Here is a 288,358-nt window from a genome sequence, read left to right on the forward strand (position 1 = left end):
TGTTCTTATTTGTTTTGAGTATTCAAATCTTAGTAAAATGATTCCAATTCCCTTTTGGTCATCTATTAAAGAATATTGATGACTTGAGGTTCTGGGTGCACAATGGCAATAAAAGACACTTAAAATGATTAAATCATTTAGTCATCTCTCCCAGTTGAATAATGGCTACAGATAAGGGAAATTAAAAGTGCTTATAACAGTTTTGCTCAGGCTTAGGCTCTGTCTTCTTGTTAGTTAAGTACTGCACACATTTGTATGCATGCACACACACACACACACACACACACACACATGCCCCTTCACACTACAATTCTTCATTCAATAAATATCTACTGAGTTCTTTTGTATTCCAGGTACAATCCTAGGTTCTGTGATGGAAAAAAATGAATCAGGCAAGGTCATTGCCCTATAGAGACTTGCAGCTGAGTTACTTCCTATTCTATTCTGTAACTTAATTAATTGAAACAATTAGGGTTCAAATGTCTTAACATAATAAATCGGATTTTTTAATCCAATTGAGCATCTTATTATTCAGCATATTTACTAATAGTTTGGATATTTTAATATCAGCTTTTCCTTTGTTTTATTGATGTATAATTGACAAATAAAATTGTATATATTCAAGATGTACAGTGTGGTGATTTGACATATGTAAACATTGTGAAATGATTACCATAATAAAGCTAACATGCCCATCACCTCATGTAGTGACCATTTTTTGTGTGATGAGAACAATTAAGCTCTACTCTTAGTAAATTTTAATTATACTATACAGTATTGTTAACTATAGTCACCATGCTGTACATTAGATCTCCAGAACTTATTCATCTTAAAACTTTGAACCCTTTGACCAACTTCTCCTTATTTTCCCTAAACCCAAGCCCCTGGCAACCACCATTCTACTCTCGGTTTCTATGAGTACAAGTTTCTTAGCTTCCACACCTAATACCATACAGTATTTGTCTTTATCCATCTGTCTTTTATCACTTTGCATAATGTCCTCCAGTTCATCCATGTTCTTGCAAATGACAGGATTTCCTGAATAATATTCCACTGTATATAGATACCACCTTTTTTATCTTTTAAAAATGATGAGTAGAATCTACCATCAAATAATACTATGTTAAGGACTTTGTATATAATATCTATTTATTCAACAAACATTTATTTGTGTCTACTCTGTGCTAGGAACTAGTGTAGGCTAGGGCTTCCCATATATTTTCAAATAGAAAATCCAGAGCCTTAATCAAATAAGTTGTAATTAAACTCCAGGTTTCAAAACCAATTGAATGTGATAGAAGGAAATTCTATGTACTCCAAACTCCTCTACTTTTTTTTATCACACTGTGAAATGAAAAAGTGCATGAAAAATTATAATTCCCAGCAAGCCCTACTAGGAGTGCTCTCTCTCTTTCTACTCTATAGCAATTTAATTGTTAGTGCAAAGTCCCACAAAAATCAAATTTTTACTTCAGATCCCAGTTCCTTTTGAATCATTAATTTTTCATCTTGCTGTGTCCTTTTTCTTCAAAATAATTTTAAGTTTATTGAAAGGTTTTAAGGACTGAAAAAAATCTAAAACCAAAACTCTCCAAGCAGTTTCTAAAAGTTTTCTTTTTACAGAAACTAACCAGCTCAGAAGTATATTTAGATTATAAACACCATTATTAGAATTTAATTATAAAGCATAAGTGAAACAATAAATTGAAAAGTCAGAAGATAAATGGGAGCACCTAAAGTATAGAACCAAGACAGGCTTGGAAACTGGGAAAACAAAGATTAGAAAATTAGAGGACCAACTTAGGCAGTACAACTTTGAAAAACTCTTACTGAACTGACCTTTCTGGGAAGGTGACGGAATCCTTCCAATAAGAGTTTAAGAGACAAAGTAGGGAAAAGGGTTAATTCCAATAAGCAAATTTTAATATGACCTTGGAAATAAAATGGAATTCAGTTATGCGTATGCAGCACCATCTTACATAGTCAGTGGCCAATCTTCTCCTTGTCATGTCCAGTGGAAATACAGAGATGAGACAGTGGAGGGAAAAGTCCTGGTCAATCCTTTTCTTGACTACAGAAGATCCAATTTGCCCTGAGGAGGTAGACTGTGTCCCTATAGAATGTGGGAAGAGAGCTGCCAATTGTACTACAGCTCAATAAGTAGTCAGAGAAGGGTGGAATCTCTCTCAGTCCTGCTTCTTTTGTTTGTTTGTTTTTAAAGAAGCAAAGATCATTTAAAATTAAAATAAAACAAACAAGGAAAAAACTTCCCCTAACACCTTTCCTACCATAATATATGTCATAATATTTAATACTTTGATTCTAAAAGCCCCTTGGAGAAAAGAATAACTTAAGGTTCATGTTTCCCACATGGCCCACACCTGGTCAACATATGACATGCATTCCTTGCCCTGCCATTGTTGGATGGGCAGTTAATGTCCCAGTAATCCTCTGGCACAGAATGTTTTTGCTTTCCTTGGTGTGAATTGGGCACTAATCAACAGGGTCCCCCAACTGCAGGGAGCACGTGACAAACAAGCTTCTGTGTTTCCCACTGAAGAACAATTCAATAATTTTGGAGTTAAAAAGTAGCACCTTCAACCCCTCCAGTCAGTGGGATTTGGTTAGAGAGCTCTGGGAGAGATTTCTTAAAGAAGATAAAATGTGTAGAATATATAAAATTCCTGCAAATATTGAGGTACCTTACACAACTGGGAAGCTCTGAATTAGTGTTAGGTATAAAAAAAGACTTAATAAAAATAACCCATAATTAACACAAGAAAACAAAATGCTAGAACGAGAGATAAAGCAACTCTTGTATAGTGCACGACTGAGCTCTGAATGCTTTCATTTAGTCATAATAAACATGAATATTCATTTAATCAAAATTATGATATACTATTTCAAGTAGATGGGAGCTCAAAAGTGTGCACATGTGTGATAGGGGTCAGAAGATGAAAGAAAGCTAAATTCTCATTTTCCACAGTAGGAAGTCAAGAGATAAAGCTTATTAATAACAAACCAAAAAATAGCAATGTAAGCATGTTATTTAGAGATATGGAGAGATCTTAAAAGAATCAGCTAATATAGTTGAAAGTGTTTGCATCTGTACAACAGGAAATGGGCTGAGTAAAAAGCACAAGAACCATTTGACACTTTAAACTTCATGAATACACAAATTTGACTAAAATAAAAAATAAACTGAAAAATTCTATACAGCATATATTGAAATCTAAATCATGTTCTAGTTGGGACTTTAAGAACACAAAACTAAAAATATTTACTTTCCTGTAAATTAGAAAGGTCTTTTAAAGCTACTGAAGTTGAAATAAAGTTGAATATTTACTGCAGAATTTGTAACCATGTTTAAGAACAACAAATTTGCCCAGAAAGAAAAAGAATTTGATGTAAAAAGTTTAGAATTACATGCATAATAAGTCATTTATGAAATACTGAAAAGACTATGCCCCATAGGAAAATGTCGTGGAAAGTTTACTGTCCCCATTTCACAGTTAGCTGGATTATGGATGACCCTGAGAGATGTCACACATCAAAGCTATGTCCTGCAATGTTGCTTTCAAACTTTAACATTCGTAGCAAAACTAACAGTAAAAGAACATTCATTATCAGTGACTTTAACAAGTTTGTAATGATATGAAAAAATTTTATTTGATTTCCTTATGGAAACTCCTTTTGGATTTTTTTTGTTTTCTTTCTTTTTTTTTTTTTTTTTTTCAGTACGCGGGCCTCTCACTGTTGTGGCCTCTCCCGTTGCGGAGCACAGGCTCCGGACGCGCAGGCCCTGCGGGCATAGCTCACAGGACCAGCCGCTCCGCGGCATGTGGGATCTTCCCAGACCGGGACACGAACCCGTGTCCCCTGCATCGGCAGGCGGACTCTCAGCCACTGCGCCACCAGGGAAGCCCATACTTTTGGATATTTTAACTTTAGTTATCAATGTATTAGTGATTCAAAAATCCAATATGTTGATATGCTCAAATGAGCATAATATTACACAATTTTATACATATTTTATTTTTTGGTCCTGGAACTGTAAGTCTTGACACAAGCAAGTACCAATCAACATTTTTAAATGTATAAATTTTTAAAATAAATAACTAACTGCCAGATTCCTAAACACAAGAGACATCAATTTGTCCAGGTTAGACACAGCCCTAAGATAAAGAAACCACATAGAATGAATAACATTCTTTGACCGTTTAAACCTGAACTTTCACTCAGCTTTCAGATTCCACCAATCTGATAGGACAGCAAGGCAGGACTAGAAGAAAATCCAGCTCAAAAATTCAAGCAATAGAATGAGAAAACGTATGCACAGGCCAGGAGGAGAGCTTGCCTAGGTCACCCTTGGGATTCCATAACCATTTTAACTCATCAGTGTGGGAGAAAAAACATACACAAATGCTATTCCCACATAATCTCTAACCTTTGCCCTATTCAGCATTGTCAAAACTCTCCTTTCAGGTTCTGGATCTGGGATCCATGAAGCCATGCAGTCAAGGGTAGTAAATCTTCTTCTAGGGGCATAGAGATAGGAGTGAAAAAGACAACCTAATATCACAATGAGATGTGAAGATTTTAATTCATAGAGGCTAGCATGTATCCATATTTAGAAAAAAAAAGCATATATACTGCACAACTTCTTATGATTACAACTAGGTGCAAAGAGAACCTCAGAAATCCTCAACTGCAGGCTTGTGAGCCCTGATCATTTGTCATGGAAAATAAGCCAAGAAACAAACAAACTGAAATTGATTCACTGTCATCATTGTTTCCCAAGCATGTGATTGCAAGGGTTGGGCATTTCATTCAAAAATGTATACAACTTCTCCTAGAGTAATGAAAATAAAAACAAAAATTAACAAATGGGACCTAATGAAACTTAAAAGCTTTTGCACGGCAAAGGAAACCATAAACAAAATGAAAAGACAACCCACAGAATGGGAGAAAATATTTGCAATTGAAGCAACCAATAAGGGATTAATCTCCAAAATAAACAAACAGCTCATGCAGTTCAATATCAAAAAAATAAACAACACAATCCAAAAATGGGCAGAAGACCTAAATAGACATTTCTCCAAAGAAGACATACAGATGGCCAACAAACACATGGAAAGGTGCTCAACATCACTAATCATTAGAGAAATGCAAATCAAAACCACAATGAGGTATCACCTCACACCAGTTAGAATGGCCGACATGAAAAAATCTACAAACAATAAATGCTGGAGAGGGTGTGTAGAAAAGGGAACCCTCCTACACTCTTGGTGGGAAGGTAAATTGATATAGCCACTATGGAGAACAGTATGGAAATTCCTTAAAAAGCTAAAAATAGAGCTACCATATGATTCAGCAATCCCACTCCTGGACATATATCCTGAGGAAACCATAATTCGAAAAGATACATGTACCCCAATGTGCATTGTATCACTATTTACAATAGCCAGGATCTGGAAGCTACCTAAATGTCCATCATGGCAGAATGGATAAAGAAGATGTGGTACATATATACAATTGAATATTACTCAGCCATAAAAAAGAACAAAGTAATGCCATTTGCAGTGACATGGATAGACCCAGAGACTGTCATACTGAGTAAATTAAGTCAGACAGAGAAAGACAAATAGCATATGATATCACTTACATGTGGAATCTAAAAAAATGGTTCAAATGAACCTATTTACACAACAGAAATAGTCACAGATGTAGAAAACAAACTTATGGTTACCAAGGGGGAAGGGGGGGAGGGATAAATTGGGAGATTGAGGTTGACATATACACACTACTATATATAAAATAGATAACTAATAAAAACCTACTATATAGCACAGGGAACTCTACTCAGTGCTTTGTGGTGACCTAAATGGGAAGGAAATCTGGAAAAGAGGAGATATGTGTATATGTATAGCTGATTCACTGTGCTGTACAGCAGAAACTAACACAACATTGTGAAGCAACTATACTCCAATAAAAATAAAAATAAATAAATTTTTTAAAACCTACTGCATCATATAGGGAACTCTACTCAGTACTCTGTAATGACCTATATGGGAATAGAATCTAAAAAAGAGTGAATATATGTATATGTGTAACTGATTCACTTTGCTGTACAGCAGAAACTAACAACATTGTAAAGCAACTATACTCCAATAAAAATTAATTCTAAAAAAACAAGACAAATTAAAAAGTATTTGTTTCACTTTTTAAGTGGATTTCCTCATGCCAGAGCAATTAACAAGTGCTGAAATGATCTTAGTTCAGTGTATTAGCTCAAACTGGAAATACTTCCTCTAGGTAAAAGCATAGTTCACAGATTCACTCAAAGAAATAAATATGGATTGGAATTTTTTTAAATGTATACAATTTAAAATATATACAACTTAAAGCAAGAAAAAAGAAAACAACACACTTAATGGTCAACAAAATTCTTACTGAATCGCCAATCTACCAGTCACCAAGAAAGATACCATGCTGTGCTCCAATCCTTTTCCCAACTGTTTGTTCTTTTATGCTCCTTAATGCTAAAACCTTCATGCAAATATCACTGGCATTTCCCACAGCCTGCCATACATGCTTAGGTTAAAACAGATCTTAAGTGTGTACACACACACATGTGAGCATGCACACACAAAGATATATATACAGGAAGACAGATCAAAATGGGTCTTTTGAGATTTAGGTACTAAATTACCTCTCTCTTTTTCTCTCTCCCTCAATGAATATTTATAGATAAAATGTATAGAAATGAACATAGCTATAGAGATGCTAGAACTTAATATATGTATATATTTTTTCTTAATATATTTTTTCTAGAGCCGCTAGAACTTAATATATGTATATATCTATTATATTTTTCTTAAAATATATGTATATATTTTTGAATAAAATAACCCACATGGCCATCATTTAAAAAACAATACAAAATAATTCTGTACCTGAGTTTTATAATGATGAAATGAGAAACAACAACACCTTGAGGTTAAAATCTCCTTGAATACCTAATTTCAAGAGTGCTATTTACTGAACAAGATTATGAATGCTGAAAATTCACCTTGTGCTTGGCTTACTAAAAGCATTTTTTAGGCCAAGCTGCCTGCTGACATGCTTATAAAATGTTCTTATAAAGCACACAGCACAAGAAAACAGCTAAATAAAACAATTCATAAAAACTGTTTCTATACATGCAACTCAAAAAACAGTTCTTGCACATGCAATTGTCTCAGAGTTCAAGCTCAGCTCAGAGTCCAGGTGGAAAGATGTTAACCAGTGTGGCCAATGTGGTAACCTCCAGTTGAAAAGGAATAAAAATAAAAGGATGGTGATGCAGACTGGGTAACTCACTATGACAGAGAGGGTAAAACTTAAGTAGTGTAACATTCAGTCCCAAGTGGGAAGAAGCAGACAGCTGCTTTAGCTCAGCTGAAAGTGCACTGAACTGAAGTGACAGACCTGTGTTACCCTGGGCAAGGCCCCGGCCTGTCTAGACTGTAGGTTCTCCATTTGTGTCATGAAAGCATCAAGTCTCCTTATCCTTTGCAGGCTATAGATCTTTAGGAGAATTTGGTAGAAAACAATGTGCATACCCACATACATATGATAATTCATACAAAATCTGGGTCCTAGGTGCTGAGGACCCCTAAATTAAATAATATTTATTGTCTTTTCCAGCTTTCTTACCCTTTCAGTTTCTCTTTCTAATACAAAAGGTTTTTTGCACAGAATAACTAAGATTTGACCTATTCCTTATGACTATTTCCTGTTTAGATATCATAACTAAATAACTAAATAATGATATTTTGACACCATATATGTATTTGTGTGTGGTTATGCATGGGAATTAGCATACATACATTTTAATCACTGTCTTCTCAACTGAAATCCAGGTTATCATGAGTTTTACTTTCTATATCACTGTAACAGCATACTTGTAATCATTAGGGGCTATTTTTTTCTCTCAAGAAAGTTTAAAGTGGCTAAATCTCTGACTGAAGACAAGTTTCATGCTTGCTGAACAATCCAAGGGTAACTTACAGTCAAATCTTAGAGAAAATGACAGTGACAAGGGCAGCAAGTATGGATTCCCTGTTGATCTCAGGAAAAACTGTCTCTGCTTCTCTACTCCTGAACCACCACAGATCATATCATGCCTCTCTGGCATGTTTGCCAGCAGAGATTTTAGAATATGACAAGAGAGATTGCTTTAGAGGGGGCTCACTAAGGCCCCTGCTCTGGCAAGCTCCCCCCCAGAGACAAAATGTTCATGGGGCTGACCTGGATCTTGAACCACCTTCTTAGACCATTCTCCAGATACCCAGAATCCAATGACCCTGACCAACTGACCCTTAGACTGTTTCCAGGGTCTGCTTGAGCTTATTCCTAGGTTTGAAGAGTGGCCAAGAATTGGCTATTTCCCGGGAATGTGGAAACTGGGGTGCCCACCCATGTAAGATTATTGCAGTGCAGGACAAAGGAAAGAGGGAGAAGAAAAGCAGGATGCTCTGCAGGCCAGATGTTGAGGCCTGGTCAGGCCAACATCTTTGTTTCAAAGAAAACTACTGAGGCATCTGAGAATTATAAATGTGAACTTGTACACCCTGGCAGTTGGGAAGGTAGATCTGAGAAAGTAATAGGTAATAAAATATATATGTTCTAATGGGTTAGAACATATATATTTTTAATTAGTTTGTTTGCTCGATTTATATTTTTTTAAATATTTAAAACTACGATATATAGGCTTCCATTCGTACACTTGCCCCAGAACCATGATGTTGCTGATGAGTCTGCCCATTGCTCTCCCCCAAGATTATGCCTTCATACCCACCTCACACACTAAATTGCCCTCATCTAGTCTCCTTGGGAGTGAGGTAGTCTGTTTCTCCCCCTACTACTTTTTACACCTATTATATATTATATAGTATACACTCTATGACACATGTCCTGTTAACACAACCCTGGTTTGCAAATAACGTTTAGCATTGAAAATTATTGTTATGATGCGGGTTTTTAGGCCTCCTTTGGAAGTAAAGACTAGAAATAATGATAAAATCCAAAATTTTGTGGATGCCTCTGGAAGACTGAGGATAAACTTAGAGATAAAAGGAGATTTGGAAAAAGAGCACAAAATTTCCTATTTCAAGATATTGTCTCATTGTTTATCAATCATCATTTTTCAAAAATTTCACATAATAATTTTGGGTGGGAGGGCAAATTAATATCTTGTGATTACTTAGGGCTATGAAATGATTTAGAGACCTAAAATTCACATAGGTCTAAGGGGTAAAGATTCAAAATAGAGAGAGTGTATATAGATGTGAATTGCACTACTCCTCAAGAATAATACTTGGCCTTTTCTTACGTAAAAGGATTTAGGTTGTTCTTTTTATGATTCCAATCTTCTTGAGAACACTTTAATACTTAGTGTTACTAGATTGAGAACATATTGATAATTTCAGAGAAAGATAAGAGTACCACAAAAATAACTCAGCTGTCATGCTTTGCTGCCTATCCTCCTTTCCATACCCAAAACATAAAAATTATACAGCAAAACACCAAAGAAATGGTTTAATATGAGTTGTGTTAGTATAAAGTTGGTATAAATGAGAACACAATATGTGTTTTTCATTATGTTGGGGAAAAAATAGTCTACATTCTTGAAATAATGGCTCCCGGGTAGAAAAACAGTGCTGAAAACGTTTTTTTTAAACATGAAAGCATGATGACAACATTGACAAAATAACCATGACTCTTATTTTTAAAAGGCCAAGAGCAAAGGAAGAGCATGAAAGGTGTAGACTTATCTCCTAAAATTCAGAAATTAATTTTTAAAAACATATTCAAAATATGACAGCTCAATACTCTCTCAGTGATTTTAAGGACAGATAGTCTGTCAATATTGTGACAAGCGTTCCCAATGGAGATAAGCAGAGGAAATATCTGAAGATTCAAACTGGCTGCATCTAGAGTGTTTAGTGAGTATAAACTGGGGGAAAATCTTAGCAATACAGAATGTTAATTAATATATATATATATATAACTTTGCATGCATTCATGGCAATGCATTTGAAAATTCTAAGAAAATATCTTCAAATTCTAGCAGATCAGGAAAACTATGTATTCAAAAAAATACCTTCTTTTAAACATAGCTCTAATAAAAATTTTTATTTACAAGCACGCTGCTCAATATTTGGTTCAGCTCACAGGGTAATGACAACTTGGTTATACACACTGTCTCTCAAGATTACTTCAAAAAAATACTGGGAAAAAAATGATACTGGATAGTTTTACTGAAATCAAATCATTACAAAGGAATCCTTGTTTATAGGGTAGAACTCTATATTCAGATTCAAAAGCCTACACAGAACTTTAATTCTTAAATTTCACGGTCAAATAATATGCTTGCACAATAAAAGGTGAATATTCACTGAGCAAAAGTTATCTTAGAAGCACAGAATAAATCATCTACTCAGGACTCACTTTTCATATGAATTATGACATAGAAGTCAAATATAAAATATAACTATCATTAACCTGGTAGGGTACCAAACCTTTCAGACCTTAGTATGACCTTGTGCTTTATAATGATTTCTCTCTCTCTTTTTTCAATCAGCTTAGATGGATTGTATTAGACAAATCATTTTCTAGACCTTGCTACAAAAGCTGACCTCTTAGGAGAAGGCTATGGGCATAAAAATTGAATAATATATGTAGTATCATTTTTGAAGTTTGGATTGGGTGCTAACTTTTCTAGTAAAGTCTGAAATATATGATTGTTTTGTTGCATCCTGAATGGCACCAAATAGCTGGAGTTCACAAGGATGAGACTGGACTTCAAGCAAAGAGTTTAAGTTACAAAGCAAGCTCTATCTTCCCTATTAATAGTCTTCATCCCCCTCCCTCACCCTACTCCCTGCCAACATCACTAGCACTGCTGCTTAAAGCTGGAAAATATAACTAGTAACTGAGGACTTTGAAGAATATTGTAATAGTATTTCTTTTAAAATTTTATTGAAATCCTTTATTTAAATTTTTATTAAAATCCCATCCTGCCTTTTGCCAAGATATTGCTTGACTCCAATGAAATGAAGGATATAAAAAGCATTCTCTAGCTTACCTATAACATGCATGTTTTCCTGGTTCTAGAGTCAGTTCTCACTGGAATAGGGCTAGACTAATTCATGATGGAGTTAAAAAAAAAAGTAATTATAACATAAAAAGGCACTAGTTATTTACTAATTTTATCCAGATGAGAGCCTTTCCATATGAGGTACCAACTGAAGGCAATCGTGACTCTAAGTATACAGGAAATTAATGAATAACTAAGTAGTTGGGCTTGAGTGTTATCACAGGATCTGTCTATTACCAAATAACTTATCCATCTATATAACAATGAACGTTGCTTGACATCTGTTACACCAAATGCAAAATGATGTTGAAGTCTATTTTTCTACTTTATATCCTCTCCCCCATTCCCACCCCACCTCTGTCAAATATCTGCCACCCAGTGTATTCATTTTCCATTGCTGCAATGACAAATACCCACAAACTTAGTGGCTCAAAACAACACAAATTTGTATTTTACAATTCTGTAGGTCAGAAGTCTAACATGGGTCTCACGAGGCTAAAATGAAGGAATCAACAGGCTATATTTCTTTCTGGAGTTTCCACAGAAAACTGTGTTTCTTGCTCATTCAGGTTGTTGGCAGAATTCAGCTCCTTGGGGTTGTAGCACCAAGGTCCCTATATTCTGGCTGTAAAATGAGAGCTATTCCCAGCTTCTAGAGGCCACCACATTCTTTGGTTCATGGGCTTCTTCTTCCAATCTCAAAGCCAGCAACAGAGAAATAGAGTCCTTCTCATGTCTTATCTCCGACCAACATTTCTGCCTGCCTTTTCTATTTTTAAGGACTCATGTGATTATATTGGGTCCTCGTGAGTAATTCAAGATAGTCTCCCCATCTCAAGGCCCATGCCCTTAATTCCCTTGTGCCATGTAATTCAACACAGTAACAAGTTCCAGGGAGTAGAACAAGATAGCCTTTCTTGGATTTTCAGGTTCCCCCCAACCATGTATCTGATTTTCCACACTGTACTTGTAAGAATTTCCCACTTTTGTTCTTTTCTGTACCTCTCCATACCCTAAGAGTCTCTTTCTGAAAGCTGGATAATTAATTAAGTCAATGGATGAGCATTCATATTCCTTCTTACAGTATACATTTATTCATTGTCTCACAAACAGGGCTCTTTCTATACATCAATCCCAAATTATAACTTAAAAATTGTACATTGTACAAATCTTGATAAAATCATACAATGAATATTGCAAGCAGCAGGGTCCTTTACTAGCCAGCAATTCATACCACATATTTGGCTGCCTGTAAATATGGAAATAATAAAGCTCCTTAACTTCCTCAGTCTCAAGTTCCTATAACAGGAATAATTCCCTTTATTTTGAGGATAAATGTATATAATGTTAATTTATTATCTTGGAGTAGAGACAAATGTTTGGCCTTCATCAATAAAGGGTAATTTGATTCCATTGTATTATACGTTTCTTCTTTCTTGCTTCTGTATTATTTTTTAGAAAATTGTATTCTTGGCTTATTTTTTATTGTTGTTGAATTTGAATCCTAATAACTTTAGATGTAAAAATTAAGTTAAAAACAAACTTCCCCAAACCTTGGAAAGTAAGATAGTATATATAATTCCTTTAGTAAAAGAGAACAAAGGAAAAATGTAAGAAAAATAACATGGTCTGATTTACTTATAAATACCTGAATTCTATCCCACTATTTATCTAAAACATCTATAGACACTCCATTTTAGAAATGCACAAAGAAAAATACTTTGAATTACTATTTTTCACTTTCTTTTCCACTAACTCCATTCCCCTGAAATAAGTTGATGTTTTAGATATTTTCTATGTTAAAATAGTAATGCATTTTTGAAAATAATCCTAAAACCCCCACTAGCATTGCTAGTCAACCTGGGAACTTAAAATTAAATTAAAATCTTCTGCACATTTCCACAATAAAATTTACCATCAGAACTTTAAAAAATAAAATCCATTTTGGGGGGAAATAAATTAGCTCTCTGCGATGGGCAGGCACAGTCCCAAAGCAATAGCCTTGAATCTATAAAGGACTGAATGCTTAAAACCAGGACATATATAAATTCCAGAGAAGAGGTCATACCCTTTTGATATATTTTTCCAGTTTGAGTATAGTTTACACTTTTTTGTTAATCTCACATTTTGCAGTTACTGAAAAAATTTATTCAAAACCAAATAAATGAAAATGTATATCTGTATTACTGCACCTACAAAATAGGCACAAATGTGTTCTGCAGAGGATAAGCAAATTATTAACATTTCACTCCTCTATTTGTTTTTCACACCGATTTTGAGCAAGGATACAATATGTTATACATCCAAATCCAACAATAATCATTGAAAATGTTTTAAAATACACATAAAATAAAATCTAACTTATAACTATTCAGGAATAAGAAATAATCATGAAATTGAATTTTCCATGGTACTCTTTAGTAAACAGTAAAACATATGGGCTTCCCTGGTGGCGCAGTGGTTGAGAGTCCACCTGCCGATGCAGGGGACACGGGTTCGTGCCCCGGTCCGGGAAGATCCCACATGCCGCAGAGCGGCTGGGCCCGTGAGTCATGGCTGCTGAGCCTGCGCATCTGGAGCCTGTGCTCCGCAACAGGAGAGGCCACAGCAGTGAGAGGTCCACGTACCACACACACACACAAAAAAAAGTAAAACATAGTAGCAATTGATTGAAAAGTACACATAAGAGAAAAATAAAGTTATTTAAAATATGATTGGAGATAAGGAAAAGAGGGAAAACAGGGAAAAAGAAATAAAATCAGATTTTGTACCATACCTTTAACTTGTAAAATCTCCGTGTGGCCATCAATGGCTGAGATTAAAAGCTAATTATTATTTACTATTTGCAAATACTTTGTGCTTCCCAGGAAGGATTCTTTTAAATACTTGCTTAGATACTGGGATGTGTTATACATAGACCAAGAGAAAAAAAAAAGATGACTTTTAATTATTAATCCATCCACCCATGTATCTGTGTGTCTGTCCATCTATTACTCTTCAAACTCCCATTGTCTCAGAATATTTTCAGAGTAGAAAAATGACTATCTTTTTTTTTTTTTCTTTTATGAGAGCTATGTGTTCCTTTTAGTCCCTGTTTCTCTGCCATGTTTGGAATACTCTGATAAATAACAATTACTGTGCCAAGAGGTGGAGCAAGACATAATCTGTAAGACTATAAATCCCATGCTCATAAGCATTATGCAAATTGTTTTTTTTTTGAGAATAAAAGAGAAAATAACTTATGACCGTCAGCAAGTTACTTAATTTTTCTGTGCCTTAGTATCTCTCTTTTTTTTTTAATTGTAGGATTAGTTGTAGTATCTGCCTCATAAGGTGAGGTTTAAATGATATCATACATGCAAAGTCCTTAGGACAGAGTTTGGCCTGTATCAAGTGTTCAGTAATTGTTGGCTATATTTTTTACCTTAATTCATATTTATAGTTCAGTCAACCACATTCATTCCTCCTAGTCACAGCCACAGTGGCCTCAGGGAATAAAAACTCACATATGCTCAGCTGTGCAAACTATTACTAAGTCAAGGGTTCTGGTCCACAGAGGGTCTTGCCAAAGTTTGTTGTATATCTACTTGTATAAGCCCACTAAAGAAAGACTACCAGGAACACACTGGTAACAAAGTAAAGTTCATTTTATTAGCTTTTTTTCAGCAAAATGAAAAGCAGCCCTGCAGAACCATAAGCTTCTCTAAAGGGGAGTTAAGTGAACTTGCAAAAATTTGAATGTACAGTTAGTCACAGGACAATTTTGGCAGGGCTTGGCCAGAATTTGTAAACTAAGTGATTTGCTGGAACAGTCAGTGTTCCTAGCTTTAGAACACAAGACCTAATGCCAAGTTACTGTTAGATTAGTTTGGCTGAGGTCTCATCATTAATATATGGGGATTAAATAGAGTTTGTGTTTAATGTGTCTTACATGTCCTGGTTTGATATAGTTTATCTATTTAGTGACTCATAGTAATGTTTTACAAGTTGTGGTTTATGTTCAATTCTAAAGTTGGCCCATCACAGCCTATCTGCCAGCAGGGCTATTTTTTACAACATCAGCAATTAGTTTGGAGAGGAACAGAAGTTCTGGTAAGGAATAATTGTGGATTGTAGAAGGCTGTTGTAAGTGGAAATGGAAATAAATGGCTGAACTTGAGGAACATTCATGAGGCAGAACTATCTGGTTTTGGTGATTGATGAGATGCTAGAGTGTAAAGGAAAAAGAAGTTTACCAAGGATGTCTGCTAGATGTCTACATCTACCAAATTTTTTGGCAAATATACATCTACACATATATAGCAAAATCATATCTACCACCACAGGTACAAGCTACCTAGTATTCAACTAAAATATTAATACTAAACTGAATGGAAAATCAAATGAGCTTTTTCAAATATGACATACTCCATAAAATATCTTTTACATTATTAAGATGAAGGAATTTTAAGCATGAAAATTAACTAGGGAAAATAATGAGTATTTTTTAGTCCATTCCATTGAGAAACTGCATTTATTTGATTATAGTCTTAGATTTTCAGAGTAACATTTCATTTTGTCTTTGATGCTATGGCCTGAGCACAAATGTTTTCTTTAACATTTAACTATTCCATTGAATTTTATAATTTTGATGGCACAGATTTTAATAATTTGTTGATTTTATTCATGTAAAAATTATTCCTCTCACACACAAGGGAACACTTTTAAATAATACTCAGCATCTGACCTGTGCTTTCTAACTTTCACATATGCACAGGGCAGTAGTAAATCAAAGATTACTTAATTTAAACATTAAGGAAAACAATAGAAAAGGATGAAATGAAGCTTAAAATTAGAGTTCTATTAAAAGGTCAAGCTAAAATCTAGAAACTAATTATATAACAGAATTGGCTTATAAGCTGCTTGAAGAACCCTGCTGGTGTAGAGCATGTGTGAAATCTGCCTTCCCAGGGACAGTTTTGACTATGTTTGTGCTTTCCTTATCTGATAAGTAGTAAATGAAACAAATGAGGTAGAGCCTTGTATTACAGACTGAAAAGGCAAAACAAAGTCAGACTCTTTTCCCAAATACGCTAGATAATCATCGATTACAGGCTGCTAATCATCTATTCCAATTTACCCAATTAGAATATTCAGCTCGAGTTGAATTGTTTATCATTTGGACTTACTGTCGTTATGAATAATCATCCTTTTCCTTTTAGGATGTCACCTTCTACTCTCCTTGGTGAGACTGAAGACTCTTCCTACGTGCTCCCACAACACCAGGTTATAGGCATTCCCTATATGCTTTACCTCCAAACAAGTATTTTTCACTAGGTATTACCCATCCATATGAAACCCTGTACACAATGTTATTTGTAATAGCCAAACACTGGAAACAACTCAAATGTCCTTCAATAGGTGAATTGTTAAGCAAATTACAGTACATTCATGTCACAGAATGTTACTTGGCACTAAAAAGGAATAAACTGTTGATATATACAACTATTTGGAATGACCTCAATGGCGTTATGCTGAGTGGGAAAAAATAGCAAAATGTTACAGACTGTATGATTCCATTTATATGACATTACCAAAATAACAGTATTTTTGCAACTTCCTCTAAATCTGTAATTATTTCAAAATAAAAAGTTAATAAAAATCTAAAAATGCATGCTATAATGCAATTCATCTTAATGTTGATTAGTTTATGAATAGGCTTCTGGCTAAAGAGATAGACAAATATGTATCAGGAAAAGATATTCTAGGAAGTTCCTTTACTTGCAGAAAAATGTGCGAGGAGAAAACTCCCTTTTAGCACTCTGGCCTCTTTGTCATGCTGGGAATTGGGAAGTTATCTTGAGACCAGGGTGGTAAGCTACCCTAATAGTACAGGAAAATACCACTTCTAAGAATGTCAAAGTAGAAAAGAAAATTACCAAACTGCCCTTTATAATATCAGTGATTTTCTGATTTAAAGAAACATTGTAGGGGCTTCCCTGGTGGCGCAGTGGTTGAGAGTCCGCCTGCTAATGCAGGGGATGCGGGTTCGTGCCCCGATCCGGGATATTTACCAACATATCATCAGGTTAAAAATCACATTCCATGTTATCCTCCACAAAAACCACACTGTAGCTTTGCAAGATGCCACCTTCCATGGAGTCAGGACTACAACCTCTGAGCGTAAATGAGTCAGTTATAGTAACCTTTTGCCTGTAGTCTCATGGGCAAAGACCAAATGAGTCTTCAGCAAGTTTTACACATGATAGATGGCGTATCATCTTGTATCCTGATTGGTTGTTTTCTGAAATTGTGGATGGATTTTCATAAAGAGACTGGGACTCCCACTGTGGCCCCCAGAGGACTACACTTATTTAACTTCCAGATGATAAATGAATGGAGAGGAAAAGATGGCCCTATAAACATACAGGTGTCCTGTAAACACACAGAGCAGTGTACATCATCATTATTACTGGTGTTATTCATCCATTCGAAAGGCATCACACATTAAACAAGATGAAGAGATTTGCTATGCATCACTACAAGAATTATCTTCGTAGTGAAAGTGGTTAATGACAGAAAATATTTTACTGCATACATAAATATGTGGAGATACATTTATCACAATGGGATTACATTTTGAGAAACACATGATTAAGGTGAATTATGGATAGAGATTATTAACTAAATCTACTCGTAATAAATTGAAACTAAAAAAAGCATCAGACATTCCAAGTATCTTTCCCCTATCCATAACAAATTAAACTTTTAAAACTACATTATATGTTTTTCAAAATGAGCTCATTCCTTAGTAACTTTGGTAGGCAGTTTCTTTCTTTATACAATGACTTGGACTCTATCATTATCAATCAAAACTATCAAAAGCTCAACTGGAAATATCATGTATATAAACTAACTCATGAAAAATACCATTCTGGAAAAAAAAAAAAGAAAAATACCATTCTGAATCAGTATGATAAATTATGTTAATGTTTTTGTGAGATATATATGTATTTATAAATACATATAGTACTTCAATCTGGTGTATTTCTAAGTGATATTATACAGTATTTGTCCTTCTTTGTCTGACTTATTTCACTAAGCATAATATCCTCCAAGTCCATCCATGCTGTTGCAAATAGCAAAATTTCATTCTTCTTTATGGATATTGGTTTAAGAAAAAAGCCAATATATGAGCCAAGGGGAATTTTGCCCAAGCCATTGTTTTGCAGCTACACTGGCTGGTGTTTCAAGTTGTAAGCCTGAACTCCATTTCAGGAAGTAAGCCTGGTCAGGTCTTCTGTGTAGAATGAGGCACTTTTATTCCACAGGACCTTGTAAGAGGCTCTCCTAATTGTGAATACAGGCTTTGAAAATCAGAGATTACTACTTGTATTTAAATAAAGCTCCATACTTGAGAAGGTAGCCTCTCCCTGTTATAGATTAAAGAAAAGACTGTAGCTTTAACATTTTGTATCTTTTAATTTCTGGCCCGAGGGATATCTATCTTGTTCTGTTTATAGCCACCTTTTAAATTTTATCTATTCATATTTTGTCTATCAGTGCTCTATATTTTGATCACAGTGGTGGGCAGATGTCTCCATAAGAACACTCACTAACAGGAGCTCAGTTTGAGAAAAAGATTTAATGAAATATAGATTAAACATTAGATGTTATATAGCTAATATTTTAAATAAACAATGTAATTATTAAGAATAAAAGGAGGAAACAAATGGCTTAGTTTGTAAAATATCTACTGCATGAAAATGATCCAGCTGTCTTCCCTTTTGTGACTGCAGAAAAGCTCACTTCTGTAATCAGCATTCATGTGAACACAAATCTACATGCCTGATGGTTACTAAGATTGAAGGGCTATTTCCCTTCTTTGCTAGATCTTTTTAATTTGAGTTTATGTTGCAGTCAATGATTATTAGGCTTAACCAAAAACTCTTTTGTCCCTATTTAATTTTCTCTTGTCAGCAAGAAGTTGATGTTGCATATAAACAGAGTATTTCCTTGACAGCCCCCAAAACTGGAAACAAAGCAAGCAAAATGAGTGCAAGCCAACTAGAAGACTTCATCAAAGATTATTTTATTTATCCCAAGCAAAAGCATTATTACTACTTCACTTCAGCTAAGGAAGTTAAAAGACTCATATTCTGGGCTTCCCTGGTGGCGCAGTGGTTGAGAGTCCACCTGCCGATGCAGGGGACGCGGGTTCGTGCCCCGGTCCGGGAGGATCCCACATGCCGCGGAGCGGCTGGGCCCGTGAGCCATGGCCGCTGGGCCTGCGCGTCCGGAGACTGTGCTCCGCGGCGGGAGAGGCCACAACAGTGAGAGGCCTGCGTACCGCAAAAAAAAAAAAAAAAACTCATATTCTGAAAACTTCAGTCTTCCATAACTATAATTTACCTCTAAACCAGTTACAGGGCCATGTACAAAGGAAATTATTCCCTTGTTTGAAACCTCTGCCTTCTGTGGTGGGGGAGTTGGAGATTTGCTGGTATGAACATATTTCTTCTGTCCCATAGTCTCCAAAGCATTTCCAGTTAAATGACTCCAACCTAAACCCAAGTTTACAAATGACATCTCTTCTGTTCTAGTACCATTTGCATTGCCTGGAATACTAAATTTCTTGCCCAATATCACTTGCCCAGTATCAATGTGAACAAATTTGAAGTGGTAGAGCCTGTTCAATTTTTAGCTAAAGAATGTAACTGCCTCTTGGCATTCTATCCAATCAAAGCAAGGAAGTATCTGTTTCCACCCACATTGTTTGGTCACCTGTGATTGCATTCTGGCAATTTCATTAAGCAGCTAACTACAAGACTAAGTCCATGTCTTCCCAAAGCATTATTGATCATCCCTTTCTACCTGACAAATTTTAAGGATGGTAGAAGTAGATGGAAAGCTTTGTTCTCTGTGCATTTACATACATCGAAGAATCGACCTCTGACCTGCTTTTATAAGTATGAGAAATGTGTGCCTCAGAATCAAGAGTGCCTGTCAATTGGATCTCTTTAAGAATCTCTATTTAATTATACCCGACTGGGTAGATTTAACTTGAAATTCAGTAGGTCAACAAAAGCGTTAGTTATAAAGATACAAACATACAAATGTGAAATGTAAACAGAAAATATGCAAACAATTAAGTTAAAATTAGCTTTTAAAATTCATGATCTCTATTTTTGCATTCAAATAAGTATGTGTTTTTGTAATTTGCCATCTAAAGTAGAATACAATTTGCATAGCATCAATTATGTCACAGTGTTTTGGGTTGTTTTTATAGGCAGTCCTATGTTCAAATACTGACACTGGTTCTCAATAATGGAATGATACTAGAGTAATTAAATTATCTCTCAACCTTAAACTCTTCATCTATAAAATGGGGATCATGGCTTATTTCACATAATGATTCTAAGGATTTAATGAAATGACATGCCAGTGATTTGCCAATCTTAGTATGCATAAGAATCACCTGACAGGCATGTTTAAATGCAGCCTGCATGGGTTACAACTCCATAGATTTTAATTCAGAATATCTAATGTCTTGGTGGTGTGCAAGAATATGCATTTTAAGCATGAACCACAGTAATTTTTATTTAAGTGGCCAGTGGATACTTAAGAATCATTAATACATGTAAATTAAGTATTACAGTGTCATAGGTTAAGGATTTTGCTGTTTTTAGAAATTAGATAACATGGAGTTGGAACTAGAGTGAGATACTTGTGTTAACTACAAATCCTCCCTCACTAGGGTGTTTTTCAGCCCTTAACTGGAGGTAACTAGAGTAGTGATCCCTGCTTAGGACCAGTCCATAGCCACTTATCATTATCACTGTACTGCATCTCTGACCATATTCTCAGATTCTGAATCTTATATTGGGTTAGTCTTTCTGAGATAAATGCAGATACACAAAATGCAGAAATCTTCTCTCCACTGGCAATTGCTCAAATTTCTGTCTCCTGCTCTGGTATTTATCTTCTTAAATGTTCTGCACAAGTCTAAGTGGCACAGGAACTGACGTCAGCACCCTCTCCTGGCTATTGTTTCCCTTTAGGTTTCCTGGAAGGCCTGAAAAATGCACCTATCCTTTGCCTCTTTTCTTATCTCCATCATTCACATGTCCTTTCAGAAAAAGCCCAATGAAAAAAGATAGACCTATGTGGGAATCAAAGTAAATCAAACTGGAACCTAGACAGAGTCCATGCAAATGATCAATAGTTTATACATTTATAAAATGGCCAGAAAATACAATATTTAATATATAAATAAACTGATTTTAGACTAGTATCCTATATCCTTCTCTACCTGTGAACTGGAATGGTAGTTAGAGGAATCTTGGATATTGGTTTGATTTCAAACAACCGCCTTAATAGGACTGTCATAAAATGTAAATAAAATAGTATACTAGCAAAATTATGTGGTTTGTGAGGAATCACCTTCACATCCTTCTCTTCATGGTACTATAAAAGCCAATGAACAGAGACTAATTTCCTCAATTAAACATTGAAACTTAATGAATCACTTATTAAAATGTAAATAAGTTATGTACTTATCACATAACTAACTGCCCTGTTGGAAAACTCACCTCAACAAACTGGTGTTGGAAATTAAAGTTTTAAACCACAAAAAGGGAATATAGAAAGAGATGTTTCCCAGGCAGTGGCAGAATGCCTCCGGATGGCAGGGGTTGTCTTGTCACATAGGAACATGTACCAGGAGGTAAGAATCATGCAATAAAAACGAGTAGATGAGGATAGAAAGGAAAAGTGGACAGAATGAAACCAAAAATTCAATTACTTCACAATTTTTCTCAGGGTTTTCCTGTCCCTAAATCATCTTGAGAGGCAGAATGGATTCTGTGCTAAGCCCTAGAGCAGGTGAGAGGAATAAGTGTTATTCTCTATCCTTACCTTTGGGCAGAAGGTATGAGAACAATATCCTCTAACTGCTTCAAATCCTGAGCATCATAAATGAGGAATTTATATTATTTCATGGTGATTGCTAAATTTATAAATGAATTATATGATTTGGATGTTTTAATATAATTTTAAATAGAAAAAAATGAAAATAATGATTTGCAACAGGAATAGGTTGATTTGTTTGTGAAAATATTTTTTTATTGTAGGTTCTTAGATATGTCATCTCGGTTTTTACTCTTCCTAATATTTAGTGAAATCAACCTTCTACAAAACACAGAACCATTTAACTCAGGCAAATAAAACTTGACAAATCTGACCCACTACCTGTTTTTGTGAATAAAATGTTATTGGAACACAGCCAACTTTCTGGCTGCCTTCCAGCAACATTGGTAGAATTTAGTCTTCAACTTAACAGAGATCTAAGGCCTTCAAAGTCTACAGTGTTTATTATCTGGCCCTATACATAAATAGTTTTGATGACCCTTGGTTTAAATATAATCCCCTCCTTAAAAAATCTCAAAGGCTGAGTATCTTTAAAACTAAATAACATGAAGCCTTAGTAACTGAACATAGCCATCTGACTGACACATGAACCATAGGAGTATCTGAGGAACGTATCATACTTTGCATTGTAAATTTAAAAACTAACCTGAAAACCCAATTTTCTCTTGCCAGATGTAATTCTGGGATGATAAATTGCTAAGAAAAACCAAACCAAACCAAACAAAAACAGTATCATGAGATTAACAAATGGCTTTATCAAATTTCTCAAATGCATTTAAAATACAATTGTATATACCTTTTCTCAGGTAATAATGCCTAATAATAACACACATAATGCCTATAATAACACAATAATGCCTAATCTCACTAAAATACATGATATAGAGAAGTGATGTGTAATTAAATATTTAAAATAAATATTTGTATAAGCCACTGGGCTTGACTATAAGAGATTTGGTCCAAAGTATTAGCTAGAATACGCCATTATAATCATGGCTAAAGAATCTGACTAAATAATGATGCTGTCACCCAAGAAAACTGATTTGTGTTCAAAAACAACAGGGTCATAGAGATGTTTACATGCAATCTGGGCTGATGTCATTATCAAAAGGATAAGATCTGGTGGACAGGTATGCCAGTCTAGGTCAATATGTGTAATCAGGAAGACAGCTCAGTCCTGGTCCCTGGGAAGTGAAAGCCCGTGTGAAGCAAGAAACATAGCCAACTTTTATAGGTCTAGTCTCTGTTCTCTGTGATCCTGGATGTCATAGCCCAACCTCTTGCCATGATTTATTTTGTGCTCTGGAATATGGTTGTTCTTGAGTGATAAGATGATTGAAAGCCTAAGGCCACCTCAAGGAAACTTAGATAAATGGGTGTTTATCCTTTAACCTTTGACCAAATCCTTCAACCAAAGTCTTTACCAATTCCCAAGAAGTAGCCTTCCACCTTCATTTGAGGAGAGATAATTTGGTAGACTTAAAAATTCACACTGCTGAGTTTAAAAAACCTAGACTCAAATCTTGATCTGGTTATTTCTTATCTGACATTGACAAGTCTTTCTGAAACTTTCTGAACCTTGACTCCCTCCTAGGAAATGTAAAATGAGACCACATTTATCTCAAAAGACAACATATGAAGTTCATATGAGAAAGGTGTATAAAACTGCTTTACCTGTAGGAGAGTGGCTTTAAAATCTGTGAATGATTTTCTATTATTGTTCATACTGCTATTGTGACAGTAAAAAATTTCCCCTAAACCTGAATAAAGAAGATCTGTTAACATAGATGTCTAATTTTTCATGGGCCTTAATAAATATATTTTCTTTTATATTTAAATTTTTTAATAATAAAATTGAGATATAATTGACATATAACATATTAGTTTTAGGTGTACAATAAAATGATTTGATATATGAAAATATATTTATTTAACTTTTTAACATTTTATTTTTATTTAGAAATTTATCATTTTTTAACATTTTTTCACAATGACTTTTTACAATATTTACACATGACAAAAGAGGAAGAAGAGGTGATTTGATGGGTGACACATTACAAATAGGTCTGACAGGGAAGCTTATCTCCTTCTCTCCTTTTATAGTGTCCAAAGCCCAACACAAGTCTCAAACATGCCTGTTTGTGGCAGCTTTGACCAGTAGCCATTACTGCCCTGAACATCTGTTTAATGGAAGAGCTGCTTATGACTGATTAGTCCTTAACAATGACACACCATAGAGGAAAGACAATATCTGAATCAGACGTGTCACCAATTTATGTATCAAGTCAAAATGCTAAACTGAAACAGGGCTGGAGAACAAAAGGGGTTAGAGGGAGAAGGGGTGGAAAATAGGAGAGCCTTATGAAAAATTGAGGAAGGTGAAAAATGAAAGCACTTCTCAGTTCCAACAGTACTGAATATTCTCCACAATGTTTCTTTTATATAGAAGCCACTTCACTTAATGGAAGTGAACTCTGTAGAGGGGTTGAACAGGACCAGAACGACCATGCCTAAGAGGCTCGTTTAACAGACCAAGAAGACCTCTCAGGTCATCTTGCGCTCAGAGAACTGTACATTGAGAAAATTACCTGCCTCACATATTAAAGCCCAGGCTTTTTGGCAGCCAGCAGACTTTCTGATTTTAAAAAGTTTAAATGTACTTGCCTGACCTAAATACACCACAGGAACAGATTTGGAAGAGCTCTTCTTGCTCATTAGCTAAATTCTATATAAGGATGTCTAATCATTAAAATTTGGAAAACAAAAGTGATGGCTTTGGGGGGAAAACCCAAAAGCTGTCTGTAAACTGTAAATAATATTGAATTATTTATTAAGAGATATAATTCTATTTATAGCCATTATTTATAGTTATGCCTCTATTCCACCAAAAAAAGATGTGCTTAAAATTATTAACTATAGTGTAAAAATAGGTAGGTATGGCTATATACACAAGGAATATGTACTATATACATACTAATATATTACATATACATTACTAGGGATAAACATTTACTAATGTATAAATCTTGCTTGATTTTTCATAAAGGCCAAATTCTTTACAGAGCAATGCCTGAAAATATAACCTACAATGATGATCTTGATAGTCATTTCCATTTATTTCCCAGTGTGCCCATCACATTAAAAACATTACCTAAATTAATCCTTCCAAAAACTATAAAGTATGTGATAATATTTTCAGGGAACAAATTAAAATAGCTAAATAAGTTTGTTTTTCCTGTACAATCTTATATTTTAAATCCCACTCTCTGGCAACTATAATTGTGGTTATATAGTGGAATTAAATTAATCAAAGTTATTGTCCACATAACCATATTCAAATACTGAAAGAGAATCTAACTTAAGGACTCCGTCAAACTGCTACTCACAACAATTTCCTAGCAGATAATGAGTCTATCAGATCTAACAATTTTAAATCCAGTCATGTTTTCTTGAAGCTCAGCTACCAGAGTCAATGGCCAGAAAACCGAACTGCCTCTTTTGCAAAAGTAAAAGTAGCTTTCTTAATTATATAGCTTAGAAGGACAAGCATAATCATTCTCTAATTATGAGAAATACACATATGTTTATCCTCTGGAAGTATTATTTGTTCAAGTCTTGAGGGAACTCTCACATTTATCTTTGTAAATAGCTCTGGTTATTTCAAATACTTTAATTTTGGAGAATATGGATCTATGTGTCTTTACTAATGTTGGAAAAGATAAGAAGTTTCCAGACATAAATGACACACTTTTCATTTTTGCCTTCTCAAGGTAGTAAATAGAAAATCAGCTTAGGATGCATATGGGAAAATACAGTATTTTCATAGATTAGTAAAATAAATTCATATCATTTTACTAGTATTGGAACAGAGAAGGGAAAATATGTAAATAATTAATCAGAGATTATGATACTAATAAAAATGTTAAACTGTGAACGACAGCATAAGCAGCGTAGTTCAAAAGATTAATTGAACTTCTAATCACATACAGAATTTTGTTTATTTAATGCAGCTGGAACTCTAACATGCACACAATCACTCAGATTTAACCTTAATATATGTATACCTATTAATTCAGATGAAGAGTTACTGGAATGTGGAAGTCTTACTGCCCATCTAAAAGAGATAATGTATTAATAGCTTAGTCTCCCCAAAGAGCTTTTGTTTGCAACATGAATATTTCATAATTGGGAAAGCTCTAAATTTGAATATAGATTGACTCATAATGGGTTCTTTGGCTCTACTAAGTAGTGAAAATGACACCAAGTAATTCACACAACTTCTTAAAAATCTACAAAACTATCCTTATTCATATCACTATAGTAGATACTTTTGCAAATTAACGCTAGATGATAATCAGTTTTAGAAAATAAATATCCACAGGAAGCCATGTGTATAATAAACTATTTTAGTCTTTAAAAATTAATAGATGCTGGCAAACATATGGAGCAACAGGAACTCTTCTTCATTGCTGGTGAAAATGCAAAATGATACAGCCACTTTGGAAGACAGCTTGGCAAGTTTCTTACAAAATGAAACATACTCTTACCATATAATCCAACAATTTCACTACTTGGTATTCAACCAAAGGAGTTGAAAATCTATGTCCACACAAAAACCGACACATGGATATTTATAGCAGCTTTGTTTCTAATTGCCAAAACTTGACCTTTGGTAGTTGATTGACTGGATAAATTGGAATATCCAGACAATGGAATATTATTTAAGTTAAAAAGAAATGAGTTGTCAAGCCATAAAAAGATATGAAGAAACTTTAATTCATGTTATTAAATGAAAGAAGTCAATATTAAAAAGGCTACATACTGTATGATTTCAACTAAGGCATATCTCAGATATATTGGGGGTTTGAATTCAGACCACTGCAATGAAGTGAATATCACAATAAAGTGTATTAAAAAATTTTTAAGTTTCCATGTGCATATAAAAGTTATATTTACAATATACTTCAGTCTATTAAGAGTACAACAGCATTATGTCTAAAAAAATGTACATACCTTAATTAAAAAACATTTTGTTATAGAGAGTGGCTAAGATGGTAGAGTAGGAAGACCCCAAGCTCACCTCCTCCTCTGGGCACACCAAAATTGCAACTGTTTTCAGAGAAACTATTGATGAGAAAAACCAGAAGACTAGCAAAAAGAGATCTTCTACAACTAAAGGTATAAAGAAGGAACTACAGTGAGACAGGTAAAAGGGGCAGAGATGTGGTAGACTCAAGGCCCATACCCATAGGTGGGCAACCCACAAACAGCAGGATAATTACAATTACAGAGGTTCTCCCCAAGAAGCAAGGGGTCTGAGTCCCACATCAGGCTCCCCAGCCTAGGGGTCCTACACTGGGAAGATGAGCTTCCAGAACATTTGGCTTAGACAGCCAACAGGGCTTACTTTCAGGAGAGCCAGAAGGCTATGGGAAACAGACTTGACTCCTAAAGAGCACACACAAAATCTCACACACACTGGGACCCAGGGCAGAAGCAGTAATTTGAAAGGAACCTGTATCAGACCAACCTGCTGAACTTGGAGAGGCAGGAGGCAGTGAGGCTTACCCTGGGGATACAGACACTGGTGGCAGCCATTTTGGGGAGCCTGTTCTATCATGAGGACACTGGTGCTGGCAAGTGCCATTCTGGAATCCTTCATTTGGTGTATTAGCACTGGGATCTGGCTCTGCCTACCAGCCTCTCAGCACCCACTCCATGATGCCTCAAGCCAAGCATCTAGTCAAGCAGAGACACAGCCCCACCAGCAGGCCTGCTGCCTTAAGACCCACTGAGCCCACAACTAGCTTGGGACCCAGCCCTGTCCCCCAGAGGATGCAGGACTTGAATCCCCACACACCAGCACACTGTCACTAGCCACAGGACCCCCAGTGACCTGCAGCAAGAGACCCCAGGACCAGGATTAACCCACCAGTGAGCCAGCAGTAGCCCAAGGACCCCCCGGATCTCAACCCTGTCTACCAGCAGGGCAAAACACCAACTGAGTAAAGCCCTGGGCCCTGCAGCCAGACACCCCAGGACACAGCTGCACCCATCAATGGGTGGACACCCACTCCAGGACCTCAGGGACCCCAATACCTGCAGCCAGCAGGCAGACACAAGACCCAGGACCACTGCAGTGCTGGAGCCTGTCATATCAAGACCCAGCCCACCCACCAGCATGATGACAAAACTCTGGGAACCCCATGGGCCCTGACTTCACCCATCAGAGGGCCAACAACAGTTTCAGGACACCCCAGACCCTGCAGACAACAATGTCAGGATCTGGCCCTGACCACAAGCAGGCTGACTAGATCTGGGACCCCTCTACTGCCCATTCCAGGACCCACTTCTGCCCACCAGTGGGCCAACCTAAGTCACAGGACACCCAAGGACACTTCAGCTAAAATTCTTGTGAACAGGCCCCACCTACCAATGGCCAGTAGCCTCCACACAAGGAAGAGCCTGGCAACCAACTGGACCAGAGAAACACATACCAGACCACCCACAGTAGTCAGCCCACCAAAACAGAAGGACCCACACAGCCAAATAGTGAGGAATCCTACAGCATATAGTTCTGGTAATAAGAGGGAAGTGTGCTACTGGGATGCATAGGACATCTCTTACAAAAGACTACTTCTCCAAGGTTGAGAAATGTAACCAAGCTACCAAATACATAGAAATAAGGAAGCAAATTAGGCAAAATGAGGCAACAAAGAAATAAGTTCTAAATGAAGAAACAAGATAAAACCCCAAAAGAAGAACTAAGGGAAGTAGAGATATAGGCAATCTACCTGATAAAGATTTCAAGGTAATGATCATAAAGATGTTTAAAGAATTTGGGAGAAGACTGGATGAACACAGTAGAAAGTTAAAAATTTTTAACAAAGTAAAAAAAAATACAAAGAAGAACAAAATAGAGATGAAAAACACAATAACTGAAATGAAAAATACACTAGAAAGAACCAAGAGTACATTAGATGATACAGAGAAATGGATCAGGGATCTGAAAGACAGAGTACTGGAAATCACTTAAGCTGAATAGAAAAAAAAAGAAAAAAAATTTATTTTAATGAGGACAGATTAAGAAAACTCTGGGACAACATCAAGCTCATCAACATTTGCATTATAGGGGTCCCAGAAGGAGAAGAGAGAGAGAAAAGGCTGAGAATATATTTGAAAATGTAATAGCTGAAAAATTCCATAACCTGGGAAAGGAAACACAAATCCTGTGCTTCTGTCCAGGAAGCACAGAAAGTCCAAAATAGGATCAATGCAAGAGGACCATATTACAATTAAAATGGCAAAAATAAAAGATAAAGAGAGAATATTAAAAGCATCAAGGGAAAAGCAAAAAGTTACATACAAGGGAACTCCCATAAAGCTATCAGCTGACTTTTCAGTAGAAACTCTACAGACCAGAGGGAGTGGCATGATATATTTAAAGGGATGAAAGAGGAAAACATAAAACCTAGAATACTCTACACAGCAAGGCTTTCATTCAGATTGATGGAAAGATCAAAAATTTTATAGACAAGAAAAAGCTAAAAGAGTTCAGCACCACCAAATCAGCTTTATAAGAAATGTTAAAGGAACTTCTCTAAGTGAAAAAAAAAAAGGCCACAAATAGAAACACACAAATTACAAAAGGAAAAAAAAATCACTGGCAAAGGCAAATATACAGTAAAGGTAGTAAATCAACTGTGTATACAGTTAGTAAAAAGTTCAAAAGAAAAAGGTAGTAAAACTATCTATATCCTCTAAACGTATTTAAGAGATACACAAAGCAAAGCAGTGTAAAACATGATGGCAAAAACAGTAAATGTGGGAGAAAGGGAGTTAAAATGCAGGTTTGTTAAAACATGTTTGAACTTAAGATCAGCAACTTGAAATAATCATCTATCTGCCTGTCTATATACACACATACATACACACACACACCCTTCACAGTAACCACAAACCAAAAATTTTTGAAAGACACACACAGGAAAAAGAAAGGAATCCAAACATAACACTAAAGACAGTCATCAAATCACAAGGGAAGAGATCAAGAAAAGAAGAAAGGAACAAAAAGGAAGAACAAAAATAACCCCAGGACAATTAACAAAATTGTAATGAGTACATATCTATCAATAATTACTTTAAATGCTAATGGACAAAATGCTCCAATCAAAGACACAGATTGGCTGAAGAGATACAAAAACAAGACCAATATATATACTGTCTACTAGAGACTCACTTCAAATATAAAGACACACAAAGACTGAAAGTGAGGACATAGAAAAAGGTTTTCCATGCAAATGGAAGTGAAAAGAAGGCTAGGGCAACAATACTTATATCAGACAAAATGGACTTTAAAACAAAGACTACAACAAAATACAAAAAAGGACATTAAATCATACTCAAGGGATCAATCCAAGAAGTTATAATGATTGTAAATATATATGCACCTAACACAGGAGTACCTAAATACATAAAGCAGATATTAACAGACATAAAAAGAGAAATCAACAGTAACACAATAATAGAGGGGACTTTAACATCCCACTTACATCAGTGGACAGATGATCCAGATGAAAATCAATAAGGAAACATTGGCCTTAAATGAAATAAAAGACCAAATGAAGTTGATACATATAGAACATTCCATCTAAAAGCAGCAGAATACATGTGCACATTGAACATTCTCCTAGATAATATCACACGTTAGGCAGCAAAACAAGTTCCAGTAAGTTTAAGAAAATTAAAATCATATCAAGCATCTTTTATGATTACAGTGCTGTGAGAACAGAATACAACTATAAGAAAAAAATTGCAAAAAACAAAAACATGAGGCCAACCACGATGCTACTAAACAACCAGTGGATCACTGAAAAACTCAAAGAAGAATCAAAAACTACCTGGACATGAGAGAAAACAAAACAAAAATGATCCAAAATCTATGAGAGGCAGCAAAATTAGATGCAAAAGAGAAGTTTATAGTGATAAAAACTTACCTCAGGAAACGTGAAAAATATCAAATAAACAACCTGATCTTACACCTAAAGGAATTAGAAGAGGAGGAACAAACAATATTCAAAGTTAGTAGAAGGAAAGAAATCATAAAGAACAGAGATCAAAAACAATAGAAAAGACTACTGAAACTAAGGGCTGGTTCTTTGAAAGGGTAAACAAAATTGATAGAGCTTTAGCCAGACTCATGAAGAAAAAAAAGAGGACCCAAATCAATAATGTCAGACATGATACAGGAGAAGTTACAATCAACACCAAAGAAATACAAAGGATGATAAGAGATTATTACATACAATTATACACCAATAAAATGACACACAGAAGACATGAACAAATTCCTAGAAATGTATAATCTCCCAAAGCTGAACCTGGAAGAAAGAGAAAATATGAATAGACTAATTACCAGTAATGAAACTGAATCAGTAATAAAACAACTCCCAACAAACAGAAGTACAGGACCAGATGGCTTCACAGGTGAATTCTACCAAACATATAAAAGAGTTAACATTTATCCTTCTGAAACTATTCCCATAAAATGCAGGGGAAGGAACACTTCTGAAAGCATTCTATGAGGCCAGTATCATACTAATACTAAAATCGAATATAACACAAAAAAAGTAAATTATAGGCCAATATCATTGATGAATACAGATGCAAAAATCCTCTACAACATATTAGTAAATGAAACTCGACAATACAGTATAAGAATCATACACTATGGACAAGAGGGGTTTATCCCAGGGATACAAGGATGGTTTAATATCCACAGATCAATCTATGTGATTCACCACATTAACAAACTGAAGAACAAAAATCATACAATCATCTCAATGAATGCAAGAAAAGCTTTTTGACAAAAAATCAACATCCATTTCTGACAAAAGCTCCCATCAAAGTGGGTATAGTGGAAACATATTTCAACATAATAAAAGGCATATATGATAAAACCATAGCTAACATCATACTCATTGCTGAAAAGCTGAAAGCATTTCCTCTAAGACCAGCAACAAGATAAGAATGCCTACTCTAGCCACTTTTATTTAACATAGTATTTGAAGTCCTAGTCACAGCAATCAGATAAGAAAAAGAAATGAAAGGAATCCAACCTGGAAAATAAGTAAAACTGTCACTGTTTGCAGATGACATAATACTACTGGTTAATATCTAAAATATACAAAGAACTCAGACAACTTGACATCAAACAAAACAAGTAACCCAATTTAAAAATGAACAGAGGATCTGTTGAATAGACATTTTTTCCAAAGAAGAGATACAAATGAACTACAAGCCCATGAAAAGATGGTCAACATCACTAATCATCAAGGAAATGCAAATAAAACTGCAATGAGATATCACCTCACACCTGTGAGGATGGCCAACGTTAAAAAGACAACAAATAACATGTGCTGGTGAGGATATGGAGAAAAGGGAACCTTTGCACACTATTGTAGGGAATGTAAATTGGGTCAGTCACTATGGAAAACAATATGGGGATTCCTCAAAAAAATTAAAAATATAACTACCCTATGACCCAGCAATTCCACTCCTGGATATTTACCTGAAGAAATCAAAAACACTAATTAGAAAAGATATATGAGCCCCTATGTTCACTGCAGCATTATTTATAATAGCCAAGATATGGAAGTAACCCTAGTGCTCATCAATAAATAACTGGGTAAATAAGATATGATGTATTTTTATGACTAGTAATATTCCATTGTGTACACACACACACTACTAGCCATAAGAAAGACTGAAATCTTGCCATTTGCAATGACATGGATAAATCTAAAGAGTATTTTGCTAAGTGAAATAAGTCAGACAGAAAAAGTCAAATACTATATTATTTCACTTATATGGAATCTAAAAATAAAACATGATGAAACATAACAAAATAGAAACAGAGTTATAGACATAAAGAACAAACAGGTGGTTACCATAGGGGAGGAGGGTGGAGGGAAGAAAAAAAAAACGTGAGGGAGATTAAGAGGTACAAAGTTCCAGTTGCAAAATATATGAATCTGAAATGTACAACGTGGGGAATATAGTCAGTAACTTAAATATCTTTGTACGGTGATGTACATTTCATAACTAGACTTATCATGTTGATCATTTAAAACTGTACAGAAATACTAAATCACTACATTATATAACAAGAACTAACATAGTGCTGTAGGTCACTAATACTTCAAAGACAATCAAACTCATAGAAAAAGAGATCAGATTTGTGGTTAACAGAGGGAGGGAGTAGTGGCAGGGGGAGGTGGATGAAGGTAGTCAAAAGGTACAAATTTCTAGTTATAAATAAGTACTAGGGATGTAACGTACAACATGATAAATACAATTAACATTGCTGTATGTTATACATGAAAATTGTTAAGAGGGTTAATGCTAAGAGTTCTCATCACAAGGAAAACTTTTTTCTTTTTATTTAATTTTGTATCTATATGAGATGATGGATGTTCACTAAACTTATTGTGATAATCTTTTCAGGACATATGTAAGTCAAATAATTATGCTATACACCTGAAACTTATACAGTGCTGTGTGTAAATTATATCTCAATAAAAATGGAAAATCAAAACAAAAAATCATAAACAAAACAAAAAAATTCTGTTGCCAAAAATTGCTAATATCACTTACCATGCAGGGTTGCCACAAACCTTTAGTCTGTAAAAGACACAATATCTGTGATGTGCAATAAAATAGGTATGCCCGTATATGACTGTCTGGAAAAAGAAAAACTATGGAGACAGTAAAATATCAGTGGTTATCAATGGTTAGGGGAAAAAGAGGGATGAACAGGCAGAGGACACCAAATTTTTTAGGGCAGTGAAATTACTTTATATGATACTATAATTGTGGTACATGTCACTATACATTTGCCAAAAGTAAACCCTATTGTAAACCATAGACTTTTTGTGATTATGTATCAATGTAGGTTCATTGATCATAACAAATGTAACAAAATATGATGTGGGATGCTGACTAGGGGACACTAACATGTGTGAAGGCAGGGACTATATGGGAAATCTCTCTATCTTCCTCTCAATTTTGCTGTGAAATCAAAAAAGCTCTAAAAAATAAAGTCCATTAATTTTTTTAAATGGGCAAAGGATCTGAAAAGACATTTCTCTAAAGAAGATATACAAATGATCAACATGAAAAGATGTTCAGCACAACTGGACATAAGCGAAATTCAAATAAAAACCACAGTGGCATACCATTGCATACCCAATATGATGTCTATAATCAAAAAATAACAAGAGTAAGTGGTGGTGCAAGTGTTGAGAAATTGGAACCCTCATACATGGCTGGTGGGAATGTAAACTGGCACAGCCACTTTGAAAAACAGTTTGGAAATTCCTTAAAAAGTTAGAATTATCATACAATTCAGCAATGACATTTATAAGTATATACCTCCTCCAAAAGAAAATATACATCCACAAAAAAATTAATACATGAATGTTAATAGCAGCATTATTCATAACAGCCAAAATGTGGAAACAGCTCAAGCACTGATCAACTGATGAATGAATAAACAAAATGTGGTACAGCCATATGATAGAATATTATTTGGCAATAAAAAATTATTGATATATGATACAATGTAGATGAACCTTGTAAACAGTATGCTAAGTGGAAGAAACAGGTGACAAAAGACACATATTATAAAATTCCAATTACATGAAATATCTAGAAAGGGCAAATCCACAGAAATAAAAGTATATTAATAGTGACCTAGGGTCTCACTGAGGTGAGGGATGGGAGGTTCAGAGTAAATAGGGAAAGACTACTAATGAGTACAGAGTTTCTTCCTGAGGTAATGAAAATACTCTAAAATTGATTGTAGTGATGGTTACATAATTCTGTGAAATACTAAAAACCTCTCTCTTATATACTTTAAATGGGTGATTTTTATATGTGATTTATAGCTCAATAAAACTTTTAACATTTAAAAAAATTAACGGGTTTGAAATGGAAAAACAGGTTAGAAAGGTAAACAGATGATTAATAAAAATATATACATATGGCCTAAACATATGAAAAGATGTTCAATCACACAAGTAGAAAATGCTAATTTCAATTACACAGAGATATCACTTCCCATTTCTATAATCAGTTAAAAAATAAAAATGATTAAAACTGTTGGTAAGACAGGGACCCTAAGCTGAGGTGTTGGGTGCAACCATTTTTGCATTAGGAACTTGGGTCTGAACCACTGGGTGCTAGGCCACTGCACTGGCAACCTATGAGCAAGTAAAACTCAACTAAGCAAAAAGGAAGAAAAAGATTCTCAAAGCAGTTACTGCTGGTGAGGAGGTTGGGTTGTGATGCCATATTGAGCCTATCAATAGTTACCTAGGAGAGTGGCTAACATGGTGGAGCAAAAGGGCCCTAAGATCACCTCCTCTCACTATTACACCAAAAATCACAACAATCTGCAGAACAACCATCTTTGCAAAACACTGAAATCTACCAAATAAGAACTTCTACAACTAAAGACATAAAGAGGGCACCACAAAGAGAATGGCAGGAGAGGCAGACTCAGGATATAATCTAGTCTCACACCCCCTGGTGGGTGACATCCAAACTGGAGAATTATATTCAGAGGTTCTCCCTCAGAAGTGAGAGTTCTGAGCCTCACATTAGGATCCCAGCCCAGGGGTCTGGCACCAGGAAGAGGAGTCCCCAGAGCATTTGGCTTTGAATGTAAGGAGGCTTGATTGCAGAGAATAATAAATTAGAAGTCTTAAACTAAGAATTAGAAAATATAAAGAACAACCAAGCAGAACTGGAGAATATAATAACTGAAATGAAAAGCACACTAGAAAGAATCAATAATAGACTAAGTGAGGCAGGAGAATGGATCAGTGAGCTGGAAGACAGAATAGTAGAAATCACTGCTGCTGAACAGAATAAAGAAAAAAGCATGAAAAGAAATGAGGACAGTTTAAGAGACCACTGGGACAACATCAAGCATGTGAATACTCACATTATAGTAGCCCCAAAAAGGAAGAGAGAGAGAAAGGGCCTGAGAAAATATTTGAAGAGATAATAGATGAAAACTTCCCTAACCTGGGAAAGGAAACAGTGACCCAAGTCCAGGAAGCACAGAGAGTCCCATACAGGATTAACCCACAAAGGAACACACCAAGACACATTGTAAACAAAATTACAAAAATTAAAGCTAATATTAAAAGCATCAAGGGAAAAGCAACAAGTTACATACAAGGGAACTCCCAAAAAGCTATCAGCTGGTTTTTCAGCAGAAACCCTACGGGCCAGAAGGGAGTAGTACAATATACTTAAAGTACTGAAAAAGAAAAACCTAAAACCAGGAATACTCTACCCAGCAAGGCACTCATTCAGATTTGATGGAGAAATCAAAAATGTTACAGACAAGCAAAAGCTAAAAGAATTGAGGAGTGCCAAACCAACTTTACAAAAATGTTAGGTGGAATGCTTCTCCAGATGGCAAAGAAAAGGCCATAACTAGAAACAAGAAAATTATGAAATGGAAAACCTCACTGGTAAAGGCAAACATAAAATAAAGTTAGGAAATCATCCACATACAAAGATAGTAAGGAGGTTATAAGACAAAGGTAGTAAAATCATTTGTATCCACAATATGCAGTTAAGGGATACACAAAGCAATTTTATGTAAAATATAATATCAAAAACAGTAATCACGAGGGGAGGAGTACAAATGCAGGGTATCTAAAATGCATTTGAAATTAAAAGATCAGCAATTAAAAATAAGTACATATATATAGAGAGAGACTGATATACAAAAACCTCATGGTAACTGCAAAACAAAAATCTATAATAGATATGCACATAAAAATGAAAAAGGAATCCATACATAACACTAAGGATAGTCATCAGATTGTAACAGAAGAAAACAAAAGAAAAAAAGGGAAAATAAGACCTACAGAAACCAATGCAAAAGAACTAACAAAATGACAACACATATATCAATAATTACCTTAAATGTAAATGGACTAAATGCTCCAACCAGAAGACATAGACTGGATGAATGGAAACAAAAACAAGACCTGTACATATGCTGCCTACAAGAGACTCGCTTCAGATCTAAGACACATACCAACTGAAAGTGAGGGGATGGGAAAAGCTATTCCAATGTAAATGGAAATCAAAAGAAAGCCAAAGTAGCAATACTCACATCAGACAAAATAGACTTTAAAATATAAAGACTGTTACAAGAGACAAAGAAGGACACTACATAATGATCAAAGGATCAATCCAAGAAGAAGACATAACAATTGTAAATATATATGCAGCCAACATAGGAGCACCCCAATATATAAAGCACATGTTAACAGACATAAAAGGGGAAACTGATGGTAATACAGTAATAGTGGGGCATTTTAACACCTCATTTACATCAAAGGACAGATCATCCAGACAGAAAATCAATAAGGAAACATAGGCCTTAAATAACAAATTAGACAGGATGGACTTGATATTTATAGAGCATTCCATCTGAAAGCAGCAGAATACACATTTTTTTCAAGTGCACATGGAACATTCTCCAGGATAGATCACCTGCTGGGCCACAAAACAAGCCTCAGCAAATTTAAGAAAACTGAAATCATATCAAGCATCTTTTATGACCTCAACATTATGAGGCTAGAAATCAACTGCAAGAATAAAAGCTGCAAAAATCACAAACACATGGAGGCTAAACAATATGCTACTAAACAACCAATGGATCACTGAAGAAATCAAAGAGGAAATTAAAAAAACACCTAGAGACAAGTGAAAATAAAAACATGATGATCTGAAGCCTATGGGATGCAGCAAAAGCAGTTCTAAAGTTCTAAGAAGGAAGTTTATAACAATACACGCTTACCTCAGGAAACAAGAAAAATCTGAGATAAACAACCTAACCTTACACCTTAAGCAACTAGAGAAAAAAGAACAAACAAATCCCAAAGTAAGTGGAAGGAAAGAAATTGTAAAGATCAGAACAGAAATAAATGAAATAGAGATGAAGAAAACAATAGCAAAGATCAATGAAACTAAAAGCTGGTTCTTTGAGAAGATAAACAAAATTGATAAACCTTTAACCAGACTCATCAAGGAAAACAGGGAGAAGGCCCAAATCAATAAAATTAGAAATGAAAAAGGAGAAGTTATGATCAACACCACAGAAATACAAAGGACTATAAGAGACTACTCTAAGCAACTGTATGCCAATAAAATAGACCACCTAGAAGAAACGGACAAATTCATAGAAAGGTGAAATCTCCCAAGACTGAACCAGGAAGAAATAGAAAATATGAGCAGACCAATTATCAGTAAAGAAATTGAATCAGTAATTTAAAAACATCCAAAACCAAAAGTCCAGGACCAGATGGCTTAACAGGAGAATTCTACCAAACATTTAGAGAAGAGTTAACACCTATATTTCTGAAAATATTCCCAAAATTTTTCAGAGGAAGAAACACTTCTGAACTCATCCTATGAGGCCACCATCATGCTGATATCAGAACCAGACAAGGATTTCACACACAAAAAATAATATTATAGGCTAATATCACTGATAAATGTAGATGCAAAAATCGTTAAAATACTAGCAAAGGGACTCCAATAACACATTAAAAAGCTCATACACCATAATCAAGTGAGATTTATCCCAGGGAGCTAAGGATTTTTCAATATCCACAAATCAAACAATGTGATACACCACATTAACAAAATGAAAAATAAAAACATATGATCATCTCAATAGGTGCAGAAAAAGCTTTTGTTAAAATTAAACATCTGCTTCTGATAAAAACTCTTCAGAAAGTGGGCAGTGAGTGAACTTGCCACAACATGATAAAAGCCATATATGACAAACCCACAACTAACATCATACTCAGTGGTGAAAAGCTGAAAGCATTTCCTCTAAGATTAGGAACAAGACAAGGATGTCCACTCTCACCACTTTTATTCAACATAGTTTTGGAAGTCCTAACCACAGCAAAAAGAGAAGAAAAAGAAATAAAAGGAATCCAACTTGGAAAAGAAGAAGTAAAACTGTCGATGTTTGCAGATGACATGATATTATACATAGAAAATCTTAAAGACACTACCAGAAAACTACTAGAGCTCATCAATTAATTCAGTAAAGTTGCTGGATACAAAATTAATACCCAGCAATCTGTTGCATTTCTATACACCAACAATGAACTCTCAGAAAGAAAAATTAAGGGAACAATCCCATCTACCATCACATTAAAAAGAAGAAAATACTTAGGAATAAACCTACCTAAGGAGACAAAATACTTGCACTCCAAAACCTCTAGGACACCAATGAGGGAATTCCCTGGCAGTCCAGTGGTTAGGACTTGGCACTTTCACTGCCATGACCTGGGTTCCCTGGTCGGGGAACTAAGATTCTGCAAGCTGCACAGCATGGCCAAAAAAAAAAAAAAAAAAAACACCAGTGAAAGAAATTGAAGACAACACAAACAGATGGAAAGATATGCTGTGTTACTGGATTGGAAGAACCAATATTGTTAAAATGACCATACTACTCAAGACAATCTACAGATTGAATAAAACCCTATCAAATTACCAATGGCATTTTTCACACAGCTAGAACAAAAACTTTTAAAATTGTATGGAAATACAAAAGACCCTCAATAGCCCAAACCATTTTGAGAAGGAAGAACAGAGCTGAAGGACTCACATCCTCTGACTTCAGACTATACTACAAAACTATAGTAATTAAAACACTTTGGTACTGTCACAAAAACAGACATATAGATCAATGGAACAGTGTAGAAAACCCAGAAATAAACCCATGCACTTATGGTCAGTTAATTTACAGCAAAGGAGGCAAGAATATACAATGGAGAAAAGACAGTCTCTTCAATAACTGGTGCTGGGAAAACTAGTCAGCTACAAAAAAGAATGAAATTAGAACACTCTTTAACACCATATACAAAGTAAACTCAAAATGGGCTAAATAACTAAAAGTAAGACCAGATACTATAAAACTCCTAGAGGAAAATATATGCAGAACCCTCTTTGACATGAATCACAACAATGTTTTTTTGGACCCCTCTCCTAAAACAAAGGAAATAAAAACAAAAATTAACAAATGGGACCTAAGTAAACTTAAAGCCTTTTGCACAGCAAAGGAAACAAAACAATAAACAAAATAAACAAAACAAAAAAACAACCTACTTAACAGGAGAAAATATTTGCAAACAACACTACCAACAAGGGATTAATTTTCAAAATATACAAACAGTTCATACAGCTCAATATCAAAAATACAAACAACCCAATCCAAATATGGGCAGAAGATCTAAATAAAAATTTCTCAAAGAAGGCATACAGATGGCCAACAGGCACATGAAAAGATGCTTAATATCACTGATTATTAGAGAAATGCAAATCAAAACTACAGTGAGGTATCACCTCACCAGTCAAAATGGCCATCACTAAAAGTCTACAAATAATAAATGCTGGAGAGGGTGTGGGGAAAAGGGAACCCTTCTACACTGTTGGTGGGAATGTAAAGTGGTGCAGCCGCCATTGAGAACAGTATGGAGTTTCCCTCAAAAAAGTAAAAATAGAGTTTCCATATGATACAGCAATCCCACTCCTGGGCATATATCTGTAGAAAACTCTAATTTGAAAAGATACGTACACCCCAATGTTCAGAGCAGTGCTATTTCCAATAGCCAAGACATGGAAGCAACCTAAATACCCATGGACAGATGAATGGATAAAGATATGGTGTGTGTATATATATATATATATATATACACACACACACACACACACACACACACACACACGCAATGGAGTATTACTCAGCCATAAAAAAGAATAAAATAATGCCATTAGCAGAAACATAGATGGACCTAAAGATTATCATATTAAGTGAAGTCAGAGAAAGACAAATATCATATGATATCACTTATATGTGGAATCTAAAAAATGATACAAATGAACTTATTTACAAAATAAGACTCATAGACATTGAAAACAAACTTATGTTTACCAAAGGAGATAGCAGGGGGTGGAGGAGAGGGAAGATAATCTAGGATTTGGGGATTAACATATACACACTCCTATATATAAAATAAACAACAAGGACCTACTGTATAGCACAGGGAACTATATTCAATACCTTGTAATAACCTATAGTGGAAAAAAATATGAAAAAGAATATATATATGTGAACAACTGGATCACTTTGCTGTACACCTGAAACTAACACAACATTGCAAATTAACTATATTTCAATTAAAAAATGTTTACAAAACGCTGTTTTTGAAGCTGAGGGAAAAAAAGCACTCTCATACATTTCTGGTGGTAATAGAAATTTGAAAACCCTCTTAAGGGATATTTTGCATTATCTAATAAATATACATATGGACTTAGCTTCTCACCCCCATCTAGAAATTTATCATGAAGATGTAACTCCAATAATATAAAAACACATCTGCACAAAGTTATTCATAGCAGAAAAAGTTTATAATTTCAAACTGTTGTGAGCACCTTAAATGCTCATATATAGGAGAGCAGCTGAAAAAGATTTGGTACTCCCATATAATGGAGTACTGTCCTGCTGTAAAGCAAGAAAGAAGATCCTTAAGAGCTGACATGGCATGATTTACAGGCTGTATTGTTAAGTGAAATATGCAAAGTGAAAGGAATATCTATACGATGCTCTTTTCATGCAAACAGGGAGGGAAAATACATACATACATAGACACACAGGAATAAAAAAATCAGAAGTTAATGAGATTGATTACCTACTGGATAGGCAAATGGAGAGTGGCAGCAATTGAGAAAAAAAATAGTGGGGCAAGAGTGTGTACATTGTGGTACATTGCTATCTTTTAAAACCATATAAATTATTTATATACTTAGAATAGTACATGAATAATTAACCAAAAATTAACCAAAGTAAGAGTGGGGCTTATCCAAGTAACTTTTGAACACATTTGGGTTAATGCTTGCAGACTAAAAACAAAAATAATTACATAAATATTGATTCAGAGTTGATAAATTGTCTTTTTCCCTTTTCTTTTATTCTTTTTTAGCAGCTGATATGAGGAAAAATTTTAAGCTACTGTCAATGAATTTTGGGACTGAGCAAATAAATAAAATAATCCAGTTCTTTCACATTTACTGCCTGAATAATTTATTCAATATATATTTATTATCTAATACATAATAGCTACCATTTAATATACAGATAACCACATGAAAATTAAGGAATGGTAAATATATTTTCTCTTTCTAAATATATTTTATTTGGAAAGATAAAAATGCAAAAAATAGCTTGAGGGTAGAAAATTAAATGCAAACAAAAAACTATGCTAGAAAATTACGTATACTTGAATGTACTTGTGAGTTTTAGGTTAGAGGGATTTGCAAGAGGTAAATTTAAATGTGCATGCACCTTTTCTAGGGGAGATGTGGCTAAACAGGGAACTCGATTACTCATTTGCCCTGAAATTAGTTAAAAGAGACATTAACACACTGGCCTGATCTATGTACACTACAAATGGGTCACTGATGAAAGATTCATAATAAAAGTAGCTGTCAGAATTTTAAATTATAAAGACATTCTTTTCATAGACACTCAGCTATCTTGTGAAATTAGCATAGTGCACACAAAAAGAAGCATACAAATGATTTAATAATTTCTACCTAAATATCTATTAAGCATTCTTATTAAATTGTCAGTGACATTGTTTGCTAGGTGATTAATGAGGGTCCTATGAATAAAAGACTGCTTTGTCAAAATAATTGTAATTCACCTCTTTTGGGGTGTTCATATTCAGAATATTGATTACTGCTCCCATTACACAAAAATGTCTTCTAGAGGCAACAATTTTCAAACTGGTTTAATTATATTGTAGCATAATTTTAATTTGATTAGGATTTATGGCATCTACCCATTGCCTTTCAAATGAAATAAAAGACTCAATAAATGTATAATTAAATATAAAATCTTAGAGAGGAGGAAAGTAATATAGAAGGAAAGCATATCCTTTTATCTATCACCAGAATAAATCCATTTGTTGACTAGCAAATGAATTGTCAGAAGAGGAGGCGAAGAAAATCTGCTTTGCATGGCTGTCATAGAATTATTTTATGCAAGGAGTATTTGCTTTCTTTAATACAAGGCATGGTAGAATGTAGAGAAAGAAGACTTGTTCATGTTGTATGCCACAAATACCACATTGTGTCATATCACTTCAAGAGGAACTAAATTTACTCTTTTTGCTTGAGCTGGGACGTCCATCTTCTCCTGCCTTCAGATATCAGCTCCCCTAGTTCTTAGGCCTTCAGACTCAAACTGAATTATACCACTAGCTTTCCTGGTTCTCCAGCTTAAAGGCATCTTGTAAGACTCCTCAGCCTCCATAATCATATGAGCAAATTTGTATGGATTCTGTTTCTCTGGAGAACCCTAACACAGGGGGCACAGGCTTTAAAAAAGTTATATACTCAGGGGAGAAGTTATTTAATTTTTCCATAAATGAGCTACATATGTCTTTGGAAATGAAGGCAACATGTCTCTAGAATGGCTCCCCTATATCTTCTGATTAATATGAAATTCCTTTTCATGGGGAAAGTGGGGAGAGCAGGGCATTCTGTTCCACAGTTTTAGACTCAGTACTAGAAAGGAAGTCACTGACTGGATAGTTGAATTTAATCTCATAGTCTATTCCAGATTTCTGCTGCCAGTTGCAAAGTAGAAAAGGTAAGGACTACTTGAAGAAATTTATCATGTGTGTGTGTGTCTCTGTGTGTTTTAAAGACATAAAATATATTTTCTGCTGTGAGTTATAGTCAGAATGTTGGAAAGTCACTAATTTAGGTTTATATCATTAGAATAGCAAGAGATTTTGCTGGCAAAATGTGTTATGCCATAGAATTATGAATAATAGCAACATAACACCATCTAAATAAGATAAAAATTGTCTTAATTAATTAATATTAAATTAACTAAATCTTCCACTTACATCTATTGCCATCTTTTCTCAGTGATAAAATAAAATACATTCTTCAATTTGATCAGTTATTTGTTACACTTTTATTACGTGTGTGATGACTTCAAAAAATATTTTATTGTGTGGATACTTAAAGTCTGATTATGGAAACTGCAACATATTTTAATGTGATTTGACACTGTAAGCCTTCTTGAAACATGAATATTTTCAAGAAGACATATATTTTTGACACTATACTAAATAAAAAGTATGCCTTAATTTGGATTATGTTATGACTACCAGACAGTAGTCATAACTCCAGGTTTAATGAAAATCTCACTGTCTTCTGTTAGAAGAATCTGTCACCTGCTGGAACACAGAGGCTCTAATCCAACAGAGTATAAATTCACAAGATAGGAAGCATAAATTCTCCAGTAAGTTTCTGGAAGTAATGCTAGAAAGAACCAAACTTACTTCAAGCCTTTGGTTCCTTTACCTGTTGTTTTAGACACTAAGGAAACAGACTCATTATGTTGGCTACTGGCTTGGTACATGTAGTGTACCATACTTTGGGTGCTGTTTCTAAAATAGTTTAACAAAGCTCTTAATAGATCACTATATTGTTCTGTTAGGCCATTTTTTTTTCCTGATGACACAGGATATGAGATAATAGGTAGAGCCTATGATCACTAACTCATTGTTATACCTCATTTACCATAAAATGAGTCACTAGGTATGGAAGATGTTTTAGTATCCCTTGTTGGCAAATAAAAAAATCCTTAAGCCTTACAAAGTAGTACAAGCAGAGGTACAGAAGTTAAGGAAATTGCCAAAAGAGGAATGCCTGTTGCCTCCAGTGTGAAATGAGTCTGATGGAACTAACTTCTCTCAGTATGTGGCTGGCTGGTCTCCTCAAACTATGGTATCCTATTAGAGGTTCATCATCAGTAGTTGCCCTTAGTAGACACAGTAATCAGCCACGGCATTACCTAGATCATTCTTAATGAGAGGGTGCTTATGCTATTTGGGCCAAGCCTTACATAATCCTGCCTGCTACCATGACCCATGCATTCATGGGACTTTTGCACAAGGAGTAATGGAGGAAACAGACTAGCTGTCTTTATGCCCACCTATTATTTAAGTAACTTCTATACAGTGGATGCTATGTGGTGGGAATTTGCAGGAGACACAAGATCTACATGCTTTGTATTCCCTCCCATATGTCTATCCATATTCCTCTTTGTAGACTTCCTTGTTATTGATTTTTCAATCTTGCCAATTTTATACTCATGACCAACTAATCAAGCCATTCACCACTGCCTGAGTCCATGTGTATCTTTACCTTAGACAACGTGAAAGACCAAATAAACTGCTAACAGAAATGCTCTTTGGAAAGATCTGCCCCTTCATGCTATCTTTAAAGGTGACTTCTGATAGAGTATATACTGTGTAATATTCCATTTTTAGCTCACATCAACATACCAGGCAAACCCATCTATTATCTAGGTCTAAGACATTTTCCACTTCTATTAAGCAGTCATAGAGAATTCCCTATGAGGACAAAGATGTAGAAAAGGGAAAGGCATCAGTGCAAAAAAAAAAAAAAAAAGGCAAGTTATATGAGAATCTATGCTATCTAGTCATGTAACATCTTTGTAAACATGTTATCTGCTTAGCCTAATACAAAATGGACAATTTCTATTGTACAAAAAATTGTTATTGTGACTGCATACCCTTAAATCCTAGAGTATTTGTGTTTCCTAACATTTTACATACAGCTTTGGTTGAATGTAACATGATCAGAACTTCAGAATGCTACTAGGGTCCAGTAGCTCACCAAGAGAACTATTCTGCAAATGGTAAGTAGTTTTCTGTTACAAATGATGTGGCCTTGCTCTGAAATCCTTTTGAGGCATAACAAACTCCACAAAGCTACCATATCCAACATGGATATCTGTAACAAGATAGTGAGTAATTTAGATGTTGTGAGTAATATGTTTTAAGTCAAGAACAGCTGTATTCTGGACCTGATCTTGGTCTCACTCAAAACTTTCTGCATCATCTAATAGTTTTCAGTAGTATACCCAAATACAGTATTTATTATTTCCCAAATCCAAAGAAACCTACTAAGAATTATGCTTCCTTTGTAGAGGTTCAATATGCAATACTTGCTCTTTACCTTTAAGAGAATGTCCTGATAATGCTTCAAAATACTGAATCCCTAAATACTTTTTTGATGAGGCAGGACTTTAAACTTACCGTAGTATGTTTCTCCCAAATTCAGTCAAGCATCTATCTCTAAGAGATTGCCAGATCACTAGAACCAATTAATTTAATGTTATCCTCTTGTAGACCATATTGCGACCAAAATCATGACAGTAACATAGCCTGGGGCAAGACAGTAAATGTTTACTGTTGTTCTTCTCATGTAATAAGGAATTTGATTAATTTTGCTTAGTAGTGGGGATTGAAGGGAAAGTATTCTACTGATTGGTAACTATGTATCAACTGTCATAGTTACTATATTAGCCAAAGCCTAGATCAACTATGTCCTCTGCAGCTACAACTGAAATTACAGATGAGGTTGAGTTGAAGTGAGGCAGTGTAGCAAAAGTATCTGATAGGAATAGAAAGCTGATCTTTATTAAAATAGATGTCAGTATATACACTACCAAATGTAAAATAGATAGCTAGTGGGAAGCAGCCACATGGCACAGGGAGATCAGCTTGGTACTTTGTGTCTACCTAGAGGGGTGGGATAGGGAGTGTAGGAGGGAGGCACAAGAGGGAGGAGATATGGGGATATATGTATATGTATAACTGATTTACTTTGTTATACGGCAGAAACTAACACACTATTGTAAACCAATTATACTCCAATAAAGATGTTAAAAAAAATAAATGTCAGTTTCTAGTTTGGTGTTCGTTTGAAGTTCTTTTAAACCTTTAAAGTGAGTTGAATACCCCATCTCATTACTCACATGGTAAAACAATGATAGAATGATGGCAAAGTTAAATATAATGTATTTACATAGTAATTATATAGTATTTAGATTTTCTTGAAACTTAATGTCTCCATCACTGCACTAGATGCCATACATAATTCATTTGGTTGTTTTATAAACACTTTGAGAAAGTCTGTGCTCAGAAAGTTTCAGTTATTTGCCAAAGTCACACAATCATATATTTAGAAAAGTCTGGGATTCAAACCTGGCTGACTCTAAAGCCACTATACTTTCTTCTACAGCACCTTACTTTCCAGTATTGCAGTTTCAAGGACTCCTATTTTCTGACATTTGTTTTACAGCAACTGTTATCTTCATCACAGACAGTTGCAAGAGAAAAAAAGACTAAACATGACAGAGTGATTAAAAAAAAAACCCCACAGAATCTAACATTTTAATATCTAAAAAAAATAACAAATAAGAGTAAAATCAGTTAAAAATTTACGCATCAGCAACCTGTAAGCAAAAGGGACGCTTCTGATGACAAAAATTCACAAAATAGAAAGTAAGGAATAAAACAGATTCTGGATCTATATAGAGTGTGGCTCTGAACCACAACCTAGGAATCCTGTAAATCTGTAATTTCCAAAAATTATTCTCACAGACAACCATTTAGACTAAAGAGAGGCAAACTACGTACATGTCTTTGTAATTTTCTCCTTTGTCTCTCCTGACTATATACGTACTCTATATGGATTTTGCAGAAATGTGGGTGAAATGGTGAGGGGGCTGGTGAATATCCAGGGCTGATTCTCTTTGTGTAGCTTAAGATTCCAGGGCTGGGAGCACAAGGGAATATACCCATAAAATTGGGTTTTCCTCCTTTCACATTATTTAGAGTGAAGCAAAATAATATTACAACTCTTCAGATCACTGACCCTTTATTCATCACACACCCCAAATCCTGGACATCTTAGTTATTAGAATTTCTCCTATGACTACTCCTCATAATCAGAAAGAATCTTTGTCCCTTTTCTTAAACTCACTTAAAATGGTCAAGACCCACTGTGGACTATAGCACAATTTTACAGGCAAGAAAAGTAGCTGGTCTAGAGCATCAAGATAATTCCAGACATGGCAGAAAAATAAAAAAAAGACAAGTCAGAAATTATGGCAACTTGAACCTCCTAGAACTTAGAATTACTTTACCCCCATTCAGATATGTAGGCCAAACCGAAGAGCTCTTGTAAAGGATGAATTCCATTAAAAAGAAAAAAAAACTGCATACAAGAAAATGACTTTTAAAGGTCCTTTTTGCATTTCCCTGTGTTTTCCTCTTCTGGTTTCAATAGATATACTTAGTCTCTTGATATTGTATTTTCCTTTACTTCCTAATCTTTTCAAGTAAGGTAACCTCAGTCTTGCAGGAGGTAAAAATGGAAATTATTGAATAAACATTAGTGCCACAGATGAGAATTGCTCTTTTAAAGTTAAAAATTGTTCTGCTTTATGTGCCTTTTCTAAAGTGCATGCATTTCAATTCCCTGTTTGCCCCTTCTTCTATTCTAATATAATTGAGTGGAAATGACGTTCCCTGGAATATGTTCTTTGTGGAAGAAGATAGATAGCACATACTCACAAGAGGGAAGAAAATCCTTCCTGAAACCCTTTATCCAGCATTGAGCTATACTTTGAGGTTTATAACTTCCCGTTTGTTTTACAGTATAGAATCCTGCACACTAAATGATTTCTGCTACCGTGATGAGCTTCTTTTTCTATTTTTTCTTTCAAGGGAAAGGCATGATTTATTTTAACATTGTTTCTGTATATATCAAAGAAGACTTCCTCCATGGATTTTTTCTTTTCTTTTTTCTTTTTTTTTTTTTTTGCTGCTTTGGTTCTTTGTTGCTGTGCGCAGCTTTCTCTAGCTGTGGCGAACAAGGGTTACTCTTCTTTGTGGTGCATGGGCTTCTCATTGTGGTGGCTTCTCTTGTTGCTGAGCACGGGCTCTAGGCCCACAGGCTTCAGTAGTTGTGGCATATGGGCTCAGTAGTTGTGGCTCACAGGCTCTAAATCGCAGGCTCAGTAGTTGTGGTGCACAGGCTTACTAGTTGTGGCACACAAGTTTAGTTGCTCCACAGCATGTGGGATCTTCCCGGACCGGGGCTCAAACCTGTGTCCCCTGCATTGGCAGGCAGGCTTTTAACCACTGCACCACAAGGGAAGCCCGTCCATGGATTTTTTTTTTCTGAAGCTATCTCTAAATTTATGGGTACTAAATTAGTATTTCCAGCTCTACCCTCTTCCCTGAATTTCAGACTTACATACTCAATTGCATACACAGTATCTTCATATGGATGTATAACAGACATCTCAAATTAACATGTCTACAACACACCCCTGATATTCTTCTCTCCATGCTGATGATTGTCAGTCCCAATTTTCTCCAGTTTCATCCAGTTTCTCAAATCTCAAACTAAAGTTACCTTAAGCTCCTCTCTTTCATCTCACACATCTCACAACTATTCTTGGACCCATTAAAGAACTAAAGTTGCAGTGTAAACTGCCACACTAAAACCTGGAAAGATAGATGAATCTAGAGAATCTCAACCAAGATGTCCTTACCTAGAGCAGAATTCACTGGAGACATAAATTGGTAAATACACTTAAATGGTAATTTTAATGAATTGCTGGAGGCTGAATATGGACTAGTGTGAAAGTGAGAAACTCCTAAGGGATTGCAGGCTCAGAAAGTTCCCCATACTTTCATGAGCTTTACCTCCAGGAAGCCCACCAAGTTATCACTTCAGGTTATCGCTGTAAAGATCCAAGAAAGACCATATTATAGATATAGCAGGAGTAGCAAAAGAGTATTCGTTGTGAAATATGCCCAGAAATGTCTCTCTATAAAAGGCCTACATTCCAGGGAAAAGACTTTCCAGGGAATATCCCAAATGGAGAAGTGCATCCTCATCAATGTAGCATCATCTATCCTTTTTATTTTGCTTAAAGAGAAAACAAACAAGCTAAACCATAAGAGTAACACGTGTAAAGATCACATTCCAGATCTCTACATTTAATCATAAAATTACAGAATGCTTCCCTTCTCCAATACCCTACCACCACAAAACAGGATTATAAAAATTACTATATGGGCTTCCCTGGTGGCACAGTGGTTAAGAATCCATCTGCCAATGCAGGGGACACAGGTTTGAGCTCTGGCCTGGGAAGATCCCACATGCCGTGGAGCAAATAAGCTCGTGCACCACAAATACTGAGCCTGTGCTCTAGAACCTGAGAGCAACAACTATTGAGCCCACGTGCCACAACTACTGAAGCCTGCCCACCTAGAGCCCCTGCTCTGCAACAAGACAAGCCACCGCATTGAGAAGCCCATGCACTGCAATGAAGAGTAGCCTCCGCTCGCTACAACTAGAGAAAGCCCGTGCACAGCAACAAAGACCCAATGCAGCCAAAAATAAATAAATAAAATAAAAATTACTATAAAAATAGTTGATTACAACTAAAATAGTTGCAAGATACAGGCTCTCTCTAAGGAGGAGTACTTAGGGAAGCTCAAAATCAACAGAGGAGACCATAAAGAAGACATGAGAGGAATGTGAAGCTAATGTCTTTCATGAAAAGAGATGCAAAAACCTTAGAAAAAGATTTACTAAATCAAATCCAACGTATGAAAACAATATGCATCCCTATCAAGTGTGATTTATTCCAGGTATGCAAGGCTGATTCAACATCCATAAATCAATCAAGGTAATCCACCACATAAAAGGTTACAAAAGCGAACCATGTGGTAATATCAACTGACACTGAAAAATATTTGACAAAATTAAACACCCACTCAGGATAAAAACTCTTACTTCACAAATTAGAAACGAAGTATAATTTCCTCAACTTGATACAGAATATCTACAAAAACCTTCAACACACATACTTACCATGAGAAGCTGGATATTTTCCAAGATCAGGAACAAGGCAAGGATATCCTCTTTCACACCTCCTATTCAACATTGTTTTGGAAGTTCTAGCAAGCACAATAAGATAAGAAAAGGAAATAAAAGGTATACAGATTGAAAAGAAAAGATGAAGCTTGTTATTCACAGAGCACATGCCTGTCTTTGTAGAAAATCTCAAAGAGTCATGATCAAGAAGAAGAAGAAAAAGAAAAAGGAGAAGGGGAACAACAACAAATAGAAAAAGGAGGAGGAGGAAAAGGAACAGGAGGAATAGAAAACCCTGGAAGTAGTAATAAGTGAGTATAGCTTGATTACAAAGTATAAGGTTAATACACAAAAATCAATTGTTTTTTTATATATCAGCAAGGAACAATTAGAATTTCAAATATAAAAAGTGGACATTCATACTGTGGATTAAATGCATGAATTAATTTATTTTTTTACACAGTAGTATACAAATCATTTTGAGTTCCTGATATATACTGGAAAACAAATAACAAATTTCCTGACAGTCAAATTTTGGCCAGTAAATCTGTAATTCAGTCATGAATCTTATCAGATTCTCTAACCACTTGGAGATTCAAAACCCTCATTGAAAAATTAATCAAATGTATCTCAAATAGTTGTTATGATATCTTTTTTTTTTCATTTTTTTTTTATTTTACAAATTTAATCAGTTATACATATACATATGTTCCCATATCCCCTCCCTTTTGCGTCTCCCTCCCACCCTCCCTATCCCACCCCTCCAGGCGGTCACAAAGAACCGAGCTGATCTCCCTGTGCTATGCGGCTGCTTCCCACTAGCTATCTACCTTACGTTTGGTAGTGTATATATGTCCATGCCGCTCTTTCACTTTGTCACAGCTTACCCTTCCCCCTCCCCATATCCTCAAGTCCATGCTCTAGTAGGTCTGTGTCTTTATTCCTGTCTTACCCCTATGTTCTTGATGACATTTTTTTCTTAAATTCCATATATATGTGTCAGCATACAGTATTTGTCTTTCTCTTTCTGACTTACTTCACTCTGTATGACAGACTCTAGGTCCATCCACCTCATTACAAATAGCTCAATTTCATTTCTTTTTATGGCTGAGTAATATTCCATTGTATATATGTGCCACATCTTCTTTATCCATTCATCCGATGATGGGCACTTAGGTTGTTTCCATCTCCGGGCTATTGTAAATAGGGCTGCTATGAACATTTTGGTACATGTCTCTTTTTGAATTATGGTTTTCTCAGGGTATATGCCCAGTAGTGGGATTGCTGGGTCATATGGTAGTTCTATTTGTAGTTTTTTAAGGAACCTCCATACTGTTCTCCATAGTGGCTGTACCAATTCACATTCCCACCAGCAGTGCAAGAGTGTTCCCTTTTTTCCACACCCTCTCCAGCATTTATTGTTTCTAGATTTTTTGATGATGGCCATTCTGACTGGTGTGAGATGATATCTCATTGTAGTTTTGATTTGCATTTCTCTAATGAGTAAAGATGTTGAGCATCCTTTCATGTGTTTGTTGGCTGTCTGTATATCTTCTGTGGAGAAATGTCTATTTAGGTCTTCTGCCCATTTTAGGATTGGGTTGTTTGTTTTTTTGCTATTGAGCTGCATGAGCTGCTTATAAATTTTGGAGATTAATCCTTTGTCAGTTGCTTCATTTGCAAATATTTTCTCCCATTCTGAGGGTTGTCTTTTGGTCTTGTTTATGGTTTCCTTTGCTGTGCAAAAGCTTTGAAGTTTCATTAGGTCCCATGTGTTTATTTTTGTCTTTATTTCCATTTCTCTAGGAGATGGGTCAAAAAGGATCTTGCTGTGATTTATGTCATAGAGTGTTCTGCCTATGTTTTCCTCTAGGAGTTTGATAGTGTCTGGCCTTACATTTAGGTCTTTAATCCATTTTGAGCTAATTTTTGTGTATGGTGTTAGGGAGTGATCTAATCTCATACTTTTACATGTCCCTGTCCAGTTTTCCCAGCACCACTTATTGAAGAGACTGTCCTTTCTCCACTGTACATTCCTGCCTCCTTTATCAAAGATAAGGTGACCATATGTCCGTGGGTTTATCTCTGGGCTTTCTATCCTGTTCCATTGATCTATCTTTCTGTTTTTGTGCCAGTACCATACTGTCTTGATTACTGTAGCTTTGTAGTATAGTCTGAAGTCAGGGAGCCTGATTCCTCCAGCTCCATTTTTCGTTCTCAAGATTGCTTTGGCTATTCGGGGTCTTTTGTGTTTCCATACAAATTGTGAAATTTTTTGTTCTAGTTCTGTGAAAAATGCCATTGGTAGTTTGATAGGTATTGCATTGAATCTGTAGATTGCTTTGGGTAGTAGAGTCATTTTCACAATGTTGATTCTTCCAATCCAAGAACATGGTACATCTCTCCATCTATTTGTATCATCTTTAATTTCTTTCATCAGTGTCTTATAATTTTCTGCATACAGGTCTTTTGTCTCCTTAGGTAGGTTTATTCCTAGATATTTTATTCTTTTTGTTGCAATGGTAAATGGGAGTGTTTCCTTGATTTCACTTTCAGATTTTTCATCATTAGTATATAGGAATGCCAGAGATTTCTGTGCATTAATTTTGTATCCTGCAACTTTACCAAATTCATTGATTAGCTCTAGTAGTTTTCTGGTAGCATCTTTAGGATTCTCTATGTATAGTATCATGTCATCTGCAAACAGTGACAGCTTTACTTCTTCTTTTCCGATTTGGATTCCTTTTATTTCCTTTTCTTCTCTGATTGCTGTGGCTAAAACTTCCAAAACTATGTTGAATAAGAGTGGTGAGAGTGGGCAACCTTGTCTTGTTCCTGATCTTAGTGGAAATGGTTTCAGTTTTTCACCATTGAGGACGATGCTGGCTGTGGGTTTGTCGTATATGGCCTTGATTATGTTGAGGAAAGTTCCCTCTATGCCTACTTTCTGCAGGGTTTTTATCATAAATGGGTGTTGAATTTTGTCAAAAGCTTTCTCTGCATCTATTGAGATGATCATATGGTTTTTCTCCTTCAACTTGTTAATATGGTGTATCACATTGATTGATTTGCGTATATTGAAGAATCCTTGCATTCCTGGAATAAACCCCACTTGATCATGGTGTATGATCCTTTTAATGTGCTGTTGGATTCTGTTTGCTAGTATTTTGTTGAGGATTTTTGCATCTATGTTCATCAGTGATATTGGCCTGTAGTTTTCTTTCTTTGTGACATCCTTGTCTGGTTTTGGTATCAAGGTGATGGTGGCCTCGTAGAATGAGTTTGGGAGTGTTCCTCTCTCTGCTATATTTTGGAAGAGTTTGAGAAGGATAGGTGTTAGCTCTTCTCTAAATGCTTGATAGAATTCGCCTGTGAAGCCATCTGGTCCTGGGCTTTTGTTTGTTGGAAGATTTTTTATCACAGTTTCAATTTCAGTGCTTGTGATTGGTCTATTCATATTTTCTATTTCTTCCTGAGTCAGTCTTGGCAGGTTGTGCATTTCTAAGAATTTGTCCATTTCTTCCAGGTTGTCCATTTTATTGGCATAGAGTTGCTTATAGTAATCTCTCATGATCTTTTGTATTTCTGCAGTGTCAGTTGTTACTTCTCCTTTTTCATTTCTAATTCTATTGATTTGAGTCTTCTCCCTTTTTTTCTTGATGAGTCTGGCTAATGGTTTATCAATTTTGTTTATCTTCTCAAAGAACCAGCTTTTAGTTTTATTGATCTTTGCTATCGTTTCCTTCATTTCTTTTTCATTTATTTCTGATCTGATTTTTATGATTTCTTTCCTTCTGCTAACTTTGGAATGTTTTTGTTCTTCTTTCTCTAATTGCTTTAGGTGCAAGGTTAGGTTGTTTATTCGAGATGTTTCCTGTTTCTTAAGGTGTGATTGTATTGCCATAAACTTCCCTCTTAGAACTGCTTTTGCTGCATCCCATAGGTTTTGGGTCGTCGTGTCTCCATTGTCATTTGTTTCTAGGTATTTTTTAATTTCCTCTTTGATTTCTTCAGTGATCACTTCGTTATTAAGTAGTGTATTGTTTAGCCTCCATGTGTTTGTATGTTTTACAGCTTTTTTCTTGTAATTGATATCTAGTCTCATAGCATTGTGGTCGGAAAAGATACTTGATACAATTTCAATTTTCTTAAATTTAACAAGGCTTGATTTGTGACCCAAGATATGATCTATCCTGGAGAATGTTCCATGAGCACTTGAGAAAAATGTGTATTCTGTTGTTTTTGGATGGAATGTCCTATAAATATCAATTAAGTCCATCTTGTTTAATGTATCATTTAAAGCTTGTGTTTCCTTATTTATTTTCATTTTGGATGACCTGTCCATTGGTGAAAGTGGGGTGTTAAAGTCCCCTACTATGATTGTGTTACTGTCAATTTCTCCTTTTATGGCTGTTAATATTTCCCTTATGTATTGAGGTGCTCCTATGTTTGGTGCATAAATATTTACAATTGTTATATCTTCTTCTTGGATTGATCCCTTGATCATTATGTAGTGTCCTTCTTTGTCTCTTCTAGTAGTCTTTATTTTAAAGTCTATTTTGTCTGATACGAGAATTGCTACTCCAGCTTTCTTTTGGTTTCCATTTGCATGGAATATCTTTTTCCATCCCCTTACTTTCAGTCTGTATGTATCTCTAGGTCTGAAGTGGGTCTCTTGTAGACAGCATATATATGGGTCTTGTTTTTGTATCCATTCAGCCAGTCTGTGTCTTTTGGTGGGAGCATTTAGTCCATTTACATTTAAGGTAATTATTGATATGTATGTTCCTATTCCCATTTTCTTAATTGCTTTGGGTTCGTTATTGTAGTTCTTTCCCTTCTGTTGTGTTTCTTGCCTAGAGAAGTTCCTTTAGCATTTGTTGTAAAGCTGGTTTGGTGGTGCTGAACTCTCTCAGCTTTTGCTTGTCTGTAAAGGTTTTAATTTCTCCATCAAATCTGAATGAGATCCTTGCTGGGTAGAGTAATCTTGGTTGCAGGTTTTTCTCCTTCATCACTTTAAGTATGTCCTGTCACTCCCTTCTGGCTTGTAGAGTTTCTGCTGAGAGATCAGCTGTTATCCTGATGGGGATTCCCTTGTGTGTTATTTGTTGTTTTTGCCTTGCTGCTTTTAATATGATTTCTTTGTGTTTAATTTTTGACAGTTTGATTAATATGTGTCTTGGTGTATTTCTCCTTGGATTTATTCTGTATGGGACTCTCTGTGCCTCCTGGACTTGATTAACTATTTCCTTTCCCATATTAGGGAAGTTTTCAACTATAATCTCTTCAAATATTTTCTCAGTCCCTTTCTTTTTCTCTTCTTCTTCTGGAACCCCTATAATTCGAATGTTGGTGCGTTTAATGTTGTCCCAGAGGTCTCTGAGACTGTCCTCTGTTCTTTTCATTCTTTTTTCTTTATTTTGCTGTGCAGCAGTTATTTCCACTATTTTATCTTCCACCTCACTTATCCGTTCTTCTGCCTCTGTTATTCTGCTATTGATCCCATCTAGAGTATTTTTTATTTCATTTATTGTGTTTTTAATCGATGCTTGATTCGTCTTTAGTTCTTCTAGGTCCTTGTTAACTGTTTCTTGCATTTTGTCTATTCTATTTCCAAGATTTTGGATCATCTTTACCATCATTATTCTGAATTCTTTTTCAGATAGACTGCCTATTACCTCTTCATTTGTTAGGTCTGGTGGGTTTTTATCTTGCTCCTTCTCCTGCTGTGTGTTTTTCTGTCTTCTCATTTTGCTTATGTTACTGTGTTTGGGGTCTCCTCTTTGCAGGCTGCAGGTTCGTAGTTCCCGTTGTTTTTGGTGTCTGTCCCCAGTGGCTAAGGTTGGTTTAGTGGGTTGTGTAGGCTTCTTGGTGGAGGGGACTACTGCCTGTGTTCTGGTGGATGAGGCTGGATCTTGTCTTTCTGGTGGGCAGGTCCACGTCTGGTGGTGTGTTTTGGGGTGTTTGCGGACTTTTTATGATTTGAGGCAGCCTCTCTGCTAATGGGTGGTGTTGTGTTCCTGTCTTGCTAGTTGTTTGGCATAGGGTGTCCAGCACTGTAGCTTGCTGGTCGTTGAGTGAAGCTGGGTGCTGGTGTTGAGATGGAGATCTCTGGAAAATTTTCGCCGTTTGATATTATGTGGAGCTGGGAGGTCTCTTGTGGACCAGTGTCCTGAAGTTCGCTCTCCCACCTCAGAGGCACAGCACTGACTCCTGGCTCCTCAATTTGGGATGATTTGTTGTCTATTCATGTATTCCACAGATGCAGGGTACATGAAGTTGATTGTGGAGCTTTAATCCGCTGCTTCTGAGGCTGCTGGGAGAGGTTTCCCTTTCTCTTCTTTGTTCTCACAGCTCCTGGGTCTCAGCTTTGGATTTGGCCCCGCCTCTGCGTGTAGGTCGCCGGAGGGCGTCTGTTCTTCGCTCAGACAGGACAGGGTTAAAGGAGCAGCCTCTTCGGGGACTCCGGCTCACCCAGGCCGGGCGGGAGGGAGGGGCACGGACTGCGGGGCGTGCCTGCAGCGGCAGAGGTCGGCGCGATGTTGCACCAGCCCGGGGCGCGCCGTGCGCTCTCCCAGGGAAGCCGCCCCTGGATCCCGGGACCCCAGCAGTGGCAGGCTGCACAGGCTCCCGGAAGGGCGGCGTGGACAGTGTCCTGCGCTCGCACACAGGCTTCTTGGCGGCGGCAGCAGCAGCCCCAGCGTCCCACGCCCGTCTCTGGGCTCCGCGCCTTCAGCCGCGACTCGCGCCCGTCTCTGGAGCTCCTTTACGCGGCGCTCTTAATCCCCTCTCCTCGCGCACCAGGAAACCAAGAGGGAAGAAAAAGTCTCCTGCCTCTTCGGCAGCTCCAGAGTTTTCCCGGACTCCCTCCCGGCTAGCTGTGGCACATTAGCCCCCTTCAGGCTGAGTTCTCGCCGCCAGTCCCAGTCCTCTCCCTGCGCTCTGACCGAAGCCCGAGCCTCAGCTCCAGCGACGCCCGCCCTGCCGGGGGAGCAGACAAGCCTCTCGGGCTGGTGAGCGCCGCTCGGCACCGCTCCTCCCCGCGGGAATCTCTCTGCTTTGCCCTACCCAGGTATGTGGGGAGTTTCTTGCCTTTTGGGAGGTCTGGGGTCTTCTGCCAGTGTTCAGTAGTTGTTCTGTAGGAGTTGTTGCACGTGTAGCTGTATTTCTGGTGTATCTGTGGGGAGGAAGGTGATCTCCGCGTCTTACTCTCAAGGCCGTATTCTTAAAGCTTTGCCAGCTCTTGATGGAGATAGAAATAGCAATCATCTGTTATGATATCTTAATTTTAAAAATGGAACGTATGTATTTATAATAAATAGAACATTTCCTTTTATTTTCTTCCAGTTTTATTGAGATGTAATTGACATAACAGCACTATATCAGGTTAAGGTGTGAAGCATAATTATTTGACTTACATACATCCTTATATTATTACCACAGTTAAGTTTAGTGAATATCCATCCTCTCATATAGATACAAAATTAAAGAAAGAGAAAAAAATTTTTTCCTTGTGCTGAGAACTCCTAGGATTTACCCTGTTAAGTTTGTTTCTTTTAACTGCCTTCATCCAGTTCCCTCTCCCACCACCCCCTGCCTCTGGTAATCACAAATCTGACCTCTTTTTCTATGAGTTTGTTTTTGAAGTATAATTGACCCACAATGCTATGCTAGTTCCTGTAACACAACATAGTGATTTTATATTTCTATGCTTTTCAATATGATCACCTAAGTCTAGTTATCATCTATCACCATACAAAGATATTACATAATTATTTGACTATATTCCCCACAGTGTATATTCTATACCTGTGATTCATTTATTTTGTAACTGAAAGTTTCTATCTCTTAATATCCCTCACCTATTCCTCTTCTTCCTTCCCGGCCCCAACCCCTTTGGCAACCACCTGTTTCTTCTCCGTATCTGTGACTCTGTTTCTGCTTTGTTATGTTTATTTGTTCATTTTGTCTTTTGCTTCCTTCCCTGTGACTTGTTGAGTATCATTAGTGTTATGCTTGGACCCCTTTCTCCTTTTCTTGTGTGTATCCATTATGGATTCTTAGTTTGTGCTTAACATGAAGTTTATATATAACAATCTAAATTAATAAATCTATCTGATTATTTTAAATTGCTGATCTCTTAAATTCAAATGAGTTTTAACAACCCTGCATTTTTACCACCCCTGCCACATTTAATGTTTTTTACTTCATATTTTACATCATTTAATTTGTGTATCCCTTAACTACCTATTGTGGATATAGATTATTTTGCTATTTTTGTATTTTAGCCTTCCTATCAGCTTTATAAGTGTTTCATCTACTACCTTTACTGTATGTTTGTCTTTACCAATGAGATTTTTTCCTTTTGTAGTTTTCATATTTCTAGTTCTGCCTTTTTTTCCCATTTAGAGGAGTTCCTTTAATGTTTCTTGTAAAGCAACTTTTGTGGTAAACTCTTTTAGCTGTTGCTTGTCCCTAAAACTCTTTATCTCTCAAAACTGAATAATCACCGTGCCAGGTTGAATATTCCTTGTTGTAGGTTTTTCCCTTTCATCACTTTAAACATATTGTGCCACTTCCTTCTGGCCCACAGAATTTCTGCAGAAAAGTCAGCTGATAGCTTTATGGGAATTCCCTTGTATGGAACTTGTAAGTTTTCCCTTGTTATTTAAATATCTTCCCTTTAGCTTTAATTTTTGCCATTTTAATTAAAATGTGTCTTGGTGTGGTCCTCTTTGGGTTGATCTTTTTGGTACTCTCTGTGCCTTCTGGATGTGGATGTGTGTTTCCTTTCCTAGGTTAGGGAAGTTTTCAGCTATCACATCTTCATATATGTTGTCTACCATTTTCTCTCTCTCTTCTCATTATGGGACCCCTATAATGTGGATGTTAGTGTGCTTGATGTCTCTTAACCTGTTCTCACTTTTTAAATTCTTTTTTCTGTTCAGCTTAAGTGATGTCCACTACTTTGTCTGCCAGTTCACTGATCTGTTCCTCTGAATCATCTAAAATACTGTTGACTCCTTCTAGTATATTTTTTTTTTATTTCAGTTATTGTATTATTCAGCTGTTTCATTGTTATTTATATTTTCTAACTCTTGTTAGAAACTTCTAACTTCTCACTCTGTTCATCCAATCTTCTCCTGAGTTCTTTGTGCAACTTTATGATCATTATTTTGAACTCTTTGTCTGGTAAACTGCTTTTCTTCATTTTAATTATTTCTTCTGGGGTTCTACCTTATTTCTTTGTTTGGAACACAGTCCTTTGTTGCCTCAGTTTGCCTTTCTCTATTTTTATTTCTGTGTATATGGTTGGTTGGTTAATTTTTCTGATCTTGGAGAAGCAGCCTCATGGAGGAGATGTGTTATGGGACCCAGCAGTGCACTCCCCTCTGGTCACTAGAGCTATATGCTCTAGGGAATACTCTATATATGGGCTGTGTGAGCCCTTCTGCTGTGGTGAGTTGGCTAATGTTGGGCACACTGGTAGGCATGGCTGGCACCCAGTCTGGTTGGTTTCCAGGCCTTGTCTAGTGCAGAGGTTGCTGGCCACTGGTCAGCTGGGTCTTGGAATACTGGCTGCATGACCCAAGGAGTCCAGGTCTTGGCTCTGTTCTCTGGTTGGTAGGGCTGGTTCTCTGGTTGGTAGGGCTGGTTCTCAGGGTGGATGGCAGTGGTGCTGTGGATCCCCAAGCTAGTGTCAGCCTGCTGGTGGGTGTGGCACCTTTCTGACAGTTGCCTGCAGGGTGTATGGTGTCCTGGAGCTGGTGTTAACCTGCTGGTGGGTGGGCCAGGGCCCAGGGTATCCCAGGGTTGATGGCCACACACTGGTGGGTAAGGTAGGGTGCTGGCATTAGTGACAGCCTACTAGTGGATGGAGCCAGGCCCTGGGGTCTCTGGCTGCATTGTCTAGGGGCCCTGAATCTGGTGTCAACCTACTGGTGAGTGGGGCCAGGATGCAGGTTGTCCCAAGTTTTCAGCTGGTCCACTGGTGGGTGAGGTTAAGAGCTCAGGAGTTCCTACAGCAGCAGGCCTGCTAGTGAGTAGGCTGTGTCCTCACTCAACCAGCTGGTGGTTGGAACCAAGTCCCACCACTAATAATCCAGAGAGAGAATTCCAAAATGGTGCTTGCCAGCACTAGTGTCCTCATGGTAAAATGAGGTCCCCAAAATGGCTACTGCCAGCATCTATGTCCCCAGGGGAAGTCCAAGTTGCATCTTGCCTCTTTGGAGGTTTTCCAAGATCATCAAGTGGGTCTGACCCAGGCACCTTTCAAAGTACTGCTACTGCCTTGGGGCTCAGAGCATATGAGATTTTGTGTATACCCTTTAAGAGTGGATCTCTGTTCTGATAGCCCTCTGGCTCTCTTTCAAATAAGCCTTACTGGCCTTCAAAACCAAACATTCTGGGGGCTTACCTTCCCAGAGCAGGACCCCCTGGCTTGTGAGCCCACTGTAGGGCTTGAAACCCTTGCTCCATGGGGAGAACCTCTGCAATTGTGATTATCCTCCTGCCTGTGGGTGGTCTACTGAAGTATAGGTATTGACTATATCATATCTCCACCCCTCCTAACCTTCTCATTGTGGTTCCTTCTTTATATCTTTAGTTGTAGAAGATTTTTTTCTGTTAGCCTTCAGGTCATTCTCATTGACAATTGCTCTGTAAATAGTTGGAACTTCAGGGTGCCCAGAGGAGGAGGGGAGCTCAGGGTCTTCCTATCCCACTATCCTGGCCATTCCTCCAACATTCTCTTGAATAATACTTGCATCCAAACCTAGTGATAAACATATGCTAAGGCCAACTAATTTTTTTTTAAACAAAATTGATTACTCTCTACTCTGTGCTAGGCCAGGTACTATGGTCATAAAGATAAATCAGAGAGGCACATGTCTTCCTTCTTGGGCCTTTTAAACTAGTACTTTCATAAGAACTGAGAATTTTAACAATATTGGCCACATTTTATCACTTTTATCTACTTTCATCAAGCAAAGCAAAACTACTTCAATTAATCACCACCTTTTTTGGTCTCATCACACAGACCCAGAAAATCCACTATGAGAGAAAATATGTTCTCTCATTTATAAGGGGAAGGGGTTGAACTAGATCTTATTACAAAGTCCTTTTTGGATCTAATATTCTAGATTCCACATAGAAATTTTATAGTCTATATGTAACTCCATATAAGTAATTAATAGGAGTAATAAATAATGGTAAGAGAGAACACATCAGTACAGTTAGCCATTTCTTATATAGTTTACCCAGATTAATAAATGGTTCAGACTCATCTGCATGTCATTATCAATGATGGTTTAAGCAACCCCTTGCCTTTCACTTGAGTAGGGTCACATACATCACTCTGCTGTGCCCAGATACAAGAAAGTGAATAGCAAATTGATTTTATTCATCTGTCAATAACTAACAATAATAGTATACAGAATGAAGATCAGACTGAAGAGTTATTGATTATACTATATTACATATCAGAGGAAATCTCAGAAGTATTACTTTGTAAAATGAGAGAAGAGTCTACAAGTGGACACCACACCCCGACAACTTTGTCACAAACTATCATACCTCCCATTTATTCTTCTAAAAGCCCATTTATCTTTCCTAAAAGCCATTTAATCTCCCCTAAAAGACCTACATGCCTCCTCCCCCTTCCCTATTAAGTTGTTATGTAATCCTAAATTCTAAAGCCACATCTTTGAGTTATTCATTTTTCCTGTGTGTCTCTGATGTACACACAAAGTATACATATTAATAATCTTGTTTGTTTTTCTTTTGTTAATCTGTCTTTTATTACAGAGGTCTCAGCAAAGAGCTCAGTAAGGTAAGGGAAAATTAATTTTCCTTCCCTATAATACATATATAATTGTACCTTATAATTTTATATGTATAAAAAGCCTTTAAAACTGTGGACACAATCATGTTCTATGAGTGTCTGAAAATGCTTTCAGTTTTTGTTAAGTTGCCCTGATCAGTAAGACAAAGAGGAAAAATTTACCCAACTGATTTTCAGAATCAAGATTATATGATCACATTACATTTATATGTTTCTGGTCATAACTGTGAGGTGACCTAAGGTCACAGTAGGAGCCCAGCTAAGATGAAAGATGTTCTGGACAATGACCAAACTACACAGCACCACTTCTCAATGTTCAGGTTACAGGGCCCCTCCCAGATGCTAACAATATTATAATGTGACAAGTAACAGGTATATCCATTTAGAAATGAGTAATTAACAGTTCATTATCTTGTGATTTAGCCAACTCTGCCCTGATTGAAGATCTGGACAGGAATTTGAGGGGAATTTGTGAGGTGGACCAAGGATTGGATCACAGTGGATAGACCTAAAATTTAGCAAAAGAAATTATACTGAGCACCTGTACATGATGAGAACTTCTTGGGTGCAATACAAGTGTATTATTTCTTCCACTCATTTGAACAGTTTTTTCAAATTAACCAAGCTGTTTTATGTATTCTTGTGACCTCACTTTACCTGTCAAAACTGTTACAGGAAAAGAAACCTGTTCTGAGAAACCACGGAAATTACTCTCCTGATAGCCTCTGTGAATTGTCTGGGGATTGGAGCAAACATTGTAGCCTGTTGATTAGGGTGTTCTCTCAGATCCTTCGTTCTGTTAAAGAGGGTCAAGCCCTCATTCAGGAGGATGAAGAATAGAATTGGAAGTCAATAAACTGGAATTATAGTGGAAAGAGGAAGAAAAGAAACCTAGCATGAATTTAGGAAAATTGGAGGATTGTATTGCAGACCATCAGGGCTCCTAAAGTCCTCTTTAGAAAATCAATAGTAACATCTAGGCAACATTCTACTAAAAGGAATTCCTAAAGTGTTTATAAAATCCTGCACCTTCCATTTGGGAGCTTTGACCTTAGGCCTTTGTACATTGACACATGTATTGATTTCTTCCCCATTGTCCATGAAGTGCTTTTATTTTTTTAAGAGTACTATACTATGTTGTGAATCACAAACACCTTGCGGTTTACATAATTGGGAAGTTACTATGTTTTCTTATTACCTCAGAACTCAGAACAAGAAATAACAGTAAAAAGGAAAAAGAGGCTAGGGTAGTGTTTGCCCTGAGCTCTGTTCCTTTAACAGTAGTCTTCATTGACATATTAACCAGTTTCATGATGGAATCAGTTTTTTGATTGGGGTATAGTTGCTTTACAATGTTGTGTTAGTTTCTGTTGTACAGTGAAGTGAATCAGCTATATGTATAGAGATATTCTCTCCCTCTTGGACTCCTTTCCACACCACCCCTATCCCACCCACCTAGGTCACCACAGAGCACCAAGCTGAGTGCCCTGTTCTTTACAACAGGTTCCCACTAGCTATCTGTTTTATACATAGTAGTGTATTTATGTCAATCCCAATCTCTCAGTTTATCCCACCCCTCTTCCCCCCATGTCCACATGTTTGTTCTCTATGTCTGTGTCTCTATTCCTGCCCTGCAAATAGGTTTATCTGTACCATATTTCTAGATTCCACATATATGCATTAGTATACGATATTTGTTTTTCTCTTTCTGACTTCACTCTGTATGACAGACTCTAGGTCCATCCACGTCTCTACAAATGACCCAATTTTGTTCCCTTTTATGGCTGAGTAATATTCCATTGTATATATGTACCACATCGTCTTTATCCATTCATCTGTCGATGTACATTTAGGTTGCTTCCATGTCCTGGCTATTGTAAATAGTGCTGCAATGAACATTACGGTACATGTGACTTTTTCAATTATGGTTTTCTCAGTGTATATGCCCAGTAGTGGGATTGCTGGGTCATATGGTAGTTCTATTTTTAGTTTTTTAAGGAACCTCCATACTGTTCTCCATAGTGGCTGTATCAATTTACATTCACACCAATAGTACAAGAGGGTTCCCTTCAAAAAGAGTCATGTACCACAATGTTCACTGCAGCTTTATTTACAATAGCCAGGACATGGAAGCAACCTAAGTGTCCATCAACAAATGAATGGATAAAGAAGATGTGGCACATATATACAATGGAATATTACTCAGCCATAAAAAGAAATGAAATTGAGTTATTTGTAGTGACGTGGATGGACCTAGAGTATGTCATACAGGGTGAAGTAAGTCAGAAAGAGAAAAACAAGTACCGTATGCTAACACATATATATGGAATATATACTTAAAAAAATGGTTCTGAAGAACCTAGGGGCAGGACAGGAATAAAGACGCAGACATAAAGAATGGACTTGAGGATGTGGGGAGTAGGAAGGGTAAGCTGGGATGAAGTGAGAGAGTGGTATGGACATATATATACTACCAAATGTAAAATAGATAGCTAGTGGGAAGCAGCTTCATAGCACAGGGAGATCAGCTCAGAACTTTGTGATCACCTAGAGGGGTGGGATAGGGAGGATGGGAGGGAGACTCAAGAGGGAGGAGCTATGAGGATATATGTATATATATAGCTGATTCACTTTGTTATAAAGCAGAAACTAACACACCACTGTACAGCAATTATACTCCAATAAAGGTGCCAAAAACAAAATTGTACATCTTACAATAAATTTCAAAGAACATGGCTGGTTTTCGCTCTTTTTTACCTATCCACTTATCTTAAAGTAATATTTATCTATTAATTTATCTGGACTTTAATTGATAGACTTGATATTGCTACATCTCTTTTTTTCCCCAATATGTATTCAAATACTGTCACAGCACCTTAAAAGTAAGAATTAAGACTTTTTAGATAAGTATGATACATTTAAGGTAACTGGACTAAAATTTAAAAATTGGTGATAATGTGTATTTTTTAAACATCTCTTTGACTAATAAAGAATATAGATAATGGAGGATCTCTTTATGATTGAAAAATGATACTACTTGTTTACATATGTAGCATGGAGTAATAAATGTATGCTATTTGCTATTAGATATAGATGAATTAGAAGACTGTATTATTATCATTAACAATACAATTGTTCTTAATATGAATAATGTATGCCATGTCATAAAATAAATAAGATAATCAGTTTCTATTTTATAGTGGTGACTCAATTCTTCTCCACCCCCACACCCTTACTCTCTCTCCTCTCTCTCTCTCATTGGTCTCATTTTCCTATTTTGCCACTCATATTCTCTATCCAATAAAAATCACAAACTCAAGGCTGTAAATTTTTGCAAACATTGGACTTCATTAAATTCTAAAACCATCTTATTATCTCTGCCTTAATAGTCTCTTAGATTTTCCTTCTATTTGTTATCAAATGTTGTTTAAGAAAGTAACTAGTGTTTGACAGAAGCTAGGAACAGAAAATCCTGTTGGATTATTCAGTTATCCTTCCACTATTCAAAATATTCAGTTACCCATCATTAAAACCACATCCTGTTGATACTTGTGTAGTAAAGAACTTACCTGTTCTCAAAGAGAGGTCTGGCCTTTACCTTCAGCTTCTGCTCCCATAATCTCTAAGCCCTGATAAAAGTGTCTTTGTTTAGGGTGAGTTCTGGCCATTTATAGTGGGGTTTTGGGGTCACATGGTGTCAGCTCAACCTCCAGAAAGGCTACAGAATGAGATCAGCCACAGAGGCTTCAGTCTGCCTATGTAATAAAGGCACCAAAACTTGGATGAGCTTCCCACTTGGCAATACTCTGTAAGTACTGTCACACACTGTTGTTAGAAGCCAACATTTTCCATGACTGCAATGGGGAGAGGACACCTGGAAGCTCCATGTTTGGAACCTCCTGTCTTCTGCCCCATGAATCTCTTTCCTTGGCCAATTTGAATCTAAACTCTTTCTCTGTAATAATCATAATCATGAGTGTAATAGCCTTCAGTGAGTTGTTTGAGATTTTGAGCCTGAGGATGCTTTGGTACCCCAAACTTGCAAATGGTGTCATAAGTGAGGGCTTTCTTCTGGACTGTGTCCCCTCTAAATTTTGTAGTACTCTACAATATGGTTCTCAAATCTCTCTACTGTGCCCTTTTCTCATGATTACTTGCCCCCATCATATTACGTATACACTATTACAACAGATATGCAACCATTCTCTTCCCCCAGAAATCAGTTTTTTCCTTTACTTACTGTTCTAAAATACAAATCTCTTCATGTAGGTTTTGTCAACACCAGATTGCTCCTTAACATAACACCCTGGCAATATGGTCCCATTCAACTTTGGAGGCGTTATGTCCCTCACATCCTGCCCTCCACCACCCCCGTGATTTTGTGATTCAGATTTTATCATGATTTTCTATCTAATCCACGAAATTTCTTGCCTCTGCACTTTTTGCTTAAACATTGTTTATTCACTTGCCTACTCATCTTTCAAGTATTTGTTTAAATCTAACTCTGCAATGCCTTCCTTTGCATTCCAGGCAGAATTAACTTGTCTTTGTTTTGTATTATTTCACTATTTTATGCTTATATTTATTATAGAAAATCTCATGTTTCTCTTCTATTACACTGTAAATACATGCAAGCCAGGAGATATATTTTTGAAGAGAGAGAGAGGGAGGAAAGTCTTCTAATGATTGAGATTATGATGACTTTGTACTAACTTCATTCCAACCGCATAACTCTTTCTTACAAATGCTAATATCACCTATCTATGCTTTGAGGTCAGGATGCTATCTGTAAAGTGAAGGCTCAGATTTCAGTATCAGAGTAGGAAGGTCTGGGTGTTTGAAGGAGAGGGATGGAGAATTACTTAAAGCAGAGACTCAATAACATGAGTTTGATTATTTAATATGTTGCTCTGTGCCAGGCACTGCAGTAAGCATTTTTCATGCACTACATCAATTATGAAATGCAGAAAGGCAAAACAGTGCTGAAAAACTAAGTAAGTCATAATCTATTTCAAACTCAAAATTCTAAGTCCAGGAACTACATCCAGTTATGTCATCTACATTTTTTGAGCTTTCATTATAGCTCAGGCATAAAAAGTAAGAATGCAATGTGAATAAAATCTTCCTTCATGGAATATACAATCTAATAAAAAACATATATATATATATATATATATATATATATATAAAATGCTATGTGAAGATTATTGGAATGGGGTAATATAATGTGACATGCAGAAACACAGAAGACAGATTATGCTTGTCTAAGTATGTTGGAAGTATTCCCTGATAGGGTAATATGTGAACTTGGATTCCAAAGACAGTATTATTTTCCCTTATGATATGGACATTCTGGTCAAAAGGTAGAAGAAATGCAGAGCTACATGGGGTTTATGTAACTGTTTACCATGAAAGTATTTCCTACACTTATACCTGTTACATGCTTTTATTAAATTTACTAGAGAGTAGCTTTACCGAGACTTTGGACTTCATTAAAATAATAGATCTCTCAGCATATGGCATAATGAACCTCTGTTGCAACCACTCGTTGTCTATTCCAGTTAGTGCCCTGCAAATCATAATCTAATATGAATAAATTAACATAAATTAAAACAAATTTATATATAGCTTTTGATTTTTTAGATTATATTTACTCATTTCGGCTATAATGTCATCAGTTACAGAAATAATGTATTTTTTCAACTGTTTGATTATATGTCATCTAAAAATTAGCTTGACCCTTAAAAGGCACATTTACTTCTAAGGACTCATAACCATGTATCACAAGGAAGTTCTCTATCTTTCATTACCCAATTTGAATAAGGTAGGTTCTAGTATAAACATTCTTCACTGTACTCCCCCCACAGACATTTTTCTCCGCTATTTAACACCCTCCAATTTTCTTCAATTGCTTAAGCCAACCTATATAGTTTTTCTTCAGTATTTTGACTGGTGTTTTGGCCTTTTGATTCTTTGTTTGTGCTCTTTCCCCCACATGTATTTATTTTCTGTATAGGAATTCTGCTTTTTGGTCCTTGTCCATAATGACAAATGTACTTTTTATGAAGATAATGAAACAAGTAGGAAAGTAGAGGGTATATATTTTAAGGAGGTGGTTGGTTTGTTGCACTCTAAACTGATGCAGATTGGACATTTAATATTATTCATTAAAAGATTCCCTAAATGGCCCATTTTAGAAAATAGTACCCCATTCAATTATTTTATTTTTTTGTATAGTAACCCCTTCTTTCTCTTGGGAAGTGTCACTGTACACCCACTCATCACTATCACCTGGATCACAGGTTCATATAAGCATTGCTAACTCTCTCCCAAGTCATAAAATGGATTTGGGTCAGATTTGAATCATTATCTCTTAAAAATAAAAAGATGTGTAAAGTACACTTTCTGTCCTTTAATTTCAGCAAGATTTTACACATCTAAAAACAGCTTTATAAAGTTCAGTCTGCAGAAGGTTAACAGCATTTTCCTTTCTGTAATTAAAATGCTCACATTTTATTTATCTTGCAATTAATCAATATAAGCACAAATGGCAAGTTGCATGGACACCCACTACTTGATGGCTTTTTATACAAATCTCAAAATCCAATTGACATTTTATGCTATTTTCCTTTCTTACTTATACCTCATAATAACCTTTTGCTTTTCAGAATTTTGTTTTCTTTTTAGAACTTTGCTTACATTACTGGATAGATCTAGTATGTACCATCTATCAGTTCTAAAATGGTCAACAATGATAAAATGGCCATGATATAATAAAAATCAAATTTCTTTCAATAGTGTCATATTAGAATGACTTTGGTATTAAATTTAATGTCACATTGCTTAAGACTGGCATCTTTTTTCCCTCTTCTTCAAAGCACAAAGACATAAACTTAGAATTTTCCACATTCAGTTCACTATGTAACCAACCATATACTTTTAATTGTTATATGAACATGGCATAAGGAAATGTCTTTCCTAGGTATGTTATGTATGTATATGTATATTTGTATATGCCTCCTGCATTTGGTTTCTTGATAAAAATTGTGAAAGTCAGTATATATTACATGCATAGGAGAGTATCTAGTTGTGGAATCTTCACATTGTTATGTACTTGTTTAGGGCCATTAATTATAAGTGAAAAGCTATAGTGTAAAGGTATTTAAAATATTTAAATTATTACAGACCTTACTATATATATTAATTAAATTAATTAATTAAAATAAAAATTCTCATCTTTTCAATCTTTAACAATCAATGTGCATGAATGTTCAATATGGTGTTTTTTATCTTTCATTAATATGTATAATATATATATTTTCTATATGCTGTTTTATGTTAGGCTCTTTTATTCATATTTTATACACTATGTGCTACATGTTTCAAAATAGATTACGATACAATCTTACTGCATTTTAAATATCAGATGCCACTGTTGGCATACAATAACATTTATTTACCTAATGCCTGATCAATTCAATTTTTTCACCATTGAAATTATGATATTTACATATTAATTAAGTTGAGAACGTTAATTAGCCATTTTCAAATTCCCTAAAATCTAAATACCAATAATTCCTTTAAAGGAATTAAAACTAAAGCACACATCATCAAAATATAAGTAGAGGAATTTAGTCAGCCTATATTGAAAATGCGCACCTGTAATTGTGTAGTTGTTATATGTCTTTTAGCTAACAAACCAATATGCTTGGAACAATGCTAAAAACCTTGGTAGTAATTAAAATAAATAAATGACTTTTGCCTACCCTAGACAGATAACACCCATAACACAAACGCAAATGAAAACTTTACAAAGAAAATTTTTGAGACCACACACCAAATACTATTCAATAACATTTAATTTACATAGAATTTTAAAGACATTTCCAGATCTCTATTAGTACAAGTAGCCTGCTCCTAAAAGTGATACAAATATAGCCTGTGAGAAGTAATATATGAGAGTAATGCAGGAGACAAATTTTATACAAATTTGCCACAAGAATCCTAAAATTATCAGAAATAATTTAATACAGAGTGGAACACCATAATCTACTTTGTGTTCTAAGGTATTGCAATCACTCTGGAAGTGTTACAAAATGAATAAATACATATACTTATTATTATGGGCTCCATTTTGTCTCTCCCCAAGTTCATATTTTGAACTCCTAAGCCCCAGTACTTTAGAATGTGACTATATTTGCAGATAGGGTCTTTAAAGGAGGAATCTAGAACATCCCTTTAGCTATAAATGGACATTCTCCCTATTGTTTATCATTTAGTTAAATGTTAAGAATGAAAAAGATGAGGATTTATGAATGACATTCTATGTGAAATCTGAGATATTTAGGAGAACTGACTGGAATTTAGACCATTATAATGGAAAATTCCCTGAGAGTCCCTTGAGAAAATAGTCATAGTATTATCACTTACAAGAAAGGATAAAGCCATAGGTCTAGGGTATATGAATTAGTGAACAATACAGTCTACCAGAGCACTGTATATCTGTTCTCTTTATTCCCCTTCAAGGAAACTACTGAAAAGAAATATATAAAGGTAAAAGAGTTAAACCTATTTGATATGTATAAATAAATTCATTTCTACTAAAAAATAAAGAATATTATCATACCAACATTGCTATCACCCAAATTTAATTACTATTTTGATTTGTTTCACTTTTTAAAGAAATAGTATCTTTAACCTTTTTTTATGTTTAACAAGTCACACAGTCGTCAAGGAAGTAGCTATGACAGATTACCTGTTTACTTTTTCAGGAAGGACAATTGTTAATCTTCCAACAGTCTAACTAACAAACATTTGTTAACAATTGGCAAATGCAAAACCTAAAAGATAAGTTCTCATGCTTTAAGGGACAGAGACTGTGATGGAAGTTGTAAAGGTGGGAGCTTGGAGCATAATCCTCTAGCATTAGCTTCCTTCCTTCAGGAATTTTGTGTTTCCAGGCTTTAGCTATAGCAATAATAATCAGATTATAAATAAAATCTGATTTTGTGATATACTGTCACATAACAAATTACCCCAACATTTCAGGCCCTAAAACAATCATTTTAATTTGCTCAAAATGTGGTGGGTCAGAAATTTGGGAAGGGCTCGACTTCATGGTTATTCTCTGATCACTGCCACAACAGGTAGGAGGGATAGTTGTCTCAGTACCCTTGCCCCCTCCCCCGTTTCATCTCATCCTCCAGGACCTTTACAGGTGGCACAACTTTCTCCCAGCATAATAGTCTTAGAATAGTCACTCTTAGATCATGGTTTGGGACCTCAAAAGTAAGTATTCCAAGACCAGAAGTAGAAGCTGCCATCTCTTAAGGCCTGGGTTCAGAAACTCACAGAATCACTTCTTCTATAGGCTATTTATCAAATGCATCACAGATTCTTCCCAGATAAAAGGGAAGGGGAGACAGATCTCACTCTCAAAGGATGAGGTGTCAGGGAATGTGTGGCCAACTTAATTGGCCATACCAGCTAAGTCTTCTCGATACAACGGTAAATAGTGTTGACTTTAGAAATAAAGTAGCCAGTTACTTTATTAGCAAAAAGAGTTTACTCAGAAATAGCAGAGAATTTTAATTCAGGACAAGAATGCTATAGCAAAAATTATAGGCCAGTCTTTTGTGAACCACAAAAGCCTGGCTCAATAATTGATGATTGAAATAATGTGAATGTGTAATAACAAAACAACAACAAAAACAGCAGTTGAGCCAGGAGAAGGAGTAACATTTTGAACCATCAGTCAACCATATAGCAGAATCTTTTGTTCCTCACTGAAGGAGATAGATAGCAATGCACATTCCTGTCTTGATTTATAGATACTAAAACCCCCACCAGATGGAAGAAGTTAACTGCATGATAACCATGAGCATGTAACCTCCGACCAGCTGGAGCCTGAGGATTCATGATGTTAACCCCTGTGACACTGCCCTGTTACCTCAGCATCAACCAATCAGAAAATTGTACATGAGCTGATCATGCACCCCACAACCCTCAACATCACCTTGCCTTAAAACCCCTTCCCTGAAACCCATTGGAGAGTTTGGGTCTTTTGAGAATTAGCTACCCATAATACTTGCTTGCCACCTGCGATAAACACTGCACTTTCTTCACCAGAACCCTGTGTCAGTAGATTGGTTCTACTGCATGAGGGCAAGTGGACCCAAGTTTGGTTCAATAACAAGTAGATGGAGGAGATGAACAAGATGGTACCTGAGACAAAGAGGATGGGGAAGGGGAGGAAGAAGCCTCAGAAGTTTTCAAATTTTCCTTCAATTGTGTGTTTGCCTCAGCTAATTTGGAAATAGTATTTTGTAAGGAGGCGATTTTAGAATCCTGAATACATTTGGAAACCTCAATATACCAATTAAAACAGGTGTCCCATGTCATTTTGTTTTTTTAAAAAAATTTAGAGTTATGACTTTCTAATTTGTTTCTGAGGAAAATAAGTTTGGGAAGGTTTAAGTTCCCCATAATGGCCACTGAAGTTCTAAATTATGTTTGGTCAAGTTGGTCCATTTAGTTAAAAATGCACATGAGGGGGCTTCCCTCGTGGCGCAGTGGTTGAAAGTCCACCTGCCAATGCAGGGGACACGGGTTCGTGCCCCTGTCCAGGAAGATCCCACATGCCGCGGAGTGGTTGGACCCGTGAGCCAGGGCCACTGAGCCTGCGCGTCCGGAGCCTGTGCTCCGCAACTGAGAGGCCACAACAGTGAGAGGCCCGCATACCGCAAAAAAAAGAAAAAAAAAATTGCACATGAGGAGAGACCATAGTTTTTAAACATAACACCAGCTTTGGTCCTAGAAGGATGGACCCTCCTGGGACAGTTTAGAGGATTTATATGCTATTATTCAAAATGAGAGGTTCAGAAAAACAAATGAATCCTCACCAGAAAGGACAAAGCCTTTAACCATAAAGGATGAAGACTTTAAACAGATTCTGAATAAAATTAGAAATCTCGAAAGGCAAAGAGAATGAAACTTGGATCCAGGAGAAAATTTACTTTCAAACTCAGGGTTGGCAAGAGAGCACTGAACTTATGGGGTTCTGTGGGTACCAACACCTCTTTGCCCACCATCCTCGAGTTGTTGAGGGGTCATCTCTGGATCTCACTCCTGGACACCATGTAATGTCAACTTTAAAAATAAAATAGCTAGTTATTTTATTAGCAAGAACAGTTTATTCAGAAATAGCGGAGAACGCAATTCAGGATGAGCATGTTATAGTAAAAACTGAAGGCCAGTCTGGAGAACAAAGAGGAGAACCTTGTCTATATTTGGGAGAAAAGGAAGTTGGGAGGGGTGATTTTGCACAAAAGATCATTGGAGGAGAGTGAGTGTTCAGGGTGATGATAACTTCTTACTGGCTGGGCTTTGGTGTTTTCTCATTGGCTGCGCTGTTGCTAAGCAAGGAGGAAATCTACCTTCCTCTTTGCCAAGGTATGTGAAGAAGGTCCTTCGTTTGGAGTTTGTAAATAATGGCGAGTGATAGCACTTGAGAGCTCCCAATTCTCGTCCACCAGGCTCCGTTTTAAATGAGGTTTCATTTATTTACTTTCACAATCATAAACTGCTAGTTTAGAAGCTCAGTTGTGAGCATGGTACAAAGATGCACTGACTCTCCAGGAAAGTAATGTTAAGAACTTTTAATCTCTAAAAACTGAATTAATATGAAAAACATTATTCTTTATCAAGAGAAGCTTTGCAAGGATAAGTCATATTTTTCCTATTTTACCACTGTATTGAGCAGCATTTTTTTCTGTAAAGTGCTAAAATAATCAAATTTTTTTAGTCTTTGCTGATCATATAGTCTGCCACAACTTCTCAGCTCTGCTGTTTTAACATGAAAACAACTTTAGACAATAAGTAAATAAATGGGCAAGACTGTGTTCCAAAATACCTTTACAGTAAACCCCCCATGTCCAAGGTGGATACATTCCAAGACCCCCAATGTGTGCCTGAAACTGTGGATAGTACCAACCCCTATATACTATGGTTTTTTTCCTATACATACATACCTATGATAAAGTTTAATTTATAAATTAGACACAGTAAGAGAATATCTGAATTGCCAGCAGCACTACTCTTACTCTTTAAAAACTTTATTATTAAAATAAGAGTTACTTGAACACAAACACTGCAATACCACTACATTTGATCTGATAACCGAGAAGTGACTAATGGGAAAAGGGATGATATATGTCCTGGGCAGGACGGAGCAGGAAGGTGAGAGATTTCATGATGATATTCAGAATAGCTTGCAATTTAAAACTCATGGATTGTTTATTTCTGGAATTTTCCATTTAATATTTTTGAACCACAGTTGAACATAGGAAACTAAAACCATGGATAAGGGAGGACTACTGTATTTGGGGGCCCAAAAAATTGGGCCCAAAAAATCTTTATTTAGAAAGACATTTGTCTGAAAAGTTGTAATTCGCTGACCTCTTTTATAGAATACTTAACATTATATAGGGGAATAGTTTTCATATATGCTTCAACATATGAGGCAAAGATGAATTTTTCAGTTTGTTGAAAGAAATCACTGACTTGCAGAAAAGCATAACACCTAGGTGATTTTACAAACAGGTGAATGATTTTAACTTCAATTAGGTAACTTCTACTTAGAGAAAAATAAGTTTAAAAAATAGGTAAAACTTTTAAACATGTGGCGTTCTTATACTAGATTATGAAGATTCAACGTTATGATTTAATTGAATTATAAAAACCAAAATAACTATAATCACACTAGCAATTATAAATGCACAAACTTAAAAGTGATTATGATGGAATTAATTGTTTTAGTCAGAACCTGCAGTATTTGTCAGTAAAAATCTTTTAATATGAGAATTAAATGGCAAGTTAATTAACTGTGACTGAAGTAGGTCATTCTCTTAAAATTAGAGACTTTTTTTTTTTTTTTTTTTTTTGCGGTACGCAGGCCTCTCACTGTTGTGGCATCTCCCGTTGTGGAGCACAGGCTCCGGATGCACAGGCCCAGTGGCCATGGTCCATGGGCCCAGCCGCTCCGCAGCATGTGGGATCCTCCCAGACTGGGGCATGAACCCGCGTCCCCTGCATTGGCAGGTGGACTCTCAACCACTGCGCCACCAGGGAAGACCAAAATTAGAGACTTTTATATCTCAAAACCTTTATTACATATCACACACATACAAACACAAAAACCCCAAGAATCTTAACAAGGTAAAACTAGAATCTGAATCATCCTAATATTCAGTTTTTATACGTATAAAGTGAAAATCATTGACCCAAAGTGATTTTCCAAACTTCATTCCTAATCTTGGGGTTTAGAATTAATTCCTGAGGTTTGGACTGTTCTAATTCTCATATTGTATTTATACAACCTTACTTGCTCATTCAACTAATCAAACATAATTCAGTAAAACCATGAGTGCTTATACAGTACCACTGAGCTAAAAGCTAAGGATGTAATTCTGAATGATACAATATGGCCCCTACCATCATGGAAGATATTTTTTATAAGGAAACCGTCAAACCTTCTCATTAATTTTTTTGCTCAAGAAGGAAATTTAAAGTGGGTCTGTATTTAAAGGAAACTTTGCTTGATCATCAGGCTCTTGTCACTACTATTGCTTTCTTTACATCATTTACTTAGCTCCCAAGATTTCAGACTCTATGTGTGACCAGAGATAACTCCTCACACTATGTCTCCATCAAAGGCTATCTTGGATACATGTTCTTTCCTATGGTCATCTCATACACTATTGCTCAATGTATTCTTGGAATCTCTACTGCCTTTACCCTTCTATCTCCATGTATTTCTTAACTATAGCACTGGAGTTTTGTCTTATTGTTTCTGCTGTAACAGAGTCTGAAGCCAAACTGAAAATTATAGACAATGTCATTCTTCATAGCTCTACCAAGCAGAAAAACTATGGAGTGTACTGTCAGAAGTATTGTTCTTCCTGATAAAACATTCAGTACTCATCCTTCCCAGCCAAAAGGAAGATCTGATCTAAAATTATTTGAATAGTACATCTACAAGCTATTACTAATAAGATTAGTTTTGGCTTAAAAGTGTACCATCATTATCTCCATGGGTCGGTGGATGAAGCTGAACTCTTCATTCTATTTCATGGGAGAATGAATATGGAATAAATGGCTAAAGTGCACCAGGACTAAAGTCAGTAACACAGCTTTAAACTAGTTTGACATTATCAGCTCATTTTGGTTTCAGTGTCAGAAATATTTTTCTTGGAATCTCTACTTTGACGATTACAATATAATCAGAGTGGTTTGGACATGTTATTTTATTTCTTACATCACAGTTTCTTAATTTTTAAAATTAACAGGAATAAATTCCACTCCCAGTCAAGATGGAATAATAAACCCAGATTTACCTTCTCTTCTGAAAGAACTGAAAAAATAAAGAATATGAAACAGTGATTTGACATCAGAAAATGCTCTAGACGTCAGACAATGAAGGACAATGATCCCTAAGAGACAGGAAACAAACCAGGTAATAGTAATACCTATGATTGCCTCAGCTTACTGCCTTGAGAGGGTTTCCAGGGCACATTACAGAGAAGCAGAACCCAAGTAGAGCCTGGCATATTCCTTAAGTATGAGGAGACTGGGGAGACCAACACAGCTAGAGTTTATAGCAGAGAGCACCAGAGAGGATATTGTTAATAATATCCAGAAAGATAATTCCAGAGATCTGCATAGGGTCTCCACTGCATATTCAGCTGAGTATTGATTAGTGAATGCATGTGAGAAACCTACCCAATGCCAGAGAAAACTTCAGTAAAAATGAAAATATGTAACAATACCTGACATTTCCCCTTGTTGTGAATAGTGTCTGTTCTCTCCAGTCATACTGGAAAAACTTGTAATTCATAGTGCATTGTACAGAATACATAGAAGAATTTTGCCACAGTAGTGGGAGAAAATTAGAACAAGATTGAGCACTATTCTAACTATGCAAAACAAACCTAAAATCCAGACCCAAAAGATTCAAATTGTTTCCAAGTAATTCAACTAGGTCCCAGAAGATAGATTAAGAATATAGGGCTTCCCTGGTGGCACAGTGGTTGAGAGTCCACCTGCCAATGCAGGGGACATGGGTTCATGCCCCAGTCCAGGAGGATCCCACATGACACGGAGAGGCTAGGCCCGTAAGCCATGGCCACTGAGCATGCACGTCCGGAGCCTGTGCTCCGCAACAGGAGAAGCCACAACAGTGAGAGGTCTGCGTACCACAAAAAAATAAAAAAAAAGAAAAAAAAGAAAAAAGAATATATATGGGGGGGGTGGGTGGTGGTGTGATGAAATGGGAGATTGGGATTGACATGTATAAACTGATGTGTATTAAATGGAAGACTAATAAGAAACTGTTGTATAACAAATAAATTAAATTAAATTAAAAAGAAAAGAATATATATGGGAATGGGAACATATCCAGTACCCCAAAAAATATAATTCACAATGTTAGACATTCATTAAAAGATCACCAGGCATGAAAAGAAAAAGGAAAAGTTGACCTATAATTGGATGATAAATCAATAAATCTATACCAACCAAAAAAGAAGACAGAAAAGGGGGAAAAGACAATAAAGAACATATGAGGTGATATAACAAATAAGTAGCAAGATGATGATAATATTAAACTGGCCATATTAATAACACATTGAATGTAAGTATGTTAAATACTCCAAACAGAAGACGTGGATGGTCAGATTAGATTTTTTTTAAAAATCACATGTTGCCTTACAAAAAAACCCACTTCAAGTGTGTAGAGACCAAATCATAACTTGGGCGGGGGGATCAATTATGATTTGGGGGGAACAATCATAATTTTGGGGGGAACCAATCAAACTAGAAATTCATTGATCTAATGATTCTAACTACACAATCAGAATGTGTACGTATGTATAAATTATTCTTAAAATTTAGATTTTCTGGAGAATCAAAACTGTGTGTACAAATAGTACTCCTGTAATAATTAATACTCATTTGAGTATGTCCACTTTTGTAATAATTCTTATTTTGAGTATTTGTTTTAGTCAAGGTGCATATCAAGCTGCCAGGGTACTTCTTAGATACAAGTGTACTGTATATGCCACATTAATTGATGCCATGAATTCCAGATTCACTGTGTGGTAGGAAAAATTAGAGTACCTCATCTTGTGTATGTAAATATGTAATACTAATGCACAGAAGTCTCAAATCTAGAAAACTGTCTCGTATAAATGAAAAAGGATATATCACTTTAAATTTTCAAAGATCAAGTAGGCTATAAGTAATCCCAATAGTTTAAAAAGTAAGTTGATAATTTTGTCAGTAACAGATAAAAGAAATTGCTTTTGTCACCATACAATATACATAAGAATTATCAAGAATCTTATGTCTTATGTAGGTAAATATTCTTCCAAACCTTTGAAAGCTACTACAATGTGTAGCATTTAGAGGCAATATGTACAATATCTGAGCCTTGAATGTGTAAGAATTATTAAGTTATACCTACAATAAAAGCATATCTATTCATTCAAAAATCCCATAGGAGAATAATTTACTAAAACTCTAATTTATGTTGAAGTTCTAATTAAAATAAATACAATATCTTGACAAAACCAACCCATGCCTTTTTGACTCCCAATAACTACAATTTTAGAAGAGTCTTAACTAATAAAAGAACAAATCAATAGTAACTGAAAACTCTAGGAGGTAAAAAGAATGAGAACGCGTTCTTGGCTAAATACAAAAAATAAATTAATGGCCAGGACTTTCAAGCACAGAAAATGAAGAAATAAGATGATGGTAATATTAAAACATTTTCACAGAAGTTAACTTTTGAGATTTCTGAATCTTTATGCTTTTTCCATGCATTAACACAAAATGACTTAATGGAAATTATGTTTATTCCTAAGAATTCAATGATGAATAATGGAGAATAATCCCTACCCTAACTGAATTAATGAACATCTCCATAACAGTGCCTTTTCTACTTGGTCTTAATTTATAAGACAAATGTAGCAAGAATGTTAAATCAAAGTGGTTACAACTTCATAAGAATAACACAGACATAGGCAGTTTTCCCACATTCATTTTTTCTGTTCATCTTAACAAGAATCCCAGGAAAATTTTCATATATGGGGCAGTGGGAGAAGATGAAAGAAGAAAAGAGGCAGTAACTCCTTAGTCAAGAGGCTAGGACCCTCAAATTTCCCATATCTTTCTCTGTGTTTGGTATATCCTGAACAAGAAGGTAGGGGGAATGGTATTTACTTCCTTAGAAACTGACAATTAAATACATTTATTTCTATGCATTTGTCCTAAGTTTGATCATTACAGACTGCTGTACCAAAGAGTGTCATTCATTCAATTACTCTTTCTCAACTGCTGCTGGAGAATTATGTAATAATGTACCAATGAAGTATAAAGCCCTTTCTTTATATAACTATCAGTCATAGATAATGATTTACAAAACTACAGGAACTCATCCCAATTAATGATCCTATTCACTCTTGGTTTATAAATTATTCACAAAAGACATTTTAATTAATTCAACCTGAGTGATCATCAGAAATAAAATCTCGGACTGGTGTTCCTTAATATGTTTTATTCATTCTATTGACAAGGTCTGAGATTTGATGTTAATAAGCCAGAAAAAGAGACATACATAATAGAAGAAGGCTGTGAGAGACAACAGAATATATGATAAAAACAGATGGTGAAAGAATTGCAAAGGAAATGGTGATCAATTAATACCCATGGAATTTCTGATTATTTGAAAGACAGCAATAAGTAAATAGCAATAAGAAGCTTATTTTAGAGTCTGTAAGGCTGAAAATTTTCCACTGTATTTCATGGTTAAAATATTTTAGTTTTCAAGCCATTTTCCCTCTTGAATTAAGTTCTAGGAAGGAAATACTATTTTTCCCACCTCTTGTCTTTTTTAATCGGTGTTTCATGGATTTCTTAAGAATGACATGTTATAATGTACATTGTATAGTTATGGAATCTCCAAAGCAGAGGCTGTAAGAGATTTTGAATATTTGAGATAGTATCTAAGAATGCACACATGTTATGTTTACATTAAATAATATTTCCTTAAAAATGTAAGTAAATAAACAAAAATCCTGTAATACTGCACTTGGTCTGGGGTCCAGAAAAAAAAATTTATGTCACTAAAACACTGCTCCTAAATGCACATAATACAGGAGGCACCTAAATATATACAGCAAATATTACCATACATAAAAGGAGAAACTGACAATAATACAATAATATTTAATAAGGGACCTCTAACATCCCACTTACATCAGTGGAGAGATCAGACAGAAAATCAATAAGGCAACAGTGGTCTGAAATGACACAATAGACCAGTTGGTTTTAATAGATATCTACAGTACATTCCATCCCCAAACAACAAAATACACATTCTTTTCAAGCACACACAGAACATTCTCCAGGATAGATCACATGATAGGCCATAATACAAGTCTCAACAAATTTAAGAGAACAGAAATTATATCAAGCATTTTTTCCAACCACAACAGTATGAAACAAGAAATCATTACAGGAAGAAAAATGGGGAAAGCACAAATATATGGAGCCTATACAACATGCTACTGAAAAACCAATGGGACTGAGAAGAAATAAAAGAGGAAATCAAAAATTACCTTGAGACAAATGAAAGTGGAGACACAACATTCCAAAACCTATGGGATGCAGCAAAAGCAGTTCTAGAAGTAAAGTTTATAGTGATACAGGCCTACCTCAAGAAAGAAGGAAAATCTCAAATAACTTAACCTTCCATGTAAAGGAATTAGAAAAGGAAGAAAAAACAAAGCCCAACATCAGCAGAAGGAATAAAATCAGAGAGGAAATAAATAGAGACCCCCCCAAAAAAAAAACCCAGAAAAGATCAATGAGAACAAGAGCTGGTTTCTTGAAAAGATAAAATTGATAAACCTTTAGGCAGGCTCATCAAGAAGAAAAGAGAAAGGAACCAGAAATAAACCCAACACTTATGGTCATGACTTATGGTTATCCATGACAAAGGAAGCAAAAAATTTCAATGGAGAAAAAACAGTCTCTTCAATAAGTGGTGCTGGGAAAACTAGACAGCTAAATGTAAAAGAATGAAACTAGAACATTTTCTCACACCATATACAAAAATATACTTCAAATGGATTAAACGTCTAAATGTAAGATGGGTAACTGTAAAACTCCTAGATGAGAACACAGGCAGAACACTCTTCAACATAAATCATACCAATATTTTTTATCTGTCTTCTAATGTAAAAGAAAGAAAAGCAAAAATAAACAAAGGGGACCTAATGAAACTTAAAAGCTCTTGCACAGCAAAGGAAACCATTGACAAAACAAAAAGACAACCTACTGCATGGGAGAAAATATTTGCTAATAATATGACTGATATGGGGTTAATATCCAAAATATATAAATAGTTCATACAACTCATATCAAAAAAATAAACTACCCAATCAAAAAATGGGCAGAAGTCCTGAATAGAAACTTCTCCAAAGAAGATCTACAGATGGCCAACAGGCACTTGAAAAAAATGCTCAACATCATTAATCATCAGAGAAATGCAAATCAAAATCATGATGAGACATCACCTCACACCTGTCAAAATGGCTATCATCAAAACGTCTACAAACAACAAATGTTGACAGAGATGTGGAGGAAAGGGAACCCTAGAATACCTTTGGTGGTATTGTAAATTGGTGCAGCCACTACAGAAAACAGCATGGAGGTTCCTCAAAAAACTAAAAATAGAACTACCATATGACCTGGCAATTCCACTCCTGGTTATCTCTCCAAAACAAACCAAAAACACTAATTCAAAAAGATGTATGCACCCTAATGTTCATAGCAGCATTATTTATAACAGCCAAGATATGAAGCAACCTAAGTGTCCATCAACATGTGAATGGATAACAGACACACAGACAATGGAATATTACTCATCTATAAAAAAAGAATTAAATTCTGTGATTTGCAACAATGTGGTTGGACCTAGAGGATATTATGCTTAGTGAAATATGTCAGATAGAGAAAGACAAACATTCTATGCTATTGCTTATATGTGGAATCTAAAAAATAAAACAAATGTATATAACAAAACAGAAACGACTCACAGATATAGAGAACAACTAGTGGGTAGAGGGCAGTAGGGAGGGGCAAGATAGAGGTAGTGGATTAAGAAATACAAACTATTATGCATAAAATAAATAAGCAACAAGGATATACTGTACATCACAGGGAAATATTTATGTTATTTTGTAATAACTTTAAATGGAGTATCACCTACAAAAATATTGAATCACTATGATGTTTTCCTAAAATATAATATTATAAATCAACTATACTTCAATAAAAACTATCAGAAAGGAAATAAGTTATGATTTAAAAGCAACAACAAAACAAAAAACACTACTCCTAAATCTCATCTACTGGGCATAGATCTAACTTTGCAAGGTCTACCAAATCCCCATTATTAATACTATTGTTTATATGGTATATTCCTATATGATAGGATTGCTGTGTTGTTGTTTATTTTTTAATGATACAGGACATATCTTAGGATGTAGCTCATCCAATCACTGGCACAGCCTTGAAAATAAGTCTGCTCCCTGGAATGGAGCTTGTGGAATGTTTCACACTCAGCTGAAATTTATGTAAAGAAATACCAGTTCATGGGCTTCCCGGGTGGTGCAGTGGTTGAGAGTCCGCCTGCCGATGCAGGGGACACGGGTTCGTGCCCAGGTCTGGGAGGATCCCGCATGCTGCGGAGCGGCTGGGCCCGTGAGCCATGGCCACTGAGCCTGCGCGTCCGGAGCCTGTGCTCTGCGGTGGGAGGGGCCACAACAGTGAGAGGCCCGCGTACCGCAAAAAAAAAAAGAAATACCAGTCCAGGAAAATCATGTAATAAATACAGAGTTTTTTGTGACCCACAGTAGATGGTAACTCTAACTCAAAGAGACAAATGACTCAGGGTAGACTCAGTGCTGATTTAGTGTTGATCACTATAGGGCCCTAGTTCTTAATTTCTTGTGTCTTTCCTAGGGATTGGGTCTAGAGAGTAGAGAAAAGCAGATTATCAAAGGTGGGAACCAAAGCATCCAGCAACTGAGCAAGCAAGGCCATGTGTAAGGGTCATTGTAAAGTTTCTCAAACTAGGCATGACAGAATTCCTATGATGGCTTTGTAAAAATGCAGGTTCTGGTTCTTCACCCAAACTGACCCTCTAGATTATTTTTTATAAAGCATCATAAATCGTCTGAATATTATATTTTGGAAAAATGGTTACTGGTTAGGAAGTAGTCTTTGGAAACAGACAGACCCATAATTGTATTTCAACATCTCCATGTCCTAGCTGTGTGATTTTTACCAAGTTACTTAAATTCACTAAGTCACAGCTTAACAGAATAAATGGTAATAAATTCTATCTCACAAGATTAAATAAAGGATAGTACATGTCACATAGTACATATTGAATATTTGCTCACAGAAAATAAGCACTCTTGAGGCTTCCCTGGTGGTGCAGTGGTTAAGAGTCTGCCTGCCAATGCATGGGACATGGGTTCATGCTCCGGTCCGGGAAGATCCCACATGCCACGGAGCGGCTGGGCCCGTGAGCCATGGCCACTGAGCCTGCACGTCCAGAGCCTCTGCTCTGTAATGGGAGAGGCCACAACAGTGAGAGGCCCGCGTACCGCAAAAAAAAAAAAAAAAAAAAAAAAAGCACTCTTATTAAAGCTGAGAACAAGGCAAAGCCTGATGACAGGTATTAAGGAAATTACTATGCTTCATTCCCTCATTCTGATTGGTAAAATTAAGGATATCACTTAGTTTTGAAAAATTAACAAGCTTTTTATAATACGCTATAAATGTTAGATCAAAGAAATTTAGTCTTTGGGTGTAGTTTAATAAGTCAGAGACCTCATGTAATGCTTGTTTCCTTTATTTCTGAAAATGACAATGGGGGAGTGAGTTTATAGCTAGAGGAATAATAAAATGCGAATTCTGTGGGACGATATAACAAAATCTGGTAGGTATAGATATCTGAACTATAAAGAAAAGAAACAGCAGAGCTTCACAGTTCTAGAATTCACAGTTCTTCCAAGTTCTAGAGATTATGGTATTTTCCAAAATAGTATTTCATATCTAATATCTTTATTTGCTCATATTTAAATAATAGAAAGAAGCTCAAACTTAAGCTACAACAGACGTTTCTGCCAATAGGAATAGCCAGAAACAAAGTAGAGAAATAAACAGAAGTGATTATATTACAACATAGAGGAATTTAGAAGGCTGACAATAAAAATTTAATATTCTCAGTAAAAATATGAGTACTTTGATTAGCTTTTACTATCTGTACAGAATCCATGCTACTTTTTACTGAGCATTTTCAGGTTCTTTAATTATGTGAACTTGTTAATGATGCAGTAAACCTTGCATAGTTTTTCAGAAAAGAATCTTTAACTTCTTATCTACATTCAAAGTAAAGGGATGTTAGTTATTTGGGGGCCTAAAGAAAATATAACCTCTAACTACCATTAAAGACAAAAAGATCCTTCCCCACTCTGTCCATTGTAAGGTATTTTCCAGTGTAATATTTACTCTTTAAAATGTGTGAGTTAAAACATACCTTGAAATATGAAGTTTAAATATATGGCAATAAGGATTGCCCATGCTATGAAGCAGATTCTCAGTATTAACTCATAATTACTCATGTTCCTAACTTTGCCAACAAATCAAGCAACAGAACAAAATTCACAAAAATATTAAACAATATTGTCTGAACCATTTATATTCTAAATTGTAAAACAGCCAAAAGGTTAAATTAGTCAAACATATGACTCATAGTTAAAGAAAAGGAAAATGAAATATATGGAAATTCATGTAAAATGAATTCAGGCACACTGTATTATTCCAAAGTTGAAGAAATGTGAATTTCTTTATTAATAGCAAAGGCAAATATTGGAACTGAATTGTAAATTTTAAAAAATAGGATCAAAATTAGCAAAGAACATGACTTGTAAATTATACATTAAGTCCATGTAACCTCCTAATAGATGGGGATTCCAGAATAAGTCTTTTCTTAATTTATTTTAATATAATTTCCATGTCAAAGTGCTAGGAAAAGGCCCATTTTTTTTTAATTGTAGATTTTAAAGTTCTGGAAAAGGGAAATTTTCAGTAAATGTTTTTATTTGAAGAATATAAGGATATTTTTTAAATAAAATCTTCCTGTATGTAATTAAAATAGCTAGACTTCAATGGTTCTTTGTATAGCTACTTCTGCAATGCTTCCTTCTTCTCCATGAATCTCTCAGCTTTAGGATTTTTTTTTTTTTTTTTTTTTTTTGTGGTACGCGGGCCTCTCACTGTTGTGGCTTCTCCCGTTGCGGAGCACAGGCTCCAGACGCGCAGGCTCAGGGACCATGGCCCACGGGCCCAGCCACTCCACGGCATGTGGGATCTTCCTGGACCGGGGCACGAACTCATGTCCCCTGCATCGGCAGGCGGACTCTCAACCACTGCACCACCAGGGAAGCCCTCAGCTTTAGGATTTTATGTCCTCATACTATACTATGTATTATCACTGCTTATTGCAGTCATTTAAGACCTCCAAGTCATTTCTCTTTATGCCTTGAGAATTTTAGCTCTTGGCTCAGTGTCATCTCTTCAAACGTATCATGTAATGATGTGTGGTGACAAATTTTCATACAGACAATCATTCTATACCTTGACTTCTCCTCCCTTGACCTCCTCTCCTTCAGTGACCTTGCCATCCAGCCTATCTCAGCCATTCACTTACTAAGAATACTTTTGTGGTGAGCCAGATATCCTAGATTATGCTGTGTTAACAAAGGTCACCAAACTGTCAGTGGCTTAACGTTAAGAAAAGTTTATTTCTCACCCCTGTAAAATACTGTGAACCCACAAAGTTCTCCAAGGCAACTGACTTCTACATGTTTATTAAATGTTCCAGGATGCTTTAACCTTGTCTTGTGGCCAAGTTCTGCCCATCTTTGGCTTAGAAGACAGTGGACATTTATTATATTTCATTCATTACACTATTTCTGATCATTTCAATATGTCCACAACTACAGCTTGAGTAAGGAAAATAAAGAATGGAGAAATCTGGTTTTTAAATGCACCCAACATGGGAGTGACCCTTCTGGTCTCATTTCTTTGACCAATGCAAGTTACATGGACATACCTAAACTCAAGGAGAGTGAAAGTGGAATCCTCCTATATGGTTGGATTTGAGAGCAAACAGGAAATATGAATGAGTACTAGTTTATTGTATTATATGTATCATTATATTACTTCACTAAAACATACTTGAACATGCTTTTTCCTAATAACTAAATATATTCTATCCCCAATTTCATTTTCATATATTCCATCCTCTGATACAACTTTTTATCTTCCCAGCTTACTCCTTCTAGTACTCCAACTGTAACAATTCTTCAACTCCATCAAGACCTACCATCCATTGCAAAAACTACTTTTTCACTCTTATATCCCCTCACCTTCTTATATCACTTCTTAACCCTACAAGATTAATGCATTCAGCATTATGCATAACAAATTACCTGGGTGCATACTCAATCCCCATCCACCATCCTTCTTTCCTTATTATACTTGAGTGGGAAAAAACAACCTGGTTAAATCCAACTCTCAACCTATTCTGCATCTGCATCTGCATCTGCACCTGCAGAGAGAACAGAGCTGACACGTTTATTACTAAATGTACTAACAGTAAGCTCATAGTGCTTAGGACTTCTTATCCTTCTTACTACTTTTCCATAGTTTATTCATTCTTCTAAGACAACCACTTCAAAATTTCTCCCTCAAACTTTCACCACCTCCTACCTAATCTTCATTTTCACTAGATAACATCTCAGTCCCCAGAGCAATAATTTAGCTTTAATTATACTTTGTGAAATAGATCATACACACATATGAGGAGATAAAGCAAACTGTCCACTGAAGGAATTAGGGGTCCTCTGAAGAGACAATACCTTACCACCCACCACTTTTCTCTCCATCTCTTTGCACATGTGTCTATATAGTCTTCCTCCCCTCTTTTACCACAAAGCAGCTGCCTTTGTCCTTCCTAAGGACATATCCTCCACTTGTTCTTTACATCTCATTTCTTATTTAAGAACTTTTGTCTATATACCTTCTCTTAACTCTACATCTCCTGCCAACTCCTGTCCTATTTGTTTGTGTTGCTGTATTACTGTTTCTTTTTAAATTAGACTTCTCTGATAGTTATGTATACTTATTTTATCCTATTCCACTCTGTTCTTTCTCCCTTGAGCATATTATAATTAAGCTTTAATCCAAACATCCACCAAAACTGCTCTTGATCTTCATGCTGCAAAATAAAGCATTTATTTCCCAGTTCTTGTTTATACATCCTCTCTGTAGGATTTAACAGTTGATCATTCCATCTTCCCTGAAATATTTTCTACATAGGGCTTGCAGAATATATTCCTCACTGCCACCTACCTTGCTATCTATCTACTCTTCATTCTTCTACTTTGCTGATTCCTCCATGTCTCCCCAACTTTCAAGTGATGGAATGCCTCAGGTGCCTCTATGCTTGGTTTTTTTTTCTTCTATCTACACTCTCCCTTGGCAATCGTATGCATGCTCATGTGTTTGAATAATATCTGTAGACTGATGTTCCCAAGTTATTTTTTCAACCTGGACCTCTCTCATAAACTCCAGGCTGTAAAACAAGCTGCCACCTTGACATCCTAGAGAAGCTAAAAAAAAAAAAAAAAATCCTGGACATTTAATCTCTACCCTAGATATGTTCATCCACATTATTATTTATCTCAGTATATGAGAACTCCATCTATCAATTCATCAGGTCAAAAAAAATTACAGTCACTCTTGACTACTCTCTTTGTCTTGCATTCTACATCTAACCTATCAAAATATTCAGTTTGCCCTACCCACCAACTGCTATATTAAGTATCTATTTCTTACTACTTTAAACACTATTATCCTGGCCCAAGCTTTTCTTACCAAGGTCATGGGAGGGGAATGTGGGGCAGAATATGCAAGAAGGAGAATAAGGAGAAGGAGAAAAATCATCATCTATGCCCTTGTTTTGAGACCACATCAAAATCAGGAGTGGTAAGCTGTGATAGTGGTTGCTATGGTTGTATTACTGCAGGTGAAAAGCAAGAAGAAAATGGAAAAAACAATCTTCTTGAAATTCAGGGATCTGGGCCTTGACTTCCTTTCAGACATCTCCCCACCCCCACCTCCTCTCTTCTTATTTCATCTGCTCTAATCATCCTGGACTTCTCACTACACCATGAACACAGTCAGCAATCTCTACTCTCAGGGTTTTGGTCCCAAAGGTTTCTTCTTTCCAGGAGACTATGCTTCCAGTCATTTATGTGGCATTCCACCTCACTTTATTCAGCTTTATGTTCAAATATCACCTTATCAGTTGTGTTTTTCCAGATCAATTATCTAATTTAAAACATCTTTCATTTTATCTACTTGCCTGTTTTTTTAAGCAATACCTGGCATAATATTCTATATTTTTTGTTTATTTATTTGCTTAATGAATTTTCACTCAAAGAACATCTCACTGAGAAAGGGACTTTAATAATTCACCACTGCATCACCGGTGCCCAGAACAGTGTCTGTCACATATTGAGCACCAAGTCAATATTTACTAAAATGAAAAAAAATAAACTATGAATCCATTGTTAGCATTTTTGTTTCATTAAAGAAAAAAAAACCTGGAATGATCAGGAACTTAGCAATATGGTTCATCTGCATAAATCAGAAGTCTGCAAACTATGTCCAAGAGGCCACATTCAGCCTGATTCCTTTTTTTTGTAAATAAAGTTCATTGTAATACACCCATGCTTATTCATTTACCTTTGTCTATGGCTACTTTGGGGCTATGCCAAGAGATTTTATGACCTGCAAAGCATGAAATATTTACCAACTGGCCCTTTTTAGAAAACATATGCCAAGCCTTGGCCTAAACTGTAAAATTCTGGCTTAATTTCCTATATTTCCTTTATTATTTTTTGGCATCACTGCCTTTCTCTATTTCTAGTCACCTCAAAGCAATGCTGGAGTCAACAGAAACTTTTGTTAACTTTGAAAAAGAGAAGTGGAGATAATTATGAAGAACCCACTGTAAGCTGTTCAACTTCAGGAGCAGTTACAAATTATGTTTCTCTTTACCATTACTTCCTACCACTTAATCAGGCATTTTTTATGAGGTAATAGTGATTTATAAAGAAAAGCTCTGGGGACTTTTACTTAGAACAATATTGTTTGAATGAGAGCATTTTATTTAAATTTTTTCTTCAGAGAGTTTCTTGACAAAATCACTGCATTTCATACACACAAATAATAGACATCTCATGAAGACTCTTTCTCCTTGGAAAATCTTTGCCTTTTATTGGATAGATGGACAGGATGCTGAAATGGAAAGGGGGAATCTTTTCTAGCAAATCCAACTTTATTGTATTGTCAGTCACCAACTTGGGCTAATTTTCTGATATAAAGATTTCCCATTAAGATATCTAGGCAAGATACATATTTCTTATTGTCTATTTAATTTGTGGTACTCAGAATTTAAAAAAAAAAAGATTTAATCTTTATCCTACTTGTGTGATATAATTAAAATAATCACACATGACTCTAACCTGAAATAAATACTTCAGTCCTCAGGGTCAGACAAACCTGGGTTAAAAGCTTTGTTCAGCTAATTAACGGTCAGAGATCCTGAGCATACTGCTTGCCTTTTGGATGGTGGATAACAGCCTACATATAGCTATAGTGAAGATTAAGGCCCTTTAACACATTGTTGGTATACAATAAATGAGAACTCCCTTCTCAGTTATATATAAAACAAAAGTTTTAAATCCTATCCATGCACATTTTCATGAATTCTTAAGGACAAGTAATGCAGCAGATGCTTTCAGTGACCCCCGGATCCTTGGCACTTACCGCTCTCAGGCACAGTGCTGGTTTCTCATCACAAGTACCTACAAATTTCTAAACGACTCCTTTCCCTGACTAAAGGAGCTGCTTAGTTTTTTTGTGCAGGTCAGAATACAGGTGCTGACAACTTCTCATCTACAGGAGCAGTGGTGTGCTGGTGTCATGTGTACCAGTGTGCAAATGCTGGCTGGTAAATTTTCAGGGATTTTACAACTTGGTTCTTAAATACAACATTATTAAGAATTAAATTATATAAACTTACAATTAAATAAATTATATTAAAAACAAGAGTAAAATATTCTCAAAACTCATCACTTTCTAATTATTTTATACTTTACTATTATCTATGCTTTTAAGGTTCTTTTTTTTTTTTTTTTTAGCTTAAAAGAACAGAAATTTATTTTATCACAGCTATAGAGGCCAGAAGATCAAACTCACAGTGTTGAGAGGACCATGTTCTTTCTGACACCTCAAGGGGAGGATCCTTCTTTGTCTTAACCAGATTCTGGTGGTGGCCATCAATCACTGGTGTTGGCACTTTTTGATTTGCAGCTGCATCACTCTGGTCTCTTCCACAGTTGTCACATGGAATTGTCTCAGTGTGTTTCCGTCTCTGGAAACAATTTTTTTTTCTTTTTTTGTTTTTTTTATTTTTTATTTTTTTGCTTTATAACAAATTTAATCAGTTATACATATACGTATGTTCCCATATCCCCTCCCTTTTGTGTCTCCCTCCCACCCTCCCTATCCCACCCCTCCAGGCGGTCACAAAGCACCGAGCTGATCTCCCTGTGCTATGCGGCTGCTTCCCACTAGCTATCTACCTTACGTTTGGTAGTGTATATATGTCCATGCCGCTCTTTCACTTTGTCACAGCTTACCCTTCCCCCTCCCCATATACTCAAGTCCATTCTCTAGTAGGTCTGTGTCTTTATTCCTGTCTTACCCCTATGTTCTTCATGACATTTTTTTTTTTAAATTCCATATATATGTGTCAGCATACAGTATTTGTCTTTCTCTTTCTGACTTACTTCACTCTGTATGACAGACTCTAGTTCCATCCACCTCATTACAAAGAGCTCAATTTCATTTCTTTTTATGGCTGAGTAATACAATATTCCATTGTATATACGTGCCACATCTTCTTTACCCATTCATCCGATGATGGACACTTAGGTGTGGCTAAAACTTCCAAAACTAGGTTGAATAAGAGTGGTGAGAGTGGGCAGCCTTGTCTTGTTCCTGATCTTAGTGGAAATGGTTTCAGTTTTTCACCATTGAGGACAATGTTGGCTGTGGGTTTGTCATATATGGCCTTTATTATGTTGAGGAAAGTTCCCTCTATGCCTACTTTCTGCAGGGTTTTTATGATAAATGGGTGTTGAATTGTGTCAAAAGCTTTCTCTGCATCTATTGAGATGATCATATGGTTTTTCTCCTTCAATTTGTTAATATGGTGTATCACGTTGATTGATTTGCGTATATTGAAGAATCCTTGCATTCCTGGAATAAACCCCACTTGATCATGGTGTATGATCCTTTTAATGTGCTGTTGGATTCTGTTTGCTAGTATTTTGTTGAGGATTTTTGCATCTATGTTCATCAGTGATATTGGCCTGTAGTTTTCTTTCTTTGTGACATCCTTGTCTGGTTTTGGTATCAAGGTGACGGTGGCCTCGTAGAATGAGTTTGGGAGTGTTCCTCCCTCTGCTATATTTTGGAAGAGTTTGAGAAGGATAGGTGTTAGCTCTTCTCTAAATGTTTGATAGAATTCACCTGTGAAGCCATCTAGTCCTGGGCTTTTGTCTGTTGGAAGATTTTTTATCACAGTTTCAATTTCAGTGCTTGTGATTGGTCTGTTCATATTTTCTATTTCTTCCTGATTCAGTCTTGGCAGGTTGTGCATTTCTAAGAATTTGTCCATTTCTTCCAGGTTGTCCATTTTATTGGTATAGAGTTGCTTATAATAATCTCTCATGATCTTTTGTATTTCTGCAGTGTCAGTTGTTACTTCTCCTTTTTCATTTCTAATTCTATTGATTTGAGCCTTCTCCCTTTTTTTCTTGATGAGTCTGGCTAATGGTTTATCAATTTTGTTTATCTTCTCAAAGAACCAGCTTTTAGTTTTATTGATCTTTGCTATCATTTCATTTCTTTTTCATTTATTTCTGATCTGATTTTTATGATTTCTTTCCCTCTGCTAACTTTGGGATGTTTTTGTTCTCCTTTCTCTAATTGCTTTAGGTGCAAGGTTAGGTTGTTTATTCGAGATGTTTCCTGTTTCTTAAGGTGGGATTGTATTGCTATAAACTTCCCTCTTAGAACTGCTTTTGCTGCATCCCATAGGTTTTGGGTCGTCGTGTCTCCATTGTCATTTGTTTCTAGGTATTTTTTAATTTCCTCTTTGATTTCTTCAGTGATCACTTCGTTATTAAGTAGTGTATTGTTTAGCCTCCATGTGTTTGTATTTTTTACAGATCTTTTCCTGTAATTGATGTCTAGTCTCATAGCATTGTGGTCAGAAAAGATACTTGATACAATGTCAATTTTATTAAATTTACCAAGGCTTGATTTGTGACGCAAGATATGATCTATCCTGGAGAATGTTCCATGAGCACTTGAGAAAAATGTGTATTCTGTTGTTTTTGGATGGAATGTCCTATAAATGTCAATTAAGTCCATCTTGTTTAATGTATCATTTAAAGCTTGTGTTTCCTTATTTCTTTTCATTTTGGATGATCTGTGCATTGGTGAAAGTGGGGTGTTAAAGTCCCCTACTATGATTGTTTTACTGTCGATTTCTCCTTTTATGGCTGTTAGTATTTGCCTTATGTATTGAGGTGCTCCTATGTTGGGTGCATAAATATTTACAATTGTTATATCTTCTTCTTGGATTGATCCCTTGATCATTATGTAGTGTCCTTCTTTGTCTCTTCTAGTAGTCTTTATTTTAAAGTCTATTTTGTCTGATATGAGAATTGTACTCCAGCTTTCATTTGGTTTCCATTTGCATGGAATATCTTTTTCCATCCCCTTACTTTCAATCTGTATGTGTCTCTAGGTCTGAAGTGGGTCTCTTGTAGACAGCATATATATGGGTCTTGGTTTTGTATCCATTCAGCCACTCTGTGTCTTTTGGTGGGAGCATTTAGTCCATTTACATTTAAGGTAATTATTTATATGTATGTTCCTCTTCCCATTTCCTTAATTGTTTTGGGTTCGTTATTGTAGGTATTTTCCTTCTGTTGTGTTTTTGCCTAGAGAAGTTCCTTTAGCATTTGTTGTAAAGCTGGTTTGGTGGTGCTGAACTCTCTCAGCTTTTGCTTGTCTGTAAAGGTTTTAATTTCTCCATCAAATCTGAATGAGATCCTTGCTTGGTAGAGTAATCTTGGTTGCAGGTTTTTCTCCTTCATTACTTTAATTATGTCCTGCCACTCCCTTCTGGTTTGTAGAGTTTTGCTGAGAGCTCAGCTGTTAACCTGATGGGGATTCCCTTGTGTGTTATTTGTTGTTTTTCCCTTGCTGCTTTTAATATGATTTCTTTGTGTTTAATTTTTGACAGTTTGATTAATATGTGTCTTGGCATATTTCTCCTTGGATTTATTCTGTATGGGACTCTCTGTGCCTCCTGGACTTGATTAACTATTTCCTTTCCAATATTAGGGAAGTTTTCAACTATAATCTCTTCAAATATTTTCTCAGTCCCTTTCTTTTTCTCTTCTTCTTCTGGAACCCCTATAATTCGAATGTTGGTGCGTTTAATGTTGTCCCAGAGGTCTCTGAGAGTGTCCTCTGTTCTTTTCATTCTTTTTTCTTTATTTTGCTCTGCATCAGTTATTTCCACTATTTTATCTTCCACCTCACTTATCCGTTCTTCTGCCTCAGTTATTCTGCTATTGGTCCCATCTAGACCATTTTTTATTTCATTTATTGTGTTTTTAATCGATGCTTGATTCATCTTTAGTTCTTCTAGGTCCTTGTTAACTGTTTCTTGCATTTTGTCTATTCTATTTCCAAGGTTTTGGATCTGGGAAATAGAATCTTGGATCATCTTTACCATCATTATTCTGAATTCTTTTTCAGGTAGACTGCCTAATACCTCTTCATTTGTTAGGTCTGGTGGGTTTTTATCTTGCCCCTTCTCCTGCTGTGTGTTTTTCTGTCTTCTCATTTTACTTATGTTACTGTGCTTGGGGTCTCCTTTTTGCAGGCTGCAGGTTCCTAGTTCCCGTTGTTTTTGGTGTCTGTCCCCAGTGGCTAAGGTTGGTTTAGTGGGTTGTGTAGGCTTCTTGGTGGAGGGGACTACTGCCTGTGTTCTGGTGGATGAGGCTGGATCTTGTCTTTCTGGTGGGCAGGTCCACGTCTGGTGGTGTGTTTTGGGGTGTCTGCAGACTCTTTATGATTTTAGGCCACCTCTCTGCTAATGGGTGGCGTTGTGTTCCTGTCTTGCTAGTTGTTTGGCATAGGGTGTCCAGCACTGTAGCTTGCTGGTCGTTGAGTGAAGCTCGGTGCTGGTGTTGAGATGGAGATCTCTGGAAGATTTTCGCCGTTTGATATTATGTGGAGCTGGGATATCTCTTGTGGACCAGTGTCCTGAAGTTGGCTCTCCCACCTCAGAGGCACAGCACTGACTCCTGGCTCCTCAATTTGGGATGATTTGTTGTCTCTTCATGTATTCCACAGATGCAGGGTACATCAAGTTGATTGTGGAGCTTTAATCCGCTGCTTCTGAGGCTGTTGGGAGAGGTTTCCCTTTCTCTCCTTTGTTCTCACAACTCCTGGGTCTCAGCTTTGGATTTGGCCCCGCCTCTGTGTGTAGGTCGCCGGAGGGCATCTGTTCTTCGCTCAGACAGGACAGGGTTAAAGGAGCAGCCTCTTCGGGGACTCTGGCTCACTCTGGCGGGGCGGGAGGGAGGGGCACGGAGTGCGGGGCGAGCCTGCAGCGGCAGAGTTCGGCGTAACGTTGCACCAGCCCGAGGCACGCCGTGCGTTCTCCCAGGGAAGCCGCCCCTGGATCCCGGGACCCCGGCAGTGGCGGGCTGCAGAGGCTCCCGGAAGGGCGGTGTGAACAGTGACCTGCACTCGCACACAGGCTTCTTGGCGGTGGCAGCAGCAGCCCCAGCACCCCACGCCCGTCACTGGGCTCCGCGCTTTCAGTCGCGACTCGCGCCCATCTGTGGAGCCCCTTTAAGCAGCGCTCTTAATCCCCTCTCCTCGCGCACCAGGAAACCAAGAGGGAAGAAAAAGTCTCTTGCCTCTTCGGCAGCTCCAGAGTTTTCCCAGACTCCCTCCCGGCTAGCTGTGGCTCATTAGCCCCCTTCAGGCTGAGTTCTCACCGCCAGCCCCAGTCCTCTCCCTGCGCTCTGACCGAAGCCCGAGCCTCAGCTTCCAGCGCCGCCCGCCCCGGCGGGCGAGCAGACAAGCCTTTCGGGCTGGTGAGTGCCGCTCGGTACCGATCCTCTGTGCGGGGATCTCTCCGCTTTGCCCTACCCAGGTATGTGGGGAGTTTCTTGCCTTTTAGGAGGTCTGGGGTCTTCTGCCAGCGTTCAGTAGGTGTTCTGTAGGAGTTGTTCCACGTGTAGCCGTATTTCTGGTGTATCCGTGGGGAGGAAGGTGATCTCCGCATCTTACTCTTCCGCCATCTTACCCGGAAGTCCCCTTTTGAGGTTCTTAATGTCTTATTTGTATTTGTAGGGTGGAGATTCCATATAATGATGTGCTACTGAGCATCTCCTTTCAATCCCACACTCAGTGATGTTATGCTGTAGTCTGAAACTGGTCATAATAAGAGTGGTTCCAACACAGGTGACAGATCCTAGAAATCAGGACTACTTGTTCAGAGAGATGACTGTTAAACATTTACCACTGCTCAACACTTAACCAAAAACAAATAGGGATTAGTGGATAAATACCCAAGCTTTCCACCTCCTCAGTTGGGGCAAATCAGAGATGAATTCTATATTGTTTCCCAGACATTCCAGAGGACTGAGTTCCAGAAGCTCACAGGAATAATACAAACATTAATAAAGGGCAGTGATATTGATGAAATCTCAATGGTGGTTGTCATTTATAAATTAGTCTTGATAATAAGAGATATTATTATATAAGTGGATTCTCTAGTGTAAATTGGCAATAAGATTCCAGTATAGCAGTGGTCAGTTGGCAGTAATTAACCATCAGAGGCAAGGAGGAAATAATTACCATAATAAGGAACAAGACCAAAGTGGCAACTAGGGAGCCCTGACATGTAGCAATCTGTTGTAATGGAAATTAGAACACGAGGTGATATAATTGGTCATCCAATGAGACTGCTGCTTGGTTTATATAATGAAATGCAGCTGGGCAGAAGGCTGACAAAAGCCCTTGCCCAGTTTCCAGATGTGAATCAGATCGCAGTCTCAATGACAACGGATTAGAAGTTGTCTCTTGAACAAATTAAAAGGTTTTCTTGAAAAAGTAACCTATAATTTCACAGCAAGAATATGTAGTATCTATTTCACCAATCCTTCTTCAAAAGGATATATGGCCATTTCAAGAGTAACTATATTGTGGGGAAAGGGCCATACCAAGATGATTTATGGACTGTTGATATATTGATACAGTATCAGAGCTGACCCTGCTCTAGGTGATGTGGAGCATCACAATAACCTCCATGTTAAAGTGGGGACATAGAGTCACCAGATGATAAATGAAGTACTGGCCCATTTCACTTTTACATAGAGTCCAATGGGTCACCCTGTGGTTATTTTCCTAATTTCTGAGTGTATAAACAGGGCAGCTGTTCTTAATTGCTGGCAGAACCCTAAGATGGGTTCACTGAACTGTGGAATAAAAGGTATCATAATGAGGTCAAGTAGAAGCCCTTGAACTGCTACCTCACCACTCAACTGATCGAATCTCTTGAGAAGAAAAAGGCAAGTAACCTGGATGCCCTGTAAGACAAATGTATGCCAGAACATAATAGACAAACCATACAAAGATTCAGAGGCCTATCATATTGGTGAAGATTTTAGGGTTCAAAGTTTTGTGGCATGTCAAGACATCCTATCCAAGTTAATAGAAAATATTTTCAATGTCTTTTATATCTGTATTGATAATATTTTCCTCACTCCATCTTCCTTCTATTCTTCCTCCTCCTCCCTTTTCTCTTAAGATATGCAAAACTTTCTTCTATTTTAATTGTCTTTCCAAAGCATAAGCTTTGATGTTACTGATCCAACTAATTTTCAATGTTTTTCTTTACCTTCTCTCCTGTTATTATTTTTACCAGTCCTTTTAGCTTACTTTCTTTGGGTTTGTTTTTTAATATATTGTAGCATAATGAACCAAATGTTTAATCATTTATTTTCAATATATCTTGCATTTTAAAATTTAATTTATGGCTCTATAATTTCCTTTGATTATTCCTGCAACAATATCTCATACATATGACATTAGCTATAATTTCTACAATACTTGTAGTAGCTTTAGTGTTGATTTTTATTTGTAAAATAAGACAGTTTGGCTATGTTTTATATCTTTGTATTACTTTCCAAGTGGATTTGTTCTTGCAATAATTTTATGGTTTCTAAGTTTATTGCATTATGGTCATAATTCTTTCAGAAAGTATATGCTCTATAATATTTATAAGTTAATAGAAAAATGAACATAAATATTAAAAGAAAATACATAATGGGATTTTTTTTCCTAGGTTTTTAACTGCATAACCTGGATATTTGCAGTCAGCATTCCCTGAGGTAACTCCAGCTATGACAATTTTGTTTCATACAAAATTCAGTGCCAGTCTCCAAACCACCATGAAGCCACTGAAGCTTGTTCTAGGAAATCCAGAGGATTTCCTCTCTTACCTGTAGTTGCTCCTTCTCCCTGGCAGGCATATATGTCTGACTATTCCAGTTACTCCTCTCCTTCTCTTCTAACCATTTGCCATTTGGTTAATTCAGATTTTACTCCTGAATGTCTAACCTCTTTCATAATGCAATAGCACTTTAAAAATTTGACCCATTTCAGAAAAAAAAAGTTTCATTCATTTCATTTATTTCAGACCATTTCATTTATTTCAGTTCTCTTGCAGCCACACTTTTTTTCTCTGCACACCTCAATCATATGTTAAAAACGATATATTTAGACAGTTTTACATAATAACTTTTTTTCACTGTGATATACATTGTCTCTCTTCCTTCACTTACGCCAAATCTCCTAAAAAGTAAGGGTGGACTCTAATTAAACTTAAAAACTTTTGCACAACAAAGGAAACCATAAACAAAATGAAAAGACAACCCACAGAATGGGAGAAAATATTTGCAAACAAAGTGACTGACAAGGGATTAATCTCCAAAATACACAAACAGCACATGCAGCTCAATATCAAGAAAAACAAACAACCCAAGCAGAAGATCTAAATAGACATTTCTCCAAAGAAGATATACAGATGGCCAAGAGGCACATGAAAAGATGTTCAATGTCACTAATTATTAGAGAAATGAAAGTCAAAACTACAATGAGCTATCATCTCACATGGGTCAGAATGGCTATCATCAAAAAATCTACAAACAATAAATGCTGGAGAGGGTGTGGAGAAAAAGGAACCCTCCTACACTGTCGGTGGGAATGTAAATTGGCACAGCCACTATGGAGAACATGGAGGTTCCTTAAAAAACTAAAAATAGAGCTACCATATGATCCAGCAATCCCACTCCTGGGTATATATCTGGAGAAAACCATAATTCGAAAATATACACGCACCCCAATATTCATTGCAGCACTATTTACGATAGCCAGGACATGGAAGTAACCTAAATGTCCATCAACAGAGGAATGGATAAAGAAGATGTGGTACATATATACAATGGAATATTAGTCATAAAAAAGAATGAAATAATGCCATTTGCAGTGACATGGATGGACCTAGAGATTGCATACTGAGTGAAGTAAGTCAGACACTGAAAGACAAATATCATATGATATCTATTGCTTATATGTGGAATCTAAAAAAAAAATGGTACAAATGAAGTTACTTACAAAACAGAAATAGAGTCACAGATGTAGAAACAAACTTATGGTTACCAAGGGGGAAGGCAGGGAGGGATAAATTGGGAGATTGGGATTGACATATACACACTACTATATGTAAAATAAATAACTAATAAGAACCTACTGTATAGCACAGGGAACTCTACTCAATACTCTGTAATCACCTATATGAGAAAAGAATCTAAAAAAGAGTGTATATGTGTATATGTATAACTGATTCACTTTGCTGTACAGCATAAATTAACATGACATTGTAAATCAACTATACTCCAATAAAAATAAATTTAAAAAAGTTAAGGGTGAGCTTCCAGCACTAGTTATTTCCCACAATGTGGGACTTGTGTAGTACTTTTTATGCTATTGCAATCTTTTCATACACATACACCTAAAATAGTGAGAAATGTTTTCCATACACCATTATCTTGATTAACTATTAGAATTATTCCTGGTTAATATGCTTTAAAAGGCACTCTGATTGGTTATCTGTGTTTTCATTTTAACCTTTTTGATATCTTGGACATTTGAAAAGGTGAAAAATATATTGCTCACTCTAATATACTAATTTAGTTAAGATAATTTATTAGTTTTCTGTTACTATATAACAAATTACCACAAACTTAATAGCTTAAAAAAATAAAATGCAGAGAATCTGGATCATTCACACATTGCTGGTAGGAATGTAAAATTGTACAGCCATTCCAGATATCATTGGACAGTTTCATGTAAAATTAATATGCAATTATCACGTGACTAGAAATTGCACCCTTGAGCATTTATCAGAGAAATTAAAAACTACTTTAGTAAGCTGAAAAATTCCCCCTTCCCCACCACAAGATATCTACTTCTAAACCCCTGGAACCTGTAAATGTTACCTTATTTGGAAAAAGAATCTTTGTGGGTTTGGTTAAGTTAAGAATTTTGTGATGAAGAGGAGGCAATGTGACCACAGAGCAGAGATTTGAGCAATGGTTACAAATCAAAGAATATGGACAGCCACCAGAAACTGGAAGAGGGAAGGAATATATTCTTCCCTAGAGTCTCTGGAGGGAGTCTGGACCTGGTAACACCTATATTTTAACCCAGTGATACTGATTTCATACTTCTGGACTCCAGAATGATAAGAGAATAAATTTCTGCTTTCTTAAGCCATCCAGTGTGTAGTAATTTGTTATATCAGCCACAGGAACTAATCTACTTACATACCCACAAAACCTACACAAATATAGCAGTTTTATTTGTAAGTCAAAGACTGGAAATATCCGAGATGTCCTTCAGTGTGTAATCGTTAAACAAACTACATACATCCATACCACAGAATACTACTTAGCAATAACAAGAAAATATTAATCCATACAGCAGCTTGGATGAATCTCATGAAAAGCATATTGACAGAAAAAAAAGCCAAACCCAAAAGGTCACATAGTCTATGATTGTATTTATGTACCATTCCCAAAACTGACAAAATTTTAGTGGTTGCCAAGGGTTAGGGGGAGGGGGTTGCATGACAGTGGTGGATATGGTTACAGAAGAGCAACCTGAGGGCTCCTCTTGGGGATGGAAATACTCGGTAGCTTGACTGTGGTAGCAAACATAGAAGAACAAGTAAAACTAGGGAAATTTGAATAAGATCAATGGATTGTGTTAGTGTCAATATCCTGGTTTTGATATTGTATAGTTTTGCAAGATGTTACCATTTTGGGAAACGGGTAAAAGGGTACATGGAATCTCTCGGTATTATTTTTCACAACTGAACATAAATTTTTAATTATCTCAAAATAAAAAGATAAAAAACAAAGAAACATTTTATACTCACAGTTCAGATGTCCTGGGCTTGACTAGGTTATTTACTCAGAGTATTACAAAACCAAAATCAAGGTAATCAGCCAGGGCTGTGCTCTATCTGGAGAATAGAGAATCTGCTTCCAAGCTTATTCAGGTTTGGGGCAGATTTCAGTTCCCTGAGGTTGTAGGACTCAAATTCCCATTTTCTTCCCCAGCTATTGGCCTCTGTCCCCTCTCAGCTCTTAGAGGTTCCTCACAGGTCATAGCTCCAGGGCCCCCTCCATCTCAGAACGAGCAATGACACATTGAATTCTTCTTGTGCTAAGAATATCTCTGACTTCTGCTACCAGATGAAGAAACCACTCTAATTTTAAAGAGGCTGACTGTTTGCATTAGGCCTACCTGAATAATCTTGAAATAAATGATCATCAGTAACCTTAATTACATTTTCAAAATTCCTTTTTCACATAAGCTAACATAATACTGGGACTGATCTTATCATAATGACAGATCTGTGCATAACAGCAAGAAATTTGGTTGGGGGTGCATCTTAGAATTTGGTCTGCCACAGGTCCAAACCCTGGTTTTACCTATCTTTTTATTTCACTTGTTGACAATTTTATACCAGCATATTTAAGTATAAATATGTAAAACACTACAAATAGATTAGTATCTTCTGATCTATTTATCACAAATTCTTTTGAAAATAGTGCCTCATATATACTTCAAAATATATTAAAATATCTCAGAGTTGATATCTCAATTTAAATTTGGAATAGTACAAAGAAGAAATAAGAACTAGATAATAAATGACAAATCATAATAATGGGCTTCATGGTGATAGTGTAAGATAGGACTTAAGAGACCACAGTGCGTAAATTCACTACCTCTACATAAACTTCTGCATGGAACTGACTTGGAAAGAAAAGCTATGCTTGTCTGTTTGTTTTTAATGGAAATTATTACTGTTCAAACCCATATCAAAAATGTGGTTATAAACTTTCTTTTCCTCCAAATGCTCTTTTAGGTACCTTAGTTAGTTTATTTTATATTAAGCACAAAAAGTTAAAATTTACATATTAATAGTCTTGCCTCAAAGATCTCAAAGGTTAAAGAATCACATTTGTACTAAAGAAGTTGTTAAGTATATAACTCAGAAAAAATAAAAGGGTGGTGGTGGTGGTATTTGTTTGTAGTTCATCAAGCTCTAATGGTCCCATATATCAAACACAAAAGTTCTGTGTTGCTCAACCAATCTTCCCCTGATGCAGAAAACCAGTGGGGGACGACCAGTGGGGAAAGAAAAGAGAATTCCTTTAAGCATGTAAATGATATATACATTATTTTTCCATTATTAAGATGGAAACATCTTCTCAGAATCTTTACACAAATGGAAAATAAAAATAAAAAACAGCTGTTCTTGGAAAAAGCAAAATTTCTAATTCAGTTTGAATCAGTTATTGTGTAGCACTTGGGAAAAGGCTCTGAAAATGTTACTTACATTAGCACTCAAACAGAAAATCAACTTATATTAAGAAAGCAGGGAGCGCCTTGGGGGCAAATTCACCTGAGATTCATGGTGAATTACACAAACATAACTAATGAGACAAGAAAAATTTTTGCTATAAAATATGGGGGGAAATGTCTTTGCTACTTAGCCAGATATTTAAAAACTATATCTCATAACTTTGAGACATTGCCAGTTGGATGGGCTATTCTAGAAATGGAAACTATAAGAACTGTGTTTCTAGATCTCTGCCAGGTGGCAAAGTCCATCTAAAAAAACAACAGGAAATCAGATGAACAAAATCATACATATTAGTTAATGTATTATTAATGAAATTATCATTAAAATATAGTTTTAAAAGAATTTTTTTAATCCTGTGTATATTTTCTGAATTTAACACCTTAGTACTATCCTTTCTATTGTAAAGAACCTGTGACTTTTTATTTCCTCTCAGTCTTCTAAAATGCAATTGCCCAAATATTAACAATTTTACCACATTGGAGGCAAGATTTGAATACAGATCTCCCTAGTTTCAGGGTTTTACAGCTATACTTTTGATAAGCTACTTTTCTCTCCCCCTCCTTTGTTCTTCTCTCAATCTCCTCTTATTCTCTCTCCCATCCTCCTACCATTCCCCATACCATATCTGCAGTACTTCTCCAACCCACATATCAAAATGTGCTTACTGTGTGTTTCATTTTGCCAGGAGACTATTGGGGAATTGATGTGCTCACTTAATCCACTAATTTATTTTAAGCCAAAATATTGCTATAGTGGAACAAGTCATTAGGAAAATCAAGGCAAAATGCTAGAACAAACAGCAAACGTACTTTTGGATTCTTGCTGTGGGGTAAAGAACTAAAATATATGGGTGAAGGATGTTACTCAAAGGTGAAGATGAAATGTGCTGCTTAATTTTCCTGTGCTAAGGTCACACCTATCTCCAGTCAAAAATATAAAGATCTATAGATAGAAAAGGTAGCAAAAGATATTACTGATCCCTATCCCCAACCCTGATAAGATGGAATCCAACAATATAATTGATAATGCATATTACCAGCTGTAACAGCACTGGATCCATATGTAAATTCAACAGTGAGAAGCCTGTTAGTCAGTGTACTTTGACTTGATCTACATGGATATACTGTTTGAAAAACACCTTTAAACATATCTAAATATATTCTACAGAAAAAATTTTTTTTTTTTTTTTTTTTTTTTTTTTTTTTTTTTTTTGCTGTACGTGGGCCTCTCACTGCTGTGGCCTCTCCCGTTGCGGAGCACAGGCTCCGGACACACAGGCTCCGCGGCCATGGCTCGCGGGCCCAGCCGCTCCGCGGCATGTGGGATCTTCCGGGATCGGGGCACGAACCCGTGTCCCCTGCATCGGCAGGCGGACTCTCAACCACTGCGCCACCAGGGAAGCCCGAAAAAAGTTTAATAAATTCATGTTTACAATTTTTTCCACTTAATACATGTTTTATTACTTAGGATACTTTTAGTCCTTGAATACATTGCCCAAATTCTTTTTTTTTAGTGTGCAGGATGTTTACTGAAGAGTGCTCTTGGAATCTACAAATATGAAAGGGAGGATATAAAAGCAAAGCAAGATGGGGTAGCAGGAAAAGTTTGCTGACCTGACAGAGAACTCTGGAGCTAAATATGGCCTAGAGTTTTCCTGTTTCACTAAAATGGCCAGACAGCTATACTCCCATCTCTTTAGTCATTAGATTTAAGCTACCCTAAGATAGGTGTCCTGAGGTGAGACCATTCTCTGCAGCTGAGGCAATCCCAGGGACTGATAGCTAAAGCTTTTCTCCTGACAGTAGGCCCAGCAGCTGGATAGACAATTCCTTCCTAGATGGAGGACCCAGGTGTATGAGCTCCATGCCCATCACTGTCATAAATGGAACTGCTTGGATTCAACTTATTTATTAATTAATTTATTTTTTAACGTTTTCATTGGACTATAATTGTTTTACAATGGTGTGTTAGCTTCTGCCTTATAACAAAGCGAATCAGTCATACATACACATATATCCCCATATCTCCTCCCTCTTGCGTCTCCCTCCCTCCCACCCTCCCTATCCCACCCCTCCAGCTGGTCACAAAGCACCGAGCTGATCTCCCTGTGCCATGCGACTGCTTCCCACCAGCCACCCACTTCACACCTGGTAGTATACATATGTCCATATATACACTACCACTCTCTCACTTTGTCCCAACTTACCCTCCCCCCTCCCCGTGTCCTCAAGTCCATTCTCCAGTAGGTCTGCCTCTTCATTGCCGTCTTGCCCCTAGGTTCTTCATGACCTTTTTCGTTAGCAAACGGTATTTATTTCTCTTTCTGACTTACTTCAATCTGAATGAGAGACTCTAGGTCCATCCACCTCACTACAAATAACTCAATTTCGTGTCCTTTTATGGCTGAGTAACATTCCATTGTATATATATGCCACGTCTTCTTTATCCATTCATCTGTTGATGGACACTTAGGTTGCTTCCATGTCCTGGCTATTGTAAATAGAGCTGCAAGGAACATTGTGGTACATGGATCTTTTTGAATTATGGTTTTCTCAGAGTATATGCCCAGTAGTGGGATTGCTGGGTTGTATGGTAGTTCTATTTTTAGTTTTTTAAGGAACCTCCATACTGTTCTCCATAGTGGTTGTATCAATTTACATTCCCATCAACAGTATATAAAGGTTCCCTTTTCTCCACACCCTCTCCAGCATTTATTGTCTGTAGATTTCTTGATGATGGCCATTCTGACAGGTGTGAGATGATATCTCATTGTAGTTTTGATTTGCATTTCTCTAATGATTAATGATATTGAGCATTCCTTCATGTGTTTGTTGGCAATCTGTATATCTTCTATGGAGAAATGTCTATTTAGGTCTTCTGACCATTTTTGGATTGGGTTGTTTTTTTGCTATTGAACTGCATGAGCTGCTTGTAAATTTTGGAGATTAATCCTTTGTCAGTTGCTTCATTTGTAAATAGTTTCTCCCATTCTGAGGGTTGTCTTTTCATCTTGTTTATGGTTTCCTTTGCTGTACAAAAGCTTTTAAGTTTCATTAGGTCCCATTTGTTTATTTTTGTTTTCATTTCCATTTCTCTAGGAGGTGGGTCAAAAAGGATCTTGCTGTGATTTATGTCATAGAGTGTTCTGCCTATGTTTTCTTCTAAGAGTTTGACAGGGTCTGGATTTACATTTAGGTTTTTAATCCATTTTGAGTTTATTTTTGTGTATGGTGTTAGGGAGTATTCTAACTTCATTCTTTTAAATGTAGCTGTCCAGTTTTCCCAGCACAATTTATTGAAGAAGCTGTCTATATTCTATTGTTTATTCTTGCCTCCTTTATCAAATAAAAGTTGATCATATGTGCATGGGTTTATCTCTGGCTTTCGATCTTTTTCCATTGATCTATACTTCTGTTTTTGTGCCAGTACCATATTGTCTTCATTACTGTAGCTTTATAGTATAGTCTGAAGTCCAGGAGCCTGATTCCTCCAGCTCCATTTTTCTTTCTCAAGATTGCTTTGGCTATTTGGGGTCTTCTGTGTTTCCATACAAATTGTGAAATTTTTTGTTCTAGTTCTGTGAAAAATGCCAGTTGTACTTTGACAGGGATTACACAGAATCTGTAGATTGCTTCGGGTAGTATAGTCAGTTTCACACTGTTGCTTCTTCCAATCCAGGAAAATGGTACATCTCTCCATCTATTTGTATCATCTTTAATTTCTTTCATCAGTGTCTTATAATTTTCTGCATACAGGTCTTTTGTCTCCTTAGGTAGGTTTATTCCTAGGTATTATATTCTATTTGTTGCAATGGTAAATGGGAGTGTTTTCTTAATTTCACTTTCAGATTTTTCATCATTAGTGTATACGAATGCAAGAGATATCTGTGCATTAATTTTGTATCCTGCTACTTTACCAAATTCATTGATTAGCTCTAGTAGTTTTCTGGTAGCATCTTTAGGGTTCTCTATGTATAGTATCATGCCATCTGCAAACAATGACAGCTTTATTCTTTTTTTCCAATTTGGATTCCTTTTACTGCTTTTTCTTTTCTGATTGCTGTGGTTAAAACTTCCAAAACTATGTTGAATAATAGTGGTGTGAGTGGGCAACCTTGTCTTGTTCCTGATCTTAGTGGAAATGGTTTCAATTTTTCACCATTGAGGATGATGTTGGCTGTGGGTTTGCCATATATGGTCTTTATTATGTTGAGGTAAGTTCCCTCCATGCCTACTTTCTGCAGGGTTTTTGTCATAAATGGGTGTTGAATTTTGTCAAAAGCTTTCTCTGCATCTATTGAGATGATCATATGGTTTTTCTCCTTCAATTTTTTAATATGGTGTATCACATTGATTGATTTGCATATATTGGAGAATCCTTGCATTCCTGGGATAAACTCCACTTGATCATGGTGTATGATCCTTTTAATGTGCTGTTGGATTCTGTTTGCTAGTATTTGGTTGAGGATTTTTGCATCTATATTCATCAGTGATATTGGTCTGTAATTTTCTTTTTTTGTGACATCTTTGTCTGATTTTGGTATCAGGCTGATGGTGACCTCGTAGAATGAGTTTGGGGGTGTTCCTCCCTCTGCTTTATTTTGGAAGAGTTTGAGAATGATAGGTGTTAGCTCTTCTCTAAATGTTTGATAGAATTCTTCTATGAAGCCATCTGGTCCTGGGCTTTTGTTTATTGGAAGATTTTTAATCACAGTTTCAGTTTCAGTGTTTGTGATTGGTCTGTTCATATTTTCTATTTCTTCCTGATTAAGTCTTGGCAGCTTGTGCATTTCTAAGAATTTGTCCATTTCTTCCAGGTTGTCCATTTTATTGGCATGTAGTTACTTGTAGTAATCTCTCATGATCCTTTGTATTTCTTCAGTGTCAGTTGTTTCTTCTCCTTTTTCATTTCTAATTCTATTGATTTGAGTCTTCTTTCTTTTTTTCTTGATGAGTCTGGCTAATGGTTTATCAATTTTGCTTATCTTCTCAAAGAACCAGCTTTTAGCTTTATTAATCTTTGCTATTGTTTCCTTCATTTCTTTTTCATTTATTTTTTAATCTGAACTTTATGATTTCTTTCCTTCTGCTCACTTTGGGGTTTTTTTGTTCTCCTTTCTCTAATTGCTTTAGGTGTAAGATTAGGTTGTTTGAGATGTTTCTTGTTTCTTAAGGTAGGATTGTATTGCTATAAACTTCTCTTTTAGAACTGCTTTTGCTGCATCCCATAGGTTTTGGGTCAGTGTGTTTTCATTGTCATTTTTCTTGGTATTTTTTGAATTCCTCTTTGATTTCTTCAGCAATCTCTTGGTTATTAAGTAGTGTACTGTTTAGCCTCCATGTGTTTGTATTTTTTACAGATTTTTTCCTGTAATTGATATCTAGTCTCATAACATTGTAGTCAGAAAATGTACTTGATACAATTTCAATTTTCTTAAATTTACCAAGGCTTGACTTGTGACCCAAGATATGATGTATCCTGGAGAATGTTCCATGAGCAATTGAGAAGAAAGTGTATTCTGTTGTTTTTGGATCTCATGTCCTATAAATATCAATTAAGTCCATCTTGTTTAATGTATCATTTAAAGCTTGTGTTTCCTTATTTATTTTCATTTTGGATGGTCTGTCCATTGGTGACAGTGGGGTGTTAAAGACCCCTATTATGATTGTGTTACTGTCAATTTCCCCTTTTATGGCTCTTAGTATTTGCCTTATGTATTGAGGTGTTCCTATGTTGGGTGCATAAATATTTACAATTGTTATATCTTCTTCTTGAATCGATCCCTTGATCATTATGTAGTGTCCTTCTTTGTCTCTTGTAATAGTCTTTATTTTAAAGTCTATGTTATCAGATATGAGAATTGCTACATCAGTTTTCTTCTGATTTCCATTTGCGTGGAATATCTTTTTCCATCCCCTCACTTTCAGTCTGTATGTGTCCCTACGTCTGAAGTGTCTCTTGTAGACAGCATATATATGGGTCTTCTTTTTGTATGCATTCAGCCAGTCTATGTCTTTTGGTGGGAGCATTTAATTCATTTACATTTAAGGTAAGTATTGATATGTATGTTCCTATTACCATTTTCTTAATGTTTTGGGTTTGTTATTATAGGTCTTCTCCTTGTCTTGTGTTTCCTGCCTAGAGACGTTCCTTTAGAATTTGTTGTAGGGCTGGTTTCGTGGTGCTGAATTCTATTAACTTTTGCTTGTCTGTAAAGGTTTTAATTTCTCTGTCAACTCTGAATGAGATCCTTGCTCGATAGAGTAATATTGGTTGTAGGTTTTTCCCTTTCATCACTTTAAATATTTCCTGCCACTCCCTTCTGGCTTGTAGAGTTTCTGCTTAAAGATCAGCTGTTAACCATATGGGGATTCCCTTGTATGTTACTTGTTGTTTTCTCCTTGCTGCCTTTAATATTTTTTCTTTGTTTTTAATTTTTGATTGTTTGATTAATATGTGTCTTAGCGTGTTTCTCCTTGGATTTATCCCATATGGGAGTCTTTGTGTTTCCTGGACTTGATTAACTATTTCCTTTTCCAAATTAAGGAAGTTTTCAACTATAATCTCTTCAAATATTTTCTCAGTCCCTTTCTTTTTCTCTTCTTCTTCTGGGACCTCTATAATTCGATGTTGGTGCATTTAATGTCGTCCCAGAGGTCTCTGAGACTGTCCTCAATTCTTTTCATTCTTTATTCTGCTCTGCAGTAGTTATTTCCACTATTTTATCCTCCAGGTCACTTATCTGTTCTTCTGCCTCACTTATTCTGCTATTGATCCCTTCTAGATAATTTTACATTTCATTTATTGTGTTGTTCATCATTGTTTGTTTGCTCTTTAGGTCTTCTAGATCCTTGTAACATGTTTTTTGTATTTTTTCCATTCTATTTCCAAGATTTTGTATCACCTTTATTATCATTATTCTGAATTCTTTTTCAGGTAGACTGCCTATTTCCTCTTCATTTGTTAGGTCTGGTGGGTTTTTACCTCGCTCCTTCATCTGCTGTGTGTTTGTTTGTCTTCTCATCTTTCTTAACTTACTGTGTTTGGGGTCTCCTTTTCGCAGGCTGCAGGTTCGTATTTCCCATTGTTTTTGGTGTCTGCCCCCAGTGGCTAAGGTTGTTTCAGTGGGTTGTGTAGGCTTCCTGTTGGATGGGGACTAGTGCCTCTGTTCTGGTGGATGAGATTGGATCTTGTCTTTCTGGTGGGCAAGTCCACATCTGGTGGTGTGTTTGGGGGTGTCTGTGACTTTTTATGATTTTAGGCAGCCTCTCTTCTAATGGGTGGGGTTGTGTTCCCGTCTTGCTAGTTGTTTGGCATAGGTTGTCCAGCACTGTAGCTTGCTGGTCATTGAGTGGAGCTGGGTCTTGTCATTGAGATGGAGATCTCTGGGAAATTTTTGCCGTTTGATATTACATGGAGCTGGGAGGTCTCTTCAACTTATTTTTATACATTTGTAGAGAGTTCTTCTGGCATTTTTCCAGGATTCTGGTGGACCTCTCTTTCTCCAAACTCCAGAACTCTACACTCCAGAGCCCCTCCTTTGGACATGCTGCCTTTCCCCTCTGTGCCTCATTGCCCAAATTCTTGAATGCCTGGACCATAATTTTTCCTGTTTGTTTATGATAACTTTTTTCTATTATAATTTTTCCAGTTTCATTCAAAATAAGAATAGTGTAGCATATCACTTGTTTAGAAGTGTGCATACACCTTTCAAATAATATACATTATGTAAATGATGTTATTACTTAATATTCTTAGATTATTAAGCTACTATATTTTTCCATTAAATGTTATAATTTTTGAACACACTTTTTATTGAATATCAGTAGAATATACATATGGAATCATGCATAAGCCATGGGTTCAGTTTAATAAAATTTTCACAAAGTGAACCCACGAAGTAATCAATAAAAAATCATTACTATTATGCCAAAAATCCTCCTATGCCCCTCCTATTAATTATGCCTCTTTTCCCTAAAGGTAACCACTATACTTATTTAGTAGTAGTAAACACTGTTTTGTATATTTTAAACTGTATGTAAATAACATCACATAACAGTATATACTATTTTGTATCTAGTTTTTTCTGCTCATGTTAAGTCTGTGAAATTCATCCATATTATAGTGTGTAGCAATCATTTTGTTTGTTTCAATGCTATATAGTAATTTATTCCATTGTTTGACTGAAATACTGTTTATTTATTCATTTTACTAAGATTAACTTTCAGATTTTTTTCCATTCTGTGGCCATTACAAATAATGCTGCCATGACTATTACTACAGACTTCTTTTCATGCTCATTCAGTTGAGTATGAACCATCGTCAGGATCTTGTGGTCATAGGAAGTATGTGTGCTCAACTTTAGTAGATGCTGCCAAATATTTTTTCAAAGTGGTTGTACCAACCTACACTTCTACCAAAAGTGTTCAAAAATTGTAGTTTCTCCACACCCTCACCTGTCACTGTCCATCTTTATTTTGTCCACATTGATGCTTTTAACTTGCTTTATCAGAAACCTTGTACATTCCCAATGCATTAAAAAGTTCCTGCAAATAATAAACACTGTCTAAATGTGTTTTCCATTGCTACTATGTAAATATTCACTGTTAGAGTCTTGTAATAATACATGTACACTTAATATCCAATATGTAAAAATTAGGTAAATTATATTCACCTAAATCTCAAAGTATTCTTTCTGTACTTCTTAATTTTTTCCCTCATTCCATTTTGAATTGTGGGAGGATAACATTAAATCAATTAAATTTATTGGGAGTAAACTTCACCATTTGAATAAACTCCTTTTGGAGACCTCCATCATTATTTTTTGCCATCTTTCACTATCCTTAGGGAAATATCTGACTATGTTTCAAGAGTTAGCAAATGGACAGGGCAACCTATTTAGGTGTGAACTCCAACAGCTCTATCAATTGCATCATCTCTCAAGAGTGTCTGGTCTCTTTACTGCAGAGAGGATCAAGAAAAAAAGTGTACAAGCATTCACATCATAGCTAACTTTCACGCCCGTGTCTACTGATACTGACCTAGGTGAGACCTCTTTTCTGCTAGCTACAACTGTTCTGTTCACACAAGCACTACTCAAAACAAAACAGGGACTTCAGAAAGGAGACACTCACCTCTTGTCTAGTTTTTAATCCAAGCCTTCTCTCCTTTCTCCCCTGAATTCATCACAGCACAGCAGAGATCCCATGCCACCTTATTATTAATGTTAATACTATTATTATAATTAAAATAATATATGCTCATTATAAAAAATATCAGCAATGAAGTTAACAAAGCCAAACTATAATTGACTCTCCATATGACCATTTCCAGTGTCAAAAGGCCAGTTCTCCAAAGTACATAATGTACAAAGTTTCCTAAGTATCCTCTAAGCCATTTCCATCATTTACTTTCTTTAAATTGGTAGCACTATGTTTCACATATTCTTTCACAATTTGTTTTTTTTTTTAATTGCCAAGTATCTTAGAATTTTCCCCATCTCAGAAAAAATAAATATATTGTATCTGAATTTAAATGGTTTCATCATCTGTTGGTTTCAGTTATTCTGCATTATAAACATGTTACAAAGAATATTTTTGAAAAGGTATGTTTCGGAATTTGTGTGTTTTTTGTAAGCTACATTAACAGAAGTGGATGAACCGGGTTAAGGAATATGCAGATTTTTTAACTTTAGTAAATACTTATAAATTACTTCCAAAAGTTTACACGAATTTACACTCTTTCAAAAGTGAGTTTGTTCTCTTAAAATTTCCCAAATTTCCAGCTTTGCTCATTTTACAGGAGAAAATTGTAACTTTTAATTTTTAATTTACAGTTTTCTAACTTAGGTTGATAATTATTTTATATGATTATTAGCCATTTATTTTAGTTCTGTGTGTATATAATGCACTTTCATGTATTTTTTTCATTTTTTCTTGTTTGTCTATATTTTTCTTCTTATATACTAAGAAAATTAGACTTGTTGCATATATGCTGAAAACAGTTCTTCAGTTTGCCATTTGCCTTTTAACTTAGTTTATATTTTTACTTAAGTTGTTACTATTTTGTTATATAGAAGTACTTTTTTATTTTGAACTGAAGATTTACAACAATGAAGATGATGAAATCAATGAAGCATAGCTCAAATTCCTCATATAATTCTAGACCCAAATAGGTGAGATGCTGGCATAGCTCCTGGCTGCCTTTGCCTGGTTAGATTACTGCCAGTCTCTATATTCATTCCAGAAGATCCCAGCTTCTAGGTCCAAGACAAACAGACCTCAGACCCGGAGAGATGGTTAATTTTCCTTCTCCAAAGAGCCCCCCAATCTTGATTCTGAGCTGACCACTTCTCCTGGATGCCCAACAACGAAATATTTCCTTTAGCTTTATTTTCCAAATTTCTCCCTTGCTCCCTCTATGTAGAGATTAAGGGCACTGCTCGCACTGCACACCCACCCCCCGCCATAATTTTGATGCTTTTAATGTGATTTTATGACTCCTGACATCTCAAACTCCCTGCTCAAAATACATATTCATCTTCCTTATTTAGTTCAATTGTCACATCACTTACAAAACTTTTATGGGAACATACCCTATGGAATTTAGGCATTCTTTCTTTCCCCATCTTGTTTCCAATAGTTTGGAACAAAGAATAACCAGCATCTCACTTGCCAGACATTCATAAACATGAGTGTCCCATGGAAAACTGTCTAACAAAAGCATCTCTCACCTAACAAAATGTTTTTGAGGATCATCTATGTTGTAGCATATAAGAGCAGACTACTGATTGGTCAACAGTATTCCACTGTGAGGTAGATAGTCCATATTTTTCTTATCCATTCACCATTTATGGACGTTTGGTTTGTGTCTAGTTTATGACCATTCTGAATACTATAGTTTATGAGCATTAACATATATGTCATTGTTTAGACACATTTTCATTTTTCTTGGATAGATTCCAAAAGTGAAATTGCTGAGTTTTATGGTAAGTTTATGTTTAACGTTTTATGAAAAAAATGCAGGGTGTGAATAAGTAAAGCACAGAGGAATTTTTAGGACAGTAGAACTGCTCTGTATGATGCAGTTATGGGAGATATATGTCATCATGCATTTGTCTAAACCCACAGAATATAAAACACCAAGAGTGAAAACTAATGTAAACTATGGTCTTTGGGTGATTATGATGTGTCAATGTAGGTTCATCAACTGTAACAAATGTACCACTCTAGTGGGGGATGTTGATAATGGTGGAGCCTATGCATGTAAGGAGGCAGGGGTTATATGGGAAATCTCTGTACCTGCCATTCAGTTTTGCTGTGAACCTAAAACTCTTCTAAAATGTTATCTATTCTTTTAGAAAAGATGCAGAAGTATGCTCCATACAGAGCTGCCTGGGATGGGGTGAACCAGGGTGTTCAATTCTTGAATTCACTACACAAAAGCAACCTGCAATATGAAAGCACATATTTCAATATCTGGTGATAATTTGAACTCTGTCTGCTGAATTATTTGATTTTTCATTTATTTGGTTACAAACTCAGGTGAGGAAAAGAAGTGTTATGTATTGGGCCCCCTCAGAAACCTCAACATATAGATTATACTATTTATTTTCCATTTTACACAACTTTTCATATTTACTAAAGTTAAAATGTGCTTATTTTTCCTATGTTAAGTTTTCAAGGTACACAGTTCCAATTCAGCCCAAAAGCTCTGTGACAGAGCTATAAAAGTTATCTCAGTAAACACACCAGATACTTTTTTAGCTCCCCCACTTTATAACTGAAGTCCCTCCTAGAACATCCTCTTTTACAGGCCTGGGCTAGCTGCTCTCTAGCACCACTAAAAACCTGCCATCCTGGGTTGCATTTACTACCATCCTGGCAATAGCATTTGCATGTCTCCTATATTGACTCTTCAGTTCCTGTCCCAAACATTAATTACGGCATTTATTGTTTCACACTGCTTTCATTTATGAACGATAAAAATGGATGACTTGTGTTTTTAACCACCTGAGCCTGGCACAATGATTAGTGTATAACAGACACTATTAAATTATCCTATAAAGAATATTTGAAAAATTGAATGGTCATATGTTGTACCTTAAAAACTACAGTAGGAACTGACGTGAATAAACATCCAGTCACTGAAACTGTCCACCATTCGTACAGTGCTATTTAGAATGGGATCTTTTCCTCCATGGTTCTCATAAGCTACATGTTCGAGTGGCTTTACCTAAAATTTATTAATACTTTCTGCCATACAAAAACAATCAAAATAACTATGAACATCACAAACCCCCTAACTTTTCTATTCTCCATTAAGAGTAGAGGGCACTTTACTAAGCCCTGATGGCTGACATATTCTTCATCCTAAATGGAGCATTGCTAAAATTTTAAAGATATAATTATATATTCAAATACAAATTATGATATAAGATAATATGTACCAAGGAACATATGTGCGTGAAGAAGAGAAAAGTGATAGAGTGAACAGTACATTATTTCATTTGGGTGCGATTTCTCCAGTCTCTTGGTTATGGCCAATATCTACTTAAATGAGCAATTTCAAATCTCCAGTCCATGAGTAAAACTTGCTAAATAATTTTAGCCTTTGCAATACATTTCCTATCAGGCAAGACTCATTTCCTTCGTCTTTCTTGTGATGTACCAGAGAAATGATATCTGACCCATTTGGTACAGTATTAAAATGACATTTAATATTAAGCCTTAATGCCCTAATTATTTAACTAAAGAGAATATTAAATTTGCTATTTAATAAAAGTATTTATTATGAACACTGTACATTGTAATCCCTTAATTTTTCTTGATTTTATTTATGCTATAAGGAATTATAAAACACAATGTACCTGACCATTACTTCCTTATAATTAATTTAAATGTATGATTAAATGTCTCATTTGTGGTAGTAATTCCTTTACGTTGGGTCTATTAAATTTTTTGGCTGTGAATATCTTTGTGAACACTTGAAACAAATTGCATTACTCACCTACCAGTCAAGTACTCAAGTACTTTAAATCCTACAAGAATTTAAAATCCACAATAACATTTAAATTACATTGTAAATTGGAGGGTTTATGTATTTGTACTGTGTATGAATATGAATTTCTCTCTGTTTAGGTTGCTCATTTAGAAATCAGACAGAACAATAATCATAATGATATAATAATAATTATCAACCTAGCAAAAATATTAATGCATATTTATAGATATGGAAATTGATATAAATTTAGTAGTTAGAGAAATAAAGATAGATATAATGCCTGCACTATCTGGTAGAATACTTTAATCCAAAACATAATAAAAGCCTCAAAAATTTTTCTTAAGAATTACTGGATGTTGAGCCAACAAGGATGAATTATAGACTAACACATTAAGACTTGAATAGCATTTATTGAATTTATTGGGGATTATTCATGGAGATTGTATTCAAACACTTGGCTTCCTTCTTGCCCATCATAATCTGAAATATTCCACAGGAATCTAGTAGCGCTAAGCATTAGACTCTCGACTCTGGTGGGTACATACATAACAGAGGGGATGTTTTCAAGGCCACTCTAGACCTTTTCATATATAATTTTTATATTATAAGAATGACTTGTTTTTGTCTTAAGGCACTTAGGGAATTTGCCTCATTCTATGGTTTCAGAGAGAATCATTTCTCTTCTGAGCTCCTTTAAACAGTTGGAATGCCTAGGAAGTAGGCACAGAAATGGAATAAAATACAAATGGTTTATTGGGAAGTAACACCTGTTAAGAGAAAGGGAAAGGAAGCAGGATTGGGACAGGCCTGCCATCAGACTACAATTCAGACCTGATGAACTGTCAGCCTGGAGGGGAGCTTATTAGCAAAATCCCACCTAGCTCAGTCATTGACTTTATGTCACCCTAGAAGACCATAACCTAGTTTAAAAGCTGAGGCAAACAATCAGTGACCTCACAGAGACAGGCTATCATCTAACCAGAGGTCCTTACAGGAAGGTAGCCAGTACTTTCCTGAAGGGAGATCTGAGCAACACAGTTCCAGGTCTGCCACATTCCTCAAAAGAATCTTGATAAGATAAAGTACTCGTTCAGGATTCAAAACCTTGTGCTGAGGGTGAGAACAGGGGTTAACTGTAAAAGGGCATGAGAGTATTTTGGGGGGTGATGGAAATGTTCTAAAATGGGATTGTGGTGATGGTTGCATATCTCCATAAATTTAATAAAAATCATAGAATTATAAATTTTATAGTAAATAGTATCCCCATAAGAGTATTAAAAATTTGACTTTGCCTTCTTACACATATATTTTATTAAAATTATAAGAATACCACTTGTGAAAATATTTTAGTATTTGAATGTCATGAGACTGAGGCACTCTCTTTTTGAGATTTTTTATATGTGTCCATTTCTTCCATTTTTGCTTAAAATACACTATCTTCCCTCAGACTTAAATGTAAATGAGACAAGCAGTTAGACATTGACATTCAAAGAATTTATGCATGTTTTCAATGCTTTTAGGAAATTTTTACAGGTCTCCTCAATGGCAGAATACCATTGGTCTTAAGAAAACCATCTGAAACTGTAGCTCTTTGGGAAAAGCCCCAGGATATCACCTTGCTATCGTCCTTCAAGAGTACTTACTGAGTGTTCCATTTTGCAAGGAATCATACGAGCCCCTGTATATGTAGACCTTTGCTGATGTTGACCCTTTCTCTTCACACTAGGTGACTGGGTTTTGCCAAAGTCAACAGGGCTAGCAGAGTGGACTAGAAATCCTTGATGACTAAGTTCTCTAACCATGAACAGAAATGGTACCAACTATGTTTCTCTTGTCTCCCTTTCCTATACGTCCCATTTTATATTCACAGATAAACTGTATCCAAGATATTGCTAGACAGTGGAGTTTTGAGAAGGCATGACCTGCACTAGAGGCATAAATCCACCCACAACCCTCCCACACATAGCATTCTAATTATAACAATGAGCTGCAATAAAGATCAGATCAGAAGCCTTCACAAAGGTTGTTCTATATGCCTGGAATATATGCCCCATACTCTCTTGTTGTATATTTCTAATATCTGCCTAAAAGTCACTTATTTAGAAAGTTCTTCATCTATTATTCTGTCATTCATTACATCTGTCACGTTATAATTTTATGTTTATTTCCCTGATTAGATTTATTGTCTGCATTCCCCCACCTTGTTCATTATTATACACACAATGTTTCATATACATCCTGGAACAAAGAATGTGTCACATAAATATTTAAGTATTAAATGAATGGATAAGTAAATGAGTGAAATGAAAGCGTTTTGCCATTTTTAGATGTCAATTACTGGACAAACCACTTAACATCTCTGAGCTTCATGTTCCTCATAACTATATTACGGGAAAACAATAACTTCCCTGCTTTTCGCAAAGTTACATGAGAGTTAACTCTGGAAACATCTAAACCCCACAGAAATACAAGAAATACACTTCCCATCAAAAAACAGAGCAGAGGGGCCTCCCTGGTGGCGCAGTGGTTGAGAGTCCGCCTGCCGATGCAGGGGATACGGGTTCGTGCCCCAGTCTGGGAGGATCCCATATGCCGCGGAGCGGCTGGGCCCGTGAGCCATGGCCGCTGGGCCTGCGCGTCCGGAGACTGTGCTCCGCAACGGGAGAGGCCACAACAGTGAGAGGCCCGCATACCGCAAAAAGAAAAAAAAAAAAAAAAAAAAAAAAACAGAGCAGAGAAGTTAATCCTAAGAGACTGATAAAATGCCCATTTTTCTAATTAGGCTACATTTACTCAATCAAAGAAAATGACCTTGAGAACATTATAAAGATCCGAACTGTGGACAAAGAGGTTTCAATGACTCAGAATCTCTTTCTCTTTGATTTGTGGTTTACCTGGGAGTTTGCTTGGCAAAATTAGCAAATTTTACCCCCATCCCAGGTTTCTCTCCTGTGATTTTCCTATCACTCTGTAACACAGCAGGTGGTCAAAATCTCAGCTGCCCTCTTAGATGAACTATGGTTCAGGGAGTTACAACCTGCGTAATATAAGTGACATCCAGAGTCTTATCCCAGGTATCATGACCCCAAACCTTGATATTAGTCACATACCCTGAAAGAATTTTGTGCAATTAAAACAATTTCATCCAAACTAACCTTTATTTATCTATGGAGTGGTAGAAAATACAGGGAAAGAGATCTTTTGAATTATGGACTTTATATAGTAGAATTGCAAATCAAAGCAAGACTGATTCATTTTTTTAATATCTTTTCAACTCTCAACCACACATTTTTCTGAATTTGATCATAGCCCATCAGTAGATAAAACTGTAGGATAATTTCAGAAATGGTGGGTATCAACTGAGGGAGATAATGGCAGTTCAGGAAAATGTTATCTGTGTGAATTGCAATTATGTAATTCTTACCTCAGCTATATTCTCTGGCTCTGTCATTCATCTTACTTTGTGCTGCCCACAAGTTCATTGCCTAGGGGAATAAAAATAGAGAAATGCAGTGTCTTTGGTTAATGTTTCTGAAGAAATTTTTTGGTGAATCAAACTAAAACTATCTTTCCTATTTAATGCTTAATAAAACCACAGGCAATGTATACCTCAATTGCTGTATAAATACAGTGTATGCTGTTTTCAAGAAACCAATTATTTAACCCATTGAGAGGAAAACATATTCAAAAAACTATCTCAGCTAGCTAACTTTTATAATTCTTAGGGATATCCACCCCATGTAGAGCAGTGGGAAGTCTTATGACTATAATATATATATATATATATATATATATATATATATATATATATATATATATATATATATATATATATATATATATATAATTTTATATGTATGCAACTGAATTAGCTTTACCCAGAGTAGGTCCACCTCTTTATTTTATAGGTAATACAAGAGACCAAAGCCATTATTTACCAGAGGTTATTCTTAAACTTAAGAATGCTATTTCGACTGTTATCTATATAACCTTATTAAAAGTTTTCTGGAAATTTCCTAAAGTCTCTCTCCAAATTTTCTCTCAACTAGCCAAATTCCAATTTAAGTGGTCATTCTTTGCATGAGATGAGTTGCACTAAAAAAGTTGATACCTGAAATTATCAGCTAGTAGCACCTTAATTTATCCAATCACTTCCCATCAAGAAATATAGTACAGAAGTGAATCCTAAGGGAGTGAAAAAATGTTCATCAGATATTCAATAAACAATTGCTGAGCAAACATTCCATTCCAGCCACTGTATGAGGTATCTGAACAAAATATAATGATGAGCAATATTGAATCCAAGCCAAGGGGCTCTAAGTGAAATGGCTGGAAAAGGTAACTAATCAGAGGTCTCTGAGCATATCAGGGAATAAACCCCGATTTCCACTTGGTAAATGTTTTTCATAAGTCTTAGAAGAGTCTACTTATAGAAATATCCAAAATTCAAATAATAAAATGTTAACGTTTTCTATAGCAGCTGACATTCATTCACTACTCCAAGAAGAAATACATCTGCTCTACTCCTTTTCATACAAATATAATTGTAATAAGGTTTGGTGCTGATTCATAATTTGTCCCTTTATTGCTTACTCTTTTGAACTTTTCACTTGGTTTGAATCTGGATTACACCAAAATATCCAGTTTTTCAGCTAATTACCTACTTGAATCACTGTGAGAAACAGACATATCACTCCCTTTTATAAGTCACATCAGGATTATGTCCAATGACATTGGTATTAAGTAATAAATCTGGCAGTTTCAATATTTTCAAGGTATGAGTGCTCTCATATAAGTGTGCAGTATTTGGATTTATTTTCTCAAACTATCTCTAAGACAACATATGTGTGGTTTGAATATAGTGCTTAAATAATAAAAGCATACATTAATACTTAAAAGAGTAATATGCATATTTCTATGTTATATAATTTCATCCCAACACTTGAAAATATTATCAAAAGCTTTTAATTTTTACTATGGAAAGCTTCAAAAAACAAAGGAAGAATTGTTTCATGTAGTTTCAACTATTATCAATTCACAACCCAAGCATCTCATGTGACTTCACATTTGCCCTTGTTCCTTTCACTTTCAAAATGGTTCAAGATTTGATAATAAACTATATAAAAATTCAACCAATGTATAATCATGTAAAAAAATTGATATAGTTAATTATAAACCAGAAGCTCTGACTTTTTTTTAATTCCCTAATTCCCAGGGAGGAAAGAAACTAATTTAGAAAGCATTTGACTTAGTTTTGCCCTCTGACACTGCCACTGTTCTGATTTTGAATTATTCCAAACATGGAAGCCCAAACTGTTCTCTCTTCTTCCCACTATATAACTATTTTTAAGAATCCAGTTCTTCTATCCCTATATCAGATCAAACCTTCCCTTTCCTGTAGCTATACTTCTTGACATGATGCTTGGAAATGAGGCTCAATTCAGTTCTGGCCCTTTGTCTATAAGGAATGGATCAGATATAAAAAATTGAGCAGGTCAATTATATTTGATAAGGTATATGAGGACTTTTCTTGCAGACAAGGGAAAAACCCCTTTGGGAAATATCCTGGGTTTGGAATCAAAAGGTTCTTAGCTATAATCACGGCTCTGCTGTCCCTAGCAATAGAACACTTTACAACTTCATTAAGTCTCAGTCGCCTCATGGGTACAAAAAAAAAAAAAAGCTAATTCCTACCTCACACAGAGAAATGTTTTTAGTTAAAAAAAGAAATTACTATGTCACATGGTGAAGCTTACTAAATTTCTAGCATTTGGAGGTGAATCTGTTTCTATCAGTTTTTATATCATGGATAAGTTATATATGTCTATGACAAGTTTTAATATCTTCTCCAGTTATGTGATGACACTGAATATGGGCTGGACAGAAGGGAAGTAATTATTAGAAATAAAGAAGAAAGCATTGTTGCTGATTTCCCTTAATGTTGTTGAACCTCAGAATAGAGGAGCTCCGTATCCTCACTTCTGTGGACCCAAGTAACCTTGGGTCGGTCATTAGCAGCTAGAATTGTTGCCAAACCTGAAAGTACCCTTTAACTGAAGAGGAGAACTAATAAGTTACTACTAACATCAACATGAACTAAATAGATGTATTTAAAGATGCAGTCAATTCTCTTCTGATAGGTAAGCAGCGTCATCCCTATAGCACAGTAAACTGGGCAATTTCCTCAGACTTCGTCTTTAGCCTTGGTTGGAAACTGTGAAAGAACCATGGAGAAGGAAAAAGGAACTGCTACCTGAAGCTAAATGATCCTGGGGTGATCTCAGAAATAACCCTGAAATAAGAATCTAAATAACCAAAAACTGGCATCATCACCCTGACCAATTCATTCAATTATTATTAAACATGTAGTTATTGAATTATTAATCAGCTATAAACACCCTTGTATGCATTTAGGATACAATGTTGAGTAAGATAAATAAGAATACTGCTTCTTAGGATTTTCATTGGATTAGAAGAGGAACAAATAAACTGATTTCAGAGAGTAAGTGTTATGTAGATGGTAAAGCAGAATTAGAGACAGAGTGAAAGAAACTGGAACAGAGCTGTTCCATTTCAAGCAGGTTGGTGAGGAAAGGTCTTTGGATGAATCAACATTTGAGTAGAACTTTGAAAGATATAGAAGGACTGGCTGTGATGATATCTAGAGGAATAGCAAATAGCTAAAGCACTAAGGGATACTGAAAGAAAAGAGCAGTAGAGATCAGGTTACCAGGACAAATAAGGGACAGTTCACATAAGGTTTTGTAAGGCTGGAAAAGGAGTTTAGACTGTGTACGAAACGTGAGAAGAAGTTACTGAAATATTTTGAGCAGGAAAATGATGGGATCTGATGTGCATATAAAAAAAAACTTTAGTCATTGTGTGTAGAAAAGGCTGTTAACAGCAAGAATTAAAGCAGGATGAACAGTTAGGGGCTAGTGCAGTGATGATGGCCTGGGCCAGTACAGTGATAGTAGTAAAGATGAGAGGGATCTGTCACATAATGTGACTAAACCTTACTGATGGATTGGATTTATGGAGTGAAGGAAAAAGAGGAGTTAAGGACAAATCTCAGGATATTAGCAGGAGCAAATGAAGCAGTTAGGTACAGTGAATTTAGGTGGGGACATCTAGAAGAGGGAAAGATTTTTCTTTTGAGGCATAATACCAAGAGTAACCTTTGAACATATTGAGACTCCAATTAACTTTCTAAGAAGGTGTCAAATAGACATCTGAAAATACATATTTAGGGAGCATATATTTGGCTTAAAGTAGAAATAAATTTGGAGGTTATCAGTACATAGTATTGGGTTGGCCAAAAAGACATGAAGCTAAATGAGATCACTCTAAGTAAGGACAGGTAAGCTCTGAGAATCTTAAATGTTTAAAGTTTAGAAAGGGGATATGGGCACAGCAAATAAGACAAAGAAGGAATGGATCAAGTAAGAGGAAGAAAACTTGGAGAATGTGCTGAGACTGAAGCCATATAAAGAAAACATTTCAAAAAGAAGTAGCATTGGGCTTCCCTGGTGGCGCAGTGGCTGAGAATCCGCCTACTGATGCAGGGGACATGGGTTCGTGCCCCGGTCTGGTAAGATCCCACATGCCGTGGAGCGGCTAGGCCCGTGAGCCATGGCTGCTGAGCCTACACGTCTGGAGCCTGTGCTCTGCAACGGGAGAGGCCACAACAGTGAGAGGCCTGCGTACCAAAAAAAAAAAAAAAAAAAAAAAGTAGTATTTACCATTGAAAAAAATCAATGTATAAGTGGACCTGAACAGTTCAAACCTGTGTTGTTCAAGGGTCAACTGTGTATGTGTGTGTATATACATACATACAAAATATACAGTGTATATAGTATATATCTGTGTATATATGGTATACACTATACACAAAGTAGATAGATAGGTAGGTAGGTAGAGAGAGAGACAGAGACAGAGAAACAGATTGAGTACCATATATATATATATATATATATATATATATATATATATAGTATTCAAAGTTAAGATATTGTCTATCAGTAACAAAACTGAATCAGTTAATAAAAAAAACTCCCAACCAACAAAAGTCCAGAAACAGATGGCTTCATAGGTGAAGTCTAGGAAACATTTAGAGAAGAGTTAATACTTATCCTTCTCAAGCTATTCTAAAATATTGCAGAGAAAGGAATTCTTCTGAACTCAATATCTGGAAATCAATCAGTGTGATACACTATATCAACATATTGAAGAATAAAAACTATAGGATCATCCCAATAGATGCAGAAAAAGCTTTTGACAAAATTCAACACCCATGTATGATTAAAAACTCTCCAGAAAGTGGGCATAGAGATAACATACCTTAACATAATAAAAGCCATATATGACAAACTTACAGCTAACATCATATTCAACAGTGAAAATCAGAAAGCATTTCCTTTAAGGTCAGGAGCAAGACAAGCATGTCCACTCTCACCACTTCTACTCAACAGAGTATTGAAGTCCTATCCACTGCAATCAGACAGAAAAAGAAATAAAATAATCCAAATTGAAAAGAAAGAAAGTAAAACTGTCACTGTTTGCAGATAACATGATATTATACATAGAAAATCCTAAAGAAACTACCAGAACTCATCAATGTATTCAGTAAAGTTGCACAATACAAAATTAATCTACAGAAATATGTTGCATTTCTGTACATCAACAATGAACTATAAGAAAGAGAAATTAAGAAAAAATCCCATTTACCATTGCATCAGAAAAATAAAATACCTAAGAATAAAGTAAAAGACATATACTTGAAAACTTATAAGATACTGATGAAAGAAACTGAAGATGACAAGTACCATGTTCATAGATTAGAATTAATATTGTTAAAATGATCAAATTACCCAAGATATTCTACATTCAATGGAATCCCTATCAAAATACCAATGGCATTTTTCACAGAACTAAAACACATAATTCTAAAATGTGTATGAAAACACAACAGATCCCAAATAGTCAAAGCAATCTTGAGAAAGAAGAACAGAGCTGGAGGCATCATGCTCCCTGAAGCAGACTTTACTAAAAAGCTACAGGATTCAAAACAGTATGGTACTGGCACAAAAACAGACACTTAGATCAATGGAACATGATAGAGAGCCCAGAAGTAAACCCGTGAACGTATGGTCAAATAACCCATGACCAAATAGGCAAGAATATACAATGAAGAAAAGACAGTCTCTTCAATAAGTGATGCTGGGAAAACTGGACATTTAAACATGTAAAAAAAAATGACTTAGAACATTCTCTAATACCGTATACAAAAATAAACTCACAATGGATTAAAGATCTAAATTTAAGACTGGAAAGCATAAAACTCCTAGAAGAAAAACATAGGCAGAAAACTCTTTGACATAAATTGCAGCAATATTTTTTTGGATTTGTCTCCTAAGGCAAAGGATACAAAAGGAAAAATAAATACATGGGACCTAACTAAACTTAAAAGATTTGCATAGCAAAGGAAACCATCAACAAAATGAAAAAGTAAGCGAATGAATGGAAGAAAATATTTGCAAATGGTATGACAGATAAGGGGTTAATATTCAAAACATATAAACACTCATACAACTCAATATCAAAAAAATAAATAACCCAATTTAAAAATGGGCAAAATACCTGAATAGTAATTTTTCCGAAGAAGACATACAGATGGCCAACAGGCACATGAAAAAATGCTCAACATTGCTAATCATCAGAGAAATGCAAATCAAAACCGTGATGAGATATCATCTCACACCCATCAAAATGACTATCATCAAAAAGAACACAAATAGCAAATTTGGCAAGGATGTGGAGAAAAGGGAACCCTTGCATACTGTTGGTGGGAAAATAAATTGGCATAGCCACTATGGAAGACAGTATGGAGGTTCCTCAAAAAACTAAAAACAAAACTACCATATGATCCAGCAATTCCACTCCTAGGTATATATCCAAAGAAAAAAATAACACTAATTTGAAAGGATACATGCACCCCAATGTTCACAGCAGTTTTATTTACAATAGCGAAGACATGGAAGCAACCTAAGTGTCCATCAATGGATAAAGAAGATGTGGCATACACACACACACACACACACACACACACACACACACACAAAGGAATACTGTTCAGCCATAAAAAAGAATGAAATTTTGCCATTTGCAACAATGTGGTTGGATCTGGAGGGTATTATGCTTAGTGAAATAAGTCAGTCAGAGAAAGACAAATACTGTATGTTATCACTTATATGTGGAACCTAAAAATTTAAACAAGTGAATGAATATAACAAAACAGAAACAGACTCACAGATATAGAGAACAAACTACTTGTTAACAGAGGGAAGAGGGAAGAGGAAAGAGGAGAGGGGCAAGATTGGAGTAGGGGATTAAGAGGTACAAACTACTATGTATAAAATAAATAAGATACAAGGATAAATTGTACAGCATAGGGAATACAGCCAACACTTTATAATAACTTTAAATGGAGTATAATCTATAAAAATTTTGAATCACTATGTTGCAACCTGAAACTAATATAATACTGTAAATCAACTATATCTCAATTAAAAATATATTTACCAGAGTTCGAAGACTTAGTATGAAAAAAAGAAAAAAGGTAAGGTATTGTCTTAGAAGAGGATAAAAGATAATGATTAACTTTACACTGTGTTAAATAGAGTATGCATTTAAAGATTTAAAAGAAACTTCTAAAATAATATCAATAAAATATATAACTTTGAAACAAGTAGAGGAGGCAACATGAGCATACAAACAGTAATTACTTCAATAAGTGCATAAAAGTAAATAACAAAACACAAAATGCAGAAAAAGCACAATACATAAAAAAACACAAATCAAAATGGTAAAAATAATTCCACATATGTTAGTTTCATAACAAATGAAAATGGATTAAGCTTACCCAATTGCTATGGAGCCGGCTAAGGCCTTTCATAAGACTGTGTTGCAACCAAACATGGCATAAGATAGCAGTGCAATTATTTAAACTTTCACGAATGATAAACTGGAATCTTATTCTAAAGAGGACTGTATCAAACATTTAGGAAGTTCCAGAAAAATAATAACTATAAAGATAGTGGAATTGGGGAGCTATTTTTAAGCATAATCCATACCTTGGGGGAAAAAAATGACTAGGAGTGGTGACTCTAATTAAAAGCCAAATATGAAAGGCAAAGAAGTGTCTTAAGTAGCAGTATACAAAGAGGTTCTTATCTACTTCAATGTGAGAACAGAGAAAGTCTAGGTCTAGCCCCAGGAATCAATCAATAGAGTAGCAGAAAATCAGAGGGTAAAATTCCCAGCCTAGATACCAAGGTCAAGGTTCTTGTTGGGAAAGAATAGGATCCTAAGACCTAAGCTGTGAACATCTGGATTGATGCACAGGTTGCTGTGAACTCTCTTTGAGATGTTAAAATAATTTATTTGAAGACCATGTAGAGACTTACCACCACCCTGTAGGGCAACATGCCCCCACTTCAGGATCTGCCTCCATACATTCTCCTACACAGTAGACTAATAGCCAAGATTAAGTAACAATGAAACCAGGCCAGATTTGTGCTACACCCTGGAAGGGACAGCAATTCATTTTGACAAGAATAAAAAGAAATTTAAGCCCTGGCTTTGTCTTGTTGCCCAGTTGGCTACAGTTAGCCCCACTATCTTGAGCTTCAGGAATGTGTATTTCTTGAGCATGAGATGCCATGTAATATCACATCAGATCAAAGAACCCACTTTATATAGCAAAGAAGGTTCAGTAAGGGGTAAGCACCAAACCAGAGAATCAACTGATCCTATCACATACCACATCACCCAGAAACTGACAACTTGATGGAACAGAGTGTTGTAGGTGCAGATTGAATACCAGTTCAGAGGTGATAACTTGTAATGATAGGGTGCCTTCTTCCAGGACACAATTTGCACTCAACCAAGACTTTTATATATGGTTATTTCCCTATAGGAAGAATCCATGGGTCTGGGAAGAAAGAGGTGGAAGCAGGAGTGATCTCACTTGTCATTTCCATCATCCCTATTGGGGAAAGTGTGCTTCTCATCCTCAGAACTCCAGGATCTGTCTGAACATTTTGAGGGTCTGTGTCACAAAACCAGAATACACAGCAAGAGTTTCATTAAACTATAATAAATGGGTGCTGCCTGGGCTCTTTGGGCTGACCTAGCAGGTTAAGAGTTGTCATCTTTGTGGGTTTTATAGATCATGATCATCAGTCATGGGAGCAGGGAGAAATATTTTGATATGCAAGTGACCCTCATGGTACCCCATGCCCAATTTTATTGGTAAATAACAAGCACAGCAGCCACAGCTTGAGAAGAGATTGTTGACTATGGGCTCAGGCATCTCAAGGTTAAGGTCAGGTCACATTACCACTTAAGCCACTGAGACCAGCAGAGATACTGAGAGTCAGAGCACTTTTGAATTGATAGTAGAGGAGAAAGAGGAGCATCAGTTGCAATTCCTACTCTATATTCATCAGGGAGGGCTTTCATTCATCCCACTATCGTCCCTCTACTAAGTCTGTCCATGAAAATAAAAAACTCCCAGGAATATTAGAGGAGTTATTCTCTGGATTTATATGAGAAAATATATCCAGAAAACACAAGTAAAAGAATATAATGTATGCTGTGCTACCTGCTCAGGTCCCACTTCAGAGATGAACAACTTACTCTCCCAGTTGTTGGGGGTGCTACCAGCAGTAAGCCTTCAGCTAAGAACCTTATTCAAGAATTGCCTTAGTTAAAGTTAGCTGCCCAGCCCAAGGATATGCTCCTTTCCTAAGTAAGCTGACATCCACTGACTCGTTAATGTAGGGGTATAAAGGCCCAAGCCTCACAGCCCTACTTAGGCCCGTACAACTGTACAGCACCACACAGGGTCAGCTGAGCCACTGATGAGACTGGGTCTCAGCCCAACTTCTCCCTCTGCTCAATCTTGCTTCCATCCCTTTCTTTCCTTCCATAGGTGTTTAACTCCCTATTTAAACTTTTACACATTAATCACCATCTCAGTGTCTACTTCCCAACTTGCAATGCATAGGTATATATTATGTGATGTTTTATATTTGAAATGAAAGATATAGATGTATGCTGAGATTCCACGGGATTATTTTTATAGGAAATCTATGAAATTATTTGAACAACATTCTTACTTCTTTTGGGGACTGTCCCTTCCACAGTCATATGGCAGCTGGAACAGCCATGATTCAATATGATCCAACTTCAGACCATAACATAATGGTCAGAAATGAGTGTCTGGCCCAGCTGGACCAATCAATTCATCCCCAAGTGTGATCTCTTCCTAATGGCTGACATTATAAAATATTAACCTCAGGATCTATCAGCTACTATACGTTCTGTCATGTAGAATTGAGAAATGAAAATTGCAGAACTACAGAAAAAGAGAAAAGTATGAAGCTGATATGGAGAGAAGGAGAGAGGATAAGTGGAGAGATTCCCAATAGTGGACAAATCACTGGATATAATTGTTTCTGAATCCCAGCCACATTTTAGTCTACAAGTTTGATGAGATGCCAAAGTCCTCATAGATTTCATATTTTGATTAAATTACTTCAAAATGGGCTTGAGCTATTTACAAGCAAAAATCTAAACAAATGCCATTGGAAACATTTCTGTATTAATGTAAAACCTATTATAATTTTACTGAATTATATAATACTAGGTTAAAACTTGTAATCTACCTGGTTTTCTATGGCTTATCAACAACAATCTGTACATGGGACAGGGCCTCGAACCTAATGAAAAACGTGTCATTCATTCTGCTTTTAAATCTCTCAATTGCACAGATAAATGTTCTCCTACACTGGAATAAATCATTTCAGTTGTAAATAATTTTCATATTCATATCAATTTTCAAATTATAAATATAGTATACATTTTTACAGGGCTAATATACATATTTAATGCATATAAAATAAATAAGTACATTTTATTGTTTTATTATTAAGTCAATTTCAAACTAAGAGCACCAGAATTCTCATAGGAGTTATTTCTTAACAAGATCCTTTCAAGTCTAACGATTTCTTTGTGTGATTCATAAATTTTTTACCACTTTCCTAAATATCTTACATCATCTTAAAAAATGATAGTCACAATGTAAATTTATTCATTCAGAACTAAATTTCAAAAGAATGTAAATATCGTCATTTTGATCCACAGGTATATTGGTGGATATTATTAGAACATGAGCATTTAATGCAAAATTTTTTAATTTAAAAAATTTTTAGTATTTTGTTATATAGGTATCCAAATATATTTATTACTCATATATATTAATTTTAGGTACAAAAATAAAGATTTTGCCATTTACTTTTACTGTAGTATAAAATTAAATGTGTATCTTTAATATTCCTTAAATTGAGGGTAAAATATTCATATTCATGCTAAAAGTACTCATTTTTTCCATCAGATTCAGAAAATAGTCAGACAAACACAAAACAAGAACAAAAAAAGAATGATCTCATCTATATGCTATATGTATGAAGTTATACAAGAAAGATAACTATTAGTAAATGTTGTTAAATCATACTAAATATTTGGCACAGTGTCTGGCATAAATGTAACTAACATAATTTTAGATAATCCAAATGACTGTGGGACTATTTTGGATGCCTTATACACCTTTAGCACTACAATGCAATTCCCAAGAGGAAGTTTTCTAAATTAAATATTACTTACCAATATGTTGTATTGGTCAGTATTGTGCTAGCAATGCTGTGGAATTGAACTAGTCACATGCACTTCAGTGTTCTATCATCACGTAGTTCTAAGCTTTCATAGCAATAGGATAAATCATCAGGCTGCCTCACAGTGGGATTAAAGCAAGCTGATAGAGCTTGCAAATCAAACTGTTTAAAAAAATATATCAATACCAAAGACCTAAAAGACGTCATGTGTGCTTAGCAAAAGGATACAAATGTGATCCAAATATGAGTTCCATTCTCAACAACAAACTTTTAATCAAATGAGGTATCAAAGATGTACATAAATAGACAGTAGATATAATAAACACTGCCCAAACCAGAAAGGAGATGAAACTGCACCGAGCAGGAAATCAAGCACAGCAAGGTGTTTTCCTCTTCTGTCCATTTTAAGAGTGCATCCCTGCCCTAAAGCTGGATTGGGAGGTGATGAAGCAAATTCTGTAGGAATCATAAAACCAAGGAATGCAACTGATTTAATTTTTAACACTATGGAGTTTACAATACTTTGTTTTCATCATTGATCTTCTTCAAAACCATGTTAAAGATTGTTACCTCCCTCCCAGATTTGAAGCACTGTGTTTAAAACACAACCATGAACTCTTTATGGGAGAGAATTTATAGGGGGAGAAACATGCATCTTTTCTTAAGAGCAGAATAGAAAATTCCAAAGGTGTGTTTTAAATGTGTTTTCTCTGGCAGTTAACCTAATGAAGGGAAAGCAGTTGCTCTTTAAGGAAAAAAAAAAAAAAAGAGGAAGGCGAGAAGGAAGTGATAGAGATGCTCTTTTGATACAAAGTGAGAGAAACAGGCCAATTAGTCAGGACCTAGCTATATGTAACATCAGGGCTCCTTTTTCTCACCTTTTCGCTCATCAAAATTAACACTTTGCTGCCTTCTGGCTTTTGGAAATGGCTTTCACCTTTCATGCAGTTCACATCTTCAGGCCCACAGGCATCTACACTATGACATTAGGTCCCGCCTTTGCTTGGAAGAAGTGTCAGAGGAACTGCTATGTCAAAATCCCCTTTCCTCACCTGACTGAGCTGCTGATACATCTTCTCTAGCAGGCCACAAATACCATCCTGACTCCAGGACTTTAAAATATTTAAAACTAATAAATCCTATTGTTTCTTTTCCTTGAACACTTTCTTAAATTTCTGGAGTTCTATCTCTTCCAGAAAGTGGCAATTATATATTATAAACTCTTATTCCAAATCTTCACTTGTTCCTAAATTCCATTCTCTACATGTTCCTCCCTAGCTCAATGTCCTTTGAGTGACAGCCGACATTGATCCTTGTTGCCCTGCATACCCTAATAACACACTTGTTAAATGATAGGAGCCTTGGGAAACTGTTTTTATATTTTCTAACTGGGTTGCTTCACTCCATCTGCTACTAAATCAACCTGGGTATACAGCCTTAAAAATATTTATCCTAAAGAGAAGCCCATAAATAATTTGACAGTTATGTTTTCTGTTTACTTGTTAATTTTATGGCCTCAGTAATACAAGCCCAGCTAATAATTTTCTCTTCTTTGGCTTTTCATGAATATGCTTCATTAAGGAATTTTATAGTTCCATTAATATATCAAAATAAAATTTAATCAAAGATATAAATGCTGTGCAACCATCTGCTTGGACTTAACTACCTACAATTTTAATGTGTTATTTTTGTATGCTGAATACTAATACTCCCTTGTGGGTGGGTTGTGCATGTGTGTGTGTGTGTGTGTGTGTGTGTGTGTGTGTGTGTGACATCGACTACAAAGTAAAAAAAAAAAAAAAAAAGCTAATGCTGACCACACCGGAAGGAACATTTGGAAAGCAGTATGTAATTAAAGAAGGTTCATTCATCCAATTTTTCCCATTAGATTTCTGTTTAAATCCTCCAATGCTTCTCCTTGGTTTTCTGTGCCTCATACAATCAGAAAATATATTTATGTTACTTGTGGTTTGAGGCTATATCTGTGTATATTAGTGCCGTGAGTCTATTGGAAGAAGAGGGCTGTAGAATCTGTAGGCCAGAAAAGATAACTTACATAAAGTCAAAACAATAAAGGCCACAGTTTCCTTTGAGAAAAAAATCTTGTGTCTACATACACACACACATAAACATAAAATCACCTGCTTAACATAGCTATTCAGGAAATCATCATTGTGATATATTTTTGCTCTTCCTTTCTAATTTTCAAAACACTTTCATGACTTTTCAAAATAGAGATCATAAGTAGCCAGAAGATATCATCCATGAATATGGACCACAACAGTTACGACTATAGTATAGCTTTCATAGTTGATCAGGATAATTATAATATCCTTTAAAGCAGTTCTTCAAGAACATTAATATGTACAGTGACTGTAAAACAAAGGCAAAACCTATCAAGAAAAAGTATACGTAAAGAATACATTCCACAGGGAAAATCAAAAGTGATTATCTTAAACCTGTACGTTTTACTACATTATCCACTGAATTTACCTCCTTTGGCAAGAGTCTAAAAATTTTTTCTGGATTATAATCCATTACCTAGACACATACACTGAAGAAACAAATATATATCCCCAGCTTGAATCTTTTCCTTTTTTTCACTCAGATATGCCAATCTCCTTCTGCCTGTGGATGTTTGCACTCTACCAGACATCTGTCCAGCTTCATCCTCTTCATCATTCTGTCCTCAGCTCAAATGCCCCCCACTCTGCCCACTCTAGAGAGTCCTTCCCTGAGTATCTAAGTTGACACACACATTCCCAGACCATTCTAACCAAAGCAGATGGTTCCGCATTGCTAATTATCACTGTGATTTATTTACTTCTTAGAAGTCAGCACTATCAAAACTATTTATTTCCTTATTTATTGTCTATCTCCCTGAACAAACTATGAACACTTGAGAGGAGTGTTCTTGTCTACCTAGTTCACTAGAGCATAACTGCACGTCACATGGTTGAATGGAGTTCAAATGAACCATTTTGTAGCCCCATAAGATTGCTCTTTTCCTTCCCCTTGCAGTCTGCACTGTGTAAAATAATATATATTGAGAAAGTCAGAAAGAAGTGTGTATTGAAGTTTTCAATAAGCCTCTTTGTCTTTCCTTGGTGAACAAACACACTGTATGAGTGTGTATAATGCTGATTATGACTTACACAGGTCAAAGCTGACATGCAAGTGATTTTTTTTTTTTTTTTTTTTTTTTTTTGCGGTACGCGGGCCTCTCACTGTTGTGGCCTCTCCCGTTGCGGAGCACAGGCTCCGGACGCGCAGGCCCAGCGGCCATGGCTCACGGGTCCAGCCGGCTAGGCGGCATGTGGGATCTTCCCAGACCGGGGCACGAACCCGCGTCCCCTGCATCGGCAGGCAGACTTCCAACCACTGCGCCACCAGGGAAGCCCCTATGCAAGTGATTTTGAAGGAAGGCATTATTGCCTATAAAAAAGATGAATAATTATAAGGCTAAAATTTGACCCACAAGGTCCATTTGACCCCAATAATGCCGCCTCATGTCATAGGCTCTGTGGATGTGCTGTCAAAGTTGAGAAAGAGATGAACACAATTTCAACATCAGCCGTTTTTCACAATAATTTATTTATAAACAAATAAAAAGTATAAGTTGATTTACTGATTAAAAACTTCCAAGCAGGGCCTCCCTGGTGGCGCAGTGGTTGGGAGTCCGCCTGCCGATGCAGGGGACACGGGTTCGTGCCCCGGTCTGGGAGGATCCCATATGCCGCGGAGCGGCTGGGCCCGTGAGCCATGGCCGCTGAGCCTGCGCGTCCGGAGCCTGTGCTCCGCAACGGGAGAGGCCACAGCAGTGAGAGGCCCGCATACCGCAAAAAAAAAAAAAAAAAAAAAAAAACTTCCAAGCAATAAAAATGGCTGCCTTCATATTAATGTATCATTTCATTTAACACTGTACATTTTTCTGTTCAATGTGCTTCCATATTCAATGCTTTATGTAACCCTACAAACAACCTTTTGAAGGTGGTGGTAACACTACTCTTTTGTTTTTCAGTGAAAAAAATTATTTAATATAATCAAGGAATGAGACTACATGAAGAGAGAGAAAAATGTCATGGAACTCAAGGCTTAAAGTACTAATGGCAATGGTTAAATTGAAAGGCAGGAATATAAATAACTTTCTCTTCTGGTTGCTGCATGCTCTCAAGTCTGCTGCTCTCTCTCTCTGTTCTTCCCTCCGTCCCTCCTTCCCTCTTTCCTCTCTTTCATTGCTTTTTTTTTTCTTTTATTTAAGTTGAAGTATAGTTGATTTACAATGTTGTGCCAATCTTCATTGCTTTTCTATTCATGTTTACCTTAAGTGTCTACCTTCTTTCCATAATCCATTTTTGAAACAATATGTTTGGCTAATTGAAAATTGGCCAAAATGTCCATATTTAATAAATCTTTGAATGTGCATAAATTCTTTACAAAATTCCATATAGGTAGTATGGCTTATTCAACTCTGAAATAATTTCTTTTTGCTATTTCCATAACCCTTCATATATTTTTAAAAAATATTCTTAAGACTCTTGGGTTTGTACATATTTATCTCCTTAGTATTTTTGCTTAAATATTAATTTCATTTAGTAACTTTCCCCCTTCCTGAACCTACTGAAAAATAAAATCACCCCTTCAGAACAATGTAATACCACCTCCTCTGAACTCAGAATTTTCTTTATGTTCATGTATTTTATGTTATGTATCCACTAATATCTTGTAATCTATTTATATATGCATAAAATTTGAAGGCAGGTTATTATACATTGTAAATCATGTGTGAGACTATAGCATAAGCCAGTAATCAAGTGATCCAGGATAATGTAAATTCAGGATAAAAGTAACATCTTAGGAAAACCTCATTGGTTAAATACTCAACAATAGAAATACAGATGGATTTAGTTCCAAGTTCTGAAAAGAAACTTCCCTTCCAAAATTGTCATAAGACTTTGGCAAATCATGATATATGGTTTCTATCAAAAATAAAATGGTTCCTTACAGTTTTTCTCTTTCTAGAACATTTGTTCTGCCATGCCAAAATAAGAAAGTTTGCAGCAGATGGTTGTTTTGTTTTTGAGCATAATAGTTAATGGCGTTTTCTGCTGTCAGAGTTGTCAAAACCATTAATTTTATCTGAGGCATTTTTTGGCTTCCATACTTTCCTGAGTACTAATTACGTGTGTAAATTCCTCTTACAACCACATCTCAGTAAGAACCTGAATCAATGTATCCCTCCCATCACATTTATTCAGGCTCAGCCTCCTCTTCTATTACCCAGGTGACAAGTTGACAAAGTACAAAGCTTTAATTCTGTTTTTTCTCTTGGTGGAAAAATAATGATACGATGGATAATTTATCTCCTCATTTCAACCATCATTAAATCATGGACCTGAGGACTCTTAAAAATTTGGAGGTCTTTCTCATTTAGAGTCTATAGGAGGTATAGATTTTGTTAATAAAATAATTTTAGCATTATTCAAATACAAGACATCAATACAAATATGTGGTTTCATTTTACAAAAGCACACAATTTATGTGACTAGAAAAAGTTGATTAGGATTTCATATCATATCTTCCTATTAAAAAAAGATTTTTAGGCTCCTAGGGGATGGCTCAAAAAATAACAAGTCAGGGCTTCCCTGGTGACATAGTGGTTGAGAGTCCACCTGCTGATGCAAGGGACACGGGTTCCTGCCCCGGTCCGGGAAGATCCCACATGCCGCGGAGCAGCTGGGCCTGTGAGCCATGGCCACTGAACCTGCGCATCCAGAGCCTGTGCTCCACAACGGGAGAAGCCACAACAGTGAGAGGCCCGCGTACCGCAAAAAAAAACCAAAACAAAACAAAACAAAAAAACAAGTTAGAGCCACTCTACTCTTCCACAAGCTTTAGTCTACTTTTTCCAAACCTACATTCTGATGTATAACTCATGTCACTTGTCTCTTCCCCAGCTCAGGTGATTTACCTGATCTTCCTGGAACACACATTTCAAGGGTTTCAAGTGAGTTTTACTACCCTCCCATATCCAACTTCCAGAAACTTGTCTACTTTCTGCTTATGCAGAGCACATTAGCTTCTCAGTCTCTGATCTGTCAGTGAAAAATGGAAGAATGAAGATATGTGTTTTTCTTCTCTGTTATAATTCCCCTAAGATGATAATAAAACATACATAAAGTCATAAACCTCTAATTAAGAAGAGCATGAGAATATAACCATCAATAGAAGGTAGAAGGAGAATACATTTCTAAACAAATAAAAACAGAAGATGGAATAATTTTTAAAAAGGATGCAATAAGAGTAACCAGCAAAGTGAGCCTGAGAAAAACTTTTTTTTGAGTTTACAAGGTGGAGGATATAATCTGGGAATCTTCTCTTAAGCTTAATGTTCTGAAAATACACAATGATCTGTCAAAGCATATGGTTTTATGCTGGACATTTGGTGGACTTTTTCATTCTGAAGGCTCATATCCTTTAACCCTAATACAGTTGATCCTCATTATTTGTAGATTCCATATTTACAGACTGGCCTACTCACTAAAATTTATTGGTAACCTCCAAATCAATACTTGGGCACTTACGTGGTTATTCATGGACATGTACATAGAGACAAAAACTTAAGTTGCTGGTCACATGCATTCCCAGTTGAAGTCAAACAAGGCAAGTCAGCTCTCATGCTGTAAACAAGCATGCTTTTAAAAGTCTATTTAGTGCCATATTTTTACATTCTTGTACTTTTTCTTGGTGATTTAACTGAGAATTTAGTTTGAGAATTTTAAAATTCTCCCAGGTATAATACTGAAGTGTTGTGTAGTGTTCCTAAGTGGAAGGCTGTGATATACTTTATGGGGAAAATATGTGTGTTAGATTAGCTTCATTCATGCATGAGTTATAGTGCTGTTGGCTATGAGCTCAATATTAATGAATCAACAATAAGGTACATCTAGAAAAATGAGGAGGAAATTCACCAATCTGTCCATGAGAACATTCCAGAATGTGCTAAAGCAACACCTATAATACATAACGAAACTATGGAAAAGATAGAAGTAGCTAAATCTGTGGATTCATGAGGTGATGACCCATTGTAAAAAGTGTAGTAGATGGCACTATTGTGAGCCTGAAAGCCAGAGAAATTTACAATCACATTACCTAGAATCAGAAAAATGTTAAACCCTTTACAGCTAGTGCTGGCTGGCTTGGACATTTCAAAGGGTAATAGAGCATGAAAAAAGTTAAACTGCAAGTGAGGCAGATTCTGTGAGTCAAGAGACTGCGGAAGAATCGTAAAAATACCTGCTAAGTGTTATTTAGGAAAAGGATTTTATGGTAGAGCAGGTTTTCAACAATGAAGAGACTAGCTTATTTTACAAGGACATTGTTGGCAAGCAAACCTACGTAACATAAATGGTGCTTTGGTTGATAAAAATGTTGTGACCAGAGGCTTGCAGGAACCTGACCTGTATTTCCCCTAGGAGCAAAAGTTCAGTATTCACTAATTCAGTACCTATGGTAACTTTCTAAAACATCACTATGGCAAATAATGAGAAGCAACTGTATATATAGCAGAAATTCCAGCTAAAACTAAACTTTACAGTTCCCTTTTCAGATTAACCAAGATTGAAGATCGTCTCATGCTAATGCCATTAATTAGAAAAACCACATTAAAAGAAATAAATAGTATTTAAGATGGACATAAGAGACGTTTACTAGATCTGATTCAGGAAAAGACTGATACATTTCAAATCAGTTGTGCAAAAGACAAAGATCAAAATGGGAAGGACAGAAACTTGTCAGAGAAACTGTAGAGAGACTATAATGTGGACAAACACCTTGAATATTTCAGGGACATTGTCTATACAGTGATTAGTGTCAATAAACCAAGTGCTCGTGAGTCCATAATCTACTGACTAGAATCAATGCATGGAAGGATCAGTTATTTAGGAACTAGGTCATTATCCTGGTGGCATTTTTTAATTGGCCTGTTTGCTATGAATATGGCAGCCTACAGCAATGAATATTTTTGCTGCCTCTTTCCAGGGAAAAACAGAGCCAACTGGGAGGGAGTAGGATGGGCGTCACAGAGTATGTAAGGGAACTGAGCAGAGTTAGCCTGAAGAAAGAAGCCTTGAGAGAAAGATGAAGGGCATCTTTAAGTGTTTGAGAATGTGGCACAGTGTGTATCTTAAATTTATTTTTATTTCTTAAAAGGGTAGAACTAGGGTTTCCCTGGTGGCACAGTGGTTGAGAGTCCGCCTGCCAATGCAGGGGACACGGGTTCGTGCCCCCACCCGGGAAGATCCCACATACCGTGGAGCGGCTGGGCCCGTGAGCCATGACCGCTGAGCCTGCGCGTCCGGAGCCTGTGCTCCGCGGCGGGAGAGGCCACAACAGTAAGAGGCCCGCGTACCGCAAAAAAAAAAAAAAAAAAAAAAAAGGGTAGAACTAAAAGCAATGGTTGAAAAGTTACAAAGAGGAAGATTTCAACTAACTATCATGGGTAACACTGAACACACATATTCATTCAATAATAAAACTGAATACATTGAGGTATTCTGTTTTTCCCTTTACTGCCATAATTAATCAGAAATAGAGCGGTGCTTTGTCAGGGAGGCTGTGCAGGGAATTTACCTTTGGGTAGAAGGATGTACCAAATGATGTTCAAGTTCCCTAGCTCTGAGTCTCCAATACAGTGTATATTATTCTCATTAACATCTCGGTGCTTTGTGACCACCTAGAAGAGTGGGATAGGGAGGGAGGGAGGGAGACGCAAGAGGGAGGAGATATGGGGATATATATATATGTATAGCTGATTCACTTTGTTATACAGCAAAAACTAACACACCATTGTAAAGCAATTATATTCCAATAAAGATGTTAATAAAAAAAGAATTCATGCTGGGAAGAAAAAGAGAGAAAACATATCTGAGATTTCTCTGTGATAAACATCATCATCATTGGGCTTCCCTGGTGGCGCAGTGGTTGAGAGTCCACCTGCTGATGCAAGGGACGCGGGTTCGTGCCCCGGTCTGGGAAGATCCCACATGCCGCGGAGCGGCTGGGTCCATGTGCCATGGCCGCTGAGCATGCGCATCCGGAGCCCGTGCTCCGCAACGGGAGAGGCCACAGCAGTGAGAAGCCCGCGTAACGCAAAAAAAAAAAAAAAAAAATCATCATCTCACTTAAAAAATGTATTAACACAAGTCAATAAATAAATAATTAGGTAATGAACGATGTGTGTGGATAGAAAAATTGTCAGTTAGGTAAATAAAGCCTTTGATAAAATCCACTCGCTTTATATAAATAATTTGCCAGAGGATCTCACTACATTATTTGGAATAAAGAAACAATCTCTCAAATATGATTCAGTAGAGAACCATAAAGCAAAAAGAATTGAATAGTGTACAGCACTAACATCAGGGGTAACTAGGAGAAAGAAAGGATGGATGCACAGGATTAATTAAATTACAAATGCAATCACCTTGGGGAAACCAAGCATAATCTATAGAACAAATAGTCATTCATCAATAATTGCAATTAAGGGGCCTCCCTGGTGGCGCAGTGGTTGAGAGTCCGCCTGCCGATGCAGGGTATACGGGTTCGTGCCCCGGTCTGGGAGGATCCCATATGCCGCGGAGCGGCTGGGCCCGTGAGCCATGGCCGCTGGACCTGCGCGTCCGGAGCCTGCGCATCCGGAGCCTGTGCTCCGCAACGGGGGAGGCCACAACAGTGAGAGGCCCGCATACCACAAAAAAAAAAAAAAAAAAAAAAAAAAAAAAAAAAAAATTGCAATTAATAAGTCATTCTAGAAGTTTAAGAGATTGGTTCTCTGGAGTTAAACAAAACTGAATTAATATACTGGTGCCACCACTTCCGTCTTTGCATCCTCATCTCTAGGAGTGACATCATCTTTAAGCCTTAGTTTTCTCACTTGTAAAAACAAATAAATAATAATAATACCTCACTGAGTTGTTATAAGGATGATATTAGACAATTAATGTAAAGGTCTTAGCATAGTACCAAGCACAGAGTATAACTGCCAAAAACTTTAGCAACAACACTAACAATACCAACTATAGTATTGTCATCATCATATCAGGCTGGAGATAACTGGAATTATTTCATTGAAAAGACAGCGTAAGAGCAGGTTTTTGACGAAAGGCTAAGAATTAGATACGAAATGCTGTGAAGGCAATATTGCAGGGGACCAACATGCTGCAGGGAAAAAGTCAGACAGTATATAAAACAAGACATAGTTTGCTAATCTGATGACCAACACTATAAAAACAAAGTTAATGAAAACCTTACTTTTCCCATGGCTCAGATAAAAAAGACAGTATTTCATGTCATCACTGACTCCTTTCTCTCTCTAATATCCTACCATTTCTTCAATCAGCAAGTCTTATTTGCTTACATTTTAATTTTTCTGAATTTTAATTTAAAAAGTACATTAAAATATTTGACTACCTGTAGCCACCATGGTGACTGCCACTACTCTGGCTAAAGAAATCATCATCTCCCACCTTATGTGATTATTGAAATACCTGAGGCTAAGAAAACTTATCCAAAACTTATCCAAAGTCAAAAAGGAGTACAGCATGCCTTCCAATTTCACACAGGAGCATTGTTTAACAAGCCTACGCAGGGACTATATAGTTGTGACCAAGACAGCCTTAATGTTCCTGTCAGATTGACTAATCTTTAGACAGGCTACTTCCTGACTCTAGGGCCCCAACCTCCCTTTTCTTAGAGCATTTATTTCAGAAAGCCTCGTAACTGTGAATTCTCTCTCTGTCTTTTTGTGATGTATGAAAAACTTTTTAAAAACCTCTGGCCAATTTTCTGATCCAGGCATGACTTTCTCATGGACTTGCGAGACATTCATTTGAATGTAATCATCAAGGAAGATAGAGCCCTTTCTCCCAGTCTCTGTGAAAGGTAGAAGTCTACCTTCAATCAGTCTCAATTAGCAAAAACAGAAGCCCTAATTACAGAGCAAAACAGTTGAAAACTCAGGAATAACTCAATGTGCTGAACATATTCAATTGATTAATCTCTCCACTAATATCCTCCAGTATTTTTCCACTCATTCACCTAGTGATTAAACTCTCCTGCCTTTTGTTTCAGTGGAGCTAAGTTCAGACTTTAGTTCTGGCTTTCTACACTATTCCAATAGCCTTGAATAAAGTTTTCCCTGCCTGTTCAACTTTGGTGCAATTTTTGCTTTGCTATTCTCCAAGACAATGGATGTGTCTTTGATTTTATTAGATTTTGTTAGAGCTCAGGCACAGTAAAGATAAATATTAACTTGTAGATTTCTTTCTGATAGAAAAAATGATCCAAAAGATTATAGTTTAAAAAATAATAATCTCAATCATTTTAAAAAAACATTTAAAGATATAAAGACCATTTCTGGTTTTAAAAAAAAAAACTCAGAAAATTAGTAATAAAAGAGAATTTCCTAGGCATCTACAAAAATCCTACAGCTAACGTTGTACTCACTGGTGAAAGATGGAATTTTTCATCCCTAATATCAGGAACAAGAAAAAGATTTCTGCTCTCACCACGTCTATACAACACTGTACTGGAGGTTCTTACCAGTGCAATAAGAAGAAAAAGAAAAAAGAAATAAAAAGCATCAGAATTGGAAAGAAAGATGTAAAGTTGTCTTTATTTAGAGAGGACACAAGTGTCAATGTAGAAAATCCTATGGAACCGATGAATTAACCACCAGAACTGATGAGTTTAACAGGGTTACAGAATTCAAGATCTATAGTATAAAATCAACAGTATTTCTATTAACTAGTAACAGACAAGTGGAAATTTAGAAATATCATTTATAATAGTACCAAAAATATCAAATACTTAAGGATAGATCTTCCACAAGATGTGAAAGACCTGTATACTGAGAACTCCAAAACTTTAAGAGGAATTTAAGATGACCTAAATAAATGGAAATAAATACCATGTTCATGAGACCAAAAAAACTCAATTTTATCAAGAAAGAGTTCTCTCCAAATCAGTCTACAGCTTCAATGCAATCTCAATCGATATCCAGCAGGCTTTCTTTTTTCCAGAAGTTGACAAAATTATTCTAAACTTCTAACAAAAATACAAAATGCCTAGAAAACCATAATAACTTTTTTAAAAACCTGCAGACTCCTGTCATCTTTAGCTGTTGATATTCCCCTCCCTTGTCTCTTTGATCCTTTGCTCTGACCTATCTTCTCAGCCTTCTCTTCCTGGAACTCACATGTGACATATATTAGATCTCCTTGAATATCATTTATATTTTCTTACATGCATCCAATCTCTTTATTCTCTCATACTAATTAAATACTACTATGTAACATCTTTTGGCATCAACATACAGAGAGGGCTCAGAAAACTGAATTTTGTGCATACACAATACTGACTTCTTCTTCTTTGAGAGTGTAAAATTAAAAGTACAAAGGGCACAGGGTAGAAAATTAAAAATGATTAAAAATGTGGTGTAATCATAAGGGCAAATATCCACATCTTACCTAGTGAAGAGTCATGAAACTAGCCGCAGAGGAGGATACAAGAAAAAAATGACCTAATTTTATTGCATAGAGTTACAGAGATAAGTAATAAAAAGCAAGAATAATAATATAAATGTCAAAAACAAAAGAAGTAGGTTGGGGCGGGGGGATCATAATAGAGAGGAACCCTCCTCTCATAACAAGAATCTATAGAAAATGCCCAAGTTCTCAGATCAAGAAGTGAATATAAAAGAATTTCATTGGGCTTCCCTGGTGGCGCAGTGGTTGAGAATCTGCCTGCCGATGCAGAATCCCACAAGCCGCGAAGCGGCTGGGCCCGTGAGCCATGGCCGCTGGACCTGTGCATCCAGAGCCTGTGCTTTGCAACGGGAGAGGCCACAGCAGTGAGAGGCCTGCGTACCACAAAAAAAAAAAAAAAAAAAAAAAGAATATCATTAACTATTAGAGTGATAATCACAAGAACTAAAAATAGAAATGATTTAAAGTTTTACATATTTTGGGGGAGGCTTGATTTTAAGCAGAAGTACTGGTTAAGTATTTTTTAACATGCATTTCTGTATTATATTTTGCATCATTATATGAATGTACAGTTTCAATTTTAAGAACTGAATTGAAAGAATTTATGTCTATTTTGCAATGAACCAAACTAGGTATTATACATACTTGAAGAGACAGAAAAATATGACTTTCAAAATATAAATAAAATGCAATGTTCCAGTAGGAAATAAATACAATTCAATAAAATGGCACTGTTTTAGAAATCAATCATAAGGAATAAACAGACAGAAATGCAGACAAATATGTATATATAATAATGTTGTTTGCTCTAACAAATATTAAACTAAATGTTCAACAGTGAGGAAATTGTTAAATATACTACGAAATACCATGCAGATCTTTAAAGTTACATTTTTGAAGAATTTTAGATAACATGAGAAAAAAATGCCTATATGGTAGCAGGTTAAAAATCACTATCAAAATTCATGTACATAAGTAACACCAATTGACATAGAAGAAATATTTACATATGTAAAACTGGATACAATATTGTGAACGGCTACCCTTGGGTGGTAAGAATACATGTGATTTTCATTTTAATCATTACAGCTTTCTGTAATTTTAAGTTTGTATTATGATCAAGTAATGCTTTCATAAGTAAAAAAACAGTAAGCATTATATAATAAAAATGAAAAAATACAGTAACTGATGCCTAGAGCTCAGAATGATGTCACAAATCAGTCAACATTTCTCATCAACATGCCAAGATGCTATTGATTTCCCCATCTTGCCAACTGTCTAATGCAATTTGATACTGTGTTGTGTTTTATGTCCATGCTTTATTCACAAGACATTGGCTAGTTTTCTCAATGAACTCTGTGTCCTTGATGTTTCTTAAGATCTAAATTGCAAAAGAGCTTGTGAATTAGACAAGAACTAGTTCTCTGATCTCCTGACACTATGATGCAGACTTTGAACTAGATTCAGAGGAAGCAATGAAGCATGGGTAGCAATGACCCTTTTCTAATATTGAAATAAAAATTGATTTTTCTCAGACAATTTAGCTGAGAAGAAGCCAAAAAGATTTGGCAGATAGAAGTAAGAATCTTATTTTTCATATACATAAAGATAATTAGAGAAAAACTGAAAATAAGACATTCATCCAGAAAATTTAAGGGACAAACAGACATATATAATTTTTAAAATATTCTTCAATCTAAATATTTCAGGCAAACCCCTAATTTGGACTTAATTTTTCAATTTATAAATTAATTCTTTACAAATTCTACAATCAAGGATCTATTTTTTGTGTTGTTTTAAAATTCCAACCCATTGGTTGGACTGATACTTTGGAAAATGTAATAAAATAAATTACTATAAAAATGATCACATGCCTGTATATCACAGCAATGCTAATTTCAATAACAGTTTCCAAATGTTAAGTCTTACTTTCTGAACCCATCTTAGGGCCATTGACAAACATTTCACAAATCATAGCAGTCCATGACCACCTTTCCAACAGTATTGCTCTTGATAATTCTGGACATTCTTTCTTGCATAAATGAATATAAATCCCCTTATTAATCTATGTGATGAGTTTTAAAACAACATACATTTAGAAAATAATCCATTTGTGTCTGATACTAATCCCCAGTTTCAGAATATCCTAGATAAATATACCCACTTGAGTTCGACCTACTGCTAGCTGTGGTTTAAAAAATAAATAATGCAAGTCCAGAGAAATACTTTCTCTGGATAAGTACTAGCAAATTCTTATTCTCTGTAGAGATCACACAAGATACAATAAAAATTGAATGAGTAACAGGTCTCCTTTATGACACATTTAGTCATGACCTCAGGCAATACAAATGAGTAACCCCTTTCAAGCTTACATATTTCCTATGAGTGTCTAAAATCCATATACTTCAAAAGTCACTCTATCTTTCTACCTATATTTACACAAACACACAGATATAATATATGCATACATATTTTTTTCTGGAGGGTGAATTATTTTGAAAGAGAGTGCCAGAGTATGCAGTGCTTAAAAACATGATCTTTGGAGTTGGGAGTAGGGTCTCTCATTAACTAGCTGTGTGACAATGAACTCATAGCTTGGCCATACTGTTAATAAAACGATTGTAATTCTCAAGAAGAGGACCTGATCCGTGAGATGAAGTACACAAATGCTAAGTATAGTGTTTGTCATGAGAAAACATTTGACAGATACATTCACTGATTACCAGCTACTGAGCTTGCTCCAATTCAGAAGTAAACATGATAGTTCCAGGTACACCTAATTAACGGTTCTGAATATGGATACAAGCGAAGTCTGATGTTTTAAGTTGCTATCCATACTCTAGATGTGCCTATGAACTTACGGTTTTGAGTTTTATTTGCTTGTTATTTTATAAACAAAGATATGAAAAAATCATTTTCAAAGTTTAGTTATTGGTTATTTTGTGGGATCTGTACCTTTTTGTTTTTCAAGAGAAAGTCATCTTCCAAGTTCATATATGAAGATTCATTTTCATGCTTGTTTTCTTTATTTCAGGGCACACTGCATGCCCTGGTTTTTTATGCGTTCACATACTCTAGTTTCTATCACACCATGTATTATGTTTCAGATTCCAAACCCATAATTCTATTAAATCACTTGAGAATTGGACCCTCCTAACACTCACTGTTAATGTTCATTCTACTTTTAGATTTTCTATATCAAAGGATTTATCATTAATCAGGAAAGGCAACAATCTTCTTCTGATTTTCCTTCTGCTTTGCACCTAAATATGTGGTCTGATTTTTTTTCCAGCTATAACTGAATGACAAGCAACCTGTCCATAGCTATCAGTTTTCTTTCATATGACTATCATTTCTTTTTTCCATTTTCTTAGAGACTGTATCCATTTTAAATTTTGAGTTTTTAATCCTTGATTTAGAGGCTCAAAATGAATCATTGGAGAACCACTGTTTAAAACATTTATGTGATTTTAACAAATTAAAATGATGGAGTAGTTCAAAGTCAGACTTCCTGGGTTCCAATTGAATCATCCAGCTGTGGGAAGTTGAGGAACATACTTAACCATTCTGTGTCTGTTTACTCATCTTTAAGATAGGGATAATAATAGTGCCTGCCTCATAATGTTAAGGATCAAATGGTCTAATATAAATTAAAATGTTTTATGCTGTGTCTCTACACAGTTAAACCATTTAGCAATAACAACTACTGTTAACATTCTATTTTTCACATGTGGCTTCCAAAGCTAGGATCTTGATATTAACTTCAGGTCTCTACATCCTCAGGGATCTTTTGAGAAGATATTATTAACTTCATGCCTGGTTTGCATGTAATCCTAATCCCAGTTTACTATGCTTAACAGAAATGGTGTTTAGAAGGTCCATTGCCTCTCTATAAAATAACTCCTCCCACAATCAAAGATAAGATAGCCCTTGATTTATTCTCCAGTTCCTTCTAGACTTAAGAATCAGTACTAAGTGATACAATGTAGAGTTTGTGTTGGCTTCCCACCCAACAGTGGGAAAAGCTCTAAGAGTGTGGAAATAGACATCATATCTGTAAGTATGATCATGAGATAAATGTCAAGAACTTTACATTAGTCATCAAAAGCAGAGGGTGGCCAAAAATGGTATGAGTATGCCTCTAACTTCCAGTTTCTAAGTATAAGCAACTCCTCAAATCCAGTTGGTGTTCCTCAAAAATTCACAGAGCAAACTTTTTCAATATTGCCTACTGAAATGAACACTGACTTCCATATGAAATCATATTTCAGTTTCAAGCACAAAGAGTGTAAACCTGGATCCATCAGTCAGAGCGCTTTGCTAATTTTAAACTTCATATTACACCTCTGATTTAGTAAGAATTTACTGTCCTCATAAAGCTCTTTTCTGCAAACTACTAACTCTATGATTATTTAGAAAGATTTGTCTTTAAATCTTTATCTTGACTTTGTGTACAGCTAAACAGAGATGTCAAAGTTGTGTTCATATACCATATTTTTGTAAGAAATTACCAGAGTAAGGCCATGAAGTTGTCTTCCTTTGATAAAATGAAGGAGAGGAGGAAGAGAGAAGAGATAGTTTGATCATCTCTTCTGAAATAAAATTCACCCCAAAATTTTACCAAGGTCTACAGGAAAGAAAAAAACAATAAAGTTTCTAGTCTCATAATCTGTCTTCCCATTTTATCTACAATTTATTCTAATTCAAACTTTATTTCAAGATTAATATTCTTACAGCAGAATTTCATGGTATAATTCCTCAAGTTAAACTATCTAAGGTTCCATTTTATTTGTGGAGACAGGGCTGATTCTAGGTTTAGTCAGGATATATACAAAATGAGTCTGGTCATCTTATTATGTCAGAAAATAAAGAACTTCTCCAAAAAAAGTGATAGTGCCATGTCCCACGGACATGGCAGCTAGTTTAAAGGGGCTACCACTGGCCAAATCTCAGACAATTTGAGCTCTCCTTCCAAAAATAATAAGAAGCATAATAAATTATAAGATATAGGAAAAAAGATACAAAAACATACATCTGTACCAATAGTAAAAGATACAAAATAAGTAAATAGGGTAGAAGGGAAACAGGGCTATTCCTTACAGTACCAATGGTAAGTGGTGAGTATGAAGAGAGTGCTGGAGTTGGAAATCATCACTTTCTGACCATCACAGTAATTATTATTTCACAGTTTCATCATCAACAGATGCCAAACCTGGAGGGAAATTTTGGTAAGTGAGCAGAATATTTGCATGGTTCTAAAGTCTCCTGATAGATTGCTTATTAGTTGCAAGGGGAACATCAGTAAGTAACTACTCTTTGCCAAGGGCAACACATTGATCAAATGATGAAAACTAATATCACCAATAAGGGGCAGACTGACATTATGTAGCTTCAGTTGTGATAACCTAAAAAGTATACAGCATCATTTATATGTAACATCATGTTCTAACCAGGAATGCAAAACATGAATCTAATCATAAAGAAACATCAGACAAACTCAAAATAAGGAGAACTTTATTTTAAAAGGTGACTGTATTATTCAAAAGTAACAATTTAATAAAACAAAAGGAAAACATTTGAATATACCCTAGATTAAAAGAAATGTGATAACTAAATGCAATGCATGATTTGAGACTGTGTTCTCACTAGAGTAACAAAATTGCTACCAAGGACATTATTAGGTCAAAAACTAAAATATGAGTAAGAGATTTGATAAAAGTATTATATCAAAGATAAATTTGCTTAAGTTGGTAACTATATTCCTACCTAAGAAAGTAACCTTACTCTTAAGGACTACCCAATAACATATCTAGGGGATGTAATATTTACAACTTATTCTCATGATTCAGAAAAAGAAGAGTATTGGACTTCCCTGGTGGTGCAGTAGTTAAGAATCCACCTGCCAGTGCAGGGGACACGGGCTTGACCCCTGGTCCGGGAAGATCCCACATGCCACAGAACACCTAAGCCCATGCGCCACAACTACTGAACTTGCACTCTAGAGCCCGTGAGCCACAACTACTGAGCCTGCATGCTGCAACCACTGAAGCCCATGTGCCTAGAACCCGTGCTCCACAACAAGAGAAGCCACCGCAATGAGAAGCCCAAGCACCGCAACAAAGAGTAGCCCCCACTCGCCGCAAGTAGAGCAAAGCCCGCACACAACAACGAAGACACAATGCAGCCATAAATAAATAAATAAATTTTTTTTTAAAAAGAAAGAAAGAAAGGAAAAGAACAGTATTATATGGAGAGAGTGTGTTAAGTTTCTTATAGTTGTAAGCCTGAGGTCCTTCCTCCCTGGCTGTCAGCTAGGAAACTTTCAGTACTTTACAGCCATTAACATTTCTTTGTTCATGAGCCATCTTCAAACCCACAATGGCATGTGGAATCCTCACACTTTGAATCACTCTGATCCCTTCTTCTATCACATCTCTCTGACTTCTGACTTATAAAAGGTTATGTGATTATATAAGACCCACCAGGATAAAATCTGTATTTTTTTTTTTTGGTTGATCTGGGTCTTAGTTGTGGCAGGCAGGCTCCTTAGTTGTGGCAGGTGGGCTCCTTAGATGTGGAAGGCATATGGGATCTAGTTCCCTCACCAGGGATCGAAACTGGGCCCTCTGAATTGGGAGCATGGAGTCTTAACAACTGCACCATCCAGGAAGTCCCTAAAATCTGTATCTTAAGGTTAACTGTCTTGGGAGTTTAATTACATCTGCAAAATCTCTTCATAGTAGTATCTATATTAATGTTTGATTGAATGACCAAGGAACAGGAATCTGGGGGCTGGAAGGAGAACATCTGTAGAATTCTGCCTACCATAGCTAGAGATAGATAGATGATAGCTAAATTATAACTGACAGATAGATAGATAATGATAGAACAAAAATAATAAAGCAAAATGGGTAAGTTAATAACTGAATCTGGTAAAGTATGCTTCTGTACTGTACTTGTAAGTTTAAGTTTGAAATTATTTTCAAATAGAAATTTCAAGATATTTAGGATTTTACAGTAAAGATCATCAATAATATTGTCCCAAACTATCTTTTCTATTTTTATCAACAGTTACTTCTGTAAGTTATCTGTAGATACCCAGGAGAAAACTCATGTTCTCCTGACACCTTATTTTCCTCATATTCTTTCAGATAGTAGTGGTTGAACTATTTCCAAGACAAAAATAAACAAACAAAACAAACAAAAAAACCCCACTAATCCCTTGGGGCAAGAGAAGGAACACAAGAAACAAAAAAAGAATCCAAATTCTATTTTAACACTGTAAAAGTTCAAAACATAGAAAGGTCTGGTTAACATCCACATACAATAAGATTCTTGAGATGTTAAAAATGGATTTTTCCTACTTATTGATTTTGGCTGGTAACTAATGTCCAAAACAGATTCCAAAGCATTCTTCTGCTATAAATAGAGTACTTGCTGAGATGTAGCAAACCCAGTGTCTCAACACTAAGCTCATTATCCATCTTCAGCCTAAAAGAGAAAAAGCTTGAGATTCACCAGGAATTTTCTTTAAACACAGTCACCTGCCAAATAAGATGTGCTGCATATTCCCCTTTCCCTCTTGTGAATGAATATGTCTGTGTTTTTCATGAGATTAGGGGGTTCTTTTCCTACTGCTTTGGAGAAAGGGAAGCTTCATTTAAACCACTTGAAGAAAGGGACTTGTCTGTAAGAAGAAAGACGGGCACCTCAACCTCTGACCAAATGACTGTTGATGTGTAAAAGGACATACATAGACGAAGACTGTTCAGTGCTATTAACTTTGTCAATTAGAGAGAGAGAGAGAGAGAGAGAGAGATTTGAAGCATCCTGAAATTTGAGGAACATGAGACAAAAATTCATAACATCTTAAATGGATCAGGATAGACAACTCAGGTGGTATTCCCTCTTGAACCAACTTTAACTTGTAAGAATTCTGTCCGAGAATTCTGTGTGGTGGAGTGAGGTGACTCCAGCAGAAAGAGACTCTGGCTTGTCAATATGCAGAGAAAGGAGGTATGAGAAGACGGCGGAGGAGTTAGATGCAGAGATCACCTTCCTCCCCACAGATACATCAGAAGTTCATCTACACGTGGAACAACTCCTACAGAACACTTACTGAACACTGACAGAAGACCTCAGACCCCCCAAAAGGCAAGAAACTCCCCACATACCTGGGTAGAGCAAAAGAAAAAAGAATAAACAGAGACAAAAGGATAGGGACGGGACCTGCACCAGTGAGAAGGAGCCATGAAGGAGGAAAGGTTTCCACACACTAGAAGCCCCTTCGCAGGCGGAGACTGCGGGTGGCGGAGGGGGAAAGCTTCGGAGTAGCGGAGGAGAGCGGAGCAACAGGGCTGCTGAGGGCAAAGCGGAGAGATTCCCGCACAGAGGATTGGTGCCCTCAGGAACTCACCAGCCCCAGAGGCTTGTCTGCTCAGCTGCTGGGGCGGGCGGGGCTGGGAGCTGAGGCTCGGGTATCGGGTTTCAGTCGGAGCGCAGGGAGAGGACTGGGGCTGGCAGCGGGAAGAGAGCCTGAAGGGGTTAGTGCACCATGGCTAGCCCGGAGGGAGTCCGGGAAAAAGACTGGAGCTGCCGAAGAGGCAAGAGACTTTTTCTTCCCTCTGTTTCCTGGTGCGCAAGGAGAGGGGATTAAGAGCGCTGCTTAAAGGAGCTCCAGAGACAGGAGCGAGGCGCGGACCCCGGAGACGGGCGTGGGACGTTGGGGCTGCTGCTGCAGCCGCCACGAGGCCTGTGTGTGAGCGCAAGTCACTGTCCACGCCCCCCTTCCGGGGAGCCTGTGCAGCTCGCCACTGCCGGGGTCCCAGGATCCATGGACGGCTTCCCCGGGAAAGCGCACGGAGCGCCTCAGGCTGGTGTAATGTCACGCCGGCCGCTGCCGCCGCAGGCTCGCCCCGCACTCCGTGCCCCTCCCTCCCCCCCGGCCTGAGTGAGCCACAGCCCCTGAATCAGCGGCTCCTTTAAACCCGTCCTGTCTGAGCGAAGAACAGACACACTTCGGTGACCCACACGCAGAGGCGGGGCCAAATCCAAAGATGAGACCAGGGAGCTGTGAGAACAAAGAAGAGACAGGGAAATCTCTCTGTGCAGCCTCAGAAGCAGCGGACTAAAGCTCCACAATCAACTTGATGTACCCTGCTTCTGTGGAATACATGAATAGACAACGAATCATCCCAAATTGAGGAGGTGGACTTTGAGGACAAGTTTTAAGATTTTTTCCACTTTTCCTCTTTGTACAACGAATTATCCCAAATTGACAGGGTGGACTTTGAGAGCAAGATTTAAGACTTTTTCCCCTTTTCCTCTTTTTACAACGAATTATCCCAAATTGAGGAGGTGGACTTTGAGAGCAAGATTTACGATTTTTTCCCCCTGTTCCCTTTTGGGAATGTGTATGTGTATGCTTCTGTGTGAGATTTTCTCTGTATAGCTTTGCTTCCACCATTTGTCCCAGGGTTCTATCCATCTGGTTTTTATTTTTAATTAATTACATTTTTATTTTAATAATGCTACTATATTTTATCATACTTTATTCTATTTTACTTTATCTCCTCTCTTTCTTTTTTCCTACCTTCACTTCCTCCCTCCATCCCTCTGCCACTCCTTTCTTTCTATCTTTCGTTCCTTCCTCCCTCCCTGCCTCCTGTCTTTCTTTCTTTCTTTCTTTCCTTACTTCCTCCCTCCCTCCTTTATTTCTTTCTTTCTTCCTTCCTTCCTTCCTTTCTTTCCTCCTTTCTTTCTTTCTCTCTTTCTTTCTTCTACTAATTCTTTCTTTCTACATTTTCTCCCTTTTATTCTGAACCGGGTAGATGAAAGGCTCTTGGTGCTGCAGCCAGGAGTCAGTGCTGTGCCTCTGAAGTGGAAGAGCCAACTTCAGGACACGAGTCCACAAGAGACTCCCCCAGCTCCACATAATGTCAAGTGGCAAAAATCTCCCAGAGATCTCCAACTCAACACCAGCACCGAGCTTCAGTCAACGACCAGCAAGCTACAGTGCTGGTCACCCTATGCCAAGCAACTAGCAAGACAGGAACACAACCACACCCATTAGCAGAGAGGCTGCCTAAAAATATAATAAGGCCACAGGCACCCCAAAACACAGCACCAGACGTGGACCTGTCCACCAGAAAGATAAGATCCAGCCTCAACCACCAGAACACAGGCACTAGCCCCCCCCAACCAGGAAGCCTACACAACCTACTGAAACAACCTTAGCCACTGAGGACAGACACCAAAAACAATGGGAACTACGAATCTGTAGCCTGCAAAAAGAAGACCCCAAACACAGTAACATAAGCAAAATGAGAAGATAGACAAACACACAACAGGTGAAGGAGCAAGATAAAAACCTACCAGACCTAACAAATGAAGAGGTAATAGGCAGTCTACCTGGAAAAGAATTCAGAATAATAATAGTAAAGATGATCCAAGGTTCTATTTCCAAGATTGAAAATCATGTAAATAGAATAGACAAAATGCAAGAAACAGTTAACAAGGACCTAGAAGAACTAAAGATGAACCAAGCATCAATTATAAACACAATAGATGAAATGAAAAATACTCTAGATGGGATCAATAGCAGAATAACTAAGGCAGAAGAACGAATAAGTGAGGTGGAAGATAAAATAGTGGAAATAACTGCTGCAGAGCAGAATAAAGAAAAAAGAATTAAAAGAATAGAGGACAATCTCAGAGACCTCTGGGACAACATTAAATGCACCAACATTTGAATTATAGGGGTTCCAGAAGAAGAAGAGAAAAAGAAAGGGACTGAGAAAATATTTGAAGAGATTATAGTTGAAAACTTCCCTAATATGGGAAAGGAAATAGTTAATCAAGTCCAGGAGGCACAGAGAGTCCCATACAGAATAAATCCAAGGAGAAATACGCCAAGACACATATTAATCAAACTGTCAAAAATTAAACACAAAGAAATCATATTAAAAGCAGCAAGGCAAAAACAACAAATAACACACAAGGGAATCCCCATCAGGTTAACAGCTGATCTCTCAGCAGAAAATCTACAAGCCAGAAGGGAGTGGCAGGACATAATTAAAGTGATGAAGGAGAGAAACCTGCAACCAAGATTACTCTACCCAGCAAGGATCTCATTCAGATTTGATGGAGAAATTAAAACCTTTACAGACAAGCAAAAGCTGAGAGAGTTCAGCACCACCAAACCAGCTTTACAACAAATGCTAAAAGAACTTCTCTAGGCAAGAAACACAACAGAAGGAAAAGACCTACAATAACGAACCCAAAACAATTAAGGAAATGGGAATAGGAACATACATATCAATAATTACCTTAAATGTAAATGGACTAAATGCTCCCACCAAAAGACACAGATTGGCTGAATGGATACAAAAACAAGACCCAAATATATGCTGTCTATAAGAGACCCACTTCAGACCTAGAGACACATACAGATTGAAAGTAAGGGAATGGAAAAAGATATTGCATGCAAATGGAAATCAAAAGAAAGCTGGAGTAGTAATTCTTATATCAGACAAAATAGACTTTAAAATAAAGACTATTAGAAGAGACAAAGAAGGACACTACATAACGATAAAGGGATCGATCCAAGAAGAAGATATAACAATTGTAAATATTTATGCACCCAACATTGGAGCACCTCAATACAGAAGGCAAATACTAACAGCCATAAAAGGGGAAATCGACAGTAACACACTCATAGTAGGGGACTTTAACACCCCACTTTCACCAATGGACAGATCATCCAAAATGAAAAGAAATAAGGAAACACAAGCTTTAAATGATACATTAAACAAGATGGACTTAATTGATATTTATAGGACATTCCATCCAAAAACAACAGAATACACATTTTTCTCAAGTGATCATGGAACATTCTCCAGGATAGATCATATCTTGCATCACAAAACAAGCCTTGGTAAATTTAAGAAAATTGATATTGTATCAGGTATCTTTTCCGATCACAATGCTGTGAGACTAGATATCAATTAGAGGAAAGGTTCTGTAAAAAATACAAACACACCGGGCTTCCCTGGTGGTGCAGTGGTTGAAAGTCCGCCTGCCGATGCAGGGGACACGGGCTCGTGCCCCGTTATGGGAAGATCCCACATGCCGCGGAGCAGCTGGGCCCATGAGCCATGGCCACTAAGCCTGCGCGTCCGGAGCCTGTGCTCTGCAACGGGAGAGGCCACAACAGGGAGAGGCACGCATACCGCAAAAAAATAAAGAAAATACAAACACATGGAGGCTAAACAATACACTACTTAATAACGAAGTGATCACTGAAGAAATCAAAGAGGAAATTAAAAAATACCTCGAAACAAATGACAATGGAGACACGACGACCCAAAACCTATGGGATGCAGCAAAAGCAGTTCTAAGGGGGAAGTTTATAGCAATACAATCCCACCTTAAGAAACAGGAAACATCTCGAGTAAACAACCTAAACTTGCACCTAAAGCAATTAGAGAAAGGAGAACAAAAACATCCCAAAGTTAGCAGAAGGAAAGAAATCATAAAGATCAGGTCAGAAATAAATGAAAAAGAAATGAAGGAAACGATAGCAGAGATCAATAAAACTGAAAGCTGGTTATTTGAGAAGATAAACAAAATTGATAAACCATTAGCCAGACTCATCAAGAAAAAAAGGGAGAAGACTCAAATCAATACAATTAAAAATGAAAAAGGAGAAGTAACAACTGACACTGCAGAAATACAAAAGATCATGAGAGATTACTACAAGTAACTCTATGCCAATAAAATGGACAAACTGGAAGAAATGGACAAATTCTTAGAAATGCACCACCTACCAAGACTGAATCAGGAAGAAATAGAAAATATGAATAGACCAATCACAAGCACTGAAATTGAAACTGTGATTAAAAATCTTCCATCAAACAAAAGCCCAGGACCAGATGGCTTTACAGGCGAATTCTATCAAACAGTTAGAGAAGAGCTAACACCTATCCTTCTCAAACTCTTCCAAAATATAGCAGAGGGAGGAACATTCCCAAACTCATTCTACGAGGCCACTATCACCTTGACACCAAAACCAGACAAGGATGTCACAAAGAAAGAAAACTACAGGCCAATATCACTGATGAACATAGATGCAAAAATCCTCAACAAAATACTAGCAAACAGAATCCAACAGCACATTAAAAGGATCATACACCATGATCAAGTGGGTTTTATTCCAGGAATGCAAGGATCTTCAATATACACAAATCAATCAACGTGATACACCATATTAACAAGTTGAAGGAGAAAAACCATATGATCATCTCAATAGATGCAGAGAAAGCTTTCCACAAAATTCAACACCCATTTATGTTAAAAACCCTGCAGAAAGTAGGCATAGAGGGAACTTTCCTCAACATAATAAAGGCCATATATGACAAACCCACAGCCAGCATCGTCCTCAATGGTGAAAAACTGAAACCATTTCCACTAAGATCAGTAACAAGACAAGGTTGTCCACTCTCACCACTCTTATTCAATATAGTTTTGGAAGTTTTAGCCACAGCAATCAGAGAAGAAAAGGATATAAAAGGAATCCAAATTGGAAAAGAAGAAGTAAAGCTGTCACTGTTTGAAGATGACATGATACTATACATAGAGAATCCTAAAGATGCTACCAGAAAACTACTAGAGCTAATCAATGAATTTGGTAAAGTAGCAGGATACAAAATTAATGCACAGAAATCTCTGGCATTCCTGTACACTAATGATGAATAATCTGAAAGTGAAATCAAGAAAACACTCCCATTTACCATTGCAACAAAAAGAATAAAATATCTAGGAATAAACCTACATAAGGAGACAAAAGACCTGTATGCAGAAAATTATAAGACACTGATGAAAGAAATTAAAGATGATACAAATAGATGGAGAGATATACCATGTTCCTGGATTGGAAGAATCAATATTGTAAAAATGACTCTACTACCCAAAGCAATCTACAGATTCAATGCAATCCCTATCAAACGACCACTGGCATTTTTCACAGAACTAGAACAAAAAATTTCAAAATTTGTTTGGAAAAATGAAAGACCCCGAATAGCCAAAGCAATCTTGAGAACGAAAAATGGAGCTGGAGGAATCAGGCTCCCTGACTTCAGACTATACTACAAAGCTACAGTAATCAAGACAGTGTGGTACTGACACAAAAACAGAAAGATAGATTAATGGAACAGGATAGAAAGCCCAGAGATAAACCCATGCACATATGGTCAACTTATCTTTGATAAAGGAGGCAGGAATGTACAGTGGAGAAAGGACAGCCTCTTCAATAAGTGGTGCTGGGAAAACTGGACAGGGACATGTAAAAGTATGAGACTAGATCATTCCCTAACACCATACACAAAAATAAGCTCAAAATGGATTAAAGACCTAAATGTAAGGCCAGAAACTATCAAACTCTTAGAGGAAAACATAGCCAGAACATTCTATGACATAAATCATAGCAAGATCCTTTTGGACCCACCTCCTAGAGAAATGGAAATAAAAACAAAGATAAACAAATGGGACCTAATGAAACTTCAAAGCTTTTGCACAGCAAAGGAGACCATAAACAAGACCAAAAGACAACCCTCAGAATGGGAGAAAATATTTGCAAATGAAGCAACTGACAAAGGATTAATCTCCAAAATTTATAAGCAGCTCATGCAGCTCAATAGCAAAAAAACAAACAACCCAATCCATAAATGGGCAGAAGACTTAAATAGGCATTACTCCAAAGAAGATATACAGACTGCCAACAAACACATGAAAGAATGCTCAACATCATTAATCATTAGAGAAATGCAAATCAAAACTACAATGAGATATCATCTCACACCAGTCAGAACGGTCATCATCAAAAAATCTAGAAACAATAAATGCTGGAGAGGGTGTGGAGAAAAGGGAACCCTCTTGCACTGCTGGTGGGAATGTGAATTGGTACAGCCACTATGGAGAACGGTATGGAGGTTCCTTAAAAAACTACAAATAGAACTACCATATGACCCAGCAATCCCACTACTAGGCATATACCCTGAGCAAACCATAATTCAGAAAGAGACATGTACCAAAATATTCATTGCAACTTTATTCACAATATCCCGAAGATGGAAACAACCTAAGTGTCCATCATCGGATGAATGGATAAAGAAGATGTGGCACATATATACAATGGAATATTAGTCAGCCATAAAAAGAAACAAAACTGAGCTATTTGTAATGAGGTGGATAGACCTAGAGTCTGTCATACAGAGTGAAGTAAGTCAGAAAGAGAAAGAGAAATACCATATGCTATCACATATATATGGAATTTAAGAAAAAAAAATGTCATGAAGAACCTAGGGGTAAAACAGGAATAAAGACACAGACTTACTTGAGAATGGACTTGAGGATATGGGGAGCGGGAAGGGTAAGCTGTGCCAAAGTGAGAGAGAGACATGGACATACATACAGTACCAAACGTAAGGTAGATAGATAGTGGGAAGCAGCCGCATAACACAGGGAGATCAGCTCGGGGCTTGGTGAACGCCTGGAGGGGTGGGATAGGGAGGGTGGGAGGGAGGGAGACGCAAGAGGGAAGGGATGTGGGAACAGATGTATATGTATGATGGATTCACTTTGTTATAAAGCAGAAACTAATAAAAATATATGCAGAGAAAAAGTTCAACGGGTTATAAGAAATCAGAGGGATACTGTACCACCTGTGCAGATAAATGTATAGTGCAAATGATTTTACTTTGTGGGGAGGCTGGAAGTCTGTAAAGAATCCATTAAACATTCCAATGAGAAAGAGTCAGTGTTTGGAAATCTGCCCAGACAGATGTTTTGATGAACAAAAAATAACGACAAAAATATTCAACTATGTTAAATGGTTTTTCCTTGGTCCTGGTTTCCTTTCATCTCTTCCTCCTCCTGGTCATGGAGCAATCGGAAGTCATATAGTGTCTATGGAAGAGGCAGGACTCCCAAACATTGCACGTTTTGCAGACTACGAGTGTGTATATAATTTTTATGCTTTTATTCAGATTATTCTGAATCTTTAAAAACTGGAGTTATAACATAGCTTATGCTTCATTTTCCTTGACAGAGACAGTATTTTCTCATATTTCAAAATACTAGTTTGAAATTAGTTTGCCTATTCCATTTACTAGGACTACTTAACAAATTATACTAAAACTTAATCAACACTTTATCATGCTCATTGGTTCTTTAGGTTAGGAAATCAAACACAATATATTGAGTATGCTTGTCTTTGCTCCATGATACACAGGGCCTCCTATGAAAAGACTAAAAGACAGGAGATGTCTTGATGGCAAGAGACTGGAATCATTTGAAAACTTGGTCACTCGGCCTATGCCTGCTTACTCTCAAGGTTGATGCTGGCTGTCAGCTGAATCCTTAACCATGGCTCTCAGCCAGAACACCTATTATGCGATCTCTCCCAAATTTTCTCCAAGGAGGCTGGGTTCCTAGGGTGACAGTCCTTTCACAAAAAGAGACCATGGAAACTCTACTTTTTGTATAATCTAGCCTCAGGGGTTAAAAAAACATCTTTTCTGTGGGTCACACTTTATTAGACAGAGCAGTCACAAGCCCACCAAGGTTTCCAGTAGGGGTGGAAGTTGGTATGGACTCCACCTCTTGGCGAGGAATAGCAAGGTTTTTAAAAGATTATGTTAACAGAAATATCACTTTGGTCATTTGTGGAAAGTACAATTTGCCACATTGCCTATTTTCAAGTCCACACAGTGCCAGATGTGACCATAAACAAGACACCTAAAATAATTTGAAAACCTCTATTTTCTTATCAGTAACATAGGATGAGGATAATAGTATCTACTCACTGGTTTGTGATGAAGACTACATGAAAATTTCAACATACAGGGCATAACAGTGCTTATATTCATTATAAAAATATATGAGAGCTATCATTATTTCTTACACCTGCCAAGAAAGCTTCTAAATCTGATGGAGCAAATTATAAATTAGCATATTCACATTACTCTGCTATTCCTTCAGTCTCTTGAAATTTGGGTAAGCTCTTTGTTTTGTTTAGATGGGTAATTATAGTTTAATTGGGATTTTGGAAGGTGATTTAAGCAGATGGTATATTTGAAGTAGGAAAGAATAATTACTGTTTAATAACAATAACAGCTATTGAGGGCAATGAACATGACTCAATTTATTTCATTCATTTTCCCTTTCCCATTTCTACTACAAACCACTCTGTAAATCTGTAAGAAAATAAATACTAGAAGATGACAGACAAACACAAACGCACACAGAAGAGTTCGGACTATAGAAATTACTATCTCCAAATCATTACAATGTTGCTTTGGGCCATCTGACAGATAAACCAAACCATGCTGTTATGGGAATCAAACTCTCTCATACTAGCTACTCCTACCTGATTTAGTATAGTTTTGATATGCAAGCAAATTATAAGCTATATAACTCATTCTGCAAAATTATTGACAACATACCCAGGGGTGAAAATTTGAAAGAAAACTGGCCAAAAGATCCATTTGGCCTTAGAAAACAATTACTAGCTGTTCCTGGGAATCCATTTATATTTGGACACATTTTTCTCATTGCATTTGGAAGAGTTAATTATTAACCTGAAATAATTTTCATGCAATCTCATGACACAACTACAGTTTTATCTTAACTCCTCATTACAAAGAGTGCCTTAATTTCAGTTCCTAAAGATTTTCCTTTTGTTAAGAATTGAAAAGTAATGACTTTATTTACAAACATTACTTTTCAGAGCAGTGGGATTAGCAGGTGTCTATGGGGAGAAGGTCCCTAGAAAACCACCTCTGAAATGGCATTAAATTCTCAGAAACCTCAAAATGAATATTGCAAAATATTTCCCCTTTATTGCACAATATTTAAAGTTGATTTCTGGATATTATGTGTATTAATTGTATATAAATGTGAAATTTTAAACATGGCAGGAAATGAGAAAATGTTTTTGTTTTCTCCTACAGACCCAGAAAAGTACCTCACACTCAGTAGACTGAAAAGCTATCATAAGAATTAATGGCCATTTAAATCTCCATTCAGGCATTAACCCAGTTAATTAAAAATGTAAACTCACCAACAGAGAAAAGAGAATGTAATCTAAATGGCCAAACATAATATAAAGAATTCTGGATTTAAAAGGCATATTTTATATCACTGTGTCCTAATCTCTCTAATGAACTTAAAATCACTACAATGTAATCTATATAATACCTAAGAAGAATATTCACTAGAAAATTCACCAAATCAAGAAATACTAATATTGATGATGTCATTTTAAGTTGAAATATTCAAGACAGGTACAAGTAGAAGAAAAAAAGAGAGAGAGAGAGAGAGAGAGAGAGAGAGATCAAATTAAGCTCTATAGCCTAGTGGAAAGAAATTAAAGTTAGCAACCAGGATACTTGGATTTTCTGCCTCTGCCAGTTGCTAGGAAGTTATAATTTATGTGCTTCATTTTACTCATCTCTAATATAAAAACACCAGTTCTCCTGATCTTCCTCACAGAATGGTTTGAAATGTCCCACTAAAACATAGCATGGTATCGGGAAATGCTCACAATAAAATGCTCAGTGAAAGAGATGGAATTCATTTTTTTTACAGATTATACTACATTTATAGTTATTAAAAATTAATGGCTATATTTCCCTGTGCTGTATAAAATATCCTTGTTGTTTATTTATTTTATACATAGTAGTTTGTGTCTCTTCATCCCATACCCCTATATGGCTCCTCCTCTCTCTCTTCTCCCCACTGGTAACCACTAGTTTGTTCTCTATATCTGTGAGTCTGTTTCCCTTTGGTTATATACATGTATTTGTTTTATTTTTTAGATTCCACATGTAAGTGATAACATAGAATATCTGTCTTTCTCTGACTGACTTATTTCACTAAGCATAATACCCTCCAGGTCCATCCACGTTATTGCAAATGTCAGAATTTCATCTGTTTATGGCTGAATAAATATTCCATTAAGTACATACACCATATCTTCTTTATCCATACGTCTTTGATGGGCACTTAGGTTGCTTCCATATCTTGTCTATTATAAATAATGCTATGAACACTGGGGTGCATCTTTGGGAATAGTTTAAAAGGATAGATATTGGCTCTTCTTCATATGTTTACTAGAATTTACCTGTGAAACCCTCCAGTCTTGGAGTTTCATTTGCTAGGATACTTTTTATTACAAATTCAATTTCACTACTAGTGATTGGTCTGTTCAGATTGTCTATTTCTTCCTGACTCAGTCTTAAAAGATTGTATGTTTCTAGAATTTGGTCCATTTCTTCTAGGTTGTCCAGTTGGTTGGTATATAACTGTTCATATTATTCTCTTAGGATTTTTTGTACCTCTGTGGTATTAGCTTTTTTCCTCCTCTTTCATTACTTATTTTATTTGGGTCATCTCTCTTTTCTTCTGAGATGAGGCTGGCTAAAGGTTTAACAATTTGATCTCCCCAAAGAACCAGTTCTTGGTTTCATGGATCTTTTCTATGTTTTTTGGTTTCTATTTTAATTATTTCCTCTCTGAACTTTGTTATTTCCTTCCTTCTGCTGAGATGGGCTTTTTTGTTCTCCTTTTTCTAATTACTTTAGATAGAAGCTTAGGTTGTTTATTTGAAATTTTTCTTATTTCTTGAGGTAGGCCTGTTTCTCTATAAACTTCCCTCTTAGAACTGCTTTTGTTACATCCCACAGATTTTGGAAAGTTGTATTTACATTTTCATTTCTCTTGAGGTATTTTCTGATTTCCTCTTTGATTTCTTCTTTGGCCCAGTGGTTTTTTCAGTAGCATGCTGTTTAGTCTCTGTGCTTTCTTGTCATTTCCATTTGTATGGAATATCTTCTTCCTTCCCTTCACTTTCAGTCTGGGTGTGTCTTTAGCTCTGAAGTGAGTCTCTTATAAGCAGCATATAGTTAGATCTTGTTTTTTAATCCAATCAGCCAAGTGTGAGGTGATGCTTTCCCCCTTCTCGGTGGCTGTCACCACCCTATCAGGAAAGGATCAGGTTCCAAGTTGCTAGATAAGAAGGCCTGAGGGTCAGGTCAAGCTGGCTCAGTTCCCTTTAAGTGTGTGCTCTTCCCTCTGTTAGCACCAGCACCCTCACACCAGAGGGGATCAATGCTGAGCAAGAGGGGCAGGTGTTGGCACAGTAAGTCCCCTACAAACGAACGAGTTCTGTTCTGAGAGTGTGTTTGTAAGTCCAATTTGTTAGTAAATTCAACAAAGTTAGCCTAGGTACCCAACTAACACAATCAGCTATATAGTACTGTACTGTAATAGGTTTATAATACTTTTCACACAAATAATACATAAAAAACAAACACAAAAACTAAAGAAAACATTTTTAATCTTACAGTACAGTACCTTGAAAAGTACAGTAGTACAGTACAACAGCTGGCATACAGGGGCTGGCATCGAGTGAACAGGCAAGAAGAGTTACTGACTAGAGGAGGGAGAGGAGGTGGGCAATGGTAGAGCTTAAGGATCGTCAGCAATGGGAGATGGAGGGCATGCTGAAATTTCACTCATGCCTGATGCTGATGGAATGCACCTCTGCATCTTTGAACGTTTGCAACTTGAAGGTTCATATGTAGGGGACTTACTGTATTAAGCAAGGGTCAGGGCATGGCCTGTGGAGGTCTGGCTTCTGTCATAGATCCAACTGGCTCTGAGGCACTGCCTGTTCAATTGCCAGTCATGGCTGACCTCTCCCTATTCAGGTGCCACTTAGGGTTTAAGCTGTCTCAGTGTCTCATGATTGGCCATGCTTTTTCCTTGGTCACGGCAGTGTGGAGCTGCAGTGCGAGGTAAGCTGTGCTGAGCAATTGCTCCATTTAGGCTGCGGGTGCATGACAGGGAGGTTTCAATTTCAACTTCCTTTCCACTCTGCTTTGGGAGAAAGTAAGCATTCAGGAGCAAACAAGCATTCATGCACTCTTCACAGGCAGGGTCCAGGCTTCCCACAGCCCTCTTAGTCCCACTGGCCTTCCAACCAGCCAAGGGGGCTTGTCTTCCCTTTGTTGGACCCCAGGGTCAATATGTAGCTTGAACTGCTCACTTCCCATGGAGCGTCTCTGGCCCCCCCACCCCCATTTAATCTCCCTTTTCCTCTGAGTCCACTCCCCGGGGCACAGGTCCCTGACCTGATTGCTTCTCTTCCCTTCTTGATTCTGTGTGGATCTTTCTTATAGCCTTGGTTGTACAGGAGTCTTTCTTCCAGCCTCCAGTTAGTGGTCAGTGAGAATTGTTCCATGTGTAGATGTATTTTTGATGTGTTCACTGGGGGAGGTGAGTTCTGTGTTCTCTTACTCTGCTATCTTGATTCCTCTAATATTCTTTTTATTTATTCCTATCAATAGCCAGTTCCTCTAATGCTCTTGGAATCAACTTCACCATTTTACTGAATCCCTTACTATCTAAGTAAATAAAAATTTGATGTGTTCATTTCTAATTGTATGAGTCACAATGTTAACTTTTGAAAGGGTACTTTAGCAATATCTTTCAATATTTTCTAAATTCTCATTATGCCTTCAATAAATCATGTTTTTAAATTTTATATCATCACTGCTGGCATTGCATTTTGAAAATGTAAAAGCATTATACTAAGTGACAAATATTAAAATGCAGGGGAGGTAGTTGGTTGCAAAGAAAATGGATTAACTACTATCTGAATTCCACCACTACCATGTACTAACTGTGAGATCTAAAGGAAAAAAAAAAACACATAACTGCTCTAGGATTCGGTTTCCTCATTTTCTGAAGTAGTAATAATAATTATTGCTATTACTAATTTTCAATATTAGTAAGAGTATTAACCAGTCTGATGATAGCTCTCTAAATCTTGTTTCTTTTGGTTTGTTCAATCTCAAGCCCTCATAATACTCAATTCCCAACACACTTTAATACAGATATTCCAAGTTCAGTTCATATTAAATACAATAACACATGGCTGCTTTCATTCCCTTTATTTCCTGTCAAGTTGGTGGGCAAACCATACCCTCCCTCACATTTCAATAGGAAGCCTCTTAGAGAAATTTCAATGTACTATTCACAGACCCTTATATTTGGATCAACTCCTAATTCACCAAAGGAGTGGCTACAGTAGAAGTAGAAGAACTAGATAATAAAGGACAGGTTGAAACATGGTTCTGATGGGCACACAACCAGCATTTGACAGTAGTTCTTACTATGAAAATGGGAGGAAAACAGCTAAATCAATTATTTAATGAACTGAAGTCTTCTAAATTAGTGGACCCCAAACATGTTTGGTCATTGGAATCACACTAAGGCCCAATGCAGACTTCCTGAATTAGCACTATGAGTATGGCACTAAATAATCTATATCTCTATACTTTTTTTTAACATCTTTATTGAAGTATATTGCTTTACAATGGTGTGTTACTTTCTGCTTTATAACAAAGTGAATCAGCTTTACCACTTTTCCACTAATATCCTTTCTCTTGTTCCAAGATGCCACACTGCATTTACCTGTCTCCTTACTGTCTTCCAACTGTGACAGTCCCTCAGCCTTTCATGTCCTTTACACTTTTGAAGAGTACTGGGCTATTACTTTATAGAATGCCCCTCAATCTGGGTTTGTTTGTCTGATGTTTTCTCATAATTTGTCATGAAATTTTGCAGTATTTGGAAGGATAACACAGAGGGGATGTGCCATTTTTAGGTCATCATATCAAGAGGTACATGATGTTGATATGTATTATTGGGGATGTTAACCTTGATCATTTGTCTAAGGTGGTGACTGGCAGGGTTCTTCTATGGAAATTTACTATTATTCCATTTATAATAGTAAATATATTTCAGGGGAGAAAATCTTAGACTGTGCACAGATCTTCTTAAATATTTCAGGGGAGGAAATCTTAGACTATGCACAGATCTTCTTTCTGCTTTAACTTTCACCTGCTCTTTTAGCAGGATCTTGCCTATGGCAATTATTATTATGCTGTTACAATGTGATTTTTTTTATTTTTCTCACTTTTTATATGTTTATTAATTGGAATTTTTCTCAAGGAATTTTTTTTCAATTCTCCATCACTTATTCAGTTATTTATATGTACTCACAAAATGGAGCAGAACCCAGGCTTCCCTTGTGGTGCAGTGGTTGAGAATCTGCCTGCTAATGCAGGGGACACAGGTTCGAGCCCTGGTCTGGGAAGATCCCACATGCCACGGAGCAACTAGGCCTGTGAGCCACAACTACTGAGCCTGTGCATCTGGAGCCTGTGCTCCGCAACAAGAGAGGCCACAACAGTGAGAGACCCATGCACTGCACTGAAGAGTGGCCCCCGCTTGCCACAGCTAGAGAAAGCCCTTGCACAGAAATGAAGACCCAACACAGCCAAAAATAAAAATAAATAAATTAAAAAGAAGGCTCAACATTAAAAAAAAAAAAAAATGGAGCAGAACCCTACGGAGCCCTCCCAAGTACAAAGGTCCCTCCAGGTCCCCTGCCTCTTGTAGAAAAGCTGAAGTTTCCCAGGCCTCCCCTGAGTCACAAAAGAGCAGGCTCAAGCAGTTAATGATTAGGATAATGGAGTCACAGAGTCTTTAGTTCCTCCCTAAAGGATATAGATAACAGTGTTATGCACATTCCTGAGTTGTTTTACAGATACTGTAACTGCCACCAGAAGGAAAAAGCTAACTACATGATGACCAGACTATAGCCGTGACATAAGCTGCTCCATCTTGAGCAATTCTGAATCTATGGCTTGCACAGTTTCAAGAACTGGCCTGAAGAGAATGGGAGTAACACTATTGCTCATAATAATCTGGGTTCTAGTTGTGTTCATTAAATAATAAACCCAACTTGTTCAACTATAGGTGTGTGGCTGGTGATCTTTGGCTGAGGACATTGACAGTCTCATCACTGGTTGAAGGACATCTGGATTTGTTTCCAATTTTGGGTGATTATACCTAAAGCTACTATAAGCATTTGCACAGAGGCTTCTGTATGAATATAGCTTTCCATTTCTCTTGGAAAGATTTCTAGGAGTTGGATTTCTGAATCATATTGTAGGTGTATGTTTAACCTAATAAGAAACTATCAAACCATTTTCAAAGTGAATATGCCATTTGACAGTCCTAACTGCAACATTTGAGTGTTCCAAAAGCTCCCCATCCTCACCAGTTTCGGGCACAGCCAGTTTTATTTTTATTTTAGACATTCTTATAGGTAGGTAATAATATTTCAAGGTGGTTTTAACTTACACTTGTTTAAATAGTAATGATATTGGGCATCTTTTCATATGTTTATTTTTCATCTCAAATATTTTGTTGTGAAGTATCTATTCAGGTCATTCACCCATTTTTAAAACTGGATTGTTTTATTATTGTTTAGTTTTGAAAATTCTTCACATATTCTAGATACAAATACTTTTTAAGACAAGTAAGTTGCAAAGATTTTCTCCCACTCTGTGGCTTGTCTTTTTACCTCTTACACAGATATGTTTAAACTTCTGTGATCACTGAGCTATTCTCATAATTTTTACACATTTCTGAATAGCTGTTATTATTTAATAAAAACAATTCCAACCAGAGAATTAGAGTGGAGACCTAGGGTGAGAAAAGTAAGAATAGAAGTTGAAGAGGAATGAGGATTAATAAATTAATCAAGAGAGATCTTTCACATTGATTACTAAAGTTTATGACTGACTCCATTCTTGGTGGCTGAGGACCAAGCATGTAAAATAACTACCACCAACACTACAACAACAATGCAACACACAAATGACCTCCAATGACTTCCCATTGCTTAGATTAAAATCCAAATTCATATTTACCTAGTTCTTGCTGACCTTTCTGCTGTCCTTTGTCACTATATACAGACACATTACCTTTAATTTTGTTTCTCATACACGCAAAGATCCTTTTGGCCTTAGCGTCTTTAATTTTGGCTTTTAGCTCTGCCTAGACAACCACATTCCCCTGGCTCCTTCTTCTTGTCACTTACTTATCAGTACAAATGTCACCCAGCTTGTCAGACATACCTTTCTTGATGTATCAACAGAAAGCACCTGCAGCTGCTTTTTGATCTCTTTCACAGCACCTTGCTTTGTTAACTTCAGAGTACATATCGCGATTTGAAAACACCTTGCTCCTTTGATGACCTTTCTATTGACTCCATCTCTTCCTCCCTGCTCACTAGAATGAAAACCCCTCAAGAGTGGGGAAACATACCTTTCTGAAGCACTGTGGTAATCAGCACCCACCACGTAATAAACACTCAGTAAATATTTTTAAATAAATAACTGAATTAATAATGAGGTGATAAGATACCCACTGTAATTATGCCTCATGTTTCTAATTTTCTGAACAGAATTCTAATGAATAGAATTAGAACATGAATACATTCGCCTTTACTAATAATTTGTGAACATTAACATTCAAAAATTTCAACTGATCAATTATTCTTTTTAAAGTAATAAATACCCCTTACAGTAATTAAATGAATAAGATTGTTATCACACGCATTTAATATTTTGGCATCTGATTTACTTAAGTGCTAACTTTAAGCAATCCATACATGTTATTTGTGTGCATTTTACTTCTTTTGAGACAACAAGGTCACTATTTCCCTTATATTTTCTACAGCTAATCTAGTACAAGAAGGCTTAAAACTCCAGTGATCTAAGGCAGTTGGTTAACATTTCATGAACAACGTAACAGAGTTGAGATTGAAATTCATTCTTTTGGATCAAGAGGGTGAACCTCTCTCTGTCAGTTTCCTTTGAATTGTTCTTTTAGTTCATTTGTTACTTTCACCGAATTCTCATTCAGTTCTTTGAAATGGCAAGTAATTCAAAATAATCATTTAACTTGAGGAACATGAATTTGGTATGTAAGACTCTTCAGAGGTATTTTAAATCATATTTTTATAGTACTGACAAATTCTTTCTTTAAAATGCACAATTTAGAAAATATTTTTAAAGGTTGTCATTAGGACTCAATGAATTCATTTTTACCTCATTAAGTTGAAATGTTGTCAACATTTGTCCTAAGAAATAATGTCACTAATTCAATTAGTCACTATATAACAATCATATATTGCATTAAACTATATATGACTCATTGTTCTTGGCACTAAGAATACAACAGTAAACAGATGACATTGTCCCTGTATTCATGGAGTTTGAGTTTAGGGGAGATAATGCTAAACTTTTTCATTTGACTTATATTCTACCACTTCCCACTATTTAGTAGGCAATTATAATAGCACAGTAAGTGCTATAATTAAGCACTTTAGGAGCATATAAAAGGGGCACCCATCCTTTACTGGCAGTAGGTGCCAGGGCAGAGAATGATTATGGCTGATTTCCTGATGGAAGCCATGGCTAATTTGATACTAAGGCACAAAATATGAATAAAATCATCTAGGTAGCCATGGGTGGGGGCAGACTGAGCAGGGGATTCAGACAGCTAATAGGGCTTAGAGAAGAGGAAGTGATAGCTAAACTGAAGATGTAAAAATACCTGAGCATGTCAGGAATATAGCTCCATATGATTGGGCATATTAATATCTGTCATTTAGTTTCAATAACTCATCTGTAGAATTATTTTATGTTAAAAACAATTACATTAGTAAGCATAATAACCGTAATCTTTAATTTTCTCAATATCCAAGCCATTCTATGAGGGCTAATTGTTGATAAGGGATACGTTCAGCCACCAGATCGTTTATAAATCCTATTGACTGCAGTGCTCATTTGCTAAATTACGTGGTAACTTCATGAGCCCTCACAGACTTAATATATTTTTCCCAAGTACTTAATTTACGAAGGCAAAGTAGCTTTAGGGCTTGTCAAAACAGAGTGCTTAATCATACAACATATAAAAATATATCAGCTCAACTAGTAAAATATTATTCATGTTAAACTGCATTAATAAACTACTTAGAACCTTCATTTATGAGCACAGATCATAAAGCATTTATTTATTTATTTATTTATTTATTTATTTATTTATTTATTTATTTATTTATTTTTGCCATACGCAGGCCTCTCACTGTTATGGCCTCTCCCGTTGCGGAGCACAGGCTCCAGACGTGCAGGCTCAGTGGCCATGGCTCACGGACCCAGCCACTCCGCGGCACGTGGGATCCTCCCGGGCCGGGGCACGAACCCATGTCCCCTGCCTCGGCAGGCGGATTCTCAACCACTGAGCCACCAGGGAAGCCCCATAAAGCGTTTTTTTTTTTTTTAATCCAAATACATAAAACATAACTTTGAACTAGATTGATAACTTAGAAAAACTGCAATGATGAGAAAATTGTTAAATTTCTTGCTCAGAGTTTTAAGCCCCCAACTTCTGGGCATTTTTTATTTTTTTATTACATTGAGAAGGAGGAAATGACTGTTTCCTACAAGGTAAGGGGAATACATAAAGGAAACGGATTTGGATCCAGAAGGATAAGAACAGTGCTTAAAAAAGTGCTTCAAAAATTGACATTTTTGAAATTTAGTAAAATCTCCTGCCTCAGTCTTTCTTTAGTGTGAACACAGGAGTTGCTGGAGTCCAAACTCCCACAAGTGGCAGGAAGGGTAGGCCTGGGCATCCTTGCCTGGTAATGAGAGATGATGACATGGGGTAAGCAGAGTGGAGCCATTGTGTCTTAAATATTTTAGGTAAAATGAGGTTTTAAAGGGAAACAAGAACATGATTACATAACCTGGCTATGCATCTTCTGAGATGTATGAAAAATATACTTGCCATATTATATTTATAAAATATGAGCTACTGTTAATAGAAATGCTGTTTCAGATTCTTTTTGATGCATTATTGGAAATGAGGTATTAGAGTTTTATGACTTTTTATCACTGGGGTCAATGGTTTGAATTAAGACCACATCAGCAGCCACTATTATCTGATGATTGTCTTTTATCTTGTGAATTGCTGCCATACTTACCTTGCTCTTCTCAGCAAGTGCGCTAAAGAATTGTCATTATGGTAAGACATAATGATATTAGACTAGGGATAGGGAGACTTGGGTTCCAGCTCTGTCACAAATTAGCTATTTCTCCTCAGGCAAGTCATCTAAATTCTACGGACTTTTGGTTAGACTCTGAGCAAGTTATTCAGGATCTGTAAGTCCATTATCCAAGAATTGGACCTTAAATTATATCCCTTTGTCTGCCAAATAACAGAGTGAAGGAATTACAGGCATATCTTGTTTTACCACACTTCGCTTTACTGTGCTTCACAGACATTGTGGGGGTTTTTTGTTTGTTTGTTTGTTTGTTTGTTTGTTTTTTACAAATTGAGGGTCTGTGGCAACCCTGAGTTCAGCCAGTCTATCGGCACCATTTTTCCAACAGCATTTGCTCACTTTATGTCTCTGTGCCACATTTTGGTAATTCTCACAATATTTCAAACTTTTTCTTTATTAAATTTGCTATGGTGACCTGTGATCATCAGTCTTTAATCTTACTATCGCAAAAAGCTTATGACTCGCTAAAGACTCAGATGATGGTTAGAAATTTTTAGCAATAAGGTATTTTTTAACTAAGGTAGGTACATTGTTTTTTAGACATAATGCTATTGCTCACTTAATAGTCTATAGTGCACACAAAACTTTTATATGCACGGGGAAACCAAAAAATTCGCATGACTCACTTTATTTCAACATATGATTAATACTGCAATGGTATGCAGCCAAACCCGCACTGTCTCCAAGGTGCACCTGTAATTAAAATCACCAACTAACCTCTTTATAATAGAGACAGTATCCCCGTTTTTCTGTGAAGTAGGTTGGCAGAGAAGTTGAAGAAAAGAAGGAACATGGAGACAACTCAGACAATTTGGAACAACAAAGCTGCCTTGTGGCAAATGATTCATCAGCAGTGCTTTCTGACAAGCTGAGTTGAAGATTAATGAAAGCCCTGTATGTAGTTCCTAATTTCATCATCTCAAAGAGGGGATTTTTGGCATTCAATCGAGCCTGGTCACAGTTATAATTCAACAAGGTGGAAAATGGATGGCCCATCTAAGGTGCCCTCTTCTTTGTTTATTCCAGCCTGGCACATGGGATGTAGAGAGGTGGTCAGCCCAAAAGAAGCCTGAAACTTTTACTCAGGAAATTTTCCACACACAAAAATGAAATCAAGTGATAAAATTGTATTTTCAAAGAATTGTTAATGACATGGGAAATACTCATGATATTTGAATTTAAATTTAAAATATTTAATAAAAGAGCAAAATAGAATTGACATAAACCTAATCAGATGGATAATTTATATATTTATAATATGAATGTATACATGTATATATACATATATGTGTATATACACACACATACATATTTACCAAAAAATGATAAACACACAAAAAAATGAATACATTATTTGCTCTAGGCAGTGGTGTTATGAATGAATGATTTTAAGGTTTTTTTAATACTTACTGTATTTTCTAAGTTTTTTATAACTCACATTTTCTACCTTTATAATTAAAAATAATTTTAAGTTTCTCTGCATCACAGTATTAACCCATTATTCTAGGCTTTACTCAGCTTATTGTGGTTTGAATTAGATCTACATCATATACCCTGGTTCATCTCTGGAGATATTTTATAAATTCCGATTCCAAGGCCCCATCTCTGAACTAATGAATCAGCTTCTTTAGGGATGAAACTGGGGAATCAATGTTCTAACATAGTTCTCATGTTTTTTGATTATCAACAAGACTTTTTAAATTGTGATCTAAATAACAGATGCAAATGCCTCGTTCCGTAATCACAGAATGCCAGGGCTGGCAGGGATATTAGATGCCATCTATAACAGAATCACATTTTATAAGTAATGGAAATTAAGCCACACAACTAAATATTCACAAAGTAAGGACATCAGTCCAAATCTCCTGATTTCAAATGTGCTCTGATTTCAATATCTTGCATCCTTAAGTTAAGCCCTATGAGTGCATGACTCTATTCTAGAACCATTTACAATTTGGCTCCTTTCCTAAATCAGCAAAGACGTTTGCCCATTTTTTGCAGTAGTAAGTATTCTTTGAAGGGTGGAATAGAAACCTCACCTCACAGCATTTCAAGCAGCCACCAATCATCAGAGAATGACAACTCTTAGAACTGCTCTCTACTTGAGACAAACCCAGTTACCTGGAAGTAAAAAGGCTCTTGCTTTCATAGACACCTGAAATATGATTAAAAGTAGAATGTGAAGTAAGTGAAAATGGTCATGGTATACTTAATGTATTATTTATGCATGGTAATTGTATTTATGGAAAAAATTAAAAGCCTGTATCAAAATTAAAAATTTTAAATACTATTTTCTATTTTTAACCAATAGTGAATAGAGAACTGATGGAGCTATAAAGAATTGAGTTTAGATACACCTACAGAGATTTATTTACTGTAAATAAAGTTCCAGAGTTGAACCACCAGAAAACAGCAGAGAAAGGACAAAGCTTTATTTACTAGCAGCAGGCCATTCTGAAAGTGAGATGGCACTATGCTGTGGGTCTGCCTCAAGTCTCCTGCCTAGACATGTCATATTACTATCTCTAACCTACTGTTCATAAGGTATATCCATTGGCCTGGGCAAAGAGAAATATGGAATCTTGCTGCTTTCCCAGGAGCTGTGCAAAAACTGTCTCCATTCTGGAATAAACCAAATGGGTTATGAGGCTTCTGGTGTTCTGCTGTCCCCCAGAGAAATATGGAAACCCTCCTAGTTTCTGCTATTATTGTAAAGAGCAGGACATTGGAAAACAGAATATTACAAATTTAAGTGCTTTAGGTACTTTCAGCCCTCTAACCAGCCTTTCCAACATCCTCCCAATTCACCCTCTGAGAAAGTACGGAGGCTCTTCCCAATCTTCCCTCTTAATTGACTTGGAGAAACATCACTCCAGATTGGGGATGAATTTCTTCCAGTCCTAAGTGGCACCAGAGCCACATTCTCTGTACTCAACCCCACTACTATAAAGCATCCTTGCCTTGGAGTACTAAAACAGTTCAAATACTGGGGAACCTCAAGAGGTTTCTGTTTCTGAATCTATTCCCTTTTGTTTTGGCCCTTTGAGAGATACACATCCTTTTCTCCTTGGTTCCTCAACCCCTATCCATTTATTAGGCTGAGACTTCTTAGAGAAGTATCATTCCAGAATTTCTTTCTCCAAAGAGGAGGAAATAATTCCAGAATTTGACAACAGTCGCCAAAACAGCCAACCAGGCTACTTTTGTTTCTTCCATTTCTGACAATACTAAAGCTACTTCTCGAAATACTGATCATTTTGTCCCTACTGAATCATTTGCGGTCCACCTTATGGGAAAAATCTCCCCCTGATACTGGAAAAATTCACAGCACACCTCCCATCAAGATTCAAATAAATCCCTCAAAACCTCCTTCTGGAATTAATTAATATCCTCTATGTAAAGAAGTTCTTCAAGGCATAAAGCCCATAATAGAAGATTAAGAGCCTCAAGGCCTCAATATCCCTTGTACCTTGTCCCTGCAATACTCCTGTTTTATTAGTGAGAAAACCTGAGGGCTGAGGGTAGAGGTTTGTCTAGGACCTCTGAGCAAGAAACACTGTTATCCCTCAACACCTTATTTTTCCTAACCCTTGCACATTACCACCATCCATTACCATGGGAAGTAAATTGTAATTGATTTATGTGGTGCATTATTTAGTACTCCAGTTGATGAAGCTAGCCAATACCTTTTTGCCTTCACTTAGGAAGAAAAACAATTCACCTGAACAGTAATGCCTCAGGGTTTTACTGCAAGTCCTTATTTCTCACAAATTCTGAAGGCTGATCTGGAGGATATAAAGTTCCCTTGGGTTCTACTTTGTGGCAATATGTGAATGATTGGCTTCTTTGCTCTCCTTCTCAAGCCTCCTCACAGTAACACAGCATGCACTTGCTAAATTTATCCTTAAAGGGACTTAAAGTCACCAAAGAAAAACTGCAGTTTGCCCAAACCCAGGTTCAATATTTAGGGCGTCTGATATCAGAACAAGAGTACACCTAGATCCAGATAGATTTCATGGTGTCCTCAGTTTCCTAAAACCCCAAACTGAGTGCCGACTGCAAGGTTTTCTTGGGCTATTTGGTTATTGCCAATATTGGATTCCAAATTTCTCTTATGGCCAAATCTCTGTATGCTTTGCTTAACAATAACAACCTCAACCCAATTTTATGGGAAGAAGTGGATGACATAGCTTTTAAGGCCTAAAAAAAGAGAGTTTGATAAAGCCACCTGACCTTCGACATCCCAAGTATCAGACTCCCATTTTCCTTTTTGATGAAAAGAAAGGGAATACCCTTGAGGTACTCACCCAAAAATACAGAGATTACCATTGACCCTGTGGCAAAGGGATGCTTCCCTGCCTTAGAACCATTACCATCACTGCCCTTTAGATTAAGGTCACTGGGATAATCATAGTGGGATCCCCTTTAACCATTTTTGTACCTCATGCAGTAGATGTTCTCCTAAATTCTCATCACAGTCCACATTTCTTTACCAGTCACCTCATCTATAAAGTTCTTTTGTTAAGTGTTCCTCACGTAACTCTTTTACAATTTTAAACATTAACCCAGCTACTTGTCCCCCTTCCATCACCAACAAAGTACCTCAAAAGTACTTAACCCTGGGGATCACCTCCTGACTTCCTCATGATGATCTGCAGAAAATTTCTTTAGGTAACACTGACTTCTCAAGGTTCAGTGATGATTCTTATTTAAAAGGTGACAATGGCAAATACTGTGCTGGGTATGCTACTGCAACTCCTTTTGATGTTGTTGAGGCAGCATCTTTACCTATGGCTGCTTTATCCCAACAGGTTGAATTATATGCTTTTCCATAAGCTTGCTCTTTAGCCAAGGACAAAACCGCCAGTATTTATACTGAGAGTAGAAATGCTTTTGGAGTAGCTCATGATTTTGGAATGCTGTGGAAACAAAGTGGCTTCCTTAATTCCAGTGGAAATCAAATTAAACATGGTTCCTGTGATCAGAATTATTGGATACAATACTTTTACCTGCCACTTTAGCTATTACTAAGTTTCCAGGAAATTCTAAACTTGATTCTCCGGAAGCTAAGGAAAATCACCTTGCTGATATTTCTGCAAGGAATGCTTCCCTTAAAGGGACCAGCAGCAGCCAAACCTCTGTCACGGTCTGAAGGGATATTTCCCCAAATGATAACCTAGAAAACTGGCTAGAGAAGCCCAGCAATTGGCCTCAGAAAAGGAAAAACAAGTTTGGAAGTTCAACAATTGTTGGTTTGACAAAAGCAGAAAACTCTGATTTGGACGAAATAACAGCCTAGTCCTACTGGAGACTCTAAAATTCCCACTCCTCGTAACTGTACATGCATTAAACTACTGCTCTACTGACAGAATGATAGCATTTATGAATCAATACTGATAGGAAACATTAACAAGATCACAAAAAGTACCTACCTCACTTGTCCCATTTGTCCAAATTACAATCCAAGGAAGCTTGTTTGTACTGCTCCTATACATTTAAAATCACCTAATGGACAATTTGAGGTCTGGCAAATGGATTTCATTCAACCTCATGGATATAAATATGCTTTATTCACATTCTGTATGTTTCCACACTGGACCAAAGCCTTCCCTTGTAGAGAGGCTACTGTCCCTTCTGTGGTTAAAGTCCTTTTGGAAAAGATTATTCTTACCCAGGGAACTCCTCTGGAACTTCAAAGTGACAGATGAATCCATTTTACTGGTCAGGTACTTCAACAAGTCTGTGCTATTTTACCAGTTTTATAATACTTTCACTGTGTTAACCACCTTCAATCCTCTGGTTTAATCAAATTCACTAACAGCATTAAGACTCAACTGGTAAAACTGGTAGAGGTCCTTCCATGTACTCTGACCAAAAGTCCTTCTAAATTTTAGATCCATCCCTTTTGAATTCATAAACTCGCCACTGAGATAGTCACAGGATCCCCAATGCACTTGGTTCCTGCTTCTTTTGACCTACAACTGATAAAAGGAGATACATTCCAATATTGCAAAAGCCTAACTACTTTTATTAAAAATAACCATGTTTGGGCCTCCCTGGTGGCGCAAGTGGTTGAGAGTCCGCCTGCCGATGCAGGGGATGCGGGTTCGTGCCCCGGTCTGGGAGGATCCCATGTGCCGCGGAGCGGCTGGGCCCGTGAGCCATGGCCGCTGAGCCTGCGCGTCCGGAGCCTGTGCTCCGCAACGGGGGAGGCCACAACAGTGAGAGGCCCGCATACCGCAAAAAAAAAAAAAAAAAAAATAACCATGTTTTTGTAGAACAATCTTTTCATAGTGTGACCTCAGGAGATAAAGACCTTAAGCAACACACTTAGCAAGCTGGTGATTTTGTCTACTGGGAAAGATACCTCCAGAAACTCTCTTCAACCTCATTGGAAAGGCCCCTATCAGGTATTACTAACCAACCCTTATGCCACTAAACTCCAAAGACTTTTGGATTCACATGACACACCTAAAGAAAGCACCAACCTCTGACTGGACCCACACATCATCTGGTGTCCTGAAAGAAAATATTTTCCCAAATTGAAGCAGAAAACTTCTGATGAGATAGCTTCCCCAAGATATCCTGTTGGAAGTTTGTTGCCAAACATTTGATGAGGACAATGTTTCAGATGATCTCCAGTGTCTATGATTTTGATAACATATGGACTTTAGATAAAAGGTCCTGAGAATTCCCACTTACCCCTCCTTATTACTCTAATGTGACCTCAAGAGGTTTACAATTTTTCCCTCCAACGTGTGGCCTCAGTTCCAGACCACTGCAATAGAGCAAATATTGCAATAAAGTGAGTCACATGATTTTTTGTTTCCCTCGTGCATATAAAAGTTATGTGTAGTCTACTAAGTGTGCAATACTGTTATGTCTTTAAAAATGTATACCCTAACTTAAAAATACTCTATTGCTAAAAAATGCTAGCCATCATCTAAGCCCTCAGCGAGTCATAATCTTTTTACAATAGCAACAAAGATCACTGATCACAGGTCACCATAAAAAATATAATAATGAAAAATCTGAAATTTTGCAAGAATTACCAAAATGTGACACAGAGACACCAAGTGAGCAAATGCTGTTGGAAAAATAGTGCCAAAAGACTTGCTCAATACAAGGTTGTCACAAGCCTTTAATTCATAAAAAAAAATACAGTATCTGCAAAGCACAAAAAACAAGGTATGCCTGTAAACACAAACTTTAATCAACAGCATCGGAGAAACCAGGAGATAGAGCTCTCCTGCATGACAATAGCAGAGTCCAACAGAAAGAAGACAGATTCCTCTTCTTTCCTGGTAAGGACTCAGCCAATGAAAAGCCATGAACTCTTTGTTTACTATAGACCTCCCAACTTCCTTTTCTCCTCTATAAGAAATGTTCTCCTTCCATTGCTGTGCAGGGACTTGCATGTGACTTGCCATGGCTGCAGACCCCAAATTGCAATTCTCTTCTGATCCTGAATAAACTCATTTTTTGCTGGACCAATAACTGGCAGTCTATTTGTTTTAGGTCAAAACAACAAAATGATTGTTCATAATGTCTAAAAATCAGACAAAATGAGTTTCCTTACTAATGTCATTATTGATATTCTTAAAAATGACAAAAGTGCAGCTTTGATTCGCTCAAGATTATATAATAGTAAGAAGTAGAGATGGGATTCAAGTACAGGCCTGTCTGGCTCCAGAACCAATTTTCTTATGATTATTCTAACTCAGTTTTGTTCCTCTCTTGCTTAATATCATTTAGTGGTTCCCCTGAACAATCTTTTATCTGTTCACTAATTCAAATATTTAATTGCCCAGTATGTGCCACACCCTGTCTATTAATAATGAATAACAGGCGCATCCTCTACTCTAATGATCTTATGATTATTATGAGATACAAAGAAATGACAGAATGTTAAACTGAAATAGAGGATGAATATATACAAAAAGAGCACCTAACACTGACTTGGAAGGTGACAGAAAGCTCTGGAGAAGAAGTGATATTAATTAATGGACAAACAGCGATGAAGGCAAAGGGAACAGCATGTGATGTAATGTCTCCAAAATCTGAAAGTTCACAGCGTGTTACCTCAGTTTGATGAGAACTAAAGTAGAAGGGATCTGGTAAGGGATTAGACTAAGGAGAGAAGCAGGGACTAGATTAAGAAGTAATTTATGAGGCATGTATAGGAGTTTGAGCTTAAAACCCCAACAGATAGGAAGCCACTAAAGATGTTTTTAAGCAAGGTGGTGAAATTATTATATTTGCATTTTATTAAAAAGATCCATCTGGCTACGGTAGGGGAAAGAGATGAAAAAAAATCAAGTTCAGTCAGAAGACTGTTCCACCAGCTAGATAAAAGACGAAGGGGCCTGAACAGGGTGGTGGTTGTGGGATAAATAAACATGGAAGGAGCCTCATTATTAAGCCACAGGAGAAAGGGATCAAGGCATAAGGAATGATACCCAGGTTTCTGGATGTATGGTGCCACACGCATGGAGATGAGGAATATAGGAGGAGTCCACTGAGGAGAGTAGGGCATCAAGGGAAGCCTGGGATCTCATTGTTTCAGTCTTCGGTTAAGCTTTAAATGTCTGAGATATTTAACTTAATATGACAGAAAAGCAGTAGGATATTAATTTCTATTCAACAACAATCTTTTGAACAACTGCTATGTATTACACTCTATGCTAGGCACTGTGGATACAGAATAAGGAATAAGATAATAAGATGCAGAATAATAGAGTAAGGCATGCTTTTTTTTAAGCTGTCCTCATGATTCTTACCATCTAGTAAGGAAGATATAAGTAGAACAACTAATTACAAGTGTACTTATTAATGCTATAAAAGGGTAAGTATAAAAAGGCTCAGGAGATGGTACTTAATATGAGGGTGTCAAAAAAAAAGCCTCCTTAACAACTGATGTGAAACTTTTAAATAAATTTTATCATTTATTTTAAATTACATGTCTGATCTGTAGGTAAATGTCAAGCCCACTTAAGTTTTATTTTAAATTTGTTTTCATAATATATCATTAAACTAGTGAGATCTTAAGTTTTAAAAGATGCTATAGTTTCAAGCTTGGTGGCAAGAATCCAAAAGGTATGTGCATAAGCTACTTTACTTTTGTAACTTACTAATTGCCTAAGTTTTTTAATGCATCAAATACATTCTCAGGTGATTTCTATAAGCCAGTTGTACAGTACTGATGTAGTAGCAGAGATTTATACAAGTAGTGACAGATGAAAATGACTGATGCTAAATTATTGAGCTTTGATTTAGGATTTAAGTCATTGACCTTGATCAGATAGACCCTGGACTGGAGTTTTGGAAAGTTTATGATCTGGTGATTGTCATGGTCATGGCTCTAACATAGAAAGATTAATATGCAAAAGCTTTTCTGATGATCACATGTTAACATTAAGGTATTTTGATGTATTTTAAACCTGTGTCCATCTCACACTATTTTCTAATATTGTTTTAGTGGCATATGATCCAATATTTTAAGCATAAATCATCCTTCCATATTCCTTACAAATTTGATCATTGATTTCAGAAAATGCATTAACAGTGCTTATTATGAAGACAAATTTAATTACACTATCAATATTCAAGCAGAGGTCTAATAATAAAATACAAAAAGGGATATAATGAAAGGGCTATAAAGTTTCCAAACTTTCCTCCCCTATTCAGTGCTCATTAGAATATCAGGCAAAGTAAGGACTTGGCTTTATTGTTTTCTGCCCCAGCTAATTAACTAGAATCCCTCTCTTAAAAAGCACACATAGGGCTTCCCTGGTGGCGCAGTGGTTGAGAGTCCGCCTGCCAATGCAGGGGACACGGGTTTGTGCCCCGGTCCGGGAAGATCCCACATGCCGTGGAGCGTCTGGGCCCGTGAGCCATGGCTGCTGAGCCTGCGCGTCCGGAGCCTATGCTCCACAACGTGAGAAGACACAACAGTGAGAGGCCCGCGTACCACAAAAAAAAAAAAGCACACATAAGACCTTGGAATCAGTTACAGCACCTCTGTAAACAGTCTGGAGATGATAGGAAAGGTGAAGATTGTATTTTTCTTTATATGGTATACAAACGAATGATTTTTAGGGTTTGGCATGAAGTTCTTAAGAGGTCTGGTTTAGATTCTTCAAGTGCTGAAGGTCATAAAGTGCAAAACTCACTAGTACCAGCAAGAGACCCCTCAGACAAGAGTGGCAGTTGTCAGTACTCTGTCAGTAACTACATGGGCAGAGGGGAGAAGGTGTGGATGTAGTATTGAGTGGGGCTGTACAGGTGGAGGAGAATTGGGAACTTTGGAAGCATATAAAAACCTCATGAAATTCTTGCTCTCTAATCAATTTAGACTTGACCCTTTCTTGACCTCATCCAATGGCATGGAGGACAATTTAGGGCAACTTAAATCTCTTAGCCTCCTATATTCTACATTTAATTATCCGGCACATGGGGAGACCCAGTTATAGGAAAATTGGTTCTCTAATTATGGGATTGGAGAGATTCTATTTTTGTCACCTCTCTGATTTTTTTTTAATTTTATACAATTAACTTATGCTTCTTTTATAAACGGAGGTGAAATTAATTCATTTAAGATTCCCTCTCTCACTTAGCATATGTAAATATTTCAACAGCCTCAAAATTATCTACAAATCTTTTAAGGCTATTATAATGTTAATAAATTCCTAGGAAACACCATATTGGACAGAGTCGACAGTGACTAATATAAATGAAATAGCAAGCATCCTGGAGATATTATTAAGAGAAATTTTACCTTGGGGGGCAAAAAGGAGGAAAATGCCAGAGGAAAATAGTTAAATGGTGGTATACATAATCATCTGGTTGTTGATATCAGAACCCTCCATTTAAATGAAAATTCTATAATTTTATTTATATTCTAAAATGAGATAAATTATCTGGATATCGAGAGACTCAGTCAAACAATGCAATGGAACGGTTACCAGACAATGAAGACTGACTGCTGATAACAGAAACAGTCCCTCTATTTTCAGAAGACCTACAGAAAAGAGAATGACAACAGCACAGTTTGTACATACATAGCAGTACTGTTAACACCTAATATTTTAGTGAACTTACAAAGGTCTAATCACTGTCCTCAGAACCACTTTTATGGATCATCTCATTTAATCTTCACTACAATCATATGAAAAGGTTATTTACCCCCTCCCCAATTCACAGATGTAGAAACTGAGGCTCAGAATGAATGACTGACTTGACCAAAGTTACACAAATAGTTAAGGAATACAGGAGTTTAAAACAAGCTCTATTTAATTCTTGACCCCATTATTTAGACCACTGTTATCATTAGAATTTATAGGAGGTGTTAGTGTATCAAAAAATTATAAGCTTTCTTTACCATTTGAGATTTTAAAAGATCCATCCATAACTGAATCAATGAAATTTCAATAACTGATAAGTTGGATATCTAAAGAGAATTGAAAATTATGGAGTGTATCTCTATAATTTGTATGTTCACATATAAATGTGTTCATAAATAAATCATTTGCACAGCTTCTCGGCCCAAGTCATTCATATTTCCTGAGTGACTTTCCCTGGTGTTGCAATATTCCTCCATTTCTTAGTCACAGAATAGCTCAGACCAGGAGTTCCTAACCTTTCTTTGGAAATAGACCCCTTTTAAAAGTTATATAAAGCTCTGGGTGTTCTCCACTGATCCCTAAATGTACATACAAATAAGAAAACACAGTGTTTAGACTACTTCAGGAGATTCACTGGTCACCTGAAACTAGGGTGAGCATATAACTGGTTTCCCAGGACAGTTCCAGTTTATTCTTGTGTCCCAAATGTCTACAGTACTTTCCTCCTTAAGATAATAAACTACATGGACTCCTTACCTAAAAAAAACACATTTAGGTTAAAAATATATGTCCATTCTTCATTGTATTTGTCTTCTTGGTCAAGACTGTATTGTTGCGCACTGGTACAAGGTGAAAATTGTACGGACAACCATCAATGAGGGTGAAAAAATAAGTACCTGAAATCCTCACCCTTCTTGCCAGACTCTCCATCAAATTATTTCTCTATTCTGTCAATTTTCTGAGTTTCTTAATATTATGGGCTGAATTGTGTCTCCCCAAATTTCATATATTAAGTCCTAATCTCCAGATCTCCTAATCTCAAAATTATATTATTATATGATTATATTTGGAGATAGGGTCCTTAAAGATGTAATTAAGTTAAAATGAGGTCACTACCCCTCCTGCCCGCAGCCCGTGTGCGCGGTCTCGCTCCCGCCGGCCTCCCTCTCCGCAACCTACCGCCTGGCGTTGCTGCCTGGCCCGACTCTCTATTTCTTCCTCTGTTTGGATACAGCTCCAGTCTTCTCCATCTGGCCCCTCTAGGGGGCATGTGTGCGAGTTCTCTTTCTGACTGTCAGAAATTTCTTTTCCACTGTGTGGGCAGAAGACAGACTTTCCACCCCCCCAACTGTCTCCCGTCTCTTTTATTCATTTTATTCTCCATTTCTCTCCTTTCCCTCCTCCTGCCTTCCCGCCCCCCACTTCTTTTTTTCCTGATTCCTCCTTCTTCCCCTTTCAATTTCACCATCTCTCCTGCCCCCTCTCCCCGTGCCCCTTCCCCTACCCTTGTGCCCTTTGAAAATAATTCAGTAATGTCCTGGGAATATTAGCACACTCTCCTCATTCAGCCGGGCTCAGGACTCTGCGTTAATTCAAGCCTTGCAGGATGACAGGGTGGGGGGTGAGTGGGGGTGGGTGGGAGGGAGACGCAAGAGGGAGGGTATATGGGGATATATGTGTACGTATAGCTGATTCACTTTATTATAAAGCAGAAACTAACACACCATTGTAAGGCAATTATACTCCAATAAAGATGTTAAAAAAAAAATGAGGTCACTAGGGTGGACCCTAATCCAAAACAACTGGTGTCCTTATATAAGAAGAATAAATTTGGACACAGACTAGTTCAGAGAAAAAACAGTGTGAAGAAACAAAAATGGAGAAGAAACCATCTACAGGTTAAGGAGAAAACCTCAGAAGAAACCAACCCTATAGAAAACTTGATCTTGGACTTGTAGCCTCCAGCTCTGTAAGAAAATAAATTCCTGTTGTTTAAGCCACCCAGTCTGTTTCTGCAGCCTTAGAAAACTAGTACATTTAATAACTCATCCATAAGTCTCCATACTGTGAATGCAGTTACAAAAATTCTTTATTTGTATGTCCAAAGCTCAGCATTGAATTGGACAATGAGAAATTCACAGTACTATTTTTTGCATTAAAGGATAATTATTACTCCTCTCATTTCCTAGGCCTGAGAACTTGTATCTGATATGATATTGAGCCTGAAGTATTTAAGATTATAATGAGCATTAGTTGCTGAAATGCTTAATAATAATACAGAGGAAGTATCATGGTGGAACATTTTTCAGTGCTAACTTCAAAAGACAATGACTTTTCCCCACAAAAGAAAATTTTTAAGTAGGACTATCATCAACGCTGTGGGCAGAGGATGCTGATCAGGGCAGAGAAAACCTAGCTGGCCAACAGCACAGAGGCAGATAAAGAGCTAAAACTTCTGCTTAAGGTCAACCAAAGAGCATGTACTCAGAATTTTGAAAATTATATTGGAATACAGCAAAAACCTTTTTTTAAATTCATTATAAAATTTGTGCTAAAAGAAAAATTTGCTGTAGTAAATGTCCTCAGGTAACTTATGCAAGTGTAATAAAATTTTCACCTCTAATAAAGCAGATACACATGGACACCTAAGATAAGAAGCACTGAACATGAAACTGTAGTTCATGGGAGAAAGAAGATGAATCTAGTTCAGTCTGGAATTATTTCCTAAATCACACTGGTTATCATCCAATTATAAATGAGGAATAACTGAGACATGACAAAATGTATTATATATCCTCGACTTGCCAGTACATGTAAATTTTAGTTTAAAATAATATATAATTATCATTAAAGAAAATGGGCATAATTATTTTCACAGGCTCTTTTCACATATTCTTAAAATCCCAAGACACCTTTCCAGTATTAACACAAGAAGGTGTCAACACTCTGTATAGACGATGAAGTCTCGTGCCCACATATGGCAAAATTAGATAAGCAGACTTCTTCATGGAACCACATCTAATAAAGGTTTATTTCTCTATGGGTGTAACAGATGTTAAAGACTGCATAGCCTACTGGGTCCCATACAAAGTAGTTTGCTGCTTTTAAAACAGAGGAAAATAACTAGGTATTTAGTGAATTTGGTGTAAATTTTTCACTTTTCCTATATATTTATGATTGTGTAGAAACACATTTATGGAAACACACACATATATTTACAGAGGAATATGATGTGTTTCACAGACCTTGACTTAGAAAAATTGGCTACCATATGATTCTGCCAATTATACATTCGTTACTAGTTACTTTAATTATGGCAACAAGCACTCTAACATACTTGATCTAAACAATTTCTAGAGAGTAAGACCCGACTTTGAATACAACAGAAAAACCAGTAACTTAATCTCTGTGACCTATGCTTACTGGGGAAAAAAATTACAATGAGAAAAACAAAGTAGGGAGAAAATCACTCAGTGCTTGAATTCCTGTATAGAATGTGGAAATAATTATTGTCAATTTCATAGACGAATGGCCCAGTACACTATAGAGGAGATTTTAAATAAATTTATTTTCCTTAAAATTAACAAATAACTTGAAGAAAACTTTATTCCCCTCTTTCAGAAAATAATCCCTCTTAATGTGCATCATGGCATATTATAGCTTTATTTAATGTGCTGTGCTGTTGAGTATTTTTTTCAACTTTTTGCAGAAGATCTGTACAATGGAAAATTCAATCAACTTTCAGGGGAGTAATCATGCTCCCCTGCTGTGATCATTTCACCTTGTTCCCAGATGCACTCCCATTTCAACTAACTTCTAACTGCATAAAAAAGTCCCAAATTTTCTATCAATACATTTGTGTATAATCATAAACAATCATGTCATTTTTAGGCCTCTTGAAAATCCAATTTGTGATGTCTTTTTAAGCTTCTTACAAATGCAAATAGAATAATAACTTCAGATAACCTTAAAAATAAGATTTAAACATTTCTAGAGCACTCTGTTTTGTTCTTTTTTATTATTATTTAAAATGAGACATGGCTAGCAAGTTTTCTTTGACATCAGTTTTAAAATAATCTTGGTTTCAGAAAATTTTAAATGTAAAACAGTACACACAAAAAAAAGATGCAAGTCACATTTTTGTGTTTTCAAATTTCTTAGTGAAAAAAATATAAAAGAAACTTGCTCTATCAGCTATTTGAATTAAACTATTTTGATTAATCACAAAATTTCTAATTTCTTAGTACTTACTTAGTACTTAATAAGCAGAATAAAATGATGGAGAAGAGGAGGAGGAAGAGGAAGAAGAGGGTAGGAAGAGAACACCTCAAGTTCCCAGGGGCCTTCTACTTCTGTTGCACAATAATCAAATTACACCATAAATTTTCAGCATAATAAAGAAACAGTAACAACAGTAACAATATCTGGGAACTATTTTGGTAATGGATTCAAACTGTAACAAAAATAAATCCCTGAGACAGATATACTCACAACATTACTATACAAAGTATTAGTTACTATCGATATATTCTGTTGTCACTAAGGGTTGTGTGTGTGTGTTCATAATTAAGCCAATATTTTCCTGTGAATTCTCCAGATCCTCAGAGACAGGATCTCACAGATCAGTAAAACCTAATTTTACTAAATTTTGCTGAAACCTAACCTTGGGTGGGTAGGCTACTGGGACAACCCATCCTTTATGCAAGATTTAGTGCACAGGAAAGATATTAATGACACGGTTATTTTATTTTACCCCATCTCCTTTTCCTGTCCGGACAGAACCATTCACAAACGCCAACCCTACTTCCCCTAACACACATATAATCACTCATTTCTTTAGGGGAACTGCTTCTCCAACATCGCCCATACCCATGTAATTCTGGTGGGGCTTCTAATAGTACTTTCATATTCATTAGCCATGGTAATTATTCCAGAGTTCAGGCTGATATCTCAAACAAAGCCATTCAGATACCTTACCCACGTTTTTATATACTGAATCTGAGAAAGATGTTTCTCTCTTTGCTCTGAGACTATCTAAATATAATAATAAAACTCTGGAGCTGTCTGCATCCATTTCTTCTCCTCACGTAAGAACAACCTGTCTGCAGCAGAGGAGTTAAAGGTTACAAAAAGTTTAGGGGGTACGAGAGTTGGCCAACAGCCCCAAGTTAGAGGGCATACAGTCCTCCATAAGACTATCCTCAATTCTGACACCACCTACAAGTTCTGGAGGTTCCCAAAACCACCCTCATGTTTGAGGACTCACAGAACTCACTGACAGCTATTATTCTCAGTTACAGTTTATTACAGGAAAAGGATGCAGACTGACATCAGCCAAGGGAACAAGCACATAGGACAGAGTCCAGGAAGGTTACAAATGTAGCATTTCCATTGTTCTGTCCCCATGGAGTCAGGATGCATTCATCATCTTCCTGGCATTGATGTGTGACAATACACATGGTGTACAGCCAACCAGGGAAGGTCACCTGAGCTTCAGCATTCAGAGATTTTATTGGGGCTGCATGCTATAAGCATGACTGATTGCCCATGTGGCTGATTTCACTCTCTAGGTAGACTGATAACTCATCATCAGATGACCCTAACTCAAATTGTTGATCATCCTGGCATGGCCAGTCTCCACCCTAAGTCACATTTTTAAGAGTATCCATATGACCCAAAGCCCCTGGACAAGCAAAGATATTCCTATCAGGCACAATATTCCAAGAAACCAGATATTACTTCCCAGAAGGCAAAGGCAAAGGCCAGACCTTTTCTTTGGGCAAGGCCAAATTCCTTATTACTATATATAATGTGGGGGAGAAAGAGAAAAAGAGACAGCAGAAGAGAGCATTTTTGATTCCTATATCTGATGGTGCTTAAGGACTGCCCCACTTCTATCTTTCCAAGTTACTTAAGCCAACACATTTCCTTTTTGCCTGAACAAGACTCAGTTGGGTTTCTATTACTTTTTGTGTGTGTGTGTGTGGTACGGGGGCCTCTCACTGTCGTGGCCTCTCCCATTGCGGAGCACAGGTTCCGGACGCGCAGGCTCAGAGACCATGGCTCATGGGCCTAGCCGCTCCGCGGCATGTGGGATCCTCCCAACCGGGGCACGAACCCGTGTCCCCCGCATCGGCAGGCAGACTCTCAACCACTATGCCACCAGGGAAGCCCTCTATTACTTTTAAACAAAAAGAAGCGTAAAGGAGAAGGTAGAAAAAGGAGAATATTTCAATTTTAATAAAAGGTTATTGTGACAACCCTGGCCAGTAATGATATTTTAATAACTTTTCACAATAATTGTCTGCCTGACATACAAATAGTCATAACTATAAAAGTAGTTAAGAAATACATTGAATCCTAATTAAAAACTGCAACAGAAATAAACTCCTTGAATTTATTCTCATAAGAAAATAAAGTGTTAGCTGTTCTTCTCCATTTGCACATTCCTGAGTATTTTGACTAACAAAGCCAAGATTCCCTCCATGCTCTGGAGAACTGAAACAACTGACAGCAGCCTAACTTGTGGCCGCATCATGACCCAGAGTTCTTTACTCACAGTGATGGAACGTGGCTCTGGGAAAAGACCAAAGGACCTTGGAGCCGTTCCAACTGGAGTTACTTAGAATAAAATGTCCAGTATTAATCAGGGTTGTATGTGTCAAAACATTACCTGAAAAGTTGTGGGGGGTTTTTGCGGTACGCGGGCCTCTCACTGCTGTGGCCTCTCCCATTGCAGAGCACAGGCTCCGGATGCCCAGGCTCCGCGACATGTGGGATCCCCCCGGACCGGGGCACGAACCCGCGTCCCCTGCATTGGCAGGCAGACTCTCAACCACTGCGCCACCAGGGAAGCCCCTGAAAAAATTTTTTAAACTGTATATTCTTCAGAGCCCACTCCAGACCTGAGTGTGTGGGCACATGTAAGTTGGAAAAGCTCCTTCAGTGATTTCATTGTCCACCTCTGATTAACTCGTTTTCTCTACGCAGGTGTCTCAGAAAAGATAAAGAAGAACTCTACTGTGGGACTAAGTGTTCTTTACAAAGCAGTAAATAATTTAGTGGATAGCACATCATAGGCACTCAATAAATATTTCTTACATAGGAAAAGATGAATGCATTATATGTCATTCATTCACCACAAACTGATTTGGGTATGTTGGGAATTTCCCCGACATGCAAGCAAACAACAGAGTTCTAGGTGCTGTCATGTTTGTCCTTCAAATCTAACATTGGTCTAGGATAAGGAATTCTCCTCTCAAACTCTTTTGCATCAACAGAACAAACTCTAAAAGACACCCTTCTGTTCAATCTATACCTACTATCGACTCACCATGGGTGATGCAAGTGGGAGGACCTAGTGGATGCAGGGTGAGGCAGAAAGCTTAAAGCTGTAAGACAAAGTCATGATCTTTAAGGAGCTTTCAGTTGTGCAAATACCCTCTACCATTTGTGTCTCAACTTGATAGTCCTGGCCTGGAAAACAGGCAGGATGTTTATTTACCAAAGCTTCAGAATATAGATTGAGAGAGTGATAGCTGCACCATTTCTAAGTGAGAAGGCCAAGCTTGATCAAATTCAGAGAAGTGTCCTCTAGTAGACAGGATGATGGATTCCCCAAAGACATCTACATCCTAATCCCTGGCACCTGTGCATATGTTACCTTACATGGCAAAACATACTGGGAAAATGTAATGAAGTTAAGGATCTTGAAATATGGAGATTATCCTGGGTTATCTAGGCAATCTAGATAGAGCCAATGTAATCACAAGTGTCCTAAAAACAGGGAAGCAAGTGGGCCAAAGTCAGAAAAGATGTGATGATAGAAGCAGAGGTTGGAGTGATGTACCCTGAGGATGAAGTAAGGGGCCATGAGCTAAGGAATGCAGGCAACCTCTAGAAGCTGGAAAAGGCAAGGAAGATTCTCTCCTGAAGCCTCCAGAAGGAATAAAGCCCTGCTGACACTTGATTTTAGCCCTGTAAATCTTGTTTTGTATATCTGACCTTCAGAACTGTAAGATAATAACTTTGTGTTGCTTAAAGCTACTAAGTTTGTGGTAATTTGTTTCAGCAGCAATAGGAAACTAATCCACACACACAGCTCTATCTTTAGAACAAAAGGCCTGAAGTCATAGTCCATAAATTTGAGGAAGCACTGGGATCTCTGAGTATCCCTTCCAGAGTTAAACAGACCATGATGGGAACCCACTCTTGTCACTTGTAGAAAAATAACAAAGAAAGGCCCCTCTAATTACACCTCTACCTCATTCATTTCTTTTTTTTTAATTAAGCAAAGCAGCAGAACAGTGAATGACTTGTGTTTCTTTTGTTTTGTGGTATCATTTTGTCTACCATCCATTGCCTATTCTTCATTCTTGTCTTCTTTTAGGGAAGCATTCCTCTTCAACTTCTATCTGTTCTGACAAACCCTGCTATACAGCTCCTGGGATATGTGGGCATGTGGTGCAACATCTATCTAATTAGAACATTCCATACCCTTGACTACAGTGATTAGTTTAGGCATAAGCATACAGTCCAAGTCAATCCAATGAGAACCAGCCTCAGACCTTTAGCTGATGCCAAAGGTAAAATGCAGTGCTGGAGTGGCTGGTGACTTTCTTTATCCCCGCATTGAAGGTTCATTTCTGAGAAATGAAGGTCATACAGGGAAAAGTGTATGCAACAGATGGAGAAAGGAAGACAGAGAGACAGAAACAGAGAGAAAATCAGAGAAAGAGAGACACTGAAGTTCTGATGCCAGCTGTGTCCAAACAAGATCACTTCCTTTGAATTTCACAGCTGTATGAACAATCCAATTCCTTTGCTGGTTTAAACAAGCTTTGAATGGAGGTTTTGTGATTTGAACAGCTAGAATCCTAACATAGTAACACAAGTGCACTCAAATCACAGCAGTATGAAGCAGGTATCAGGTCGAGCTGGAAGTGCAAAAGATGCCAGTCTCTCCATCTTTAACTTCAAATGCCATATAAACATTCACAAACTTTCAGAAAAACAACAAGCATCCCTCACCTATTCACTGATGCTTGAGATTTCTTTACAGAAAGAAATGTTTCACCAAACCAGAGATAAAGGCTTATAATTTGATACCACTAGGGGAGAGAAATTTATGACTGATTTCATTAGTGAACAATGTGACTTAATCATTCAAATTTTGACACTTTGAATATGAAAAGGGGCACTAATAATAATTATGCCAGGGCAACAGACATAAACAATGACTATCCCAGGCAAAACAGGATACATGATCATCTTACCCAGAAGGAGTGTGGTAAACAAACTGGCTTTTAGGTGAGAAGACTTGAGTTCAAATGTTGCCTCTATCACTGCAGGTCTCTGGGCACTTTAGCATGCAGGCCTTTCATTTGCTTATTTTAAGGTCATTGAGATAAAACTCTATCTCAAATGGTTAGTGTACAGATAAAACACTATAAAGAATATATAAGCACTTACCAACCCCAAAGCCTATTAGTTTTCTTCTTATTTATTTAGACTCTCATTTTGTTAGAAGATGGAAAGATAAAGAGTACTTCAGGGATGAAGTAAGACAGAAAGGATGAAAGGTAGTCAAGCGTGGCTCTAAACACCCAGCTTAGATTTCATACATGTTTGCCTGTGGTCAGGTGCAATGATTCTTGAAAGCAGACAGCACCACCTAGCGGTACATAGGTATATTAGGCTATACTGGCACAGTCTGAGTCTTTTGTTATAAGGGCATTTTGTAAGCATTTCCATCAAAGAAATTGATCATTGAGGAGCTGGCATCTTGCCTAGCTCCGCAAACTGGAGTGAACTCTGGCCCTACTCTGATCCATTTAAATATTTTGTGATCATCTTAAGAAAACACTCCTCAGTTAATATCTGATTTTACTTCCTTTGACTTGACTTGGATACAAGCCCTGGCCCCCTAGCCAATGAGCTATGTGATCTTAAGGAATTCACTTAAGCTCTGAGCTGTGCTTCCCTAAAATGAGGGTGTATCAGAGTTATCAACAGAATATACTGTATAGTCCAGTTATAATTCAACATCTGGCTCCACTAATTACCTTGAGAAAATTATTTGCCCTGCAAAACCTTTGTTTCCTTAGCTGTGAGGCGAGAACAATAGTATTTATCTCATGAAGTTGTTAGGAAGATTAAAGGAGATGCTGCATGTAATGCAGTTACCACAGCACATGGCTAATGGAACTCATGCTTCATAGTGGATTATTTTCTTTCCTTGGTCTCTCCAAGCCATAGCCATCTACAGTTAAAATAATTTAGTCTAAGCCAATGCAAGTGCAATTTACCTAGCTTTTAAAATGTATGTGACCACCGGCTTAACAAGTTCAGCTTCCTAGACGTAGAGTTCTAACTCATTTTATCCCTCGTGAGCTGACTTGAAGATGTGCTACCCTGTCGATTGCTGATGTGCAGATCCATGATCTGCACCCCTCAGGACAGCTATTTAAAATTTGAGCAATCCTAGTTAAACAATTAAACTCAAAGAAAGCATCCGAGAAGTCCGCCTGCCTCCAAATAATCTCTACCTCCTAATTCCATGCAGACTGGAATTTGCAAAGGAAATGAGATCAGTGCCATGTGTATTTTTAGTTCAGAATACCTAAATGGGCATTTTTCTTTAGATTTAACATGTACAGTATTTTAAACAACAGTTGTTTAATAGAAGAGTTCAAACTTCTTTTCCTATGCAGTTGTTGCTTTTAGTTTCGAGAAGAAATTTTAATTATATGGTAAAACATTTTTATCAAGAGCTTCTTCAAAATATCTTTTCTAATACATAAATTGGCCATTTGTGCTATTTCTTCTCTATTTCCACTACTGGAAATTATTTGAAGTCTAATACAAATAACTTAAAATTGAATAAAATTCTGGGTCAAAAAATACAAGGACCAAATTCAACGCTATTTGGAAATTCTGTCCTTTTTCTTCTAGCCCACAGAACTTTATCAACTCACCATTACTGTACTTAGTCACATAGACCTAAGCATGTATGATTCCTCATAAGCATATATAGTTTCTTTCAAAAAGTGAGAAAAAAGAACTAATAAGGAAAGTCTGGTATTATTTTTGTCTCTTCTGTTAACCTTGATATAGAGAACACACTTAGTGATCACAATTTACTCAAAAATCTGAAGAATTTCTGTAGTGTCAAAAAATGTAGACAAATGCTAGTCTTTTAAAATAAAATAAAAAATAGAAAGATCAAGGAACAGTTTGTCTTTAAGAGAGAAATGTCCTGTGAATCTGCAACTCTATCCATTTAAACCCAATTGCAGAAAATAGACAAGATCTGAAACTTTGAAAACTAATGCATTTTTCCCAGATTTATTATTTCATTTCTTTTTCCTCAGATGTGTTTAAAACTAAATATACTGTATAGCACAGGGAACTCTACTCAATGCTCTGTGGTGAACTAAATGGGAAGGAAATCTAAAAAAGAAGTGATATATGTATACATATAACTGATTCACTTTGCTGTTACAACAGAAACTAACACAAAATTGTAAAGCAACTATACTTCTATAAAAATTAATTTTAAAAAACTAAATATACAGTGTTTAAATATATCATGCAGATTGTGAAAGTAGTTTTCAGTTATATCTGATTATGCATTATTGGATATACAGTCCAAATCTCACATGGCCCAAAGAAAGATGAAACGATGGTGGTCAGAGAAATTGGTCAAGAAATTGATGGAACCACTATTTAATAAGAGATCTTAAAGAACAGAACAAATGCTGATAAAGGCTTGATGCAAAGTCTATTAAGGCTTGAAAATGCAAACAGGGTCTTATGAGCCCTATGATTAGAGATTCAGACAACTGGCATTTGACCTTTTAGAGAACGCTTGGTAACACAAAGGGCATCAATTCTGAAATCAAGTTAGAAGGGTTACACTTATGAGGCTGAGATTAATTAGGAGTGTATTCTAAACAAGTTGTTTAACTTTGGCCTCAGATACCACATATATCAGTCAAGGTAGTTTTGTTTGGAATTTTAACTCAAAATACAAGGAGGGTCTTTATGTACATGTAATCTGGTGAACGGGAGGAGTCTAGAGGAATGTGTAACTCTCTAAAGTTTAATAACTATTAAAAAATGCTTGTGTGGGGCTTCCCTGGTGGCGCAGTGGTTGAGAGTCCGCCTGCTGATGCAGGGGACACGGGTTCGTGCCCGGGTCTGGGAAGATCTCACATGCCGTGGAGCGGCTGGGCCCGTGAGCCATGGCCGTTGAGCCTGCACGTCCTGAGCCTGTGCTCCACAACGGGAGAGGCCACAACAGTGAGAGGCCCACGTACCGCAAAAAAAAAAAAAATATATATATATATATATACTTGTGTTCTATTTCAGACTTGACACTAAATACATCAACCCTAAAAAAACATTCAGACGGCATTCAGCATTTTAGCAAAATTATGCAACTAAATTCATTGATGACAAATGTACAGTGGTTCAAAAAGAAATATCAGGGGTGTTTACAGTTCATTTATCATCTTGCTGAATGACAAAAAGGAAAGCAAATATGCCATTCCACAGTGGATCCTGTGGTGCTTCTCTAATGAACAGTTCAGTCTAGCAAATCATATGCACTGGTTTAGGATGGAAATGAATGCAGAAGTCATCAATATGGACATGTTTTGCAAGTAGTGCGGACTCCCAGAGAGATTTCCCCAGATATTTACAAGAATTGTTTTTAGCTGTATGTCATGAGAAGACTGATCTCTACCTGTAAAATGTATGAGAAGATATAACTTAGTGCTCAGAAGAGTTCTGGAGTCACTGTGACACTGTCCTCATTTTTAAACATGTATTCTCACAACACTCCTGGGATTCTGTTTCCCCATAGAGGCTTTTTGACATTTGGATGAGGCTCAAATTCAATTATGCTTCCAAATAGCTACTCGGTGACTGTATCTGAAGAAGAGAAATCTCACAAAATCATTTCTAAACAAGCAGCCAATATAAAACAAAATTCTCACTCTTCTGGTTTATATTAGAATTATTACATCATGCTCAACATATAACTTCCAGACTTTAACTAATATCTGTTGCAGCTTTAAACTGTACTTCACTTTTCCCATATGTCATCTAGGACCTAACAGTTATAGAATCACTAAGAAAAGGAGAGTATTTGAACATGCCTACTTTTCAGTTTCAGCTTTACAAACAATTTTGACCATCAAGAATATTATTGCTCCACATAGCACTTAGATGACATTTTCTTTTAGCTCAGCCATGATAAGATGGTTTTCCTCACATGTTTTTGTGTTGTTGTTGGTTTTTTTTTTTTTTTTTTGCCGTACACGGGCCTCTCACTGTTGCGGCCTCTCCCATTGCGGAGCACAGGCTCCGGACGTGCAGGCTCAGCGGCCATGGCTCACGGGCCCAGCCGCTCCGCAGCATGTGGGATCTTCCCGGACCGGGGCACGAACCTGTGTCCCCTGTATCGGCAGGCGGACTCTCAACCACTGCGCCACCAGGGAAGCCCTTTTGTGATATTTTTTAAAAATTTCTTTACACTATCCCATTAATCCAAATACAAAGTAGTAAAAACACCAATGATTGTTTAATTGACTGATATTTTAGCTCTATTACCTCATTAAAAAGAGAAAGTTTCATTTATCTCTGGTATTTCTTTCAGAGTACCCACAAACTCATTTTTTCTTGTTCACAGGTTTCTTAATCTTGTTCACATCAGTGGGAGACTCAGAAATATCCATGGCCGCATATTGGAGACTCTCTTCACCTCAAAAGTAGAGCTCTGTGAGAGCTGCCCAAGCTCAGAGATACAGAGAACAGACTGGTAGTTACCAGAGATTGGAGATGGGGGGAGGGGCAAAATGAATGAAGGGGGTCAAAAGGTACAAACTTTCAGTTACAAAATATATAAGTCCTGGGGATATAATGTACAGCATGGTGACTATAGTTCATAATACTGTACTGAATATTGAAAGTTACTAAGAATAAATCTTAAAAGTTCTCATCATAAGAAAAACAATGTATAATTATATATGGTGACAGATATTAACTAGATTTACCGTGATCATCATTTCACAATATTTACAAATATCGAATCATTATGTTGTACATCTGCAATACATGTCAATTATACCTCAAAAAAAAAAGAGAGTAGAGGTGGTTTGGGCACACCCTTTCCATCATTTCATTGTTCACCAGTTACGCACATAAGAGTATGGGATTAACAGATACACACTACTATATATAAAAAAGATAAACAACAAGGGTTCACTGTATAGCACAGGGAACCGTATTCAATATCTTATAATAACCTATAATGGAGAAGAACATGACAAAGAATATATATATTCTTTTGATGATATAGATAAACATATATATCTGAATCACTTTGCTGTACATCTGAAACTAACACAATATTGTAAATCAATTATGCTTCAATTAAAAAAATTTTTTTAATAAACAAAGGTCCTGAAAGAAAACAGTTGAGTAGGGAAAACTGCAGCATGAAAAACAGCTCTAAGAAAAAGTAAAATAATGTGTCAGTTCCCCTTCCCCACTAGTTTATTGAATTCTCTCCTTCAGTCCATATATTCTTTCTCCTAAGCTCCCCCCACCAAAAAGGCTCCTTATTACTTAAAATATAACCTTATTAATATGACAAACAAAATCCTCCAGCAAATGTCCTGACTACCTTCCCAGAGCCAGTTTTCTTGAGAAACACAAATTATTAGTCTAGTGGAGAAAAAAATGGGTGAACAAAAATTTTTTTAGCTCCCCTACCACAATGATAACATGACATTAAACCTGCTTGCCCTTTAATGTTCCACTCCTTACATCTTGAAATCACTCTACTACCATGTCCATGAGGAAAGACTACCATCTTTTAGGAGTCTCTATATTCAATATCTCTTCTAGAAATTAGTTCTCAACTCTTTAACCACTGTTTTCTCCAGTCCAATGTTTGTGTCCCCCAAAATTCATGTTAAATCCTAACACCTGGAACAAGAAGAATATGTTCTCTCACCACTTTAACTTAACCCAGAGAGGCTTACCTACTGCAATAACGCAAGAAGAACAGATAAAAGTTATAAGAATGGAAGAAAAAAATGTGATGGTATTTGGAGGTGGGGCCTTTGGGAAGTGATTAGATCAAGAAGGTAGAGCTCTCATGAATGGGATTAGTCACGTTAAAAGAGACCAAGGAGAGCGTTCCCTCTCCTTCTGAAATGTGAGAGCATAGCAAAAAGATGACTGTCCATGAAGCAGGAAGCAGGCCCTCACCAGGGAATCTACAGTTACCTTGATCTTGGACTTCTCAGTCTCCAGAACTATAAGGAATAAATTTCTGTTCTTCATAAGCCACCTAGTCTATGGCATTTTGTTACAGCAGGCCTGAACAGTACCTAGGATATCCAGTGACAATAGAACCACTCATTTGTGAATCTTCAATCATAGTGCTTGTATTATTTTACTGCAATAATAAATTTATTCTGTTATATCTCCAACTAGATTATAAACTCTTGAGGAAAAGTTTGTCTTACTCATTTTTCTATCTTAGAGTTTCACACATTACCTGGCATAGAGTTCCATAATTGTAGAATGAATTATACAAAAGGAAATGTAATGAAATGGTAATAATGAGCAAATAAATTTTCAACTTTTAAAAATATATTTTTTAATCCATAAAGCTAAAAATACTTCCGAGGTCCTCTAGCTCTACACTTTTGTGTTACACATAAGAAATTTAAAGCCAAGAGAATTTACATGATTTGCTAATGGACTACCTAATTTTGGGATCTATTGCCATTAACTTTTATATCACCCTTTCAATTTGTCATTACATTTGGAAAATCATTAAAATGCTGTGGAAATGAAAATCCTTTGTCGCCTTTTTTAGAAATAAGTATCTTCTCATCAAAAATAGTTTTTTGAGAGCTTACTAAGAGCAAGGTATTGAACTAATTCTTGAGAAGTAAATGAGAAAGTGTAATCCATTGTCCCTGAGCTTAGGGGAATTGTCATTACTGTAGCTGAATGAAAATTCCACTTTGACTTATATCTCTTTTCAGCCAGTAAAATAGAACTAAAGAAGGCAACTTGGGTATTTATTCTCATGACATCTTCGAATTGATTTCATCATGTTTACGTCTAATAAATGACATGGCTATTTATCATTGCATATTACAGAGAAAGGAAGGAAAGGAGGAGGGAAGGGAGTGAGGGAGGGAAGAAGGAAGGAAAGTAGGAAAAGGAAGAGAAAGAGTTCTTTTCTCCAAGTCTTAAAACAAAGACCTGGCATAGAAATTTTAATTTGGGGTGATTTTTCCTTGTTTTAATCTGTTAATTTTATATTATTTAATTTTATTATTCCCTTATCTCAACTTATTTATTTTTCTTTCAGAGCTAATGGGTGATTCTACCAATGCTATTAAAATTTGTGTACTTTTCCCCCTATTTAAAATTTTACAGTAAATATAATTACTTACTCTTATTGATGCTCACTGCTCTGTTGAAATAGCTCATTTATATGCATTTCCTCAAATGCTTTTCTTGCCTGAGATTTGGGGAACAACAACTAAGTTATATTAGTTTAAATCAACAGGTATTACTAAAACAATAAGTACAGAATATATTGATGACAACCTTTCCTAAGAAACATAAGAACTATTTATGGCAACTAATCATCTCAGAGAGATAAGTCACTGGCTTCCATAACTTGAAAATTATAGAGGAAAGGGGATATAAAAGTAGTAGAATGGACTTGGAGAAGATCACTTAATATACATGGTTAAAGTGAGAAGACTTTTTTTTTTATACAGCAGGTTCTTATTAGTCATCAATTTTATACACATCAGTGTATATATGTCAATCCCAATCACCCAATTCATCACACCGCCACCCCACCGCTTTCTCCACTTGGTGTCCATACGTTTTTTCTCTACATCTGTGTTCAATTTCTGCCCTGAAAACCAGTTCATCTGTACCATTTTTCTAGGTTCCACATATATGTGTTAATATATGATATTTGTTTTTCTCTTTATGACTTACTTCACTCTGTATGACAGTCTCTAGATCCATCCACATCTAAATGAATGACCTAATTTCACTCCTTTTTATGGCTGAGTAATATTCCATTGTATATATGTGCCACATCTTCTTTATCCATTCATCTGTTGATGGGCATTTAGGTTGCTTCCATGACTTGGCTATTGTAAATAGTACTGCAATGAACATTAAGATGCATGTGTCTTTTTAAATTATGGTTTTCTCTGGGTATATGACCAGTAGTGGGGTTGCTGGGTCATATGGTAATTCTATTTTTAGTTTTTTAAGGAACCTCCATACTGTTCTCCACAGTGGCTGTATCAATTTACATTCCCACCAACAGTGCAAGAGGGTTGCCTTTTCTCCACACCCTCTCCAGCATTTGTTGTTTGTAGATTTTCTGATGAGGCCCATTCTAACCGGTGTGAGGTGATACCTCATTGTAGTTTTGATTTGCATTTCTCTAATAATTAGTGATGTTGAGCAGCTTTTCCTGTGCTTCTTGGCCATGTGTATGTCTTCTTTGGAGAAATGTCTATTTAGGTCTTCTGCCCATTTTTGGATTGAGTTGCTTGTTTTTTTAATATTGAGCTGCATGAGCTGTTTATATATTTTGGACATTAATCCTTTGTCCGTTGATTTGTTTGCAAATATTTTTCCCATTCTAAGGGTTGTCTTTTCATCTTGTTTATGGTTTCCTCTGCTGTGCAAAAGCTTTGAAGTTTCATTAGGTCCCATTTGTTTATTTTTGTTTTTATTCCATTCCTCTAGGAGGTGGATCAAAAAAGATCTTGCTGTGATTTATGTAAAAGAGTGTTCTTCCTATGTTTTCCTCTAAGAGTTTTATAGTGTCTGGTCTTACATTTAGGTATTGAATCCATTTTGAGTTTACTTTTGTGTATGGTGTTAGGGAGTGTTCTAATTTCATTCTTTTTTTTTTTTTTTGTGGTACATTGGCCTTTCACTGTTGTGGCCTCTCCCGCTGCAGAGCACAGACTCTGGATGCGCAGGCTCAGCGGCCATGGCTCACGGGCCCAGCCGCTTCGTGGCATGTGGGATCTTCCCAGACCGGGGCACGAACCTGCGTCCCCTGCATCGGCAGGCGGACTCTCAACCACTTGCGCCACCAGGGAAGCCCCTAATTTCATTCTTTTACATGTAGCTGTCCAGTTCTCCCAGCACCACTTATTGAAGAGACTGTCTTTTCTCCATTGTATCTCCTTGCCTCCTCTGTCATAGATTAGTTGACCATAGGTGTGTGGGTTTATCTCTGGGCTTTCTATCTTGTTCCATTGATCTATGTTTCTGTTTTTGTGCCAGTACCATATTGTATGTATTACTGTAGCTTTATAGTATAGTTTGAAGTCAGGGAGTCTGATTCCTCCAGCTCCGTTTTTTTCCCTCAAGACTGCTTTGACTATTCGGGGTCTTTTGTGTCTCCATACAAACTTTAAGATTTTTTTTTCTAGTTCTGTAAAAAATGCCATTGGTACTTTGATAGGGATTGCACTGAATCTGTAGAGTGCTTTGGGTAGTATAGTCATTTTCACAATATTGATTCTTCCAATCCAAGAACATGGTATATCTTTCCATCTGTTTGTATCATCTTTCATTTCTTTCATCAGTGTCTTATAGTTTTCTTCATACAGGTCTTTTTTCTCCCTAGGTAGGTTTATTCCTAGGTATTTTATTCTTTTTGTTGCAATGGTAAATGGGAGTGTTTCCTTCATTTCTCTTTCAGATTCTTCAACATTAGTGTATAGGAATGCAAGAGATTTCTGTGATTTAATTTTGTATGCTTCAACTTTACCAAATTCATTGATTAGCTCTAGTAGTTTTCTGGTGGCATCTTTAGGATTCTCTATGTATAGGTTCATGTCATCTGCAAAGAGTGACAGTTTTACTTCTTCTTTTCCAATTTGTATTCCTTTTATTTATTTTCCTTCTCTGATTGCCATGGCTAGGACTTCCAAAACTATGTTGAATAATAATGGCAAGGGTGGACATCCTTGTCTTGTTCCTGATCTTAGAGGAAATGCTTTCAGTTTTTCAGCATTGAGAATGATGTTTGCTGTCAGTTAGTCATATATGGCCTTTATTATGTTGAGGTAGGTTCCCTCTACGCCTACTTTCTGGAGAGTTTTTATCATAAATCAGTGTTGAACTTTGTCAAAAGCTTTATCTGCATCTATTGAGATGATCATATGGTTTTTATTCTTCAATTTGTTAATATGGTATATCACATTGATTGATTTGCATATATTGAAGAATCCTTGCATCCCTGGGATAAATCCCACTTGGTCATGGTGTATGATCCTTTTAATGTGTTGTTGGATTCTGTTTGATAGTATTTTGTTGAGGATTTTTGCATCTATATTCATCAGTGATATTGGTCTGTAATTTTCTTTTTTTGTAGTATCTTTGTTTGGTTTTGGTATCAGGGTGATGGTGGCCTCACAGAATGAGTTTGGGAGCGTTCCTTCCTCTGCAATTTTTTGGAAGAGTTTGAGAGGGATGGGTGTTAGCTCTTTTCTAAATGTTTGATAGAATTCACCTGTGAAGCCATCTGGTCCTGGACTTTTGTTTGTTGGAAGATTTTTAAAACAGTTTCAATTTCATTACTTATGATTGGTCTGTTATATTTTCTATTTCTTCCTGGTTCAGTCTTGGAAGGTTATACCTTTCTAAGAATTTGTCCATTTCTTCCAGGTTGTCCATTTTATTGGCATAGAGTTGCTTGTAGTACTCTCTTAGGATGCTTTGTATTTCTGCGGTGTCTGTTGTAACTCTTCCTTTTTCATTTCTAATTTTGTTGATTTTTGTCCTCTCCCTCTTTTTCTTGATGAGTCTGGCTAATGGTTTATCAATTTTGTTTATCTTCTCAAAGAACCAGCTTTTAGTTTTATTGAGCTTTGCTACTGTTTTCTTTGTTTCTATTTCATTTATTTCTGCTCTGATCTTTATGATTTCTTTCCTTCTGCTAACTTTGGGTTTTGTTTGCCCTTTCTCTAGCTCCTTTAGGTGTAAGGTTAGATCATTTGAGATTTTTCTCGTTTCTTGAAGTAGGCTTGTATAGCTATAAACTTCCCTCTTAGAACTGCTTTTGCTGCATCCCAGAGGTTTTGGATCATTGTGTCTTCATTGTCATTTTTCTCTAGGTATTGTTTGATTTCCTCTTTGATTTCTTCAGTGATCTCTTGTTTATTTAGTAATGTATTGTTTAAGCTCCATGTGTTTGACTTCTTTTCCCTGTTATTCATTTCTAATCTCATAGCATTGTGGTCAGAAAAGATGCTTGATATGATTTCAATTTTCTTAAATTTACTGAGGCTTGATTTTGTGACCCAAGATGTGCTCTATTCTGGAGAATGTTCCATGTGCACTTGAGAAGAAAGTGTAATCTGCTGTTTTTGGATGCAATGTCCTATAAATATCAATTAAACCTCTCTGGTCTATTGTGTCATTTAAAGCTTCTGTTTCCTTATTTATTTTCATTTTGGATGATCTGTCCATTGGTGTAAGTGAGGTGTTAAAGTCCCCCACTATTACTGTGTTACTGTCGATTTCCTCTTTTATAGCTGTTAGCAGTAGCCTTATGTATTGAGGTGCTCCTATGTTGGGTGCATATATATTTATAGTTGTAATGTCTTCTTCTTGGCTTGATGCCTTGATCATTATGTAGTGTCCTTCCTTGTCTCTTGTAACATTCTTTATTTTAAACTCTATTTAATCTGATATGAGTATTGCTACTCCAGATTTCTTTTGATTTCCATTTGCATAGAATATCTTTTTCCATTCCCTCCCTTTCAGTCTGAATGTGTCCCTAGTTTTGAAGTGGGTCTCTTGTAGACAGCATATATATGGGTGTTGTTTTTGTATGTATTCAGCAAGCCTGTGTCTTTTGGTTGGAGCATTTAATCCATTCACGTTTAGGGTTGTTATCGATATGTATGTTCCTATTACCATTTTCTCAATTGTTTTGGGTTTGTTTTTGTAGGCCCTTTTCTTCTCTTGTGTTTCCTACTTAGAGAAGCTCCTTTCGCATTTGTTGTAGAGCTGGTTTGGTGGTTTTGAATTCTCTTAGCTTTTGCTTGACTGTAAAGCTTTTGATTTCTCCATCCAATTTGAACCATAACCTCACTGGGTAGAGTAATCTTGGTTGTAGGTTCTACCCTTTCATCACTTTAAGTATATCATGCCACTCCCTTCTGGCTTGTAGAGTTTCTGCTGAAAAATCAGCTGTTAACCTTACAGGAGTTCCCTTGTATGTTATTTGTTGTTTTTCCCTTGCTGCTTTCAATAATTTATCTGTGTCTTTATTTTTTGCCAATTTGATTATTATGTTTCTCAGCATGTTTTTCCTTGGGTTTATCCTGTATGGGACTGTCTGCATTTCTTGGACTTGGGTGGATATTTCCTTTCCCATGTTAGCGAAGTTTTTTTTTGTTTTGTTTTGTTTTTTTTTTTTGTGGTATGCGGGCCTCTCACTGTTGTGGCCTCCCCCGTTGCGGAGCACAGGCTCCGGACGCGCAGGCTCCGGATGCGCAGGCTCAGTGGCCATGGCTCACGGGCCCAGCCGCTCCGCGGCATATGGGATCCTCCCAGACCGGGGCACGAACCCGTATCCCCTGCATCGGCAGGTGGACTCTCAACCACTTGCGCCACCAGGGAGGCCCTAGCGAAGTTTTTTACTATAATCTCTTCAAATATTTTCTCAGTTCCTTTTTCTCTCTTCTCCTCTGGCAACCCTATAATGCGAATGTTGTTGCATTTAATGTTGTCCCAGAGGTCTCTTAGTCTGTCTTCATTTCTTTTCATTCTTTTTTCTTTATTCTCTTCCACAGCAGTGAATTCCACCATTCTGTCTTCCATATTATTTATCCGTTCTTCTGCCTCAGTTATTCTGCTATTGATTCCTTCTAGTGTAGTTTTCATTTCAGTTATTGTATTGTTCATCTCTGTTTGTTTGTTCTTTTATTCTTCTGGGTCTTTGTTAAGCATTTTTGCATCTTCTTGATCTTAGCCTCCATTCTTTTTCCGAGGTCCTGGATCATCTTCACTATCAGTATTCTGAATTCTTTTTCTGGGAGGTTGCCTATCGCCACTTCATTTAGTTGTTTTTCTGGGGTTTTATCTTGTTCATTCATCTGGTACATAGCCCTCTGCCTTTTCATCTTGTTTATCTTTTTGTGAATGTGGTTTTTGTGCCACAGGCTGCAGCACTGTAGTTCTTCTTGCTTCTGCTGTCTGCCTTCTGGTGGATGAGGCTATGTAAGAGACTTATGCAAGTTTCCTGATGGGAGGGACTGGTGGTGGGTAGAGCTGACTGTTGCTCTGGTGGGCAGAGCTCAGTAAAACTTTAATCCACTTGACTGTTGATGGGTGGGGCTGGGTTCCCTCCCTGTTGGTTGTTTGGCCTGAGGCAACCCAACACTGGAGCCTACCTGGGCTCTTTGGTGGGGCTACTGGCAGACTCTGGGTGGGCTTACGTCAAGGAGCACTTCCCACAACTTCTGCTGCCAGTGTCCTTGTCCCCACTGTGAGCCACAGCCATGCCCCGCCTCTGCAGGAGACCCTCCAACACTAGCACGTAGGTCTGGTTCAGTCTCCCCTGGGCTCACTCTTCCTACCCCTGGGTCCCAATGTGCACACTACTTTGTGTGTGCCCTCCAAGAGTGGAGTCTCTGTTTCCCCCAGTTCTGTCAGAGTCCTGCAATCAAATCCCAGTAGCCTTCAAAGTCTGATTCTCTAGGAATTCCTCCTCCCATTGCCAGACCCCCAGGTTGGGAAGCCTGACATGGAACTCAGAACCTTCACTCCAGTGGGTGAACTTCTATCATTTAAGTGTTCTCCATTCTCTGAGTTACCCACCTAGCAGTTATGGGATTTGGTTTTACTGTGATTGTGCCCCTCCTACCATCTCATTGTGGATTCTCCTTTGTCTTTGGATGTGGGGTATCTTTTTTTGGTGAGTTCCAGTGTCTTCCTGTTGATGATTGCCTAGCAGCTAGTTGTGATTCTGGTGTTCTCACAAGAGGGAGTAAGAGCATGTCCTTCTACTCCGCCATCTTGGTTCCAATCTGAGAAGACATTTATAGATCTGTGTCTTCTGAAATTACTACATTAAAGTGCATTAAAATGCCATAATATTTTTTGCATTTTAGTGTGAAACATGAGAATGATTAAAATGAGAACTTTTAAACCATGTTCTCTTGAAATTACAAACATTTATTGTATTCAAACTAGGCCCTTTCTTTACCATATATTATGCACAAAATTAGTCCTTATGGAAATACTGAATGCCTGTGAACCACTGTCATCCTTTCTAACGGTATTCAAAACAGTTTAAAAGTTCCTTGGTCACAAAACATAGTTAAGAAACGTATAAGGTAATAAAAGAGGTACGACTAATGTCAATGAGAAATGGCACACTATTATTGTTCTGTATTATTCTCAAGTTTCCTCTTTCAAAACTGAAAGAACAACATTTTGGGAGGGAGGACACCAGTATGTGAAACAATAATGTTGCTGAATAATGTACTTCATTGGCAGAAGCCTGTTACCATGGTAACACAACCACCTGAGACAGTGTTTGTTGTTTTGCTCTTTTGTCCATGAAACTACTTAAGATAAAATATGATGTTAAAATAAACAAACTAAGAAGATTATTTCCTAGAATCAGAGTTATGTATAATAGGTAATAACAGCATTTTTTACTTCATATTTTAAAAACTGTGTAAAAACATTACATTGACCCTGTGTGATCTTGGAGAAATAGCTTAAATGTTAGCAATTCATCTGCTCCAATTCTACGTGGGCACCAACTTTCTACAGGCATGAAACAGGTCAAGAAAACTGCCCAGAGAACATGATGCTCTTTTCAAAAGTGGTCAAGGAGCATGGAAAACAAAGTACATCCATAAGGGCAAAGCAAAGAGGTGCGGAGAGTAATGAATGGATGAGCTACTCCCAAGTAGCAGAACTGGGTCTCATCAAGAAACAGCCTCTGGGCCCAGAGTAGGAAGACCTAGCAGCTGGATGTCATGCTTACTAATGGACAAATGTCTGCTATACGGTTTTCATTTTCCCCTTTTTTAAGTGAATATGCCTCTTGTGATTACACTGCCCCAAACTAACTCATCCATCGGGTGTTATGTCATATTGATGAAGTTGTTCATAAGTCTCTGGATTAGGAAAAACACATTCTGATTTAAAGTACACCATAAAATACTCAACACTTAGCCTGATGCTCTGACTAGATGAGATTTTGTGGGGCCTTTGAAGGGAATGAATGTGTTTTGCACTTAGGAGGTGCATAATTTTGAACAGAGGAGAGACTATGGTAGATTGATGACATTAGTGTCATCAATTAACATCATCTCTATATCCATGCCCTTTTTCTATTCCCTTCCCTTTATGACTCTGAGATCAGCCTAAGACTTGTTTTGGCCAATAAGATGTTATCAAACATATCATAATCAGAGAATTGAAAAGTACATGAGCATTTCCAACTTGCTATTTTACACAGTAGTACTTGTTCTCTCTTAGTGTCTGCAATCACCACAAGAACAAGCAAGCCTGACAGAGGTATACAAGAGGGAAAATGCTGAGGTCGTTCTGGACAATCCGGCAGCCGGCAGACCCGAAAACATGTGAGAGAATATTGCCAAGACCAGTTAATCTCAGTCCAAATCAGCAGAAATATCAAGCTAACTAATATGTAAATTTGTGAGGGATAAAAATAGTAGTTGTTTTAAACAACTAAACCTTGGGGTAGTTTGTTAAATAGCCATAAGTAACTGATACATCTTCACTGGCATGATCTGAGACTAAGGGTCCAGATTGTATGGTTGATCAAGATTATTTGTTAGACTTGAGCCAGTTTCTGTGGAGATCTGTCAATCAATTCTTTTCTAGGAAGTTGCCCTTTAGGGAAACTGCTGACGGGCATATTAACCCTAACCTCTTAGTCCACTACCCTGATCACAAAATGTGTCCTGTAAGCAAAATACCACATTCAGTTATCTATCTCCTAAGAGGTATGAATTTGAAATGAAGTTGCCAAAGGAGAAACTAAACGTTTGTCAGCAGTGCCTGACAACTTTCCTCAGTATGCAGATCATTTCTCCTGAGAAATATGGGGTAAGACCATTTTTATGGACAGCCTAAAAAGCATACATTATCTAGTATGGAAAGTGTTGATAAGGCTGCCATTCACAGAAGCAGCATGAAGGTTGAGAAAAGTCTTTTGAGGACCTTTTAGATTTCTCCCAAGTATCCTCCAATGATCTGTATCATTCTGGAAGAAGAAAGTGCCAAATAATTTTTTCCAAAACCTTGCAATCTAAATCCACTGTTGGCAATCACTTTCATTTGCCAATACTACTACATGGTATATAGATCAAGTTTACTATGAAGTTTCACAAGAAGAGTAGGTATGTTAGCAGATGCTGAAAGTATTCTCTCTCCCCTCACCCTTGTTGGCAGATCAGAGACAGATGAACAAAGAAAGACAGCAGCAAAGAATTTGGAATGACCTTAGCGGCAATTCTGGAGAAATCCAAGTACAAGACAGTGTGTACCTATTTCCAGCCTCCAATGAATGCAGTGTTCCCCTCTTACTAGGCAAGGATCTTCTTTGGAATATATCCATACGCTCTGTCCCATACCAAAAGAAGTCATCTTGATATGGACCAGTGATTTCCCTGTTACAATCACATTAATCGACCTTCATGTTCCTGATTGTAATACACTCATTTGTACTCATACCACAGTGAGAAAAGTCAGTATGGTACTTACATGGCATAATGTTTGGACCTGGAAATAAATTATCATATAAAACAAGACAAAGATAATGGGTATATCCCTAATGGGTTTATTCCATCTAGGGGGTCACCAAAAGTGCTTCTCATTACAGTAGGGCCTTTAGTCTTCATCTACTTCTCAGCACAGAGTGCAGCCTGATATCTGTCACAATAGGGGTGAAGCCAAGGTTCTGCTATGACATATTACCATTATTTCTTAGCCACTAATCACAGCAGAGGATGGGCTTGTAATTTCCTAACCATGTAACTTAAAATCCTATGGACAAACTGTGAGGTGCCTTTTGCCAAGTCTGATTTCCAGCCAAGTCTGAATTCTTGGCACTGACCTAGAACGCAATAAGCATTCACACACTTACTTACTACTACTACTCCTGTCTCCATGAAATTTCACTGACAAATGCTGTTCCAGCACATTTAGTGTGTGTGTGCTCTCTCACCATTTCCCTTCATTTGTATGAGAATTATCAAGGCAAGATGTATATCTTGTCAGGCATCCACTTTGGCTTTCTAGAAGTGGATTGAGAGTCCAGAGAACAATGACCAACTTTAAAGGAAGAAAAGTCCATTGGTACAAATTGGCCAGTCTTTAACATATGTGGTCACTGGATGCTCCCAAGAACCAGCCCAACTTATTCTCTAAAAACAGGAGACTCACAGCAGTAAGATCACCTGAAATAGAATTCCTTGGTTGTGATTAACTACTGAAGGAAGTCCTACTGAAAAACTTGTACATGCAAGTGTTTCTGTGTGCACATGTACATACACACACACACACCAGCATAGAGAGTGTTCATCCAATGATGACTAAAGGATGGGTACAATCAAACTGACTACTTTGTACCTAACATACTAACTGGAAGTCAGGGACAAGAAGGGACCCCCCAAATTATACAACTACCCTATGAGATTAGGATAATACAGTCATGACTCGGAAAACATAGTCTCTATGGTTTCATTATCTCACCACCTCTGCATTACCCTAAGTTATCCCACAATCCAAATGCTAAAGGAAAGGCAATGTCTCTCCAATGACAGACTCCCCTGCACATGAGTAGAGAAGGGTAACTCTTCTTACCACCCATACATACATCATCCAATGAACCAATGAAAGGACCTTCAATGCCCAAGAAACCCAACAACAGACATGCCTTCATGGGATTGATAACTTTTCTTTGTCCTTTACCACCTGCATAGTGAGAAAACAGACCAATCCAAACCAGATGTTTTCTTCCTTTTATTTCTTTCAATCTCTCAACATCTCTCTCTCTTCCTTGCTCTCCCTCCCACCCTCCCTCCCTCTCTCCTCTTTTTTTCTCCTTCCCTCCTTCCCTCTCCTCCTCCCACACCTTTCAATTTTCTCCTCCTGAATGTGCTATATTCCAAATTGATAGGGGGTGTGTGGTTCTTGGCCTTCCATATTTGAGGTTTCTTCAAATGTCTGGTAATCTTTGGTTGCCTACTTTTATGGGAGTGGGTCAGTTAAAAATAGATCAGAGTTTCTGTGTCCATGGGTGGGATGTATTGATTGTGAGCTTTTCTGAAATATTCTGATTCACTGGGGAACCCCCATCTCAGTACTGAGTATTGTTAAGTCTTTTCATCTTGGGATGATGAGATACTCCCATGCAAAATTATTTTATTATCCTATCTGGATGATATAAGCTTTGCTTCCAGTTTTCTATAACTCAAATAAGCAAGGACATATGGTCTCCATATTCACTATGTAAACTTTCACTGTATCACCACTTTCAATATGTAACCTGTACCTTCTATTTTGGTTTCTGTCCTTCAATCTAGAGACTTTCTTTTTATGCTCTTCAGATAAATCTCAATAATAAATTGTGAGAACTCTGCCAAGATACGAGATGGCAGTCACTCAAGTTTCAGAGTAGTGAGAAGATATGGGTCCAAATGCTTTGTAAATAGACCTTAAACAATCCTTCTGTTATTAGCTCTACCTTCATCTATCTCTTACAGAGGTCCTGAATTCTACCAATTCCTGGGCCTTTGGGGGATTCTATGAGGTTCACAATTTGACTTCACTGATTGCCAGGTTAGGATTCAACTTTCTTGGACATGTTAAATCAATCAAACCCATCACCTTCTTTCTCAATATCCAAATTTTTAGTGCTATTTTCTCTTCTCATGCTCTCTTTGTCATTGTCAAAATAAGCATCTTTAAAATCCTTTTCTCTCACTTGAGTGGGGTTTCATGAGGGAAAAGGCATTAATGTGTCTGTTCAAACCACCATTTTAAACCAAAAATCTCAACTCGACTTTTCTTAGAAAAAAGTCCCACCACATTGGCAAAAATGTTCAGCGTCTTAAGCTCAGAGAAATGGTGTGGTTGCAGTCACACATTTCTCACAGTGCCAAGCTGGGACATCAAGAAATATAATCGTTTCAAAGATGTTCCTGCAAATCTCCCACAGAAATGCTATTCATTGGATCTATCTGTTAATCTGTAATGTTTCCCAGAAGCCCTAGTAAATGCAGAGTCTGTAGATCTTTTTATACCAGAAAGAGCACAGAGGGGGAAAGCTTCAATTACGGGAACAGTGATTAAATCCTGTGCCATACAAGATCACTATCTTAAAAATTGAAATTATGAGGCACCAGTTGTTGGCTCTAACTTTATTTCTCATAAATGCAAAAGTGTACATTAATATCCCTGCAATATAAAATGCTACAAGATACAGGACAGTACTGTCAGTGAATATATATGCAAACATTTTGAACATTTTTCATTCAATGCTAATAGTCACTTCCCATGAAGTACACTGACATGTTTCTTAAGTAACTTTATGTTGTGACCAATATGAATGTCTTAAAGTTATACATTTTAGGTGAATTTTAAATATTTTTAGTAGGATTTCTTACCACAGGATTGAAAAGTGAAACTGGGTTCTAGCTGTGTGATCTTTAAAATCCTGTTCAATTCCATCACATAGCAGTTATTTCAATGAAAAAAAATTTTTCAAACCTTTTTCTGTAGCATTTAAACCAACATCTGTTTGAGCTTTCTAAAATCTCACTTTAAATTGATTCTTCTGATTTCTTGAAAACAGCAAACCACACTTTTCCAATGTCCAGTTCACAGGGGTCAGACCTCCAAATTATAAGTTTTTTCAGCTGCCAATAAGCATTAAGTCAGCAGAAGCCAAGTAATAAAGGTCAAGTATTAGAGGTATTAGTTTATTGAGTACTGTTTTCTGATAGGATCTATACTGGATCTACTATTTATGAAAATAGTAAATAACAAAAGTAAAAAGTATGTAAACACAACTTTCCCACAGTTTTAAGAAACTAAATGCAGTTGCTTTAGGACAAAATCTTCACAAACTGAAAACATCATCACATGAAAGATACTGTAATTATTCTTTATTAAGGTGGAATTACAATTCAAGAATATGAACTACAACTATAAGAAATAAAGAACACACTTCAGTAGGATTCTATTAATTATCTTTAATGATTACAATAAATGTGATTCCACTTAAATTATAGGTAAATAAAATATTAGCAATTTGTATCTATAAATACTGTGATATTCTGATAAAGTCGTATGATATACAAGTTTAAAAAAAAACTTTGCAAAAGTTCAACATCAATCTTACTGACTCTACCCATGATCTAGATATTAATTATCACATATTCTATTTTGATCTGTTCTTTACTTTGAGTCTTTATTAGGGTTTTAATGTTGACATTTACTAAGGTTATCTTTTTTTTTTTTTTTTTTTTTTTTTGCGGTATGCGGGCCTCTCACTGTTGTGGCCTCCCCCGCCACGGAGCACAGGCTCCGGATGCGCAGGCTCCGGACACGCAGGCCCAGCGGCCATGGCTCACGGGCCCAGCCGCTCCACGGCATATGGGATCCTCCCAGACCGGGGCACGAACCCGTATCCCCTGCATCCGCAGGCGGACTCTCAACCACTTGCGCCACCAGGGAGGCCCTACTAAGGTTATCTTGAATGTGCACATAAGGTGTTCTGAATCAAAGACAGATTACTATTATTCACTTTAAAAGTAAATAATGACTGTGTATTTCCCAAAGCCCCAATTATTACCCCTAGGGCAATGAAAGCCAGGTCAGATATCCTACATATACCAATTTCAAAGTCTATATTACAGATGAGGAATGGAGAAAATTGGATTTTATCTGCTTATCTACAGGAGAAAGAAACACAATCTCCTCCTCCCTTCTTGAAGAAGGGAGAAAAACCTTTGCTCTTTGGATACTGGATGAAAAAGATCCTGAGATCTCACTATAAACTTTTGGGATGTAAATACATACTTCCAAGGACCAGATAAGCCCACTGTCTCCGCTTTTCTGATCTAGAGATGTCTCCAAAGTCCTGAGCCTTATCTTTCTTTGAAAGGTAAGCATATACTCTAGAGTTAGGAAAACTTGTCTGGAGTTCTCATACTATCTCTATAGTTGTAAATTAATTCCCCAATCTTGCTCTTAGACCAGCATCCCAAGATTTCAGCAAAATTTATCCAAAATGCCCCAACTCCACAGAAATGCAAAATATTTCCTCTGTATCCCACACTCTTGCTAGATCCAATTACTGGCACTATGAACTTTCTGTGAAGATTACCTCTACGGTTTCCCATATAAGTGATAAACAGGTAGATATTACCCTTAGAAAATCCAGATATTATGTTTGATATATTTAGTCCATATCATTAACAAAAAGTTATTTTTAACCTTATAAGCAAAAGTAAATCATCTTATCTAATTTATCTTACAGGAGTTCCAGACTTCCAGACTTAACAAAAGAAATTTGTAAAGTAATGAATAATGTACTTAAGAGACCTTTTTAAACTTCCATCAACAGGTTTCCCTCACTTAACTCTGAATCAGCTAATTTCTTCCTTTTACATGAATTTGACAGTAATATGCCTTTTTTTCCATTTTTATTATTACAATTAACTTATTTCTGAATTTGTCATAACTATGACACTTTCAGAACAGCTAACATTCTCTCTTTAATTAAGATTTGGGAAGATGGCAGAAGAGTAAGACGCGGAGATCACCTTCCTCCCCACAGATACACCAGAAATACAGCTACACGTGGAAAAACTCCTACAGAACACCTACTGAACGCTGACAGAAGACCTCAGACCTCCCAAAAGGCAAGAAACTCCCCACGTAACTGGGTAGGGCAAAGTGGAGAGATTCCCGCACAGAGGATCGGTGCCGACCAGCACTCACCAGCCCGAGAGGCTTGTCTGCTCTCCCGCTGGGGCGGGCGGTGCTGGAAGCTGAGGCTCGGGCTTCAGTCAGAGTGCAGGGAGAGGACTGGGGCTGGCGGTGAGAACTCAGCCTGAAGGGGGCTAATGCACCGCAGCCAGGTGGGAGGGAGTCCGGGAAAACTCTGGAGCTGCCGAAGAGGCAAGAGACTTTTTCTTCCCTCTTGGTTTCCTGGTGCGCGAGGAGAGAGGATTAAGAGCGCTGCTTAAAGGAGCTCCACAAACAGGCGCAAGCCGCAGCTGAAAGCGCGGAGCCCAGAGACAGGCGTGAGATGCTGGGGCTGCTGCTGCCACCGCCAAAAGGCCTGTGTGCGAGCACAGGTCACTGTCCACACCCCCTTTCTGGGGAGCCTGTGCAGCCCATCACTGCCGGGGCCCCAGGATCCAGGGACGGCTTCCCTGGGAGAATGCACGGCGCGCCTCAGGATGGTGCAACGTCACACCAGCCTCTGCCACTGCAGGCTCGTCCCGCATTCCATGCCCCTCACTCCCCCCTGGCCTGAGTGAGCCAGAGTTCCCGAAGAGGCTGCTCCTTTAACCCTATCCTGGCTGAGTGAAGAACAGACCCCTTCTGGCGACCTACATGCAGAGGCGGGGCCAAATCCAAAGCTGAGACCCGGGAGCTGTGAGAACAAAGGAGAGAAAGGGAAATCTCTCCCAGCAGCCTCAGAAGCAGCGGATTAAAGCTCCACAATCAACTTGATGTACCCTGCATCTGTGGAATACATGAAGAGACAACAAATCATCCCAAATTGAGGAGCCAGGAGTCAGTGCTGTGCCTCTGAGGTGGGAGAACCAACTTCAGGACACTGTTCCACAAGAGACCTCCCAGCTCCACATAATATCAAACGGAGAAAATCTTCCTGAGTTCTCCATCTCAACACCAGCACCCAGCTTCACTCAACGACCAGCAAGCTACAGTGCTGGACACCCTAGGCCAAACAATGAGCAAGACAGGAACATGCCACCCATTAGCAGAGAGACTGCCTAAAATAATAAAAAGTCCGCAGACACCCCAAAACACACCACCAGATGTGGACCTGCTCACCAGAAATATAAGATCCAGCCTCATCCACCAGAACAAAGGCACTAGTCCCCTCCACCAGGAAGCCTACACAACCCACTAAACCAACCTGAGCCACTGGGGACAGACACCAAAAAGAATGGGAACTACGAATCTGCAGCCTGCAAAAAGGAGACACCAAACACAGTAATATAAGCAAAATGAGAAGACAGAAAAGCACACAGCAGGTGAAGGAGCAAGATAAAAACCTACCAGACCTAACAAATGAAAAGGTAATAGGCAGTCTACCTGAAAAAGAATTCAGAATAATGATAGTAAAGATGACCCAAGATTCTATTTTCAAGATCCAAAATCTTGGAAATAGAATAGACAAAATGCAAGAAACAGTTAACAAGGACCTAGAAGAACTAAAGATGAATCAAGCATCGATTAAAAACACAATAAATGAAATGAAAAATACTCTAGATGGGATCAATAGCAGAATAACTGAGGCAGAAGAACGGATAAGTGAGGTGGAAGATAAAATAGTGGAAATAACTGATGCAGAGCAAAATAAAGAAAGAAGAATGAAAAGAACAGAGGACAGTCTCAGAAACCTCTGGGACATTAAATGCACCAACATTCGAATTATAGGGGTTCCAGAAGAAGAAGAGAAAAAGAAAGGGACTGAGAAAATATTTGAAGAGATTATAGTTGAAAACTTCCCTAATATGGGAAAGGAAATAGTTAATCAAGTCCAGGAGGCACAGAGAGTCCAATACAGAATAAATCCAAGAGAAATAGGCCAAGACACATATTAATCAAACTGTCAAAAATTAAACACAAAGAAATCATATTAAAAGCAACAAGGCAAAAACAACAAATAACACACAAAGGAATCCCCATCAGGATAACAACTGATCTCTCAGCAGAAAATCTACAAGCCAGAAGGGAGTGGCAGGACATAATTAAAGTAATGAAGGAGAGAAACCTGCAACCAAGATTACTCTACCCAGCAAGGATCTCATTCAGATTTGATGGAGAAATTAAAACGTTTACAGACAAGCAAAAGCTGAGAGAGTTCAGCACCACCAAACCAGCTTTACAACAAATGCTAAAGGAACTTCTCTAGGCAAGAAACACAACAGAAGGAATATACCTACAATAACGAACCCAAAGCAATTAAGGAAATGGGAATAGGAACATACATATCAATAATTACCTTAAATGTAAATGGACTAAATGCTCCCACCAAAAGACACAGAGTGGCTGAATGGATACAAAAACAAGACCCATATATATGCTGTCTACAAGAGACCCACTTCAGACCTAAAGACACATACAGATTGAAAGTAAGGGGATGGAAAAAGATATTCCATGCAAATGGAAATCAAAAGAAAGCTGGAGTAGCAATTCTCATATCAGACAAAATAGACTTTAAAATAAAGACTATTAGAAGAGACAAAGAAGGACACTACATAATGATCAAGGGATCGATCCAAGAAGAAGATATAACAATTGTAAATATTTATGCACCCAACATAGGAGCACCTCAATACATAAGGCAAATACTAACAGCCATAAAAGGGGAAATCGACAGTAACACAATCATAGTAGGGGACTTTAACACCCCACTTTCACCAATGGACAGATCGTCCAAAATGAAAATAAATAAGGAAACACAAGCTTTAAATGATACATTAAACAAGATGGACTTAGTTGATATTTATAGGACATTTCATCCAAAAACAACAGAATACACATTTTTCTCAAGTGCTCATGGAACATTCTCCAGGATAGATCATATCTTGGGTCACAAATCAAGCCTTGGTAAATTTAAGAAAATTGAAATTGTATCAAGTATCTTTTCCGACCACAATGCTATGAGACTAGACATCAATTACAGGAAAAGATCTGTAAAAAATACAAACACATGGAGGCTAAACAATACACTACTCAATAACGAAGTGATCACTGAAGAAAACAGAGAGGAAATTAAAAAATACCTAGAAACAAATGACAATGGAGACACGACAACCCAAAACCTATGGGATGCAGCAAAAGCAGTTCTAAGGGGGAAGTTTATAGCAATACAATCCCACCTTAAGAAACAGGAAACATTTCGAATAAACAACCTAACCCTGCACCTAAAGCAATTAGAGAAAGAAGAACAAAAAACCCCCAAAGCTAGCAGAAGGAAAGAAATCATAAAGATCAGATCAGAAATAAATGAAAAAGAAATGAAGGAAACGATAGCAAAGATCAACCAAACTAAAAGCTGGTTCTTTGAGAAGATAAACAAAATTGACAAACCATTAGCCAGACTCATCAAGAAAAGAAGGGAGAAGACTCAAATCAATAGAATTAGAAATGAAAAAGGAGAAGTAACAACTGACACTGCAGAAATACAAAAGATCATGAGAGATTACTACAAGCAACTCTATGCCAATAAAATGGACAACCTGGAAGAAATGGTCAAATTCTTAGAAATGCACAACCTGCCAAGACTGAATCAGGAAGAAATAGAAAATATGAATAGACCAATCACAAGCACTGAAATTGAAACTGTGATTAAAAATCTTCCATCAAACAAAAGCCCAGGACCAGATGGCTTCACAGGCGAATTCTATCAAACATTTAGAGAAGAGCTAACACCCATCCTTCTCAAACTCTTCCAAACAATTTCAGAGGAAGGAACACTCCCAAACTCATTCTACGAGGCCACCATCACCTTGATACCAAAACCAGGCAAGGATGTCACAAAGAAAGAAAACTACAGGCCAATATCACTGAAGAACATAGATGCAAAAATCCTCAACAAAATACTAGCAAACAGAATCCAACAGCACATTAAAAGGATCATACACCATGATCAAGTGCGGTTTATTCCAGGAATGCAAGGATTCTTCAATATACGCAAATCCATCAATGTGATACACAATATTAACAAGTTGAAGGAGAAAAACCATATGATCATCTCTATAGATGCAGAGAAAGCTTTCGACAAAATTCAACACCCATTTATGATAAAAACCCTGCAGAAAGTAGGCATAGAGGGAACTTTCCTCAACATAATAAAGGCCATATATGACAAACCCACAGCCAACATTGTCCTCAATGGTGAAAAACTGAAACCATTTCCACTAAGATCAGGAACAAGACAAGGTTGCCCACTCTCACCACTCTTATTCAACCTAGTTTTGGAAGTTTTAGCCACAGCAATCAGAGAAGAAAAGGAAATAAAAGGAATCCAAATTGGAAAAGAAGAAGTAAAGCTGTCACTGTTTGCAGATGACATGATACTATACATAGAGAATCCTAAAGATGCTACTGAAAAACTACTAGAGCTAATCAATGAATTTGGTAAAGTAGCAGGTTACAAAATTAATGTACAGAAATCTCTGGCATTCCTGTACACTAATGATGAAAAATCTGAAAATGAAATCAAGAAAACACTCCCATTTACCATTGCAACAAAAAGAATAAAATATCTAGGAATAAACCTACCTAAGGAGACAAAAGACCTGTATGCAGAAAATTATAAGACACTGATGAAAGAAATTAAAGATGTTACAAACAGATGGAGAGATGTACCATGTTCCTGGATTGGAAGAACCAATATTGTGAAAATGACTCTACTACCCAAAGCAATCTACAGATTCAATGCAATCCCTATCAAACGACCACTGGCATTTTTCACAGAACTAGAACAAAAAATTTCAAAATTTGTTTGGAAACACAAAAGACCCCGAATAGCCAAAGCAATCTTGAGAACGAAAAATGGAGCTGGAGGAATCAGGCTCCCTGACTTCAGACTATACTACAAAGCTACAGTAATCAAGACAGTATGGTACTGGCACAAAAACAGAAAGATAGATCAATGGAACAGGATAGAAAGCCCAGAGATAAACCCACGGACATATGGTCACCTTATCTTTGATAAAGGAGGCAGGAATGTACAGTGGAGAAAGGACAGTCTCTTCAATAAGTGGTGCTGGGAAAACTGGACAGGGACATGTAAAAGTATGAGATTAGATCACTCCCTAACACCATACACAAAAATAAGCTCAAAATGGATTAAAGACCTAAATGTAAGGCCAGACACTATCAAACTCCTAGAGGAAAACATAGGCAGAACACTCTATGACATAAATCACAGCAAGATCTTTTTTGACCCACCTCCTAGAGAAATGGAAATAAAGACAAAAATAAACACATGGGACCTAATGAAACTTCAAAGCTTTTGCACAGCAAAGGAAACCATAAACAAGACCAAAAGACAACCCTCAGAATGGGAGAAAATATTTGCAAATGAAGCAACTGACAAAGGATTAATCTCCAAAATTTATAAGCAGCTCATGCAGCTCAATAGCAAAAAAACAAACAACCCAATCCTAAAATGGGCAGAAGACCTAAATAGACATTTCTCCACAGAAGATATACAGACAGCCAACAAACACATGAAAGGATGCTCAACATCTTTACTCATTAGAGAAATGCAAATCAAAACTACAATGAGATATCATCTCACACCAGTCAGAATGGCCATCATCAAAAAATCTAGAAACAATAAATGCTGGAGAGGGTGTGGAAAAAAGGGAACACTCTTGCACTGCTGGTGGGAATGTGAATTGGTACAGCCACTATGGAGAACAGTATGGAGGTTCCTTAAAAAACTACAAATAGAACTACCATATGACCCAGCAATCCCACTACTGGGCATATACTCTGAGAAAACCATAATTCAGAAAGAGACATGTACCAAAATGTTCATAGCAGCCCTATTTACAATAGCCCGGAGATGGAAACAACCTAAGTGCCCATCATCGGATGAATGGATAAAGAAGATGTGGCACATACATACAATGGAATATTACTCAGCCATAAAAAGAAATGAAATTGAGCTATTTGTAATGAGGTGGATGGACCTAGAGTCTGTCATACAGAGTGAAGTAAGTCAGAAAGAGAAAGACAAATACTGTATGCTGACACATATATATGGAATATAAGAAAAAAAATGTCATGAAGAACCTAGGGGTAAAACGGGAATAAAGACACAGACCTACTTGAGAATGGACTTGAGGATATGGGGAGGGGGAAGGGTAAGCTGTGACAAAGCGAAAGAGAGGCATGGACATATATACACTACCAAACGTAGGCTAGATAGATAGTGGGAAGCAGCCGCAGAGCACAGGGAGATCAGCTCGGTGCTTTGTGACTGCCTGGAGGGGAGGGATGGGGAGGGAGGGAGGGAGGGAGATGCATGAGGGAGGGGATGTGGGAACAGATGTATATGTATGACTGATTCACTTTGTTATAAAGCAGAAACTAATAAAACAAATGAAAAAAAAAAAAACTTATGCGATGCAGCAAAAGAAATTCTAAGGGGGAAGTTTATAGCAATACAATCCTACCTTAAGAAACAGGAAACAACTCGAATAAGCAACCTAACCTTGCACCTAAAGCAATTAGAGAAAGAAGAACAAAAACATCCCAAAGTTAGCAGAAGGAAAGAAATCATAAAAATCAGATCAGAAATAAATGAAAAAGAAATGAACGATATGATTACAAAGATAAATAAAATTAAAAGCTGGCTCTTTGAGAAGATAAACAAAATTGATAAACCATTAGCCAGACTCATCAAGAAAAAAAGGGAGAAGACTCAAATCAATAGAATTAAAAATGAAAAAGGAGAAGTAACAACTGACACTGCAGAAATACAAAAGATCATGAGAGATTACTACAAGCAACTCGATGCCAATAAAATGGACAAACTGGAAGAAATGGATAAATTCTTAGAAATGCACAACCTGCCAAGACTGAATCAGGAAGAAATAGAAAATATGAACAAACCAATCACAAGCACTGAAATTGAAACTGTGATAAAAAATCTTCCAACAAACAAAAGCCCAGGAACAGATGGCTTCACAGGCTAATTCTATCAAGCATTTAGAGAAGAGCTAACACCTATCCTTCTCAAACTCTTCCAAAATATAGCAGAGGGAGGAACACTCGCAAACTCAATCCACGAGGCCACCATCACCTTGATACCAAAACCAGGCAAGGATGTCACAAAGAAAGAAAACTACAGGCCAATATCACTGATGGATATAGATGCAAAAATCCTCAACAAAATACTAGCAAACAGAATCCAACAGCACATTAAAAGGATCATACACCATGATCAAGTGGGGTTTATTCCAGGAATGCAAGGATATTTGAATATATGCAAATCCATCAATGTGATACACCATATTAACAAATTGAAGGAGAAAAACCATATGATAATCTCCATAGATGCAGAGAAATCTTTCGACAAAATTCAACACCCATTTATGATAAAAACCCTGCAGAAAGTAGGCATAGAGGGAACTTTCCTCAACATAATAAAGGCCATATATGACAAACCCACAGCCAGCATCGTCCTCAATGGTGAAAAACTGAAACCATTTCCACTAAGATCAGGAACAAGACAAGGTTGCCCACTCTCACCACTCTTATCCAACCTAGTTTTGGAAGTTTTAGCCACAGCAATCAGAGTAGAAAAGGAAATAAAAGGAATCCAAATCAGAAAAGAAGAAGTAAAGCTGTCACTGTTTTCAGATGACATGATACTATACATAGAGAATCCTAAAGATGCTACCAGAAAACTACTAGAGCTAATCAATGAATTTGGTAAAGTAGCAGGATACAAAATTAATGCACAGAAATCTCTGGCATTCCTATATACTAATGATGAAAAATCTGAAAGTGAAATCAAGGAAACACTCCCATTTACCATTATAACAAAAAGAATAAAATATCTAGGAATAAACCTACCTAAGGAGACAAAAGACCTGTATGCAGAAAATTATAAGACACTGATGAAAGAAATTAAAGATGATACAAATAGATGGAGAGATGTACCATGTTCCTGGATTGGAAGAATCAATATTGTGAAAATGACTCTACTACCCAAAGCAATCTACAGATTCAATGCAATCCCTATCAAACTACCACTGGCATTTTTCACAGAACTAGAACAAAAAAATTCACAATTTGTATGGAAACACAAAAGACCCCAAATAGCCAAAGCAATCTTGAGAATGAAAAATGGAGCTGGAGGAATCAGGCTCCCTGACTTTAGACTATACTACAAAGCTACAGTAATCATGACAGTATGGTACTGGCATGAAAACAGAAAGATAGATCAATGGAACAGGATAGAAAGCCCAGAGATAAACCCACACACATATGGTCGCCTTATCTTTGATAAAGGAGGCAGGAATGTACAGTGGAGAAAGGACAGCCTCTTCAATAAGTGGTGCTGGGAAAACTGGACAGGGACACGTAAAAGTATGAGATTAGATCACTCCCTAACACCATACACAAAAATAAGCTCAAAATGGATTAAAGACCTAAATGTAAGGCCAGACACTATCAAACTCTTAGAAGAAAACATAGAACACTCTATGACATAAATCACAGCAAGATCCTTTTTGACCCACCTCCTAGAGAAATGGAAATAAAGACAAAAATAAACACATGGGACCTAATGAAACTTAAAAGCTTTTGCTCAGCAAAGGAAACCATAAACAAGACCAAAAGACAACCCTCAGACTGGGAGAAAATATTTGCAAATAAAGCAACTGACAAAAGATTAATCTCCAAAATTTATAAGCAGCTCATGCAGCTCAATAGCAAAAAAACAAACAACCCAATCCAAAAATGGGCAGAAGACCTAAATAGACATTTCTCCACAGAAGATGTACAGACTGCCAACAAACACATGAAAGGATGCTCAACATCTTTACTCATTAGAGAAATGCAAATCAAAACTAAAATGAGATATCATCTCACACCAGTTAGAATGGCCATCATCAAAAAATCTAGAAACAATAAGTGCTGGAGAGGGTGTGGAAAAAAGGGAACACTGTTGCACTGCTGGCGGGAATGTGAATTGGTACAGCCACTATGGAGAACGGTATGGAGGTTCCTTAAAAAACTAAAAATAGAACTACCATATGACCCAGCAATCCCACTACTGGGCATATACCCTGAGAAAACCATAATTCAAAAATGGTCATGTACCAAAATGTTCATAGCAGCCCTATTTACCATAGCCAGGAGATGGAAACAACCTAAGTGTCCATCATCGGATGAATGGATAAAGAAGATGTGGCACATATATACAATGGAATATTACTCAGCCATAAAAAGAAATGAAACTGAGCTATTTGTAATGAGGTGGATGGACCTAGAGTCTGTCATACAGAGTGAAGTAAGTCAGAAAGAGAAAGACAAATACTGTATGCTGACACATATATATGGAATTTAAGAAAAAAAAAGAACATAGGGGAAGACAGGAATAAAGACACAGACCTACTAGAGAATGGACTTAAGGATATGGGGAGGGGGAATGGTAAGCTGTGACAAAGCGAAAGAGAGGCATGGACATATATATACTACCAAACGTAAGGTAGATAGCTAGTGGGAAGCAGCCGCATAGCACAGGGAGATCAGCTCTGTGCTTTGTGACCGCCTGGAGGAGTGGGATAGGGAGGGTGGGAGGGAGACACAAAAGGGAGGGGATATGGGAACATATGTATATGTATAACTGATTAAATTTGTTATAAAGTAGGAAAAAGATGTAAAAAAAAGATTTGAAGGATTATTCTTGCTCTTTGTACCAATTCATTTCATTATCTTTTTCAAATTTCTGTGTCTAAAAACTGTATTTCCTAAGCTTCATACAACCAAATTTGCATTTAAATACAATTCATTTTGCAGAAAAAGCCTTTAAAAAAGGTTTTTAAAAGCCTTTTAAAAAAGGTTTTTTCCTAATTTATTTAATTTATTTAATTTATTTAATTTATTTATTTAATTTATTTAATTTATTTAATCCAACAATGTGTCAGTTGTCTACTAATATAAATTCATCAACATTATCAATAAATGTAGATTTTCAAGCATTAGCAGCCATCCTTAAGACTGGAGTCTTTCAGGGAGTCTTAATTCCTAATTCTCTGGTAACTAACTTTGTTTTTGTTTTTATTTCTTCCAAAAAGTATTTATATTTACTCTTCAAGGATTATAACATTCCTTGTTCACAAGGCTGTATTTCACATGTCACATGAGTGAAAAGTAATTTCCAAAAACATTACTTCCCATAAAATTTCATGACAGGTATGTGCTGATCATTATTTAGAAAACATAAAATTTTACATTTTTACCCAGTTAAGCTTGCCTGCAATGATCTTACACTAATAATTAGTAGTAACTGAACTCACCAAAAATATGTCTTGGTTACTCAAGTTCAGGCAAACTGCATGTACTTTTAAACATCTGGATGTTGGTTTATTCCAGTCACTATAGACTCTACCTTGTATACGCTGACAGCACTAGCATATCCATACACAGTCCGTTTATGCTCAGTGTCCTTAAAACCTCTTGATTCTCTCTCATTTGTCTCTGCTGTTGTTTTTCTAGAACTCTAACACCAATAAAAGCTGTTGTACTGGCACTGTAAATTTGTTCAGATTTTTATTAGGTATTATCTTGTCAAGTATGCTAACAAAATCTGCAGCTTTATGATCAGCAGCAACTTTTATGCAACCAATTTCCAGGTAATTTACACCATGAAGCTTCTGAAATTTCTGCAGCCAGTATTTTGAGTATTTGTACTCACATTCAACATTCAGTCTTTATGGTCTATTCAAGTTTGTTTTGTGACCCATACACCAGTCAGTAGTTCAGATTCACTTCATAGTTGTTGAGTCTACTCATTCAACACACGACTGGAATCTTAATTGCTTTGATTTTGTTTTGATTTTTCCATAGGATCAGTTTTTTCCCTTTTTATATTAGTTTTCAGTTACTATTATCAGTGAGAAACTTCATCAACTGTTTTTCTAGTTCCTTAAGAGATAGGAAGTCATATTTCCCATATAGTATTCTGTAGTTAGACACTTCAGTTAGATATTCCATTTATAAAAGTCTTCCAAAAGACTTAAAATGATCACACTTGGGCAATAACACTATTTTATGCATTACCGATTATAACAAATGTTTCCTTTACTCTTTTTCACTGAAACACATGGTGGGAGCAGTAGGAGCACTAACACTTGCTTACTTGTTTACACTTCCCCACTGCAATCAAACTCAGTCACCAAAAACAAAAAAAAAGAAAGAAAGGTAATAAGATATCTGTGAACAGCAAAGAAAGAAATATAATTGTACATCCCAGTCCAATTATGTTGCCCACCTAATTTTAGTACCAAACATATGAGGGAAAAATATGTACTATAGAGCTTTTCAGAGCTGTGGATTGTCTTCATTTATTTATGAGGTAAGCATTATAATTATTATCTCCACTTTACAGAAGAAGAAACCCATATAGAAAATTAAGCAAATTCCCATTGTCATGCATATAATATACGCAGCAGAAACAAGCTTCTAACTCAGGCAGTCTGGACCCACAGAACTTATTCTTAACCTTTGCACTGGACTGACATCATCCCCCTAACCATTTGAACTTCTCTGTTTTCTCTTGTTGTTTCTTTATCATGTTCATTAAGTGGCTCATTTGTGGCCCAAGAAATTGACACTATTACTTTTCACTATACTCATGAAAGTGATTTTAGATATACCAATCTATATATATATATATATATATATATATTCAAGATATATATTCAATATATATATATATTCAAGATATATATATATATATTCAATATATATATTTTATATATATATATATATATATATATATATATATATATTCAAGACAGTACTGACAGATTACCGAGTATTTGTCATTTAGCCCGAAGAACACTCTGTTTGGACTTCAATTTCACTTAGGTACATAGATATGTAAGTTCGATTCCCAAAGTTTTATATGCATGAAAGTATAAACACACTAGTTATAATAACATTGATACAAAGCAGTCCCATAATTAAAGCTTAGAATGGGAAAATAGGAAGGTTTTCTATTGCATGTTCTAAAAGTCAAAAGGGAAAAGTAATATACTTGGGCTACAGCATAAGCATGCAATTTAGGTTCTACTTTTGTATAGCTGACAAGAACTTTCTGTGCCATTCCATTTCTTTCTACCCATAATTCTAATATACAAACAAATCTACATTCAAAAAACATATAAAATACTGTGCATACTTAGCCACCCAGTAACTCTCACTGATTTTAAATGTAATGCTTATGTATTTAGACTCTCTAAACATTTGGATTTCTAAGTCTTGTTTAAGAGTTTGTTGGTATGTTATTGATGGAAACATACTGTTTAAACTTCATACTCATGTATTTTACATATATGTTTTAGAAGATATTGCTTTCAAATACCATCAGTGGAGACCTTTTCCTACTGCAGAATGCCAGCATATAGATTGTTATGAGAAAACATGTTATGATGGAAAGTGCATTGAAATAGCATTGGGTTCTCACATTTGTATCCCTGATACTGCCACCAACTGGCTCTGTCAGCATTCTCCCTGAGTAACTTGGATAATAATACATGTAATTAATTTAATTTTATTAAAAAGAAAATGTGTTTGTAAAAAATGATAAGGCATGTGTTGTGGTTCATAAATAACCCTCAACATTTAGAGAATATATAAAAGCATAAATTAAATAATTTTTAACAAAACAGAAGCCCCAGATAATCAATAGAAAATACAGTATAACATTTTTGTATACCTGTCTTAGTCTGCTCAGGCTGCCATAACAAAATACCATAGAAAGTATGCTTAAACAAAAGGAATTTATTTCTCACAGCTGGAGACTGAGAAGTATAAGACCAAAATGCTGGCTGATTAGGTTCCCTGGTGAGGGCTGTTTTTCTGGCTTACAGATGGTCACCTTCACACTATGTCCTAACATGGCAGAAAGAGAGAGAGAGAGAGAGAGAGAGAGGAAGCAAGCTCTCTGGTATCTCTCTTTTAAGCATACTAACCCCACCATGATATCCCCACCCTCATGATCTCACCTCAACCTAATTACCTCCCAAAGGCCTAATCTCCAAGTATCATCACATTGGGGGTTAGGACTTCAACACATGAATTTTGGGGAACACACTTCTGTCCCTAGCATTCTGTCTCTGGCTGCCCCCACCCCAAAACTTCATGTGCTTCTCATATGCAAAACACATTCATTCCATCTGAACATCTGCAAAAGTTTTAACTCACTCCAGTATCAACTCTAAAGTCCAAAGTCCCATCTAAATAAAATCTGAGTCATATAAAATCAGTGTGACTTGAGGTATGATTTTCCCTGAGGCAAAATTTTTCTCCAGCTATAAACCTGTGATATCAGACAAGTTATGTGCTTCCTAAATACAATGGTGGGACAAGCATAAGACAGATATTTTATTCTAAAAGGGGGAAATAAAAAAGAAGGAAGGAATAACAGGTCCCAGGCAAGTCCAAAACCTAGGAAAGCAAATTCCATTAGATTTTAAGACTTGAGAATAATCCTCTTTGGTTCTATGCTCTGCCTTCCAGACCCACTGGGGCAGGGTTTGTACCCCAAAACTCTGCTAGGCAGGGGTCAAGCTCCCAAGCCTCCAGGTGGCCCCACCATGAAACTGAGGCAGTACCCCTCTACCCACACTTTGGTACCTAGGAGGTAGCCCCAGTGATCTCTGAACTGCCTTTTGAGTCATTTTCCCCTTGTCTTGAACAATACCACACTTTCACAGCTGTGTAGCTGTAGTATCTAAGAAGCCTGACAGTCTTCCCTCATTTCATACTGTCTCCATCCACTTCAGTTCAAACTAACATTTCTGCTCACATAATCCCTTAATCTATTTATCAAGTGATAATCCCTTAGTGTTTTCTTCTAGACAGACTTTCTATTTTTTGCAATATGAACAGAATGAATATTTTCCAAAATATTTAGTTCTGGTTCCTTTTTGCTTAAAAATTCCTACTTCAACTAATTTCTTTCCTCTCACATTTTACTATAAGCAGTTAGGAGGAGCCAAACCATTCCTGCAAGGCTTTGCTTAGAAATCTCTTCAGCTAAATAACCAACTTCAACTTCCACAAAAAACTAGAACTAGAACTTGAACACAATTTGGCCAAGTTTGTTGCCAACTTAAGATAACTTAAGATAACCTTTCCTCATAGCATATTCCTCATAAACTTTCCAATAACACATTCCTCGTTTCTGAGATCTTACCAGAATCACCCTTAATAGCCATATTTCTAGCATGAACCTCAAAACTCTTCATTATCCAGTTCCAAAGTCACTTCCACGTGTTTAGGTATCTGTTACAGCACCATCCCCACTTCTCAGTACTAAAATCTTTCTTCATCTTCTCGGTCTGCTGTAACAAAATACCATAGACAGGAAGGCTTAAACAAGAGGAATTTATTTCTCATAGTTCTGGAGGCTGGGAAGTCCAAGATCAAGGTGCTGGCCAATTCAGTTTCCCAGTGAGGGCTCTCTTTCTGGTTTGCTGATGGCTTTCTTCTTGCTGTGTCCTCACGTGGCAGAGAGACCTCTCTGAGGTCTTTTCTTATAAAGCACTAACCCCATCCTGATGGCCCTACCCTCATGACCTCACCTAGACCTAATTTTATCTCAAAGGCCTCTTTCCAAATACCATCACTTTGAGGGAAAAATTCATTCCATAGCAACGTCCATCCAGTCTTTATATGTTTTAAAACTTAATTTCACTTCATTAGCAACTTACATTTGCATTTGATTTTACACAGTACAGAGGTATAAAATTTCTAGAAAGTCAATCATGTTCCTCAACCCCTTTAATCCCACACCTCTCAGGTAACTAAAGTTGATAGGCTGAGGTGTTTTTTTACTCCACAGTTTTCCTATGTTTTTACAAACATATAAAATTATGTATACACTTACACAGAACTTTTAAAAAATGGAATATTTTACATATTTTTCTAAAACAGGCCCATTTTCTGTACATGTAGCTCTTCCTCATTCTTTTTAATAGATGAATTGTAATCCTTAGTGTGGATATAGTGAAATTTCTCAATCTTTCTCCATTTAATAGAATTTCAAATTGTTTTCAATGTGTTGCTACTGAAAGTCCTCATACACAATTTAAAAAATTTATGCACATATGTTTGCATTATAAGAGTATTTTAAACAAGTGAATATGCTTTATTCTTGTACTTTCATGTACTTAATCTTTTACCCAGTGATCAAGAGGCATATATCTCTGAAGTATAGGGTAACAGAATTGTTCAAACAAGAATGAATGGAGAGAGAATTAATATTCAGTTCTGATATCCAATATAAAACTTTTGAATCCTCATCAGGCAACAGACTTGACATTTAATTCCACTATATCCTCTCTTTACAGAGACAGAGGATTCTTTTAGAGTATATTATCATATCCCCAGAATCTAAAGATGGAGAATATGAAATATAGAGATGGAAAGCTCTCCTCTTATGTCTCTTCTTTATTATAGAGAGAAGAGGGAAAAAAGAGGAAGAATAAGGTCAGATTCCAGAGCCCTTTTTCATCCTGGGGCTGAACTTCCAGGCATGTGGGCAGGCAGGGAGATTTATTCTCTAATTTACAGATAGGTATGGGATGATCTAAAACATTGGGTCTAATGACACACTTGACTGGATTTAGCAGGGGAATCCTGCAAGCTTATAGGAAAGCCCCAAGTGTGGCCATTCCCCACCAAGGTGCTGGCACAACAGCTATAATAGAATGAGTGAAATGGAAGCACCATTCTTAATTCTCAATGGCCATACAGAGTAAGAGACTTGGAAGTGACCAAGTATATCAGTAAATAATCTCGAAGGTATGGAGAGTCCTATGAGCTCTCAGAAGCCTGGAGTTAGTATAAAGAAGCCACTTTAAGATGAGAATCAATGCCTGAACCACCCAAATGCCCTTTAATGAATGAATGGATAAATAAGCTGTGGTTCACATTTTAGCCCCTAAAGTTCTAATACTCTTCTCTGAATCACGTCTCTTACATCATCACCCCGTTGTTAACACAATCTATGCTTACCCACTCTGCAGTAGCTGAAACTCCTTCTCTCTGCCTCTGTATTCTATTAAGACCACATCAATAGCAACATTCAGTGAATTAGCAAGAATCACTTTCATCCCTCACTCTAGTCCGCACAATATTTTACATGGCTGTGATTGAATGGCTCTGGCTGCCACTTCTTCCCACAGGATACAACTGATAGGCCTGACACTGACATTTTCCCTGCTTTTCCAGCTGTCTGACAGTGATAACACAGCAGCCTCATATCTGAACATAGAGCCACACATCCACTCACTGGTGCTTGCTTCAGGAGGGGAAAAATCGCTTTACATCCCAAAGCCCAATAAAATCAGTTTCTCTTTCTTAATATAAAAGCTTTTTATTTATTGCTAGTAACCAGCGAGCATTGGGTTCTTGCTGGTTGAGACAGTTAACGTTTAGCATCCACACTTATTACACCAACAAAATTAAAGTACATTTTTAAAAGCATTAATTGCCAATTACCAAGACCTAACATATTAAAATAAAATGTCATCTTAAAAAAGCATTGCCAGATAATCACAGTGTAACCTGCCTTCAGCACTGTATTGTCAAAGGTGCTCAAGTTCAATATGGTGATGTATTTAATTAGAAACAAATTATTTTTTCCAGAAGCTGGGCCAAAGATATATTACTAATTTTTCTCAACTGGAATTTTTGTACTTTCTAATTTCTCCCTTTATTTCTAAATTAAAAATTACTCAGGAAAAAAAGTGTATACTTTCTTTAAAATGAAATATCAGCATATTTTAAGGCTTAGGGATTATTGAATCAGTATTAAAATACTGAATACATAGAATATTGGATTGTATTTATAGGCCAATAAATAGCCGGAAATTGTCTGAACTATTGGTTTATTCCCAGTTGCTAACGTAGGGGAAAATTTAATCCAAAACTCAGTAAATGTGAGGGCTTTTTGTTAAATCTTGTTTTCTAAATAAATAATTTCCTGAAAATCAAATTGATTATTTGAGTGAACAAAGCTTAAGTTCTTACAATTTTTTAAATGCCAGTATTTGTAAAGGGAGTGTTAAAGCCACAAAATACATTACAGACAACTGTAACAAATACTGTTTTTAATACCGGTCTGAGGCTCAGACCTCCTCTTCCCTATATTGCTTGTTATTTTTCCCTGGTTGCTGCTTGAGACACAGTGGAAACCTTTGCTTAAGAACCAGAGTCTCCTTTAATGAAGGAATCATAATATCCAAACCACCTTTTCTTTCAGAGTTCTGTGTTGCAGAATTTCTCTGAGAGCTTAAAACAGTCCAAAATGGGACCATTAGGCAAGAAAGGACAGTGATGCCTCCTCCATGCACTCCCACAGAGCAGGAAGCATCAGGACCCAGGGGTCTGTTAGAGGCTCAATATGTGCCTGGGACCGCAAAGCTCTCTTCTCCACCCTGGCACAGCTGGCAAGCTCAGGGCTGTCGGAAAAAAATGTTTCCATTCAATTGCATACAATACACTGGTATACAATTTATAGGAAGTCAGCAGTGCCCCTGCCCCATTTGATCCTACACCTCTCAAAGCCACTGATACCAGACACTGCCTCCAGTGGTATGACGTGGATTCTTATCAGCAGCAGTTTCACCTGACAGCAACACAGCTCTCCTGTTTTCTTCCTTCCAGTTTTCTCCAATGAAGGACACTTAAGTTGCATCAATATTATCTCACAGGTGATCTCTGAGAAGCTCTCACAGTAGGGTTGAGGGTGGGTAAAAGGGATTCCTGCTTATTTTCTACCTGTCAGCAGCAAGTGTCCAGCTAAGGGCTTGGCCAGGGATCCTTTTAGAAGCAAATAGTCATAAGGTGGCAGGCCTGAAGGCCTACACCAATGGAGTATTCGGAAGTGAAATACTGGAGTCAGGAGAGTGTGGATGAGTATTTCTCTGGATGGCCTACTCCTAATAGGAAGAGGATGTTCTCCCAGAGTGAAGTTAAAAGTATGGAGTCATTGATTAGATCATTAAAATAAACAGTATCTTATTTCTATCCCAAGGCGGTACATGGGACATAAGGTTAGGATACCACCTCTGAACTCTACTTCCATCCCATAATAAAGATACTAGATAAATCTCTTGGCAGACAATTCACTGAAGAACAAATAGATGAACTAATTTTTTAAAAAATGCAAGTATACTAAAGTGAAAAAGAATATAGAGGCGGAATCAGAAAGACAAAGTTTAAAGCCCAGCTTTACTGACCACTCACGATGAGACTTGGGCAACTCAAGCTCCCTATAGCACAGGTCCTTGGTCAATAAAATTTGAATGTGAGTGACTACCTTGAAAAGTTTTTATAATGTTTAAATGAGATATTCAAGCTCTTAAAAATATATATATATATAAGTCTTATCTCTTTTTCCAATCATACTGTGCCTTAAAATAATCAGCACACCATTTTTTTACATTGCATAGTGACACAAAGCTAGAGTCAGTAAGGAAAAGCAAAACAATGCTGATAGTACATTTATAATATCGCTTAATAGAAGATGCTTAACAATCACCCAATAAATTTTAACAACAAAGTTGGAGCCAAAATTACTTGGATACACCTTCCACATTTACGAATTAAAAACATTACCTCTTTCCTTGGTCAAAATTCAATCACAATCTGAAGCAACACTGAACAGATTGAACTTTTTCATGATAAAAGCACTCAGAGCATTGAGCTGATGAGCTGCAAATCTTACAAAATGCCATTAAAACCAAAACTCATGTAAAATCAAGAAGTCATCCACACAACCACTACCAGTACCACCACAACAGAAGCCAGAGTAACGTTCAGGGAGGAAACTAAAATTTGCCCTCAGAGTTGGGTGGACCCAGAGGGAAATGTATCATATACTCAGTGACCTGAAGAAAAATCTGTGCCTTCTTCACTTAGCAAGGAAGAGGGAGCTTAATTAAGCTTAATTCTTAATCCTACCAGTTCTAACAAATGCTGAGAAACATGGAGAGGTATCACGATTATTACTAGGAGAGAGTCCAACCTGAAATCAGGCTCCCCAATCACACTCATATATGGACACACAGATTATCATGCCAAGTTGAGACAGGAAAAGTGTCTACTGTCTTACCTGTTGGCTTTATATGTGGTTGTATGGGAAAAAGATAGTTAGAAAAGAACAAAGAACAATCTGACAAATAACTGCTGTATTCTGCTTCTGGAAAGTATTCATAATAAATAAGGGGATAAAGGAACTAGAAGTTTGCACTTATGGCCTTATGTAGTTGGTATTTTTGTTTGTTGTTTGGTCAGTTGTAATTCAATATCTGAGGTGAAATTGACATAGCCAACAAAAAATAAAGTCAAGAACATAAGAGACATATAAGATAAATAGGGTCTGAGAAGCTAATGTAAAACATGGTGACTAGAGTTGATAACACTGGATTATATAAGTGAAATTTACAAAGAGTATAATTTAAATACTGTCACCAAAAAGAAAAAGATAAGTATGTGAGGTGATAGTGGAAATCCTTTCACAATGCACACGTATATCAAAAAAGTACAATGTACACTTCAAATATCTTACAATTTTATTTGTCAATTATACCTCAATAAAGCTGGGGAAGAAAAAGAACACAGAAGACTGAAATTAACACAGCTGGAGATTGGTGAAGGAGAGAATGTTTTATAGATACAGATACACAGATAGATACAGATATATATATAGATATCCCACAAATGTGCTTACTTTTTTCTACTGTAGATGCTTGATCATCACCCCCATCCCATATTCAGACAAAGAATCCCGACACATTTAGCCCCTAAATTTGTATTTGCAGTTTTCAAAAGGTATTGCTTTATTATAGTTCTCTTTAAAAGAGTGATTTAAAACATTAATAGTGAAAAATGAGAGATAAAATTAAAAATGATAATGTCCCTCTATAATAAAGCTACTTGCCTTTTTCATGAATCTTATAATTCCCATGTTTTGTCCTTTTCATCCCTGGCTTATCATTTAGCAATGATAGTCAAAATAAAACCTGTAAAACTAAATTTTCCACTAAGCAGTATATTGTAAAAATGATTTACCTTCTAGAATTTTCAGACATGACTGTTCTATGAAAACTGTTTTGCCAAGGTATTCCGGTCTTTAATTTATTCACTATTACACAGTATTCAGCAACTAGTAAAATGCCTAGTACAGAATTTTCTTCAATAAATGAATGAATGGAGGGATGGATGGGGGTCTCACAACATTAAGCGAATTACATTTTCTAGGTCTGGACTCCCACTTACAGGATTGTGGGAACTCTCCTCCCAATAGGGGCCTCTCACACATGTCCATGTTGCTTTGCCTTCCTTCCAGTTATAATGGAAGAATTGTTGATGCTCTTACCTAAGACCAACCTCTACCCCCGTGCCTTAGACCCCATCCCCTCTGACCTTACTCTCCTGCATCAAAAGGTTTCCCTTCTTGACTGGATTATTCCTATCAGTATAATAGCTTAATGTAATCTTTCTCATCTAAATGAATGAATGATGAATCAATCTACTTTTTTTTAAATGTCACTGCCCCCATTTCTTTGAATAGCAAAATTCTTAGTGTGATTTCTTACTGATTGAGAACTATGATGTATCCATCCCTATTGTCTTCCCCCGCTTTCCCACTCCTTCTAAAACTACTGCTTGGTTTCCTTAACTCTAGGAGTAGGGAGGCTATCACCTGTCACTCCTAAGCTGTGAAAGGTTCTACACCTCCTTCTCTCTCCATGCTCAGTGTATAGTGCTCTGGCATCCATAGAGCCATGATGCACTTCTCCTGAAGTTAACTCTTTGGGTCACCAGGCTCTTGGGCAACAGACCTGTTGTAGGTGGCCGGTCACCTGCTCTTAATACTGGGCTCTCCTCCCACTACCCATCCTTCTTTCTTTTCAATGAGCTCCAGCAGTCTCCTCCCTGAAATGAGAAATATCCCCTTCACAATACACTTTGCTCAAACAGTACTATCATATGCTCCAAATGGAGCATATTTTAAATGGCTGAGTTGTATGCTATGTGTATTATAATCTCAATAAAGCCATTTTATACACATACACATGCATATATAAATGCATTCCTGCATATGTATGTGTATACATATATACTCTTCTGTATTTATAACTTAGTCATTCAAATGCAGATGCTGTGGGATCCAGAACCAGTTTCAATGCCCCCTCATTGTGTTAACTGAAGAGAAGAATTTCAGGAGCAAGAAAATGAACCTGGGTCATGAGGAAAAGCTACAGGCTTAAAAGGAGTTCATCCTCCAAATAAATCAAAGCAGTCACTATCCAGGGCAAGACATAATAACGATCTGTTCTCCCAGGCAGTTGCACAGGCCCCCCCTGCTCTGCAAACGGGATAATGATGCTGCCACTGAGAATTCATTTGTGTGCTGATGTGAAAGCCTCTATGTAGATGTAAAGTATCACTATGTTATTACGTGTGGCCCACAGGTCTCATCATTGATATGTACAGTATCAAATGTAGTTTTTCCCCATTTTGCTGCTGAATGAAAATTGGAAAAGCAATATGCTGTTGTTATAACTGTTAATCCATTTGGAGTTTGTAACATTTCATCCTAAAGTCGATTTACATATCTAAATGTGTAACTGATGTTTGATACTGCATTGTCTTTGTATTTTAAGATGACCTCACAAGTGAAAAAATTAAACAGACAGTATTTTGATCTTTCTGTTTCATATCATGACTTTCTCAGGGAATGTAAGCCATGTTATTTCCTTAGTTTTACAATCATAGAATATCACCCTCACCTGCTAATACCTGCCAACTATGCTTAGTGGACTGTATGTCAGCTGTTGAAATTATGACACTCCTCCAAGTTCATGTTCCATTCTTCTCTAATTCATATATCCCAGGCCTGACCCTATTCCTTTAACCCAGCCTAGCCCATTCCCACAGCTTGAGACCGAAAACACATGCCCTGTGACCCCTCATTTTGTAATCAATCTTCTCCCAGATTCAATCTTCCTTTATGTTCCTGCTTTTTATTTCCAGTTGTTTTGTGGTGGTTGTAAAGTTTTTCCCTTCTCCTGTTCTTTAGACTTGTCAACTGATCTTGGTTTTCCCAGATTGATTGACGGTGTTCTCTAAAATATCCTTCTTCTGACATTTTCACTCCTGGCTGCTGCAAGTAATTTTACTCACATAAATTCAGGTATTAAAACATAAAAAAACTCTAGAACTATTCTCCATAGACAGATTCCTTTACAATGAGAGGAAGAAAGGAGAACCCAAACAAAACTTTGTCATTTGCCAAGACTTTTCTCTGTTAATTCTGCAAAAACAAGTCTACCATATTAATCTCTGCCAGATTTATTTGACCAGTGTTAGCATGGTCCTAGCACAACACTGGCTCTCCAACTGACTGCGCTGCATAAAACCTACCCCGGAGCCTACAGAAGTTCAAGCCCAAGTTCTTTAACATGACTTACAAGTGGTTTTACCTTTGCAGGATCACCCTGAGTTCCTTAGGCTCCACCCTGTCTATTTGTTGGTACATGAACACTACATATTTTCATATTTCTGTGCCTTTTTTGGGGTACTTGCAGAGAAAAACCGAACACATTGATTGAATGCTCTAGGTTTGAGACACCATGTTTAGTGCTGGAGATAAGAAGATCCCTAGGACCAAAATCCTATTCTCAAGTAGCAGCTTAGGAGGCAGAGTAAAGTGAGTAATGTTGAGCTATACTGAAGGGTAACTCTGAAAAGGCAAGGTCTTCTAAATAAAACAGACAGATCAGGAAATGGCCAAAAGAGCTGAAAGGCAAGAAAAACTTCTCTCTCTTCACCTAGCCAGCGATGTACAAAATGAGACTAAAAAATATATTTCAACTCATAATTTCTTCAACTGAGGAGAATTTATGCTATCTAAGAATCTTCTTTTGGTTAGAATAACTATATTCAGCCTACTTTTAACTTTTCTAACTAAATAGATAATAATCTTTATATTTTGAGTAATCAAATCAATATTTTAGAGAAAAATTTTTATAAAGCCTTTTTATTTTAAGAAAACATAAAGTGCCATTTTTTTATCATGATTACTCAACTATAAGAAAAAAATCTGATTCAAGGGTTTTGATTCCTAATCTACTGGTAACTCTATCATATCAACCTGCCTGCACAGACCAAAGTTGAGATTCCTACCTTGTGGGTCAAGATATTTGTTTGCTGTTAATCTACCTGTATAACACCCCAAATCCCTTTAATCGTTTCTTTGCTAATCTAAAACTACTCACCCAATTAAGTATTTCACACTTGATTCATATTCAGCTGTCATTTGATTAGCACTAATTCTCTAGTTCATGAAAGAAATAGAGTTCAATCTATGAACTATTATATACACATATATTGGCTTTTGCCACTGGGAAGTGTAGTGTATTATATACACACCCAGAACAAAATCAGTCATTTCTAATTCTGGATTGAGAATCCTCCGGTGTTGTCAGCCAAGTATTGTCCCTTGTCCTGTCTGTATTTCTATAATATTTGTAAGAAGCTACATGGCCCCACCTCCACTCACATTTGAAGGGTTCTTGGGAATGGCACCTGACTAAAGTTGAGTCAATCAGGTCTTTTGCCAAGGTTGTGCTAATTAGAAATGAGTAAAAGGACTCAGTGCGGGTAGAAGCTGTGAGGAGGTTTGATGCTCAAGAACTCCTGATACAGGATTTCCTACCATGTGGATGAAGCTGGCCTGCAGGGTGATAAAGTGAATGGAACATACATGGAAAAGCAAAGCTGTGAGTAGAGTGAGGGTCCTGGCCCATGCTGCACCTAGTTTCATGGGCACCTAAGGCTTAATTGTATCACTACACTTCCCAGTGGCAAAAGCCAACAATTTCCCATTTTTTTAATTTGATTTCCTTTATTTTCAACCATGAGAGTTGTGACTAATAATCTTTCAAAACACTTCAAAGATGACTGTCTTCATTGTCACATAAACTTGAAAGTTAGCATATAAGTCTAAGAACTTCATCAACTTTATATATAGAGGCATTCCTCTTTTTATTGTGCTTCACTTTATTGCATTTCACAGATACTGCTTGTTTATTTGTTTTTACAAATTGAAGGTTTATGGCAACTATTTAAGCATCAAGCAAGTCTCTTGGTGCAATTTTTCCAACATCTGATCATTCCATGTCTCTGTGTCACATTTTGGTAATTCTCACATTATTTCAAACTTTTTCATTATTATTATCTTTGTTATGGTGATCTTTGATCAGTGATCTTATCTGTAACTATTGTAATTATTTTAGGGTGCCATAAACCATGCCCATATAAAATAGTGAACTTAATTGATAAATGTTGTGTGTGTTCTAACTACTCTATCCCCCTGCCATTTCCCATCTCCCTCCCTCCCTTCAGGCTTCCCTATTCCCTGAGACACAGCAATATTGAAATTAGACCACTTAGTAATTTCTCAATGGCCTCTAGGTTTTCAAGTGAAAAAAAGAGTCACACACCTCTCACTTTAAATCAAAAGCTGGAAAAAATTAAGCTTAGTGAGGAAAGCATATCAAAAGGCTAGATAGGCCAAAATCTAGACCTCTTGCACCAGTTAACCAAGTTGTGAACGCAAAGCAAAACTTCCAGAAGGAAATTAAAAGTGCTAATCCTGGGACTTCCCTGGTGGCACAGTGGTTAAGAATCCGCCTGCCAATGCAGGGGACACGGGTTCAATCTCTGCTCTGGGAAGATCCCACATGCCACAGAGCAACTAAGTCCATGTGCCACAACTACTGAGCCTGTGGCTCTAAAACCTGTGAGCCACATCTACTGAAGCCTGCATGCCTAAAACCTGTGCTCCACAATGAGAAGCCCCCGTACCTCAACGAAGAGTAGCTCCCGCTCACCACAACTAGAGAGAAAGCCCGTGTGCAGCAACAAAGACCCAATGCAGCCAAGAAAAAAAAATGTGCTAATCCAGTGAACACATGAATGATAAAAAAGCAAAACAGCCTTATTACTGTGGTCTGGACAGGAGATCAAACCAGCCATAACATTCCCTTAAGCCAAAGCTTAATCCAAAGTAAGGCCCTAACTCTCTTCAATTCTATGAAGGCTGAGAGAGGTGAGGAAGCTGTAGAAGAAAGTTTGAAAATAGCAGAGGTTGATTCATGAGTTTTAAGGAACAATGCTATCTCTATAATATTAAAGTGCAAGGTGAAGCAGCAAGTGCTGATGTAGAAGCTACAGCAAGTTATCCAGAAGATCTAGCTAAGTTGATTAATGAAGGTGGCTACCTTAAACAACAGATTTTCAATGTAGACAAAATGGCTTTATATTGGAAGAAGGTGCCATCTAGGACTTTCACAGCTAGAGAGCAGAAGTGAATGCCTGGCTTCAAAGCTTCAAATGACAGGCTGACTCTCATGTTAGAGGCTAATCCAGCTGGTGACTTGATGTTGAAGCCAATGGTCATTTACCATTCTGAAAATCTTAGGGCCCTTAAGAATTATGCTAAATCTACTCTGCCTGTGCTCTATAAATGGAACAACGAAGCCAGGTGACAGCACAACTGTTGACAACAGTTTCCTGAATATTTTAAACCCTTTGTTGAGATCTACTGTTCAGAAAAAAAAAAAAAAAGAAAAGATTCCTTTCAAAAATGTACTGCTCATTGACAATGTACCTGGTCACCCAAAAGCTCTGATGAAGATGTACAATGAAATTCATGATGATTTCATGGCTGCTAACACAACACCCATTCTTCAGACCATTGATCAGGGAGTCATTTCAACTCTCAAGTCTTATTATCTAAGACATACAATTTGTCAGGCTATAGCTGCCATAGATAGTAATTCCTCTAATGAATCTGGGCAAAGTCAATTGAAAACCTTCTAGAAAGGATTCACCATTCTACAACAGATGCCATTAAGAACACTCATGATTCATGGGAAGAGGTCAATATATCAATATTAACAGGAGTTGGAAGAAGTTGATTCCAACCCTGATGGATGACTTTGAGGGGTTCAAGACTTCAGAGGAGTAAGTAATTGCAAATATGGTAGAAAGAGCAAGAGAACTAGAATCAGAAGAGCAGCCTGTAGATGTGACTGAATTACTAAAATCGCATGATGAAACTTTAAGAGAAGAGTAGTTGCTTCTTATGAATGAGTAAAGAAAGTGGGTTCTTGAGATGGTATCTACTCCTGATGAAGCCGCTGTAAAGACTGTTGAGATGACAACAAAGAATTTACAATATTATATAAACTTACTTGATAAAACAGTGACAGGGTTTGAGAGGACCGACTCCCATTTTTGTTTTTTTTTTAAATTCTACAGTGGGTAAAATGCTATCAAACAGCATTGCATGCTACAAAGAAATAGTTCATGAAAGGAAGAGTCAATCAATGCAGCAAACTTCACTGTTGTCTTATTTTTTAAAAAATGCTGCAGCCAACCCAGCTTTCAGCAACCACCACCCTGGTCAGTCAGCAGTGGTCAACATGTAGGCAAGACCCTCCACGAGCAAAAATATTACAACTTGCTGAAGATTCAGATGATGGTTAGCTACTGCACACTTAACAGTAGAGTATAAACATAACTGCTATATGACAGAAAGTGTGGCCAAGATGGCAGAGTTGGAAGACTCTACCCAACGGCCAAAATTACAACTATTTACAGTGCAACTATTGATGAGAAAGACCAGACGACTGGCAGAAAAGATCTACAGCTAAATATATAAAGAAGAAACCACAAGATGGGTAAGAGGAGCAGAATCATGGTATAGTCAAGACTCACACACCCAGGGGGGTGACCCACAAATGGGAAGATAATTAAAATTGCAGAGGCTCTCTCCAAGGATAGAGGGGTCCAAGCCCCAAATCAGGCTCTTCAGCCTGGGGGTCTTGCTCTGGGAAGACAAGCCCCAAGAAGATTTGGCTTTGAAAGTCAGTGGGGCTTATTTTCAAGAGAGCCAGCGGGCTGTGGGAAAGAGAGAATCCACTTTTAAAGGGCGCACACAAAATCTCACATGCTCTAGGACCTAGAGCAGAAGCAATAATTTGAAAGGAGCCTGCTGATCTTGGAGAGCCTCCTGAAGGCAGGAGACAACTGGAACTCACCCTGGGAGCACAGACACTGGTGGCAGCCATTCTGGGGAGCTCATTCTACCACAAGGACATTGGTGCTGACAAATGCTATTTTGGAATCTTCTCTCTAGCTTATTAGCACCTGGACCCAACCCCTCCCACTAACCTGTCAGAACCAGTACTGGGACACTGCAGGCCAAGCAACTAGCCAGGCAGGGACACTGCCCCACCCACCAGTAGGCCAGCTATCTTGATAGCCCTTGAGCCCAAATCCAACCCAGAACACTGTACTATAATGACAGAGGGCACAGAACCCAGCCACACACCCTAGTGTGCCGGCACTAGCCCCGAGATTCCCAGGACCTGCAGTCAAAGACCCTGGGTTGTGGTTCCAACCAATAGTGGGCTGGCACCAGCCTTGGGACAAGCCTCACCCATCGTGGGCAAATACGCCAACTCTACAACCCCCAGGGTATTGCAGCCAGAGACCCGAGGGGCAGGTTCTGCCCACTTGTGAGCCAGCACTAGACTCAGGACCTCCTCGGCCCCAGCTCTGACAACCAGAACACCAGCACCAGCTCTGTGACACCCTGGGCCCCTCAGCCAGCTACCTCGGGATCTAACCCTTCCCACAAGAGGGTTAATACAATCTTTGGGACACCTCAGACCTCACAGCCAGCTGTGGCAGGAACCGGCCCCACCTGCCAACAGGCTGACACTAGATCTGACACCCCAGTCCTGCAACTACTTACCCTAGAACCAAGCTAAACCCACCAGTGGGCCAGTGTTAGCCATGGGACCCCCTGGGATTCTGCAGCCAGCCACCTTGTGACCCTGCCCTGCCCACCAGCACCAGGCAGCCTCCACACAAAGCAGGTCTTAGCAACTAACCAGACCAGGGGCCAACAATGTCTACCATATCACTCACAGTAGTCTACCCACCACAACAGAAGGATCCATGCAGCCCACATAGGGGGCTCCTCTAGAACATAAAGCTCTGGTGACCAGAAGGGATTGCACTGCTAGGATGCATAGTACATCTCCTACAAAAGGCCACTTCTCCGAGGTTAGGAAATGTAACCAACTTACCAAATACATAGAAATAAAAACAGCTAATTAGGCAAAATGAGGTGACAGAGAAAAATGTTCCAAACAAAGAAATAAGATAAAATCCAAGAAGAACTAACTGAAGTAGAGATAAGTATCTACCCAATAAAGAGTTCAAGGTAATGATTGTAAGATCTCCAAAGAACTTGGGAGAAAACTGGATGAACAGAGTTAGAAGTTAGAAGCTTTTAACAAAGAGTTAGAAAACACAGAGAAGAACCAAATGGAGATGAGAAATACAATAACTGAAATATAAAATACAGTAGAAAGAATCAACAGTAGATTAGCTGATACAGAGAAAAAGATCAGTGAGCTGGAAGACACAGTACTGGAAATCACTGAAGATGAGCAACAACAACAACAAAAACAACAAAAGAAATGAAGATGGTTTAAGTGACCTCTAGGACAACATCAAGTGTACTAACATTCATATTATAGGGGTCTTAGAACAGAAGAGAGAGAGAAAGAGACGGACAACATATTTGAAGACAATAGCTGAAAATTGCCCTAACCTAGGAAAGGAAACAGACATCTTGGTCCAGGAATCACAGAGAGTCCCAAACAAGATAAACCCAAAAAGGGCCACACTAAGACATGTTGTAATTTAAATGGAAAAGGTAAATATAAAGAGAGAATATTAAAAGCAGTCAGGGAAAATCAACAAGTTGTGTACAAGGGAATTTCCATAAGGAGTTTACAGCAGAAAACTGAACTTTTCAGCTGACTTTTCAGCAGCAACTCTGTAGGCCAGAAGGGAGTGTCATGATATATTTAAAGTGATAAAAGGAAAAAGCCTACAGCCAGAATACTCTACGCAGCAAGGCTTTCATCCAGAATTTATGGAAAGATCAAAAGTTTTACAGACAAGCAAAACTTGAAACAGTTCAATACCAACAACCAGCTTTAAAAGAAATGTTAAAGGAACTCTGCATGAAAAAGAAAAGGCCACAACTAGAAATACAAAGGAAAAATTTTCATTGGTAAAGGCAAATGTACAGTAAAGGTAGTAAATCACCCATGTATGAATGAAGGCAGTCAAAATGTACAAACTGCTGGTTATAAGATAAATAAGTACTAGGGATGTGATGTACAACATGATAAATATAATTAACACTGTTGTATGTTATGTATGAAAGTCATTAAGAGAGTAAAAAAAGAGTTCTCATCACAAGCAAACTTTTTTCTATTTCTTTAATTTTGTATCTATATGAGATAATGGATGTTCACTAAATTTGTTGTGATAATCATTTCATGGTGTATATAAGTCAAAAAATTCTGCCGTACAAAATAAATTTATACAGTGTTATATATGTTAAAAAAAAAAAACTGGAAGAAAAAAACTTTTGTATGCACTGGGAAACCAAAATCTTGTGATTCACTTTATTGCAATATTTGCTTTATTGTGGTAGTCTGAAACCAAACTCACAGTATCTCCAAGATATACCTGTATATATAAATAAAAGATTTATTTTAAGAAATTGGTTCACATAACTGAAGAGGCCAGAAAGTTTGAAATTCTTAGGGCAGGCCAGGAAGCTGGAAAGTCAAGATTTGATGCTACAGCTTTGAGGCAGAACTGCTGTCCAGGTAACCTCACTCTTTGCTCCTAAAGCCTTCAAATGTTTGGTTGAGGTCCACTCACATTATGGAGGGTAATCTGCTTTACTTTTAGTCAACTGATTATAGCTGTCAACTGTATCTCCGACATTAGTGTTTACTTAAACCACCGTGCACTATAGCCTAGAAAGGCCGACACATAAGACTATCACACAGTCCTAATTCTACAAATACACAAATAATTGGATGACAACTTCTAAGTACTTTATAAGCCATTTTTGCTCTCTAATTTGGGGAAACAAAATATGTCCATAGAGTGAATATTCCAGAACTTTAAACTTAGCCTCAGGATATTTTTTTTTTTTTTTTTTTTTGTGGTATGAGGGCCTCTCACTTTTGTGGCCTCTCCCGTTGTGGAGCACAGGCTCCAGATGCACAGGCTCAGTGGCCATGGCTCACAGGCCCAGCCGCTCCGTGGCATGTGGGATCTTCCCGGACCGGGGCACGAACCCGTGTCCCCTGCATCGGCAGGCGGATGGACTCTCAACCACTGTGCCACCAGGGAAGCCCCTAGCCTCAGGATTTTGAAGCCAGTAATAAAGCACTCAGATAGTATTCTTGCAGTGTATAATTCAGTAGAAAATCCTGAAGTGAATTACAGCCCTGCACATTAGGACCATCAGTTAGTATTCTGGATATAAATATCAAGTATTTACTCAGTAATAGGTAAAAGCTTTTGTGTAAAACTGTGCATGTAATGTTTTGCTATTGAGCATTATACATAAAAGCATGAATATTCCAGATAAAATAATAATATGTTAAGTGAGCATCTGACAAAATAAAAATTTTAGCGAGTAGATATTTATTTACTTCATCCAGCTGCCCTTCCTAGGCCACGTTGGAAAACATGTGATAAGTACTGGAGTATCACATGGGACAATTCATTCATGCTCTCTAATATATAGCAATTCATCATGCATTTAACATTTCCTTTCTTTAAAAATTCTCCTTTCTTGCTAACGGGCCAAATACTTTAATGTGTTTTTATTTACATGTAGTTTTACGTAAGCAAAACAGTTTTCTTTACACACAGTTACTTGACCCATGGAGTAGACGGTTCAGTAGATTAATTTTTGGATCAATAATTCAGCATAATAATCTTCAAATAGTGTAGCAAGAAAAAAAAATATCAGACTAGGAGTCTGGATATGGGTGTGCTTGTTTAGGCCTTGGGCAAAATACTTCATCTAAAAGTAGGTGAAGATTTGAAAAAAGAAAAACTGGGTTTAAGGTCATCCTTTTAATCTTGCTAGCTATGCAATCTATGGAAATTTAAAAACTAAAAATTTTCCACTGTAAAACTGAGATAGCTGTAACCACCTTACCTAGTTGCTATAAATATGAAATATGAAAGACACTTAGCACAATGCCTGACACAGACAAGAATACAATAAATGCACACTGATTTTATTATCCTCTCTGGGTTTTAGTTTTTTTCATTGTGATAATTTATAGAATTGGGCTAAATGACTCCCTAGGTGTAATCCTCTCCCAAATTTGTTCTAATTACCAATGATAAATTAGTTTGCACTTTGAACAGTTCCACACAGTTTTCTATTTGCCCTGTCCTCTCTTCAGAGAAGGCTTGGGATCACGACCTAGCTATAACATTTACCTTGTTTCTGGCATTTTCATTAGAATATCGTGCTATGGGAGATATTTAGTTTTTATTTATGATAGCGGACAGCTCTCTTAACTGAATTTGTCTCTGGTCACATGAAAAAAATGTCTTTGTAGTTAATTGCTTTGGAACATTAATATGTCCGGATCCAGCTATTCCCGATTTTAACCAATGACTTATGCTCTCAAAATCTTAGTGATTTTCATTTAATCACCACGGTCTCTTTACAGATAGGAAAGCAGAAGCCAAAGTCCACCATTTAGTCTTTCAAATCAAGGGTGAATGAGTCTGGCTTTTTGAAAATGACAAACGTGTACCACAGTTACCAGGGTGATTCTCCGGTCTTGGTTAACAGAAATTGGGAAAGCTGAGCTAAGCAAGTCATTGCAACCTGACTCCAAATAACTTTCTAAAAATAATTCTGCATCTAATTCCAATGTGCAAAATAAATAAATAAATAAAAGTCACAGACTGTTTGCTCTTAAAGAGTCCTTTCAATAATCAAGTCCAACTTCCTCTAGCCCATTTTCTGAAATCCAGATGACTGGTGAGATCTCTTTGACCTCGCAATGTAAGAATGATAGGATGTGCCTTCATTTCTTACCCTGTGGAAGACCAGTACCTTCCCAGAGCCTCTCTCTAGGCCCACAACCTGTGTTCTCCTGGTCACTCCTGGCTTTCTGTTCATGCACATGTTGTCCTGAAGCTGTACCATGTCAAAACAGTCATAAAACTTAGTCACTGTTCCAAATTTCAGCAACTACCAAGAAAAGCAAAGTAGGTATATGGAAGTAGAAATAAAGAGACAGTGATATTTTAAAATAATGACTTGTGATTTGAGGGATATTTGTGAGCATTTAGTGGGAAGGAGGTATGTCTGGTAGGTTCTCCTTCCACTGACCTTGATGGCAGAGAAGTTTTAGGGGGAGGAGTTTTATACTTATTTACTGCATGCCAGCTTTTTTCTCATGGTTTGCCTTTCTGAGTTATTGCACAGCTTGTGCTATCCAATAGTCACTTCCCTTACTTAAGTGTAGGGAAGAGGCAAGCTCCAGATTCTGAATATTCTAGGACAATCTTTTCCAGAGTTTATTTCTCAGGATGAGTTAACAGACAATATTTCTCTACTGTAATGAAAGCTTGTATAATGTGGTGCTTGGTTGAACTGAACATTGATCTTTACATATACAGTGCAGCGTTTCAGTCTGCTTGTACACACTTTCAGTCCTTTCCATCTTATATACCCTGTTGTCTCTTCTCTCATTCCCCTCCCCCACCCATCCGTTTCCATGTCTCCAAATCATACTAATTTCTCAAAGTCCAGCTGAACTGTCATTCACTCCCAGAAAGACTTCAGCATCCCTAGTCAGAAATAAACTCTTCCATTTATAAAGTCACAGAGCACTTATTTCTTTTCTTTGATATGTCACTTTTTTACCTTGTTATATCTGGACTGAATGAACTGACACCCCGTGGGACCTATTTGTGGAACAAGAGAAAAAATTTGCTAATTTCTGAGATTTTGCTTTGCTGAGTAGAGTATGCTGGCTGCACAAAAACTAATCGTCCTGGAATAGGAAAGGAATTTGGAGACACTCCACAGATAGAAAGAAAATTGAAAGTGAGGACCTGGCATTTATATGGCTCAAGACAGAAACTTGAGACAGGACAAATGGCTAGCTAGTAAATTGACAGTGTGCCATGTAAACTTCTTATCCATCTCCTAAAAGAAACTTTAGTAAAATTTACATTAATTACCAACACCTTTGGAATTATTTTATGGTGAGAGGAAGGACAGAAGCAGCAAAAAGCAAAATCAAACTTTAAGATGGGCAAGAAGTAAAAACCCAGGCTGCCAGCCATGCTGAGATTACATGTGTTATTGGTACATGTTTCCCATTTAAACTGTCAACTACTAGAGGCATGGGTACTTTCTGAAGGAACTTTAAGGTTTCTCACATTTCCTAACATGATCTTTAGTGCATAATATAATGGTGAACATATTTCGGGTTCTTCCATGACCTAGATATTATAAATATAAGCATGCATCATATGAAACATACAATACTTCTAAGGAACAAAGACTGTTTAAGTCAGTCACTCAAGTTACATATATTATAAGTGGCAGTGAAAGGATTTGGACCCAGGCAACTTGACACCAGAGCTTACACACTTAGCCACCAAGCTCCTAGTGTGTAAGCAGCTACTGAATGAATGAAATGAATAAGTATTCAATGCTTATTAAATACCTGCTGATGAGTTGACATTTAGGGTTCATTCCTGGCCTTTTGAGGTAAAATCATTGGGAAAGATTAGGTCTTCTCTTCAAAACACTTTCATGGTAGAGAGAGCGTGTTGGCCAGAAAGATTCATAGTTCTGACTGAGGTCCTAATATTTATCTTCCCTGATGGAATTTCTACTGTAGCCTCAACATATAGACCATGTATATACTCAGGTTGCCATCAAAAAGAGTGCTTAATAAGCAGTGAAAATGGATAATGATGTAATGTCTAGCGTAAATCAGAAGTCTAGAGCAAATCTACAGAATCCATGAATACTAGCAGAACCAGCCAAGTGAATAAGTTGACTATTTGACGCAGAGACAGAACAGTAGGGTAAGGGATAAACATTGAGGTATTAGTGATTGGTATAAGTTATCCATCTCTCTCCATCCTTTTTTTTTTCCCCAGTTTTCAACCATTTAACTACTTCTAAAAAAATAAAGGATCACAGAAGAATATACCCAGAGACTAAATAAATTAATCAAATCAAGAGTATGATAACTCAAATAAGAAGGAAACCAAAAAAAAAAAATTAATTGAAAACAAGGAAAATTTTGGTCTGGGTTTGAAAACAATATTAATCAAAAGGGAAAAAAACCTTAGCTAAAAATTAAGGCCTATTATTTTCTCTAATTAGATCATTTGGTCAATAAGGATATTCCAAAAATAAAGGAAACAACACATCTTATTTGGACCTGCTTTAGAAAGGTATACATAAAGTTTAAAATGCAGCTTATTAATAAGATACTGAGAACATAAAGAAAGAGAAATATTTTAAGATCATGGAAACATAAATGAAAAGGTAGACACTAAGAAAATTTGAACTCATTCAATTCTACCTCCAAGTGTTATAGCTCTTAGTCTTCCATTCTAATATTTTTTCTATACTTGTGTAAAATGTAGAAATGATTATATTTTAAATATTTATATTTTAAATATTATATTTTAAATAAATAGCTTTTATTTTATTGGTTTAAGTCCAAGCTAGTAACAGATTCCAAATAATGTTTTCCACAGATATTAAGGCCATATTTTCAGAGTTATGACTATTATTTCTTTTTAGTTCTAAAAGGAGTCAGAAAAGTTTAGAGAAGATTTTATTAAGTAATGACTGGCATAGTATTCTCATTTACATTTCCTGAAAATGAGATCAGAAATTCTTATTAAGGATTAGCTTACTCAAAATAACACTACGAGGCAACTGTAAAAGCTGGAGCTATTGGGAGAATGTTAAGCATGAGGAACCCCCAGAGGAACCAGGCTTTCCAGAACAATGCTCTTTACTTAGAAAACCCTGCCTTACTTTGTAGAGCAACAGGAACTTATTATCCCCTAGTCATTCATATTCTGAGAGCTGCTTAAATCCAGGTGTTAAGGCTATCAGCTATTGCCCTGGGATCCAGTAAAGAACCACTTGTTGGTTGGGGCCCTGGGAGAAACCCATTGCCTAAACCTGGTCCTTCATAACTTGAGAAGAATAAACCTGAGTTTTACCTGTGTATTGATACTGTAGCCTCCTACATGGCTCGAACATCTAGACACTGACAGTCAACCTGTTACAAAAACCACATCCCTACTCATGCCCCTTCCCCAGAGTAGATCTTGTAAAAACTAACCCCAGATTACCAGGTAGACTACAAATTTGCCCATATGTAAAAATGTAGTTTAAATCCTGGTCTTTCCATACTTGAAGCAACCCAACAATGTGACCCAGACGTAGTTTGTGATCCAATGGAACAATTATTATTTTAACTGCATTGTAACAAAATAACTTCTCTGGACATCATTCTATAAGTGACAGCAGCAGATCAGACAAGGTCAGTAGATAAGCAGCGCCTTTGTGGTGTTCCTGGGTTAAGTATGAGAAGAACCTGCATGATCCTTATTAAAATTCAGTTTCCTGAGTTCCAGTTCAGGTCTATTGAATCAGTCTCTAAATACCTTGTCATGATTCATTCATAAATGTCTCACATTTGTAATCTCAGTTTAGGCAGGACAGAGCATATTTTAAAGTAACTTGGATGAGGAAATAAAGTTCTTTTACTTAAACTATTTAAATCAATATTCAGAGTAAAGTGAAAGAATGCTTCATATGCCCACAGGCTAAGCTATACCTCAATTATAGATATTAATTCATCTAAAGAAATATGTATACCTCGAAGAGGATAATCTGCTTACAAAGAAAAGTTAAAAGAAGTAAACATGGTCAATTTGTGCTAAAAGTATAATTTTCAAAAAACTTAAAAATGTGACTCTCATACATTATTTAACTAATTATATGTTGACAACTCTCCAATCCATATTTGTATCTACATTGTGAACACTTTTTAAGCTCTACTTTCACAAATAAAACTTACTCCTAATCATATCCATTGGCTTTCCACTAATACTTCACACTTGGGTCCAAAACTCAAAACTTCAGACTGCTGCAAATCAGATTTTCCTAATTTTAATATAATCTCAATTAATAAAAGCACTATACACCTTGTGACACAAGTCAGAGACTGAGATCTTTATCACTTTATCTTAAATGAAACAAAACACTAAAGCATGCTATTTTCACCTCCTAAACACTGGTTTCCAGTGTAACCACTCTCACCTTTCTTACCTGGACTGCAGCACAATCTAATAATTTATACCCCAGAATATTGTTTTAGGCAAACTAATGTTGTCCTCCACACTGAAGCCGAAGTGATTAATACAAAATGTGGGTGTCTCCGCATCACTCCCCTGTTTAAATCCTTCAAAGACACTTTATTCCCTTTAGAATAAAATCCAAAATCCTTAACAAGCCATACGATGTCCTCAAGTAAGTGACTCTGCTTCTCTATACTCATGGCCAAGACTCATGACTCACAACTTAAGTAATGAAAAAGTAAAAGGATTTCTTAAGGATCATGTGTTTATTATTAAAATACAAGGATCACACGTAATGTAACAAATTTATCATTGTGATATAAATTAAGCTCTTATTTTTCTGCTATATTATTTAAATTTTTATAAGTATTTTTACTTCAAAAGGAGTATTTTTCATAAAGTTATCTACCTAACATACTTTCTCTTGATAGTCATACTGAAAATATCTTTATCTTCATAACTGTTTCAAAGTTATAAATATTTATTACTCATATAAATCTTTCACAGTCAATTATTGCAGGATTATATTACTGCAATGATAAAATAAAATTTTACTCTAACACACAGAACATTGCAATGTAAAAAGGACACTAGGAGATTTTCAGTCCAATGTATATTGGTTACTTGCTTACATTTGAAGTGAATTCTCAGATTAACAATAAGTCCCAATGACACAACTTGGACACATTACTGAAAATGTTATGCTGATTGAGTCTCATGTTAAACTACCTGATTATCTATCGTCCATCATTTGCAAGACCAGCAATGTCAGAAATGTCTTTGAAGTGGTCATTCAGGAATTCAGTCTTCCTAAGTCTGAGGCCAAAACTGAAGCCAAATCTTAGATTTTGGCTAAGTACTAAGGCCACACTTTGATTCTTAGTGAATATTTTACTCAGCATCATTTCTAGCAATGTTTCAGTTAAAAAGACATTCGTATTCTCTGCCCCCGTGGAATTTACGGTGCGCTGGAGCAGAGAAAAGAATGGTGGTTGCCAGGAGCTAGGAAGAGGAGGAGATCACGTGATGTAGGTCAAAGGGTAAAATATTTCGGATATTAGCCCCTTATCAGATATATGGTTTGTGAATATTTTCTCCCATTCTGTAGGCTGCCTTTTCAATGTATCATCTCCTTGGCTGTACAGAAGCCCTTTAGTTTAATGTAGTCCCACTTGTTTATTTTGTTGCCTGTACTTAGTGTCTTAACACATTGATTTTTACAGCTCTCCTTCTATATGAGTACAGCCCAACCACCATCACTCCCCATCCCCACCATTACTAATGTGAAAGAAAAATCAAAATGGGGTCAGTATTGCTAAGAGAGCTCTCTAAAACACAGCTGGGAGGCCACTGAAGAAAGGTGACTTATGTATGTTTCAGCCTGGATGGAATCTGACCTTTTGACCACTTACTGTCCTAACATAGGCATCTAGAACATCTGCCAGAACTCAAGATATTTATCAGACATGAAACCTGAAACAACTCACGACAGCCAAACTTAAGGACAAATATTTCCTTTCTCATGTCAGAATACAGCCTTGTGGCTTTCACCTTTATAAGCCCCTAATCTCTTTCCCTTCCCCAGAATACTTGTTCAGTTGTACCGAATCTGTGTCTCCCTGTAATTCTTAAGACTCCAAATAGAGCTCTTTGTTCTTTGCAGCCTGGATACTGATTACTGTTCCACAGTAAACAAGACTTTAGAAATCACCTCATTCACCTCAATTCTCTCCATACCACACAATTTGCAAAGGTGGGAAATAAAGCCTAGAGGAAACAATTGATATTTTCCAACATCCCATACTGAAGGAGGTACCCCATCAGACGTTATTCACCCCTAAGTCAGGACTCTACCAGTGAGTCTGAAATTAAAGTCGGCTATTGCATGCACACTAAAAATGAAAAAAAATTCTGAAAGATTTCAGAAGCCCAGCAGAGAATTAGATTAGTTAAATTTACATTTACATTCAAATGAAAGTAATGGGGATTTTCTGAATGCTTTCATCATTTCCTCACCAATTTAAGGGTTGATACAGATGCAAAGTGCTAGATAATTAGGAGTTAACTTGTAGCCCCAAATTGTGACCAAAATATCAAAGTAATTCACTGAAGGAGATTGTCTTTAAAAGGTAAGGCAAATGGAAATTCCAACCATTACAACATGCCTAAATAACCTAATTGCATAGCAACCATCTTGATGAGAATTCTGATTAAAATAATGAACTAGAACCCACCCATGTTTGGCATAGGGAGGCAGTACAATTACTTGTGAAATGTGTACGCAGGTGATTCATTCTGCCTGGCCTCAACTCTTAGTTTCATAACTTAATAGCTGGGTAACCTTGCAAATATTGCCCATGAAACATCTAGAACCTAGAACCAAACAGTGTTAAATGCTAAATAAATATTAGCCATTATTAGTACACACTTTAACGGATTTTATCCAAAACACCGTTGGAGGAATATAATTAAAATCATAACCTCTTCTCAACCCAGAAAATCTCTCCACAAAGGTAGAAGAGAATGAAAACAATTTTTTAATTGAATAAGCATTAAACCAGGATGTGATGCACATCAAAGGCAATCCACTAAGAGACTGCAAAGGTAGAAAGAAATCCCACCCTTTCATACAGCCAAGTAGATACAACCTATTACATCCTTGATCTCAAGATAAACTCTAACTGGTCCCCAGGTAAGAATACTTGACAGTACCACTTATCTCACATAGTTCATCATACATAAATTCACCTGGTAATTGGGGTGATCATTTGTGTTCGCTAATTGGCTTCATTGATAGGAAAAATAAACTTCTCATATTTTTAGGACAGGAGACAGTTTTATAACTTGGAGGTAGGTACCCACCAAAGTGGGGAGCCTACTCTCCCACAGAAGCTGAGAGATAGGGCACTATCTTCTATGATGATTATACTTCAAAGGGATGGCTCCCAGGTCCTTGGGAAAGACAGTCCTGGATTGTAAAGCTTTAAGGAACTTATTTAGCTTTAAAAAGGTTGATATATATTTCAAAGAGACAAAAGCCTTACAACTTTTCTAAAGAAAATGTTCTAGGAAAAGGGAGAGAGTGGGGAGTCTCTTTCCTTATTTTCAATTGGAAGAATTAAGCCTCTTACTTTTAATTTGTATTTACCCCCATAATCTCAATACATGTAAGGAAACCTAACTTTCTTATTTAAAAATTTAAACTGAAGTTCTACAAGATTCTCCTTTCTAAACATTTTATTAAATGTATTTGCTTAATTTTTTCAAAAAAGTAAAACTGTTTCTGAACCCAATAATAACTAGGCCCAATTGCCATTCTAAATGTCACATTATTTAATTCAATTCAACTGTAGAATAACTACAATTTCTGTTGTGCTGCTCCCTATAGATACATATCCTAAGTGGTGTATGTTTCCCTTATTTTTCATGAGAGCTCTTCTCATCATGGGAGCACACTGCCCTGACAATGCCAAGGGCCTTGTAGAATGAGCAGATAAGGAGGTAAGGGAGTGAGCAGTCACTGTCTTCCTTTCCACATTCATGAAGCGTATTCATCAAATACATGTTTCATATGACTTCAAAATCAACAAAGGAGAGAAGCTAGTTTCTTTTGACAAATCTACCAAGGTTATTAGTTTCTCTCTATTCTTTGACCTGTCCACTTATGTCTATTAGTAGGCTCACAACTATATGCACATAAAGACTCACATATGCAAGCTCCTAGATCTAGAACTGTGCCTAAAATATATGGGAAACTACCAGCATTCACAATTTTAAGGGTGCCAAAAAGTAAGGAAAAGTAAGTCATCTCTACTAGAGTTCATTATTTTAAAACAGAAGAGACTAAAGTTTTTTAAAACAAATTATGGAAAAGGCATTCATAATCTCCTCTTCCCCTCCTTTCTTCAACTGGCCTGATTAGGCTATAGTTATATGATTTGATTTAGTCATGAACACAACTAGAACGTGACATTTGGTAAGAAGAATATCATAAGCAAATAGAATAAACTGACACCAATGTGGTATAATTTGTAAAGTATACTGAGAATGCCTTCTCTCGTCTCAGCCTAGCAATTTGCCTGAAATTCTACCATTAGACCTCTATTCTTTTAAGTTTCTATGAATACCAATTAAAATTTATAGACCTCCCAAAATGATAGTGTAAGACCACATTCAAGGCCATATAGTTCTTAAGAAAACTAGTATCATAAGATATTTACAGCCATAAGAGCAAGCTGAGAAGCAATAATATAGGGGGACTTTTGAGAGGCAAATACACTCCAAAGTTAATTTCTGACACATAGGATTTATTTCTAAAGAATCGTGCCAGGAAATCCTCAATGAGACATGTCAGGTATCTAGCACATATGAGGGAGGTGCTTCCAGGATGATTCCCGAAAAGGGAGACAAAACAGTGGCCATAACCCAACTTTGCCATCTACATCATTTTGCCTTTACAGATAAGGTAATTAAGAGGAATGTACGAGACATATATGTGGTCCTTGTCCTTTCAGCAGTCATACGGTCAGAAGAGTGGGCTCTGAAAACCCTAAAATAGAAGTGTGCAGAGGAAATCATTTTTGCCATAACAATAAAGTATTATTACTGCATTTATCCTCTAAACAAAATGCCTTAAAAGATCACATTATGTCTTCCTTAGAAGATATTTTAACTACCTTTTGAAACATTTAAGATCTAAAAGAAGTCATGTCTGCTTTAAGGGCCTAGAAAGACGTATGTACCAAAAAAAATGAAGGAAAAAAAGATATTTACTTTAAAGGGACTATATTGTTGAGTTTCATTTTGAAGGGGGAATTATAAAAATATGTTTTCAAAAAGGTAAAATCATGATTCTCATACAAATATAAAATGAACATTTGTTAATGATTTTATTTAGCTCATAATCAATAAAGGAAACAATAAGGTATAAAACCTTCTTTCATAGGAGAAGCCAATGGACAGTGGATTTACTAATGGATACACAAATAACCTTTTCTGCAGCATTTGAAACAGGGAATATACTGCACCTCCACTAAACAAAATTCAGTTATATTTCAATGGACAAGAATTATTTGCATTGCTATCAATTTTCCAAACTATATAGAATTGTAAAATAGTTCAGTCAAAGACTATGAAAGGCAGACTCCCAAAGAATCAGAAAATCCAGATGGGTACACTAGATAAGACATTGAAAAGACTCAGTTATCTGTTTGCCCATTTCCAAGACTTTCACAATTTTTCCTGAGATAAGTAAGACGTGTCTCATCAGGCTTGGCCACAGTCACTGAGGCTTTGGAAAAAGTGGCACAGTCTCTTTTAATGGGTGGCATTAGTCTAATAATCTTTAACTTTTCATTTCCCCAGTGCCACTTTGTTTAGTAGAGATCAGAGGACTTAAGTTCCAGAAGCTTCATTTCTGCGACAGACTATGGAAACTGATTTTAAGGGAAAACAACTTTAGTAAGATTAAAAGACAATAAAAGAAGTATATTCCATTATCAAGTTTGAATCACTGGTCATTTTTCACACATGTAATTTATTAGAGAAACATGAACTTACACTTATCTCTGAGTTACATTAAAATAGAAATTATCTTAAAATAGAATGTTATTCTGTTACTTATGTGAAAACTCAGTCTGGATATAAAAACTGCACAGTTGTCCAAATACAAACTCAGAAATGCAAGAAAACAAAACAAGAGCAAATTAAATACCATTTTCAAGTGATGTTGCCCCATTATTCAGTATTTCCTTATTTTAAATAAAATTTTTATTATTTGAACCATTGCCAAAAGAATCCAAAGATGATTATCCATCCTTCTTTGATTAAATAAAGAGTTCTCTTAACCTTATTTCATTTATTCAAAGACATTTAAGTCCATTCCCCCCATGAGACAAATACCCTCTTGAGAATTAGGGCACACAGAATGGCCTAAGCATTTCCCTTCTATTCCTCATTCTAGTCATGGATAGACTTAAATGGAAAGAAGGGATTCCTAGCTTTGAACTTATGAAACTGAGTTTCCTTTCCTAAAAAAGCTTTCATCTGATACAGTCAGGATAAAGACTCAGCTGGCTCTTCTCCATACCATCGAGTAGGAGACAGGAACACTTCAACAGAAAGGATATCTCAGTAATGTGGGAGAGGCTTTGTGGCCAAAATCCTAACCCCTCAAAAGAGTTTTTGTCTTGGTTTCTCAGTTCTAAAATTACTATCATTTGTTCCCTTCATCCTCTAGGTTTTTCCATTGTGAAAGAGTTTTTAGAACAAGTTCCTAATTCCTTGATTATGTGCTTTAGCCCCTGCCTATGTCTTGTCTCCCATTTCATACCACTCTCCCCTTTACTCATATACTATAGCTGCATCAACATCTTTTTGTCTTCAGTCATGCCAGAGCAAGCTAATTCCTTCTCAGGCCTTTGCACACACTTTCCCCTTAGTCTTCACTTCATGTAGCTGGCTCTTTCTCTGTTTGCAGGGTTTAGCTCAAATCTTATTTTCTTCAGAGACGCCTTCTCTGACTTTCTCACCTAAAGCACTAATTCCATGCTAATTACTTATAAAGATATAGAAGAAAGAGTAATTCATTATAGAAATAATCAAAACCTCAAAATATATTAATATTTTTTTACTTGATTATGACCTGTTTACCCCAAACAGGATGTAACCTCCTTGAATTCAGAGGGCTTATATGACAGGTTCAATGATGTGACCCCAGAATCCTAAGTCAGCCCTGGCCCATGGCACGCTCTCATCGAATGTTTTCTAAATTACTGAGTAAATGAAATAACCCAGTCTAAATGTACGTCCCGTGTTCACCACCTACTATCGGCTGTGTGATCGCAAGCAAGCAACAGAAACTCTCTGTACACCAGTTTCTTCACCAAAAAGATAAAGACACTACAGCTACCTTAGAATGTTATTTTGATGAAATGAGGTAATGTTAGCAAGAATTCTAGCTAATAGTTTCTAGTATTACAATTAGTGCTTATGATATTATAGTAATAGTTAAAATGGTTCACATGAAACTAAACTAATCAAAGTTGTCAAAATTATAAAACATTCCCCCAACAACAAATGGAAACTGCAAAAGGCATACTCCTCTTCCTAATTCTAAGTCACTATCAGACTTCAGTACTGGGAATAACAAATTTGCCCAAATACAGACCCCTCTTCCATCAGGAGATGCCCAAGGTTAATTTCTTATGCTTACTTCTTTCTCAGGTACATTCTGGACAAAGGGTTTACTAGAAAAGTTACTTTCAATCTAGCATATGTCTTATTTCCTTTATCAGTTCTTTATTAATTCAATGGCTCTAGCTATAATTACCATTGTCCACTACCTTCATATTTCGTACATACTTGCAATGCCACCTTCTCAATCTTTGTCACTGAGAGAATTAGAGAAATCTGCTTATTAAAATTACTGGGAATGTTAGGTAACAAAATACTTGGATTCTATGTTTAGCTCAATTTTTTTTTATAAGCTATGGGAACTTGGGTAGGGTGCTTATTCTCTCTGAGCCTCAGATTCTTTACATGTAAAATAAGGTTATTTTAACTTATCTCAAACAGCTATCCTGTGAAAATATGATGCAAACTATAAAGAACTATACAATTGTAAGTTATTTTTGTTTTTGTCATTGCTACTATCATTCTTATAAAGCTATGGAACTATCTCAACTAGCTCTTTTCCTTGAAGACACTTAATATTAAATGAATAGAGAAACTAAAGCTAAGAGTTATCAATATTCAAAATGACATTTTAATACTATAAAATCAAATATATTCAATATGCTCCTGAGAATTTTTTTAAATGAAACGTTCATGAACGTGTAGGTAACAGCTTTAGAACAGGACCTTCATTTCCTATCTCCATGGAAAAAGTCACAGAAATCTTAAGAAATGTTGCCACTCTACTCCACCCTACTTCCCACTCTCCACTCAAGCAATTAATTAGGAAAAAGCTACTTGGAAGAGTTCCTCACCACTTGGTCTATCTTCTAAGTTTGGCAATATCCTTTGTGTTATCTTGCATAGTTAACATTCTTGGCACTTATTTTTTAAATTTGAAGTTATAGAATCACCCAATAGCAAATCATAGCTAAAATAAAAGACAAACTCTGAAATGATAATCAGATATGAAAATAAAGGACACTGCAAAATATATGTGTTTCATGGTACTGTGGATATTGATACATTGTAGTCATTTTGTGCAAAAATAAAATCATTTATCTATTCCCCTATGTGGATGAATGCATGTTCATTTCTCTTGACATCATCATGTTACACATCTAATATTATATCCAGTTGGAAGAGACTCTGAACCTGTGCAGCCCAAGTGCCAAGGGTGAATGCAGATGAAACAAAAGAAAATACCAGATAATTTCTCTCCTGTCTTGCTGAACAGATAATCTGAAATTTTCACAATCGAAAATTTTAGTTTGAACTCCTTATTGAGAAAGACGTCTAAAAAAGCAAATTCCCTGGGAGGGGTAATATGGAGGCTTTCATTGAAATACTATTGTCTATTTTTTACTACTACTATGAGATTTTTTTCTTGAGAATAAGTTGGGTTAGATGACTTTGAAGAGAAAACAAGGTGGAGAAAGATAGTTGGAAGAAAGGTCCTAGAGATAGAAATGGAATGGAGAACAAATATTGGAATATCAATGACAAACATCACCTAATTTATCTTTTTTTCTTTCTGTATCCAGTCTTGCTTTTGCCTCTTTTTTCTTAAATTTTCCTCCCAAATCCTTTTAATGGATTTATGCATAATGCTTATAGAATATAGTAGATAAATCTGTTCCTCAAAAAATCAAAAGGATAATCCTATTTATTCATGATTTATGAGCTCAACTGTGAGTCCAAAGTATAGACTGCACACAGAAATACTGGGCTAAGAGATGAAGTTTTTTTTTTTTTTTTTTTTTTTTTTTTTTGCTGTACGCGGGCCTCTCACTGCTGTGGCCTCTCCCGTTGCGGAGCACAGGCTCCGGACACACAGGCTCCGCGGCCATGGCTCGCGGGCCCAGCCGCTCCGTGGCATGTGGGATCTTCCGGGATCGGGGCACGAACCCGTGTCCCCTGCATCGGCAGGCGGACTCTCAACCACTGCGCCACCAGGGAAGCCCAAGAGATGAAGTTTTTGATTATTAACATCTTATACAACCACAGTACAATGATCAAAATCAAGAAATTAATATTGATACAGACTATTATCTAATCTATAGACCTTATTAAAATTTTGCCAATTATCCAACTACTGTCATTTTTCATGTCCAGGATCCAACCCAGGACCATGCATTGAATACAATTTTCATGCTTCCTTAGTCTCCTTTGATCTAGAATAATTCCCATCTGCCTGTCTTTCAAAATATTGACACTTCTGAGGAAATGGGGCTATTTTGTGGAATCTCTCTGTTTAGGTTTGTATGATATTTCCTCATGATTAAGTTCAGGTTAATCAGTTTTGGCAAAAATAACACAGAAGTGATGTTAACTTCTCATATCAGAAGGCTCATAACACTGATTTGTCTCACTTTTGAAGATGTGAGCTTGGGTGGTGTCTGTTAGGCTCTTCACTAAATAGGATACTTTGTGCCTTTTTAATTAATAAATATTAGTATCTTATAATACTTTGAGAACATGCAATTATCTTGTTTCTGACCATCCTTTCATGCACTACATTTAGTACTATTACTGATTCTTATAAGAAACCATTATTACTGTGGTATTTGTCAAATGGTAATTTGTTATTTTTCTATTATTATTATGCCTTCTACATTCTACAAAGACATTTCCTTCAGCCTCATGTGTTTATTTAATTATGTATTTAAATTAATATGGACTCATGGATTATCATTTCATTCTATAGGTTATAAAGCATTATCAATATTATTTATTTTGTGCTTAAATTGCTTAACATTGAAAGGCAGTTCAGGTTGGCTCCTATGTTCTTTTGAGTTGCCCCTTTCATTTTTTGCACATCTCATTTTTTTAGGGCAAAATATCCAGGTTCATCTTATACTTTCTCTGCCATAGCTATGAAACCAGACATTTCTCTAGGCAACTTCGGGTCCTGGTAGCAGGAAAGGAATGAAATTTATTGGAGAATGGAATTTAGAAAACAAGTTATGGACTCTAGATGTACTTATTGGTACTGAGGTTTTATTACTTCTAGGTCCTCTCAGAGCTAGGAAACAAATACACATACATACACATATATGATATATATATATATATATCACTGGTAACTGCAATTCTAAGCCAACTCCACAGAATTCATTCTAACCATTCTCTTTTCCTTGTAATTTTCATTTCTTTTTTTCTCATTTTACAGGTGATGAAACCAAGGCCTTGTAAGATTATTCACTATCACATGGCCAGTAGTGATAAAGTCAGGAATCAAACCCAAGTTTTTTTGGGGTTTTTTTTGCTTCAAAGCTCAAGCTCTTAACCACTAGACTTTACTGCAACTCTAAGAATACAAGCAGAAACACATCCCATGTGCACCCTGTCTCTTAATCATTTTCTAGAATTCAATTAAAGGCTTTAGGATCTCAACTCAAAATCAGATAGAAAATTTGCCCAGTAGAAAACAAAAAGTCCTTGTTCCAGGTCTGGTTTTATAATTGCAGAGAACAAGCAAGTTTGTTCACCTTCAACAACCTACATCAGTTTGTTCTTTAAAGTGTGTCTAAATGTAATAGAGTCACAATGTGACTGCACAATGCTACTGCAGTGAAAACACAAAACATATTAGATACACTAATGTTTTTCTTGACTTCAAACAACAGGAGTTTGCATAGAATGGAACTACCCACTTGAAAGAGAAATCTGTAGTCTTACATTTGAGCTCTTCATGATCCAAGCTTCTCTTTCCTTTCAGTATTTCAGAAAACCATCTCCAGCCAAAGAGTAAAAAGCCATCAACACTATTCATGCTAATCTGAGTCCCTTGACCTTAAGCTCTTAAACTGTACCACTTTTATTTTTTTTCTTGTCTCAGTCTTTATTCCTGGAATCATTTGAAGGTTTATAAATTAGGAAATAATATCCATTTAAACATTTTGAAATGCTTTCAGAATGTGGCTTAACAATTCAAAAAATGTTTTGCCAATTGAAGATGATAATTTTGATAGAGAAAAATATTTAAATCACACTTATTTACTCCAAATGTATGTGCATATATATAGTACAATATACATATCTTAATGATACATCAAATATGGAATAATTAATAACTCATATAATTGAGGTAGCAATCCCAAATTAATTCCAGATAAAAATAACTTATTTGAGTAGCAGTAATTTCTCAAGTTACTCCTTTTACCTACATTATGATTGAATCTGATATGATTCCTTTCCTTTATTTGAGAAGAAAATTTTTCTGGCTTCCAAAAATTGGTAGATATTAAAAAATACTTATTATTCATTATTCAATCTGTCCAAGATGTAGTTTAAATTAAAAATAAAGTCATAAAAATAGATACCAGAAATGTAAAAGACTGTTATGAAGAGATAATTTTGACAAGTGTTAAAAATCTAACACCTTATAAATGCCTCACAAAGAAATAGCAACTCAGAACATTTCCACTTTGAAGGAAGTAGGTATAATTATACCTATTAAGAGTCATAGTTATTTTTGTCAAAAATTGTTAAAATTGACAAGAAAAATGATACATATGTCCTCAAAGATTCAAATGTTCTTACATTCAGTAGTAACATGATTCTTATGAAACTTGTAAAAGAGCTGTTCCCAACAGATAAATAAACTTCTATTTATTATATAATTAATATATTCCATGTATTTGCTGGAGTACAAAACAGGATCAGAGCTGACACAATATGCATGATAAATAATTAAAATTCTATATCCCACTGATTGAGCAAAGTCCATTTCTCCTTCAGTCATGATGAGTAAAAGAACCCCAAGTGTGCCAGAAAGTTAGACTGATCAAATGTTGCTGACATTGTTGCTGGAACAAGAATTCCAGAAGTCTGGTACAAACATGCAACATAGAAAGCATGTTCCAAAAACCTGGACACCCAGGAGTTGGAAGGTAGAACATGTTTACTGCAGTATTACTTTGATAGCTGGGGCTCTTTCAATATTTATTTAAAATTCTGGAGAACATGTAGATATCCATGAGGCCAGCTTATTCAGTTTTAGATACAGGCAGCCCTTTCCTCTCAATGACATGATAGCTGGGTAAGGGAGGATTCCTGCATCCATTAAATGTTGAGCCAGAACCAGCTCTCATCTCACTGCAGGGAGAGGACTCTGGTTGTTGGTTAGTTCCTAGCCCTTTCAGTATTTGCTAGAGGACCAGAAATCAGAAGACTACATTAATACCAACTCATCTTTGCTGCAAGTAGCAGACATACAGAGGTTTGGGGGCATTACTCACATCCCACTTCCACCCACCAAGGCTGAGTAGCTGCTTAGCCTGATTCCACAGCCCAGAATGGAAAGTCTTCCTCACTTTACCAGGATTAGCTTCTAAGATGGTTTTCTTCATGGGAAAAGCCCACTTTGATACACAAAAAAATGGAAGTTTCTATACCTTTAGTTTGTACCCAAGCCATTAAGATTAGAGGGTTATCTTAACATGCGCTAGCCTTAGAGAAGACTGTTTCACATCTAAGTCTCAGTTTCACCAACTGCAAAATGGCAATAATAATTCTTGTTTTCATTACCTCCAAAGATTGTCTTATGTGATAACATTCAATTCTCAAAACAAAGAGTTTTAAAAATCAAGATTGAAACAATTATAGCATTTAATTATCTTTACACTCTTTTCATCTAATATGATAAATATTAGTTTTTTAATTACCAAAAAATTCTGTTCATTTGGTAAACTGTGTTTAAAATGAGCTGGGAGTGGAAAGTTTATCTTTACATATCCCCTAGTAGTTATAAGTGACAAAGCCCACAAAGAGGGCAGATTTAAGGTATGTAAAAGTTATGGCACATGTTCCATTATAGGTACTAGGCCTGTAATTCTCTCATCACACTCATCCCTGTTTTTCACAATGCTGTGTTTCATTTTTCTCCCTTATTTCTTGTTTATTTTTCGCTGCTCCAAGTAGTACACAACATATTGCTTAGCCACACCAAGATTTAAAAATGTATCTGCTCACTGAAAGATTACAATTTACCTTATATTATAGATTTTGCTTCCTATCTCATGTATTCCCAATTTATAAACCAAAGTCACAGAACATGTCCAAATACACATATTCATTTTTTTAGTGGAGAAGGAAAAATATATCCTACAAAATTTGTCTAAAATCTTATGCAACAATGCAATAACTTTCATGTGGGATTGAAGATTATTTACAAGCAATTGGTCCCAAGGTAAAATAAATAGTGTGTATGGATCCAGTTATAAACATTAAATGTTCAGAATAAAAAATATCCCATGTAAGTAAGGTTAAAATTAGAGGTAATCTTGGGAGGAGATTGTGTACAGTCATATTTAATTAGAGATGGGGAAATTCTTGGGCATTGGCTGGAATTACCAGGCATGGACAAGGTCAGCAAGAAGTCACTGACCAGAGCAGCTCCTAAAGTGGCAAGCCTTCCATCTTCAGGAGACCAGCTGATGCCCAGAGGACACATAGAAAAGCAGGAAAATGAGACTGCAGGCCACCAACAGCCTGTTTAGGCCGTTAAAGAAGTGAACTTCAAAGATATGACTTGAATATCATGCAGGAGACTGGGAAAACCCTGAACAGAGGCATGAAGCTGGAGAAGCACAAATACTGCATCTCTCTGGACTAACTCCACACCAAAGACCTGAGTATCTCCCCACCAGCCCAGCATCACCTTCAAAACCAGACATGATCTCCCAATTAGAGAGGCACCAAAAACCAAGGAAGAGATGTTTGAAGGAAGTGGCATTCATTAAAATGAAAACCGTACAACATGATGGGATGTGCAGAAACAAGGAATTTAAGAAAACGAGTGTTTGATTTCCAGTTCTCCAGATATAGTTTTATGAACATGACTTGAATATTAATATTTGAATTATAATTCCATTTTTGGTAGTCATCAGAAGAGCAATGACAGTGAAAATACATGTGAACATAATTAATTTGGAATACCGACCTTAACCATTTTACAAGAACTCAAATAGAAGTTAAATAATACATTTATGCTGATAGTATTCAATATTTTGACCATGATGGTCCTTAAAAAATACATATATACAACACATATATAAAATATATGTATACTTAAAGATATATATTTTTAAGGAGAAATACTCATTAAATATAAGGAATATAGATATGTTTTATATGCTATTTTTATATGGCATTAAAAACCATTTAATGTATTTTCTTTTTGTACTTATAAGAACTTTAGTTGATATACATGAAGTAGAAATGTCAGTCTACAGTGGATGTAAAAGTTAGCTGTTTGCTTCTGAATAAGTCACCAAATAAATTTGAATACATTTTCAAAGAAAGTATCTTACCAATAATTATTACTATTGAGAGATTTATGAGAAAATTAATTTCCATGAATCTTTCCCCTTTTTAGAACCCTTTTAAAATGTTTCCCAAAATAATATCAACTATACCTATTCCTTTAAAACTCCCAACATTGACAAGAGATGCTCACTGTAATAGAGTCAAATGTCATTATACTATGATTAATCTTTAAGAAATCTTAAAATTTCTTTCTTAATAGGTTAAAGAGAAATCAAACAGATTTTTTTTCCATCTGAGCACAAGATAATCGAGTTTTATTCTGGGTTCTAGAAACCATTTAACAGGTATTCCCTCCCCCCAAAAAAATAAAGAAAATAAATAAATAACTGCTTATAATTTATTATGAAGTACCATGGGCTCCTAAAATATACTTAATACAAAAGCTGATAAAAATCCTGCTAAAGAAGAAAAGTTGCTTTTACAAACAGCATTCTCTAGAAATGGCTATTTTTCAAAAAGAAATAGACTTCTAACCAATCTCTGTGCTATCAAGTCAAGTTTTATTGCCTTGATCTCAGGGATGATTCAAAGAAATATTTATTAAGAGGCCTTCAAGATGGCAGAGGAGTAAGCCATGGAGGTCACCTTCCTCCCCACAAATACATCAGAAATACATCTACATGTGGAACAAATACAGAACACCTACTGAACGCTGGCAGAAGACCTCAGACCTCCCAAAAGGCAAGAAACTCTCCATGTACCTGGGTAGAGCAAAAGAAAAAAGAAAAAACAGAGACAGAAGACCTGTGAGAGGGAGCTGTGAAGGAGGTAAAGTTTCCACACACTAGGAAGCCCCTTCATTAGTGGAGACAAGGGGTGGCGGGGGAAAAGCTTCAGAGCCACGGAGGAGGGGGAAGCAACAGGTTTACAGAAGGCAAAGCAGAGAGATTCCCTCACAGAGGATCGGTGCCGACTACCACTCACTAGCCTGAGAGGCTTGTCTGCTCACTTGCCGGGGCTGGTGGGGGCTGGGAACTAAGGCTCGGGCTTCAGAAGTCAGATCCCAGGGAGAGGACTGGTGTTGGCTGCGTGAACACAGCCTGGAGGGGGCTAGTGCACCAGAGATAGCCGGGAGGGAGTCAGGGAGAAAGTCTGGAACTGCCTAAGAAGCAAGAGACCATTGTTTCAGGGTGAGCGAGGAGAGGGGACTCAGAGCACCACCTAAACGAGCTCCAGAGCCTGGCGTGAGCTGCAGCTATCAGCAGAGACAACAGAGACGGGCATGAAATGCTAAGGCTGCTGCTGCAGCCACCAAGAAGCCTGTGTGCAAGCACAGGTCACTATCCACACCTCCCCTCTCAGGAGGCTGTGCAGCCCACCACTGTCAGGGTCCCATGATCCAGGGACAGCTTCCCTGAGAGAACACACAGTATGCCTAAGGCTGCTGCCAACGACATGTCGACCTCTGCCACGGGCAGGTTTCCCCGCATTCCATAACCCTCCCTCCCCCACGGCCTAAGTGAGCCAGAGCCCCTAATCAGCTGCTACATTAACCCCATCCTGTCTGAGCAAAGAACAGATGCCCTCAGGCAACCTACACGCAGAAGCGGGGCCAAATCCAAAGCTGAACCCCAGGAGTTGTGTGAATAAAGAAGAGAAAGGGAAATTTCTCCCAGCAGCCTCGGGAGCAGTGGATTAAATCTACACAATCAACTTGATGTACCCTGCATCTCTGGAATATCTGACAATGAACCATCCTAAAATTGAGGCAGTGGGCTTTGAGGGCAACTGTAGACGGGTTTGCTTCCTGCATCTAATTTGTTTTGGGCTTTATGTTTATCTTAGTTTAGTATTTAGAGTTTATTATCATTGGTAGATTTGTTTATTGATTTGGTTGCTCTCTTCCTGTTTTTTTTTTTATAAATACATACTTATATATTTTTCCTTTTTCTCTTTTTGTGAGACTGTATGTGCATGCTTCTTTGTGTGATTTTGTCTGTACAGCATTCATTTACCATTTGTCCTAGAGTTCTGTCTTTTTTTTTTTTTTTTTTTTTTTAGTATAGTTTTAGTGCTGGTTATCATAGGTAGATGTGATTTTTGGTTTGGTTGCTCTCTTCATTCTTTCTTTTTTTTTTCTTTTTTTAAAATTACATTTCAACTTATTTTTTTAAGAACTTTTTTATTTTTTATTTTAATAACTTTTCTTTTCTTTCTTTCTTTCTTTCTTTCTCCCTTTTCTTCTGAGCCAACTGGCTGACAGGGTCATAGTGATCGGTCCGGGTGTCAGGCCTGTGCCTCTGAGGTGGGAGAGCCAAGTTCAGGACACTGGTCCACCAGAGGCCTCCTGGCTCCACGTAATATCAAAGGGTGGAAGCTCTCCCAGAGATCTCCATCTCAACTCTAAGACCCAGCTCCACTCAACGACCAGCAAGCTACAGTGCTGGACACCCTATGCCAAACAACTAGCAAGACAGGAACACAACGCCACCCATTACCAGAGAAGCTGCCTAAAATCATAAGGTCACACACACCCCAATACAGACCACCAGATGTGATCCAGACCACCAGAAAAACAAGATCCAGCATTATCCACCAAAACACAAGCACTAGTGGCCTCCAGCAGGAGGCCTCCACAACCCACTCAACTAACCTCAGCCACTGGGGGCAGACACCAAAAACAACAGGAACTACGAACCTGCAGCCTGTGAAAAGGAGACCCTAAACACAGTAAGTTAAGCAAAATGAGAAGACAAGGAAACACACAGCAGATGAAGGAGCAAGGTAAAAACCCACCAGAACAAACAAATGAAGAGAAAATAGACAGTTTACCTGAAAAAGAATTCAAAGTAATGATGGTAAAGATGATCCAAGAACTTGAAAATAGAATGGAGAAAATACAAGAAATGCTTAACAAGGACCTAGAAGAACTAAAGAGCAAACAAACAGTGATGAACAACACAATAAATGAAATTGAAAATTCTCTAGGAGGAATCAATAGCAGAATAACTGAGGCAGAAGAATGGATAAGTGACCTGGAAGATAAAATAGTGGAAATAACTACTGCAGAGCACAATAAAGAAAAAAGAATGAAAAGAATTGAGGACACTCTCCGAGACTACTGGGACAACATTAAATGCACCAACATTCGAATTATAGGGGTCACAGAAGAAGAGAAAAAGAAAGTGACTGAGAAAATATTTGAAGAGATTATAGTTGAAAATTTCCCTAATGTGGTAAAGGAAATAGTCAAGTCCAGGAAGCACAGAGAGTCCCATACAGGATAAATTCAAGGAGAAACATGCCAAGACACATATTAATCAAACTATCAAAAATTAAAAACGAAGAAAAAATATTAAAAGCAACAAGGGAAAAACAACAAATAACATACAAGGGAATTCCATAAGGTTAACAGCTGGTCTTTAAGCAGAAATTCTGCAAGCCAGAAAGGAGTGGCAGGACATACTTAAACTGCTGAAAGGGAAAAACCTACAACCAAGATTGCTCTACCTAGCAAGGATCTCATTCAGATTTGACACAGAAATTAAAACCTTTACAGACAAGCAATAGTTAAGAGAATTCAGCACCACCAAGCCAGCTTTACAACAAAAGAAAAGGAACTTCTCTAGGCAGGAAGCACAAGAGAAGGAAAACACTTACAAAAACAAACCTAAAACAATTCACAAAATGGTAATAGGAACACACATATTGATAACTACCTTAAATGTAAATGGATTAAATGCTCCAAGCAAAAGAAACAGACTGGCTGAATGGTTACAAAAACAGGACCCATATATATGCTGTCTATGAGAGACCCACTTCAGACCTAGGGACACACACAGACTGAAAGTGAGGGGATGGAAAAAGATATTCCATGCAAATGGAAATCAAAAGAAAGCTGGAGTAGCCTTTCTCATGTCAGACAAAATAGACTTTAAAACAAAGACTATTACAAGAGACAAAGAAGGACACTACATAATCATCAAGGGATCAATCCAAGAAGAAGATATAACAATTGTAAATATTTATGCACCCAACATAGGAGCACCTCAATACATAAGACAAATGCTAACAGCCATAAAAGGGGAAATCGACAGTAACACAATCATAGTAGGGGACATTAACATCCCACTTTCACCAAGGGACCGATCATCCAAAATGAAAATAAATAAGGAAACACAAGCTTTAAATGATTCATTAAACAAGATGAACTTAATTGATATTTATAGGACATTTCATCCAAAAACAACAGAATACACTTTCTTCTCAAGTGCTCATGGAACATTCTCCAGGATAGATAATATCCTGGGTCACAAATCAAGCCTTGGTAAATTTAAGAAAATTGAAATTGTATCAAGTATCTTTTCTGACCACAAGGCTATGAGACTAGATATCAATTACATGACAAAATCTGTAAAAAATACAAACATATGGAGACTAAACAATACACTACTAAATAACCAAGAGCTCTCTGAAGAAACCAAATAGGAAATCAAAAAATACCTAGAAACAAATGACAATGAAAACATGATGACCCAAGAACTATGGGATGCAACAAAAGCAGTTCTAAGAGGGAAGTTTATAGCAATGCAATCCTACCTCAAGAAACAAGAAACATCCCAAATAAACAACCTAACTTTACACCTAAAGCAATTAGAGAAAGAAGAACAAAAAACCTCCAAAGTCTGCCAAATGAAAGGCATCATAAAGATCAGATCAGAAATAAATGAAAAAGAAAAGAAGGAAATAATAGCAAAGATCAATAAAACTAAAAGCTGGTTCTTTGAGAAGATAAACAAAATTGACAAACCATTAGCCAGACTCATCAAGAAAAAAAGGGAGAAGACTCACATCAGTAGAATTAGAAATGAAAAAGAAGCAACAACTGACACTGCAGAAATACAAAGGATCATGAGAGATTACTACAAGCAACTATATGCCAATAAAATGGACAACCTGGAAGAAATGCACAAATTCTTTCAAAAGCACAACCTTCTAAGATTGAACCTAGAAGAAATAGAAAATATAAACGGACCATTCACAAGCACTGAAATTGAGACTGTGATTAAAAATCTTCCAACAAACAAAAGCCCAGGACCAGATGGCTTCACAGGCAAATTCTGTCAAGCATTTAGAGAAGAGCTAACACCTATCCTTCTCAAATACTTCCAAAATAAAGCACAGGGAGGAACACTCCCCAACTCATTCTATGAGGCCACAATCACCCTGATACCAAAACCAGACAAAGATGTCACAAAGAAAGAAAATTACAGGCCAATATCACTGATGAATATAGATGCAAAAATCCTCAACAAAATACTAGCAAGAATCCAACAGCACATTAAAGGGATCATACACCATGATCAAGTGGGGTTTATCCCAGGAATGCAAGGATTCTTCAATATACACAAATCAATCAATGTGACACACTACATTAACAAACTGAAGGAGAAAAACCATATGATCGTCTCAATAGATGCAGAGAAAACTTTTGACAAAATTCAACACCCATTTATGAAAAAAACCCTCCAGAAAGTAGACATAGAGGGAACTTACCTCAACATAATAAAGGTCATATATGAAAAACTCATAGCCAACATAGTTCTCAATGGTGAAAAACTGAAACCATTTCCTCTAAGATCAGGAACAACACAGGGTTGTCCACTCTCACCACTATTATTCAACATAGTTTTGGAAGTCCTAGCCACAGCAATCAGGGAAGAAAAAGAAATAAAAGGAATCCAAATTGCAAAAGAATAAGTAAAGCTGTCACTGTTTTCAGATGACATGATACTATACATAGAGAATCCTAAAGATGCTACCAGAAAACTACTAGAGCTAATCAATGAATTTCGTAAAGTAGCAGGATACAAAATTAATGCACAGAAATCTCTTACATTACTCTACACTGATGATGAAAAATCTGAAAGAGAAATTAAGGAAACACTCCCATTTACCATTGCAACAAAAAGAATAAAATACCTAGGAATAAACCTACCTAAGGAGACAAAAGACCTATATGCAGAAAATTATAAGACACTGATGAAAGAAATTAAAGATGATACCAACAGATGGAGAGATATACCATGTTCTTGGATTGGAAGAATCAATACTGTGAAAATGACTATACTACCCAAAGCAATCTACAGATTCTATGCAATCCCTATCAAACTACCAATGGCATTTTTCACAAAAGTAGAACAAAAAATTTCAGTTTGTATGGAAATACAAAAGACCCTGAACAGTCAAAACAATCTTGAGAAAGAAAAACAGAACTGGAGGAATCAGGCTCCTGGACTTCAGACTATACTATAAAGCTACAGTAATCAAGACAGTATGGTACTGGCACATAAAAAGGAATATAGATCAATGGAACAGGATAGAAAACCCAAAGATAAACCCACGCTCATATGGTCACCTTATCTTTGATAAAGGAGGCAAGAATATACAATGGAGAAAAGACAGCCTCTTCAATAAGTGGTGCTGGGAAAACAGGACAGCCACGTGTAAAAGAATGAAATTAGAACACTCCCTAACACCATACACAAAAATAAACTCAAAATGGATTAAAGACCTAAATGTAAAGCCAGACACTCTAAAACTCTTAGAGGAAAACATAGGCAGAACACTCTATGACATAAATCACAGCAAGATCCTTTTTGACCCACCTCCTAGAGAAATGGAAATAAAACAAAAATAAACAAATGGAACCTAATGAAACTTCAAAGTTTTTGTACAGCAAAGGAAACCATAAACAAGACGAAAAGACAACCCTCCAAATGGGAGAAAGTATTTGCCAATGAAGCAACTGACAAAGGAGTAATCTCTAAACTTTACAAGCAGGTCATGCAGGTCAATATCAAAAAAAAAAAAAAAAACCCAATCCAAAAATGGGCTGAAGACATAAACAGACATTTCTCCAAAGAAGCTATACAGACTGCCAATGAACACATGAAAGGATGCTCAACATCACTAGTCATTAGAGAAACGCAAATCAAAACTCCAATGCGATATCACCTCACACCTGTCAGAATGGCCATCACCAAAAAATCTACACACAGTAAATGCTAGAGAGCATGTGGAGAAAAGGGAACCCTCTTCTACTGCTGGTGGGAACGTAAACTGATACAGTCACTATGGAGAACAGTATGGAGGTTCCTTAAAAACTAAAAATAGAACTACCATATGACCCAGCAATCCTACTACTGGCCATATACCCTGAGAAAACCATAATTAAAAAAGAGTCATGTACTACAATGTTCACTGTAGCACTATTTACAGTAGCCAGGACATGGAAGCAACCTACGTGTCCATTGACAGATGAATGGATAAAGATGATGTGGCACATATATACACTGGAATATTACTCGGCCGTAAAAAGAAGTGAAACTGAGTTATTTTAGTGAGGTGATTTGACCTAGAGTCTGTCATATAGAGTGAAGTAAGTCAGAAAGAGAAAAACAAATACTGTATGCTAACACATATATATGGAATCTAAAAAAAAAAGTGATTCTGAAAAACCAAGGGGCAAGACAAGAATAAATGTACAGATGTAGAGAATGGACTTGAGGACACAGGGAGGGGGAAGGGTAAGCTGGGACAAAGTGAGAGAGTGGCATGGACAAATACACACTACAAAATGTAAAACAGATAGCTAGTGGGAAGCAGCCACATAGCACAGGGAGATCAGTTCGGTGCATGTGACCACCTAGAGGGGTGAGATAGGGAGGGTGAGAGGGAGACGCAAGAGGGAGGAGATATATGTATATGTATAGCTGATTCACTTTGTTATAAAGCAGAAACTAACACACCATTGTAAAGCAATTATACTCCAATAAAGATGTTAAAAAAGAAATATTCATCAAAAAAAGAACAAAAGCAGAGATAGAACAGATAATCTGAAACAAAGTTAATAAAAGGAGGAAAGTTGAAATCATAAGTCAGAGCAACAAGAATCAAATAGTTTGGAATTGACTATTGAGATATGAAACACTGGAAAAGTAAAGTTCATGTATTTTCTGACATTGTACAAAGCGCAACATTCAGAACAGAAGCAGGCAGTATTTTAATCAATCATTTGAAGATGGGCTTATAAATGAGAAGAGTAAAATCAAAAGGAACACAGAAAGGGACTAATAAAATTTATGCAAAACTGGCTTTCAAGATGCACTCGAAACTCTGTTAATTCTCCCCATTTTGAAAGGATTGAGTACACATTTTTCTCAGTACAGCATTTTTAGGCACACATTTTCCCAGTATCAAACACCAAGAATAAACTCTGCACATAGTAAGTGCTCAATAAATATTGGATTAAAGAATGAATTTAGGTGATCATTATATTTTACACATATATTCATTCAAGCAACAACTGCCTGAGATATTTTCCTGACTCTATTTGCTGATGCTGTAAGAATCTGAATTAATGTGACCTTGACATATAATATTACCTACAAAAAGGGTTTGCTGTGTACACTCAAAGAAGCACCACTTCACAATATCTATAAACTATTTAAATACTGTCTAAATCATCTTTATATCATAATATTTCTTCAAAGATTATGATTTTCTTTCCCTATTTTTTAGAAATAACTAAATTATAAGAGGCTAAAAATCTGGAACTATGATTTTTCTTTATATTAGGAGATTTTGCTTCTCAGTAGATAATAAGTAAACAAACCAAGTAACAAAGGTTTCCAGGGAGTCCGTAATATTTTTTTTTAATATTTGTTTATTTATTTGGCTGTGCCGGGTCTTAGTTGTGGCATGTGGGATCCAGCTCCCTGACCAGGGATCGAACCCAGGCCCCCTGCATTGGGAGCACAGAGTCTTAACCACTGGACCATCAGGGAAGTCCCTCTAATATTATTTTCTGTCCACGTTTTGCTATTGACTTTCTATAGTCCCAGGTGACTCAACCTCTCCCTGTCCCTCATTTCCTTACCAGCAAAATAAAGACTAACAATACTGTCCTAATTTGCAATTTTTTTGATAAAGATGATGGCCAAATAGTCTTTAAAAATGAAGGCTGAATGTAATAAAATTCCATCTTAATTTAAATTTGGTCTAGTTTTTCATATGAAAAGATAAGCATGGATTCCAAAGGACATTTAATGATTTATATTGGGGAAAAATATGGATCTTTATGAAAAGAAGCCCTGTTTTTCACATGATGATGAAGTGTAGAGTGGGGGCACCAATTATGTGTATAAAGCTCCTGGAAATATTTCAGTAATAAGCAAATAATTCTGGTTTGTAACTTGACAACATCTAGAGAATGAAGGTACCACAGAATTAAGCTTTATATCTATGGCAAAATCAGATGTTCTCAGGCCTGATCCTTGCTTATAGACTTGCTTTACTATATGACTGAAGACAAGAAAGGAAATAGAATTTTAATCGTGTCACTAACAACTGGATACAGTAGGACTAATGGCTAGTCCTCAGGTCATTCACCTCTAATCCATCAGACAATAAAGACTCCTCCACTAAACCTCTCAAAAAGAAGACCCAATAGGCCTATCTGAGAGTAAAAGGAGAAAAGATGCAGAAGGCTTCAGTGTATGGAAAATGTAAGAGGATTTATGAGAGGGATCAAATCTGTTTATATTCCACTGAGTCACTTAGATTACCTTTTGGCCCAACCCAAAGTGACTTATAAGAGAGTCCTAGTGAGAAGGGGCGAGAGGAAGGACTATGCCAAGGAGCTGTGTCTTCAACGTATCTTCAAAATAGGAGGAGAAAAGCACAGGTAAACACAGGTTAGGAAAAGAAATGCAGCATGGTGAAATAGATAAGTCAGTTTCATAAACTGAAAATCCTCACAACTGTCCTAACCTGGAGCCAACATGGTAATTAAAGAGACATAACAGGAACAAATTCTCCACTGGAAGTGAACACAGTGACCACAGAATGAATGGATTATGTCGAATATCAAAAGAAAAGATAAAAAATATGAAGTGGAAAAAAATTGATAGGCACAGTTCATTGCAAGCACACATAGGACATTTGAGTTACTCCCCTGAAATAGTAAAGAAAAATTTGAGTCTGATATTTCCAGCTATTTTTACTTATGACAGCTGAAGCCAGGGTGATACAATTTTACTATTATTACTGTGACTCTATTGTATGAAACAACCAAGGGACAAGAAAAAAAGGCATTGAACTTTGTGGAACTATGATGACAAGGAAAGGGGACAGAAACTTGAGGACAAACTCTTCTCTTATTTTGAGGTTTCACCTGAGTCATTTACTTACTTACCAGGTGGTATATAAAATCTCACTATGGTGCTGAGGATCCCTGACTTCAAAATGTAGGTTTTAAAATAATGACCAAATAAATCCAAGAGACTATTTTTTTTTTTTTTTTTTGGTAAAGCATTTGCCTTGTGTGCTCAATCTGAAAATAAAATGAATTTACCCAGTTGGGAGTTCTTCTCACTAGTCTATTTAGTTATAACTTCTGTTTCTCCAAACTAATTATCATGAATCATGAAAGCCAACTGATTTCATGCCTGATGATTTAACATGCTTTATGATTAATTTTTCTATTTAGGTGATTGCCTCGTCTTTTGAGAAGGAACAATTTAGTATAAGTGACAGAGCTTTCTTTCGTGTGGCTCTTTTTAATATCTGTTCCTGGATGACTCTTGCGTTTCTTATCATTTCCACTACAGTAGTCAAATATCTGCGGAAATCTGGTTTCTTTTATGAATTTAACAGGGACAGAGTTTGGAAAAAAAATCAGTTTGACAAATGCATCTTTATTGGATTTTATGACCATAGCCATAACTCTTCAAGAGACACTCTTCAGGAGATAGGAGAAGTAAGCAGAGCATAAATATACCATTAAAATTCAAAATGCTGGATACTGACTTCTGAATATAAAACATCTAAGGGATTGTACACGTTGTAGAGTAATAGAAATTAAAAAGATAAGGAAAGTCCTTGGAGTCTGTTAATAACAGTAAAACTCGATTTCTCCTGATTGTCTAAGTGTTTCATAGCTTGAAGATGGTCATATTCCTCCCAAAAGATAGTCTGAAAGTGAAAGAAGAGTCAGGAAACATTGAACTGTTACACAATTTCAGACCTTAATGTCTTTGTTTCAGTTTATTTGTGAGTGATAGTTTGGTCCTTTTCTGACCTGTGCAATTGAGGCAGAAAAGGGCATATACCTTGCATTGTGACTTTTCTTTTAAAAACTGTTATTTAAATAGTGTCAAAACACTATCAGACATATCTACCCTTATTTCACCTATCTTGGACCCAGATTTCTCCTTAGGCCACAGGGTTGAGTTCAAGCATTGACTATACCTGATAAACTACACCAGTGTTACCTGAATAAAATACCAGTATTATCCATAACCACCAATAGACATGTCAACAGATAGGTGCAGAATATAGCTACCAGAATAAGTATAAATGCAGGAAGAAAAAGAGGTAAGAAACAAAAAAGGATTAAAGGAGAATGGGGAAATATCTAGATAAAGGAAATAAGTGGATGACTCTGGATGAAAAGAAAATAGGTTCTTCAACTATTAGGTATATGATAAAACAAGGCCCTTCATCCGTAAATTCACCTTCCCCACAGCCTCCCTCCCTTAGCCTACAAACGGGCTTTCCTCATTTTAAACACATAAAGCAAACAAAATAGCTGCATCCCTCAACTATGAGATTTCTTTAGCTAATGGCTCCTCTCTCTCCCTCCCATTTGTTAAACTTCTTAAAAAAATATTGGTCTACATTCATATTTCCAATTCCTCCCCTCTTGCTCTTCCCCAAATGCTGCAATCTGCTTTCTGTTCATTTTCCTCTACTGGCCTGGCACACCCCAAGAAAATCAGTGACGTCTTTGTTACCCAATCCAGTTGGTCTTTTCAGTACTATCTTACTTCCTTCTGTGCAGAATTTCTTGCAGTTCTACCCTTGACCTGCATTTTTTTTTCTCATTAGCTCCGTGGGCTCATCTATTCTTTTTAAATATCATTATATTTGTGATGAATCCCAATCAGTAACTCCAGCCCAACCTTCCAAGTTCCAGCCCTTTACCTCCAACTGTGTATTGTATATGCCTAACTGAAAGTTTTTTTTAGGTATCATATATCTAACATATCCAAACTTATATTAGCCATTATCTATACACCAATACTACTTCTTGCTTTGCATTCACTACCTTAGCACTGGTATCTACTTAGTCATTCAAAGAAGGAAAGAATTCTTCCTAGATCTCTCTTCCTTATTCAACACCTACATTCAAAATATCACAAGTCATGTGTATTCAGATTCATTCTACTCTACTTTACCCTATTTCTACTGCCTCATTCAGGATTATATCATGGCCTTCTTAGACAACCACAGTAGCCCATATTTGACCTGATGATAAAGATTTGCCATAAGGTTTACCAGGCACTCCTCATCTTAAGCTGATCCTTAAACAGTTCCCTCTTACATAGATAATTTGATCCTAACTCTTAACAGGGTAATGAGGCTCTTCTCAACCCAGCCTCTGCCTAGTTTTCAGACTCAATTTCTCCAAGTCTCCTAAATGCATGCTATACTCTGGTCATACAGAACCATAAGAATAGATTACAGATACTGAGAAATTAGTATAAACCAGTGACCATTTTAAGTCTTTCTATTTATTATCAACCTTAACTCTCAGAATAACTCACCAAGGCAGATGATATTTTTATCTTATTTTGAAAATGAGAAAACAGGAGACTTGGAGAGCTTTAAGCAAGTTTGTAAACAAAGACCCTAACTCAAGCAGGCTAATTCCAGAGTCCAAGTTCTTTAAGAAAATGAGAATAAATGCTGCTAGAATTCATGGGTCTTAATAACTGATTTGATATGAGGTAATTTTAACAATTGAACTTCCACAAGTCATTTTCAGAAGATAGTCTTTCCAATAAATTTTAACACAAAATTTATAAGAGAATTAGTTTACTAATTCTTCTATTTACTGGCAACCTCTTTAACATGCAGAAAGATTAGATGAAAAATTAGGACTCATTTGTCCATTAAATGTGCTATTCACACAAAGTAAAATAAAATGCACAGAACATGAGATGATGTTTAACACTGCCTAACTATAATCACACTGGCATAGAGTCCTTTGCATGTCTTTCTTGGCCCTCCTTCCTGGAACCAGTGCACAAACACAGGACCATACAAAGGGGTGGTTTAGCAATTGCATTTCCAAAAGACAATATTTCATATCAATTTTAATAAAAGGATATTTATACAATGTGTTATTTTACTACCTCTACTTTGAACATATAGCATGTACTTTAGAATATCTAGAAAGACTAGATATTTCTTAAAAAGCACCTAACTGGGAGTTCCCAGGTGGTCTAGTGGTTAGGATTCAGCACTTTCACTGCCATGGCCCAGGTTCAATCCCTGGTCAGGGAACTGAGATCCTGCAAGCTGCATGGTGCAGCCAAAAAAAAAAAGCACCTAACATTGTCAGCTATTTATAGTATATATATAGCAGTAAGGAGTAAAATACACACATAGAACAATACTAATAATATGAAAATATCTTCTAAATATGACCAGTTTAGCATAGTTACACTGTAGCTCTACTGTATGCTCCACAGTATGCTACAGTATAGCATAGCTCCTCACATGGAGTGGAGGCTGCCTGGGCCGGAGGAGTCCAGTGGTCAAGGGCCATGCTCTGCTTCTCACTCACTGTACTGGGAGCTAGACCCAGGCCTAGTTCTTTTCAAATCACCTAGTGTAGTTACAGATACGTCCAGCTATGGAGATATGCCTAGTAATGCTGATGCTGCTCTTTTAGGTAAACTTGGGTACCAGGCAAAAAAACCTGGTGTGTATATATACACACACACACACACACACACACACACACACACACATATATATATACACATATATGCACACACACACACATATATACACATACACACGTACACACATCACACAGAAGAGAAATAAGGGATTAAGTGGCCTCAATCAACCGATTCATCAAAATCTGGATTCAACAGACCTGAGTTTAATTTCCTATATTCCATCCCTCTAGGTATGTGACCTGAAAAGTTGCTTAACCTTTCTTGCCTTGAGTTTCCCATGCAAAGAAGCTGTAATAAGAAATAATGAGACAATGCATGTAAAACTCAATAGCTCATTACTTGACACACAGGAAACACTCAAAAATCTTATTATTCACTCTCTTTTTTAAGAAACTGAGAGGGGCAGAGGAGAGAGGAAAAGATACAACGATGCTATGGGAGTCACTTAAGAATGTTGCTATTTTCATAATCAAATCCATTACAATTCACACTCTTTATTTGGAGATTCTTTCACCCCAATTTTTCCTATAAATGGACACCATTTTTGTAACATTGTGATGGTCTCATATTTATTTTTGAGTTCTAGCAACTACATATCTATATGAATATATGCACTTGGTTTAAAACTTTCCATCTCCAGAAATTCACCATTTTGAATTGTGATAAAAATCATCAAGCCAACAAAAATTTTTGACTCCCCAGTGTCCAATGATTCCTTCTGCACCCAAGTTATTAAACTCATTATAAAAGCCTTGATCCCCTTGTAATACTATTAGTGACGTTCAAATTTCTATCCTGCAGCCAAGTTCTTCCTGCTGAGAGGATGAAGATGACTGAGGTCAATGGGAGCTGGATATGAGTAAGCGATGGCAGCTTTTGCTGTCGGATAAAGTAACTTCTATTTTCTCTCCACCCAAGGAGCTTCTTCTCTTTCATCTTAAGATAGAGGCACTGAATACTGATGAGGCATGTCTTCAACTAACCTCAGTGATGAATTTTTGGAAATCCCATTTGGATTCGAAACACACGGTCTGCATTTTCTGCAGGGTTAGGTAATCTGCCAGAAATAATGTTTCATTTCCACAGAAAAAGTGTGCCAATGAATTACTTCAGATCTCTACCATTTGCCTTACTGTCAAGTAACTTGTCTCTTTTTACTATTCCAACTCTATTTTCATAAAGTCTGGTTTTTGAAGTTTTTACCAAATAGTAAAAGATTCAAACTGAATACCATTGAAGAAAGCAGAAAAACAACAAAATAGAGTCACTACAAACTCCTGATATATAAATTCAGGCTTAAGTCTTTGTCTTACAGAGAAAGGCACATATACTCATGATTCTCAAGCTTATGTCAAAGATGACAATCACTTGGATGATTTTCTCCTCATCTGAATTGGAACTTTCAGAAATGTGCTATATTGCTACGGAACAGACACAACTGAACAAAAATGAACCATTCAAAATAGCCAAAATATAAGGAGTAATGGATAAATTAATCTGCATTTGGTCCCCATAGGTAAAGAGATTGAACTTATTGCTTATTTGGGAAGGGATAAAGGAGCAGAAAAAGATGTCAAGCATAAATATTTAGCTGCATTTATCAGACCCACAGGCTTTTGCAAACACTCAAATTGTGATCAAAACATGAAATGTATAGTTTGAATGAAGAGTACATTCTGTGAATATTTTCTTTAATAACTATTCTCCTCTTTTTTAAATCCTAAAGGAAAGAGGATTAAGATGCTTTTCATGAACAAAACCAGCTATGGCTTGATGTATCATCCCATACATCCCAACCATGGAAAAATATATCATATTTGATTGATAAGAATAATAATACACTACTCTCTTGGAGAAAACAAATGTCTACTGAAATTGCATAATGACCTATACTACCAAATCTCTGCAGAGAATCTTGCTGAAGTAGTAATTTGAATGATAGCACCTTGTAATTAAAATTTGTATCTAGTTTAAGAAAAAAATATTAATTCTGTTTCTGTCTTATACTTCCTCCATGGTTCAGCTTAAATTTCACATCCCCCATGAAGCATTCTGTGATTTTCCTAACATTGAATGGAATTTTTTTCTTCATGTGAAGGCCACACTACATTGACAATGCCTCTTTTATTGTTGTTGTTTACCCATTCATCAGTGGACAGGCAGTTGGGCTGTGTCCACTCTTTGGCTATCGTGAATAATGCTACTATAAACATTTGTGTGCAAGTTTTTATATAGATATATGTTTTCTGTTCTTGGGTATGAACCTAGGAGTAGAATTGCAACTATGGTAGACAGAAGGTTTTCCAAGGACATCCATGTCTTAATCTCCAAAAGCTATGAATTTGTTAGGAGAAATGGAGAAGGAGAATTCAGGTTGCACATGAAATTAGGAAACCGGGTATCCTACAACAGGGGTCCCCAAACACCCCACCCCTACCCCAGGCCGCACAGCAGGAGGTGAGCTGTGGGCGAACTAGTGAAGCTTCATCTGCTGCTCCCCATCGCTTGCATTACTGCCTGAACCATCCTCCCCCACCCCTCATCCATGTAAAAATTGTCTTCCACGAAACCAGCTCCTGGTACCAAAAAGGTTGGGGACCACTGTCCTACAATACACAAGTGAGTCTCACATAATCACAAGAGTCCATAAAAATGGAAGGAGGAGGCAGAAAATGTTGAAGTGATTCAATGTGAAAAGTATTCAATCTGATATTACTTGTTTTGAACAGGGGGGGTGCAGGGTCAGACATGAGCCAAGGAGTGCAGTCAGCTTTTAGAAGTTGCAAAAGCCAAGGAAATGGATTCTCCCCTAGAGTCTCTATAAGAAATGTAGACCTGCCAACACTTATATTTTAGCCCAGTGAGAACACTGCAAGATTCCTGATCTATAGAATGATTAAGATAATAAACTTGTATTCATAAAGCCACCAAGTTTGTGGTAATATGTTGCAGAAGCAATAGGAAACTAATACACTGAGTCACATGGTAACTCTACATTTAACTTAAGGAATTGCTAAACGGTTTTTTTCAAAGAAGCTCTACAATTTTACATCGTTACCAACAATTTCTCCACATCCTTACCAACACATTACTGTTGATCATTCTGATTATGGCCATCCTAGTGCGTGTGAACTGGTATTTCATTGTCATTTTGATTTGCATTTCCTGGAGACGGGGCAGGGAGGAGTTTGTACTTTTCCTCTCATATACCAGAACCAAGTATTTTCTAAGAAGAAAAAAAAACTGCACTTCTAAAGATAAATACCAATTAAAGGAGCAGAGTAAGTTTTCATAGAAACATAGAAAAATGTTTAAACAATTTGCCAAATTTATCATCAGCAGAATTTACTGAACACCCATTTTCTGCAGGAACAGTAATTACCATTTCTGAACCACTTTCTCTATAACTATAGGAGACAGACTGCATTAATGGGCCCATTTCTGTACACCTCCCAGTTGTTACAAAAATAAAATTCGATTGTGTAAATTTGAAGATTTAATTGGATTTATTAAATGATTCATGAATTGGGCAGCATCTCACCTAATAGAGAGGTGCTCTGCGGAACTGTATAAAATGGAAGGCTTTCATAGAAATAGGGAGGATAAGGAGGTTATTAGCAAAAGAATAGAAGGGATTTCAGGCAAGGTTGCCTCATAAGTGCTGACCAGAAATTTTCAGAAATGCCTTTCCTGGGAAAGTTTTAAATTACAATTAAATCTTGGTTTGCTGTCCTGGGAGCAAGTGGTTCCACCTTGGGCCTGTTTCTTTTTTCTTCTTCTCCTTTTTAAACACAGTATTCATACCTTTTGATGTGACGTTTTATTTCCTCTCAAGAAGGAGGTAGTGCCTATTTTTCCCAATCCTTCTATCTTGGTTTCCATGTAACTTGCCAATGGAATGTGGCAGAGGCGGCAGCATGCCATTTCCAGGCCTAGGACTCAGGAGACTGTGTGTGTTTCTGTTTGCTTTCCTGTCCCTTTGCCATTGTCGTGAGAACATATCTTCTGGAAGATGAGAAACATGTGGAACATAACCAAGTGTCCACACTCACTCCTGTAAAGACTGTCCCAGATCAGAAGACCCCCATCAAAGACAAAAAAATCATGAGTGAGCCCAGCTGAGATCACCTGACCCCTTGCCTTATGATTCATAAGTTATGGTAATAAATGATTGCTGTTTGTAGCTACTAAATTTTTCATTTGTTATGCAATAACTTCATTTGTTAAGCAATAACTTCATTTGTTATGCAATAACTAATGATTATGATACTAGACACTATGTTGATAATTTATATATATATATATATATAAAATGCCAAATAGTCACAATAGTCACATGAGGTGCTATTCTTTCCTATTCTGTAATTCAGAAAATTTATGCTCAGAGGTAAGTAACTACAAAATACACAGTAAGTTAAAATATTGGAGTTGAACGTTTGGATCTCTTATTTCAATAACATTCTTTTCCGTTACCACTGTGTAACAAGGTATTGTTCTCAGACCAAATTGCTTACTCTGAGTTAAATCTCTAGTCAACATTGTTATATTAGGAGGCTCTTATTTTATGTTATTTTTAAATGAGATTCTTTGTATTTCACAGAGTTTAAGATGTTTGATGGTGTCCATCAAAAGACATTTTGACTAGATTTCTTTTGTTATGTTGATTTCCAAACTCTATAATCATTAAACTACAAGGTTGGTCAAGTTTGATGAGCCATGAGAATAAAAATCTTTATTCTCTCCCCCACCCCCAAATACACACAAATTGCTTACAGTCCTTGCATTCCTACTCATTTTGCTATCCTTGTTGTAGTCACATTTTCACTGTTCTTACTTGAGGCACCCTGGTCATCATAATCACTGGCTCTGCACAGGAAGAAATATGCTATTTTCTGGTAACCCAAAGATAAATTCTCTCTCTCTAATCACCTGACAAAAACATATGGTATAGAGAGATCTCACTGGAATATTCATTGCAGTTCAAGTGCTCCACACCTAATTATTTTCATCTGGAGATCATTGGTGACTGAGCTCTTGCTCTTAAAGGACATGCCCAGAGCACAGCTACTACAGTTACATTCACTTCTAAATATTTCCCACTCCACAGGAAATTGAAAGAAGTAGACATGAGAATGTCCAACTTTTTCTGTCTGTTTCGCTTTCTGTCCTAGTCTCTGTTCTTCAGCATCTTCTTATATGTGTTCAAAAATTTTATTTAATCCATATATATTTTGATATCAACTTAAATTTCCAAACAAGTATCATTTCCATTATTTGAATTCATGTAGCTTATTTTGCTCTGTATTTTTAGAATGAGAGTTTCTGTCACTTAATGTGAAAAGCTGAACAGGAAATTACCAGTAGCAAATTTATCAGAAAAATCTAGTTGTCTCATGCTTCTGAGCATCTGACTGAAGGACAGATCTTCTAATGTAGATTAAGGGTTTTAATAAACCACTATCTATGACCCCTGCTATGGTCTACCTTTCCCAAGATGGTAATAGTTCACCATACAGACTCTCTTGTGATGTTCAAAGTAGGAGGTCTGAAATACAGCATTTCATTACTTCTGATTTATTAGGGGTTTATCTACATTTGATGATGACAGACACCGAAAGCCTGCTTTTTAAAATTTTACACAGTATTAACACATTTTTCAGCATAGTTGTCTGGTATTCGCATAGTACATTAATTCATTAATGAATTAACCTATATATAATAAGATAAATCATTGGACTGTCAAAGATACTGTACACACTTCAGGCAAATTCTACCCCTATTTTTAATTTAAAATTCCTATTGCATATTTTGTGCATACTTGATCAGAATTTGCTGATATTTATTCATCCAAGATCATATATATGTGTATGTATATACACATAAAATCTTTATACATTATCACAATCAAGATACAGAATATTTCCAACACTCAAAATTTTTCTTTGTGTTCCTTTTCAATCTTCCTTCACCCCAAGGCATTTTCTCTCAACATAGATTAGCTTTGCCTGTGCTTAAATTTCACATAAATTGACATAATTAATCAACTCTTTTGCATTAGATTTTGTTGATATTTTTGAGTTTATCAGTGTTCTTGTAAATGCCAACAATGTGTCCATTCTCTTGGCTGAATAGTATTCTATTATATAAATATATCACAGTTTGCTTAGTCATTCTCATGTTGATGAAAATTTATGATATTTGTGGTTTGTGCTGTTATAAATGAGGTCACTATGAATATTTTTGTACATTTTTTTGTGTGTAATATATATTTTTATTTCCCTGGCTAAAAATTTAAGAGTATGGTTGCTAAATCATAAGGAAGTATATGTGTTATGTTAATAGAAAATGTCAAAAAATTTTTCCATAGCTGTTTTTTCATTTTTCACTCCCAACAGCAATAATGAAAACTCCAACTGCCCCTCATCCTTACCAAATTTGATTATTTCAATTATTTTCACTTTAGCTGGTACACTGGATATTAAGTAGTATCTAGTTATAGTTTTAATTTGAATTTCTCTGATGACTAATGATGCTGAGCACTTTTTCTGTGCTTACTGACCTTTCTTCTGCTGTGAAGTGTTTATTCAAGTCTTGACTCATTTTCTAAAAATTAGGTTGTTTTCCTTTCTATTATGGAGTCATAGGAATTTTTAAATATATTCTGAATATCAGTTGTCTGTTAGATTTATGTACTAAAAATATGTTCTAATAGTTTGGGGCATGCTTTTGCATTTTTATTGTGGTAAAAATGCATAATGTAAAGCTTAACATTTTAACCATTTATGTACATCTTTATACATTGTGTGCCAAATAACATAGATTTATAATTATTTTTATGCATTTTTCTTTCAAATCATAGAAAATAAAAAGAACAGTTACAAACCAAAAGACAATAATGCTAGCTTTTACATATCTTCCCATGTGTTACCTTTACTGGACATCTTTGTTTCTTCATATAGATTTTAATATGTCAACCTACTGCCTTCTGGCCTCCATGCTTTATTTTGAGGATCCTTTGTACATGGTAAATCACTTTTCTCTTGCTGCTTTCAAGATTCTTTCTTTGTTTTTGGCATTCAACAATTTGACTATAACTTTCTTGATATGGTTCTCTTTGACATTATTCTACTTAGATATCACTGACAGTTTTGGATTTCTAGATTCCTGTCTTTCATCAGATTTGGGGCCATTATTTCTTCAAATAGTCTTCCTGTCCTCTTTCTCCCTCTCTTCTCCTTCTGAGACTCCCATAATAAATATATTACTCTATTTGATAGAGTTCCACAAGTCCATTATGCTCTGTTCACTTTTTTCCTTTTTTAGTATCTCTTTTTGCTTCCCAAACTAGATAATCTCAATTATCTTATATTCAGGTTTTCTGATTCTATTTTCTGTTTCCCCAAATCTTCTACTGAACCTCTCGAGAGAATTTTTTATTTGTTATTGTACTTTTCATTTCCAGAATTTTTGTTTGGTTCCTTTTTGTAACTTTGATCTCTTTATTAACATTTTATTCATAGTTCATTTTCCTGATTTCCTTTAATTCTTTGCCCATGTTCTTCTTTAGCTCTTTTAGCATATTTAAGACAATTGTTTTTAAATTCAACAGCAGCCAAAAATGGGCAAAAGCCTTGAATAAACACTTGGCCCAAAATGATATACAAATGACCAATTAACACATGGACAGATGCTCAAAATCATTCATTAGGAAGATACAAATCAAAACCATAATGAGATACAACTTCACAGCTACCATCATTTTTTTAAAAGGAAAATAAAAAGCATTGGCAAGAATATAGAGAAAGTGGAACCCTCACACATTGCTGGTAGAGATGTTAAGTGGTATAGCTGCTGTGAAAAACAATCTGGCAGTTTCTCAAAAAGTTAAACATAGAATTAAAATGTCACTCGGCCTACACTGTCATTTTTCTAATACCACTTACACTTTTCTGAAAAGTAAAATTTTAGGCCCAAATAATTTAATTTTATATGGTAAATAATCTGTGAAGTAGTCTATTTCCAGAGATATTGAAAATGAAATAACTTCACAATTTCCACCCCTGTTCAGGGCTATAAAAATAAAAGACAATATTTATTGAGAATGCCCAAGTAACCTCAGAATTTTGCAATATTGATATAAGTTAGAAAAATCAAACTCTATTACCTTTGTGTATTACATTAGCTTAATAACATAATTTATCAAAAGTACTTTACTATAAAAATTGAGGCAAAAGTATAAAATGTTAAAAATTATGTGAAGAGATAACATTTTCAATTATAAACTGGTATGTGAAAATATGTACCTTTTTCACAGGATGTAAAGCCATCCCTGATCCCAAGAAGTAAAAACCCTCCCCCTCCACATCTGCCCTCAGTAAAATGACCTCAGTAAAATTACTGCAAATATATACTGAGAAATATATGAGTCAATGCTCGGTACTAAGTTTTAAGGTAGAATTTTGATGTCCATAATAATACATTTGAGAACAAAAGAACTTCTGAGTTTCAAACATTTTCACATTGAGGCCCCAAGGTCTTGGTTTAATAATAGATATTGTAAAACATGTGATCTTTGTTCTAGTCACCTTCCTCCCTTTCCGAGATTAGATAGACATCTTTCAAGGAGAAGGAAGAAAAAGGAGAGCTGGAGAGGGAGCAAGAAAATCAGACCATGACAGATTCTCTGAGCAGAACTTCATCCTTCCCACCCCTCTAGCTATGCTCTGGGCAGAGATTCAATACAACGGCTAGACAGTCTTGAGGATCTCAGAATGAAGAGGACTGCTTCCCAAACCCAGGTTCAGGAGTTTTCAAAGGGTCTCCATGGTGAAAGATATGAAAATGAGGTATATATAAGCTGAGACTGGTCCAGGCAGCATACAAATGTTTCCATTTGGCTTCATGAGAGAGCAGCTTCTGGTTTTTTTATGCCTCCAAGAAAGTTGTAGATGTTAGCTGAGAGAGAGACAGACAGACAGAGAGGGTGGGGGAAAAGGGAAAAGGAGAGGGAGAGGGAGAAAGAGAAGATTATTTGGAAATACCTTTGACTGTAATGAGAGTAGCTACAGGGGGAGTGACCTGTACTATAAAGCGCCCGATTCAGATACGGTAGAGGACAGGACTGTGGAAGTCTGTGATGCCTGGGAACCAGACGGGACACTGTATACACCTCAGCAGATGCCACTATGGGCAGACACAAACAGATGACCAGGTAACCCCACCTGACACTTTAGCAATTTAGATGCCACTCAAGCTACAATGAATGAGAAAGAAGGGACAATCATTAACTTACTGGGTTTAAATTGTCACTAGATAAAATCTAGCAAGCATAACCAAAATTACATTGTCTGGTATGAGGCAGAAGAAGCGCTTTATACAATTTAAGTTGAATCACAGAAAGAAAATTATTCTTTATGCATACCTGGGTACATGGCTTATGAAATTAAAACGTTTTTGGACTAAAAGGAACTTTAAAAGTTGTCTACTCTAACCTTGTTATTTAGCCAATAAAGAAGCAAAAGTCCGGTGAGGATAAGAGATTTACACAAACTTACCCCACATAATTAGTGACACAGTCAGAACCAGAACCCAGTGTCCTGTTTTCTAGTTTAGACTTCTTTCTTCTACATCAGACTACCTCACTATCCTATAAAAGCTATATTTGTATTATTGCAATACAAATCATTTCAACATATAAGCAGTTTCACGTGCATTATGAATATACTTATACAGGCTTGACAGGTAGGCAACTACAGCATGTCAGTTTGTTATTCTTGTTTTCAATGAATGTTAAAAAATATACCATCTGGGTGTTAGAAGTAATTTTTGCTTCTAGGTTTGTTAGAGGCAAGAAAAGGATGTTTTATTATTAACACAACTCAAAAGAAGTAGTTAAAACCAACTTTGAATATTTTATTACCAACCTGTCAATATATACTTAAAAACCAGGTGAAAAAAGATAAATCTACAGTAAATCTGAATTTTAAGATTGTTTTGTCTAGTAAGACAAATATATTGC

This window comes from Mesoplodon densirostris, chromosome 1 (assembly GCF_025265405.1).
Source record: "Mesoplodon densirostris isolate mMesDen1 chromosome 1, mMesDen1 primary haplotype, whole genome shotgun sequence".
In the NCBI taxonomy this organism is placed as follows: domain Eukaryota; kingdom Metazoa; phylum Chordata; class Mammalia; order Artiodactyla; family Ziphiidae; genus Mesoplodon; species Mesoplodon densirostris.